At 45.5% G+C, this 246,432-nt stretch overlaps 42 protein-coding genes, 2 long non-coding RNA genes and 2 other non-coding genes across 67 annotated transcripts; 25 read left to right on the top strand and 21 right to left on the bottom strand.

Annotated features, from left to right (window-relative positions):
* Positions 1 to 1,594: 1,594 nt before the first annotated feature.
* On the bottom strand, positions 1,595 to 4,380 carry LOC100846853. Its single transcript, XM_003558742.4, has 5 exons — positions 4,019 to 4,380; positions 3,606 to 3,706; positions 2,412 to 2,528; positions 2,232 to 2,333; positions 1,595 to 1,987 (listed from the first exon to the last, which is right to left on the bottom strand). The coding sequence occupies exons 1-5, from the start codon at positions 4,248 to 4,250 to the stop codon at positions 1,817 to 1,819; spliced, it is 723 nt and encodes a 240-aa protein (XP_003558790.1). The 5' UTR covers positions 4,251 to 4,380; the 3' UTR covers positions 1,595 to 1,816.
* A 1,402-nt stretch (positions 4,381 to 5,782) lies between these two features.
* LOC100846238 (putative ribosomal large subunit pseudouridine synthase SVR1, chloroplastic) lies at positions 5,783 to 9,932 on the top strand. The gene is made up of 10 exons (XM_014896275.2): positions 5,783 to 6,381; positions 6,536 to 6,615; positions 6,858 to 6,958; positions 7,062 to 7,131; positions 7,271 to 7,364; positions 7,448 to 7,496; positions 7,840 to 7,990; positions 8,225 to 8,281; positions 8,927 to 8,982; positions 9,469 to 9,932. Exons 1-10 carry the CDS (start codon positions 5,883 to 5,885, stop codon positions 9,527 to 9,529), a joined length of 1,218 nt encoding a protein of 405 aa, XP_014751761.1. The 5' UTR covers positions 5,783 to 5,882; the 3' UTR covers positions 9,530 to 9,932.
* Positions 9,933 to 10,316: 384 nt separating this feature from the next.
* LOC100846542 lies at positions 10,317 to 15,765 on the top strand. The gene is made up of 10 exons (XM_003558741.4): positions 10,317 to 10,928; positions 11,048 to 11,125; positions 11,228 to 11,790; positions 12,619 to 13,206; positions 13,295 to 13,449; positions 13,877 to 14,082; positions 14,165 to 14,298; positions 14,373 to 14,674; positions 14,755 to 14,858; positions 15,110 to 15,765. The coding sequence occupies exons 1-10, from the start codon at positions 10,640 to 10,642 to the stop codon at positions 15,178 to 15,180; spliced, it is 2,490 nt and encodes an 829-aa protein (XP_003558789.1). The 5' UTR covers positions 10,317 to 10,639; the 3' UTR covers positions 15,181 to 15,765.
* Positions 15,766 to 17,007: 1,242 nt separating this feature from the next.
* Positions 17,008 to 27,792, top strand: LOC100834075 (kinesin-like protein KIN-UA). 4 transcript variants are annotated; one of them, XM_010230890.3, is made up of 20 exons: positions 17,008 to 17,257; positions 17,731 to 17,831; positions 17,952 to 18,074; positions 18,694 to 18,879; positions 19,551 to 19,772; positions 19,869 to 20,022; positions 20,132 to 20,281; positions 21,335 to 21,423; positions 21,888 to 22,100; positions 22,454 to 22,588; positions 22,701 to 22,880; positions 23,907 to 24,020; positions 24,135 to 24,260; positions 24,336 to 24,465; positions 24,560 to 24,652; positions 24,928 to 25,053; positions 25,441 to 25,566; positions 26,158 to 26,301; positions 26,961 to 27,082; positions 27,194 to 27,336. In XM_010230890.3, the coding sequence occupies exons 1-19, from the start codon at positions 17,095 to 17,097 to the stop codon at positions 27,071 to 27,073; spliced, it is 2,688 nt and encodes an 895-aa protein (XP_010229192.1). In that variant the 5' UTR covers positions 17,008 to 17,094; the 3' UTR covers positions 27,074 to 27,082; positions 27,194 to 27,336. The 4 variants fall into 4 exon arrangements, with proteins under 4 accessions (XP_010229192.1, XP_010229191.1, XP_010229193.1 ...); XM_010230889.3 differs by having other exon boundaries at positions 17,009 to 17,257; positions 23,913 to 24,020; positions 26,954 to 27,082; positions 27,194 to 27,792; XM_010230891.3 differs by having other exon boundaries at positions 17,012 to 17,257; positions 26,954 to 27,082; positions 27,194 to 27,792.
* A 7,211-nt stretch (positions 27,793 to 35,003) lies between these two features.
* LOC104582430 (mucin-7-like) lies at positions 35,004 to 35,441 on the bottom strand. Its single transcript, XM_010231966.1, has one exon. It carries the CDS (start codon positions 35,439 to 35,441, stop codon positions 35,004 to 35,006), a length of 438 nt encoding a protein of 145 aa, XP_010230268.1.
* Positions 35,442 to 38,702: 3,261 nt separating this feature from the next.
* Positions 38,703 to 46,704, bottom strand: LOC100845331 (RNA-binding protein 39). 3 transcript variants are annotated; one of them, XM_010230887.3, is made up of 14 exons: positions 46,119 to 46,704; positions 44,108 to 44,180; positions 43,961 to 44,017; positions 43,740 to 43,795; positions 43,213 to 43,426; positions 42,930 to 43,016; positions 42,721 to 42,795; positions 42,193 to 42,276; positions 41,565 to 41,629; positions 40,989 to 41,041; positions 40,335 to 40,426; positions 40,110 to 40,198; positions 39,091 to 39,205; positions 38,703 to 38,997 (listed from the first exon to the last, which is right to left on the bottom strand). In XM_010230887.3, exons 1-14 carry the CDS (start codon positions 46,601 to 46,603, stop codon positions 38,962 to 38,964), a joined length of 1,581 nt encoding a protein of 526 aa, XP_010229189.2. In that variant the 5' UTR covers positions 46,604 to 46,704; the 3' UTR covers positions 38,703 to 38,961. The 3 variants fall into 3 exon arrangements, with proteins under 3 accessions (XP_010229189.2, XP_003558785.1, XP_010229190.1); XM_003558737.4 differs by lacking the exon at positions 40,989 to 41,041 and having other exon boundaries at positions 40,335 to 40,554; positions 46,119 to 46,700; XM_010230888.2 differs by lacking the exons at positions 40,989 to 41,041; positions 46,119 to 46,704 and adding an exon at positions 45,218 to 45,301 and having other exon boundaries at positions 40,335 to 40,554.
* Positions 46,705 to 47,009: 305 nt separating this feature from the next.
* Positions 47,010 to 49,154, top strand: LOC100845630 (monooxygenase 2). The gene is made up of 6 exons (XM_003558738.4): positions 47,010 to 47,351; positions 47,477 to 47,623; positions 47,736 to 47,804; positions 47,912 to 48,074; positions 48,159 to 48,387; positions 48,512 to 49,154. Exons 1-6 carry the CDS (start codon positions 47,230 to 47,232, stop codon positions 49,024 to 49,026), a joined length of 1,245 nt encoding a protein of 414 aa, XP_003558786.2. The 5' UTR covers positions 47,010 to 47,229; the 3' UTR covers positions 49,027 to 49,154.
* LOC100833766 lies at positions 49,117 to 52,559 on the bottom strand. 4 transcript variants are annotated; one of them, XR_730102.3, is made up of 3 exons: positions 50,964 to 52,559; positions 50,100 to 50,354; positions 49,117 to 49,341 (listed from the first exon to the last, which is right to left on the bottom strand). XR_730102.3 is itself a non-coding variant. In XM_010230886.3 (3 exons), exons 1-2 carry the CDS (start codon positions 52,241 to 52,243, stop codon positions 50,494 to 50,496), a joined length of 1,284 nt encoding a protein of 427 aa, XP_010229188.1. In that variant the 5' UTR covers positions 52,244 to 52,558; the 3' UTR covers positions 49,117 to 50,354; positions 50,450 to 50,493. The 4 variants fall into 4 exon arrangements, 3 of the variants coding, with proteins under 3 accessions (XP_010229188.1, XP_003562069.2, XP_010229187.1); XM_010230886.3 differs by adding an exon at positions 50,450 to 50,497 and having other exon boundaries at positions 49,117 to 50,354; positions 50,964 to 52,558; XM_003562021.4 differs by having other exon boundaries at positions 49,117 to 50,354.
* Positions 52,560 to 53,484: 925 nt separating this feature from the next.
* LOC100833462 (monooxygenase 2) lies at positions 53,485 to 55,558 on the top strand. Of its 2 annotated transcripts, XM_003562020.4 has the most exons (5): positions 53,486 to 53,707; positions 53,830 to 53,979; positions 54,082 to 54,156; positions 54,329 to 54,503; positions 54,596 to 55,558. In XM_003562020.4, exons 1-5 carry the CDS (start codon positions 53,619 to 53,621, stop codon positions 55,220 to 55,222), a joined length of 1,116 nt encoding a protein of 371 aa, XP_003562068.1. In that variant the 5' UTR covers positions 53,486 to 53,618; the 3' UTR covers positions 55,223 to 55,558. The 2 variants fall into 2 exon arrangements, with proteins under 2 accessions (XP_014755617.1, XP_003562068.1); XM_014900131.2 differs by lacking the exon at positions 54,082 to 54,156 and having other exon boundaries at positions 53,485 to 53,707.
* Positions 55,559 to 57,170: 1,612 nt separating this feature from the next.
* LOC100833147 (monooxygenase 2) lies at positions 57,171 to 59,026 on the top strand. Its single transcript, XM_014896518.2, has 4 exons — positions 57,171 to 57,375; positions 57,480 to 57,626; positions 57,751 to 57,819; positions 57,901 to 59,026. Exons 1-4 carry the CDS (start codon positions 57,284 to 57,286, stop codon positions 58,835 to 58,837), a joined length of 1,245 nt encoding a protein of 414 aa, XP_014752004.1. The 5' UTR covers positions 57,171 to 57,283; the 3' UTR covers positions 58,838 to 59,026.
* A 2,752-nt stretch (positions 59,027 to 61,778) lies between these two features.
* On the top strand, positions 61,779 to 63,966 carry LOC100845020 (monooxygenase 2). Its single transcript, XM_003558736.4, has 4 exons — positions 61,779 to 62,111; positions 62,229 to 62,375; positions 62,493 to 62,561; positions 62,826 to 63,966. The coding sequence occupies exons 1-4, from the start codon at positions 62,029 to 62,031 to the stop codon at positions 63,736 to 63,738; spliced, it is 1,212 nt and encodes a 403-aa protein (XP_003558784.1). The 5' UTR covers positions 61,779 to 62,028; the 3' UTR covers positions 63,739 to 63,966.
* A 507-nt stretch (positions 63,967 to 64,473) lies between these two features.
* On the top strand, positions 64,474 to 67,285 carry LOC100844712 (monooxygenase 2). Its single transcript, XM_003558735.4, has 6 exons — positions 64,474 to 64,879; positions 65,009 to 65,155; positions 65,738 to 65,806; positions 65,912 to 66,077; positions 66,211 to 66,439; positions 66,539 to 67,285. The coding sequence occupies exons 1-6, from the start codon at positions 64,806 to 64,808 to the stop codon at positions 67,051 to 67,053; spliced, it is 1,200 nt and encodes a 399-aa protein (XP_003558783.1). The 5' UTR covers positions 64,474 to 64,805; the 3' UTR covers positions 67,054 to 67,285.
* Positions 67,286 to 68,937: 1,652 nt separating this feature from the next.
* On the top strand, positions 68,938 to 70,431 carry LOC100832835 (expansin-A12). Its single transcript, XM_010230883.3, has 2 exons — positions 68,938 to 69,313; positions 69,450 to 70,431. The coding sequence occupies exons 1-2, from the start codon at positions 69,172 to 69,174 to the stop codon at positions 70,076 to 70,078; spliced, it is 771 nt and encodes a 256-aa protein (XP_010229185.1). The 5' UTR covers positions 68,938 to 69,171; the 3' UTR covers positions 70,079 to 70,431.
* A 1,550-nt stretch (positions 70,432 to 71,981) lies between these two features.
* LOC100832524 (expansin-A15) lies at positions 71,982 to 73,282 on the top strand. Its single transcript, XM_003562017.4, has 3 exons — positions 71,982 to 72,209; positions 72,324 to 72,654; positions 72,797 to 73,282. The coding sequence occupies exons 1-3, from the start codon at positions 72,065 to 72,067 to the stop codon at positions 73,107 to 73,109; spliced, it is 789 nt and encodes a 262-aa protein (XP_003562065.1). The 5' UTR covers positions 71,982 to 72,064; the 3' UTR covers positions 73,110 to 73,282.
* Positions 73,283 to 73,453: 171 nt separating this feature from the next.
* Positions 73,454 to 77,384, bottom strand: LOC100832216. The gene is made up of 3 exons (XM_010230881.3): positions 76,915 to 77,384; positions 74,311 to 76,217; positions 73,454 to 73,835 (listed from the first exon to the last, which is right to left on the bottom strand). The coding sequence occupies exons 2-3, from the start codon at positions 76,184 to 76,186 to the stop codon at positions 73,801 to 73,803; spliced, it is 1,911 nt and encodes a 636-aa protein (XP_010229183.1). The 5' UTR covers positions 76,187 to 76,217; positions 76,915 to 77,384; the 3' UTR covers positions 73,454 to 73,800.
* Positions 77,385 to 80,027: 2,643 nt separating this feature from the next.
* Positions 80,028 to 81,201, top strand: LOC100831613 (expansin-A25). The gene is made up of 2 exons (XM_014899478.2): positions 80,028 to 80,590; positions 80,694 to 81,201. Exons 1-2 carry the CDS (start codon positions 80,133 to 80,135, stop codon positions 81,004 to 81,006), a joined length of 771 nt encoding a protein of 256 aa, XP_014754964.2. The 5' UTR covers positions 80,028 to 80,132; the 3' UTR covers positions 81,007 to 81,201.
* A 2,002-nt stretch (positions 81,202 to 83,203) lies between these two features.
* Positions 83,204 to 84,608, top strand: LOC100844111 (expansin-A19). Its single transcript, XM_003558733.4, has 3 exons — positions 83,204 to 83,566; positions 83,651 to 83,969; positions 84,071 to 84,608. Exons 1-3 carry the CDS (start codon positions 83,434 to 83,436, stop codon positions 84,381 to 84,383), a joined length of 765 nt encoding a protein of 254 aa, XP_003558781.1. The 5' UTR covers positions 83,204 to 83,433; the 3' UTR covers positions 84,384 to 84,608.
* A 1,646-nt stretch (positions 84,609 to 86,254) lies between these two features.
* LOC100843807 (la-related protein 1B) lies at positions 86,255 to 90,927 on the top strand. Of its 3 annotated transcripts, none has more exons than XM_024455411.1 (6): positions 86,255 to 86,783; positions 86,904 to 87,417; positions 87,553 to 87,658; positions 87,740 to 87,830; positions 88,960 to 89,061; positions 90,164 to 90,927. In XM_024455411.1, the coding sequence occupies exons 1-6, from the start codon at positions 86,532 to 86,534 to the stop codon at positions 90,488 to 90,490; spliced, it is 1,392 nt and encodes a 463-aa protein (XP_024311179.1). In that variant the 5' UTR covers positions 86,255 to 86,531; the 3' UTR covers positions 90,491 to 90,927. The 3 variants fall into 3 exon arrangements, with proteins under 3 accessions (XP_024311179.1, XP_024311178.1, XP_024311177.1); XM_024455410.1 differs by having other exon boundaries at positions 87,499 to 87,658; XM_024455409.1 differs by having other exon boundaries at positions 87,496 to 87,658.
* Positions 90,928 to 91,162: 235 nt separating this feature from the next.
* Positions 91,163 to 96,353, bottom strand: LOC100831311. Its single transcript, XR_002960712.1, has 6 exons — positions 94,970 to 96,353; positions 94,704 to 94,859; positions 94,411 to 94,612; positions 93,453 to 93,492; positions 92,009 to 92,151; positions 91,163 to 91,930 (listed from the first exon to the last, which is right to left on the bottom strand). It is a non-coding gene; the product is annotated as an FBD-associated F-box protein At5g56370 (transcript).
* Positions 96,354 to 96,489: 136 nt separating this feature from the next.
* On the bottom strand, positions 96,490 to 99,731 carry LOC100843501. Its single transcript, XM_003558731.4, has 2 exons — positions 99,229 to 99,731; positions 96,490 to 97,412 (listed from the first exon to the last, which is right to left on the bottom strand). The coding sequence occupies exons 1-2, from the start codon at positions 99,517 to 99,519 to the stop codon at positions 96,615 to 96,617; spliced, it is 1,089 nt and encodes a 362-aa protein (XP_003558779.1). The 5' UTR covers positions 99,520 to 99,731; the 3' UTR covers positions 96,490 to 96,614.
* A 443-nt stretch (positions 99,732 to 100,174) lies between these two features.
* LOC100831005 lies at positions 100,175 to 111,524 on the bottom strand. The gene is made up of 15 exons (XM_024459212.1): positions 111,125 to 111,524; positions 110,698 to 110,796; positions 109,914 to 110,017; positions 108,899 to 109,710; positions 108,696 to 108,818; positions 108,521 to 108,609; positions 108,231 to 108,431; positions 107,502 to 107,909; positions 107,031 to 107,114; positions 104,903 to 104,954; positions 104,587 to 104,765; positions 104,030 to 104,139; positions 103,722 to 103,845; positions 101,964 to 102,830; positions 100,175 to 100,720 (listed from the first exon to the last, which is right to left on the bottom strand). Exons 1-15 carry the CDS (start codon positions 111,251 to 111,253, stop codon positions 100,424 to 100,426), a joined length of 3,678 nt encoding a protein of 1,225 aa, XP_024314980.1. The 5' UTR covers positions 111,254 to 111,524; the 3' UTR covers positions 100,175 to 100,423.
* A 2,447-nt stretch (positions 111,525 to 113,971) lies between these two features.
* On the top strand, positions 113,972 to 118,465 carry LOC100842897 (cell number regulator 13). 2 transcript variants are annotated; one of them, XM_014897014.2, is made up of 8 exons: positions 113,972 to 114,305; positions 114,433 to 115,074; positions 115,615 to 116,033; positions 116,341 to 116,435; positions 117,108 to 117,179; positions 117,482 to 117,588; positions 117,806 to 117,899; positions 118,170 to 118,465. In XM_014897014.2, exons 2-8 carry the CDS (start codon positions 114,676 to 114,678, stop codon positions 118,217 to 118,219), a joined length of 1,236 nt encoding a protein of 411 aa, XP_014752500.1. In that variant the 5' UTR covers positions 113,972 to 114,305; positions 114,433 to 114,675; the 3' UTR covers positions 118,220 to 118,465. The 2 variants fall into 2 exon arrangements, with proteins under 2 accessions (XP_014752500.1, XP_003558777.1); XM_003558729.4 differs by having other exon boundaries at positions 113,977 to 114,305; positions 116,338 to 116,435.
* A 1,579-nt stretch (positions 118,466 to 120,044) lies between these two features.
* Positions 120,045 to 125,573, bottom strand: LOC100830697 (ABC transporter G family member 22). The gene is made up of 10 exons (XM_003562012.4): positions 125,034 to 125,573; positions 124,874 to 124,944; positions 124,523 to 124,749; positions 122,833 to 122,988; positions 122,549 to 122,732; positions 122,156 to 122,476; positions 121,775 to 122,062; positions 121,370 to 121,654; positions 120,800 to 120,907; positions 120,045 to 120,629 (listed from the first exon to the last, which is right to left on the bottom strand). Exons 1-10 carry the CDS (start codon positions 125,440 to 125,442, stop codon positions 120,408 to 120,410), a joined length of 2,271 nt encoding a protein of 756 aa, XP_003562060.1. The 5' UTR covers positions 125,443 to 125,573; the 3' UTR covers positions 120,045 to 120,407.
* A 2,268-nt stretch (positions 125,574 to 127,841) lies between these two features.
* Positions 127,842 to 128,817, bottom strand: LOC112269908. Its single transcript, XR_002962165.1, has 2 exons — positions 128,700 to 128,817; positions 127,842 to 128,491 (listed from the first exon to the last, which is right to left on the bottom strand). It is a non-coding gene; the product is annotated as an uncharacterized LOC112269908 (long non-coding RNA).
* Positions 128,818 to 128,875: 58 nt separating this feature from the next.
* LOC100842591 (FH protein interacting protein FIP2) lies at positions 128,876 to 132,791 on the top strand. Its single transcript, XM_003558728.4, has 11 exons — positions 128,876 to 129,110; positions 129,194 to 129,303; positions 129,380 to 129,514; positions 129,610 to 129,765; positions 129,923 to 130,006; positions 130,244 to 130,290; positions 130,466 to 130,539; positions 130,867 to 130,925; positions 131,361 to 131,420; positions 131,967 to 132,047; positions 132,283 to 132,791. The coding sequence occupies exons 1-11, from the start codon at positions 129,062 to 129,064 to the stop codon at positions 132,334 to 132,336; spliced, it is 909 nt and encodes a 302-aa protein (XP_003558776.1). The 5' UTR covers positions 128,876 to 129,061; the 3' UTR covers positions 132,337 to 132,791.
* A 224-nt stretch (positions 132,792 to 133,015) lies between these two features.
* On the bottom strand, positions 133,016 to 134,532 carry LOC100830389 (inactive protein RESTRICTED TEV MOVEMENT 2). Its single transcript, XM_003562011.4, has 2 exons — positions 133,944 to 134,532; positions 133,016 to 133,797 (listed from the first exon to the last, which is right to left on the bottom strand). Exons 1-2 carry the CDS (start codon positions 134,041 to 134,043, stop codon positions 133,184 to 133,186), a joined length of 714 nt encoding a protein of 237 aa, XP_003562059.1. The 5' UTR covers positions 134,044 to 134,532; the 3' UTR covers positions 133,016 to 133,183.
* A 925-nt stretch (positions 134,533 to 135,457) lies between these two features.
* Positions 135,458 to 139,681, top strand: LOC100830080. The gene is made up of 10 exons (XM_003562010.4): positions 135,458 to 135,799; positions 136,529 to 136,763; positions 136,850 to 136,957; positions 137,045 to 137,214; positions 137,404 to 137,537; positions 137,658 to 137,832; positions 137,966 to 138,518; positions 138,647 to 138,759; positions 138,873 to 139,116; positions 139,236 to 139,681. Exons 1-10 carry the CDS (start codon positions 135,651 to 135,653, stop codon positions 139,467 to 139,469), a joined length of 2,115 nt encoding a protein of 704 aa, XP_003562058.2. The 5' UTR covers positions 135,458 to 135,650; the 3' UTR covers positions 139,470 to 139,681.
* A 549-nt stretch (positions 139,682 to 140,230) lies between these two features.
* On the top strand, positions 140,231 to 146,513 carry LOC100829771 (protein RRP6-like 2). Of its 2 annotated transcripts, none has more exons than XM_024462703.1 (14): positions 140,231 to 141,043; positions 141,928 to 142,083; positions 142,855 to 143,013; positions 143,090 to 143,173; positions 143,315 to 143,394; positions 143,497 to 143,547; positions 143,649 to 143,748; positions 144,006 to 144,088; positions 144,212 to 144,257; positions 144,532 to 144,619; positions 144,705 to 144,874; positions 144,998 to 145,273; positions 145,353 to 145,406; positions 145,939 to 146,513. In XM_024462703.1, exons 1-14 carry the CDS (start codon positions 140,678 to 140,680, stop codon positions 146,161 to 146,163), a joined length of 1,938 nt encoding a protein of 645 aa, XP_024318471.1. In that variant the 5' UTR covers positions 140,231 to 140,677; the 3' UTR covers positions 146,164 to 146,513. The 2 variants fall into 2 exon arrangements, with proteins under 2 accessions (XP_024318471.1, XP_010229177.1); XM_010230875.3 differs by having other exon boundaries at positions 140,233 to 141,043; positions 145,353 to 145,466.
* A 710-nt stretch (positions 146,514 to 147,223) lies between these two features.
* Positions 147,224 to 148,931, top strand: LOC100842280 (phosphoserine aminotransferase 1, chloroplastic). Its single transcript, XM_003558727.4, has one exon. It carries the CDS (start codon positions 147,316 to 147,318, stop codon positions 148,576 to 148,578), a length of 1,263 nt encoding a protein of 420 aa, XP_003558775.1. The 5' UTR covers positions 147,224 to 147,315; the 3' UTR covers positions 148,579 to 148,931.
* Positions 148,932 to 150,048: 1,117 nt separating this feature from the next.
* LOS4 (DEAD-box ATP-dependent RNA helicase 38) lies at positions 150,049 to 154,495 on the top strand. The gene is made up of 8 exons (XM_003558726.4): positions 150,049 to 150,419; positions 150,547 to 150,840; positions 150,945 to 151,172; positions 151,923 to 151,988; positions 152,683 to 153,084; positions 153,153 to 153,264; positions 153,961 to 154,046; positions 154,159 to 154,495. Exons 1-8 carry the CDS (start codon positions 150,147 to 150,149, stop codon positions 154,222 to 154,224), a joined length of 1,527 nt encoding a protein of 508 aa, XP_003558774.1. The 5' UTR covers positions 150,049 to 150,146; the 3' UTR covers positions 154,225 to 154,495.
* Positions 154,496 to 154,526: 31 nt separating this feature from the next.
* Positions 154,527 to 156,048, bottom strand: LOC100829462 (photosynthetic NDH subunit of subcomplex B 2, chloroplastic). Its single transcript, XM_003562008.4, has 2 exons — positions 154,947 to 156,048; positions 154,527 to 154,857 (listed from the first exon to the last, which is right to left on the bottom strand). Exons 1-2 carry the CDS (start codon positions 155,841 to 155,843, stop codon positions 154,663 to 154,665), a joined length of 1,092 nt encoding a protein of 363 aa, XP_003562056.1. The 5' UTR covers positions 155,844 to 156,048; the 3' UTR covers positions 154,527 to 154,662.
* A 1,135-nt stretch (positions 156,049 to 157,183) lies between these two features.
* Positions 157,184 to 157,267, top strand: TRNAL-CAA. Its single transcript has one exon. It is a non-coding gene; the product is annotated as a tRNA-Leu (tRNA).
* An 807-nt stretch (positions 157,268 to 158,074) lies between these two features.
* LOC100841677 lies at positions 158,075 to 162,784 on the bottom strand. 4 transcript variants are annotated; one of them, XM_003558725.4, is made up of 9 exons: positions 162,394 to 162,784; positions 161,917 to 161,999; positions 161,705 to 161,825; positions 161,448 to 161,521; positions 160,523 to 161,065; positions 159,488 to 160,174; positions 159,186 to 159,398; positions 158,940 to 159,086; positions 158,075 to 158,845 (listed from the first exon to the last, which is right to left on the bottom strand). In XM_003558725.4, exons 1-9 carry the CDS (start codon positions 162,485 to 162,487, stop codon positions 158,552 to 158,554), a joined length of 2,256 nt encoding a protein of 751 aa, XP_003558773.1. In that variant the 5' UTR covers positions 162,488 to 162,784; the 3' UTR covers positions 158,075 to 158,551. The 4 variants fall into 4 exon arrangements, with proteins under 4 accessions (XP_003558773.1, XP_010229176.1, XP_010229175.1 ...); XM_010230874.3 differs by having other exon boundaries at positions 161,705 to 161,822; XM_010230873.3 differs by having other exon boundaries at positions 161,917 to 161,996.
* Positions 162,785 to 167,352: 4,568 nt separating this feature from the next.
* On the bottom strand, positions 167,353 to 171,404 carry LOC100828864 (subtilisin-like protease SBT3.18). Its single transcript, XM_014896348.2, has 9 exons — positions 171,315 to 171,404; positions 171,128 to 171,219; positions 170,646 to 170,743; positions 170,372 to 170,536; positions 169,315 to 169,988; positions 169,137 to 169,204; positions 168,802 to 169,047; positions 168,601 to 168,718; positions 167,353 to 168,513 (listed from the first exon to the last, which is right to left on the bottom strand). Exons 1-9 carry the CDS (start codon positions 171,402 to 171,404, stop codon positions 167,638 to 167,640), a joined length of 2,427 nt encoding a protein of 808 aa, XP_014751834.1. The 3' UTR covers positions 167,353 to 167,637.
* A 1,327-nt stretch (positions 171,405 to 172,731) lies between these two features.
* Positions 172,732 to 175,661, bottom strand: LOC112272296. The gene is made up of 2 exons (XR_002965905.1): positions 174,980 to 175,661; positions 172,732 to 173,387 (listed from the first exon to the last, which is right to left on the bottom strand). It is a non-coding gene; the product is annotated as an uncharacterized LOC112272296 (long non-coding RNA).
* Positions 175,662 to 175,847: 186 nt separating this feature from the next.
* LOC100828566 (probable serine/threonine-protein kinase PBL16) lies at positions 175,848 to 178,667 on the top strand. Its single transcript, XM_003562006.4, has 5 exons — positions 175,848 to 176,353; positions 176,826 to 177,169; positions 177,280 to 177,415; positions 177,594 to 177,730; positions 177,843 to 178,667. The coding sequence occupies exons 1-5, from the start codon at positions 176,287 to 176,289 to the stop codon at positions 178,347 to 178,349; spliced, it is 1,191 nt and encodes a 396-aa protein (XP_003562054.1). The 5' UTR covers positions 175,848 to 176,286; the 3' UTR covers positions 178,350 to 178,667.
* A 735-nt stretch (positions 178,668 to 179,402) lies between these two features.
* Positions 179,403 to 186,428, top strand: LOC100841373 (wiskott-Aldrich syndrome protein family member 2). Of its 2 annotated transcripts, none has more exons than XM_010230872.3 (3): positions 179,403 to 180,236; positions 184,122 to 184,429; positions 184,553 to 185,277. In XM_010230872.3, the coding sequence occupies exons 1-3, from the start codon at positions 179,503 to 179,505 to the stop codon at positions 184,711 to 184,713; spliced, it is 1,203 nt and encodes a 400-aa protein (XP_010229174.1). In that variant the 5' UTR covers positions 179,403 to 179,502; the 3' UTR covers positions 184,714 to 185,277. The 2 variants fall into 2 exon arrangements, with proteins under 2 accessions (XP_010229174.1, XP_003558772.1); XM_003558724.4 differs by lacking the exon at positions 184,553 to 185,277 and adding an exon at positions 185,774 to 186,428 and having other exon boundaries at positions 179,411 to 180,236.
* A 1,821-nt stretch (positions 186,429 to 188,249) lies between these two features.
* LOC100828263 (transcription repressor OFP12) lies at positions 188,250 to 189,767 on the bottom strand. Its single transcript, XM_003562005.4, has one exon. The coding sequence runs from the start codon at positions 189,365 to 189,367 to the stop codon at positions 188,753 to 188,755; it is 615 nt and encodes a 204-aa protein (XP_003562053.1). The 5' UTR covers positions 189,368 to 189,767; the 3' UTR covers positions 188,250 to 188,752.
* Positions 189,768 to 198,479: 8,712 nt separating this feature from the next.
* On the bottom strand, positions 198,480 to 199,720 carry LOC100827956 (late embryogenesis abundant protein D-34). The gene is made up of 2 exons (XM_003562004.3): positions 198,974 to 199,720; positions 198,480 to 198,871 (listed from the first exon to the last, which is right to left on the bottom strand). The coding sequence occupies exons 1-2, from the start codon at positions 199,718 to 199,720 to the stop codon at positions 198,710 to 198,712; spliced, it is 909 nt and encodes a 302-aa protein (XP_003562052.1). The 3' UTR covers positions 198,480 to 198,709.
* A 3,638-nt stretch (positions 199,721 to 203,358) lies between these two features.
* On the top strand, positions 203,359 to 205,362 carry LOC100841073 (pentatricopeptide repeat-containing protein At2g30780). Its single transcript, XM_003558723.4, has 2 exons — positions 203,359 to 203,679; positions 203,907 to 205,362. The coding sequence occupies exons 1-2, from the start codon at positions 203,440 to 203,442 to the stop codon at positions 204,906 to 204,908; spliced, it is 1,242 nt and encodes a 413-aa protein (XP_003558771.1). The 5' UTR covers positions 203,359 to 203,439; the 3' UTR covers positions 204,909 to 205,362.
* Positions 205,363 to 206,199: 837 nt separating this feature from the next.
* Positions 206,200 to 207,162, bottom strand: LOC100840769. Its single transcript, XM_003558722.4, has one exon. It carries the CDS (start codon positions 206,920 to 206,922, stop codon positions 206,458 to 206,460), a length of 465 nt encoding a protein of 154 aa, XP_003558770.1. The 5' UTR covers positions 206,923 to 207,162; the 3' UTR covers positions 206,200 to 206,457.
* A 4,556-nt stretch (positions 207,163 to 211,718) lies between these two features.
* On the top strand, positions 211,719 to 220,507 carry LOC100827643 (serine/threonine-protein kinase EDR1). The gene is made up of 13 exons (XM_010230868.3): positions 211,719 to 212,346; positions 213,879 to 214,301; positions 215,097 to 215,200; positions 215,351 to 216,594; positions 217,361 to 217,401; positions 217,571 to 217,639; positions 217,767 to 217,867; positions 218,327 to 218,405; positions 218,478 to 218,576; positions 218,679 to 218,747; positions 218,869 to 218,918; positions 219,541 to 219,717; positions 219,856 to 220,507. Exons 1-13 carry the CDS (start codon positions 211,936 to 211,938, stop codon positions 219,992 to 219,994), a joined length of 3,006 nt encoding a protein of 1,001 aa, XP_010229170.1. The 5' UTR covers positions 211,719 to 211,935; the 3' UTR covers positions 219,995 to 220,507.
* Positions 220,508 to 221,145: 638 nt separating this feature from the next.
* On the top strand, positions 221,146 to 224,070 carry LOC100840466 (formin-like protein 20). Of its 3 annotated transcripts, XM_003558721.4 has the most exons (6): positions 221,146 to 221,384; positions 221,489 to 221,592; positions 221,807 to 223,246; positions 223,326 to 223,442; positions 223,530 to 223,648; positions 223,736 to 224,067. In XM_003558721.4, the coding sequence occupies exon 3, from the start codon at positions 221,840 to 221,842 to the stop codon at positions 222,392 to 222,394; it is 555 nt and encodes a 184-aa protein (XP_003558769.1). In that variant the 5' UTR covers positions 221,146 to 221,384; positions 221,489 to 221,592; positions 221,807 to 221,839; the 3' UTR covers positions 222,395 to 223,246; positions 223,326 to 223,442; positions 223,530 to 223,648; positions 223,736 to 224,067. The 3 variants fall into 3 exon arrangements, with proteins under 3 accessions (XP_003558769.1, XP_010229172.1, XP_024310614.1); XM_010230870.3 differs by lacking the exon at positions 223,326 to 223,442 and having other exon boundaries at positions 223,736 to 224,070; XM_024454846.1 differs by lacking the exon at positions 223,530 to 223,648.
* A 688-nt stretch (positions 224,071 to 224,758) lies between these two features.
* LOC100827342 lies at positions 224,759 to 225,398 on the bottom strand. The gene has a single exon (XM_014896920.2). The coding sequence runs from the start codon at positions 225,251 to 225,253 to the stop codon at positions 224,981 to 224,983; it is 273 nt and encodes a 90-aa protein (XP_014752406.1). The 5' UTR covers positions 225,254 to 225,398; the 3' UTR covers positions 224,759 to 224,980.
* A 1,288-nt stretch (positions 225,399 to 226,686) lies between these two features.
* LOC100840158 (probable RNA helicase SDE3) lies at positions 226,687 to 231,957 on the bottom strand. Its single transcript, XM_003558720.4, has 5 exons — positions 231,679 to 231,957; positions 229,628 to 230,412; positions 229,391 to 229,552; positions 227,830 to 229,281; positions 226,687 to 227,730 (listed from the first exon to the last, which is right to left on the bottom strand). The coding sequence occupies exons 2-5, from the start codon at positions 230,402 to 230,404 to the stop codon at positions 227,251 to 227,253; spliced, it is 2,871 nt and encodes a 956-aa protein (XP_003558768.1). The 5' UTR covers positions 230,405 to 230,412; positions 231,679 to 231,957; the 3' UTR covers positions 226,687 to 227,250.
* Positions 231,958 to 238,324: 6,367 nt separating this feature from the next.
* On the bottom strand, positions 238,325 to 243,059 carry LOC104581874 (type I inositol polyphosphate 5-phosphatase 4). 3 transcript variants are annotated; one of them, XM_014900524.2, is made up of 14 exons: positions 242,299 to 243,059; positions 242,073 to 242,169; positions 241,819 to 241,905; positions 241,637 to 241,724; positions 241,444 to 241,548; positions 240,791 to 241,345; positions 240,557 to 240,692; positions 240,237 to 240,427; positions 240,037 to 240,145; positions 239,653 to 239,801; positions 239,266 to 239,570; positions 239,112 to 239,178; positions 238,957 to 239,032; positions 238,325 to 238,870 (listed from the first exon to the last, which is right to left on the bottom strand). In XM_014900524.2, exons 1-11 carry the CDS (start codon positions 242,332 to 242,334, stop codon positions 239,324 to 239,326), a joined length of 1,800 nt encoding a protein of 599 aa, XP_014756010.1. In that variant the 5' UTR covers positions 242,335 to 243,059; the 3' UTR covers positions 238,325 to 238,870; positions 238,957 to 239,032; positions 239,112 to 239,178; positions 239,266 to 239,323. The 3 variants fall into 3 exon arrangements, with proteins under 3 accessions (XP_014756010.1, XP_014756007.1, XP_014756011.1); XM_014900521.2 differs by having other exon boundaries at positions 238,957 to 239,178; XM_014900525.2 differs by having other exon boundaries at positions 238,957 to 239,178; positions 241,819 to 241,902.
* Between the last annotated feature and the right edge of the window lie 3,373 nt (positions 243,060 to 246,432).

Genomic DNA, 246,432 nt, shown 5'->3' with positions numbered 1-246,432 from the left:
CCTCGCCACACGATCTAATAACAATGCTCCAATACAAATCTCCAAGCAACTTATTTCGAAACGGGACGTATGTATACGCATCATCTTTGTTCGCTTACTGTGGAATATCCTCTCGTACGTGTCGCGGGTGACGTGCATCTTTGTGGTACAGCGCATGACAACGCCGACACGCGGACAGCGTGTGGCCTCGCCAACAAAGGCAAGGCAAAGGAGATGTGCGTGCGGCTTTTTGTGGTGTCCGATTTCTTCCGTGACGAGCGCATGCAAGCAAGTTGTGTGGAGAAGGACAATTTTATGATCAATCCACGTGGACGTGCTGCCGGGCTAGAGTTGTGGATGGGAACGATCCCTCTGGATCTTGCTCAGCTTGAAGCGCGTGCCTTTGACTTTAAACGCCGCTATCCAGTCGATCCTTGGGATTTTCTTCCTTTCTAGAAGAGGAATTGCTACCAGTTGCGACCACAATAAAGTGTCGATGCATTTGATCAATTTTAAAAAGAAATTATTTGCAAAAAAATTAAAAATAAATTGGTTTTCATAGATATACACTCAAAAAACATGGTGAATATGAACTGTGCGAAAAAAGGGACGGGACGCTGGTGTGGTCGCTGTTGGTGTCTTGGTGGCAACCGACAAGGAGGCCACTGCTGTTCATGCATTTTTAAAGTGTGCTGTGTACAGCACAAGGATATACAGTGGCAAAAGCCCTGGCAAAGAAATACTCCTAGATTTAGTTAAGTTTCAAGCTAGGATTATTTTGTGATCGCAGCCGAGTTAAAGACTGCTGCCACTCCATGCAGATGCACCTCCAAGCGTGCCCCTGCATGATGACGCTCACATCAAGTCATTATGGGATTGGATGGCTAGCTTCCTAGCTGATCTGGGAACAAATACGATCAGGATCAGTAGAATGACGGGTCGGTTTTCCGGCCTGATGCGGGAAAAGTCTCTTGGATTGGGTTTGTGATGATCGACTGACCATAGTTTGGTCCTCGAAATTATGAGGGTTTTTGGATCTTACCTAGGGTCATTGTTTGCCGGCTGCCGCTTTTCTTTGATTGGGAAATGTCTAAAAACTTCCTTTTTCTTGTTGATGGTTGATTCGCCCGCTACAGCTTAAGCCAACTTTTTCTGGTAAAATGTAGGCGTAACATGTGACACACTTTTTTTTTATGTGTAGATGTGACCATGTGAATGTGACATACTTGAGTTAACCTGGGAATTGCAACAGGCGAAAGCCCCACCTAAAAATATCAATTTCTGATCATCTTATTGGCAGGCTGGCAGAAGAGCTGCCAACCAATTTACTAAGATAAAAGTCACTGCTTAGTTTTCTCTAATCATCTAAAATCTGCATGGTGCTATTGGCTCGACGGCTCCATTAGCACGCACCACTTGCATCTGAGCTGTGATCCTAACTGTCAAGACCAAGAACTGACGCAAGCCATGATCGCCTTTACCTCACAATCCCCAAGTCAACTACGTAGTTACTTCCCTCAAAAAAAAAGTCAACTAGTTACATGATACTGTTCAAATTAGTTGCTCCAGTACAACTGTAGATGCCAACGCGTCAGAGAACTATTCAGATAGGAAATTGATTGAACATGGGCCGTGAGCTCAGAGCCTTTTTATTTATTTATATGCACGATAGCACGAGAGGAAACAGGTCTGTACAGGTTTATATACGTGAAGTTTGCCGGTTGGGTAGAAATGGCACGAACACAGTTGCTGACACGATGCGTGCAGCCAATTAGGAGGAAGGAACATATATACAGGTGGGATGGATTGTTTGTTAATGTGTATGGGTCCTGAGCGTTTAGAACAGGTCCCATTGCCAATAGATCTTGTCCACTATACCTCCACCGCTCCGCACAGCGACATGGAGGGTCTCAGATGCTGGAGGAACGCCCCACAAGAGTGGTACGGCGACAGACATAGTTAGCTTCTCCTGAAGGCCATCGTTGCTCGCCTTCTCTGCAATGACAACCTGAACAGAAGCAACTCCATTTCAAACTGACTAGATGTTCAAATTGATAGAGAGAAAGATTTGCATATACACGGACTTGAAGAATTAACTCAGTAATTCGAGAAATTTATCGAGATGAATTAAACATTGTTCACGTATCATTTTTCTGGGAAAAGGATATAAAATTGTGTACTTTGAAAAATTCAACGATCTTGGTAAGTATAAGCTTATAAAGAATGAATAGTTCTCGGAGTAACGTAAGTACCTCACCGCCGTGCTCCAGTACTGTATCTTCCACCACATCGCTTAGCATTTCAATAGACCGACAAAAGCCAAAGATGCATAATCTTCTACCCATGTCTAGGCCCTGATAGGTATATCATATGATATCACTAAAAAGGAAAACAGAAACATCATACACACATAGATGGCGAGATATATTTACATTTGTCGCTGCTATGTTAAATAGTGATCCAAGGCAAAGACTTTGATTTGGATCCATGTAAGAACTCTCCTGAAACCGGCGGAATTTATGTGTCCCTTTTGCTTTTTGTTTCCTCTTCTGGAAAAGAATGCACACATGAGACAGTGAGGGGATAACAAGCAAACAACAAGGACATGATAAAGTATAGCAATTTCAGCAAGCATCTGTGAGAAGTTATAATACATAAAGAAAGCCTGAATTTCATAAGAACGCAAAAAACTCTACTCGGTACTCCAAGAATACAATACACAATCACATTGAATAGCATTTGCTAATGACATTCAATACATAACTATAATGTGCTCTAAACTAGCATGTTGGTGCCGTGTTACAAAGTACAAAATCTCACACTTGCTATTGTCTGCAGACCTTTGTTGTGCAGTTGCTTTCTAGTGCATCTAATTTTAGGTTAGCTGTCAGACAGCATAAGTGCACCAATATGGCAATCTCAGATCGTCACATTCACTAAATGCCTTAAAGTTAAGGTATACTGCAGTAGCACAGGCAGGAGGGCTGTTCACTACTGTTGGTACAAATGAATGTGGAGCTCAAATACCTACACAGTGCACCTCTTCAAGGTTTTATACGCCACTTGTATTTCCCATTTAATATGCATTGCTACACAGTAACGAAATCAAAAATTTAGATGCTACATAGATAGAGGCCTGACGCAACTACACCTGAAAAGAGCTGAATCTGACAGTTCATAGTCGAATATGTGGTAATGATCCTAATACAGTAACATAAGTTGTAAGCATCCCTGTTTAATGTAGACTTAATTCCCGATGTTCCAGAAATGTAGAAATTTCAGTGACCGAACAAAAAATAATCTTTCTTTGTCATATATCGTGAACAAATAGAAATAACTCAAAAGTTATATTGCCCTAGAAACCAGAAGTCCAGAAGTGGGGCATGCTATAAGCATCTTCCAGACAACTGAATGGCAGTGTTTGAAGTAACTATAGTCTCTACAATCTCAATTCCACATGTAAGATCTATCTCGAAGTAACTATAGTCTCTACAATCTCAATTCCATATGTAAGATCTATCTAGGTTTTACTAGCAAGGATCAACTCATTTCCGTTGCATACAATGAGCAAGCTTTGTAATTCAAAATCAAGTGTATTGTTCAACTAGCACGGTAATATTCAGTACCTCGGAAGCAGACAATCGACGAGGTACCAGGGAACCCCCTATTTGAACAAGCCCATCAGAAGTGAACAATGTGATTTTATCTTCTTGCACCCACTCAATATCTGCTAGGAGCAAGACACACAAGATACGTAACGTAACCATCAGGGTGCATAGTAAACGTCGATACAAAACATGCTACGGAACAAATCTAAATTATGTCCGATTATGAACCCAAGTTGTCCAACAGAGAGGGTCTATCCCATCACCAATTCACCGTCTCGCACAGCACAAAATGGCAATCATGGCATCGACCATCGCGCATATCCACAGCATACTCCGCGATGCGTCGACCAGTAGACACATAAGTGTAGAACGAGGCAAGCTCAGGATCAGAGCAGTAAGGGATCGAGGGAAGTTGGAGAGCGCGCATTTACCGAACCCAGAGGAGAGATCCAAGGGCTGCTCCCAGGGGTAGGGCCCGTAGGGGTCCTCGGGGTCGTCCTTCCTCGCGCGGGCCCGCAGGCGCGACCCGAAGCGGCAGCGGCGCGGGGATCGGGACCTGCCGCCGCAGCCGCGGAGAGGGGAGGAGGATGATGAGGAGGAGAGGGGCCTCCTGGACGCCAGGGAGCGGGGCAGGGAGGAGGAGAGGGCGGCGGAATCGGCCATGAGGTGGGGGAAATGCGGTCGGGGAAGAGACGCCTTGCGGTTGCGGCAGAATCGGTGGATTTTTATCGCCGAGGGGCGGCGGGGGCGACGAGGTGTGGTGGGCGTGGATTCCCGGCGGTGGACTTGGCTTTCGCCGCGGTGGTTCTTTCTCTCGGATTTTTCCGTGGCCACAGGAAGGGGATGTTGTATCGGGGCCGTTGGCTGCGGCGTACTTGCAGAAATGAAGGGCTTGGATTAGCCCGGAGATGGGGGGCGTGCTTTATTTATCCACTGGACAGTTCGGCTTCAAAATCGAGGAGGACGACCGGGGGATCTCAAAAGGTGGATATTCACTTGTGGCTGGAACTTGGAAATGGATAATGCATGCTTTCTCAAGAAATTCTCCTGCAAGATGTTTACACTGTTTCCCTAAAAAAATAATGTGTACACTGTTTTTCAATAATCAACAGTGTTATGGAGTATATGCCCCATATTCCACCCAGCTCTATTCAAGTTTCTCAATGTTCGGTTTTGGTGAAGAATATTCTTTGCAACAAAATTGGATTTGGTATTAGGTTTTGAGTTAGTCTTGGAGCCATCCATGCCTGGCATTGGGAGATGAAGATTGAACCATGATGCTTCAGGTCATCTTTGACATTCACGGCTCACTCCAAGGGTTCTTCCTTGGCAATTTAATATTTTTATCGCAAATAGGTTTTCACAACATATGTTTTTTCCGTTATAGTTGAAACGAGACCATGTTATCAAAAGGCTTCCTTGTCTCGTTGGTGGTGACCAGCATCACCAATATGAATAATGTGATTTTTTTGTGCTCAATTTATCAGGAGTACCATTGGTTGAAAAGCAACAATCTAGCAATATTTAGAATATTCACGTATTGTTTTCTAATTCATCGTCGTTTTCTAACAACTTAGCTTTTCTACACTTGTTACCATGTATGCGAGTTATTAAATATAAGCAACAATACATCTTTATGTTTTTTGAAACACATGTCAAAGGTGTATTAAATAAGTAAAAGGAGATTGCCCATATAATTAGCGAAAACCAAATGAAAACCATTACAACATGCTATAAAAACTGTCATCATGAAACATGATTGCACTAAGAGTATCATCAACTAACTTGATACCATCACACGGCCGATCTCCGTACATGTTTTCTAGGTCATTGTGTACGTTATGTTCTGCTAAGCAGAAAACTAAAGTTCTCGGAAACCATCTTTGAGCAAAGTACGAGTACGAACTTGTGTTTACATTCTGACCTTACTTTCAGAATTCTTTGCTTCACAAATCCAACACTTCGTAAAAGCTTTGTCTCCACATTCTAAGCCTTATGCCTTCATTTTTGGCTGTCAACCAAACTTACAATAAAAGAATTTAGCATGTAGTACTATATCAAATCAATATACAATAATAAACATATTTTATGATGATTTTTTTGAGGGAATTTTATGATGAACTTATGGGTCGTGTAATCGTGTTTTCTGAAATGGACAAAGTGGATTGCTCGGCGAAGATTTTCCCTTGTGTACATGAAAAACCGCAACTGTCAGTCTGTCACAGTTTCCCCTCACAAGCGGAAGCGCAGGGATATCCGATAACCCCTTGCTCACCGTGCGCCCACCCTCCTTCCATGGCTCTCGCCGCTGCCGCCGCCGCGGTCACCTCCATCCACCCCTTCCTCTCCCGCCCCACCCGCGTCCTCCGCCTCCCACCTCTCCTCCTCCGCGCCTCTTCCTCCACCTCCACCTCAGACTTCAACATCACCTTCGCGGAGCCCGCGCCGTCGAAGAAGGCCTCGGGTCCCGGCCCGTCCGCGCAGCCGCTGGTGCCGTGGATCGCCCGCGGCGCGGACGGAAAGCCCTGCCTCCACACCACGCCGCCGCCGGACGTCCTCCAGGCCGTTGCCGCGGCGGAGGCGGAGGCCAAGAGGGCCAAGAGGGACGCCAGCAGGAGCCAGAAGGGCGCCGGCGCGGTTACTGATGCCCCCGTCGCCAGTGTCAAGGCAAAGGAGAAGAAGGCCGCCCCCACCGGGCCGCCCAAGTTCTCCAAGGCGGCCAGGAGGTTCTACAATGAGAATATCAGGGAGCACGAGCCGCAGCGTCTCGCCAAGGTCCTTGCCGCTGCAGGAGGTAGCCTTCCTAATCATGCTGCATTTTTATAAGAGCGCTTAGCTTATCTGTATCGAATCGAATGAGTATTTGTAAGTTGCGTAAATATGATGTTTAAAGTTAAGAGCAGCATTATACTCCTTTGTCTTGATGCTGACTCAGTGTCCGTTCGTAGTGGCCTCAAGAAGGACCAGCGAGGAGCTCATCTTCCAAGGGAAGGTGACCGTCAATGGTTCTGTCTGCACTTCTCCCCAGGTCTGATTTTTCTCTTTGAAGTTCTAACAATGACGAGGAGCTTAGTTAGTTTGGTACGCCTGCAAAAAATATTTTAGCTATTGCATTTTTGTTAGTTGTCTAGTTGCCACAAAAAATAGCCTGTTTAATTGAGGTAGATGGTGTCATTCTACCATTGTATGCAATTTCATCAGCATGCTTCAGTTATATGCATGGAACTATTTTATCTTTGTCTGAATTTGGTTCTTTTTTTTTCTTATTAGACCAAAGTTGACATCTCAAAAGACTCTATCTATGTTAACGGCAACCGCATTTCCAAGAAGCTGCCTCCAAAGCTGTATTTTGCTGTGAACAAGCCAAAAGGGTGTGCATCTTTTCTTTCCCAATTATTGCACTTTGCAGATCATTAAAAAGAGCCATCAGTCCAGCTCTGTGTCATCCCTAAATGTTATTCTGATGCCCTACAGGTATATTTGCTCATCCGGTGAAGAATCAAAGTCTGTTATCTCCTTATTAGATGACTATTTGAAAGGATGGGTATGTTGTAGAATAGGGCTCTCCATCAAATCACACTGATAGTGATGGGGCTTCATCATATTCATGGCGTGCTGCACCTTCCGTCTATTGGTTACACGTTTGCATGTTTTCCAATATATCTATGCATCCACATATGCAGAACAAAATTCAGCCAGGAATACCAAAACCACGCTTGTTTACTGTGGGTCGTCTTGATGTTGCCACAACTGGTTTGATCATAGTTACAAATGATGGTAATTTTACCATACTTGATAGAAAATACTTGGAATCAACAGTTGAACCATCCAAGACCTAAATTTAGCTCCTCTCTTTTCAGGCGAGTTTGCCCAGAAAGTCGCTCACCCTTCTTCAAATATAACAAAGGAGTAAGTTTGAACTCCTTTGTGTCATTTTAGTACTGCTATGTGGAAGTAACATTTACTTGAAAAGTTGAACTATTGCAGATTGTTGTTAGTAGAAATGTCATAGCAGACAGTTTCGGATGTCTTTTTGGTACTACTCTCGTGTCACCATTATCAATGTGCAGTGGTAATTGTGGAGAAGTACCATTGGAATGGCACCTCTCCACTAGCATTAAAACTAAAATATTCTTCTGCAGGGAAATTTTCATGATAAATGTGCTCAAACTTGGTAAATTGACAACGAGTAATAGGCAAAGTTAACAATGATTTATACTTTCTGTAATTTTGCAGTTGTTCAATGTTGCAGATATGTAGTTACTATAGATGGGGCAGTGCACAAGAAACACCTCGTAGCTATCAGCGAAGGCACAAAAGTTGACGGAGTCAAGGTCGTACCTGATTTAGTGGAGCCATTAGATGCGCAGCCTGATGCAAAAAGGACCCGACTTAGAATAGTGGTAATTGTCCTTTCTACCATACCTCCATTTATTGAATTTGATGTCTATTTCTCAACTTCTGTAGTGTGATGTAGGCAATTTGAGTCGTTCAGTTCAGCAAAGAATTTATCCTAGTTATAGACATCTTACATTAAGTAACTTGTGACTTGCAGATGCAGATTCATTTGGTACTCATTAGAAATGTATACTCACTAGCGTTGATATCGTTTTTCTTTTCTTTTCTATTTCTGGCAGGTTCATGAAGGAAGGAACCATGAAGTCCGTGAACTTGTGCAGAATGCAGGACTAAAGGTTGTTTTCTATGATAAATATATCCAATGCAAGTTTTCTCTTTGTTGGTCCATATCTTACTGTCTCATGTTGTATAATAAATGAGTAAGTATATGTGATGTTCAAGACGGTAAGCATCTGTCAGATTGTGTCTGGATGGCAAATTGGCGATGCCTCGAGGTAGAACAACACTGGTAAAGGAGGGCACATATCGTGGTAGGAACAGACAGCTAGTCAAAGGTAGAGTCTTTGAGAGTGAATGACCGCAGCAGGATTTTTGGGAGTAGTAGACTTTCCTACTTCATCTTTGCTTCATTCGTCTCAAATCCAATGAACTGCCTGTTCCTTTGTGGAGATTGGACTTAACTCTGCCTAAGAACTTCAATTTAAAGATGGAACGTAATATAATATTTCCCTTCTCAGATGCCTTAAGAGGTAACGTGCAATTAATTAGAAATATGATCTATATTACCTACCAGCTAAAGATAATACTTTTCATACGAAGGACAGTATTTGCATTCCCCCTTCCCCCCCCCCCCCCCCCCCCTCCCAGATAGTAATACTAACAACTATTCTTATTTATGTGTATATGCTGTGTATTTACGCAAAGCTGTTTATTTTTTCCTTCTTTGAAAGCAGCTAATATTTTACCCTTGTTCTTGTTAGGTATACGCACTGAAGCGCGTTCGAATAGGCAGATTCCGGCTTCCAGCAGATCTGGGGTAATGCTGTTTAGCACATCAGTACATGTTCAGCAGATACCATTATACTATCTTGTTGGCAGGTTTTTAGTAAGGCTCTTTTAGATCTTCTTTGTGCACCTTCTAAAATATCTGAAATGACATGGTTGCTTGGTGCAAATGATACGGTGCCAAAATCACATACTCCTGGAATAATATTGTTAGAAAGATCAACATGAACCAACTCTTGCATATCAGAAGGGTATTTTGTGTGTCAAATCTGGCATTCCAAAAGCAAGAGTCTCTGTTTCTTCAGCATAGCTAGTGTCCCACTAAAAGCAGTTCAGTGGAGTTAATTGGCTCAACTGATATACCATCAATTAGACGCATGAGTTTAATTCTGTGCCCAACAAGTTAAACTAATTTGACAGTCAACATTTCTTTGTGTTTGACAAACTTTTCATGTTCACAGTGAGGTAGGCAAAGTAGCACTGGATATTAACCCTTTGTTGGATGTTACCTGTGCAGAATTGGGAAGATGGTTGAACTTAAAGAAGCCGACATCAAGTCACTTGAAGGAAACACCTAGAACGAACACCTGAGTTCAGGGACACTGTTTTCAACACTGATGCGGATAAGCACATCACTTTCGAAAGATGAATACGTTCCTTCTGAGGTGTCAAGGCGAGAGCTACTCCTAGCGTGAAAGCCTGTGATTCATCTAGCCTAAACGGCCCTGATGCTGAAGTAGTCAAGTTCAACAAACATGTTTTCGCTTCGAAGAACACACGAGATGCTTCCGCCAAGAACTCCCAGGATCCTACAAAGGCAGCATTGGATGATGGGGGTGGGGCTACTTATTTTCAGCTACCAGAGTCAGCGATAGCGGCTACCCTTGTGTAAATCCTGACGATTCACCTGTGGAAATGTAAAAGCTCTTAACCGAGTCATGAACTATTTCTTTCAGCAATTTCTTGTTATTGCAGATGTTAGTACATTTTTCTAAAAAATCGATCAAACTATAAGAAGCTTGACAGAAAACAAAACTATAGCATCTTATACTCTATTTAGGAACAGAGGCAGTACCAATTTTATTGGATTCACCAACGCTGCACGTTTTTAAGGTCAGAGTATATTCTGTAAGAAACAAAAATGGATCTGCCTGTTTTTTTCAACCTTTTAAAAATTGAATCTGCCTTTTTTTAGAGGGAAAAAAATGGATCTGCCGTGCGTGGGGAAATGGGACAGACCAGGAAAAGAAGCTAACCGAAACAGATGGAGCGAGAGGTGACTGGGCCTGTTTGGGCCGCGAATTGGGCCATGTGTTAGTTGGCAACGAGGAGGAAGATTAGTTTAAGCCGCCCCATCGCCATGGATCATCGTCGTCTCCGGCTCAGATCTGCCTCGCGGACGCAGAGGGAGCACGAGCACGAGCCCCACCACCCACGATTCCACGAGCAGGTGCCCTGTCCCCTTCCCATTCGCTGGCAGTTGGCAGCTCTTCCCCTCTCCCCGCACCTCACGATCTCTGCCCGATCCCCATCCCGCGCCGCCGGGCGACCGACGGGAGGCGCACCGCCGCACGGTCCGGCGGCGGTGTCAGCGTGTCGCGCGGCTGCTCTGCTGGGGCGCAAGAGGCATTTCGTACCTCCTGCTGTTCGTGCTCGCACGGCAGGAACGAGCCTGAGGGCGAGCAGCGATGAATTTCCTCTACCGGACCGCGCAGTCCGAGCTGCCGCGGATCCCCGAGCAAGATCACCGCAAGGATGAATCCTCGCACAAGAGTGCGAAAACCCTGGAGGGTCTTATCGCGGATGATCCATACCGCACCCCTGTGTCCGCTGAAGAAGATGGAGCTGGTAATAACGGAGTGGGAGAGATCGGCGGGGATGCTGCTAGTGCTGCGTCTTCAGATTCGAAAAGTTCAGCTCCGACGGGAAAGCATAGCGATGTTTCAGAGGACGAAGGGTGGATCACAATTCCAGACAGTTGGTGCCCTTTGCCCTGCATATCTCCCCCTTTTGTTGCGTTAGAAATTCATTAATGACGCAGCTGCTCTTTGCAAATGCCACTACGTAGCTTAACCTTTTACAATTTACTTTCACAGCGGAGCTCCCTGAAAATTGGAATGATATTTCGGACATGGCTCAGTTGCGGCCTTTGGACCGTTGCTTCCTTTTTCCTGGTAAATGCATTTTCCCTCTGAAGTTACTTTAGAGTCTAGCACTAGTGCAGCTTGCTTGTATGTACCCTTTCTTTCTGGAATCTGAATTGGTCCGGTTATCAGGCGAGCAGGTTCATATAATGGCGTGTCTGTCAGCCTCTCAGCAAGATGCGCAGGTCATATCTCCATTTAGAATTGCTGCTGTGATGTCTAAGATTGAAAATTCTCTGCAACACTCCACAAATGAAACTAGTCCTGTCAGTGAAAATGGTGATGCTAATGGAACAGCCGGGGACAGTAGTTCTCACGGTGTCGAGGATAACATGGAGAGTGTTGAACTCAGTGACAAAGAATCTCCTTCAAAACAAGATATTATGGAGACTGAATCTCTCCTTCGAATGGAAGATCACAAACTACAAACAGAAAACATGCTACGAAGATTCAAAAGATCTAATTTTTTCGTCCGAATTGCGGAGTCTGATGAACCTCTCTGGTCCAAGAAAAGAGTAGCTGCAACTAAGACGACAGATGAACAATCATATTCAGATAGCCAGGGAAACAGCAAGGTTTCAAGGAGTAATGTTTATAATACCATCTCTGATAAAGGGTTTTTTGATGGTAGCACATCTGGAGGAGTCGCTCGTGATACTGCAAGGTGCTACGCTCTGCAGAATGGAGACATCGTGGTATGTTTTGAATGATCCTTCTATTTAGGTGCTGGATGACGTTATGCTCTAGAATTTCTTGTAATGATTGACTACGAGAAGTTTATCGCCTATGCATTGATAATTCCTTGTTTGATTCTACAATTCTAGTTTTGCAAGGCATCAACTTAATACCTAGAAGCTGATCTGAAATCTACTACGCATTGCATTAGATTTAGCAGATTGACAACACTGATTAATAAAGCATGGCTTCGATGCATTGCCTGATGCACCTTTATATCAGTCACAGTGGTAACCAGTGTCCTGGAAATTGTAGAGTTATATCTCGTCACCTCCGATGAAATCTTTAAGCAATTCCGTGTAAATCCTTTGCACAGCTACTGCCGTTCGCTGTTTTTTTTTTCCTCCAACGCTGAGAAGGCACAAAGGTGTACAAAGCAAAAAACCAAACAAAATCAGCAAAAACATAAAGAAGAAGAAAGAACTAAGCCTAAAATTTAACAGCAAACTAAAAGGAACAAGGCGAAGAAAACTACAGCTAAGACTAAGCTACTGAAGTTGGTTGAATATACTAATCATATTTATTACTCCCTCCAATCCATAACAAGTGTCTCAGATTTAGCACAACTTTGTACTAAGTTGGTACAAAATCTGAGACACTTATTATGGATCGGAGGGAGTACTAGTTTCTTAAATAAGAATGTTTTTTGGTTGTGAAGAAAAATTTCTCTAAGAAGTTAATGATGCCGCCACTTGCCTAGGTTGCATTCATATATTTTTACTGTGTAATTCTGTGTTGCTTATATGTGTGCTGATTACTCACTCATGTTCTCTGTTGTAAGGATGCAGGTTATTTTGCAAGTGAATGTTGGTGTTAGCAATATGGAAGATCCAGTGCTTGAAGTTCTTCAATTTGAGAAGTGTATATCTAGCAATTATATACGTGAGAATCTTGTTGATGGAGTTCCTAACGCTATTGAGGATCCTTGTCGAGAGCTTCTTAGCTGGTTGCTCCCTTTAGATCGCACACTACCTCCTCGTTCTTTATCACCTGCTACTCTCAATCCTAGTATATCACACAAGCAATCTTATTCTGCTCCAGGGTCTCAAATATTTTCATTAAGTCACTTCAGAAGCTATTCAATGCCTTCACCCTCCTCTGCTCAGTCTCCCAACATAAGACCACAACCAATATCTGAAACTCAGGAGTTTGTGCCTGAAAAGCCTGCAAAAACACCTGATGTTATAAATGATGGGCAGCTTTCCTTTAGAGGAGTTCCTTTGGAGCCTGAACGCTATTCTGTGCGTTGCGGTCTAGAAGGTGTATATTTACCTGGGAAAAGATGGTCGAAAAAAGTTGAAATCATCCAACCAATTGAAGTCCATTCTTTTTCTGCCAAATGTACTGCAGAAAATCTTCTTTGTGTCTTGATAAAGGTTTCCATGACCATCCCAAATCCTTCATTTATTTCTCATACTAGTTAAAGAAGCTTCCAAACCTAATGCTTATATTTTCAATTTTCAGAACATTGCTCCACAGCATGTGGAAGATATAGTTGTATTCATAGATGCAATCACTGTTGTCTTCGAGGAGGCATCCAAAGGAGGTTCTCCTTTGTCACTACCAATTGCCAGTATTGAGGTTGGGCATGGTCACAGTTTACCAAATCTGGCACTCAGGTATATGCACAGTTTCTCAGGGATGCTCTCAAAGCTGTGCCCACCATAGCAGCCTAAAGTTTAAGTACAGCATGATTTATGTTATAATTGGTTTCCCTTTGGATTTGTAGATCTAGCATCTTGATATTGTAGCAAAACAAAGAAATTCTTGTAACATGTGCTATGAAGTTGGTTATCCAAGTTCCTGAAAAAAGTTCAGTTTTGTTGAACATGTTGGTTCTGTATATAACCTAGTGTACTGGGATCCTAAATGCTTGCTGGACCTAACCCTTTTACTTTCACCAGACCTAGTTGACGTGTTTTTATTTGAGCAATAAACATGGGAAGAAGCTGTCCATTACATACACTATACCTTGTTTGAAGCTTGTGCTGTTGGCTGAAAGTTTCAGCGTGTCTCAACTCTCAAGTATTACTTGTTTCTTTCCAGGAGGGGTGAGGAGCACTCGTTTATTCTCAAGCCAGCAATTATGTCCTCTAGGGATCGAAGGAGCAACAGTGTTGTGCCTCTGACTTTGTCACTCCCAAAGATGACTGGAGCTGCCACAAATGCTTCTGTGCCAAGAGTTAGCGAGTCCAGTGTTCCTCTTACTGATCAGTATGCTGTACTTGTATCATACCACTGCAATTACACAGGTGAACTGTTGGAAAAATAGAATATGTTCTTGAGAACAAGTGTTGGTTGATAAATCTGATTTCCAGCCTTTTTATCTTGTAGAATCAAAACTATTTTTCAAGCAGGCTACAAGCTGGCAACCTTGTGCAGCTAGTGATCTTATGATCTCTGTATCTTCTGAACTGTCATTGCGAAATCCTAGCCCGAGTGCTCGAGTTCCTCAACTCCCTGTGCAGGTTATTTCGATGCTTCTTTTATTTTATTTTTTGCTCCATGCCTCATTTTGATAGTGTCAGTTTCTGTTTTCCAGGTCTTAACCCTTGAAGCTACTAACATGACATCAGAAAACCTCACATTAACTGTCCTTGCACCAGAAGCATCTGGTTCTTCTTCAGTTGTATCCTTGAACTCGGCTCCAACCACACCAAATGGTTCTTATGATAATCTAAATGAGCCTGTGAGAAGATCTGGCTTGGGAAAGCATGGAATGGGTTTTCAGAGACTGAATTCAGTCGTTGCAGGCTCTCCAAAAGAAAGTGACAATGGAGGAAATAGAATGAGTACTTCGGCTGGCTGTACTCATCTCTGGTTGCAGAGTGCAGTTCCTCTAGGGTATCGATCCTTGCCTTCTTTTCTTGCCTTCTGAGTCACCGCTCAATATACTGAAGAATTGCATTCGTTTTGGTTAACAGGTGTATTCCTGCACGTTCAAGCACCACTGTAAAACTTGAGCTGCTTCCATTAACAGATGGGATCATTACACTGGATACACTGCAAATAACAATAAAGGAGAAAGGTACTATATTTATGAGAAAATTTAAAACATGGAATATCAATAACTTATCAACTAGATATAGTGCCTAGTTGCCTACACAAAGAGGTAAATTTGTTATTTTGTTTGCTACTCCAAAGAGGAGTTCCTTTCATAGCATAAATCTACCAGGTTCTTTGGATCCACTGAATCTTTCCTTAAATGTAAAGAAGTGTTTCTGTAGTGGGATCAAACTTCCAAGCCACTGATTCATGCCATGTATTTTTCTATCATAGGCCTTACATACATACCGGAGCACTCCTTGGAGATACACGCATGTTCTGGCATTTCAGCAGGGAGGCCATAGGAATTAGCAGTGCATTGCTCAATGTCTTGGGAGTCTGCGGCTCAATCTCTGCACGGAGTGTGAGGCCAACTGCGCAGCTGCTCGTTTGTATTGGATGTTAGACATGTAAGCTCTTATGGAGGGATCCCGGAGCTGAGCCCGATAACACTCTTTCTACCCAAGATGATGGTCTCTGCAGTAACTGGAGAAGACGAGACCAAGGTTTGTGTAACCGGGTTTGCAGATCCATTCGTACACGGAGTACCGAGCTATTGGGCAGGATCATCGAAAGCCTGTAATGTTGTGTTGCACAGTTTGATTCCTTTTTGTGGTTTTTAGGATCCCGGCCATTGACCTTTTAGTCGACAGGCAGATGTATCATGTGGTGTATTGGAAGGAGAAATTTGTGGATCGCTGTATTGTTTCTGGTACCTTAGGTCAGCTGGATCTTGGCGGCCTATATTTTCTTGTTCTCGGTTTATTTCCCAGCTCTTGGCAGATTTGGCTGTACATTCATATTATGTCTTTAGACACAAGTTGATATTCTCATTGTACTAAATGCTAATGTTTTTTTGAACGTAAATTGGATGCCTGGATCTTATCGGATTATCACATTTCAATTCCTTTACTAGTCTAAAAGTGTACAGATATTTTGAACGAAAACTTGCACCGTTAAAAGAAAACTACATGATAATTATGTACAATGCGATGTGCAATGGACAGGCAAAAAGAGAATCTCAATAGTCCTTTTTCACATGAGCATATGTAGAAATCATCTGTCATGAAAGGAAGGCTATAAGACCACACAAAAACTAAGGTCCTCTTTGGATTGTATGGTTTTTAGAAGGAATTTTGAAGGATTCTGATTCCTAGATTTTTTTTTCCTAAATTAACCCTTTGGATCACAGGAATGGAGTAGGCAAAATCCTATGGAATCTATCCCTTTGGCCTCAATTCCGTAGGAATTCTAACATGGACTCGAAACTTTTTTTCCATTGAAAACTTCAATGCATCTTGTTTCTATCTCTCTCTCATAATTTTTCTAAAGTCCATATATTCATTTCCTATAAACCATTCAAAGACACCACTGCAAAAATTCTCCGTGTTTTGAAATCCTGTAAGAATTCAAATGTAAATCCAATGTAGAGGATTTTTCACATGTACCAAGATACTTCTCAGAGATCAGATTTTGGACGACAATACCCCTACATGTGTGTAGTCCGTACTCTATTCTGCTAGGTTGCTCGCTTTTTTTTATTACCCAAGCACCGAGCTAATTGCCCAGCTCTTGCATGCGCCACCACACCCAGCACAAGAGAGCACCTCGGGAAGGGACAATCAATCAATTAACATGCCATTTCAATCCTGTGTTCATCATATTTCGATTTTTTCTAATTCGTACAGTCCAAAGAAGCCCTAACATGAATACATTTTTTTTCAGTTTGTAAGGCTTTATAAAAAATCCAAAATTTCAGTTGATGAATATATTTGCCTTTGAGAAGAAGCAAAATTATTTATAGGTGCACTATTTTTTCTAGTGTAATTTTGGTTCCCAATGTGCAACCAAATGCATGCAATTTTTTTTGCCATAAACCTTACCATCTGAAAAGAAAAACGACCGTAGACAAGCCGAGAGGCCCAACAAACACTGGCCGCCGATAAACAATTCAAATCGAGGCGAGAGAGTGAGGAGTCGGCGAGGCGAGGGGCACCTTCCCCTGCAAGCCGCCTCTCTCCCCCGATTTCCTTCTTCTGCCTCGTCGTGCGCGCCTCAACTCAAACACCACAAACACAAATCCCAACGCCTCCTCCCCTCATCAATCATCCTTCTCCTTCTCTCTAGCTCTCTCCCCCTCGTCCCCGCCTCCAGAACCCTCCCCCCTAGCCGCCGCCGCCTCTCCAGCCGCCCGCCCGCGTTTGGTCCGCGCGCGATCGATGGCGACGGGGGCTGGCGCCGCCGCGGGGCGGGCGTCGGTGCGGCCCGTCGACAGGAACGGCGTGCCCCGCGGCACAGCGCGCTCCAAGTCAGTCGCCCCGCGGCGCCCGCCCTCGCCGTTCCGCGCCCGCCCCGCTGCCGCTGACCACGACGGCTCCGCAGGTGCGTCGGCTTCTGCCTCTCTATCTCCTCTCCCGTGAATGTGAATACTGAATGATTAGATTCGGTGGATTCTCGGCGAGGTCGTGGAAGCGCGTGTTTGTTGGTTGGCGGGTTTCGTTGTTCGTTCTGTCGGTTCCTCGAGGAATTTTGCTGTGGCACGAACACGAAGTGCTTGCTTGAAAGTTGATAACGGAACGGGGTATTTAAAATGGCAACGGGAATACCGTACGTGAGACGCGTATCGCAGCATTGGTAGTTACTCCGTACTAGTTAGCTATGACTAGTAAACTGCTCACGGTTTGAATGCTTTTTTTTTACTAAATCGCTGCTAGGTGAATCTATTTGCTCATTCTCATCAGGTTTGCAATCTGTGTTCCACGTTTACGTCATGATACTTCTCGTCATTATTTTTATGATTTTCAATCTTTTGGGGCTAACTGTGTTTCCAGAATTCTAAAGGCTGTCCTTCTCAGATTTGTGCAGAGTAAGAGTTGCTGTAAGGATTCGCCCGAAGAACGCCGAGGAATTGGCTCATGGTGCAGACTTCGATAGTTGTGTTGAGTTGCAGCCTGAGGTTAGCCTGTACATCTTATTTTACTATCTGTGGGACAGTGCTTCATTATTAGCATCATTTGAGTGTACATCACCGAGCAAACTTCTTTTTCTTGTTATTTTCTGGTCTTGTTGTCTGCAGTGTAAGAAGCTGAAGCTAAAGAAAAATAATTGGACTTCCGAATCCTACAAATTTGATGAGATCTTCAGCGAAAATGCTTCTCAAAAACGTTTATACGAGGTCGTTGCGAAGCCTGTAGTTGAGGCAAGTCATGTATTCAGTATTTTGTTTAAACATGCAACAGACAATTTACCATGAGCAGCATAGCTTCGTGAATATTTAAGTAGTTACACTAACTTGGCATGTCTTTCTAGTGTGTTCTTGGAAATAAGAAGTACAGAAATCATTCAATACTGTATGAAGTCCATGATGCTTAGCAGTTAGCAGCCTTTTTGTATCTCAAAGCTGCTTATTGTGCTTGCTTCAATTTGTTTTGTTTTTTCTTTCATGCTAAATTGTATTGCAGAAGTATTCTGCTATTTTGCAATAGTTTGATATGTCATTATATTAGTTGATTTTTTAGGGAATTTATATTAGTTGATTGCTAGTTAAAAGACATATTGTTGCTAGCCATCTTTTCTGGTAGTCTATTATGTACTTGTCATACATATGCATTCCATAATGCAGATTGAATCTCTTTCGCTGATGGTACCAATATTTCACAAGAATTAAAAAAGATCACAAGAATTTATTGTTAGATAGCTTTCTATCTTTCATCTATCGCTTAATAATCTTACCAGTCCTTTTTCTCGGATGTTGTTTGATGCTCATTTTCAATCTTGGCCTGAGAAAATATAGAATCTGTTCTGATAAACCTTTGCAGAGTGTATTAGAAGGGTATAATGGGACAGTGATGGCTTACGGTCAAACAGGTACTGGCAAGACGTACACAGTTGGTCGACTCGGAAAAGAAGACCCTTCTGAACGTGGTATAATGGTCAGATCGTTTGAGCATATCCTTTCCAGTATGTCTTTGGAGACAGATAGTGTGGCTGTATCGTATCTCCAGGTTCAATACACGACTGCCAAGTTTATTTGTTGTTATGCATATTTCACCATTTCTTACCTGCGCACCTGTTTTGCATGGACTAGCTTTATAACTTCCTAGTAAGGACTCAAGAATATCCAGGTAGGCTTTGTTATTACACGAATGGCCATCTACAGCTTAGATGATCATGATGCCACATACATTGAGTCATTGGCATTAATGGTGTCTATTAAGTTGCATGTTCAGATTATCAATTTGAATTGATTACTAAATATCACTAGTTTTGCAAACTGATCTTATGACTCCAAATGAATTTGTGTAGCATAGTACACTACATTAAGTAGGTTATGTATAAAAAGTTGACTTTGACTATAATTTCACTCATTTGCTCCTGCCTCCATCTATCCATAATGGAATAAAAGCAGCAATGTATCATGCTATAATGAATTGGTGCACAAAATGAATAGGATGAAGTGTTGAAGACTTTACTTGATTGTTTATTAATTCTGTCCAGAAAAAATGGTGAAAATGGACCATGGTTCATCTTAGGAAGTCATCACTAACTTGCACTTATGCTTATATCGCTATATGTTCTGGACTAGTAGCAACTACTTTGAATAGTTGGTCAGATAGAACCGTTATCATTTTAGTCTTTGTTGCCATACTAATGGCTGCATCTGCTTGATTTATAGCTATACTTAGAATCTGTTCAAGATCTGCTGGCACCCGAGAAGACTAATATACCAATAGTTGAGGATCCAAAAACCGGTGAAGTTTCATTGCCAGGTGCTGCAATAGTTGAAATAAAAGATCTTGAACATGTTTTTCAACTTCTGCAAATTGGTGAGACAAATCGGCACGCGGCTAATACTAAGATGAATACCGAATCATCTCGCAGTCATGCCATTCTAATAGTATGTTGGTGGATTGCTATCTCCCTTCGAGTAAGGTCTTCTTTGTTAAGTTCTAGAAGTAATGATTTGTTTATGCAAATCTGATGTTGTTTTCAGATTCATCTACAAAGAAGTTTGAGAATAAAAGAAGAAATGACTACCTCTATTCCTAATAGTGCAGAAGAGTTTTTTCCTGGTGATATACCACTTGTTCTGAAAAGCAAACTCTTGATTGTTGACCTTGCTGGCTCAGAACGAATTGATAAGTCAGGTAAAACTCCTCTCTTCAATAATTCAAATTCTGATTATTATATTAAGATATCGGTACAAACATTTTCGCACTTCATATATTGTGTTGACAGTTATGATCCATCTCTCAGGAAGCGAAGGCCACATGATTGAAGAAGCCAAGTTTATTAATCTTTCATTGTCATCTCTGGGAAAGTGCATTAATGCACTAGCAGAAAATAGTCCTCATATACCAACAAGAGATTCAAAGCTTACAAGGATGCTTCGTGACTCATTTGGAGGTGCCAATCTCTGTCATGACATTTGAAATAGTTACCTTCCAGGATGTTTCTGGATAGCCAACCTATGTTTGCTAAAGTTTTTACCTTGGTTTCTTTAAATATATGACCTTTTAGAAGGTATAGGTGTCTACTGGATGTGCACTTAAGTGTCTCCAGTTCCTAACAAATACCTACAGCCTACCTTCTGTGGCTACTAGCCGAACATCACATGTCAACAGTTTGATACTTGAATTGGTATCATTTTCAAGGCAAATTGCTACTTATCTTCTTTGCTATGTTTCACCTGGGCCTATGTATCAAACAATGAGTAGCATTGGAATAATTTGGATAAACATGCTAGTTTTTGAGTAATAGTTAGCAAGCAAGCACTACGTAGCAAATAACTATATCTGAGATAGATAAAGATCTGGCTGATATAGTCATGTTAGATACTCCCTCCGTCCCATTATAAGTGACTCAAATTGTCCAAATATGGATGTATCTATGCCTAAAAAGCGTCTAGATACATGTAATAGAAAGTCACTTAATATGAGACGGAGGGAGTATATGTTTGAGGAAAAAGGCATGTTAGAGGTAGTTCAATGTCTTCTTTCTTCTTCAGGAAAATGCAAAAGCTTTGTGTCCCAATCCATTGATAGAAGGGAAAAGTTATGGTACGCCTAGGATCTGGGCCAAACCCTGCACACACTACAGCCTAACTCTTACACGGCATGTCCCGGCCAGCAGCACCCTTAGCCACCCCCTCTCTAGCATCTTCCTTAATCGTGTCCATGCAGTTCAACCTCTTCATAAACAGTGTTAGAAGGCAAGCAGTTCAGAACATACGTTATTCCAGCATGAAAAGCTAAGAATCAGAATATAATTAAGTGTAAGCATATTTATAATTGTTTAGAAACAAGTGTAAGCACATTCATAGTTGAATAATCGAATAATATATAGTCTTTTGATTGCCATGGTTTAAAAATATTTTTGGGGGTCACATCACGGTTACTTTCATGTTTTGCCATACTATTAGATGTTTAATTTATTTACCCAAATCTACAATTGTCACAGGAACTGCCAGGACATCCCTTGTTGTGACAATAGGTCCATCTGCAAGGCATTACTCAGAAACTTCAAGTACAATTTTGTTCGGTCAGAGAGTAAGTATATTTTACCCATTTTTCCCTTTCTAATTTAATTCATAGAAACATGAATTGCTATTTTGTGAAAGCTATTCTAAGTTTTGTCACCATCCGGAACTTCACCCGCTAGACACATGGTGGTTAACTAATATCTAAATTCTAATCAGTCGTAGACCAACATGTTTTGCCTTGCACTTGCCACATAATTCGCTTCTTGTACCATGGAGCTGGACATATCGTTCCAACTGCTTCAATCATAGAACTTGTTATGATGCAAATATGCAGTGTTAAATTTGTTGAGTGTCCAACTGCTTCATGAGATGAGCTAATCCACTTGTTCTTTGTTCTTGCCTCTTGAAACAAACTCTCTGAGCTACAGACTGGAATTCAGTGTTTACTCAGCGAGACTTTCATTTGTTCAGTTGCTTTGTATTGTTTTCTTTTGCTTGTAAAATTCAAGTACTTCCATTTGTTATTTTCAGGCAATGAGAGTAGTAAACACAATGAGGTTAAAGGAGGAAATTGACTACGAAATTCTATATAAGAAGGTGGAATGTGAGGTTGATCATCTCACATCAGAGATGGAGAGGCAGCAAAAGCTCAAACACATTGAGATAACGCAGGTGGAGAAAAGGTTGAAAGAGTCAGAGATGCTCTTCAATGATTTCAGAGTAACCTCCAGCATGCAAATTGAGGTATATTTTGTTCATATGAATTTTGCATTATACATATTATTTTTTGTTGGTGATGGCTTACAATTTACACTGCAAAAAATATCTACCTCAAGTCCAGTATGGATTCCTTTTGATTATATTATACAGCTGGCTCCTCTGCCTTCCTTCCTAAACAATGACAATCACTTTCTATGGGAGTCATGAATTTGCAGTAGGGCTCTACCTTATTGTAGTTTTCTGCAAGGAGCAACTGGCTCCACATTTATTTGTGCTTTCCAGAAATTGTTGGCTGTGAGCATTCAACAACAGTCACGTTCAGTTTAAATACAACTAATTTTAGGGAGCTAAATGTAGCAAACGTTTTGTTTATCCAGAATCTGGAGAAGGAAAAGCATCAATTTGGATATGCAATCAAAAAGTTAATGCAGGAGCTGGAGGAAAAGGAAGGCCAAAATAATGTTCTTTCACAGCAAATCATTCATTTAGAAACATCATTGAACGAACAGAAGGTAGATTTACTTCTCCATCTTAATGACTTCGATGATGTACTTCTGATATTGTGATGCAAGTCCTCCTTGGATGATATTTTTGCAGTTCTAACACAAACTTTGTTGCTAGTAGCAACAACAGCTTGAGAGCTTGTCAAACACGAAAATTCTTGCTGATACAACTAAAACTCATGAGAAGAAAATGGGAGAATTGTTGAGGCAGCTTGAGGAAGAGAGATCTCACTGTGCTGGTATGAAGGACCATTTTAATATTCTACAGCAGAAACTGAGTGATGCTCAGAGTTCTGCTCAGGTATATTTTCGTAATTGAAAATTTCAGCCATGATAGTCACTTGTAATAGTAAGCTATGCCATGCCTTGTACTATTGTTAGTTGCTTCATGCAGTCATGCTTGTGTACAGTGTGCTACAGCTCTTTTTCCATCTATAAACTAATACAGTACTACTAAAGCTGCTTGTTGGTTAACAATCCAATTTTATAATGGTTTACCAACTGATTATAAATATTATGTTTGTCTTGATAGTTTGTTGAGCTTCCAGTACAAGGCTTGTGATTTAGTATACCTTAAGAGAAGTGGGAAGGGGATCTGCTACGTTGCTCAAATCCAACTGAGTTCAATATTTGTTTTTCAGTTAACGTGCACATTTTCCGTTATAAGCTTTAAAATGCATAGTAAACCCACATAATTGACTTTAGAGACCCCTCTCTATGCATGCATGAAATGACAACCACAAGAAACAACTGAAGTTATATAAACAACACAGAGAAGTGGTTTCAAGTTCTTCATAATGTTACTGCAGCAAGTCAAATGATCCTTGCATGGGATTTAGAGTCGTTTTTTAAACGGTTCCATGCTGTATGGGAACCTTTGCGGCCCTAAAATTATTAAATCAACCTGAAAATTTCCAGTTGTTGACAATATAAATTTCATACCTGCACTTTGTATGAAGTGTACATTTATCTCCAATAATTTCATACCTGCTCTAGTTGGACACAAGTCAGAAGATGTCCAGTTACCGTTCTGCTTTGTGTTATGATGAAGGCATTTTTATGTAATTATTTTTAGTTAATCCTAGCATAAACTGATGCGCTATTAGAATATTAATCTTGGTAGTTCTATGTTCGGTATTTCCTTGGCATGTAAGTCACACTTATGCTGCCTCAAAGGAATTTGGACAGCTATGCCAGTATCAACCTGACCAAACTCACTATCGAAATATTCTGAACAGTGTTCTTTGAACTTTAGCTTTCATATATGGTGAATGAACTATTTTTGCCTTACAGATTTTTTTAAATATAATAATCCAAGGATATTCAGTTCCAGGAAAATATGGCATGCGAGTTGAAAAAGGAGCTATCCGAAATCACTACAGCATTTACCAGTCAACTGCACTCACTAGAAGAAAAAAACAGTGAACTCCTGTCAGAGAAGGTACCCGAAACCCAGGATAATTTATTTTCCCTGATTTTGGTCGTGCAGGATTGCTTCAAAATTGCAAAAGGATGTATGAAGAAGTGAAATTTATTTCTTCCATAATTCCTGTAGGAACTCATATATGAAGAACTGAAATCTACACAAGAAAAGTTGCAACATGAAACAACGCATAGGCAGAGCCTTGAATCTGAAGTTCTAAGGTTGAAGCAGTCTTGGACTGATAATTGTGCCGAAGAGGTAAGATTCTTCTACTAGAGCTTCTATTCTGATTATCATTTTTTAATCACACTCATGTATATTTCTCTTTGACAGTCTAAAACATTATGTGGTATGGTTAGATCAGGATCTGGATTAGGCAGTGCGGCTTTTATGTCTAAATCAGGAAAATCAAAAGAAACCCAATCAAGCCAGAGGGGTACCATGTCAAAGATATTTGAAGAAGGTACCTTTACTTCATGGAAGCATTACCAGGGGCTGCCATTTTATTTTCTTGGGTTGCCATATTGATGTTGTTCCTGTTAACAATTGACATTCAGTTGGTCTTCCAAGTGTCCTGGCTCTGCTGAAGTCCAACGACCTAGAGGTGCAGATTCATGCGGTCAAAGTGGTTGCTAATCTTGCTGCTGAAGGTATGAGAGATACCATTTCTTTGGAACTACTCATAAAATGAGTGATATATATGCACTTGCCTGGTTCTCTAGTTTAGATTTTTTTTTGTTATTATTGAAATAGCATGAACTAACAACATTTTTTACTATGCCACATGAGGTAAATCTGCACTAGCTCATAATTTCCCTTTATACTTTTCGCGAGAAGCACTATAATAATCTCAAACTCAGTGCTTATCTCAATCTATCTCAACTTCCCATATATGTCTTCCTTATCCTTTAATTGGCAATTGCAGATGTTAATCAGCAGAAAATCGTTGAGGAAGGAGGGCTGGATGCTCTTCTGTCACTTCTAGAAACCTCAGAAAACACTACAATTCACCGAGCAACTGCTGGTGCCATTGCTAACTTGGCAATGAATGGTAATGAATATATTCCAATTGGGTCACCAGTTTTATTTTCCACATTTCGTTCAAACAGGCTAACATTTCGTTAGTTGTCTCACTGTTTCTGTTGTTCGTACCATGGACCTATAGCTGTTAATGACATAGCTGTTAATGCCGCTCTGTTAACTGTTCACCGGGCTACCCCCACCCACAAACACAGGCACACACACAAGCACAAAATTGTAACAAATCACGCAAATCACAGTGGTTGCTCTGCCAAAGATGGATTCCTACTTTTGTTTTCACGCCAGGCAAACTGACTATAAATTCGAGCACAGTTATATAGTGTTCTTGAAAAACGAGCTATAATATTGTATTCAGAGTTTTAAACTTCAGCTCCATCACGGCTGAATGTCATTGCAGTATCAAACCAGGGACTTATAATGAGCAAAGGAGGAGCTCGACTATTAGCAAATGTTGCATCAAAAACCGATGATCCTCAAACTATGCGGATGGTGGCTGGTGCAATTGCCAACTTATGTGGAAATGGTATGGCTTTTTTATCTTTCCTGCTGGGCTGCTGGCCTGTACATTGAATATGCAATTGGCACTGAACTCTCACGCACCAGAAGGAACGGCTTGGCATTTCCATTCCACGGTCGCTGGTGTAGTACGCGGCGGGAACTGTTCCATTTCTTCTTTTTGTTCTCACAACTGCCCATCCATAGAGTGATGAGCTTCCTAGTGAGATCAAAGTAACATTGTTTGTCATTTCAAACAAATGGAATATAGCGCTAAGGAAGTCTGTATCACAACATAAGGTGTCATAGGCCAAAGCAAAAACTAGCATTTTTTTTATGTAATTCGTCCTGAATAGCTATTCTCCATCCATCAGTCACCGTCTGCCAGATTTTCTTGACAAATCACATGTAAAATAAAAAAAGCATTAAGGTTTGGTTGGACTTGTTGGCTTATTGTTTACTTGGGAGCAAAAGGAAACATCAGGCTCACTGTGTCCTCATATATTTTGTTCTTCACAATGTAGGTTAGTGTTTCTTAAGAGTTAGGGCTGCTGCCAAATTTCTCTTTCAGATACACACTGAAAATATGTGACTTACGCTACATGTATATATTTTTCAGATAAGTGGCACATGATGTTGAAACGAGATGGTGGAATAAAAGCACTTCTAGGAATGTTTCAAACTGGACATCATGATGTCATAGCTCAGATAGCACGGGGTCTATCAAACTTTGCAAAGTGTGAATCTCGAGTAATAAGCCAAGGTTTGTAACTTCTCTATTATAGCTTTTCATGGTTTGTTTATATTGAGGTCGTTATGGTTGCATTAATATTTTATGTCAATGTAAAACTCTTCAAGGATAATTTTGCACCATTGTGGATTTAGGTGTGACATGGTAGTTGCTCCCGAAGCCACAAGTTTTACTACTCCCTCCGATCCAAAAAAAGTGTCGACCATTTTGTACTAAGTTAATACAAATTTTGTACTAAGTGGACGACACTTTGTATGGATCGGAGGGAGTACGACAGAGCATGTTGTTATGAAAATGGTGTGCTAGTTTTAAACAAAATGGTAGACATGCTTTCTTGGCATGGAATCTGAACTTAATATTTTGAATAGAATTGCTTTGTCAACAAAATTTTGGGAAATTTCCATGTTGATTTGGTCAGTGAATCAAGATTTTTAAAAAGCACCACATGGATGATTTCCTGATACATTGACATCATATTATATATATGTAGATCACTTATACAAGAATCGCAAGCAAAGTAAACTTTTCATAACTCAAAACCTTCAGATGTCACATGTGTGCTCTCTTGAACATTATGGAAACACTACTGTTGCCTTCGCTGAAGATGCATATGCAGATTTGAATTTATTTAGTTGTGTACTTTGATGTCTGATACACAAAATAGGTCACAGGAAAGGGAGATCCCTTCTCATTGACGATGGCGTCCTTACTTGGATCGTGGCCAATTCGACCGTGTTATCTCCTTCCGTGCGAAGGCATATCGAGCTTGCCTTCTGCCATCTAGCTCAAAATGGTACGTGCCACTGGAGGCCTTTTTACCCTTTTCATGTCTGTAAGCAACTAATAGTGATTGTTGATGTTGTGTATCTTGTGATATCAAATGTTCACTCACTCACCTTTGCAGAGGAAAACTCCCGTGATATCATTGTAACTGGAGGGATTAAGGAGCTCATCCGCATATCAAGAGAGTCCTCAAGAGATGATGCCCGTAACCTGGCAAAGAAAGCGTTAACTTCAAACCCAGCTTTCTTAAAGGAGACACAGTGATTGTCTTTCTTATTTTACATTTGGCAGATGATTCATCAAATTTGAGCTTATCCCCTCTGCCCTCTGTTTAATCCCATTTTTGCATTCGTCAAAGCTAGGGAGCTGGACACCAGGTGGAGATTTGTAGAAACTATTTAATGGAGTTATTATTATTTTTTGTGGGTAAAAGGGGATATTATATACTAAGAAGGCAAAACAGCCGTACAGTACAATCTTGGAAAACCATCTCCAAGATTGTAGCAAGGTTGCTCGATTCTAAGGTTTTGTGATCTATATACCCTTTCTCGGAAGAAAATCTTCTATCCTGCAACACGAAAGCCCTAATTTCCTTGACAAGAGGTATGTGATGGAGCTATTATTGTAAACAGTCTCTCTTGTTGTAAATGAAAATAAGAATGAATCTCTGTATTGATTACATTGATTGATGTTATATTTATACAAGGGTAAGGGAACCAATACATGCATGGCATCCCAATATTTGGGCACAGGTGCTCCAAACTTGGGAAAATAGGGACGTGAGCAGTTACTAGTTAACTGCCATGTTAACCCTTGATAAACTATTAATTAATCCTAATTGATCATAACTAATTAATCTTAACACTCCCCTTGATTAATTTGCTTCATTGATTGTATATACTAGTAACATCATGGAATCTTGTAATTTCCTCAAAAAACCCTGTGGGAAAAATATTGAGGAAAATAATACTAATATTGATATGTTATGAAAACTCCCATTAAAAACCCAATGGGAAAATGAGGAGAAAATGGTATAATATATTGGATATTGTTTCTTGATAATTCATATAGAATTATGTGAACAATAAATAAGCCTTGTATATTATCCTTAAAAATAGATGTGACATATATTCTTATGTTAATATTGTCTCATTAAAAACCTTTTATGAGAAACTAGTGAGTAAAACTCATAATAGAAAAAGAGTGCAATATGATGTTGTGAACAGGTTAAACTCAGGTGAACACTCCCCCTGATGGTTGCAAATTTTTAAGTTGTCGCATACCAATCCCATATACGCATTTCTGAAATGTGGAGTTGGGTAAGGACTTAGTAAACAAATCTGCGAGATTATCACATGATTTGATTTGCAAGATATTTATCTCCCCATTTTGTTGTAATTCATGAGGATAGAATAGTTTAGGTGCAATATGTTTAGTTATATTGCTTTTTATATAACCTGATTGCATCTGAGTAACACAAGCTGAATTATCCTCATAAATAATCGTTGGTGATTCAATTGAACCAATACCACATGATTGTTGTATGTGGTTAATCATTGTTCGTAGCCATACACTTTCACGAGATGCTTCGTATAAGGCTATTATTTCCGAATGATTTGTGGATGTAGCCACTAGAGTCTGTTTAGAAGACTTCCACGATATGGCTGTCCCACCGTGCAGGAACACGAAACCGGTCTGAGCTCTGGCATTGTGGGGATCAGATAAATAGCCAGCATTAGTGTATCCGATTAATTCAAAGTCTTGGTTTTCCTTTTGGAAATATAGACCTAGATCTTTAGTGCCTTGTAGGTAGCGAAAAAATTGCTTGACTCCTACCCAATGGTGTTTTGTTGGAGCTGCGTTGTGTCCAGCTAGTAAATTTACGGCAAATGCAATATCCGGCCGGGTGCAATTTGCTAAGTACATTAAGGCTCCAATGGCACTAAGATATGGAAATTCAGATCCCAAAATTTCCTCTCCATCACCTTTTGGTCTGAATGGATCTTTCTCTACGTCTAGAGATCGAACTACCATAAGTGTTTTGCATGGATAGGATTTGTCCATGTTAAATTTCTCCAAGATTTTCTGAATATATGTAGCTTGGTGAACCAATATTCCCAAAGGAAGGTGCTTAAGTTGTAGACCTAAGCAGAACTTGGTCTTACCCAAATCTTTCATTTCAAATTCTGTCATTAGATGATTACGAGCCTCATCAATATCCTGTTTGTTGCTAATGATGTTTAAATCATCAACATATACAGAGATAATGCAAAATCCTGTTTTGGATTTCTTGATGAATACACATGGGTAGTCATCATTGTTAGAGTAACCCTTTTTAATGAGAAACTCACTTAGTCGGTTGTACCACATTCTACCTGACTGTTTTAAACCGTATAAAGATTTATTCAATTTTACACAGTACATGTTGCGTCTTGCATTAATATTCGGAATTTGGATTCCATCGGGAACCTTCATGTAAATATCCGAATCTAATGACCCATAAAGATATGCAGTCACGACGTCTATCAACTGCATAGATAGACGATTTTGAACAGACAATGAGATTAACTATCGGAATGTAATTCCACTCATAACCGGAGAATATGTTTCATTGAAATCAATGCCGGGTCTCTGCGTGAACCCTTGTGCTACTAGTCTCACTTTGTATCTCACCACCTCATTGTTTTCGTTCCTTTTCTGGACAAAAACCCATTTGAATCCCACTGGGAAAACATTTGGAGGTGTAGGTATTACTTCTGTAAATACTTTTCTTTTATTGAGCGAGGCTATTTCTGCCTGAATTGCATCCTTTCATTTAGGCCAGTCGGAGCGTTTTTCACACTCAGCTATGGTTTTTGGATCATGATCATTTAGAAGGTTGTCTGCAATCTTAGTTGAGAAATATGTGTCGACGAATGTAGTCTTTCTATTATATGTTTCTCCGGTATCTAAATAATTTGTGGAAATTTCATTTACCTTTGGTAACTGTTCGCGATTTTCCGTTGCGGTTAAGTCTAGGTTCTCCGATGTCCCAGCATCAGTAATTGAGTACACTATTGAGCTGAGTTGTGGATGTTGGTTATCCACAAGGTGTATATTACCCAATTGATCTCGGTCAATCAAACGTTGACTCACATTTGTTGTTGTTGTTGAAGGAGGTCCAGAAGGTTTATTCTTCTGTTTTCTTTGCCGCGGCTGCTTCGTTTGTTCCTTTTGTTGTTTGCTGGAAAGTAGATCCTTTTTAGTTGTCGTACTTCTCCCCCTCTTTCTTTGAACGGTAGGTGCAGGAGGTTGAGTGGTTTTTATAGGTACCTCCACTCTTTCTAGTACGTTCTGTGCAGGATTGTAGGATTTAGTTACACCTTTGTAATCAACAAATGCGTCTGATAAATTGTTTGCAATATGTTGCAAATTTATAATTTTCTGAACTTGCTGTTCAGTTTCTTGAGTACGTGGATCAGAGGCGGAAATGCCTTGAACATTCCAATTGATTTCCTGACATTCTTGTTTTTGGTACTTTAAATCTCCCCCTAATGCTGGGAAATGGTCCTCATTAAAAATACAATCAGCGTACCGGGCAGTGAATAGATCCCCTCTGAGAGGTTCTAGATACTTGATAATTGACGGTGATTTGTACCACACATAGATCCCCAATTTTCTATGTGGTCCCATTGATGTACGTTGTGGTGGTGAGATCGGTACATATGTAGCGCAACCGAATTTTCGCAGATGGGAAATACTTGGTGGATTTCCATGTACTAATTGAAGGGGAGAAGTAGTGTGATATGCAGTTGCTCGCAATTGAATTAAATCAGCAGCATGTATAACCGCATGACCCCAACAAGTTGTTGGTAGATTACAATTCTGTAATAAAGGTCTTGCAATAAACTTAATTCTCTTAATAAAAGATTCAGCTAAACCATTTTGTGTGTGGACATATGGGACAGAATGCGGAACTTCGATTCCTAATGCCATGCAATAATCATTGAAGGCGCGTGAGGAGCAGCGGCATTGTCCGTTCGAATTGTTTTAATTCGATGCTCTGGATAATGAGCTTTTAATTTAATTATTTGTCTCATTATCTTTGCGAATGCATGGTTACGTGTGGAAAGTAGACACACATTAGACCATCTTGTAGATGCGTCAATTAATACCATGAAATATCTAAATGGTCCAGACAATGGTTGAATAGGGCCACAAAATATCTCCTTGAATTCGTTCAAGGAACTGTAGTGGTTCCGCATGTATTTTAAGATAAGAAGGTCTTAAAATTAGCTTGCCTTGTGCACATGCTGTGCATACAAAATCCTGAGATTCTGGGAATTTTGCTTTATTAAGATTATGACCAACAGAATTATTAATAATTTTTCGTATCATCCCAATACCGGGGTGACCAAGGCGATCATGCCAAGTCTGAAATGTATTGACATTCTGAAAAATTATTTTATACGCAACATGGGCTACGGGTTTTATGTATGTATAGTACAATCCGGACGATAAAGAAGGAATTTTTTCTAGAATTTGTTTGCCATATCCGTTACTTTTTGTAAATAGGAGAAATTCCTCATTGTTGTCATCGTGGGTTTCTATATGAATCCCATTTTGACGGATTTCCCTATAACTTATTAGAGTACGAGTTGAATCAGGATATAATAAAGCGTCCTCGATTATTACTTGTGTACCCATAGGAAGTGTGATGATGGCCCGTCCGGAACCAACAATTAATGTATCACGTCCAGCGATTGTCAAAATATTCCCTTGCGTTTTAGTAAGGGTTTGAAAATATTTTGTTTCCCTAAGTATAGTGTTTGTGGTGGCGCTATCCACAAGGCAAAGTTCTTCGTCTATTTTGGATTGACTCCCGTAGTAAACTATATATGGAAAAGGAAAAATTTTAATATCATTCTTAATAGATATATATAGAATACATACAAATTTATTTATGTATTAAATTGATAATACAATCGTAATTTACAATACATATGTCAAATATGTTGGTATCAAAGTGCTGATACAATAATGTAATATTACAATATAGATGACAACAATCACTATAATTTAGTTACAACAATACTTATGAACGTAAATATAGATAATATCTATTTCGGAGATAGGTGAACTATTCTAGGTCTCCAAACACATCATTTGAAGCAAATTCAATGATCATGTTCTCCGTGCTCATTAGATCCTCGGACGATCGGATTGTCGGGTTGTTGCTTGGTTGCTTTTTGATATCATGCGAACAACCGGCTTCCTTGGAATTGTCGGATTGGAAATTGAAGTGTGATTCAAATCTTGGTCCTTGATGAGCAGGTCACTTGCGTCCTACGGATTGTAGGTACAGATCTACCAAATAACGAGGGGTACGGCATTTCTTTGTAATGTGCTTGTAGCACCCACATTTTTGACAAACTTTAGATTTGTCGTATTGTGGTTTGAAAGTGCCTTTCCCCTTTTCTTGTACACGTGACTTGTTTTTCTTGTTGTTGTCCTTTTGCTTGCCTTTGAACTTGTTTGGTCGATTATTCGATCCATTGAACTTGTTGTTCTTCTAAAAATTAGCATGTACTTCAGGTAAAGGTGCAGCGCCTACCGGACGCTGATGATGGTTTCTCATTAGAAGTTCATCATGCTTTTCGGCATGAAGTAAAACATGGATAAGATCAGAATATCTAATAAATTGGCGTGTACGATATTGTTGCTAGAGGATCCTATCGGCCGGAAGCATAGTAGATAAGGTCTTTTCGATCTTTTTCACTTCAGAAGGTTCCTTATCGCAAAATTGCAACTTTGAACAAATTTTATGAACGGCATGATTGAACTCTCCTATAGATTTAAAATCTTGTAGGCGTAGTTGAATACATTCATGTGTGGCTTCAGGCAAAATTACGGCCTTCTGCTGTTCATATCTAGTTTGAAGGGCAAGCCATAGTGTGTATGGATCTTCTTCCATGAGATACTCTAATTTGAGATCAACATGGATGTGGTTCCTTATAATGTATAAGGCATTATATTTGTGTAGATCTGTGATTGGCGGTTGTCCCTCTATAGGAGGTTGTATGGCCGCTGAAAGTCCGCGTGATGCAAGGCTCACTTTTACGTCCATTGCCCAAGTTGGATAGTTTCGACCGTCGAGGGCGAGTTCATCAAACTCTTTCCCGGTCATTTTGTCCTACATGGGATTGAAAAACCATTGATTTTGTCAATTACTACTAGGTAAATCCAAAATATTGTGGTCATTGTTGTAAGTAAAATGCAATAAAATGCATGAAATTTAATCAATGCTAAATTTATATAGTGTAGACCTCAAAATAACACTTTGAAGATAATCACCGATTTATTGGTGTAGATTTCTCAGCTCTACGCGAAATAATTCACTGCTTTCGATAAGGTGTATGTTCCCACGGAACATTCAACGCAATATATCGTTTTACCGTTATTGAAAGGCTGTAGCACCTTGTGTTATTTAATATTGGAAGAGCACGTTGAAGGTAGTCATTGTACGTATTTACACAATGTAGACCTCTCAGTACTACACGAAATAATTCGCTGCTTTCAATAAGGTGTATGTTCTCAGGATGGCAACGGGTACAAAACCCGCCGGGTAGTGCCCGCCCAAACCCGTCCCCGTGACCCCGATCACAGCCCCGTCCCCAAACCCGTCCCCGCTAACGGGTTTCATTTTTTTCCTGTCCCCGTCCCCCTCGGGTAACCCGAACCCGTGAGAATACACAACAAATCCAGGAAAAACAACAGCATAACGATACAAAAACATCCCGTTTTAACAGTACAAAATAGCACAATGACAACGCGGCACAAGGAGTGTGGGTGTGGCACACCATGGAGGAAGCGACTGAGCGAGAGCGAGTAAGCGCGGAGGGAGTGGGCAACTCGGGATGTTGGTACTTGATAGAATGGTGGCTAGGGATTTGGAGAGTGAATTAGGGTTAGAAACATGTTATATACCTAAGGTTTTCTCTACGATAAGATGAATTGGGCCATGTATTGAGCTATATCATATTTTTCGTGAAACCCATCGGGTATCGGATTCGAGGAGTGTGGGACCGGGTTTGAACCCATGAAACCCGCCGGGTTTCACTTTTGACCCATGAACAAACCTGCGGGTATTGGATTTGTCCCAAACCCGTCCCCTAATGAGGTAAAAACCCGCGGGGATACGGGTTTTGGGGCCCCATTGCCATCTTGAGTATGTTCCCACGGAACATTCAACGCAATATATCGTTTTACCGTTATTGAAAGTCTATGGTACCTTGTGATTCGTATATATTAAATTGAGGTAGTCACATGGTGATAATTTTGTTTATCACAAATGGAGATTTTCTTTAATCAAGTCCATTTTTGGGCATTTTGGTGCCTTTTCGGAACTTAATTGTTGAAGCAAAACTCTCAAAAATGCAAGAAATAAAGATCTCAATTGCAAAGTGTAAATATGACATGTAATAGGCGATGTATATCATACAAACACATTGAACACGACAATATTTACATTGACATTGACATAGGAATACGCCTTTTAATAGGAATCCAACATAAAGTCACTAGAATCTAAATAAATATAAGTTCAGAAACCTATAAATACAAACACTGCTACTATTAAATAGATAATTGGACCAAATCGCAAATAGCCGATATCTTTGGGCCTTTCTGCAAATTGGCCTTGTAGCCAGTGGAGGGGGGCGCAAGGGCTTCCTGGGCCTGGGCCTCGGCGGCCTTTCGGCCGGCCCAGGTCGGGCAGGGGGCGGCAGGAGTATATAGGGGCCAGGGGTGGGGCGGTTAGGGTTTCCCCAAACCCATCCCCACGCCCGACGGCGCCCCAAATCCCACCTGACGCCGCCGCCACCTGCCTTCTGCTGCTCGCCTACTGCGGCCGCAGCCTGTGCTGTCGCCGCCCGCCCCACTCGCCGGCGCACCTAGGGGAAGGATGGCCCCCCATCGTTGCAGGACGAGAGGCCGAGGGACGCAGGGTTCCACCCGCTGGCGGCAGGACTGGAGCGGTGTGCCGCCATGGCGGCCGCAAACTTGCGGAGGAGGCGCCTCGCCTCCGGGTGGACGTCGTCGAGTGCGGCGCCGTCGTCGGCCGGTGGAGCGGGGTCGGTGACCAGAGGCTCGGCGTCTGCCGTTGGGGGCGCGGAGTCGGCGGCCGGAATCTCGTTGTCGACGGTTGGAGGCGTGGAGTCGACGGCCGGTGCGGGTGGAGTAGGCGACGGGAGTGGCGGCGCCGTGCCGTCCCTTGCCGGGCACGGCCCGAACCCGTGGGCGGGGCAGTACAACGGCCGCGGGGGCGGTGCGAGGGCGGTCTCAAAGTCATCTTCTTCACCAAGCAATGGGGACGCCGAACTGCTCAACATCCAAGTCGTCGTTGGCGAGTTTTTTTTAAAGTAGGATTTATATTACTCCCTCCGTCCAACAAAAGATGTCTTAATTTTGACTAAATTTGAATGTATCTACACACAAAGTCATGTCTACATACATCCAAATTTTGACAAATTTGAGACATCTTTTGTTGGACGGAGGGAGTACATTCATCACCCGTTATCATGGATCTGGCCTTTTATGACGGTCATTGTGAAACCCCAGGTTTCTAAAACTCAAATTACATATTTCTAACACCATATATCACAAAAATAATACAAAGTTTTTATTACAAACAAGTATTTCGAAAATTTCAAAGAAGTCATTTTCAGTTTTACATTTCAGCCCTTGGACAATTTCTTAGCAGCCAAGAAATCCTTTTGTGGGCCCAAGTGCATGGATGTCATTTGTCACTTTGTGCTTGCCATTTGGCACATTCCAGCACACACGTGTGCGCCATGCATCCATTTTCTCCAACACCTGTCATCATGGTACACAGTACAATACGCCCTATAAATAAGGAGTACTTTTTTTTCTAGTGTGACCTTTTCACCACCTTTCCACCGAACACTTTCCTTCACCTGGCTCCATTGCTGCTGCTTGCTGTTGTGTGCTGCTGTTTCTTCCTGTTGTGTGCTACTGCTGTGTATTGAAGGTAAAATATAATTTCACTTTAATTTGCCTTTGCATGCTCTTGAATGAAATTGCTAGCACATTACTGTGGATTAAAATGCATGTCTGAGTAGTACATTAAGTGATTAGGAGTAAAACACAATGCTTAAGAGAAAATAATACCCGCACCCTGCTACTGTTTAGAACTAGATCACATAATCACTTTGCTAGATTAATCACTATTTTGTTTGCTCTTGTGTGCATCTGCTTGTTCACTAGAATTTAGCACTTAGATACATGGCAGTACATTGTTAGGATATATTTCACCCTAGTTTATCAGCATCTTTTTGTTCTCATGCACATGGTGTTGAGTTACTAAATCAAATCCTCTGCATGTTAACAAGTATTATCTTTTTCAAAAACGAACAGAACATAGTCAGCTCAAGTAAATCAAGCAACACTCACATATTAATTTTCCTTAATTGACCACCTAATACTACAAGCAACCACGAAGAGTAGAACTTGCTGCCAAGGAGAGAGAGGGACTTAACTTGTCTGTTAGGAGAACTTAGTAGTAGGCCGCGCACGCCGGACCGCCGGTCCCAATGCCGGCGAGCTGGGGAGGAGGAAGTGTAGCCCCAGCTTCGCCGTCGCCGGTGACGGCGCCTTGACGCCATCGCACCTCCTTGTTGGTATTGTAGCTCAGCGTGTAGACGACCAGTAGGTGGAGGAGCACCGTGGTAGCAGGGAGACGACGTGGTGGACCTCGCCGGAGCCGAGGTAGACGGCGCCGGCCATGGCAGCCCAAGAACTAGGTTTACAAATTTGGGACGAGTAGATGTCGATTGGTAGAAATGAAGTTGGGGATCTAGTAGAGGAAGGAGAGAGGAACCCGGAGCTGGCCTCGTAGTCGCCAGACATGGCCGGAGCAGGGAGATCGAGCTGGTGGCGGCGTACTGCGCTCGCTCGGGAGAGAACGGGGAAAGAGAGGCAGGGAACGAGAGAAAACAAGGAGGAGGAGGAGAATAGATGCGGTCGGTGAAGTTTGTCTGCGCAGTGCTTTTTTTTTTTTGCCTTCACAAATCGATGACACGCTTGGTGGATTAGTACTACTTGCTGCTGGCTTCTGCTCACACACACACATACACACACATGTTTATTCCTCTCATCTGTTTGGTTTAGATATTGAATAGGAAAACTAGTGTAAGTTGTTGCACGTATGCTTGTTATTTTTATTTTTATTTTCCCTTATTACTTTGTTGGTTAGAAACTTTTGTTAAACATGTGTATGAATTAAATATTAGGAGTTGACTCCGGACAAGTAGGATACCCGGACGGTATTTCTGAGTTGACCGGAGCGGTACCAGGCAAGTCGCATCCCTTGAACATGTCTTCGAAAATGATTTATGAAACTCGGCTTATTTCGAAATTCTTGCATGCCACCCAAATATAAGATTTATAAATAAATATGTAAGTGGATCCGGTGGATCCACTAGCATGGTCAGTACTAGGTGGGCCGACCCGGACAGGGTTACGGCTTAAGTGTAATTCGGTGGGTAGGTAGCTCATGGTTCGGAGCAACCCGGATAGTGTTGGCGGAAAGTCAGAGCTCTTCTACATAGGGAAACCAACCAGCGCTTACTTCAAAAGCGGCGCAGACGTACTGACCATAGACCTGGAATGGGACAGGCTGAGCCGAACCACGCCAAGTAGCTGCCTCTGCCCGGGTGAGAAGGTGACTGTATCCGGGTAGGTGCAGACACCCTAGGGCGGGACCTACCGGTCAAGGGTCTCGACCCACGGGCCTACGTAAGGCAAGATGACGAAGCAGAGGTAGTGTACGGGCTGGTTCTGGTTCCTTGGTCTAGTCGTGTGCATATGATTAGTGCGCCGACCAGGATTGACCAAGTGATGCTATGGGAAAAGCAGTACACCTCTGATCAGAGTTAGATGTGATATCACTCCTAGCTTCCGGGTTTGGAAGTGCGTCTTGTGGGTTTTCCTCTAACACAGGATGTAAGATCCCACGTCGATCTGCCGCTAGTAGATTTTTCAAATAAAATATGGTTTTCAACAAAATACTAAAAGAAATGACTTATTTTCGAACATAATTATTTTTGGTCTGACGGCTTTATGGTCGTCAAGGTTAACTCATGCATAATGATTTCCGGCGACTTGCGGAGTAAGTATTTTCGTACCTACTCAGCCTTGCTTCATATGTTGTTTTCAGAACCAATGATCATGGTGAGCCCCGACGAGATAGAGGTCGGTACTTATGATGAGTCCGGTCCTTACTATGAATATGCTGAAATGGAGTTTGAGTATGAGGATGCCGCTGGCGGAGATGATGTTGCGTAAACCACCAGGAGAATAGTTCAAGATGGCCTAATAATGTCTAGATTAGAGGCACCGCTTGCCGTAGTGAGACTTGGAGATACTTTGAGGGTCCTTGTAATAGACACCGTCTTCAAACGGTGAAGATTTCTATTGTACATGCTACTGTTTTCCTCAAATTGATCTTGGCGCAACTCTGTACATAGCGATTCTTCCGTTACGCTGACGTTGTCACGGGGCGTCAAAGTCTATCACCCGTTACCATGGGCCAAACCAACAACAAAGAAAACAAGCAGGAAACTGCAACAAAGTAATCAACAATAGCATCAAAACCCAGCTTATGCCAGATGAAAACTGTCAAATAAATCACAACACTGAACTGTTGCTAATGATCATAGAAAAACTCAAACGTTACAGCACGAAATCTCAACCCGCTCGAGGGCTTCAAGTCGAATGTTACAGCAGACCAAGAGGCCTTTTGTCCACTTAATGTTAGTACACGATGCTTGCATGCTGCGATGTAAAAGTACACAGGACCAAAGCAGCTATCTCCAGCTACTAACCAACCAGTTAACTCGGGAACTTTGCTTCGTACTGCTGAGGAGACTGGCATAACAAAGGCAACCAAACTCAGTAAATGAGTATTCGAAATGCAGAACATAAGAAAATCTAAGTGAACAGTAAGGCAGAATTTCATACCATAAAGGTTGCAGTAATCATCTTTCCCGCAAACCATCTCCCTTGAAGTGCTTTCTGTGCACCCATCGCCGCAGTAATGCTGTCAAATCGCAGGTAGACGAAGCCGGCAGTATTTCTGCAAAAAGAACAACAATAACTAATGTTAGGCACTAAGAACTGTTGTTATTTTATAGATACTCTCATAGTACCCGTGTGTTGCTACAGAAATGCGAAAAAAACAAGAACATAACGTGCAAAATCATCAGGATATCATATAAGTGTAACATGATAATTCAACGCTCATCCTGCTGCTTAGTTCTAACATAATAGTGCAAACATAGGGACAAAAGATAACATCAATTCAGATCTGCTGCTTAGTTCTAGACTACTTTTGCTGCATTCCGAAAATCTCAAACTGCTCCCAAGAAATCAAGAAGTCTTCAGGAGGAAGGACGACATGAGGTCGGTGAGAGCGGATGACGCCAAAAGAAGTGCTTTTATTGCAAGGGGTGGGACCACAAGTCCACAACAAACATCAAAAGCAGAAAGGTTCATGCTGTTAAGTGTATTCATATACCTCTCAGGAACTAACTGAAAAGACTATCTTTAGATCCCTAGAAGCAGAGAACGAAGTTTTGTCGTATGCCTTCTCATGATATGTGGTGCACAATCTTGAGTTATCTGAACTGTAAACTGGGCCCGGTGTGGCCCAGATTTAACCTTGTGGGGCCATTTTCTGTGTGTGTGTGGGGGGGGGGGGGGGGGTGGGGGGGGGGTAGTAATAGCAAGTATGGGATGGCAGGTGAGCCCCAATGGCACCGCCATATACCACGTGCTATGGTCCAACAACCTGGAGATATGGGCACCTCATGGATTCTGAATTAGACAACAGTAACCAGGAAGCAAGAAAAATACAGAAGTGTGCAGGTAATGTTTTGGTCTTATGCAAGACAAACTACAAGAAAACTAGATATAGTTTTATTCAAGTGACCGCATGGCGTGGCTCATTTATTTAAATAGATTGTTATGAATCAGCTTACTTGTCCACAAAGATGTGTCTTATTTGACCAAACTTAGAACATTCTTCACGAACATCATCTTTAATATCCAAATCAAAATCAGGATCCGTCTGCAACCAAAAATAGTGACAAATTTATCAGATATTTTGGTCACACAAAAGGAGATAGAAGCTCCTCCGGAATATTAAAGAAGAAAATTAGTGACTGTTGCCAGTAACAAATATAACAAGAATGCAGTAGCCATACCTCGACAGCTGGATCAAACATGTTCTTGAGCAATAGGCATTCACTGGGTGGAGCCGTCGCAATGGGTTGGCTAATAACCGGAACAGATGCCCCTGGAATTAGACCAAGACCAGTTAGCGTAGGCTGTAGTGCAGGAGCAGCAGGAGGAGCACCAAGAACTGATACAGCTGGTAATGTCACAGAAGTGTTCAAACCAGCAGCACCCATCCCAGAAGTCAAGCTGGAGATTGACAGAAACAGAAGGTGGTGTCAAATTAGAGCGTTTTGTAGAGATGCCAAGACAGCAAAGGGAGAATAACATGTTTATGATAAACTTATGATGTGCCCTTGCTTTCTGAACTTGGAGAAGAAAAATTAACAGCAATAAGGCTAAGGTTTCTTTGCAAAGCTATGTAGTTGATATTTGCAAGCCTGCCACCAGAAGAATATAAAGGTATTTTAACAAGTTTTTCCCGATGTGTCAGGCAAATCATTCGTTCTCTTGAAATTAGCAGTTAATGCAGATGTTAGAACTGCAGTGTTTTCCTCATGTCTCAAGTAATCATTGTTCAACCTCTTGAAATTCTCAGTCAATGGAATCGACATTAACTGTTAAAACTGCAACAAAACAGAATATTTTAATCAAAGAATTGGAGGAGGTCCATGGAGAATGACCTTGACAAGATAGAAATATATGGTAACAGTGTTGATGTAGTGGTGGATGCATCCTGAGGATAATATAGTAGAGGTCAATAACGGAAGATTTGGAAATTTGGATTCAAATGATCGCACTCTTAGAAGCAATATAATGTACACTTTTGATACAAATCAACCATAAACTGGAGGTTATGCAACCTCAAACTAAAATGAGCAAATATTTTTGAGTTGGTAACATTTTTTAGTTTGACAGATTTGATTTGTCGATACCACACCCTGTATATGCCCATAATTCAACTATAAGCACATGTAACTTGTTTGGCAACCTCAAAATTGCATATAATTTGGTAGAGGCATGCCTCCATAATGACAAATGTAGTAAACAAGATATCATAATTTGTGAACTAAAAATGGTCAGACTTCAGATCAACAGCTTTCTGCTAAAGAAACAAAGACATAGACTGAATGACAAGACATTGGAACGCAGATAGGGAAAAAAAAAGCAAAACAGACTACATTGAGATGGTCAACTCAAGAATATATTCTGGAAAAGAGAATATACATTAAAATTCCATCAACCTTACAGAAATATACCTGGTTGTAACGCCACTGCGGTCCAATTTCTGCATAAGAAGTGCTCTTGAGCTAGCATTAAGTGCCTACATACAACAGTTGATAAGTCAAACAACGAAGAGAGATATTAATCTACGGAGTACATAACATTTGAAACAGCCTAACACATTCCTCTTTTTTCCCACAGGTGCAATAGTAACTTTCTAAATGATTCCTCAGAAAACAAATGGCAAGGTGTGATGACATATTCAAAAGGAGACTACGAATGCATGCATAGCTAATGTGTATCAACTAGACAACTGCCATAGGGTATGAAAACCTTTTTCAAATTTTTGATGTGGAGTACGAGTATACATCATGTCTCCTGTAACCCAACTTGAACGACATGCAAAAACATATCTTTCCTAGTCATACTATCCACCACACACAGACCACCACTTAAATTTTGCAAATACATTACATCTTAAGAAGATGTAAATGGGAACTACATAAATACATACAAGTCTTAATTGATGTCATCACGTCTCGCAATTCTTGCACAGACTATTAAGTGGTTCGTCTCTGAAAGTTCTTTTTCTTTTTTGTGTTTATGCAGGATAGCTATGCTAGTATATGAAATCAATAAATGTCTCGTGGAGATGACACCCACCAATCCTCCGCCTTCATCATCGTCCAAATCTCCTGTAGTTGCCCCACTTACTTGCACTCCCGCTTGGTCCGTCACAGCTGAAACCTGGTACATGATATTTGATTGCCATACTGTCAGGTGCTGCAACCTCTATATTTAAGCAGCTAGTGGGTTCAATAACTGAAAGTAACTCCTAATAACTAAATCTTGGATATAGAACATTCTATACCATTAGTTGACACGAGGAGAAGTTCTAGTAACTCTGGCCAACTTCTTATCTTCATAGATTCTCTAGTTCATATGTTTTCCATTAGTTACTTACTTTCCTATGTTCATATCACAATCTTGTAGTGAATGGGATCAGCAATTCAGCATGAACCAGAAAACTGAAACTTTGTTATATAATGTGCTATTGGTACCAATAGCACTGGAAAACGCTTCATCCATGGTCATCTTCAAAGATGACGCTCATTGGTTCTCAAGGGAATGTTTTACAACTGTTAATGCTTTGCAGACTTATCCATGTTAGCAAAAAAAAAATCTGCTTACCTTGATTACTCTTCCAGCAATATCAAGTTGCCCATTTAAACTCTGAGCAGCTTTTGCATCTTCAAGACGCGCAAACTGAGTGATGAGACAGAACGAAGTAAGAAACTGAGAATTCAGTTATGCACGAACACATTTTCTAATTCACCAAAATTGCAGTGGCATATATCAAATTAACCCTAAAATGAATTGCTTCAGAACGAAATACATACCTGAACAAAACCAAAACCTTTACATAACCCAGTAAGTGGATCTACAGGCAGCTGGACAAGCTCAACAAGTCCAAATGGTTCGAAGACCTAGAAAAGTGAAGCCACTAAATCATTACAACATGCAGAAGATGTAACAAGGATACATAACCAACAGTAACATTTTACACTACTGTTAATTAAATTGTTTTCAATTATGTAAAACTTCCAAATGGTACTTTTTCAACGCACCGCCAGTTGCCATTATTAAATATCTACGTATAAAACTATATGTTTGATTGTTTACCTGTCTCAACTGATCCTCTGTAATATTGGCGTGAAGATTTCCAACATACAACTTCCTTGCCCCACCTGAAGCTGCTACACTTGAAGTCGCACTTGACTGAACTAAATTCTTTTCAGCCTCTGATGGCTTAACCATCACCGGTTGACCAAGAAGCAGCTGACCAGAAAGAGCAATCGCCATTGGAACAGACATAACATCATAGAACTCAATGTACCTGGAAACGCAATAGCATAACAAATATCAGAATATCAGCTGTCAACAAGTTCATCTTTATTTGGTGTCGAATATGGAGCATTTCAGAAAATAATCTAACTTACATTTTCCAAAATCATTTGAAAATGCAAAGAAATAGAATCCATTAATGTGGAAAAGCTGGGTCTAATGTTGCTCGAAGAATTATTGTACATTACATTGCTCATCATCTCAAGAAAACTAAAATGAATAAGAGTGAGATGACTACATAACATGCAAAATAATACACCGTAGAAATATGGTACATAATTTACTACAAGTAGTTAAATACTCACCCAACTCCTTTAGAACGTCGTGAGTTTCGATCCATGATAAGACGGACATCCCTGACCTAGAAAAAAAACACAACAAAGATTGATCAACAGTAAGAGAAAGTATAGCGAACTAAGAGTGCATAAAGTGCACACGTCCAAAATGTTTCACTATCTCAAGTGAGTAAAACAAGAGAGACACACTGATTAGTAGGACAAAAAGGGCGTAAGCAAAGTGGGTCTACCTTCCCAGCTCTTGAAAAAAACTCATAAACATCCCTTTCATCCGCCTTCAGTGATAGCTGAGGTTATGCATACAAATATTAGCTTCAGATACAAAAGTTTTCAACATTTCATAGACCATAAAGTGGAATATGTTAACCGAACACAACCTGGAAAGCAAATACAGTTCTTTGATCTCTTTCTGGATCTGCCTCGGGTTCAGCACCATCTTCTTTCCTACGTCTGCAAAGAGAAAAATCTTTTCATAAGCTAGGATATACATGAAAATGGAGAAATAACTTAAGAAATCAGAATCCGATTATATCATCTCAAATACTCCCTCCTTTAAAAACTTACAATCTTTCCTACGTTATTTTCCCGTGTCAAACTTTTTAAGAACTTTGACCATTCAACCATGTTTATTGATAAAAATATCAACACCTAGAATACCAAGTAAATAGTGTGAAAACATGTTTCATGGTGGATCTATTGGCATTGATTTGGTCTTGCAGATGTCGGTATTTCTTTTTCTATAAACTTGGTTGAACTTAAAATGTTTGACAAATTTACAACTATACATCAAGAATAATATTCCCTTCATTTTTCAATACAAGCCCAGTCATCTTGTGCGCCCAGCCACGCAGGTCAAAAAGCTACAAGACCATGGCCAAAGTAACAGGTGTTGAAACTTCAACACAGGGTGTTGGCATTTGTCAACTATTGCTAAATAAAATACTCCCGTTACTGAACCAGTCTCGTCACTCAATATAAAGGTGGGAGGGGAATCCACAATAATAGCACCCTTATAGTGAGACAGACACACAAACAAATAAGATTACAGATTACCATGCTTGAAATGCACAATCTTCAGGTGAAAAGAAAGGGACTCAACATGTCCTAGTAGTTTCCAATGCCTTTGATGAGATTACTGAGTTAATACTTAAACCCCTAGGAAAAAAATAAGATCCTTATACTGAATTGTAGTTTTGATGAGATAATAGATTGACGAGAGACTGTGACCATAAAGAGTTTATTATCCAGAACAGCATAGGGTCGATTATGCCATCCTCACAAACTCTATAAACTGACAACCCAAAGTAAAATGTTACTCAGCAGATATGTGGACAAACAAGTTGATACTAAGACAGACCAAGGAGAGAAACAGAGAAAGAAGGTTTAGGTAGATAAAGAAGCATGATCCACTGGCAGGTCAGTGTCACATAAAGAAAAAGGTACAGAATCCCATCAAATCGAGATTCTATCAAGTCAAAAAACAAAACCTTAAAATACACAGAAGGAAAAGGTAAGCCTTGTATCGCATGGCAGGCATCATTTAGGCCACTCGACTTTAGTGTATCCTGCAGGGAGGAGGGGAGAAGAAATTAAATAGCTTGTTTGTGCAAGGGGGCGAACATTGTGTCCTCTTAACAATAAGACGCGATGCTAAAGTTAAACAACCCTACACACCCCTTCACCAGCATTTCTGCAACAGAAGAAATACGGTTCAGCTCCATGTTCTCGATGCAGGAAATCTGCAATCACAGATGGCATCATTGCTCTCAGACACGGAACCACTCAAAACCACAACACAATATCACCATCCATCTTCAACTTCCACATCATACCCTTCTATATGATGCTAAATTATACTCTCTCATAATAAAGGAACTTGAGATAGATCACCTGATATCCAAGGTCAAGCTCAGTGTCTAACTGGAGACTGCACTAGCATATCAAATCTGCAGGTTCCCATAATAATTTTCAATTGCATTGATTTGCAAGAAGCCTAGGTCTATGGCATAAGAAATTTTATGTAGTAGAACCAAATGTGGTCTGGTTGAAGAAAAGAATAAAGTGACAATTTACGAGAACTTGATTACAGCATGTTAGATGCTATACCTGAGCAAATGACAAGGGAAAACACAACCCCCTTTCCCATTCTAAAGTCAAAATGTCCATTATAGGCACATTACGTTGTGATAATACCCCTAAAACACATAACAATTGTGGAATGACATGATCGACACTACAATGAACTCTACTATATGCATGAGTAAAAACCAACAAACACAGATGAACTGACCCGGTTCATAATACAGAAAGGGGACTATTAAATTTACACAATATTAGCCGGTTCATGATATAAAATTCTCGACAAAGTTAAGAGTCATGAACTGGCACCTGACATCGCGGTCACGGTAGTCGCGCTCTCGGTGGCGCTCACGTTCATCGTCATCGCGACGCCGCTCTGAGCGGCTCCGGCTCCTCCGCTCTCTCTCCTTCTCCTTCTCACGCTCGCGGTCACGATCGCGGCTCCTCCTCTCCTTCTCCTTATCCCTCTCTCTCTCCTTCTCCTTCTCCCTCTCCCTCTCCCTCTCCTTCTCCTTCTCGTCGCGGTCGCGGTCACGGTCTCGGCGCTCCCGGCTGCTGCGGTGGCGCGAGCTCTCGCGGTCCCGTTCCCGCTCCCGGTCCCTGTCGCGGTCGCGGTTCTCGGAGCGAGAGCGCTTGGACCTACGCTCGCCGTCGTCGCGGTCCTCGTCGCCGGCGCTGCTCCGGCGGCGGGAGCTGCGTTCCTTCCCCTCGGATCGGGGAGCCGCGCTGCCGTTACCCGTAGCCGCAGCGGCCTCCACCGTCTTCTCCAAGTACTCGTACTCGTCGAAATCCATGGCGACTCGTCGAGGAGAGCTGGAAACCCTAGATTTAGGAGAGAGAAAGCGGCGCCTCGGCTAAACCCCCAGCGCTCGCCTTTTCTATCCAGAGAAGACGAGGGAACAGGCGCGATGCTGACAAATGGACCCGCCTTTCGACTGTTTGGGTCTTTTGCTTCTCGGGCCTATAGATGAGCAAATCTCCTTGGGCCTGGGCTGAATTGGGTGGATACGTGGCCCGTACGTGAATTGTGGCCCAACAAGAAGCCAATCATTTAAAAATAAAAGTAAAAATAAAATTATGTGGCTCCACAGTCCACAGTGATGAGAGCTGTGGAATTTTCAGTCACATGTTTTGTTTGCTACTGCAGGTCTGCAGCTGTCCTTTCATGTCGCCTTGCGCCTATCCAATTCCAACTCCCCTTAAAAAAATTCCAACTCCGAGACCAGTTCAGTGAGCCCGGCATGGCGCCATACATGGCGACGACACACTATAATCAGCAATGACGTCAAAACTCCAAGCTCTCTTCATTTCCCTATATATCCAATCATCAGAAGAGCTCTAGATTACTTGTATCCAACAGTTAGCCGCTGCTGATTCGTCGTCGTTCTCTGGTAATTTTCCGATCCCCTTCCGCTTCGCAATGGAGAACACGTACGCCGCGGCAACAATGGAACGAAGCGAGGCGGCCGGCGGCGGCCAGGCAGACATCGTCATCGTGGGCGCCGGGCTCGCCGGCCTCGCCGTGGCTCTCGGGTTACACAGGTATGTATGTGTCTCGTGCCACGTTTTACAGGGCTCGTGATCGTGGATGTCCGGTTCTTTGACAGCAAAAAGAGGAAAAACTATATAGCGTGATTCACCCGGTTCTCCTGATTTGCGCGTCGTAGGAAAGGGGTCAAGAGCTTGGTTCTGGAGTCGTCGCCGGTGCTCCGGGCGTCGGGGTTCGCCTTCGCGACGTGGCCCAACGCCTTCCGCGCGCTCGACGCCCTCGGGGTGGGCGACAAGATCAGGAAGCCCCATCTACTGACCCAGGGGTACGTACACGCGCCTTTAAACTGCTCTGTGACTCTTCCAGTCCTGATGAAAGACCCTTGATCAATTTACAGTGTTTTCTTTCTTGTTTCGCCTGAACGTTTCATTACATAGGTTACGCGTCTTCTCTTCATCCACCGGAGAACTAATCCAGGATGTGGATTTCACGAACGAGGGGAAACGGTGAGAGATGGACGAGAATCACGATTCCAGCAGGCGACGCTCCTCCTTTTCTTTCCCCTGCGCTGACATGAAACAAAAACACCACGTAATGCTTGGATTGGATGCAGCAATGAGTTCCGCTGCGTCCGGCGAGACGTGCTGCTGCAGACCCTGGAAGAAGAGCTGCCAAGAGGAGCCATCCGCTACAACTCCAAGATCGTCTCCATCCAAGAGGAAGAAGGCCACGTCAAGATCCTGCACCTAGCCGACGGGTCAACTCTCAGAGCAAAGGTAACTAAGAAAATGTTGGGTCTTGGCTTGGGCAGAAGAATATTGAACTGTGAACGCTGACGACGGACGGCGCTGGCATTGCAGGTGCTCATCGGGTGCGACGGGATCAACTCCGTGGTGGCGAAGTGGCTGGGGCTCGCGAAGGCGACCGGATCCGGGCGAGCGGCCACGCGGGGCCTCGCGCATTACCCCGACGGCCACGGCTTCGAGCCCAGGTTCCTGCAGTTCATCGGGCACGGCTACCGCGCCGGCCTCATACCCTGCAACGACACCGACGTCTACTGGTTCTACACCTGGTCTCATTCCCGAAACGGTCAGCCCTGTCTCCCGTCTCCTGTGTATCACCAATCATCGTCCATGGGCGATGCCGGTGCCAAGAGGTGTCCGGATCAATGTTCAGAGTTTCAGTTACTCTTCCTCGCGTTTTGCCGGTGCAGATAATGGCGTCGACGGGAGCGCGGCCAAGATGAAGCAGCACGTGCTGGCGGAGCTGAGGGGCTCCAAGGTGCCCGCAGAGGCCGTGGATGTGGTGGAGAGGAGCGAGATGAGCGACGCCGCGCCGCTGCGGCTCCGGCCGCCGCTGTCGCTGCTGTGGACGAGCATCAGCAAGGGGAACGTGTGCGTGGCCGGCGACGCGCTGCACCCGATGACGCCGGACCTGGGCCAGGGCGGCTGCTCCGCGCTCGAGGACGGCGTCGTCCTCGCCAGATGCCTCGGCGATGCGATAATCCATGGCGCCGGCACGGAGAAGGAGAGGATCGAGTCGGGACTCCGGGAGTATGCCGGGATGCGGCGGTGGAGGAGCGTCGATCTCATCGGAACCGCCTACGTGGTCGGCTTCGTGCAGCAGAGTGGTAACCCGATCGTGAGCTTTCTGCGGGAGAAGGTCCTGGGCGGAGTGCTCGCCAGAAGGCTCGTCAAAATGTCGGAATATGACTGTGGAATGCTGTAAAAGGCTAATAACCTTTTATCTCTCTCGCTTGGCAGCCCTTTCTGAAGCAGAAATAGACATCGGTAGTACTGTGACAGAGACAAGAACTGCTATCAAGGAACTAGAAACAATATGATGTTACAGTAGTACAGACATTTATCTTGGTCAGATAACATCGCTACCACGAAACAATGTTATCTGATCTAGGAGACAAAATCGCGAAAATCCTTCGCTAACAGAAACTACTCTGGTAATCAACATTCAACAAGTAACCACTAGTTGCTCACTGGTTCCTCCAGAACAGAACACCTTCACATCACATACCTGGACATATATCTGTGTATACCAGTATATATGGAAGGAACAATTTATCATGTGAACAAATTCATAATGGGAATTGGATGATATTTGCCTGTCAAAATCAAACCACATGCTAGTCTGCGCCCATATCAATCAAACATGTGCATGCCAAATAATTCATGCCAAAGGAATCTTAGCATATCATGATTAAGCAAAACTGCTAGCTTTAAACCTGTTTTCTTTAATTTTGAAGATAATGACCTACCTTTCCTTGTTAATTTGCAGATCATAGGTGAGGCCATATGTAAACATTAGTGGTCACTTTTTATCCCGTTTAGCAAATACTCTTGCTGCAGTCTTCTTCTATTGCTTAAAGTTTAACAGAAAAAGACAGACAGCAGCTCTAGTTCCTTACTGAAGAAATCGAGCTTGAACCAAAAAATCGTAGCGAATGCATGAAGCTGAAAAATGGTTTTGCACAACTGCCGACATACCCAAAGAATATGCAACGTTTTCTACTTTATGGTTTCTGTTATTCCATATGTCTTGTACTCTGATTATGTCCTGAAATTGCTCTAATCAGATCCTAGTTGTGCTAATTAATCTTGAGCAGTGTTAAAGAGTTGAAACTTCAATATCTGGTAGTTTATGCATGGTTAGCTACTTGTCAGACACAAACCACTGGAAGTTAGCGAAGGGCTTTGACTAATGACAGAAATTAGGCCTCACTAGACTTACAGGAGTTCATAATTATTAGTCTAGTCTCATCTGAAGACTATATCAGAGATGCATACCTCAGAAAGTCAGAATTCCAGTTCTCTAGTTGGGAATCCTTGAGACTGAAAGAAGCTAGCCACCATTCAAGTGTTCTGGAATAACAATAGGAGCACTGAAACTCTGGTACCATACGCATCTACTGCTATGGAAGAACTTGAAAAGATGTTGGTTTCTCTGCGCCTCAGGAAACATATGACTGATGCAGCTCAGTTTGCATATATCACTTCAGTAAATTCGAGTAGCTCACTTGGGCATTAAGTGGAGCTGATGGGCTGCAAAACATATATATCAGCCTGCTTCATCATCACATGTCCAAATCCAGAATAGCTCCAGAGATTGTTGTGCCAAAATGTAACAGTGTACTTACCAGTTCCAAGCTTCTAACAGCCCCATTGCACATAAAATGGATTCCTAACTACAAGAAATTGAGAAAAGTAATACAAGCAAACATCAGCTAATCAAGTAACTTTATCTATATACATTAACTGTCAACTGATCCTTAAGGATACAATTGAGATTACAGATGCATTGTTAGGGTTGACATGCCGCTTAAGTTTGCAGTAGAAACCATTTTCTAACTAGGGCAGAAAGCAAACTAATGATATTTGTTTATGCATATGCACACGACGAAGAAGAGAACTTAATAAGGGCCAATCAGATATGAATTTGATTTGATAACAGAAGTAAACGAGAAACAAGTGAGTTCATGCTTGACAGTTACGAATGTTGACAATCACCGGTGAATACTTCTTCGATGCATGTAAGTAAGGTCAACTTTATTCATAAATACTATCATGTCAACTTTCCATAATATATAACAGGGCAATAAAATATGTTCCTCCTGAAGGATGCCATTGAAGAACCTTTGAGTCAAGGTTTACCTTGCTGGGTACACCAAACAAGGAGGCCACCCCATGATGTAAGGATACAAATCGTCAATGTGAAGGATAGGACAGAGCTTAGTCAGCTTTTCTGTTTCCAGGCAGAAGGATAGGAAGAAGCCAGGTGAATTAGGATTGGCCTCACAGTAAGTATACAAGTACACAAAGCCATCAACAATCGTCAAAATGTTCAGTGCATCGTGGTCCTCTGCTGAATGGTCAGTGAGCAAATCAATCTTCTGTGACAAGGGAAATGTCATGTCCAGCATCCATCTCTCCACACCGTCATCATCGGCTCTCCACAACCAGACAACAAGTCCAAGTGTGCGCTGTACAGCGCAAACGATACATAGCTCCCCATCCTTGGTCTCACCAGGTGTTAGCGCTCCTTGCCCATGGATGTGCCGAGGCAAATCGATTAGCGAGAATTGCATTGTCGTGGTGTTGAGCACACGCGCATTGGCTCGGCTTGCTTTCGTCCAGTAGATGCACCCATTCACCAGTGTTCCATCGTGAGGTGAGTAGTCTTTGTCCGCGTCCCCATCCTGCAGGCTCGCAGCGTCTACCCATGGGGAAATCTGCCACTCCCTGGTGCCCGACGAGATGACAGCGGCTTGCGCCCCCCACGTTTCGTGGCAGACGCAGACAACGCGGAACGACCTGGGGTCTTCTTCAGAGGGGAGGACATGGAGCTCGGCGTACAATTCATCGTAGATCTGTTTCGGTGGAATGGGGAAGAGATGCATGGCCCGTGTGAGGGGACTGTGGACGGCTATCTGCTCGGCGCTCCAGTTGAGGAGAACGACGTACCCATCGCGGCAGTCGGCTATTGACCACTCAGGGTCGTCGTCGAGGACGCGGGTGAGGTAGATATCGGCGGCGCGTAGGGCGGCGGCGTGGTCCCGGTCGGAGAGGCGAGCGACGGGCACGAAAGCGGCCATCTCGGGGTTGAAGAAGTCGAGCAAGAGGCCGAGGAGTGGGGGCGAGTGGAGCTCACGGAAGCGGCGGCGGAAGACGCGGGATGAACGGACGGCGTGGAGGGCGGCGCGGCAGGTGAGGGCCGCGCGGACGAGGCTCGGGAGGGAGGGGAGGCGGAGGAAGATCTCGAGCAGGAGGTCGTCGCCGAGGGAGCTTATGGTGGTGGGAGCAACTGGTGGGTCTTGCTTCATCTGCTTCAGCGGCGGCGGCAGCTGCTGTTCGGAGTCCATGGCGCGACGACGGAAATGAGGACAGGAGACTGCAGGGGTGATTTTACCGGTTGGTCCCCAAGTTGGTGGCATATAACAATAAATAAGGTGTGTTGGCTAGATATTTCAAGATATTTCAGTCGACTGATTCGTATTGTACTTCTCAATAGCAAAACTGTTAACAATAACAGGCCGAGCTCAGTGTAATGGTTGGTCTAGCTGTACCGATTGATCATAAGAATAGTGCCTGGACAAAATTTGATCGAACGAAAACACCGCAAACACTTAGCGATGATGATCAAGTATCCCGTATTTATGTCTAGTGAGCTCCGCGCTCCATTCCAATGTGTCCTGATTAGTTGGTTCGCTTCATACAATTGTATAATTTTTATATGGTTATAATGTTATTTTGTCGGACGATGTACCCGACAAAAACTCTTATTTATAGAATTTGCAACACAAAATGAAAAACAATATGAAATTCGGTTTTCAACAAACGCCAAATGATGTTCTTAAATACCAAAAAATGTAAATAAAAGACGTCCTCATACATGAAATGAGAACTAAAATGAAAAGAGAAGTGTGTGTGACCCAAATGATGTTCTTAAATACCAAAAAATGTAAATAAAAGACGTCGTCATACATGAAATGAGAACTAAAATGAAAACAGAAGTGTGTGTGACTTTCGAAGGAGCTCCATACAATAAATAGCTAAGTTCGGAAATAATTTATTATTATTCAAAAGTTTACCAGTTAGATTTTAATTTGAAAGTCAATCTACAATTGAAACATGGAATAATCCATGAGAAGAAAAACTAGAGGGATATAGACATTAGTAGTATTGACATGAATGATTACGGTAAAAAAAGATGTAAATTCAACAGAGATGATAGCAGAAACATTTCATGAACCGACTGCCACTATTATCACTAGCAGGGACGAATGAGTGGTAGGTTGAGTATATGCATTAATGCATATATAAAGATCACATGCACTTTGCTTCCCAACAATTTCTTTTTATAGTACTATATTTAACAGTTTATGCAAGTATATTCATAGAGCTTAGTGATAATGCTGAAATGACAACCGTATTAAAATTTAAACTGATACCTGAGCCGCGCAACGACGCAAATGCACGGATCACCTTGCTAGTTCGAGCTTCAAACTTAACCGGCAAGCACAAAGAAAGTTGACGCACGCCACACGACGCGGCAGATTTTCCTTCACATATTCTCCATGTCTGACTGACTTGCCAATTGTGTTGCCCTGTTTATTTACTTCAAAACGTGTCCAATTGCACCTCTTCGAAACAAGGACTTAAAGTCAGTTTCCTCCTTTTTTTCGAAAAACAAAGGCCAAAAGGTGCCGTGTCCATCTCATTCTTGTGACTAGCTAGCACCAGCTTACATTCTCCGGGAGGTGTACATATTCCCCCTATTGGCTTGAGAACTAAAACTGACGCAGCAGCATGCAGCAAGAGGCCGATACCGGCAGCGAGCACGTCATCGTCGTGGGCGCCGGCCTCGCCGGCCTCGCGGTGGCGCTCAGACTACACAGGTACATGTATATTGGCTTTGATTTTGTGTCGCGTGTTGCCAAATCTGCCAGCTGTGGATAAGAGAACACCGATTTTCGGCCATAGCTTTGTTTGCGAATTTCGGGTGGTGCCTTGCACGCAGGAAAGGGGTGAAGAGCGTGGTGGTGCTGGAGTCGTCGCCGGCGCTGCGGGCGTCCGGGTACGCCATCACGACGTGGGCGAACGCCTTCCGCGCGCTTGACGCCCTTGGGGTGGGGAACAAGATAAGGAAGCGCCACCAGCAAATTCAGGGGTATGATCTCTGTCTGTGCATCTTGCGATTCAATCGATGACTAAGTTGCTGGGGTTGATCTGGAGTTAATTTATCTCCCTTGAGTGTTTCGATTCTTCGTAGGTTGCAGGTAATCTCTTCGGCCACCGGAGAAGTTACACACGAGCTGTGTTTCGCGCCGCCGCAGGGTAACAAAGGGTGAGATGGCAAATGCTGAAATGCATGTGTCCCCGCCCAAGTTCGAGCAGTCCATTGCAGTTTCAACTTTTTGATTATTTATCCTCAGACGTAAATTTCCAGCTTTTCATCAAGACGTTCTTGTTCTTTGTACTGACATGAACGTGAACCACGCTCTTTGGATGCATTGCAGAGTACCACATCATGAGGCCCGCCGCGTCAGGCGTGACTTGCTCGTGCAGGCCTTGGAGGAAGAGCTGCCGGAAGGCACCATCCGCTACTCCTCCAAGGTTGTTTCCATCCAGGAGGACGTCGGCAGCGCCGCCAAGATCATACATCTTGCCGACGGGTCAGTTCTCAGAGCGAAGGTACTGAGATCCCTAGCCTCTGCATCTCTCCCTGCAGACTCTTTAATTAAAGGTGATTGCTTGCTTTATCACGCCCATATGTGCGCCAGCAGGTTCTGATCGGATGCGACGGAGTCAACTCCGTGGTGGCGAAATGGCTGGGGCTCGCGAAGCCGTCAGACTCAGGGCGCTTGGCTACAAGAGGCATCGCGCTTTACCCTGACGGCCATTGTTTCCAGCCCAAGTTCCTGCAGTTCATCGGCCAAGGCTTCCGCTTTGGTTTCGTGCCCTGCAACGAGGCTGACATCTACTGGTTCTACACTTGGTCTCCTCCCAAAAACGAGGCTGATGACTGTGCGAACGAGAGCGGGGCCAAGGTTAAGCAACAGGTGCTGGACAAGCTGAGGAGCTCAAAGGTGCCAATGGAGGCGCTGGAGGTGGTGGAGAGGAGCGAGATGAGCGACGACGCGCCGGCCGCGCCGCTGCGGTTCCGGCCGCCGCTGTCGCTGCTGTTGGCGAGCATCAGCAAGGGGAACGTGTGCGTGGCCGGCGACGCGCTGCACCCGATGACGCCGGACATTGGCCAGGGCGGCTGCTCGGCGCTCGAGGACGGCTACGTAGTCGGCTTCCTGCAGCAGAGTGACAACGCTGTCGTGAGCTTTCTGCGGGAGAAGGTCCTGGCTGGAGTGCTGGCGAGAACGCTTGTGAAAATGGCGGACTATGACTGCGGAACGCTGTAAAGCGAGCAATCCTCACCTGTTTTGTTGAGAAATAGCAATGCATATTTGAAAATATTCTATACCACTTTGGATAATTGGAGAGTGTTGGGAATTGGTTATGCATATTTGAGAAGATTCTAGAATAGTTTGGATTATTAGAAGAGAAGATATTTACAATGAGCCATCTAGTGTCATGAGAGAGGATATGAATATTCTAAAAGGCTTGAGAGGTTACTTGAAGAGTGTTGCAATTTACCATGACAGGACCTAGTTAGGGTAAGTTTCAAGAATAAGTGAGAATTCTCTAAAACTAAGATACATGTAGAGTATTCTAGAGAATTGTAGTGGGATGTACCACATGGTCTTGTACAAGTATAAATAGGGGTGCTCCCCACCTCATAGGTGTACCACAATCGCCACAAGTAGTGTATCACCACACCAAATAGAAAAATAAGTTACCATGGTAGGATTGTGTGTAGGGTAGCTACTAAAGAGAGTGTTGTACCAACATTGAAATAGTGAATAAAGTGTTGAGTTCCCACAAGTTTGATATCCCAAGTAGTGTAGTATGCAAATGTCCTCAAGAGTGGGTGTTAGAGTCGTCGCCCGTAAAATCTCTACATGTTTTAACTCCCAAGTCATTCCATAATTTTTGTAGATTAATAACCTAAACTATGATGCCATGAATTATTTCCTCCTTTGTCTGATTTCAAATTTGAACTATTTAATGGTTTTGTTATTTCTAAGGCAAATTTCTAAGTCGCCATCTAACTCAATCATTAAGATTCGTGCAAAATTGATGTAAGTACAAAGATTGAGAAAATCGATGGCTACGCTTGTCAGCTGAGAAATAACTATTATTCTAAGTCGACTGAGAGATAGATATATTCTCATTATTTAAAGCATCATTTGATGAGCAAAAATAAAAGACCGCCAAAGCATAATTTGGATTGCAATTCACACGTTTGGTCTTTGGAGAAGAAAATACACTAAATTTTCTCATTACCTCCAACCTCAAATGCTCTCTCTTTGCCGTCAAAACAACGATAAAACGCAATGGCATTTTTTATGTATGGATTGAATTACCCTTAAAAAAGTGTACTTCAAATTTCAACGTGAGATAATGCATTTTCGTGTCTATTGTTGAACTTTTGGGGTCCTTGGATATTCTAACTTGCTAAGCATACCTCGTCCGACACATTAGTAGTACTCCATAGTTCTCAAATATTACCAGTGGGGAGGCCAGCAGGGGCCTTGCCCCCCCCCCCCCCCCATGATTTTACGCCTAAGTCTTTTATTTTTTATACTATGAACTGCAAATTTCTTTGCTCTACGCACCCCCCCCCCATCTCTAATAACTGTCTATTCTGTTTCGGCCCTCCTCATTCTGCCTCCGCACCTGAATATTACGCGAGGCAATTTAGGACGTGTGCAGCGTGGTGGAAAAGTGGGTGCGAGAAAACTTTTTGGGCTTGGTGTTTGGTCTAAACACTGAAGGTGAGAAAGCTGAGAAAAGGAATTCTATAACCGGTGCAAGCTTGTGGACCGACTCCAAGTGAATAAAAGTGAAATATTTTCAGTTTCAGTCCCTCTGTGCATGAGGCAAGCTAGTACTTGCGGTAACAGTGGTGAGCACTGAAAAGTGAAAACGTACTTTCTCAGCGTGTGAAGCACTGACCAACTAATTACATGTCAATATGTCATGGACCGACTCATCGCGCAGTTGATCAGGGGTTTCCATCAATCAATCATTTTTGGTTTCTACTTTGCTCCCAAAAGCCGTGATTTAAAAACTGACGGCAAATCCAAACACTGCGTGTGTTACCTGGGGACGGCCACGGGAGGGCAGCCAGGCCTTGATGGCAGCCGCGCATAGCAGCCGCATCATCAGCAATGACGTCACGTCAAAACCCAGATGCCTTCTGCTGCTGCTTCACTCCTGCGAGCATATAAACCCTTCGTGGTGCACTCTTGGATTCTCACAACAGCTCGAGTAGTTCCCGATTAATCATCCCAGTTCAAACTTTCGAGCACAACCGCAGCACGCGCGCAGATCAGTGATCAGTTACGCGTGCATAAGCAATGGCATACGTGCACGAGCAGGACGCTGCCGCGGACGTGGTGATCGCCGGCGCCGGCCTGGCCGGCCTCGCCGTCGCTCTGGGACTCCACAGGTAGTACATACTAGGACCGTGCCGTTTTCAGCTATGTGCTCTCGGATTGTTCCCTTGATGCAAAGATTAATTGATTGGTTGTGATGACGGTTGAGGAAGTGCAGGAAGGGCGTGAGGAGCGTGGTGCTGGAGTCATCGCCGGAGCGTCGGACGTCCGGGTTCGCGTTCTTCACGTGGACGAACGCCTTCCGCGCGCTCGACGCCCTTGGGGTCGGCGACAAGATGAGGGGGCGACACCTGCAACTTCAGGGGTACTATGTTCTCTAGCATTTCCCATTTCTCCGATGGAGGAATTCCAACACCTGAATCTAGTTACAATCGAGGGATCCAGCGAGTTTATGACGAGTGTCTGTCGTTTTTTCTCCTCCATGTCAGGTTGCGTGTGATGTCTTCGTCGACAGGGGAAATAGCGCGAGAAATGGACCTCCAGGTGAAAGGGAAACTGTGAGTGATACATCCAGTATCTCAGTCCCGATCGAGCTTACCTACTCTGTTCTTTGTTGAAATCAACGTTTTCGTTTTCAGCGGACCCCACGAGGTCCGGTGCGTGCAGCGCAACGTGCTGCTCCAGGCGCTGGAGGAAGAGCTGCCAGCAGGCACCATCCGCTACTCCTCCAAGATCGTCTCCATCGACGACGAAGGCGGCGACGCCAAGAAGCTCCTCCATCTCGCCGACGGCTCAACCCTCAAAGCCAAGGTTCTGATCGGGTGCGACGGGATCAACTCCGTGGTGGCGAAATGGCTGGGGCTGGCGAAACCGTCTGAGTCGGGGCGCACGGCCACGCGGGGCCACGCCAAGTACCCCGACGGCCACGGGTTCGAGCCCAAGTTCCTGCAGTTCGTCGGGGAAGGCTTCCGCGCCGGCATGGTGCCCTGCAGCGACACCGACGTCTACTGGTTCTTCACATGGTCTCCTTCCACGGCCAACGGCACCGACGGCGTCGACCAGAGCCCGTCGGCGATGAAGCAGTTCGTGCTGTCCAAGCTGCGGAGCGCCAAGGTGACTCCGCAGGTGCTGGAAGCCGTGGAGAGGAGCGAGATGAGCGACGTGCTCGCGGCGCCGCTGCGGTTCCGCGCGCCGCTGTCGCTGCTGTTAGCGAGCATCAGCAAGGGCAACGTGTGCGTGGCCGGCGACGCGCTCCACCCGACCACGCCCGACCTGGCGCAGGGCGCGTGCACGGCGCTCGAGGACGGCGTCGTCCTGGCGCGCTGCCTCGGGGACGCCATTGTCGGGGAGGAAGGCGGTGCTCGAGAGGAGAAGGAGAGAATCAAGGCGGCCCTGCGGAAGTACGCCGGGATCCGGCGGTGGAGGAGTGCCCAGGTGATCGCGGCGTCCTACGTGGTGGGCTTCGTGCAGGAGAGCGATCACCCCGTCGTGAGCTTCGTCCGGGATAAGATGTTGTCCGGGGTGCTCGCCAAGACGCTGCTGATGATGCCGGACTACGACTGCGGGAAGCTCTGAAGTCTGGATGGAGTATCTGAATTTTCGTTGTTGTATCAGGCATTCAGGCCATTCCGACCGTGTGTTGACTAAAATCAACGACCGCCAGTTTACTTCCTCGCAACAACAAAGATACTCCCTCCGTACACAAATAAGTGTACTTCTAAGTTTGTGCCATACAAAGATATTCAACTTCAAGTTTTTGACCAATATTATTGGAAAACGTGGCAACTTTTATGACACTAAATTATTATCACTAGATGTGTTTTGAAATGTAGTTTTATATATTTGATGTCACATGTGTTTCTACATTTTTTAACCAAGTTCGTCAAACTTACAAAAAATTGACTTAGGACAAACCTAGAATTACACTTATTTGCGGACGGAAGGAGTACATCAGTGTCTACTCCATTTCTTATAAGATGTTTACGCATGTCAAATTTTAAGCTTGACAACAGTGCTTTCATCGGTGTACGGATTATCTTAGCAAACTGCTTCAAGTAATTTTCTGACATCCTTCTTTTATGACATGATATATGTGTTGTTAAAAAATTAAAATCATGAGCTTGCCTAGACAATATATTTCATCAATGAATTCTTACATTTGGTTCATCCAATAATATAACTTTGCATAAACATTGATTTCCTAGTCTACCTCAGGCCACCTCAAGGATCTCAGCCTCTGATGTAGGGGTGGCAGCTGCCAGAAATTCTGCATGAGGGGGGGCGAAAGTAGAAACCTAAAATGTTTTTCTAATGATGTGATTGCTAGTAGATAATGAGGGTTTGGGGGGTATATAAGCCTCAGACTGTATACATTACACTTCATGATTGGTCAAGTTAGTCACTTGGCATTTTACCATGGGCTAGCTTCAGATCCGGAAAGTTCCTCAAGATGTTGTTGGCAATGTTTTCGGTTGGTTTCCAGTCCTACAAACAAAGACACATAAGATGTCAGCAAAGTTTCTATAAAGGGGGGAAACGATGAATCTTGAGGTTCCATTGTATCTGACCATCGACATTTCGGTAGTGCATCTAAACATGGAACGTGTTGTTCTCGACAAAAGCTCCGTTGATCCATTGTACAGCCTTCTTGAGACACTTTGTAGCCTGTTATAGAAGAAGTAAATTAGTATTATTTTTTTCATGTTATATAATTATATTTGTATATGCAACATGCTAATTAAGAAGGCGACGTATTAGGTGAAACCTCTGTTCAGTGAAAATTGAAAACATTCAATCCTACCTATTAGATCTCTAATAAGGGATCAGATAAAAGGTGGAACTACCAAACCGCTTACATATATCGCGAAAAAATGTAATGACAATTGACCACCGAACCTTGTTTAAAAACATTGATTTGCATCCCATCGTAAAGATCCTAGAGCCTCCCAAATAAAACAGAAAAAAGGAGACCAGAGCAAAAAAATCCTTCTGTATTGTGGAGCCCGAACTGTTTTGATTCCGCAGATCAAGGCCATTCCGCCAACCATATCTGTTTGAGAACCATGACTCGCAAGGGGATAAACTCGTAAGGTGACCTTAGCTAGATGACTTAACAATGTTGTGTGTGAAGGCACCTAAACTCGAGTCCTCCTTTGGTAGTTGGCAAGCAAAGTTCCTCCTATGTATCCTTACATTGGTCGACGTTAACATGATCCTCTCCATTCCAAAAGAAGGCCTTACAACGTTTTGCATCTCTTTGATGGTGACCACTACGAGAAGAAGACCCTCCGTTGCATAAGTTGACATGGCTAGATCTAAAGGCTATCTGACAAGAAGTTCCGCTTTCTCGGTCCAAGAAGTGCATTGTTGCCATAGGAATGAATAAGAAAGACAAGATAGAGTCACCCTGATGAAGACCTTGACGACATTGAATTAATCAATGGTCCGGTTTGTCATTTAGAAGGACTGTTGATTGGATTGAAGAGTTTAGACTTATGATCCAGTCACACCACTTAGAAGGAAACCTTTTTCATGACTAAAACGACATTATGAGCCTCCCAAGAGATATGGTCGAAAGCCTTATGAAAGTCTAGTTTAAAGCAATTGAATGGATTTTTTTCCTAAAACAACTTTGCACCATGTCAATTGCGTAGATAAAATTCTCTGCAGTGCTTCTGATCCCAAGGAGGACGTTCCGAACCCGATGAATAATCTTCGTGGGAAAGAGGTTGCAAACGCAACCCTAGGTATTTGGACACAATTTAAAGGAGATTTTCAGAGAAACCAGTCTAAATTTCTCTGGTCGTGCAACCCGGTTTTCTTGAAGTGAAATATAATGGAATGGTTCCAAAAGTTAAGATGATTCTTGCGTTTGGTTCTTAGAATATGGAGAAGTGGAATGAAACCATATGGTTTCTCAAAAGAAAATATTCCCTCAATATGCCTGACCATCTCATTCCTAAAAAAATATAGGAATGAGTTGGTTCCAAGTGGAACTAGTGATTTAAGTGTTTGGTTCTTAGGATATAGAAAAGTAGAACCGTTTCATTACATTCCATCCCTATAGAAATAGAACCGTTCCATTCCATTCCACATCGTTCTAGAACTAAACACTACCTTACTCTCTCATTCTTTCCCATCACGTGTTTCATGGTTTGTCTTGTCAAAATCTCTAGGGTGTGAACTATTATTTGTTCTTTTTTTTGCTAGTATATTATTTGTTCCGTTATCTCTTTTGACGGTGGAAACCGATTAAATATCGTAAAAAAGTGTTTGCCTTGTCCTTTAGGAGTGCATCCTTATATTCATGGATCAATTAGAGAGCTCGAATCCATCCTTAGTGACAAGTGGTGCCCCTGTTGTAAACAATTGTAAAACCAACTATGCACGTGTTCGATTAGTTATTTGTTCACAAAAACCCAAGATAACACCAAGAGTAAGTAGTATGATACTGCTAAGAGGACAGAAGCAAGTTGTTTGTTGTCAAGTTGCCCATTACATTAGTTGCTCCACGCCGCGCGCGCAGCATCATCGTTCATCGATCAGCAGTGACGCCTAAGTAATCCCCCTTTCTCCGCTGCTTCTTTTTCTTGAAGGAAACTCCACTCTCTGCGGTCTACTCGACCCAACTCTCTGTGCAAGGCAAGATAGGCTGCAGGCATATATACACTCCATCAAGCGCTCCTGATAGTCATCCAATTCAAACTCGCGAACACACCAGAGCAGAGTCCGTTTTACAGACAGTCCAATCCAAGCCTTTTGCAAGCATGAAGCAGCAAGACGCCGCCGAGGACATCGTCATTGTCGGCGCCGGCCTGGCCGGCCTCGCCGTGGCCCTGGGCCTCCACAGGTACTCCTACAGTCCTACTGCAGCCACATGCGCCCGTACTCCATATATTTGTGTCCATCCATGCCTGTATATATGCTGATGTGATCAGTTCGAATTCTTCGTGTGGAGGAACTGCAGGAAGGGCGTGAGGAGCGTGGTGCTGGAGTCCTCGCCGGTGCTTCGGACCTCCGGCTTCGCGTTCATGACATGGACGAACGCCTTCCGCGCGCTCGACGCCCTCGGGGTAGGCGACAAGATGAGGAGCCAACACCTGCAGGTCCAGGGGTATGTAGAGCTCTAGCCTAGCTAGTCACTCAAGAAATCTTTTCCAGAGCTTATCCCTATCGAGCTCAGGCGTGATGACGTGTCCATGCTTTTGTTTTTCTCTGTCCTGCTTTGTAGGGTGCGTGTCATGTCTTCGTCAACCGGGGAAGTAGCACGAGAGATTGATCTCCGGGTGCAAGGAAAACTGTGAGATTTCAAACACATCTCAGCCCCAAATTCTTCGACAGTTCTGTATCTGACCATCGTTCATTTTAGAGCAAAAGGAGCCTCGCTCCCCGTTTCATTAAGGAAACCACAGGTGTTTGTAACATAGATGTCTCAACAGAAAATAGAAGGCAGGATAGTGCCAAAACAAAAGCTAGGCCTATTACATGGATCAGCCATAAGGCAGAAAAATAGTTGAAAAAGGTCTTCATGTCTCATCCACTCTGACCATCGTTCATGGTGCAGGGGACCTCACGAAGCCCGGTGCGTGCAGCGGAACGTGCTGCTCCAGGCGCTGGAGGAGGAGCTGCCTCGAGGCACCATCCGCTACTCCGCCAAGATCGCCTCCATCGACGAGGATGGGGATGTCAAGATCATCCATCTCGCCGACGGGTCGACGCTCAGAGCCAAGGTTCTGATCGGGTGCGACGGGATCAACTCCGTGGTGGCGAAATGGCTGGGGCTGGCCAAGCCGTGCGACTCGGGGCGCACGGCCACGCGGGGCCACGCCAAGTACCCCGACGGCCATGGGTTCGAGCCCAAGTTCATGCAGTTCACCGGCAATGGCTTCCGTGCCGGCCTCGTCCCCTGCGGCCTCACCGACGTCTACTGGTTCCTCACATGGTCTCCTTCCCCAAATAAGGAGGGGATCGAGCACCAAGAGAGCGCGGCGGCGATGAAGCAGTTCGTGCTGGGCAAGCTGAGGAGCATCAACGCCCCGTCCGAGGTGCTGGAAGCCGTGGAGAGGAGCGAGATGAACGACGTGCTCGTGGCGCCGCTGCGGTACCGGCCGCCGCTGTCGCTGCTGTTCGCAAACATCAGCAAGGGGAACGCGTGCGTGGCCGGGGACGCGCTCCACCCGACGACGCCGGACCTGGCGCAGGGCGCGTGCCAGGCGCTGGAGGACGGCGTCGTCCTGGCCCGGTGCCTCGGGGACGCCATGGCCGGCGGCGGCGGCGAGAGCGTGGAGGCGGCGCTGCAAAGGTACGCGGGGCTCCGGCGGTGGAGGAGCGCGCAGGTGATCGCGGCGTCGTACATGGTGGGGTTGATGCAGCAGAGCGAGAACGCCGCGCTGAGGTTCGTGCGGGACAGGCTGCTGTCCGGGGTGCTCGCCAAGGTGCTGCTCATGATGCCGGACTACGATTGCGGCACGCTGTGAAAGTCTCTCGAGCTGGAGTTGCTGTCAGAGTTGGTGGCTCGGTCTCTATCAGACTGTCTGTTGAATGTTGATGCACTGTACTTTTTTTTTCTTCGGATCAAGGGGACACCTTGGTCCAGTTTTGTTAGAAAGCTACCCAAACAGTTGTCTGTGCGCTTGCTTGATGCTGTTCCTATCAGTCGATCAGTTTAATCCGATACCTTTTTCTATATAACAGCAGCTTAATCATGTCTTCAAAATAATGTCAGCTTTTTAAGCTTTAAGATTTGCCACTTTCCACATGCCGCGTCCCAGCAATCGGGAGCGTGGAGCATATCATGGTTCTCAAAAGGATCTACTCCGTACCTGACTGATAATGTTAACTGCAATCGTTGATCAAAGTTAAAGCATCTAGAGATTTTAGAAGTACGATTTTATTCACTATCCGCCTCTCTGACGTAAACAATGACGCGAAGGAAGACACCTGGGCAGTTTCCTTTCAGGCTTCACCAATCAGTCAGGTGCAAACATGCCAGATCCCATCACGGTCAATGCGATCATGCCCATACTTTCTCTGCGCCATGCTGCTGCTGCATCAGGACTCAAAGTGACCATTTTGGACCAAGGAATGATATCACCCGCAGACATCAATTCAACAATGTACTCGGTAAACCTTTTTGGCAACAGATGCATCAGCTTTGTTCCATTCCATTGGCATCTTGTAGGAGTATCAAGTAGCGCTACGGTCCCGAAACCGTTTTCCAATAAGACCCTGACAACTTGCAGTGCAAGGCTCCTGCACCGCCGCCTGCCTGGACCAAAGTCAGAATTTTCCTTCCCAGTCCGGAACCCGGTCGTCTCCCGTCGACCCAATTCGGCACATGCCGGTGATCATCTCGGCCTCTCATCAGCCACACCACCTCGCATGCTGTTATAAATACAGTACATCAGAGAAAGCTCCTGGTTCCATCAGATCCGCCCGCGACTCTCCTCACTCCTCAGTCCTGACCTTCTTCCTCTAGGCTTCTTTACTCTGTCCCAACTTCCAATCAACAGCAGCCGCGACGTCCCACGGCGCGGTGCAAGACATGGAAGGCGTTGAGGACATCGTCATCGCCGGTGCCGGGCTCGCCGGCCTCGCGACGGCCCTGGGGCTGCACAGGTAAGAAGCGTCGACCTCTGTTCCTTGTTAGGCTCTTCAGTGATGCTTCCTGCGCTAGCTCCGGCAATCCGGCGTGGATGCTGGCTGGATCGAGCTAATTAACGACTGGGGGCTGTGATGTGGTCGCAGGAAAGGGGTGAGAAGCGTGGTGCTGGAGTCGTCGGCGACGCTGCGGGCGTCGGGGTACGCCTTCACCACATGGACGAACGCCTTCCGCGCGCTCGATGCCCTTGGCGTTGGGGACAAGATAAGGGAGCACCATCTGCTGTACGAGAGGTGAGCAGCCGACCAAACCTGTGCTGTGGATTTTTTGGAAGGTGACACTGACACTGAGCTAGACTGAAATTAAGTGGGCCTTGGAGTAATTCTGGCATGGTCGAACCTGTCGAATTGCTTTTATTCTGGGTTTTTACCTGTCAGATTACTGCATACTTTTAGTTATACATGTAAAATTATAGAAAAATGTTGTACGAGTACTATATATTTATCACTCCGTTATATTGGTTGAGTCTGCATTTGATTTCTGAACTCCAAAACCAGTTTGACACTTGACAATAGATTTTGACCCTCCGGAGACTGTCAGCCAGCGTTGGATTGAAATAGTAATCCAGGAGATTTTGAAAGGAGAATAAAAAAGTAGCCATTTTCTTTTTTAAATCAGAAACTTTAGAAAACAATAATCAGGGAAAATGAAAAATGAAAAATAGGGGATTTTTTTTAAAGAGCCAGTCCATTAAAAGTGAAAAATGGGCCTACAACGGCCCATTATTGTGCGAAAGGACGGCCCATTTTTCTGAAAAAAGAACGGCCCATTAACTAGAAGTCGTGACTTGATGTAGTACTTGTTGTCGTTGGCAGGCTGGTGGCCTTCTCTGCATCCACAGGCGAGGCTGCCGCAAAAGTGAGCCTAAAGATGCAGGGCAAAAGGTACTGAAAGTCTGAAATTTGTTGAACGAACTACAGATTTCTCTCTGTAAAATTTTGCGAACATTGCGCTGACAATTCATCTGTGAAATCAAATGGTTCCACCAGCGGGCCTCACGAAATTCGGTGCGTGAAGCGCAACTTCCTGCTGGAGACGCTGGAGAGCGAGCTGCCGGAGGGCACCATCAGGTACTCCTCCAAGATCGCCGCCATCGATGAGGAAGGCGACGTCAAGCTCTTGCACATGGCCGACGGCTCCATCATAAAAGCAAAGGTGCAAAACCGTTATGTGAATCATGTGATGCAGTGTGCATTTTGTGATTTCCGCATCTCCTTTGCCTGCGCTCTGAACTGACGAATGCTGCCAGTAACAGTTGCTTGGATGCTAAGATTCTGTCCGTGTGCAGGTTCTGATAGGATGTGATGGGGTGAACTCCGTGGTGGCGAAATGGCTGGGCCTTCCGAAGCCGATCCAGTCGGGGCGGTCGGCCACCAGGGGCATGGCCGAGTACCCGGACGGCCACGGCTTCGGCCCCGAGATGCTGCAGTTCATCGGCCAGGGCTTCCGCTCCGGCGTGCTGCCCTGCTCCGACACCTCCGTCTACTGGAACTACACCTGGTACCCCTCCCCAGATGGTACGCGTAATTTCGTTCCCAGCATTGAAATCCTGCTTGAATTATTTTGTTTACGACGGCAAGTTCTAAACATCTACTATCTTGTGATGCTGTGCACAGACAAGGACGCCGAGGAGAGCGTGGCGAAGATGCGGCAGCACGTGCTAACCAAGCTCCGGGCAGCCAAGATCCCCTTGGAGGCGCTGGACGTGATCGAGAGGAGCGAGATGAGCGAGGTGGTGTCGTCGCCGCTGCGGTTCCGGTCGCCGCTGTCCCTGGTCCGTGGCAGCATCAGCAGGGGAAACGTGTGCGTGGCCGGCGACGCGTTCCACCCGATGACCCCGGAGCTGGGGCAGGGCGGCTGCGCGGCGCTCGAGGACGGCGTCGTGCTGGCCCGGTGCCTGGGCGACGCCTTCGCCCACGGGTACGCCTGCGAGTCCGTGAAGGCGGGTTTGGAGAAGTACGCCGACGAGCGGAGGGGGCGCGCGATCCGGCTCGTCACGGCGGCCTACGTCGTCGGGTTCGTGCAGCAGAGCAACAACACGGTGGTCAAGTTCCTCAGGGAGAAGTTCTTGTCCGGATTGCTGGCGAAACTGATGGTCGACATGGCCGATTTCGACTGCGGAGAGCTGTGATTTTTCGACCCGGTAGAACGAAAACGATGAGGAAAAATGCATCAAATCCGACTCTCACCGAAGCAACTGACAGTGCACCTCTTTGCTGCCGGCCGGCGCATATGCTCACCTTGAGCACCTTTTTTTCTTTTCTTCGAAGAATAATTTTGCTTTTGCGAAGTGTCATCGAGCACCTGCTTATAGTACCATTTAATAATAAATAAAATTAAATTCCAGGAGTGACCCAATCAAACCATGCATCCACATGGAGCAGATCTTGTACTGGTGTGTTTAAGCAAAGCATAAGAGGGACTTTAAAGTCCACCGTACAATGTGAACGCCACTATGTAGACGCAGCGGTATTTTCTGTAGGAAAATAGATTACCTGATGTCAACACTTGACTTGGTGAGTTTGTAGGGCCGAAAGATCGATCACGCTTTGTAGTGGACTTTTCACGGTGCGGACGACGTACGGGAGCAACAGAAACTGCCATAAACCACATGCGGTGATTCGTTAGTCGGAAATTGATAAGCAGGGGGGTGCATGTGGGCAAATTAACAAGCCGCCGGTTTTACCAAGTGGCTTCATCAGCATTCAAGTACCCCATGGAATGGACCATGTTTCGAAGCAACTCTCTGTCGTGACAAGCGTGAGGAATCCCTGCCCTGCTGCCTGGTCCTTATCACACAATAGGAGTACACTGTTTCCGTACAATCTATGGTAAAAGGATATGCTCAAAAAGAAGGTCGCATAATAAGCTAACAGATCCCTTACTGTAATTTTGCATCATTCAAGTTCGAGTAATTAAGAGATATGGTAGCAAATAGAAATGGCCACAACGTTGCTCTTGAAACTGATTTTGCTCTTACAGGAGGCATGTTTTATGTAGTGTTCAGCTGGATTTGCATCCGAGCCGACCTCAGCAAAATGGATAGGTTAATTAGTTTCTGAGTGCTCTTAATTTCGAGGTGTAAGATATCCCTTTAACTGAAAACGAGGAAGTCTGAAGTTCTGAACATGTCAGCTATTTATTTATTTTGCATCGTTCAAATCCAGAGGTTTGACCGCGTAATCTAGCAGGGATCAAACAAATAAAAAAGGTAGAAGTACTTGTACATCTAGAATCAGTTGCCCTAATAGTCCAACGGAGGAGAGGCCCTAGCTCGCTTAGCCACAGTGTGACAGTTGACTTGCAGCAAAAAGAGTTTCTTTCCGTAGATTCCAATCAACCAAGCAAGACAAAACGAGCTCGGTGGTCTATACCTCTCTTTACACCGCCAAATCCCTAACTGCCAGTACCTACCAGTGGGGACCCACCCCATCAGTGCTAATTTCCAACTCTTGGCGGGTACTAAACCGGTTAAGCGCGCGCGTCAACCGCCATAATCCAAGGGAGAGCATCATGGTTAGTGGCGCTTGCTTGTCGATCCGAGGACCCTCGGTAATCACGCGACCACTTTCCTCCTGTCCCTCGCGGTAATCCCATGTGATGTGATCCCAGTGCATGCAGAGACTCACGTGACGCTTTCCCCTCCTCCTGCCTCATCGAATCCATTTTGATCTCAGAAGATCAATCAGTTGTTAAACCCTCCAGACGATGATTGCTTAGTCGTACGTATACGTACGTACGTATCCCAAAAGATTAAGACTTGCAAAAAAAAAATTAAAAACAGCAGCTGGCAAAATTGTCAGGGTCGGCGGCTCGATCCACGCTGCAGATGAGGCGAATCTTTTCCGTCTCGTCTCGCCTTCGAAATCGTGGTATAGAAGCATGCATGCAGATGAGAGTTCTTTTTCTGGACGGCAGATAATTAATTATTTTGATCAAGAAAATCGACGAATCGTGGCGCATTTAAGGCTCTGGGTGCTGCAACAGGGGCGCCATCGCCGGCGCACGTGAGCCCGCGCCGGGGTTCGCGCGCGCCAAATCGATCAACTCCCGTGCCCTCCGTCCGCCTCAAATCGATCGAATCGCCCGAGCTTCCTATTTAAGCACCGCCGCAGCCATCGCTTTCCACCTCCTCACTTCAACTCGCACCGTTCCTGTAAATCGGTCGATCCCGTTACGTCCGTCGCCCGTCGAGTATACCCCAGGGACTCCGTGCATTGGCCCTGTACCTGAAGCCATATTTCGAGCAATGGCGCGCAGCAGAGCCTTGTTGTATCACTTGGCCGTCGTTGTCGCGGCTTGCCTCGCGGCGGCGACGCCCGGAGGCGCTGCCGACTGGATGAGCGGCTCCGCGACCTTCTACGGCGGGAGCGACGCCTCCGGCACCATGGGTATGCACGCAAAAGAACAACCACTATACCCTTTACTCGTTCCTTCTTCTGTCCGTGCAGTTTAATCTTGCACTTACTTGGGCGCATTTGCGCGCATGACATGAAGGATATACATAACTGATTAATTGATCACCAGGCGGGGCGTGCGGGTACGGGAACCTGTACTCGACGGGGTACGGGACGAACACGGCGGCGATGAGCACGGCGCTGTTCAACGACGGGGCGGCGTGCGGGGAGTGCTACCAGGTGCAGTGCGACAGCCAGAACTCGCAGTGGTGCAACAAGGGCGCCACGGTGACCATCACGGCCACCAACCTCTGCCCGCCCGACTACTCCAAGCCCAGCAACAACGGCGGCTGGTGCAACCCGCCCCGGAGGCACCTCGACATGGCCCAGCCCGCCTGGGAGAAGATCGGCGTCTACCGCGCCGGCATCGTGCCCGTCATGTTCCGCCGGGTGCCCTGCTCCAGGACCGGCGGGGTCCGGTTCACCATCAACGGGAACGACTACTTCGAGCTCGTGCTCATCACCAACATGGGCGGCGCCGGGTCCATCTCGTCCGTGCAGATCAAGGGGTCCAGGACCGGCTGGGTCACCATGTCCAGGAACTGGGGCGCCAACTGGCAGTGCAACAACTACCTCAACGGCCAGTCCATCTCCTTCACGGTCACCGCCACCGACGGCAAGAAGCAAGTCTTCCAGGACGTCGCGCCCGGCAACTGGAGGTTCGGCCAGACCTTCTCCAGCGCCGTCCAGTTCTACTAGCCACGCGTGCGCCTTAAATTCATCAGTCTACTCACCCCTTTTCTTTTCTCCTTTTCGCATTTGGGGACTTGCATATGGCAAGGAGACCTTGAAATTAGCTGCATTCTGATGGGAAACTACTACTAGTCGCCTGTTAGGTAGTAGGGGAACTATATGTCTACTGGCTAGGCGTACACGCACGGTGGTTTGCATGGCTGAGGTGGGTTCATGGGTTCGCCAATCGCCATGCCGCCTGGCCGGCCTCATCAGTTAATTACCCGCCGTGCCTGCCGCCTTGCGATATGAGATGTTTGCTCAGTATGAGACCATGGAAATTGTTCCAAGAACTATTCATATTTGATGTGTGGTTTTAACTGGGTGCCATGGTCATTATTGTTTCTCTTCCCGTATCCGTGGACTTTGACTGCGGTGAAATTGATACACATGCGTGATGCGGGGGCACAAATTGTTTAAGTACTCCGCATATGGGAAGTGGAGCATACGTGATTTTGACTATGCGTGCATAACGAATGTAAGAAGGCTGGGTATTTTAGAGGCATGTGGATGTGGCGTCACATCGGCCCGATGTAAAAGGGGTGGAGATCGAAGCGTGGTCTGAAGAGTAGAAAAACTGACAAGCGTCACGTTTTGGAGGTTCGAGCCCCAAAGTTACATGCATGGTCGTTGAGCTGGCAAGTGTGTTACAGTGTCATGCATGCTCTTGGTCGTTGAGTACGCGCGTTACGCTGTACACAATCTTTTTTTTTGGCGGGTACACAGTACACAATCTTTATATACGAGCCTTGATTACTAAGTTTCTTAACTATCAATTTAGATATCGTCTCACTGCAAACGCAACTTGATTTTGAGAACTTGCGTTAACATGGTTTTGAGTACAGTATGCACCTTAATGTTGATTCCTTGGCAATAACGGATGGTATCTCAGTCGTTGGAGTAGGTTTTGAACCCCCACTCATCCTAGCAATAATTTCCCCATGATTGTAATTGACCAGCCAGTTGAACACTGTTAGCAGTGCCGAGCTAGCCCAAAGTACTTCCACTCCACCATGTTCTCAAATACTGACCCATCCCGAGCTGACAGAAAAGAATACGAACGCTTCGGCCTGTCCTTCCATACATGGATACATGGATACCTCACCGTGGGCCTTTATCTTTACGTCTTGCCTTCTCGTCCAGCCCGATTCACCAAACATTCTCATTTGCCGAAGAACGTACAGCCAGCCTGCTTTAAAAAGGCTGGGCCACGGCACGATGATACAGGCCCATAACCCAGCAGCTCCTGTTACCCGACGTCACGCACGTGCGTGGCGCCCGCCCCTTCTTGCCACGATCCGTGTGCCGTGCAGCAGCAGCACCTCATGTGAGCTGCCGGTTCACTTACCAACAACCTCAGGATTCTCCTTATCACCAACCCGGCCGGCCGATCAACCCGTACGTCCTGCGTAGCATGTCAACTTTGTCAAGTCAATTAACAACCCAAGATGCCGAGATCGTACTGAGAAACCGGTAAACCGTAAACTAATCATTCCGCTGTCGAGCAGCATGCAGATCTGGACAGCATGCCGAAGTGGCGGTGTACTCTAGTGTTCGTAGTGAACATGGTGATATACAGCGGAACTGCGGAAGGATCAATACTACAAGGCTCACGTTGATGCAGATGGAAGAATTCTCTTCTTAATTACAGCCGAACTCGATCGGTGTGCATGGGAGAAGCTACGACGGATAGATTATGAAAGAAGGCGGTCGATCGCCGACCCGTCTGCCAGATCGACGCGTATAAAACCTCTAGCTGAGCGATCGATCGATATCGAGTACTCTCCATGCACGTGACGCCATTTGACTGCACACCGTCCAGCGTCCGGGAGATTATAGTTTCGCTCGATCGGAGTATTACATTAGCAGCAGCACTATTTAAGAACTGCACATACTGATGAACGCTGTCACTGGCGGCCACTCATTCAGACGCTCACGCTCGTGAAAAGAAAAATGGAGGTGCGGAGAAAACGATGGAGCTTCCTGCAACTGTTCGTCGCCGCGGCCTTGGCGTCGCGCTCCGCGCCGGCGGCGGGGGAGGAGTGGTCGAAGGGCTCGGCCACCTTCTACGGCGGCAGCGACGCTTCCGGCACAATGGGTACGCACTGTTGAAAGAATCTTGCTTCAATTCAAACTGCCAGTAGGTACAGTGGAGCGGTTAACCCCCTGGGCACAGCAACAACACAAGTGACAATCCATGGATGGGATGCAGGTGGTGCGTGCGGGTACGGGAACCTGTACTGGACGGCGTACGGGACGAGCACGGCGGCGCTGAGCTCGGCGCTCTTCAACGACGGCGCGGCGTGCGGGCAGTGCTACAAGGTGAAGTGCGACCACGAGTCGGAGCAGCCCCAGTGGTGCCTGACGCCCGTGGACAAGTCGGTGACCGTCACGGCCACCAACCTCTGCCCGCCCAACCACGCGCTCTCCGGCGACGGCGGCGGCTGGTGCAACCCTCCCCGCGCCCACTTCGACATGGCCCAGCCTTCCTGGCTCCAAATCGGCGTCTACAAGGCCGGCATCATCCCCATCCTCTACCAAAGGTTCCCCAAATAATCCTACGAGTACTTTTACACTCACCGTCCACATGCCATTTGGACGGTTAATTTGACTTGGTTAAATAAAAAAAGAAGAGAGAAGAAGATGGTGATTGATATATAATTTGTGATGTGCTTTTGTGTGTAGGGTGGCGTGCGAGAAGGAGGGAGGGGTGCGGTTCACGATGGGAGGCTTCGAGAGCTTCGAGCTGGTGCTCATCTCCAACGTGGGCGGGAGCGGGTCGGTGAAGGCGGCGTGGGTGAAGGGGAGCAGGACGGAGAGGATGCCCATGAGCAGGAACTGGGGCGCAAACTGGCAGTCGCTGGCGGCGCTCGCCGGCCACGCGCTCACATTCGGGGTCACATCCACCGGCGGCCAGACGCTCGTCTTCCAGAACGTCGTGCCGGCGTGGTGGCGCTTCGGCCAGGCCTTCACCTCGAGCCTCCAGTTCTCCTACTGAATTTGTTTGCTTGCTCGGCCTGCCTGCGTTTGATAGGCCAAAGGTCAAGCAATACTGAATACTGCTGGGGCTGAGAAGTGAGAATCCATCCATGGATGGCAGACGTTTGTATTCTTGCCCACTGAGTGACCAGTCGGTCTCGATGTGCAGGAAAAGGGTGTTGTCATTTTGAATTTTGCTTGTGGTCGTATATGTCGGTGAGAAAAATCTTATACGACCCAGGTCCAGAGCTCCCGATCCTTGGACCCTCTTCCGCATCAAAAATATGGCAAAACGGGAATCTCAAAGCAACAAGCCAATGCCACATTTTTTCCTAGAGTCCACCTAAACGGGTGTATCATCGATTAAAGAACAATACAAAGGTTTAACGATTACAACTTAAAGAACAATACAAAGGTTTAACGATTACAACTTAGCCGATATCGCCACGGCACACCACAAACAGTAATCCTACGGTCCTACCTAGCTCACTCGCACTAACAAAATCTGACCGTTGCCGATTGCAAAAGAAAAGAGGCAGATGCCAAACAGACACTCCCTTGATGGTAAAATAATGTACAAAGAACAACTCATATTGATGGTAAAATAATTATATTTCCTATAAGGGCATGTGCAACATAAACCAAAGAACATACAAGGAGTTGGATGGTTGAGATCAACGGCTGCTCAGTATCTGATATATCGCGATGGATCAACCAGGAAACCCCGTGCCCTCCATGACAACCTCTGTGTGCCATGAGAAATCAAATCCGTCAAGGCAGCAGATAACAAAACAAAATAGAACCAGCAAAATAGATAAGATATCTGTATGTACTAGCTGGAAGTAAAGTTAATTAACATGGTCATATATGTAGTGCATCGTTTCAAATGTACCTCGCTGGTTCAAGCTAATACATCAAGCAACCAATAAATAAGCAAGTATCCCGACAGAGTTAGTTTTGGATAGTTGCATGATCCTGACGTTAACTTGCTCTAAATTTGCTTTAGTCCCTCTCTTTTAAAAAAAAAAAATCCTAGAATGTGTCGTCAAACTACCTAAGACTACTGGTGCAGTTAGAACTATCAAATTAGCTATATGAAAATCATATAACTTGATTTGTCTTTTAAAATGCTTTCTGAAATACAGTTTTATTAGCATGTATTTATGTTAAGTGGTCAAAGTTTCATCTCATAGACATAACACATTGGCGGGAGTACTAACCTTGGAGTTGTAAGACATAGAATACCGAATGTTTGGAGCGATCGCGAGTAAGCTCCATCCTACTAAACCCAAAATCCCCACAGTTATAGTGTGCCAGCTGCAGCCAAACGAAACTGAGTGCCTCCCCACCTCTTGCCAGCTGCGCTGCATGTATCTCCGGCTGTGACTTGGCGGCAGCGTAGATGACGAGCCGCACCCACACCTCCTTGATCTCCTCCAGTGCTTCCTTGCCTGGCTGGGGTTCAAACCCTTTCAATTCTGTCATGATGTCGTTCTCTAACATGTCAGCTTGCCACTGATCCAATGTACCCACCGCACTAGCATTCAGAGGCAGCAAGGATGGGAGGGTCACCAGGAGGTGCATCATGTAGCGGGACAGTTTCCGGCAGACCTCCACCAAAACCTCGATATCTGCTGCTACATCTGCCTCAACGTCCGAGCAGGGGTATTTGCTCAGGTGTTGCTCGGTGAACATATGCATAAAGACAATAGCGAAACCAAAATCTGCGATGTAAAAAACCTGTGCGTATCTCAAGAGAGAGTCAAGATTTGGCCATTCCCGGATCTTCTCAAACTCGTGGGGTTCACAAACGAAGCGGACAACGGTCTCCTCAAGACACTCCATCACCTTATCTGCCTTGACGTACTCCGTGTCTAACAGCTTGCTTAGCCAAAATATTTTCTCCTTCTTAGCCCCGACTGATTTTGCCAACTTTCTGGTCATGCTCATCACTCGTTGACCGCACGAAGTTGGTTGGTCACTGCCCTCAAACCAGCACCTCAAGTTGTACTGCCCCATTGCATTTGACCACAATGGCCCCTTCTCCGGCCATCCAATGAGGCCGCTGGAGAAAAGAGACCAGGAAAACCGGGCAAGCCTGTCATATTTTTGAGCCTTAAACCATGCCCAAGTCCATGGTGACATCATGAATATAAATACCGCACAAACTTCCAGGAAAAAACCACCAACAAATAGTGAATATGTGATTGCAACATCAGCTCTGCTATAACCATATTTATTTCCTACAAAGAAGAGAATGAAAGCAACCAAAGCAGATATCTGAGAGATGCATCGGATTATAAGGCCACTCCTTGTTCTGAGCACAAGAGCCTTGGTGTAGAGATCATCATACATCATGCCAAGCTCAATCCCCAACACCTTGAGTGCTTGATTGGGTAGCCGGGCTCCCAAACCTTCACGACCAAACCTCATCTGACTACCAACAAACAAGGTTCGCCCAGCGAAAAAATTAAAGACATCGAGCATCGAACGCAGACCAGTGCAGACAACGTTAGAATAACCAACATCCCCATCAACCAATTCTGGAAACTGATGCTTACAGTGATCTCCAGTGGAGCTCTCAAGACTTTTATAGCTCCCACACTTGAGAGACCACGTCCTTTCTCCATACTTGAGAATCCCAGCGATAAACAAAAAGATACCTGAAACTAGAAACTCCACGCTGTGCCTTCCAATTGACTTCCAGAATACATATAAAGCTAGGATAACCTGCACCATTAGATTTAATAAATGCCTCAACCACAAGTTGTTGTCCTCCATGGCAAAAGCAGTGATAGTGTCCTGCCCGCCGAGATGGGTAAGGAGGAAGGGAGCCCAAAAGAAAGCTAGCGGATGGGTTCCCGTTATTGTGTCCCTTCCAGAGGTAGCACCCTCATGTTGTGAGAGGTAGCCAAGGGCATAAACTGCTATCATGTCTGCTCCCAAATAAGCTACCCAAATGGAGAGCCTAAGCAACATATTGATGCTACGCCGACGAAGACCGCCAGTGAAGAATAGGAATATTTGTATTGCAAAACTTAGAAGCACGAGAAGCTGAATTTCCCAACCATGATACAGTTTGACCAAGTTCTCCATTTTGCGCTAGATTTTCTCTATGTCGAATCACCTGTTGGTTACAAAAATCAATACAAGTTAGTGCGTATGGCTTTTACAAAAATAGAAAATTGCTTTGTATGCTACCATGGTTTTTTAAAAAAAAACTTGACCACGGGGAGAAGACATCAACTAGCTTTGTCTTAAGAAAGGGGAGTAACCCTTTAGGAAGGTATTCACATGACCTGTGAGCACCAATCACAAGTTCGGCTAGTGCAACTGCTTGGTAAATGATATGGCCTACGTTTTTGTTGAAGAATACATTAGGATAAGCAAAAAATTTAATCTAAAATCACTTTCCTTATACTACTACTTGTTTCTTGGTGGGAGAAAAAAACTATGTAGGCATCAAAGCATTCAGCTGCAATTCAGAAACTGAAATGTAGCATATTTTATTATTTCAATATCGCAAATAAGAATGCAAGAATCCATTTGTGATTCTATTTCTGGAGGAAGGAAGTCAGAAACAACTGGTTCTTCTCACACTGAATATCGATGCCTTTTACGTCTGGCCTGGCAGTTTTACTTGCACGATTTCCGGTGATTAACAGAGCCCATGCTTCTCGTAATAATAATGAGGTCATGTCGATTCGGTGAGTAGACAAGGGGAAATTTCACCAACATCAGAAATTTCGCAATCCAGTAGAACGGAGGGAGTATGAGCTAAACGGATCGATCAACAAGGTTTTCAGTTTTCACCAAGGGGTTACCTACAAAACCAGCAAGCAGCTGGGTGCAGGCCGCAATGACGCAGTTCCGGATGCCGCCGACAAAGCCACTCCGCTACGCGCTGTCGCGGTGACCGCATTTTCCCCGATGTTGCTCGCCACCGTGCCACCGGCCCATCATCTCCACTGCCGGTGCATCCCCGCTTCGCGCTTGCTCCAGGCAAGCATCCTCGGCCCCCGGATCCGCGCCGGCAGGCAACGGCGGAACCACCGCCGCCGCGCTTCTTGGTCTTGCTGGGTCCCGCAGGCAAGGCAAAGTCCTCGACTCCGGCAGCCGCTACGGCTTGCGCGCCGACAGCGACAATCCGTAGCTTCTTCGTCCCCCCGGACGCATCCGGCGGAGCGGAATGAGGACGACGGCGAAGGGGGATTGGAGGGGCGGCGCACCGGAGAGAGGTTGCGCGAGGGAAGCAAGGTACTGTCGGCTAAAGCAACAACCACCTTCTTAGACAGAAAAAAGAAAGTAAAATGGAAAATCGACTCGAGACACCGTTATTTCCTGACTTTTGCCAAACCATACTGTCCGAATGTGTATTTGCCAAGTATCATTACAATTTCGTGGACATTTATCGTAACACATTGTATTGTCCAAAACGGAAAGTTTGACTTTTTTTCAGATTGAATTATCATTCTACCCTTTAGCAAATGTGTCTAGAATTTTTCTTTGTTCGAAGCGTTTTCCTCTCCTGCAGAGTGTAGCAACACAAGGGACGAATGTCCACCTCAACCAACAGCGAACCCTAGTAGATGTCAAATATCGATTCGCAAAGAAAAAAATGTTCAAAATCGGATTTAAGATGGTCGTCGCCTAAGTAAAAATGTCAAATTCTCAATTTTAGTCGATGTAGTGTGTTCTAGCAAATGTCCACAAAATTATAATGGTACTGGGCAAAGACACATTCCGGCAGTGTGTTTTGGCAAAGGCCACAAAATAACGGTGTCCTCCAGCAAATTTCCCCAAAGTAAAATGTGCCCCGTGCTTTTTTTAAAGATGCAAGTAAGTCGTATATTTTTGAAAATGCAAATTTGAGTCTCAAAATTATTTTTAATGGTTTATCACAGTCGTATGTTTTTGACGCGTTTGATCCAAGCCACGTCGACTTGCCCACACGACAGTAACGAGATCAAACATAATCTTACCCCATGTCTTTCTCACCCACAAGACGAGTAACCACCAACAACTATTGTTGTTGCTGGATGAGCCGGTGCAGGGAGTGGCGAGAACGCCGCCTTGGCGGGGGAGAGCGGCGTGGCGACAAGAGGGAAGCGTCGATGGCTCGCTTGCCTGATTTGCCCCCAAGCTACCAATGTGGTCGTTGGCCGGCTCGGTCCTGGCGGCATAGGGAGGGGTCGTCCGGGCCGGCCAACGGCTTCCCGACGGCAAAAAGGGACCGCGTCTCCTCTTCCTCTGGTTCCTCCATGGCGCCACCCCCATACACTCGACGAGGTGCTCTTCCACGAGCTTCGGCTGTCCAACCTTGAGATCCATCATTCACCTGTTGCGCTTGCTCGCCATGGCCGCACTGGCGTATCTCCGGGCAGGAGGCGCAGGGCGTGAAGGTCATGCCGGAGCATCATGGGGGCTGTCGAAGCGGTCCAGCGCAGATTTTAGGGCCAGTAGCACCGATGGTCATCGGAGCGAGGTGGGTAGAGAAAGATTATGAGAAAGTAGAGGCCGTGATTGGTGAGGCACGGAGAAGAAGAGGGACCATGAAGTGGAAAAAAGAGAAAGATGAGGGGTTTTTGCAAAATTACATTTGATCGGGTTACCCGTGATGTGGGCCCAAGCCGATGTGGCATGAGCAAATGAGTCAAATCGTCATGCTAGCTGCAGTTCAAATACATCGAAACATACATAGGACTTCTTATGAACTTCAAAGATATATGACTAACTTGACACCTTTAAAAAAAAATAGGAGGACTTGCAAGTCGAAGCTTATTATTTACCCACTTGGCAAAAGAAACTTGTAACTTTCTACAACCGAACATCTGCAACTTTTATGGGTTCAGATTCCCCTGATAGCATTGACACTCGTTAATGGTTCTAATAGTCGAGGTAACGTTAGTAGTTTGTTTGGCATCTATACAAGTAGTCCTAGCGAGTATCATTTGCTTGACATTTATAAAAGTAGTCCTAGCAAGTATCGTTTGCTTGGCATTTTGAAAACAGAGCATGAGTACTTGGGAGATTTTTGTTAGTCTTGTCGTGTGGCATTGCCGAAGTAATCACTGCTTTGTGTCCACAGAAAACGTAGAGTTATGAACCAGCTGTACCCATCCATGGAAAGCTGTCCAAAGAAACGGACAGTGCACAATTATATGATAATTTTTTTCTTCTTTTCGGGGAAAGGACATGAATATATGAACAGACGTACCTAATCAATAGGTGATCGATAGAACGGTGGCAAGCTAGCTCTGCTTTGGTCAGAATGAACTGCTTCTGTGATCTTATGAGAAACCCAGAAACAACACTTCGTACAGTACAGCTTCATAACTAATCTCCCTCTAAGATGCAGCCAATTAAGCAGAGGAAGTACGTACGGGCAACTAAACCGCTGACTCTTTCAGCCAGATTAATTGCGAATGCTTACGTATCTACGTACGTACGCGGGTAGGTCAATTAGCACGGACGTACTTGTTTATCCACCTCCCGGCCACAATCCATGTGATAACATCGCTGGCCCTCATGGCCTCATATGGGTCGATCAGATCGTCTCCAACTAATGGATCTGCATACGAGAGACGATAAGCCATGCGAGTTCATTCCAAAATCATAGTCTAATCACGACTTCGAGCCGGCAAGTAGTAGGGATGACACGGAAACATGCAGCAGGGTGCATGAACACATGGTGGTACGAATACTATAGTTTTCAGGAGATCGAATCGTAGACAAAAATGACACTCCATATGCTACATGCATCGAATAATCTCTCCCCGGCCGGGCCAACACGCGCAATTCTCGCTCGCTCGAGTTCAAAGTCTTCCTGGCATCAATTTGCACCGCTCGCGCATGTGACCGCGAGCTCCGATCGCACTGGCCACTGGGATATATATCCATCGAATATGTAGCATGTTCTCTGGCGCCATTCCTTGCGCTGCTCTGACAATTCCTCCTATATAAGACAAGCCACCCTATTTGCACCAGTACACTCCTTCCAAGTGTTCTCTGCACATTGCTCTCTCTCAGCAAGTCAGCATAGATGGAGTACTACAGGATGCTCGCAACGCTGGCCTTCCTGGTAGCGGCGTCCTGCAGCTTGGCGCCGGTGGCGAAGGCCGGCTGGAGCCAGGGGACGGCGACGTTCTACGGCGGCGCCGACGCGTCCGGGACGATGGGCGGCGCGTGCGGGTACGGGAACCTGTACAGCACGGGGTACGGCACGGCCACGGCGGCGCTGAGCACGGCGCTGTTCAACGACGGGGCCTCCTGCGGGCAGTGCTACCTGGTGATGTGCGACGGGTCAAAGTCCAACTGGTGCAAGGGCAACGGCGCCACGGTGACCATCACGGCCACCAACCTCTGCCCGCCCAACTGGGCCCTCCCCAACGACAACGGCGGCTGGTGCAACCCTCCCCGGCCCCACTTCGACATGGCCCAGCCCGCCTGGCTCCAGATCGGCGTCTACAAGGCCGGCATCATCCCCGTCCTCTACCAGCAGTAATTAAGCCCACCGGCCGGCCCACGATCACATTACTTCCAGCCTTAATTCCAGGTGATATCTCCATTAATTGCTGATCGAAGCTTTGATTTTCTGTTCTAGGGTGAGGTGCTGGAAGCAGGGAGGGATCAGGTTCATGATCGGAGGCTTCAACAGCTTCGAGCTCGTGCTGATCACCAACGTGGGCGGGCCGGGCTCGATCAGGGCCGTGTCGATCAAGGGCGAGAGGACGGACTGGATCCAGCTGACAAGGAACTGGGGCGCCAACTGGCAGTGCACGGCGGCGCTGGCCGGGCAGGCGCTCTCCTTCGCTGTCACCTCCACCAACGGCGAGACGCTCTACATGTACAACGTCGCGCCGTCGTGGTGGCAGTTCGGCACCACCTTCACCAGCAACAACCAGTTCAGCTATTAATTAATTAACCAATTAAGTACAGTAATTCATTGGCGATCGAATTCGTCTGCGAGCAAGCAGTACACGAATCGGTCGATTTCAATCTGGAGAAATATTTCGTTCTTTTTTGTAACATGTACGTACATGCATCCTTATGCTAGGTAAAGAAATATGTAACATATATTATTATATGAGCTCAGATGTTGCTTGCTGGGATTCCCTTTCGTCAGATTAACAGCTAATCAACGACGTAACATAATAGTGAGTAGATCTAAATGAAGAAGAAGAAGAAGTAGCAGCAGTATAGCAGGCTTAGTCAACATGCTTCATGCATGTGCATCTAACAAGATGTCAACGTGTACGTATATACATGCTATGCATAGTCAGCTACTCAATCACCGGCCGGCATTTATTGGGCATAGAATAGAGTCCGTTCTCTAGGCAAGTGAAAAATCCATAAAATTAACTCTCTATTCAAAGTTCAGCAGAAAATAACCTTATGCCAAACTTAACTCTTTTGCTCAACGTCTGCATTGTTAAGTTTGGGTAGCTTAACGCGCAATAGATAAGGCCTTGGAAAAACTTAGCTTTAATTTTTCGCAAGGAAACGAGAAAATGGAGGTCTTCGGCCCGCAAATGGAGGTCAAACCTCATACTAGCATATAAGCATGTGCTGTCACTGTCATTGCATTCTACTCCGTATTCATTTTTGAGTGAAGCTATTGTCATGGCACAATTTTTTTAGCGAAAATTGTCATGGCACATGATTAACTTGCCGTTGAAAAACAAACTTGCCATCACGGATGGAGGACTGGAGGTGTCGAGAGAAAGCCTGGCACGAGGAGGAAAGTTTCGGCCTGGCCCATGTTCCAGTTAAGTCCAATGATGGGTCTACTCTCGGTTTTGCATTCTCTGGGAAACAGTGAGCCAGTGAGGAACACAGGAGAACGAACAACGCCATTTTCGGGCTTTTTAGTGTTACTCTCTCCATTTCATAATTCTTATCGAAATATTACATGCATCTAAATATTTTTTTAAAACAGATACATTTACTTTTGGTCAAATTTTAGACAAAAATTATGCAACGGAGGAGGGAGCAGTTAATTGTAATGGGCCTACTCGAAACGGTTCATGAATCATGGCCCAGTATTTAAGATTTAGGTAGCGTAGTTTGGGCTAATATTCACTCGGCTTTTTTTTTCTATGAACTTCAGTGGGCCTATCAGTTGCCTTGTAGGTGCATAATTCAGTTGGCAAAGTTTCTGAAACTAATTAACTGGAACGTGCTTATTACTCCTTTTTTTTTTGCGGGAAGTGCTTATTACTCTTTGATAATGAAAGTTTGAAGATAGCTTACCACGATTTGTCGCCTGGTGACGTCCTATATTACTCTTATTATTCGAAGGGGTATGGTTGATGTAAGTGGTGGATGCATGCATCAACGGAATCTAAGGTGAACAGATTGGCATGATGCTTTCTGTTGATTGCACTCTGTTTTCTCTGTTTTTACTGAACTAAATTGGTCTCCACTCCAAAGCGAGCATGTTACAAACATAAACTTTGCATGCCGTGGCGTGCTTATCCTGTAGAAGTTTAATTGATTCAAACAGTATAATACAAAGAAGAGACGTGGATATAGAACCATGGAAGTGGTGCATATACTAATCATCCAGTAATCATGTCTTCTAGGGCTTTTCAAGGTAACCATGTCCATGTTTGTTGCAGCTGTTTGACCTAGCATTGGCAGCGAACAAATATGATGTTTGTATTGCTTGACCGCTTCTAAGTTTAGGTCGATTCCATAGTTATAAGCGAGAGTCGTCGTCCATCAGTTGCGTTGTATAAGGATTAATTCGAGGGAGTTGAGGTTGCAGTTAGGCAGTTTTAGTTAGTGGTCGCTAGCGGCGCACCCAGCACTACCGAAAGAACAATTATGAAAGCTAAAATATCCGGCTTTCGGTTTCAGCTTCTGGCTAATCCAATTTAAAATCTGACGGTTGGAATAATGGAATGTGGGTAAGCCAAGAGAAGTAAAACAGAGCTAGCAGACTCTGGGTAAACTAGACTATGGATGAATGTCAGATTAGTTGTTTAGTTAAGCCATCGTTTCGGATGGAATTACAAAAAGACAGAAGAGCTCCTCAGACCCTGCAGTTTCAATCATAAGAACGCCCAAGTCAATCCGCGGACGTTGCAGAGCCATGTGCAAACATACGATCGTTGGAACATCGGTTGCATTTGCAGCAATTATTCCTCTCGATCCATCGAACGGAATCCAAGCCGGGCTCCTGAGTTCCCCTATTTAAGCAGCAGCAATGTCGCAATCATTCCTCACCTCCAAAATCCAGTCGCCACAACATCCAAAGCTAGCTGCAAAGCCGTGCTACTTATCTTGAGCACAACACACAGTCTTCTACTGCTAGCTGAGTCTGCGGAGTCCAGGAGAAGATGACGGGGAAACGTTCCGTGCGTCTGTTCGCCGCTGTTCTGGCAGTAGCACTGTGCTTTGCGCCGGCCAAGTCCGACTGGCTTCCGGCCACCGCCACCTTCTACGGCGAACCGGACGCCTCCGGCACCATGGGTACGCTAAAAATCAAGCCCCCAACACCTCCGGAACGACCAAAATGGACGTAAAATGTGGTCTGATTTCTGAATATTTATACAGGTGGTGCGTGTGGGTACGGGAACCTGTACGACCAGGGTTACGGGGTGAGCAACGCGGCGCTGAGCACGGCGCTGTTCAACGACGGGGCGTCGTGCGGGCAGTGCTACCTGATCATCTGCGACACGAGCAAGACCGGGTGGTGCAAGCCCGGAACGTCCGCCACGGTGTCCGCCACCAACTTCTGCCCGCCCAACTGGACGCTCCCCAACGACAACGGCGGCTGGTGCAATCCTCCCCGCTTCCACTTCGACATGTCCCAACCTTCCTGGGAGACCATCGCCATCTACCGCGCCGGCATCGTCCCCGTCCTCTACCAACAGTACGCAAATCTAGCTCGCGTCCATCAATCAAAATTGCTCCCAATAACACGATGGATGAACTCATGAACTGACGATGTCTTGTGGGATGTGCGTTGTGCAGGGTGAAGTGCTGGAGGTACGGAGGGGTGAGGTTCACGATTGCAGGGTTCAACTACTTCGAGCTGGTGCTGCTGACCAATGTCGGAGGGAGCGGGTCGGTGAAGAGCATGGCCGTGAAGGGGCCTAACACGGGGTGGATCCAGATGTCCAGGAACTGGGGGGCAAATTGGCAGTGCCTGGCTGGGCTGGAGAAGCAGCCGCTCAGCTTCGCGCTCACCTCCACCGGCGGGCAGTACCTCGTCTTCCAGGACGCCGTCCCCGCCGGGTGGCAGTTCGGACAGACCTTCAGCACCTATCGCCAGTTCGACTACTAGAACAACGAGATCGAAATGTTGACTGTTCATTGCACACGTTCTTCTTCTTCGATTCATTTGATTTCGGTACAGTCGCTTGATTCCTTGACATGTTCATTTTGCCTGTTAGAACGAACTGTGTAAAAGTCACTTATTCAAAATTCATCATTGATTATCTGAACGCCAAATATTTACATACTGGAGATTTTTCCAGCCATCCTAATACAGTACTCCCTTCTTCCCATATTAAGTGACTTTTTATTACATGTATCCAGACGTTTTTTAGACATAGATAAATTCATATTTGAACAAGTGGGACGGACAGAGTACAACGCATGCATCTCTGTCATGTGCATGTTTGGTGATTAGTGATGACAACGGAAAACTGATAAGCAGGACAGGTCCCTCGATTAATTGCGAGATTACTGGCGCAAGGAAAGAAAACCGGAATTCTTGCAAAAAAGAAAAGAAAATGAAGCGCGTGCAATTAGCAACGTGAAAAACACGCTTGCGTTGCGTGCGTGCGGGCGTGCGTAGGACAGAATGCCCGGATCTCAACCCGTAGAAAAATACTCCTACAGTTTGGACGGCGCAGGTTTGTCGACGGGACACACGGCGCTTGATCAACGGACCGATCTCGATGGAAGCGTCGTGTGAGGGAGCGAGGGAATCTAAAGGTCCGAACGGGACGAGTAACCGCTGCAATTTAGAAGTCAGCTGGGTGATGGCAGCAGTGACGGGTGGAGACTGGCACGTTGGTGATTCTAGCCAGGAACATTTAATCGTTCCGTGGAGACGGGAAATTGCGCACTGGAGTACGTCACTCGTGATACTGGCTACGCGTAACTACCATGCTAAGAAGAGGAGAAATATCGCACCATGGATGGATGAGAAATTGGTAAATGGGTAAATACTCTGCTAGGGTTAGAATTGGATGGGTAATTGGTACGCACCTGTATTTGTATTTGTCACCGCGTTGCCTATTCAAATTCTTGACCAAATTTACTTATTGTTTGGGCTATGTGTCTGCGCACCTACCGTTTCTGATCGGCGGCTATGTAAATGCGAAATATATACTACTACCTACTCTCGGATGCAAAGCCATTTCAAAAATACTCCGTACATAACTCTTTTTTTATGCACAGAATAAATGGAATAATTGTACTGGAGTACTAGCACTATCACGTCTTAGAGCAAGATTAATAGTTACAGCCTGTTGCTGGCTGTAAACTTTGCCATGTCATCTTTAAGTAGTATAATAGCTAACATGTATAATAAGTTGACTATAAGAAACACTATTAATTAATAGCAGGCCCACGTTACGGTTTCAAGGGGGCCTAAGAGCACGTGTTGCAGGTGTCTACTAGTTAACAACTCACTTTTTTCCTCTCTCCTCTAACTAAGCACTTTAAATTTTCGTAGCTAGCTTATAGCCCACTGTCAATTCTTGCTCTTACTGTTCTCCGTCCGCTAATTCCGCGGTAGTATTTATTAGGCGAGAGAATGGAATTGATCTCGCCCAGCAAAAGCAGGATCGAATCGAGGCGCCGCCGGTGGATTTCCGGAATCCCACCGAAAACGTCGCGACAATCCCATCCTTCTTTCCTTTCCTCTGACGTGGATCCTCCGCAGCCTTCCAGCCATCGATCCTCCATCGGACGGCCCTTCCGCACGCCAAAAGCGTCACCGCCAACAACTCCCAACGCCCGCTAGCCAGCTGGGCCCACGCGTGCCAAGCAGGCACACGCCAGCGCGAAGAAACGCTAGAGCGGCGGGCACAGTGGGGGGCCCGGCGGCATCAGGGCCGTCGACCTGGATCGGACGGCGTAGCGGGAGTGGTGTGTGAATCGCCTGGGCCGCGTGCGGGCGGCTTTTGTCAGTCCGTCCGCCTGGGGCAAAGCGAAGGAAAGGGGGAAGGAAGAAGGCAAAGGGGAAGGAAGAGAGCAGCGAGCCGCCGCGCCGCACCACCGCCGCCGACTCTCCTATCCTCTCCTCCCCGATCCGATCGCCCTCGCGGCAATATTTGGAACCCGGAAACCCTCGGCGCCGATCGCCCCATCCGTATATGCCGTACCACTGATCGATCCCGCCGCCGCCGCCGTCATCCCCGTCGCTCGTAATCGCTCTGTGGGGGAGCGGCGCCGCCCGATCGGATTAGAGGTGTGGACGATGGCTTCCGTCGCTGACTCGCCCGCGGCCGTACCCGCTGGCGCGGGGACGCCGCCCCAGTCCGGGAGTCCTGTTGCGGCGAAGAGGGCCGCCACCACCGCCTGGAAGCGCCCGGAGAACGGGCCGGTGCCGGTTCTGATGGCGCCCGCAATCATGGACGCCGACTCATGGCCCGCGCTGCCTGGGCTGGTCTCTCCCCAGCCGCCGACGCCGCCTAAGGCCTCGCCTAAGGCCGCTCCTCCCCCGTCCACTGTGAGTTTAGTTCATTTCAGTAGTTCAGTTGTTCGATTCATTAGTATTGCTGGATTCGGATTTTGTCTCGGTGTTTGATTTCATGGGTGATTCATTTAGTATTATTGGGAATTGTTTCAGGGGGCAATGATCTCCCCGGTCTCTCTGGGCGACTCCGGCGCTCTGGATGCTAACTCTGATCATGAGGCGCTGGTGGACAGTCCACCGGCCCGGCGTGCTTCCGTGTTCTCTGAAGGGGATGGGCTGGAGATCCGTGCCCCTGGTCCTGAGCCATCCCCAGTGTATTCGCCTAATGCCAGGAGCAACGGCGGGGGTGATCATCATCATCAGAACGGCCGTTTCGGTTCCCATCCCCATGGCCGAAGCGGCGGCTACGGCGGGGGGAACAGACGGGGTAATGGTGGAGGTGGTATTCGACATGGACACGAGTACCACGGCGGGTTTGACGGGCCACGGCGTGGCGGTGGCCGAAGGGATGGACATGGGCCAGGGCACCAGCAGCGCGGTCAGCAGCCATCGTACATTAGGGCTCCTCCTCCTCTGGCTGTTGTGGCGGCGCCACCTCCTACACCATCATTTGTTGGCCCTGCTGCTCCACAGACACCACCTTATGGGCCGCCTATGAGTTTCCCTGGTATGCCATACATGTGGTTTGTAAGAACATGGCATTGTGCTTTTGTTATGTTGCCTTAATTTGCTTTATTTTAAATAGCAGAGATGGCACCTCATGTTTACTATTTTGCCGTGCCCCCCTCGGATGGCCTTCAAGCCCTTCCTTTTGTGCCTCCTCCTCCAACCCCTCCTCCAGCCATGTTAATTTCTCCCTTCGAACATCTTCAAAGGCAGCTGCTGGTGCAAATAGAATACTACTTTAGGTATTTGTTTGTCTATATTTATGGGGAACACTTTGTCATAGCTAAGGTCATTTTATTGAATCGCTTGTTCATGTTTTGCAGTGATGAAAATTTGTGCAAGGATATATACTTGCGGCAACATATGGATGACCAGGGTTGGGTGCCAATATCCTTGATTGCTTGCTTTAACCAGGTCGGTTTGCAGGTTTTACATTTTCTTTTGTGAGAAAAATGCACACCAATAGGAAATTTGTTGCTATAAGCAGTATTAGTCTAATAGGAAATTCATCAGTGGCATAAAAGAAAATTTATAAACAGTGTAGTTATCTTCTGGTCATGTTATATAGTCATTTGATTACTGGTTGCCATCAAATGAGGGACAGAGAGATCACATTTAGCAGTTATGATTCATTTAAACTGAATGGCAGGATAGCCATTTTGCTATTAATTGGGCATTGGATTTATAGTACTGGTGTAGTTGATATAACTTAGGCAGAAGAGTCGTGCCTAGAAACCTTAGTATCTATTACATGAAGCTACATTTCTTTGCCCCATCAGAATTTGGTTCATGCACATCTTTAGATAAATTTGTTTGAAGTTACTTTTCAGACATGTTCTTATTTTGTACATGATCTATGTTTGGCGACTCACTTCCAAACACTGGCCATCACGTTCTGTTATTTAAACTACTCCCTTTATTCAGAAATATAGGGCGTCTTTGATGCATGCAGTCAAAATTTTGTGACTTGGACCACTTGTTTGTGGGAAACAATATGTATTGACTATGCGAAAAATGACGCCACTGAATTGTTACAAATTTCTTTCTTGTTATGTCCTTAAATCTTTTTTGACTATGCAGAATAGACTCACCTAGGTTGGTTTGTTGTGTTCCTAATACCCTATTCCCTCTTATTCCAAGAGAGTGAAGCATTGAGTTGTGGTTTATTCACAAGGCCAAATATTTTTTTACTCTACCAACTATCAAGTTTGAAAGGGAACTACCTTTTTTTTTCTGCTACTCTTTATGTTGTATGGTACCTGTCAGGTTTGATCGTGTGGACAACAGTTTGCTCTTTATTCTACATCATACATCATTAAGCTATGATAGCTGTGAAAATTTGTACTGGTGCATCCGTTAATATAAGAAAGGGTTACTACCTATACCTAGTAAATGCTTATAAGAAAGGGGTACTACCTAGTAAACGCAATGTCCATGCTAAGCATAATAAAACAAGACAACTCTGCCTGGAATATTCAAATATATACTTTGCTCTGTTTTTTTATTGAAGGAACTCTTGGCTCACCTACATTGTTTTGCGCAGGTCAAAAATTTCCTATATCGCATTGCACAAGTAAGAAAGCTCACCAATACTTTACAGTTTATTTTGGATACAGTCCGGCAGTCTCTTGTGGTGGAAGTTCAGGTAATCCACTGTTCATGTTATTTACCATTGATGTGACTTCAGTTAAAAAATTCACATATTTTTTGTCACATGAATATGCTATAAATTATAAAGTGTTGATTAATCAGATGCTATAAGTCTTTCTTTGCTAGATCTTTTTAAAGGGTTAAACATGATGAGCTCTTGCTAAAGATGTACCCCTTTTTTTTTATAGATGGGAACGTTCCAAGGAAAATATTTTCTTTTGTTTTGTAAACTTAGCATCATCGCAAATATAGATACCATAATTCAGATTTAAAATTTTATTTCAAAAGTTGTATCCGTAGGCTTTATGCTATATTAGCGTGGCATACCTTTGAGTACACATAACTAGATAAGAATGTTGGAGCACATACTCAATTCATGTCCAATTCTCCAGTTTATCCCTGCTTGTGTATTTACAGAATTTGATTCCAATTTTGTACTCCCTCTGTTCAGAAATATAAAGGCATATAATTTTGGGACATTCTTTACTATTAGTATATTTTGATGGTCAGCTGCACAAAGGGACCTTGAAGTGGTTGGTTAATAGCACCTTTTGATGGTCTTTTATTCCTTAAGCTGCCTTTTTATTTCTTCACTGTGCCGTCACTTGCAAAGTTCCTTTGGTTAAACTAAACAAGAAAATATTGATTACAATTAGTACATTGTAAATGATTGATCACCAGCGATACTTGAATCCTTGAAGATAATAGTGACATGTTGAAGCTACCACCCCCAGCGCCCCGCTACTGTTGACAAAATGTAGTTCACGCCCTCATCATTTGCTTAATCTTCTCTATCCCACCCAAATCACCCCCTTATGTGGTTTACCCCCTGTTTTGCCATGAACAAAATCAATGATTATACACGTATGAAACAAGATGAATAACAATGAAGTTCGCTTTAACAAGTGCACAATACAATCCACTCGCTGCTTTGCTCAATATTACATACTCTTTTGCTTTATATCAGTTGCATATAAATGAAACCTCCCGAATATTTCAACTTAGCTATTTGAATATATTTTTGCTGACATATGAATGATCAGTTGGTCACTCCGTACTTCTCTCTGAAAAAGGCCTAACTTTTAATGTTTTGTCAGGGTGACAAAATTCGGAGGCGTGCGAGATGGGAGATTTGGTTGCTTCCAAGATCAAATTATTCTGCTGGAAATACGTCTGGCTCACTGTCCCCTGTGACATCCAACATTGATTCATTGGTATCTCAGTTTCAATCTGTTGGACTTGAGGGGACAGCATACCATCCAAATATGCAAGCAATGCCCAGTCAAGCTTTCCTTGCTAGGTCAGCAACTTCAGTTAGCATAGGCTATCAGGCACCTACCTTTGGAGGACTACACAGCAACGGCAGTGAACCTATTTTTGGGCAGAGGACCGCAAGAAGTTTACTCAGGAGCGATACCTTTTGAGCTTATACACAAGAAAGAGAGCATGCCGAGTTTTCACTGGTTACGGCACGCTAGCCTCCTCTACTAGGATGAGGAATGAAGATCCAGTTTGTTCCGAAAAAACAAAAAAAAAGGTAATTTTTTTTTGGAGAAATAGAGATAGAGGTACACAAAAAAACTGAAAAAAATAAAATTAAAAAAAATATGAAAAACGAAAATGAAAAAAAAATAGTTAGTGATATATGCGTGACATCTGAATTTTCATGGTTGAGCTTTTGCATTTTCGGAGATGGGATATTATATGTCAGGTTTCTGCATGAATGGTGGACAGTCCGCTCTTTGTGTGTAAACTGAGTTATCCTAGACATCATGAATGTTATCGTTCGAGGTCTGTTGAAACCGGACAAAATTATATATAAAAAGTGACATTAGTAATACTTCTTCTCTTCGTTCTTTTACGTTTCGTTTTGTTATGACCACCTTGTTTTATATGTTTGCATGGTCGGTACTGAAATGGTGCTTTCGTGTGCTGAGGCTTATCGTGGAGATCGTTCTCTGTAGCTCCACTTTATCTGGCAGGTTCTATGTCTGCTAATCTCTTTTCGCTCTTGACCCAGTTTGAGCGGTTTTGGTGATGTCATATGGCTTCCTCGTTGCTTTTTTTGTTTGAACCAGCAAGACTGGCTTCCTCACTGCTTATTGCATTCACTAAAGATATTTTCATTGTTACAAAAGTTGGGTGGAGGGAGTAGTAAACATCGAAGAAGAGCATTGCGGACAAAGCTACTTGTGGTCAAAATCAAGCCGTCAGGCGCAAGATTTTTCGCAAGCAAGGGGCTAGCTTCGCCAATTTGTGCTAAATGTTAGTGATACAACATCTTCAGCCTTCGTCAAGCCAACTGATCATGGATACCTGGTTGTCGCTCTTGCGGCTGGCCTCCAATGGAAGCCCTAGAGGAGGTTGGACTGTTGCAAGAGAACTGGGAAATCTAGGAGAAGAGTAGACCCAATGTCTCGCCAACCCAACTTCGAACTAGAGAGTGAACCAAGCACATCAGAATGCATCAAACACGAGAACTTCCTCTCCAAATTTCACCAATCCATCGGAATGGACTATTTAGTTGCCGCTCTTGTAGTAGCCCTCCGCTCGTCGTCCAGGAGGGTGGAAGTCCTAGAGGAGGACCGTCATGAGGGCTAGTGTAAATAGCACGCTGGACTGCTGGAGCATAGCATCGACAACGAGAGAGCAAGCAACCCGGAGAGGCCGCAAGGCATGACCTTGCCATCATCTTGGCCCCCTGGCGGCCTCAGCCGGCATGGAGGACGAGGAGAGCAATTATGGGGTGCCAAAGCCCACCTGACTGAGCCTGTCTTTGAGAACTTGAGATTGATGCATTCTTTCGCTGGAAGCTAGACCAAGAATTTTCTCACATCGACCAGAACAAGATTCTCAACATGAAACTGTTCACGAACCAAGGAACATTGTTTAGCACATGTACACAACGATCTGGTGGCATGTAGTACAAAACAAGGAAGCACCTTTGGAAAGTTGACCAACAGCTACGGACCGACAATGGCTCTCACTGAACGCCTCTCCATCGTGGAGCTGACCTTAGCCCAGGGCATCGTCTTGTCATAAGCCACCGGCACGACTTTGTACGTCAGCTGTAGTTATCATCAATCTACACAAAGCACATATACACCAATCACAAGAGTTATGGGAAGACAGATAGCTCTAATTAACAACAGAACAGTGACGACAGAATGTGCTGAAGTGCATTTGAATGATGATAGGTTGATATAGAAGTTAGTAGGATCCAGTGGGGCTTTTCAGTACATTCCTTTTGTTTAGCTCTTAAGTCGGCAACTCGATCAAAACCATGTGGAAATATCTTTCAAAATTAAGGAGTTTCTTTGGCTGGTTTAGGGTTTAGTCCACGGGCTGGGCGTTTTCTTGTCGTACGTTGTAAGCTTAGCAGACAAATTTTTATCTGCTTACCCATTTTGTAGTGCCGCTGTCGACCATCTGATCTTTGATCTGTCCACATGCTACATATATTTGCTCAGTTTCTTGTTCCACTTTCTGAATGGGAACTGTGTCTCGGGATATTCAACAGCTCTTTGGTAGTTTGTTGAGTTCATTCCAAACTCATAAAATAATTGGTGGCAGGAACGCGGCTTACTTTTTGTGCTTGAGACCATATGGCCCTTCCATTGGATTATTCATGACATGTCACTAAATGAGTACCCGTCACTAAATTGACACTACAGAATGAAAATAATGATATCACATTGCAGCAAGGGGCCAGGCTATGGGATCTGGTGGCTCAGGAGGTACTTGCTAGAGCCGCAGAGAGTAGCAAGGCATGCTACGACGCTCTGACAGCTCTAGTGGGGGCATGGTGCCCGCTTTCGACTGTTAGTAGAGTGTTGTAATGCAGTCTGGTTTGCAAGTTTGTGTTGTTTTTTGTGGACATGTAGTTCTATGCTTTAGTAATGTCTTAGATTTGCAGCCTAATCCTTCTTCTCGTGGACTGGGCCATTTCTCTGAAGGTTGTTTAACTTGGTTTTCTGTTAGTACAAATCAGGAATATCATCTATTTCTCTCTAAAGAGGAATGGTGATGGGCCGTGTTCAACACTGTTTCATCCATGCTAACCATGATTCATGACATGTAGTTAATGACTCAAGACTAGCAAATGGTTTCGGTGAAGACATTAAATTCAGAAAAAAGTGGTTGTTAAAGGTCTTAGTTAACAAAAATATTAGAATATATATTAGTAAACAATCCAACTTAATCAAGACACCCAAACAAAGTGCAGCTGCTGACCTAAGTTACTTGTTAAAAAATAATAATATGTTCCTATAGGTGGAAAAACCAAGATGCCTACAGAACACAGCTACATCACAGCCCAAGACTTGCTCCATACATTTATAAAAATCTAAAGAAACATAAATTTAGGAATAGCCCAGATCTTCATACCTCTAGTTTTAGCTGAAACCAGTACAAACAAATTTAAAACCTGCAAAGATAAGAAAAAACACAATCGATTTAGAATGAACCTACAGAGAAGTGGAACTTCTCAATGACTTTGTAAACAATATGGGAATATGTAAAATAAATAAATTAATAAGGCTTCACTTGTAGTTTGCACTAAAACAGCGACAAGTATTTAGGAACGGAGGGAGTAACATGCAACTCCATATTCTAGTAAAGTGGACTAACTTGATTAAGAAATATTTCGGCTACCTTTTTGGTTATTGACATGTAACATTGGCAAAGAAGATTCAGAAACAGTTCCAGAGGGAAGCTGAGTTTGAATTTGACAAAAATCATAAATATATGTAAAGTTTGTTATTAGATGTCAGATGTCAACTTAAAGAAGGGACAAAGAATATGCAACACCCACAAGGGGAAGCCTAACTTATATGAACAGACAATCCTTTTAGTCCTTATGTGTAGGATATGGATGACAGAAAGCTCAATAAAAATGGCAGGATAGAAGATAATGTCAGCCTATATGGATGCTTGCTTGCTACAATGCTACCAACAATAGAAACGGAGAGTATTTGCAATATATCAATCAATTGCAATCGCAATATAATACAGATACCAATACAAACTCAACTTGGAACTACTTGATGTGTAACTTTTACTAACTGTGTGCATACATGGTAGTTCAATTCAAATTCTAAACTGATATTATATGTTGTTGGATAATGCAAGCCAGTTAGAAACATGCATTACATTGTCTCTCACTTTGTCTTCACCAAATATGGAGTCTCAAACTTTCTTCACATAAATGCAAATTTCTAGCAATTATATTCATCTATTTAGTTTGAGATTTTATTCCCTGCTTGGTTAACAATGGAACGCAATAAACATAAGAACAAATGGAAGAATAGAAGTTGCATGAAGAGCGCCAATAGTTTTAACTCACATCCAAATCCAGAAATTCTGTTAGTATGTTGGATATTAATTTGGTCAAGCCGGATGCCATAGGTAGTCAGGATCTTCAGAATTTTGTGAACCCGCCTATCAACATTTGCACATTTGATTTCAACTATCTGAAGACAATCGGATGCAACTGAATGTCCCAATGGTTTGTATATTCCTCCTGTTTCCACTAAATATGGAGATACCTACCATAAAAGTATATATGTGTACTAGATCAATCAGGTAATCATGGATGTTCACTTCAATAACACACAGCTCTCCATGTTAAAAATATACCTTAGAAAGTTGAAGAGTAAGCTTCTCCAAAACTGGTGAGTGTTGGAGAAAACAAATTAATGCGTTGTGGTCAGCAGCCAAACACCAGTCGTTGAGTAACAAAGTCTTTAACTTGGTAAATGTAGGGCACCACTGTAAATCCCTGTTGAAAACAATCTAGGGGAAAGTGCAAAGGGGCCAGATCAAATAAGGAACCTTTTGACTGCATGAGAAATGGTGGAACAGAATAATATTAGGAACTGAGAGAGAAGGAGTTGCAAACATACCACATCAGCAAAAGCTGACAACTCCAAGTCTGTAGCTTCTGAGAGACCTTTGAGAAACACACAGTTGTTGAGGTCATCACCAGGTTCATAATAATCACGACAACCATCGCAATCATCACAACCATCAAATCGATGCTCTGAGCATCTATCACTACAGTCTCCATCGAGTTCAACAATTGTTGTTGCTAACGATGGCAAGCTTCCAAGCAATGGAACCTTTCCTTGGCATTCAATCAACTCGAGTGAGACGAGACATGGTAGAGAAATTAGAATGCGGGTATAATCAGAACTGTAGCAGCGGACAAGGCGCAGATGTTTCAAGGATGGGGACAACAGCCGAGTGACAAAAACATGGCAACGATCCATACTCAGCTCCACCAATGCCGGACAGCCTGAAAAATCAACAACGCACACCGACAAGCTCTATCCTCGCTAAGTGCTGGGAAACGAGATGCAGCTCAGATAGCGGCGAGGGTTCCTGCCCAAATTCGACGACACGAACCCGGAGCACCCGGACAAGGGGTAAAGCTTGCCAGATCCAGTGGCTCGCGTGCCGCTCGTTAGCCGGCAGTCGCATGAACCCGTCGGAATCGAAATCGAAATCGCAGTAATCCAGAAGCGCGCCTGCGCCGCCGCCGGCGCACCGGAGGTGCAGCAGGTGGTCTACGAACTGGACGAACCTGTCGGCGCTGCCCCAACCCTCGACGCCGGTGAAGCGTAGGGCGGGAACGGATCTCCAGACGCCGCGCCAGCGCCGTGCGAGGACGCACGTCCGCACCACATCTTCAGCAGGCAGGAGGTGGAGAAGTGGAGGACGTCGTCCGGGAGGGCGCTGATGCGATCCACCCCGCTCGCCATGGAGGACGCTTGCCGCTCTGGAGCGGTATTCCGTCGAACAGGTGGTGCGCGCGATGCTCGGAGGCACCGGAACAACGGCTACGAGTACGAGGTAGGACTGAGCAGAGAAAAACGAGAACGGGAGAGGATGAGCAAATTTCCGGCCCAGACGTTTTTCATTTCATTTCATGGCCCAGCATTTTTTTTACCAAGTAAGGTACTCCCCCAACGGGAGAGGGGTACCTTTTTATTCATTTGCTAATAATGGTTACATCTTCTAAAAAGAAGAGGTACAGTACTATTAGGAGATTCTCGAACCAAACAAGAGACGGAGAATATATCTAGATAATTGAGCTAACTCATGAAACACATTTGCTTCGCGGGGACAGTGATTCAATGAGATCTTGACCCAACATTATTATACTAGCGGTTTTGGGTTTCAGATAGTGAGAGAAAATGAATAGGCATTCATTTATGGATGGAAACGTATCGGGTGAAAAATTATATTCGAGTGAAAATACGAAAAGTTTCAATTCTGTCCATTAGAATGGCCGTGCTCGCGTTCCCGTCCTACTCTCCCTCTCCACCGGTGCAGAAAAACACACTAGACAACTAGTACTATGATTCTAGAAAAATAAACATAGCATACATTTTCACCCTGATAAAAAATACGAACCATCTAATCGAGCTAAATTGCCATCCCAAATCACCAATAATGACAAAAAAATAACAATCAAATCATCTTTTTTTTTGGCAGCACGCAATCAAATCATCTTTTCCAAGTAACAAGAACGTGTGACATCTAAACTCAATATAGGGTGAACCCAAAGAACTGCCCGACTAGAAGAGCTAACCCCATGCATACAGCTACGAGGGACGCAGCCCAGGTCAGTTTCTCTGTTATCTTAGGGACCCTGTCTTTCAGGGCCTCGCTACAAGAACCTACAAAAGCAGTGTAACTACCCATCGAAAATACAGTCCCGACCAAGAACATGCCAAGGTAGGCCGCCCCAGCGAAGCGCGAAGGCAGAGCTAGCGCCGGCAGGACCATCAGCAGAGCGTCTGGCTGGAGGCCATGGACAACTCCCGTGGCAAATGTCGCGAAACCGACTTTCTTCTTCCTGGGGGCAGCAGGGGTCTGCTGCAACGGCTCGCTGACGCCCTCCAGAACTAGCCCTGACTCTTGGACCTCTGAAGCTTCTCGGATGCCCGTGGCACCTATCATAAGAAGGGTCAGACCGACGACTCTTGTTCCCCATATACGGAGAATCTCAATGTGCAGACGATCCTTGAGTAGTAAGAAGAGCAAGCCGAAAATAATTTGTCCAGCGTCATGACCACAGCCCCAAAGGGCACCCACTAGTCCACTTTCCAGTCTTGATCTCCCAATCGACAGTGGTGCCAATGCAACAAGGTGATCAGGCCCGGATAAGGTATGTAAGCATCCTGCGAAGAAACCAGCCCAGCCACTGCTTAATAACTCTGTTGAGAGGAGTCCACCAGATTTGATTATCGGTTGCACCGATGCATAGGCAGGATGAGGAAGGCTAGAGTGCAAGGTACTGGTAATAAGTGTCATAAATAGGAAAAGGGCAGCGGTAGAAGCCTGTGGAACAGAAAATATTTGTTATAACTGAACAGAAACAGCTGAGAAAATCATCAGCAAAATTGAACAAATAATGGTATAAGCTGTCATGGAGTAGATGCCAAAATTCTCATACATGAATAAAGAAAAGTAGACCAGAAGCAAGCAAACCGTAATTGTTAGCTGATTTTATACGAACAATCATGTAGTCAGATTTAGGTTCACAACATCATACAGGACCTCAATATTACCAAAGTTTCTGTATAATCTCAAATCTGCACATATAAATGTAATCCCATCTAGCATAAGAATTCAATTGCTAGAATCCCCTTGACCCATACTTCATAATCCTCCGTCCAACAAAAGATGTCTCAACTTTGACTAAATTTGAATGCATCTATACACTAAGTCATGTCTAGATACATCCAAATTTTGACAAACTTGAGACATCTTTTGTTGGACGGAGGGAGTACTTCCATTATGAACTTACTCTCGGTTTCCCCTGGCAATATGCAAGAGCATTTGTGTTTCTGTTTACCTCAAGGTTTCAAGGTAAAACGGTAATGTATTTTTTACATGTGCCTAACAAGAGATTCTGAATACCAAAGAAACAAGTGGAAGGAAAGGTTACAAGTTGATTTGGTACAGCTGAAGGCTATAGTTCCACAAACATTGGCTGAATCTTTGAGAAACTGGATTAGTCGATCGAGAAAGGAAAAAGGAGTTGTTCATCTTGACAATATGGCATACTGTACTAATTTCTTACTACGGAGTATTTGTTTGCAGTCTATTTCTTGCTGTTGTGAGTAACAGGCTAAGGTTTACTAACACCTTCTTAGTGGGTTATTTTAGTTTTTAAGTTGTACTAGAGTGATCAGCCTTTTGACATGCCTTGGTTCCTGTGGACAAGGTTTAAATTTGTGGTTCGGACAAAATTTAGCCACCAAATTTCATAAACTATTTTGGACCACCAAACTTTTAGCAAAATTTATCAAAATTGTAGCAGAGCATAAATATGTTCAGCGCAAGTTAATTACTCGGTTCTCATTCAAAAAAGGAAAAACGGAATAGTGAAGTTTAGGATAGAGCAAGTTTAAATAAGCTGTTTTGTGCTGGGCTCAAATTGTAGTTAAACTGAACTTTTTTGACCGAAAGGCTAATATTTCAAGGCCCACCGAAATTCTAAAATGCAGAAATTTAACCAAATACTATGTACTCCCTCCGATCCATAATAAGTGTGTCAGATTTAGTATAACTTTGTACTAAATTAGTATAAAATCTGAGACACTTATTATGGATCGGAGGGAGTATTAAACACTTAATATGTATCAGAACAACTCTCCCCTACTATTATTATCGTAAAAAATTAGAATATGAGATTCACGGTTACGAAAGAACCACTTTGGTCGGTTCGTCTATTCACCAATGGATCCCTGAGAGAACATTTGGAGTAGAGAGTGTTTAATATGAGTAACTAAAGCTGACCAGCACTACCAGTTAAGAAGAGTCCAAGACATCTTCCCACCTAAACACTCAGTGGCAATAATCATTGTAACGAGAGTACCAAATTAGTATTTGCAAAACAATAGGTCCGATTGAAGTGCTGCAACACTCTCATTATAGCAACAAGCTAATTACGCATGTTTTTCAGGATCTGGTGAGTAGTAGGTTCAGAACAACTTTGCTGCTGTTTTGGTAGAATTCCGTGCAAACGGTAAGAACTAGAGCTGAATTACGCTATGGCGGAGCCGGGGACCCGCCTTAGCAATCGTATACTTATCTCTGAACCAAACATTGCTATCTGGATAAGGAAACGGAGATTCAAAGTTTTTCGCACCTTGGGGAGCAGGCTCTGAAGAAGCAGCTTCCACGGAGGTCCAGCGGCCGCGGTGACCTCGGTCCGCTCGTCCACGGGCGGCGGGGCGGCCGGGACACCATCATGCCGCAGCGGCGAGGTCTTCGCGGCGGCGACCGGACCACCGAGCCGCGGCGGCTGCGCGCATAACCCAGTCCACGGCGCGGCGCTCCGGCTACCCGTGGCGCGACGGGCGGGGAGGAAGGGGGATCTGGCGGGCAGGTGGATCCGGGGCTGCGCCGGGGAGACCGTCCTGGAGATGAGCCGCTCCATGGGCAATTGGCTAGAGAGTCCAAGGGGAGAGAGATCGTGCCAACTTTCGGGACGGGGAGGCTTGGGCGAGTCTGCGGGGTTGGTTGGCTGGTTGGTTCGTCGATAGAGCAGCAAGCACGGCACGGCGGCGGCTGGCGGTGCTTTGAGTGCGCGGTAGTTGGGGCGCTGAGCCCGTGGAGGTGGTGGCGGTACGACGCGCACGTTCGTTGCTGTTTAGTCGCTCGTGGCAGGCTGTCACGTTTGTGTTTATCCCCATCCTGATGTGTTTTCACAGGTCAATTTCCATGAAATGTCGACACCGTAATGGTCAAAGATTTCGTGTACTCACGGTTTGTTCGTGTTATCTCGTTTGGTAAATTCCTGTTATATTAGTTCAAAGAAATCTTCAATTCTTCCGAAAGAAAGAAAACTCCTTGCAGAGCAGTTTCTAATTTCTGTTTTCAGATTCGCTACTTTGGATTGTTATTCGGGAAACTTTGTATTATGATAATGCCCGAATGCCCTAATCAACGGAGTGCCATATTCCGTAAAAAAAGCTGTCAACATTTCCATTCATTTGTAAAGTAAGTAAGCCCCCAGGGAATGTAAGTCTGATTTTATTTGAGAACCCTTGAAAACCTTCTCAAAAAACCAAAAATACGGATAAGAGAGCTCATAAAAGGGAACCAAATCTGGATAAAAACAAAGTCCTACAACACGGTCCAACGTAAACATAACATACCTCTCTCTATAACAATAATAAAATGCAAATAGTTTACATGGTTCACCAACATGCTCTAGACAGTTCCCCAAAAAAAATGCTCTACACGGTCTTGAGAAAATAAATTGCAACAACTGCATGCTCTGGATTATATTACACCCCACATCAACATTTGTTTCTTCCTTTTGTTTGTAATTAAGAGTTTTAGTCAAACCCTGCTACCTCTCCTGGCATCGGAGCAAGTTCATTCCTCCCAAACCTTTCCTCGTTGAAAAAGGTTGCATGCACCACACGCCCGCCAAAGAAGCGCCCTTCCAGATCAATCATCGCCTTGATCGACTCTTCTACCCTCTCAAACTGTATGAAGATCCTCACAGCTTCATCCGCAGGGAAGTTTGCTTGGGTGATCTCGAATATCAGCACACGCACCACTGTCCCAAACTTGGAGCACTCCATAGCAACCTCATCTTCCAGCTCATCGTCAACCTCACCAGGACCAATCTGCGCATGTTTCGTAGTGATAATTAAGAACTTGTTCCACCAAACAAAACCACCCTAACTAAAAATAAACATGTACTTACATGATCCAGTAACATTCGAACATCACAATAAGGCCTGGCCTTACGCAGAGCATTGCAAGCATCCAACAGTCAAAATAGACATACAGTACAACAAGATAGCTATCCATCATGTGGAAATCAGAGTATCTAATTCAGATTACTAAGACTGACCTCTGATCCCACATAAAATAGATATTCATCATGTGGGATCAAATACTTACTATCTGTTTGGCCATTAAATAAGCCTTCCAGAATAGTATGACTCCAATTGGTAGAGAATCCAGCACACACTGAACTTTCTTCACATGGATTAGACCTTAAGTTATCACTTCTGTTTACATGAAATAAATAGATTGAACTAAAAAGGTAACTGGCTTATACTGAATAAATGAACGGAAACCTTGAAATTCAGCGTTTGAACCTTTCCTCTGCCATTAATCAAAAGTCTCATATATAAGCTGTGTATGTTATACAAGTCACATGGTTGGATTTGGAATTAACGGACTCAACAAACTTCGTAATTGCTATTTTGCACTACCTTGGTCATCCTGAGTTCTCAAATACAAAAAAAACAGCAATATAAAAGGTACACTGTGACACATAGATTCCCAATTTGTATACATTGATATTCATCCTTCATGATTTAAGTCTTTAGCATTCACTTGCCCTATCATCAGAAAACAAATCAAACAGCAGCATGTACAGTTCAACCAGAACAGAAAAAAAAAATCCCAGATACAATATGACGCCTGATACCTATAATCGTATTTACTGAACATTCTACTGTAAAAAATCACATGTGTCTCAGCACCCACAATCCTATATTATACGCAGGTACATTTTGGCATTTTGCTAACAAATGGTATCAATACTCAATTTTCGTCGAGACAATATTATAAACTATATGCTCAGACTGGGTTATGTAATTCTAGAATACCTGTTGCCTATGTATGACAACCCGGTGATACCTAAATTACCTAAACAACTAATTCAGTTTAGACAGAAGTATGATAGATCTGAGCATATGAATGCACCAGAATGCATTACACCACTAAGTGTCAAAACAACTCCTTGGAAAGGGGCAAAATTGAGGAACAATTACTTCATTATTAATCATTCAAAATTGAAAACATTAGCAAAAAGATGCAATACTCTCGATAAACATGTCATGAAAAGGTATTTACCATGTTTCGGAGCAGCAAAACTCGGGTCGGTTCGGTGTCGAAGGTGACTGATTTGGGCTTCTTTTCTGTCCTGGAACTGCTCTCATCGACAATAACCCCTGCCCTCCGGTCGGTCTTACGAGCGACTAGAGGTGCGGTGATTCCCTGCTCTTGCTTGCCAAGCCCCTGGCCTGCCTTCCACCCCATCTTAGCCATCATTCTCTGGGCAGCAGTCATCTGGCCACCGGCTCCCAGGCCCAACCCAGAGGAAGAGGAGCCTGGAATGGTGAAACCAGCACCATCAGCGTGGGGCGGAGACGAGGGAGCGGCCCTCTGAGCCCCCTGAGCAGGGCCGCCACTCATCGCTGCTCTCCTCTTCCAGGCTTCCTCGCCAGATATGTTGAGGGAGGCCCTGGACTGTTCCTCGCGCTGGCGGGCTTCGCTCTCCCTTTCCCTCTCCCTCTCCTTCTCCTTCTCCTGCTCCTCGCGCCGCCTCCTGTCGAGCTCCTTCTTCATCTCGGCGTCCTTGGCCCTCTTGAGCTTGTCCTTGCGGTACTCCTCGTAGTCGTTGGGCCTGGCGGGATCGTACTCCTCGAGCACGTTGGATTGGACAGCGACGAGGGCGGGGTTAAAGGAAGAGGTGGTGGCAGGGGGAGGAGGATGCGGCTGCTGCTGGATGGGGGTCTTGGCGGGGCGAGGGTGCTGGTTCCTGAGGAGTGACGTGGGAGGGGCGAAGGTTGCGGAAGGCTTGCGGAGGGTGGGCGGCGCCATCTTGGTGGCGCTCGACCAGACGGAGGCGGAAGGCTTATCGTCGTCGGCGGAGGCGGAGGTAGGCGGCGGGAGGTCGCCGTACAATCCGCCCAACATCTTCGCCTCTTTTGCCCTGTCCTATTGCAGCAGAAGCAGAAGAAATTATAGTCCTGGCGGTCTAAGAATCAAACCCTAACCCTAGTAGAATCGGAGGGATCTCTGTCCGAGGAAGAAGAAGACCTGGACTGGACTCCAGGAACCAAGGGGCAAGGGGCAGAGAGGAGAGACACCCTCCTCTTTTTCGGGCCGCCTCTATTCTATTGGGCCATATAACGGGCTATTGGGCTCTTAAGTATTTTTTTCTCTCTGAATCCCCCAATTTCACTGCCGGGTCCCGAGTGTGGCTTCGGAACCTGCCTGATATCACGTGTATCAAATTCTTTGATGCTTTGACTTAATACAGTCGGGGTGGTACTCTTTCCTCGGTGCGGTCCTTAATAGGAGCTGTCCTCAAGTCTGGTGAACGATTCATGAAGCTTGGAAGCCATAGGCTGTGCAGAGGCACTTCCACAGTTCCACTAGCGGCGGTTTTGTGCCTGACAAAGACGACCGTGGCATCAGATTGCCCTATTTAGTTTGATTCTTGCAGAGATTGATGATCGTGCACGAAGCTTTGAAGAGGTGACTTCAATGCTTCAGTCATGAAAACAAAAAATCATCCCTAGAAAAAAAGGACTAGAGACAGGAAAACCGGATACAACTTCCGCACACAGCAGATTGTGACGGATATGAGCATAACGTGCAAGACTATGGGCACTGCTACAGAATAGAACACAGAGGAAAAAAAGAATAGAACACACGAGAAGAAGAAAAAAGTACTCCGTATAATGGATATCTGATATTATTTTTAATTTACCGTTCAACAGATCTTTCTTTTGTTTATGTTCATGTTAAGAGTGTCAACTTTCTCCTTGCCTGTTGAACATACTGAGTTAAGCTGCCCAGCCTGTCCTAAGTCATTTCTATCACCAACTCCAAATTCACTTTCTGAATAAGTTCATCATCTTCTTGCCTGGCCGCGGCCTCATGGGTGGAGCCTCTACAATTTCTCCCAAGAGTCTCCATAATTAGCCTCACAACATCAGGAATGTATCTGCAAATAGGAAATCATCAGTATAAGAGAAGGCAGTATCTAAATTATGGGCACTGCCGAAGGCAAACACAAGAGAAAAGGTAACCCTCACTGAATAGTGGCTGGAATCGAAGGGGAGGACTCTGAATGAGCGGCGCAAAGGCCTTGGCAAGACCGTGCTCCTCAGTCCCCACATCTAGGATACTGTGGAAGCACCGAAATGCTTGCACCTTCAACAACACGCAAGACCCCCTTGCTCTTCTGAGAAATACCATCAACGAGAGACGTGACTGGGTTCGAGCGGTCGCCGCCGGCCTGGCAGGTTGCCAACCAGAATGCTGGGATGTTCACTGATTTCCCCCTTTTCTCTTTCTTTTTCAGTTTTATTCTGATCCGCTTGGGTGGGTAGGCTTTTCAATACATCGAGACATGAACCTTTTGCATTTTCATGAAAATAAATAAATTATGGAGTATCTGGTGTCAGCGTGACAAAGCATGTTCATAAATTTCATATGAATATTGCTAATTAAGGAAAGACAAATTTAGTTATTCAAGTTTCTAGTGTGAGCCTAAATCCAAGTGATTGCATCCTGTATGAACCAACACAACATTCAACAAGCACCATGGAAAGTGTGATTCAATAAATTCGCCAATTCAAAAAATACCAATACAAAATAAAAACAGCCTGACATCTACGATAACAATAAAAAATTGCCAGGTCCCAAAAAATAGTCACTATAGACATTTTGGCAGAGTAATTACCTGTTCAGGTTCCTTTTCCCGTCCTGCCATTCCCATGCTTGAAGTTTCTTCACTATCTTCGACTTCAGTTGGAGACAGCACTGAAGGTGCAAGAGGATTCAAAATTGATGTTAGCATCTCAGAATGGGCAGCCTCTCCTTCAGTTGTGTAGCATATCAGAAGAGCGTTCTTTATTAAACCTACAATTATGACAGATGTTAGAACATTTATGCAACTTTGGTGAGAGGAAGTCTTCGGACCAGTCATTTGTGTTGAAGTGTTCAGGACAGAGAGTGAAAAATAGAGCTTGCAAATGATACTAAATGAGCTTGCAAACTTGTCACGCTTATACCATTTACTTGACTGGTGGTGGTGTGATGTCTGATGATCTATAGGGGTATAAAAGCAGTGCAAAGGTAGATTGAAAATTGAGTTATAGTATGCTTATTAATTTTAAACTTGCATGACACTGAAAATGGAGTGACCTAAACAATTTCAAACTGCAGGTTATTCACTTGGGCATTGTATGGATAAATTGCTCACGACCAACTCTCATTGAAGTTCCATGGGGAGAGAGAAAAGTGGAGTGGTTTTGATTGAGATCTAGGAGAATGGTGAGTCAAGTTCCTTTTTCGAGGTATTGACAGTAAAAATGTCATTAGGTACACCAAGTGCTAGATTTCACAAACTGCTGCTATACTGAACAAGCAATGACTGCACAATCTATATGATCTGAATGGTCAGTTGTTGTTGTTCTTGAAGTTTGTATCCCCTAAATTTTCTTTGTTGTAGCTTTCAGGTGCCTCGGAACTACTTGAAATCACCAAGTACTGCTCAGATAAAAAAATACGGATGATACTAATCTCCATCTAAGCTGTGAATGACTAAAATGAACCACGCATGTCAAGAGAATGAAGTGCATCAAATACTCACCGTCACGTTCTGAATCTTCTGAACAATGATCTCGCAATAAGCCATTATTCAAAACAAGGGACAGATGACTATACAAAGACAGTCGGTAACAAAAGTTGGAGTGTACCTTAATAGCAGATTCTATCTCGGTATATCATCCCAACACATTCCTTTCCAGTTCCTTTAAAAGACACGGTCCTTGCCCTGCTACCATTAATTTCGTTGGTGCCCAACTTAGAGAAACAAGAAAGGTAAGAATCGTAGAAGAGATCAAACATCTTAACGTAAGGACTAACAAAAAAAAGACGGTTCATCCTTTTTACAGCAGGTCTTGTGATGGCATCAGCACCTTGTTCAAAAAAGAACTGCTATACGGTTTGATATGGTAAAAATATTTCGACCCTTAAAACATGTAAGAATTTCTTGCAGGTAACCAGGAAAAAAGGACGCCCAAGACACCAAGAAGAGAAAATAAAGGGAAACAAGAAGGCACCAGTTTCAGATAATTGTACAACCTGATACCTGGAACATAGGAGCGTTAGATGTTTTGACTTTACAACAGTTGATTTAGTTGGATATTAAGAAATAAAATACAGAAACAAATATTGTTGCAGTAATTTACTTAGCTGCATCTTCAATTTGTGGGCAACAGTTTTATAGCCTATGCTAATAAACAATTTTTAACTACTTATTTTGTTGTCCCTCAAATCAGCGAGCTATGATGCATTCATTCAGCAAAATAGCTTCTTGCAGTGTCATATGAATACCAATAGAAAAAGATTATCCAACCCTGAATCTTATCTGCAAGCAAATACTAATAATAGAAACGGCGAAAGGCAGATCTCTCTTAAATTGGAGCTCAATGTGTGGTAATGAAGAATAAATAGGTTTACTAAATGATGGAATAACTCTATTAGTTCCCAACGAGCCAACCTAGGCAACACAAAGGAGAGACAAATAAGCCAGGTCGTGCAAGAATTTGAAAGAGCAAGGGATCGACAGAGCACACATGCATATGAACAACAAACAGGTTGCATACGAAAGCCCCAATGGGTGCCCCTTCTTTGCACTTTACTCGTATTAATTATGGTACAAATTGAAACAATGACAACATGAAACATTGTGGGATTTCTTTCTTTACTGTCCCTTCCACCGCTTCTTCATCTACTACTGTTTCCAAGTATGCCATGCATGCTTCTTTATGTACAGTACACATTTCCTGAAACAAGGCTGCAAAATCAGTCAACCATCTGCAGTTAACTCTAGAGGCAGAGAGATTGCTTTATATACCTTCCTTGCAATGCCGATTCATGGCAGATTTTGGACATGCTAAAGTCATCTGATCCAATGCTCTCCTTTACACGTCAAATATTTGGTGATAATAATTATGTTTTTCTTCTAAGGCGGAATGTGGCTGCTTCAATTTCTCTATCATCACTCTGAACCTCCTTTTACTGTCTGTACTCAAACACACAAGTACAACACTAAAAAAACAACTATGCAGTGGATGATGCTGATGTGAAAAGGAATTATAAAATTATATCCGAATTTACCTTGTACCAGCACTTCTTCCTCAGCTTGACAGCCAAGCGTACACATCTTTTTACATTGATTTTCAGTATATTGTCATTGAACATCTGAACAAATATGACCAGCTCAAATCGAGAAAAGGAACACATATATTAAATATACAAATAAAGTTGTAGTAAAATTAAACTTGACAAAGTCGTCTGGATTGACTACATTTGACTAGCAGCTGTCCTAATGTGCAAGTGTTAAGAATTTTCAAAACTGACATATGCAGTCCTAACCATAGGCCACCGAATTTCATTTACATGATAGATATTGACCATTTCTTGCTTAATGTTTGTCATGTCTGAGGAAAATTTGGACTTTACAAAAAGTGAAATGCACAAAAATCTACCAGTGAAATGCAAGTCAGTCAGGAATAAGTCAAGTGTTAGTAGTTATTTCATGGACCCAAGGTTTTAAATAACAATGAAGAAAGCAGTGACTGGACTTGCCTTGATAGCATCATCTATCGAGCGAGTCTCTTTAATAATCTTGTGTCGATTGATTATCAAGATTGCTGCTACACAGAATATAGGCAGTTCGTCGTCTCCATTCTTTGCCAACACATTTGTGCTCAAATGCGGCATTTGCTGATGCCTTGCCCAGATAGTAGCACCTGACAAGCCACACAGAGGATTTCTTGTACTTGATTTCATTCCATGGTTGCATGACCAGCGGATTTCACCATTTCTACGATTAGATCTCCTGCTTTTGGATTTTCTACTCGTGTACTTATTCACCTGATGCTCTTCTTTGACCTCAGATGATAAATCATTCTTCATATCTACTAGCAACGGTTGCAGGCAGTTCTCTTCCAAATTCCTGATTGTGTCTTCATCAAAATCAGCAGCCCACATCATCTGAAGACAAGAGGCGCAGTTAGTGATCGGAACAAGATTATACTATGAAGAGCATTTAAAATAAAATTCAATTTATGTGGCCACATCACCGTGAATAGTGCAATACTAAATACCACATTCGGTTCCTAGATTATGCAATGTAGGTAAAATAACTTAACCATCCTGTCGCAAACATTAACTATTTCAAAGAATTCTCACATAAATTTCATGGCATGACTACACCAGGCCAGCTAAACCAACTATAACGTCCAATTAACATCTCTAGATATAAAACTATAAACCGTCACAAAATTGCAAATATCTTCAAAGTGCCTGACGGACCTCCCACATGCTCAGTGACTCCTCAAAGGATAGCTCTCGACGAAAAAGCACTAGCAGCATCCGGAAGGCGAAATGAAGGCTTTCAGCACCAATTGCTGATAAATGCTCAAATAATTCGGTATCTGTCAATTCCATGATCTTCCACAATGCTTCCAACTGCTTCATAACTCCTGTTGGTCCCTCAATCTGGAAATTTTCACGCTGAGGTGCAACAGAATTAATCATCCATTAAGTCACGTAAAAGACCAATCTAACAGACGCCAATATAATTTCTCATAGATGCAAATTACCATCCTTCTCAGTAGCATCTCAAAGCACCAAAAGGCATCTGCATCATCCTCATATAGAACAACAAAAGGGGAAAGCAGATCGCTCATACCTACAATCAACTTATACCATTCATATACTTTATATAATATTATAATTGGAGAAAAATGATGTAGCGATCCATTGAAATGTACAAACCTTGACAGTATCCAGTGGAAGGATCAACCCATGCATAAACTGCAAGTATATCTGACATTCTTGCCATATTTCTTGATTCTCCATAGAAATCGAGATGGCTATCTGTTCTCACCACATCAACCACTGCAGAAGGTGACTTTGCTCATTAGAACAAAATAATAGGAGGCCATTGTAATTGTGCGGTGTGAGGAAAAAACGCATACCAATTCTATGCAGTGTCCATAGCCACTCGGAGACTCTATCTTTATTGGCAACCGGACTGTTGGATTTCATTTCATCAACAAAATCTGTTTCTGGTGCATCAGATATTCTCAAAGAATCTACAATTTCCCTCTTGTAGCCTGTATTATCTAACCATTTATCCTGTTTGTATGCATCCGAGTAAAAGATAGCCGAGTCACTGTTGCTAGCTCGAAACAGATCAGAATTAGACTCTATAATGAGATCTATGTTATTATTGATTTGGAAGCTGTGCATGCGTTCGTCACGTTGCCTTAACTTATCTTCAGGAACTGACAAACTACAATGACTTTGCTCAACTCCATTGCTATCCCCACCATCATTTGAGAACAAGTTTGTACCAGCCAGGGAAGGATACTCAATGAAGGTCTCACTGTCATATCTTGGTTCACCCATGTCACTGTAATCCCCAGGATCTGACAAGCAACTATTCACCACTGTGGAAGACACCATAAATTTGGAAGAATTATATACAGAGCTATCAGTATGTACGTTGAAATCAGCATGTTTGACTGATTTGCTGCAGCCTTCCCTCTTTTGTGACTGTGGTGAGCCACCAGAGTCATAATTTAAGTTGGAATTTTCTACTAAATTGCCATCTGTGTGTTTTGAAGCTCGCTGACTTGCGCTAACTTCTCTTAGTTCTCCACTGTCATTTTCTTTTGACATAGTCCTGACATCCATCAGCTTTGAGCCAACAGCATAGGCGAGTTCACCTGTACCAATGCTTGGGTGCATACTCTGACACTGCCTAAGTAAACATTGATATTTCTCCCTTCATAGAAACAGAAAAATCATGAGTTGGACGCTTCAAAAAATTGCTACATTGCTCACATGTGTAAAATCATAAGAGGGAAAACATCCCAATAAAACGCAAGAGTAGGAATTGATCATCCTGCTTGCAATGTAGTAATGAATCACATTGTAAAAACGCAAAATGTAAAACATTCCAGTCCCTGGTGTTTTAAGAGATCAAACCTTCGAGCTGCTCTTAATTTTCTTCTATACTCTGCAGTGCTACTCAAGGCATAGCATCCAAGAAGAAATTCCCAAACTTCTGCTCGAATAGAGGGATCCATGCCCTGCACATCAATGATGGCGGTAAGTGGTTGCCACTAAAAGGACATGCGCTTTCATTGCTCACAGCCATAGTACTCTGACATTTGAGCATCACATCATGTACGTCACAGGAAATGATTTTTTTTCATCGTTTGATCTATCACTAGGTTGGATTTCAGCACATCAAATGGTGTGCAGCAAATGACAGCACTAATACAAAAAAAGTGTCTTGATATATTCAGCTCACAGTGCAAATTTACTAATGATCTAGAGTTCTAGACTAATCAAGGTCAGTATAGTTACTTCCAAATTGTGAAACATTATCATAATCAGCATTAAATGTGAAGCAACAAAGAACTTTTGTCTTGTTCACCAGATCCCCTAAACTGAGATCGGTGTGTCAAATTAACTGTTTAAGGTTAGATCAATGTGTCAAGCTAACTGTATAAGGTGTGAGACCAATGTGTCAAATACTCAAATTAATTCTCTAAGGATAATTCCTGGCCTCCTGGGCTCTACTACAAAATACTGCCCCTCAGGCATAATAAGGCATTGCAATATGATTCTCATATGCTGGGAAAAAAACTAGCGAGATTCTTGAAGGTGATACCTGAAGGCTAAAATATATATAAATGATAAAGCCCAGGTGTGCATGTACAAGAAGATGATAACTAAGTATTTGAGAAAAGAACAGTTAACTCACCCCTAAGACAATGAATTTAAGGGCCTTGCGGAAACCTATGACCTTTCCATCAGTATCAAAACATGTCTGCCATTTTTCTGGTCTGAGCATTTTGCCCCCCTGTACAATAGCAGATAGAGACAAGAGAAAGAAAAATGTGAGTAGTGCAGGCAAAAGATGTGAATATGAATCGAGCTGTGTATAGCTGATAATATATTCTCCTTTTTTCTGAGGAGTATAGTTGATAATCACCGCGTATACTCTGGTATGGTAGGGAAAGGGAAGCAAAACACATAGAGTTTCTGTAGGCTAAATGTAGGGACATGAAGAGTGCCTGGCTAGCTAGCTATATTTAGAGGATTTACAATGGCGATTATACTGATATGGCAATTGCATGCATAAATAACAAATGGACTGAAAGGGGGGAGAGAGAAGAGGTGAGGTGAACCTTGAGGGAGGTGTCTGGGTTGAGGCAGGGTTCGCGGACGAGGGATCCGACGCCGCGCTGGAGGTGGCCGCACATGATCCATGACTTGATGTAATCCCCGCCGGCGTTCGGTGCATGGGGTTGGGACATGGATCGGAGACTTCAGGGGCGGATCTAGATGGTGTGCCGGGTGGGCACAAACACGGCCAGAATTTGTGGAAGCTGCGAGCACGGCGGAATATCGGGGTGACGTTGGAAGAGGAGTGGATCGCTGCCGCTGAGATGCAGGGGATCGCCGCCGTCGAGAGCAGGCAGCGCCGGGAGAGCGGAGACGAGGACGGCTTGTTGGTTGCCGCGGGGGTATTTCCGGGATTTCGAAAAGCTGGAGTTGTGTCCAGCGGTTTGACTAGAAGAGATGCGTTGAAATGGACCGGGGCCGGTTTTGCTGCGAAGGAGAGCAGGAGAGGCGACTGACTGAACGGTACTTGGATGGTAGTTGCTGCTCTTGACTTCACAGGAGTGGCAACAAAAATTTAGGAACTGTTTGGACTGCAGGACTTAAGAAATACATGAAGAAGAAAATTCAGAGGATTGAGAATTTCTCCTCCGATCCATATTAATTGTCTCAAATTTGACTAAATATGAATGTACATATGCCTAAAAAACGTCTAAATACATGTAATATTTTGACAATTAATATGGATCGGAAGGGTACTAAATATCAGAGATTGTAAATTACTCCCTCCCATCATAAATTGTTGTCGAAATATTACATGTATCTACACGCTTTTTAAGAATAGATACATCCATATTTTGGCAAATTTGAGTTAAGAATTTAGAATCAGAGGTAGTATCTATGAAGATACTCAATCCAATGAGACTGGGCTCTTTTGGATTGTAGTTTTTTCCACATGAATTTAAGAGTATTACATACCACACGAACATGAGGGAGTTAGGCAGGATTGCAGTTCAGCTTGTATGTTCTTGGTCCAAATCTCTGCGGATAACTAAAAGGAGGCAGGTAGTGTGCCCGTACGGCACGACACAAGAGCAACCTCACTATCTGCTAGAGTAAATCCAACGCCTCTTTGTTAGTTCAACTTTGATAGGTTTGGTCTTATACAATTTGTACACCATGAAACATAGTCAAGCTGGAAGAAATAGAGTTATACTCAATGACTACAAACCCTTGATATAATCTTACGCGTTGGCGGTTTTTATATACGCTCTATGTTTTTCATGTTTAATTCGTCCCTTCAATTTGAAATCCTTATTCACTTATCGATACGTTGTATCGATAAGCGAATCAACCTCACGCATCGACAAACACCGTTGGGGCAGGCAAATTCAAGTGAGAACTCTAACCACCGTGTCTGTTGTGACAGGGCAAGCCATCTTTGTTAGCTTTGGAACACAACTACATCGGAGGTTACAAGATATACAATTCCAGGGGGGCTCCTGACTAAGTCGTTGAAACCGATTGTGATGACCCATTTGAGTTAGTTCATGTGTCACCACATTTTCTTCCGTTGGACGATGTTGAAAGGAGACTCCAGTCAGGTCCCTTGCCAAATGAACAAAATCATCCTGGACCACTGGTCCAAGTGGGCCCCTGAGCTAACCCTTGCTACATGGTGCTAATTACCGCAAAGTTAATGATCAGTGTACAAACCTTGTGTATCTCTCCAGCGGAATGAGGTATATGCACGGATCACTTGAAAACTGATACGAGGACCGGACACTTCCTCCATTCAAATTACAAGATATTTTAGCTTTGTCTCCAGCCAAACTTTATAAAATTGCGACTAAGATTCTAGAAAAAATGTGTTAATATCTAGCACAACAAATAAAATATACACGAAGGCATATAACATGATGAATTTAATAAAACAAATTTAATGATAGATTTGGTTGGTCTATAGAAACTTGGTCAAACCAAAGGACGTGGAGGAGTATGATGTAAAGCACAACGGAGGGAGAGCACGTAGTGAGCACATCAGGCGAGAAAGTATACTACATTATCGTCCAAAATGTATTTGTGCATTACCATGGTTTAATAACGAAACAAATTGTGGACGTCGGTAGATCTCTTTTTCTCTATTTAAGACTTGGAAAAAAAAAGCAGAGCATCCAGCAGGTAGGAAGCACGCCGGGCGGGAGTACGTATACCGCACTCCGGCCCAGAACGCGCATGGTTCGGCTGTTGGCAAACCACACGACGACGACAGCCGCGACCGCACCACCGTCCACCGCCACTACCCCAAGCTGGGAATGCGCACACACCCGGTGGTCGGGCTATTTACGCATTTCCGGACAAATTTTGCCAGTGCAGCTCGGGCGCGAGGTGCTATCCCCGTGGAGCAGCATTGCGGTATATTAAGCTCAAAATTTAACGAAATAAAAAATAAAGGGGCTCCACCAAACCAGACAACTATACCAACCACTTGCTCACGGGCGCTTTGGGTTTTGGCCGCCGACCCCTCTCCCCTGGCATGTGGCAGCCTTTCACTAAACTCGGGTCATTTTAAGTTCCGAAAAAGGAAAAAAAAAAACTCCGGCCTTCTTTAATTCGCTCACCAAATCTACCGTGCTAACTACACTCCACCGCCGCGAGCGTGAGGCCGGACTGACCCGGTATGTCAGTGGCACGGTAAGAAGACGCTCCAGTAAACCACCATCTCAGGCAGTGGATTTCAGCTAATCCAGCCTTGAACCAGTCGCTGGCAGTGGCAGACAGACTGACCCAGAGGCCAGAGGTGAACTGGCGCAGGAGTAAAGTCGCCAGCCAGACAGCCAGTAAACACGACCGTGGACTCCTTCTCTCTGACTGAGTGACTGCGAGTCTCTGAGACCGGAGGGCGGGACGGGACTGGAGGAAAACGAGCGAGCGAGTCCAAAACTCCAAATCCAGGAGTACCAGCACCGAAGCAAAGCAACGGAGACTCGCAGCAGAACGCCACGCCACGCTGCGCCATTTCCGCTCTCTCGCCCCCATCCTCTCCGGTCTCCACGCCTCCTCCCTCTCCGGTCTCCTCTCCCCACTTGCGGCAGGCAGGCGTTCCTGCCTGCGCCCCCACTCCAGTCTCCAGTGAAGTCCTTCCCCCTTCTTCTTCTCCCGATCGCGCGGCTCGAGAGAGATAACGTAGCAGCACATGTCTCGGGTTCCGCCGCCTGTTGCTTGCTGAGGCGGAGGAGGAGGGAGGTAATAAACAGGAAGCAATTCACGTTTTAATCAGCTTTTTTCCCGGGGTTTTGTTTGGCAGCATTTTACCGTTTCTGGTGGAAATTGTTCGGTGCGGCCGGAAATCTCATCTGTATCTTCCTCGCAGGGAAAGGGGAAGGGGGGGAATGCTACCGGTGTGATCTCGCAGATCTGCGCCGCCCCACAGTGTGTTCTCCGGGAAATCTCGAGCCGGAAGCGAGGTGTTCTTGCGAGGCGCAGGGCGATGGGTACAATCGGCTGGGTCTCTCTCACCTCTGCTCCCTGATTTGTTCTCTGCACCTCTTTTTTTTTCCTGCACAAGAAAATCGAGTGATTTTCTGTGGGGGGAGGAGGAACCGAGGAGACAGCAATGGCGTCGTTGGGGGACGTCGCCAACGTGGCGCAGGTGACGGGGCTGGACGCGGTGCGGATCATAGCCCTGATCGTCAAGGCGGCGTCCACGGCGCGGATGCACAAGCGCAACTGCCGCCGCTTCGCGCAGCACCTCAAGCTCATCGGCGGCCTGCTGGAGCAGCTCCGGGTGTCCGAGCTCAAGAAGTACCCCGAGACGCGCGAGCCGCTGGAGCAGCTCGAGGAGGCGCTCCGCAGGGGCTTCCTGCTCGTTCACTCCTGCCAGGACCGATCCTACCTCTACCTCCTCGCCATGGGCTGGAACATCGTCTACCGCTTCCGCACGGCGCAGAACGAGATCGACAACTACCTCCGCCTCGTCCCCCTCATCACGCTCGTCGACAATGCCCGCGTGCGGGTCGGTAATCAGCTCCGGAACCAAATTACTGCTCCGTACTTCTCTACATTGATTTGTTTACTTCTGTTGGTGTATAGTGTTAGACACCTAGATTGGATAGGCTTTAAGGGAGTGATGGTTTTTTATATTGATTCCATTCTGCTGGGATATGCTGGACTAGCGAAAAAGTGACGTGCATTATTCTTTGCTTCTAAAGTACCAGTATAGTATATAAGATCTCTGCCTTTTGGGATTTGGTGGAAGATGATTGAATTGGTGGTTTTCCTGGCTGCCCTGATGGGGGTGTCATGTTTCTGTTGATTCTGTAGGAAATTGGGTAGAAACATACAACTTTTTGGTGATCCATCATGTCCACTGTGCACCCACAAACTTGTCCGTTGCTACTAGAGGCCAAGCCATGAGCTGTTTGAGCTCCAACACCATATGCTCAATCATTAAAATTGTCACTTTGGATTAGTCCACCTTTTCCATCTTTTGTTGTTCCTCCCCATATCCTGTATGGCTTCATGGTCTATTCTGATAATCCTTTTTCTATGTCAGGAGCGAATTGAGTACATCGAAAGGGATCAATGTGAATATTCTCTTGATGAAGAAGACAAGGAGGTCCAAGATGCTTTGTTAAACCCTGACCCTAGCACAAATCATTCAATAGTGCTCAAGAAGACTCTGTCGTGTTCTTATCCAAATTTGCCGTTTAATGAAGCTCTTCGTAAGGAAAGTGAGAAGCTCCAGGTGGAGCTTCAAAGATCACAAAGCAACATGGATATGGGCCAGTGTGAGGTTATCCATCACCTGCTTGGAGTAACTAAAACTGTGGCAAGCTCTATCCCAGACGAAAGTACAAATGCAAAGGTTACCAAAAAAACTGATTCAAATAAAACAAAAGTTAGTGAAGACAGTGCACAATCATATGATTATGACTCTCCAAAGAAGCAAAAAGATGCCTGCGATGCACCACGGTCAGTAAATTTACCTGTATTATTATTTTGGTGCCTGTTCATTTATGATGTGGTTTGAAACAACATACAAGCAAGATACCTTCTGGGGGTCAGTTATTTGGGGCCATGAATTTGTGTTGGTTGTTTAATTTTTTTTAATCTGTTGTATGGTTCACCAAAATTGTGTGATCCAGTAGAAGAGAACTGGAATTATATCTACACATGTGAATTTTTTGGACTTGAAATGGCAATTATGTGACGCTCCACTAAAATGAACTTCCATACTATGCGCATTGATAGTTCTGATAGTTTTCATTCTATGCAGAAGTTCTTCACCTGTTCCGTACGGTCATGATCTGGTCTCGAGTACTAGTGATGAGTGGCATGCAGATTTACTTGGTTGCTGTTCAGAGCCATCATTGTGTATGTTTATTTACCTCCTTATCTTGCAATGGAAATTTAATCATTATGCTGTCCAGAGCCACTTGAACTGGTGGTCTTATAATTCCTCTCTGTAGTTTCCCTTTGCTCTTGTGTAGCCATCTATCTCTCTTTAACCTACACTTATTAAAACCACACTGTTTATGCTTGAGTTCATAGTTCAGAAATCTACATCGAGGCAATGGAATGCATCTGAAACTGAAATTAGCATAAATGGCTCTAGACCGTTACTATTCTTAATACCTGTGTGCTGGGATATGCCTGAATTATGTATGTCTATTTAACCCCTTATCTTGCGATGGAAATTTAATCATTATGCTCACTTGTATTTGCTCTGGTGGTTTTATAATTCCTCTGCAGTTGCCCTTTGCTCTTGTCTAGCCTATCTATCTCTCTTTAACCTGCTAAAAACCACACAGTTTCTGCTTGAGTTCTTAGTTCAGAAATCTACGTCAAGGCAATCGAATGCATCTTAAACTGAAAGGATAGCATAAATGGTTCTAGACTGTTACCATCCTTAATACCTGTGTGCTGGGATATGCCCTGAATTATCTAAAGTAATATGGGAGGGGCTATGCTTCAATGATTTCGAGTGATATGGTAATAATATTCTTACATATTTTTCTTGCCGTTTATCTGCTTGTGATCACACAGGTCTGAAGACATTCTTTTTTCCCTGCGGAACATTCTCAAGGATTGCATCAGTCGCCAAGAACAGGCCCATGTGTAAGATTATTCTCTGAAAATAGCCATCATGTCAAGTGCAGAGTTTATAATATCTTTGTGTTCTCTTCTAATTCCTTAATATCAAACATGCATTATTTCCTCTCGCCTTAAAACTTAATTGCCAACTGACAATTTCGCACATGACTAACAAATTCCAAGGACACCCAGCCTCTTTTTTTTTATCAGTTTGCCTTCTGCCAAATCTTCCATTTGCTGTGCATCTTATGATTCGAAATTTCCATACCTAATTATTCATGTAAAACTAAATCCCAATTTACACTGTTACTCTGTGTTGTTGTCAGCCTCGTCAGAAGCCTGCAATGATATTATGGCATACTCCCTGATATTGTCCTGTTGCTGTTACACTTGCTGTGTAAGGAGAAAGCTTCGTCAAAAACTAAACATTGCGGTAAATAATGCTCGTTTGTTCATTCATACACTACAATCTGAAGCCGAGCTATACCAGGGACTTACACACAATTCATCGATTGCCAAAACTAGACTATCTTGGGGAAAACATTTGGTTTGGGATTGGGATTATTATGGAACTAACTCAAAAAAAAAACATCTCTTTTCTCCACCTGCCGGAGTACCTGAAGTTCTGATTGTTTTTATGCTGCTGACAGGGAGGGTGCTGTGACGATTTCCTTTCACATGTGATGTGTTGTTGCTGTGCACTTGTTCAAGAATGGCGGGAAGTAGAGATTCGTGGTGCATATGGTGAGTTTCCTTTCTTCCATGCCCTTCAGAGAGCGATGGACCGTGTGATCTCTACGTCCTGAACATGTGATACGAACTAGGCGATACATCATTGCTCAAACCACACCCTTGGTAAAGAAGCAAGACAGAAAGTTGTACTTTATCTTAGGATATATAGGAACACTTCAAATTGCCTCCTTTATGCAAACTTTGTTCTGTTGGGTCTGATACCAGCATTGCTCCTGCTGATCTCGTAAAATGTTGATTCCGGGGTTGCCTCATTTCCTGCAGGAGAGAAGACTAAGGTAACCCCGCCGCCATGCCAATACATGGAACATTGAGCAGCAATGCGAGGCCTGGACTCCTGTAAAGTTTATTGACCTAAAATTGTCAGAAACCGTACTGCCATGGTAGTGATACAGCAGCGACATTACTGTATGTGTGTTGTATTTATTCGTGTTGGTACTATGTGTCTTAGCATGTCTCCTTTGTAAACAGTAACTAAAATCTTCAGTTGCAGGCCAGTTAGAGCCACAGAGTTAACAACATCGTCATTGTTTTCTATCAAGGAGCAGAATTTTTTCCCTTGTCTTTTTTTCTTACCCCTGATGACAGTAATAGAAAAAAAGAAGCTCCTTTTCCATATGGAAAATTGAATACAGTTCACAAGAAACAATTCAGTTACAGCAGAATCTGAACACTTGGTATTGATGGATCCACCATGATACATCTGCAGCATGACAGCCAAGATGATGAGCTGCCTACGCGGTGGAAGGCGTATGCCGCCGTTTTCGCTTCTTCTTTACCAAGCTCACCTGGAGGCTACATCCATCCAAAACCTGCCAATCATTCCTCGTGAGTAAGAATGGATCGATCGAACTTTCATCCCATACATCTAGAAAGTGGAAAATCAATAACTGACCAGTCCGTTGAGAGCAGCGAGAGCATCCGCCTGTTGTGAATGCTCCGTCGCCATGGTTACCAGGCGTCCAGGCCAATGCCGTGTGATGTCTTGGTCTTACCTCCGCGCTGGATACTTTGCCGTGCTTGCTGAAGAAATATTGCAGCCGACCGTGAGGAGGCAGGTTGCGCACCAACACCTTGATGAAACAAGGCTGCTGCTGAGGGCTGTCAATTTGAATGTCGCTTGTTGGAGTAATTGGAGCCACCTCCTCCTGCTGCTGCTGCTTCCTCCATTTTGGAGCGTGCAGCAACCTCCCGCGGATTTCCTGATCGAGTAAAGCCAATACCATTCATTTTTGGTGGCCAATTACAGGAGAGGATTTTTGCAGTGTGATTAAATTGGATGCTGTTACCTGGATGGGGGAGATGGAGGGCTGGGGGACGAGCCAGGCGCACATGTCGTCGTGCCATCCTTGAGGAAGCCACTCGACCAACTCGTTCTTCCCGTCCACAAGGTTGTGCCTGAACACGCCGTGCTGCCGGTCTTGCGTCGAGCCGTCGTGGTCGTTCCGCGTACCAGGATCTTGCCGCCGTGGTACGCGGCGCTGAACTCGCCGTACTCGGAATCGAGGCTCTCCACGCGGCGTCGCCCGGGCGGAGGAGCGCCGCCGTGAACCTGCTCCCGAACGTGACGGTGGTGTACAGGAGCACGGTGCCGTCGCCGTAGACGGTGCCGCTTGGACTCTCCTTCCAGTAGCCGTCGGGGAAGGGCGGCACGAAGGTGACGGCTCCTGTAGTCCTGCGAGAGGGTCGTGGAGACCGCCGTCGGCGCTGGCAACCCAGCTCTGCCGGCGGGGTAATGGCGGCAGCGCGCGGTAGCTCGCCTTGGAGAAGACGCATCTGGACTTGAGTTCCTTGTCCGGCGCGAGAAGCCAGGGCAGGAACGAGGGCTGGGTCGTCGTTGGGTCGTGCGACTCGCGCCATGGCTTGCAGACGGCGTGGAAGCGGATGAAGTCGCCCGCGTCGTGCAGGCGGCCGGAGATTTCGCGGAGCAGATCCGACGGGAGATCCGTCGACCACGGCCGTCACGTACCCGCCTTCTGTTCCATATCAAGGGTCACAACACAACTTTGTATTGATACGAATATGTTTATTAGACACGTATTTGTATTTGGACAAAGTTGCGACATTTTATTTGATTGATTAATTGGCTCGTGTGCATGATTTTCATTCGCTGTTAAGTGTTTCTGACTCCTGACGACAGATGTATGCAATCTATTTTCGCTGTTACTGTCCAATACACTTGAAATTAGCATGCACTGTCAACACATATAGGACTGTTTTTGGCTCGCACTTGCTACTATTTCTTGCTCAACGTTCACATTAATCTGTCCCATGAGTTACCTAGCAACAACAGATAGCACATTGTTGGCGCTCTGAGCCTCTGACCTTAGCAGAAAGACGGAACAGTAACAAAAAAAGATCCATCTTTTCCATGGTGCAAATATATTAGAGCTCTCTACATGCAAAACAGACAGTAAGAACTAGGAGTGTCAATTCCTGCGTCCCTCCAGACTCCAGTTCACTCGTCTGAGGGACAGGTAGCTGCTAACAGCGCTTGACCTGCTAGCTGCTCGAAGACTTCACTCGTCTGAGGGACAGGTAGGCCAGCACCCGGTACCCGATGATCATCACAACCAGGGCTCCGACCTCTGTCTGGCCGTTGTCGAGAGGTACAGAGGTCATCAGGATGTCCGGCACGGGATCGTACTGCACCTTGAGCAGCAGCCTGTACGTGTGGTAGTTGAAGGACAGGTACCGGAGCCACGATATGAATGGTGGAACTCTCTGCAGATCAAAGGGGAAAAGAGGGCAACAAGTCAATACCACAAACCATGCGATCTCTCTTACAAGAGCATCGATATTTGTTTGTGCGTGAAGTAATAATTGCCCTTTCGAGAACAATAGTAAGTTAAGATGTGCATCATTTAGTACATGTGAACAGTCCTTGGTCTCACCTTTACAAAGAACCCTCCTGCTAGCATGAATGTCATGACTGTGACTGAAGCTAGAGTTGTTGCCTTCTTGATGTCCAAGAGGGTAGCACCAATTGCTAGTCCTAGTCCCTGCATGTGACGTCCTTCTTGAGTAATAAACTTCCAACCACTGTTGATATTCTTTTGACTACTGTGTAATATTACCATGTATATTTATGCTAGATTAGGCAACACATTTCCCTAACTAATAAGTAATACAGGTGATCAATGGTGAACTAGAGAACATCGTACCGAATTCCTACCAATTTCTTTAGCATATATCTATTCTTTTGAGAGAAATATCTCTAACTATCTCTAGCATAATCTTGATATTCTGTCTTATTCATCCGAAACGAAGTCTTTTTTTATGTCAAAACTAGGTCCCTCTTAACTAGTGCATGTGTAGTTACTACAAGTTTAAACAACAGACCTTTTAGAAAATTAAATATGTAGCCATTCCATTGCATATCTAGGTTTACTTATTTCAGAAACGGGAAAATATGAGATGGCATTGGGCATTGATTGTATGACTAAAGGCTTTGACTACCATACCTGAGCAGCAATGATGCTGAGAAAGACAGTCAACATGCTAAGAAAGAAATGTGTGGCACTTGCTTTGAGGCCTGCCATGAAGTAGACAATCACCATAAATATGACTGGGAGGAAAAGGTCTAGCGGCAGATCACTTGTCGTTCGGGCCAAGAAGTATGCACTGAGCTTGTACATGTCAGCAGCACGCTCCTTGTTCAACATTGCCCTCTCTTGAGGGAATGTGAAGATGGCAGTAAACACAGGAAAGAAACCCCAAAACACAGCTATGAAAAACAGTAAGCCTGCCTGCATAGACGAGATGGCAGTGTCTTATGATGGTAAGTATCATTAATTAGCTGAATTGAGCATTTGATTAACCAATTAAGTATTAGTTACATTTATCAAATAATTATTTGCGTCATATACCTGATCCTGTAGCCCTTTTGGTGTGGTGGGATCAGAGCGCCACCACAGCAAACCTAAGATAATCGATGTAGCTATGACCTGGGTGATCCTCATCCAGCTCAAATAATCATGCCGTCTTTCCTTGAGACCTCTACAGAAGAGGATGGAATATTGCTGCCACCAGCTTGTGCCCCACTCTCGCTTTGAAGATGTTATTATTGTCTTCATATCATCACTGATTGGGAGCGGTTCTAGAAGCTTCTTCTTCTCCTTATATGCCACTCGACTCTCATAGGCGTCAACAAGATACTGCATGAAAACAAAAACACGTTACTCATACAAATCTAAAACCAATCCTATACTCATAAGCATAACACCGGCAGATTGATTTCATGTCTTCACCTCATGAACATCTTGTGCTGATGGCCGGTAGTCAGTTTTGGAATTAGTATTCTGCAGATTTTGATTTTCCATGTGAACCTTGTCATCTAATTCAGAAGGAACAGAAATATCATTGGTGTTTCCATTGGCAAGATCCAATAGAAACTCTGCTGGGTTCATGGCTATAAGCGGGCTGCATCCGATGGACTGAAAGTAGGGCATGGCTTCAGATGTCTTCCCAAAGTAGAGCAAACTTCCTTTCCCCAGGAGGATAAGTTTGTCAAACTTATGAAAAAGCCTGCTGGATGGTTGATGAATGGTGGTCATCACCGTCTTCCCAGTCTGCAGGAAGTCGACAGAATTAAAGTCGAACTGAACTGATTGACAGCTAATGTGTAATTACTTCCATATTACCTCAGCTATGTCATGTAGAAGTTGAACTATCCTAAGAGCAGTAGTGGAATCCAATCCAGATGTCGGCTCATCAAGAAAAAGCAAAGATGGGTTGATAATAATCTCATTTCCAATGCAAACTCTTTTCCTTTCACCCCCTGAAACCCCACGCACAAAAGATCCTCCAATCATAGTGTCCTGGCACCTTCAAACGTGCTCAGATGATTAGTTAAGCTACCTTAGTTGTATGAAAGAACAGGTGACATGCAACCATGCAATAAATCGAATAATATGCAATATACTACCTTTCGAGGCCAAGTTCATATATGATGTCCATTGCACGCTCTCTCTTCTGTTGCCTTGTCATTGTTCTTGGGAGACGCAGTAATGCTGCGTAAGTCAATGTCTCCTTCACGGTCAGATGAGTAAAGAGAACATCATCTTGAGTCACAAACCCTATCCTGCAAGCCAATCATGTATCGACTATAAGGAAAGCGGCAATCGCAATACGGCATCACCAAGGCATCACAACTGGGCAGACATTGAAGCCTACTTCTTAGCTTCATTTGTCCGATTCCTCTAACAAAGAATGACAACAAGCAAGATAGGTGCAGACCTGCAGTGGGTTTCAGACTTTCAGTCAGCAACTAGAAGGCAGGACAGGAGGACTATACAGCTCAGGAATTTTGTCAAACATGTTGCAGGCAGCCGGGTTTGGTTAGTAAGCAGCGTGCGACAAATATTAGCACGTACCCCCTATGTTCCGTAATTCTTGTCTCAACTTTGCCTAAAAATGGATGTATCTATTCCTAAAAAACGTCTAGATACATGTAATATTTCGACAAGAATTATGGGACGGAGGGAGTACTCCATACAGTAGTTCGTACTTGATCCTTGGATCAGTAAACCGCAATCCGAGACCGCTAGCCCACTGGTTGTAGACACTTGTGACTTGTGGTGATGGGTTGGCGGACTGGGTTGGTGGTGGTGGCAACCGGAGTCCGGAGGGTTATGACACGCCGGCAGAGACATGAAGAGACGACGGTCTGGTGCATGAGGAGCGGCCGGGAACGAGACGTGGAGTTGCCAGACGAAGTAAAAATGCCTATAAAGTCGCCGGAGTTTGAGAAGGCGACAAGGGAAGAAGAGCCGCCGGCTCGCCGAGAAGAGGTCAGAGGGGCGACCCCGCCATGGCCCAAACAAAACCAATTCTCGGGCCCCATGCACGTTGTCTATTACAAGGCCCAACTCACAGGCCCAATTGCTGTCTATGTACCTTCGTACTTTGCCCCCACTAATCCTCAGATTTTCTGTTCTCAAAAAGACAAACCCCTCAAACTTCTTGTTCGAAAACATAGTTGCCTCAGATTTTCTTAAATCCAACTCATATTTCGTACTCCAAATCGCTATATAAATTTAGCAGAACAGAAAGAAAGAAAAAAGCCACGAACTGACTACGTTTAAAACCAAAACTGACAAAACTGACAGGTCAAGTTTTCAGAGCCTCCATCTGGAAAGAAAAATAACATGGAAAAAGTCCGCAGTTAATGACAGCAGCAGCAAGGCTTTACTTTATCATCTTGCCGCCAAGCCAGGGAAGAAGGAAAAGACGGAGCCATGGAGACAATGAACAGGCAACCAGATTAGTACTATCCATCCGGTAGCAAGATAACCGTGAGCCATGCCTAGCTAAGCTAAGCCCTCCTTTATTAGCTGATCGACAGGCGCGGCCATGCATGGGCTACACCTGTAACAGCAAAGCAACACCTCATCCCATGCAGCGACGGATCGGTCGGCCAGTACTGACTTAACTTAGCGACAGCTACAGTTGAGCCACACGACACACGGCTTAATTAACGAATTTCTGGTCGCCGATAAATTAATTAAGTAAAGTAAACTTTATTACTCCTAAGTTAATCAATCGATCTGATGCAAGGGATGGGGCACACACATGCATGGTCCACGCTGATTTAGGTAGGTAGGCAGGTGAGTTACCTGCGCTTGAGGGACTTGCCGAAGGGCTCGTCGTTGTAGGAGACGCAGCCCTCGGCGGCGCCGGCGCCGGTGGGCCTGCCGCCGAGCATGCTGAGCAGCGTGGTCTTGCCGCTGCCGGAGGGCCCCATGAGCGCCAGCACCTCGCCGGGGCACGCCGACCCGGATATCCCGCCCAGTATCTCCCTCGGCGTCCCCTTCACCGCCACGCTGAACTTCACCTCCGCAAACTATGCATGCATATATACAAAAGTTACAAACAGTACCCCGGTCAGCGTTGCTCCATCTGCTCATGAATTATGATCATGCATGTAGGTAGTTGCTTCTTTAATTTGCTCTGTTCTGTACGCTCGCCTTGAGGTATATCGGCAAGGTCGGCTCCGTCATGAGCTTCTTGCGCCGCGTGCTGGCCTCGATGTCGATCGCTGCAAATTAAGAGCAGCAGCAGCAGTTAATTAGCTCGGTACTGTACGTGAATAATGGCAGATGCAGCGAGCTAGCTGTGGAAGCGTACCGTGCAGGTCGTCGTCGCTGAAGGGGGCGAGCTCTGAGGAGACGCTGTGGGCGGGAGGCGGGGTGAAGCCGGTGAAGGTGAAGGAGAAGCCGAGGCTGGCGCTGGAGGCGCGGCTGAGCGCGGCGCCGCTGCTCACCAGCTCCTCCACGTCAAACTTCAGCTGCGCGCTCCGGGACTTCCGGATGTGGCTCTGCCCGTGCCCGTGGCTGCTCCCCCCGGCGCCGGCTCCCCCAGAAGCCGACCGCTTGTTCCCGAAGCTGGACTTGCGCGAATGGGTCGCCGCCAGGTCGCCGCCCGGGCACGGCGACGCCGCCGATGCCGACGCTAGCTGGTCCGACTTGCTCCGCCCTATCCCTGTCGTGCTCCCCGCCGCGACGTCCATCATAGGCCGCTCCATTATCGAGTCCATCGATCTATTAACTTACGTAGCTAGTAACGTCGCCACCTCGCAACCAACCAACACAACACGCACGGGCGGGGCGCACGTACAGTTGTACTACTCACGACTGTAGCTCTTACACCAGCAGGGTCGGTCAGCTTGATATATACATGCGGCCGGAGACGCGCAGAGCTATAAGCGAGCGATGGATCGATCGGCTTGGGGCGGGAGGAAGGAGACGGCGACGTGCGGGGAACGGAGGGGCAGGGGCGCGCCAGCTAGCGGGATGTGAAAGCAGGGCCGGGCCGGCGCATTGATGGCGCGGGAAAGCGGGGGCGTGGCCGGACGCCCTCTTCCGGCTCCCACCACACGATGGGGCGACGTATCGCGCAGGGCACCCGCCGGAAAATCAATCCCGGTTCGCTTAGCTGGAAACATGCCGGCGCCCCGCGACAGGGATCGGCTCCATCAACCGCAAAGCTCCGAAGCCAATCCGTTCTGCTCCTCCGTTCCATAAAGACACGCCTCCGTTCCACGGTTTTGAAATAGATCTGGTTCAAAACCGCGTCAATCTTTACGGGACGGAGGAAGCAGCTCCATCTGTCTGTACCGATCCGTGCGAGTATAACGATTTCTTTCGCGCTGCATGCTTTTTGTACGTTGATCGGTCGGCTTGGTTTTGGTTTCACGTGGACGCACGCATGACGTTCCACGATCAGCCACGGTTCGGTTCAGTCGTAGGCTCGATCGTAGCACTGGTGATATGAGACGGACGTGCATGAACAGTCGCACGCACAGGTACAGCACGGCCGGCCCCGTTCTGCTTTCCGTAAATCACAGAGCTCAATTATTCATGTGAATGAATGGACACTCGCGCGGGTGTCTCGTACTAGTCTCGTCAGTGTCGTCGCGTTGCGTGCTGACGGGTCTCAAAGAATATCACGACGCACTGTTGCAGCAGCTTAGCGCGCGCGGGTCCCTGCCTCGCGGCCGTGCCAACTTGCCTCGACAAGATGTCCGACGGGGTCAACTAAAGTTGGGCGCGCGCGGGACCGCGGGTGCACGTACGGTTAATACGGCCGGTCCTTTCTCCCGTCAATGTGCGTTAGGTATACGTACGTACGTGCTCGCCGACTGAAATATTCCGAAAACGTCGTATTTTTTAAGCACTGGTGCTGCACAGATGGCTAACTTGGTATCTCTCTTATGCTAAGAGCAACTTCAATGCAAGGTGCTTAGGGAGGTGCTTGCACAAAATAAACCGGCTTTTGTCTAAGCACCGGTGCTTAATTAGGCACCTCTAGTATAGAAATAAGCACTGGTGCTTGAGAATAAACCGGTTTAATTTTGTAGCACTGCCTTAAGCACCTTACATTGGACACCCACCTACGCACCTAGCATTGTTGATGCTCTGATAGACCGCTTCACGACTTCGTTTGGTTCAGGGTTAAGGGTTTTAATTGGCAAAGCATCTACGTACATACTAAGTAGGATTAGTATAATCCTAAGTTATAGGGCTTAAATCAAGTTAACATGAATAACTTAAATTTTACCCAATGCAATGGTGTTTGTTAGGTTTAATCTTTTTATGCTGTCGGGGTTAAATCCTTAACCCATTTCTTAACCATAAACCAAACGAGGTATAGTTGTTTTATTTTAAAAATCTCAAATATAAACATCAAGATTGTGCCTTCTTATCAGAGGATGTATCCGGCAAAAACCTTCGATCAGTGAAAACTTTGAAAACTATCAGGTCTAACCGTTGAATCTCAAATAAACGAAACAAATAAAAGGTCACTTGAATGTATTTTTCCGAAACCCTCCTTAGACTTCTAATCACGAGGAGGTTTCATAAAACGCGTTAAGTGATTACAGGTTACAACTCATCTAATATGTTTATTTGAGATCTAGGTGTCGGGAGCGAAAGTTTTCAAGTTTTCACCGAGTAAAGATTTTCATCTGATATGTCGTCTACTTGTCAAGTGCATCTACAAAATCATTTACATGCATGTTCCTTTTCTTTATAAAAGGACAATATAGGGATTATTTGAAAAACAAATTAATACACAAGTATTATGAGATATTGATTACACCTGAAGGCAATTTTGGTACACAATGCACAATTCTAATTCTTTTGGAAAACTAATGTTCGAACTCGCACTTCTAGAGGATGCGGGGAGGAACAAATTTGTTGCACACCGCAATTGAGACTCCTAGAGCCAATCAAGTCTACGGTCATTAAAAGTCCTTATTAAGCATCCGCCCCCAACAGACTTGACATCATTGGCCTGTGTATATAGCCATATAGCCTGATCATCGATCTTACAATGAATAGAAAAAAAATCTGTGTTAGAAAACCAAGACTAGAGTCAAAGACCTAAGAAGATTGAAGAAGCATAAGAAATAGCTCCAAGTTGGTGCCCAAGAACTGCGAGAACCTATCCGGTGCATTCAATCTTGTGGTGCTTGTAGTACATCTGAACTTCAAAACATCCCTTACTAATCATTTGTTTTAAAAAATAATTGAGTATACTAACATTACATTTTTCCGCCCCTGCATTTTTATATGATTGCAATTAGATAAAGAGGTAATTGCATCACTAACCCAACCACTTGAGAGGTGGGAGCAGTTTAGTCCAACAAGTTATAAAATGAGCAAAACTAGTAAGTTGAGATTCAGGAGCATTTTAGTCCAATTAGTCAGAATTGGACACGTGGCAGTTAGATGGCCCGTAGGCTGTGGAAATTTTACAAAAAAAGCCCCCCCCCCGATAGGAGCAATTTGTACACGGTGGCCGATGAGGCCATTGGAGGCGAATTAGAGCTTCCGGAGGCTGGAAAGCGCGACGGGAAGGGCGCCGGTGAAGGAGTTGGCAGCAAGGGAGAGCTCCTGGAGTATGGCGGAGCAGGAGGACGAGGAAGGGAGCGCGCCGGTGAGGTGGTTGGCGGAGAGGTCGAGCACGCGAAGCGCGAGCGGCCGGCTGCGAGCCTCTTTCCTCTACTGGATCCACCGCACCGGCCTGCTTCGCTCAGGAGTTGGCCAGCGTCGTCCACCTTGTCGGCGCTGCCTTCTCTGGACCTGCTGGCCACGTCTCAGGAGGTGAGTGAGATGCGCAATAACTGCAGGGTTTTTTTTAAAAAAAAACAGCACACGTGTCAACGCTTGATTGGTTTGGACCTCTGAACAATCCGAATCTCAAACTAATAGGATTAGTTTTGCTCATTTTACAACTTGTTGGACTAAACTGCTCCCAACTCTCAAGTTGTTAGGTCAGTGGTGCAATTACCTCTTAGACAAACAAGGATGTTAGCTGTGTGCATCAGTGCATCCATAGATGGTTTCACTATTTGCGGGAAAAGAAAGAGTGAACCCATAATGATACGATAATTCTTCGAGTAACTGCCTCTTTGGCTAACAAGCCGTCGTGTGGGACACAGAGATTCAGGTAGACAGGAAGCGATGAGACAACGCTGTTGCTAGAGAGAGCCGCAGCAACTGCAAGTCGAGAATCATCTGGCACGCACGGGCTTCATACCTGAATCCAGAATTCCAGATCCCTCTCCCTTCTTCCTCACCAACCTCGTCGCACAAAACCCCCACAGCCCGCAACCTCAAGCGGCGAGGCCGGCAAGGCCAACAGCGGCGGCGATGGAGTCGCCGGATCCCTCCTCCTCCGCTCCTGTCCTCCTCAACATCGGTCGGTCCCCGCTCCCGTCCACCCCCTCTGCCTTCGCGGGCGCTAATTCGGGGCTTACTGTTGTGCTGTTGGCTGTGGCGCAGGTGGGAAGAAGTACGCGACCACCGCCGAGACGCTCACGCAGCGGGAGCCCGGCTCCATGCTCGCCGCCATGTTCAGCGGCAGGCACACGCTCCCGCGCCACCCCACCACGGTAACGACCCCTCCCTGGACAGTTCTCTAGTCTCTCGTCGCCTCGTGGGGCCTCAGCGGATGAGTGGTGGGTGCAGGGGGCGGTGTTCGTGGACAGGGACGGGAAGCATTTCAGGCATATCCTCAATTGGCTAAGGGACGGTGACATCCCTGTGCTGTCTGAGTCCGAGTACCAGCAGCTCCTGCGAGAGGCGGAGTACTACCAGTTGCTCGTAATAGGCTTCGAAACCCTCAAATCGTACCTTCGATTCATTGGGGTTCCAGCTCCCGATCAGCTGTGCTCACAAGATGATGGTTTGTTTCCTAGGGTTTGGCTGATTACATAACTGAGAAATTGTCTTGGAAAAAGGGTGACGGTACGTTGGAGACTGAATTGACACGCAAGGATGTGATCAAGTGCATCCAAGCCCAGAAAACCAGATTCCGTGGAGTGAATCTATCTGGCCTTGATCTATCTAAGCTTGTAAGGTTTTAGAGACTCGCTGCGTGTTGCTATCTATTGGCATTACACTTAGCCTATCTTTGCATATCATAAAATTGAACGAGGATTTTGCTCTTTTCGACAGTTTCTTTGTGTTTACTACTCGCACTATTATAAATGGATTTTTCATGCTTTACAGGACTTATCAGAGGTGGACTTCAGCTATGCATGCATTGAGAAGACCAATTTTTCCTCTGCTAATCTTCATAAAGCAAAGTTTAAGGTATATCACGTTATCACTCACCCCGAGAATCTGCATAATTGCATTGTCAGCCATCTTCTTCTGATGCAGCACCTCTGATAAGTCCACCTCTGTTTAAAGCATAGATCCTCGAAATCTGTTTAAAGCATTTCAACTCATTGTCACCATACCAGTTAAAAGGAACTGTCCAAGACATTCATGTAGGGACTATGAAATATTTCTATCTCTAATACCTTGCCCTGCATGTCCCTTTTGCAGCTGGTGGAAGCTGCTTGTTCTTCATTTGAACATGCAAATTTACACGAGTAAGATACACCATCAAACTCCTTGTGGTCGTAGATAGGCTCCAATATGATGTTTCCTTACCTTACATTTTGTATGGGTGCTTATGTAATTGGTTAAATATCCATTTCCCCCTTTTTATGTCAATATTATCTCGTAGATGCTGATTGTAATTGCTCATTTTTTAAATAATAACAGGTGTGAGCTTACTGGAGCAAATCTTAAAGAAGCTGTCCTAGATAGAGCGAACGTTCAAAGTGCAAACCTACAAGGTATGCAATGCCCCCACCCCACTCCCCCCATCACGTTTACCTTGATCACAGGTTGTTTTGTATTTCTATTTATAGTTATACGGCCATGGTATTGCTAAACAATCTCAAGCTTATCCTGCTTCTACATTTCCTTGCTGTTTTGACAAGTGTATCACATCATCACTAGAGTAAATCTTTGTCAACTTTACTACGTTATGCTATCATTTGCTATCTTTCCCATTTGGGGTGTGCAAGTCAATTCTATAATATGTTCGAAAAGATTCTTATAAGTCACCATGCTTCTCAAAACTAGCAGGAAGTGATTTATTTGCTGGGCTAATTTTACAGATGCATGCTTAACGGGCTGTAGTTTCATTGAAACAGATCTTCGGTCCGCCCATTTACAGGTTTGTGAATTGCTGTGAGTAGTTTTATTTCCTAACATTCCCTTTTTCCCAGTTGCTACTGAAAGTGTCTGCTAACATACTGGGTTGCTGTTCAGTGTTCAAGATACAAAACGAAAATCATAACGAGTAGCATAAAGCAAAGCACAATAGTTAGTTCTTTGTTATGCTACTAGTGGCACACAGATACCTATTTTCCATCCCTGGAATGCTTGTAGCATCCAAAATATGTAAGTAGAATTCAGCCCTTGCCCAAGTATTAACTGCCTACAGACTTGTGCCTATCTATTTGTCCACACAGGTCTATGTCATCCTTCCGTAGAGAGCCGACGTAGAAGCTTCCTAAGAAGCTATTTTAGTAATGAAAGAAACACTAAAATTTGGGTGTTGATTATTCATTTCCTTTATATCTTATTGCCAATTTCAATGACTTTTCAGAGTGCTAATCTTATGGGTGCTGATTTGAATGGAGCTAACCTTGAAGGGGCCAATCTCAAGGTAAAACAACCTTGTGATAAAAATGATATTTAAAAGAAAACCGCATGAGTCTTGTTGCTTATATTGTTGATATCTAGTGTGCCAAGATCCTGTTGTCAAACTATTTGAGGGAGTACTTCCCCGTTCACAACAAAGCTTGAATTTTAGTTTAATTGGATTTATTTCTTCCTTTTGTTTCAACTCTGAAGTTTGAAATATAGTTTTTGAAGCTTCCACTTGTGACTTGTATGCTATATTCGTGCCATGATTTTGACATATACATGCATCTGTTTATCAGGGTCTTCTTTAGTTCTTTGTAATAGTTCGTAGTAAGCACAATCCGAAGCTAAACTGTAGTAATTCATGGTAAACCGGGATGGCATTTAATACACGTTATCCTACAATCATGACTGTTTGTTAGTCATGTGCTTATTCTGTTTGCTGAAGCGTGCATAAATTGGAAAGACGGTAGCAACATCAACCCCTCTTGGCTGGTGTCTTACCTGACAATGGATTCGCATGCTTGTCCTCACAATATCATTCATTCCTAGCTGGTCTTGTTTGCAGGGGGCTAAGTTGACAGGTACAAACTTGCAAGGTGCAAATCTTCAGCGAGCCTACTTGAGAGAAGTTGATTTGCGTGAAACTGTATGTTGTCCTGTTTTCTAGTTTTCTCTTACCTGAATAGTAAATATTCACTTTCCATATGATTCAGACTATTTATCTAGTTCAACCATTTTGTGAATATGAAGTGTTAGCTTCCTAAATAGAATTACAAAGCCTGAAAGATTTCTCATGCTTCTGTTTACCTCACATGCCCTACCTGGCAAAATAGAAGTGTTAAGACTGTATATATGTTAACCAATATCTGCTTTCGTAACAGGATTTAACTGGGGCTAAGCTTGGAGGAGCAAATCTGCTTGGAACTATCAGATAATACACTGGGAGAAACTCATATCATGTATACTTTACAATTGAACTCGCACCTGCCATGTGCTTGTGTCTGCAGTTCTGGCCTTACTGGTGCAAACTCACAATGGAGAAGAACAGTACATCAGAAAAGAAAAAACTCAAATGACTCAAATGTATGCATCGACAGGTATTCAGGCATATGGTGCACCAAAAAAATTACATTCCGGGGTAAATAGTTTCTTGCTGCTGCCGATTATGGAGGATATATGGCTTTCATTGTTGATTGTTGTACACTGAATTGCTGTCACACCAAAACTTGATGAGGATGTAGCTAGTTGTTAGATATCAGAGCTGTAATATCATTGCACGAGTAATTGGTTTTTTTACACAATCCAAAATGCCCTGCAGATTGGGATGATGGGACGTTGTTGTGGATACCTGTATCTGGCTCGTTTAGAGTAAGCAATATCTTTGTTCATATGATGCATTTTCTTTGGCTTATCAGTTTTCTTTTATCTTAGGCCGTCGGCCGTGGATTTATTGTGTTGGCAGTGAGTTTATTACCTAATTGATTTAGCTGGAGGCTATGGTGTGTACTGTTTCTGGGAGGATAACAGAGTACTGGGTCACGGGCATGCCTTAACCTTGCCCATCGTTGTTTCTTTCAGGTAGTTGAACGCACAGAACAGTCACATTCCTAACCGTATTTCAAAGGCGACGTGATGTTTCTTCTTTTATAAGAACCTGTAGCACATTATGTATAAGCACCGAATGCGTGAAGCTTCAGTGCGGTATCATATTTACACATTGTTCAGGCGGGCAGATTCACCCCCCCGTATCGTCAGTTCTTCACCATTGCGAACGATAGATGATCAGTAGTCAGAGAGGCCAACAACGGCAGTGTCATCCGCCGGCGAAGGCTCAGCCGACGGACCCATCAACCTGTACCTAGCATACAAGCCAGCAACGCCAACCACGACCAGCGCCACGGCGAGGAGCAGTCTCCGGACCATCCCACTCCGGTCCCTGACGAAACCGTAGCCTGGACGACGCCGAGCGGCGGCCGCCTCTGCGATGCCTCCTTCGTCTCCGCTGGTCATGTGCTCGTCCTCTTCCCCAGGACGCATCCTCGCTGCCTCCTCCTCGTGTTGCTTCTTCTCTTCTGCCGCAGCGGCCGGTTGCGCCGGAGCAGCACCGTGAGCGGCTGCCGCGCTCTGGCCTTGGCCGGTGGTGGCGGCGTCTGCGGCAGCCATTGGATTTGGCATCTTTGGTTCCTCGACGGGGGAGAGCCTGGGCATGGTGATGTGGAGGACGCCGTCCTTCTCGAACCTGGCGCGGACGCCCGTGGGGTCGCAGCCCTCGGGGATGTGGAACTCCTTGCGGAACCGGCTCCACTTGCTGCTGCCTTGCTCCAGCTGCCGCTCGCCGCTGATCCGCAGCTTCCCGTAGTGGTCGATCTGCACCCGCAGGTGCTCCTTCTTGAACCCTGGTCACATCACACACACGCACAATTGAAGTATTGAACCACAGACGCATCCATTGCCCCGCCCGGCTTTGATAAGAACAGGTGAAAAAGGATAGGCAGAGAAGGAAACTCCTGGAGCAGAGGAATGCGTGGCGTGCTTTGCTTGCCTGGGAGGTTGATGACGAGGGTCTGCTTGTTGGTGTCCTGGACGACGTTGTGCGTCGGCTCGAAGTCGAGGTACGACCGTGCGGCGGCGGCGGTGGCCATGGATGACTGGCGACGGCGGCGGTTGTCTGAAGAATTCGGACGGGGAACTACACGACGGATCGAGCTGAGATGCTAGGTAGGCTGCTGCTAGCTGCTCTTGGTAAGTACGATGATGGATGAAGCTGATGGAATGAATCGATGGTGTTGTGTGCGTGTATATATGTATATGAACCGTGTCCGGGCGTGCGTGGGTTGGAGTGAAGCGCGGGAGGAGGGATTGCTTCGAGGAAAGGGGCACGCTTGCGAAGAAGATTAAAAGAGGCAAAGCCACGTAAACTCGCGAGCTAGCTTAGCTTTGGTTGCATGCGCTTCCCTCTCAGGCCGGCGTGGTCGCGTGGATGCCTTTCCTTGCCTTGACGAGTGTGTGCTCTTCGCCCCGCCAGGTTTTCTTCCGAGCACGTTGGCCACCGGCCGCCGGCAGGATCGGCCATGTATGTACGGTTCATGGTCTCCATCGTACGGCGTGCCACGATCCTCCTCTCGTGGCATCCGTTCGCTCTGAATTCATGAAGGCAACGGGACGGGTCTGGACGGATCGACCAGATACATATCCATATCCATATCCATCGTCAGACCAACTATCCATCCACGAAAATATCCGTGGATGCAAAACAATATCCACATCCATATTGTTTATTATCCATATCCGGGTATTCGGGTATCCATGAATTATCCATATCCATGCAATATACTCCCTCCGTTCAATATTAAGTGACTCAAATTTGTGGCGGACTCAGGATAAATTTTAAGGTGCGGCAGAGTTTACACGGCAAAAAATCATATCATAACTATGCGAAAGCTCATTGAACTACTAGATATATACTTATATTACTTCGTGTTCAACAAAAATAATAATAATCTAAAATAAGATATTACTGGTCAAAATATCTCAATAGATGGCACTTACGTGGATGACCGATCACCGATTTATAATCTATATTAATTAAAAGACCATATAAACTTACGAAGTACTCCCTCCGTTTCAAAATAAGTGACATGAATTTGTAGAAGTACTTTTATTGCAGTAACGAAAGATATATATATGAAATAGTGGATCCACATGTCAGTAATGTATTTATTTTAATAAATATCGGGTATCCATCACGTCCATAAGTGATGCCGCAAGATGGCGCCGACGTCCTCCTCTTGCGGCATCCGTTCACTCTGAATTGGCGTGCTTGCTTCTCTTGTCAGACATGAGACGCGATCAGCGACAGTTGCCGGGGCTGACACGAAAGTCAACCGATATCCAGACCATTGGGCTCAAAATGAAATTATTACGGGCTTTCAATCTTCTTCCTCTTGTGGGCCTGTCTATACGTACCTTCAGGTGGTAATCTCCCAGGCAGGAGGCGGCCCATCGAGAGAGTAACCAGAGTGATCGAGAGGGATGGGCAGGAAGAGAAATGGGAGGGAGACGTCGGCGGCGGGAGCGGGAGGTGGCGACGCGTGGAAGGGGAGCGAGGCCGCGGTGGCGCGCTGCATGTGCAGCATGCACGGCGACCCATACGCGCACGGGACAGGCCCACTCTCCCACGGGCCACGGCCACACCTAGCTACATTGCGCTGCCGCCGCCCGCGCACGCAGATCAATCGATTTAGCCACCATGGATACGGATGCGATTCGCGGCGGGGAGACCATGGCGGCGGCGGCGGAGGGTCATCGGGACAGCGGCGCGGGAGGGAAGCCGGCGGGAGGGGGCGGCCGGAAGCACCTCTCCTCCGTCGCCAACAACGTGCTCCAGCAATGCTCCCAGTGCGTGCGCTCCTCTCCGATCCTCCTGTAGTCCTGTATATTCGCGTTCGTTAATTAATGGCAAACAGCTCGCTGTTCGCTCTGCTCTTGAGCCGTTCTGTTGATGTCTCCTCGCTGTATTTATTTGAATCAATCAAGCAACCCTGCGTGTTTGCGTGGATCAAGGCCCTTGGCCAGATGAAGCGAGTTGTGGTGCAGGATAGTTCTGTCACGTAGTCACTTAGAAACACAATTTATTTTGACATGTTTTCCATTTCTTATCCGAAGCCTTGATTTCCTGTATACTAGAAGTGAGCCCGGAGCCCGCACGTTACTGCGGCGATTTTGTCCTATTTTTCCAATTGGGTGCAGGAAATTTTGTAGTGTATTAGTAGCAAGCCTGATTAGTAGTACTACAACGACAATAATTTAGGATCGGAGGGAGTACTATTTAGTTTTGAAGGAGTTTTTTGAATCACTGAGAATTTTATGAGCACAACAATCGATGATAACTCTAATTTCCTATTTAGTCAGTATAGTTGTTGCAGGATGATTTGGTCAGTACTTTTTATTTTGTGCATTCATATTCATCAGAGTGTCCGGTGGCAGGGAGATAAGTGTTGCTGTCTTGTATGCCTTGTTTGTGCATTCAACTTTAGTAATAGTGATTGAAGACTTGCTTCAATTGTTCCAGATAATAGTTACAGGTTTGAGATGAAATTGAGTAACTAACATGTCCATGGTATACAGGACTTTGGACAGAAGCGTGGATGATCTAGTCGCGGACTTCGAACTGGACCTGAAGACCGTTGCGGTGGATAACTATTCAAGAAGACTAGTTGAGTATTGCAGCCTTCAGGCTCTGCAATCTTTAACATCCCCTGATCTAGGAGATGCGATTCATGAGGGATCGCTTAGTCGGTTCACATTTGATATGATGCTAGCTTGGGAGACCCCCACTCCTTCGGATCAACAAGTTACCATGGTCAGTGATTCTAGACCTGTCTGTGACCAATTAATGATAATAGGTTGATACTATACATACGTGGTGCGTTAAATATTATATCACAGGAGAGCATAGCGAAAGAAAGAGAAGATAGGAAGGAGCCACTTGGAGCAAACGAAGCTGTGATGGGTGACGAGACATCACTGTTCTATTCAGATATAATGCCCCTTCTTGTAAGCGTGTCAAAGACATGACTGTCTATCAGTACACCGAGGTGCATGTATTTTTCTCTGAGGATTCATTGGTTGATAATACCGTAGGTGAACGAAGAACCGACTGTTGGAGAAGATGCATATGTTTGGTTTGGATCTGTTTTCCCTTTGGCTTGTGATGTTGTCAACGCCCGGTTCACTTTTGAAGCCCTCACAGCTACCACAGCTAACAGGCTCCACTATCCTGCTTATGACAAATTCCTGAGAGAAATGGATAAGTATGTCACAACCCCCAGTCAGACAAACTATTATGTCTTTATCAAACATGAGTAGATCCAACACTATGAACCGTTTGATTGGTGCCTCGGTGATTCTATTTCACAAAAATGTTATCTATTGGGTCCATGCAAAGAAGTAAGTTCACTGTTGGAGGTTGCAGCACTCAGACCTGCATTTGATTTTCATAGGTCCTTCAAGTTCTTGCAAAACTTGCCAGCTCCAACTGGAGTTGAACTTGCTGAAGATGAACTCATTTTGCACATCGAGGGTACAGCAGGAACTCAAAGGGTGGTGCGGCACATTGGAACCTCCAGTTGGCCAGGTTATCTATCTGGTCACTTGTTTATCCAACACTAATACAATATTTAATTTACTATGTACCATTTTGGCCTTCGTACATATTATGGAGTATCTGGTTGTAACTTTGTGACTGACTATACAGGCAGGCTGACCCTGACAAACAAGGCGCTGTATTTTGAGGCTTCTGGCAAAATTTCATATGGGCCAGCTTTCAAGGTCGAGCTTTCGAACACTGAAATGGATCAACAAGTTACACCTGCTTCGACAGGTCCTTTTGGCGCACCTTTGTTTGACAAAGCCATTGCATTCGAGTCACTGTGAGTTCTATCTTATCTTATCCTTTTGGCGCTAATAACATGGAGATCTTAAAGTGAACATTTGTTATTATTCACTCGACATTATAGTCTTGATTTGTTGGGTTAAAAAGAAACCGTTAATTCATCTGTGCAGACCAGAACCTCTGGTTTTGGAGTTTCCAGAGATGACCAGCTCAACAAGAAGGGATTTGTGGCTTACCATGATAAGAGAAGTAATCTTTCTCCACCGTTTCATATCGGTGTACAATATAGAATCCCCCATTCACAAATGGGAGGTACATTCAAGAATCACATTGGGAGTAATAAGGCTCCATGCTGCAAGAGAGATGCTAAGGATGTCACCTCCATCACCTTCTAGCTTCTTAATATTCTCACTATATGACGACCTTCCAAAAGGTGATTTTGTGCTCGAACAACTAGCGAACAATCTGAAAGAGACGTCGACCATAACTTCGTTCAGTGCATCCTATGTGTTCAAGGGTCTAGGCAAGTCCCAACCAATCGCGTTGAGTGCGGAGATGGCAAAAGAACACGACAGGGACTCAAGTAGCCATGAGAAACCCTCGTCTTCCCTCGGGAACACTATAGATCAAGTAAGAGATGAGGCCAGGGAAGTTACGGTTGCTAATGCTGCTATTGAAGGGATGAAGGAAGAAGGTGTCACTGATAGCCTTCTTGTATTAGTGGTATGGTTTTTTTAGAAAGATATTTGGTCTCCTATATCATCTCTTAAATTTCAGTTCCTGTTTCCTGTTCGACTTGTTGTACTAACTGAACCAGGCATTGCCTGAATATCTCTGGTCTTTCCATGTAGGGGTTGGTAAGCCCCATCAGCAAACTGGGTCCAGTGATCCAAGAGATAACCTCGTGGGATAGACCGCACGTCGCCGGCAGTGTCCTTGCTGTAACTTTGCTGATCATATACAAGTAATACTACAAACATCATTATCACTGCATGTCAATCTTGCTACCTGGTCAAAAAATTCAGTGGATTCAAGCTGGAAACAGAAATCATAATTTGCAACTCTTTTCTAATGCAGAGAGTGGGTCGGTTACGCGTTGGCTGCATGCCTGATGCTGGCGGTGGGCGCGATGGTCTGGGCCAGGCAGAGAAAGATTGGCGTCATATGCTCGGAGGTGATCATCGATACTTCGTCAGACAAGACAACGATGGAAAGCATAGTGGAAGCACAGCACAGCATGAAAAAGGTGCACGAGTACATCAAGACAGCAAACGTTGTGATCCTCAGGCTATGGTCCATTGTTCTGGCCAGGTCACCTAAGGTACCATCACCAACTATCTGACCATTTGATCATCCTATGGGCAAATGCAATTTCTCTGTCGGGGGTCCCTTACTGTCATTCACACCTGCTTTTTGACACTTGTCTTCTGTGTCTGGCAGCACACGGAGACGGTGATATGGATGCTGACCGGGCTCGCGGTCGCGCTGGCCGTGATCCCTCTGAAGTACGTCCTGATGGGTCTGACGGCGGGCTGCTTCTTGGCGAACACGAGGATCGTGAAGGCTGTGTCGAACCCGCGAGGCGGCCGGCGATGGAGGGAGTGGTGGGAGTCCATTCCCGCCGTCCCAGTTCATACGGTCGACAGTCACAAGGGCGAGCAACGAACCTCTTGATGAAACGAAGGCAGAGATGGAACTCCTTGGCCTCTTGTGGCTATATATATACGTATATACACGCTCGTAGCTTCGTTTATGGTTTTTACACTACCGTCGGTTTTCAACGGTGTAAACAGTTTGACTCTTGAACAGCTCGAAGCTGGAACATAGAAAGGCGGTACACTTTGTCAGTGTAGGAATATAAATAAATGTGTAACCAAGTTTCCAAACAGACTTGCACAATCCTGTTGGTGTCAGGATGCATTGCTAATTTGCTATCCAGATGGGAAGGGAATAGAAGAAAAAAGAAGATGATCCTTCGTTGGATTCCCGGGCTGTACACTGTGCAGATGCTGCAGAAGCTCGTTTGAAGGAGAGTACAAGGTTAGGAGACTTTAGGTTGGTACTCAATCGCCGTCAGCTGCAAGCCTGCAACGATTGGTTGGTTAATCAGGCGTCTGACGGCACGGGACACAGTACCACCAGGTACCGTCTGCAGACACTTTGACGTGCGTCTTGCATCGACAAAAATCGTGATCAGATTACGTACGAGCAGAGGCGATATTTCAGATCACATTAGATGACGATATTTATTGCTATTGATTAGATTTCCATGACGATATTTAATTTCAGAACGTAAGATGAGGGGTATATTTGGATAACAGATTAAGATTTAGATGGCGTTGTTTATTGCAGGACGTAAGATAAGGAGGGCATATTTGGATTTAAGATTAGATTTGGGTGACGATATTAATCGCAGGAGAAAATGTTGTGCTGGACATTCGGGGCAACGAACAGAGGAGCTCCTAGCTGGTGACGAGCAGAGCCGGAAAAAGGCCACCGAACGGAGAGCCGGCGTCACGCGTGCCACCTGAGAGGCGGCAGGCCGGCGCCCCGCCGGGTCCATAAATAAAAAGGGGCAGAGGCCGACCTGCGTGCCCCGGAGCCGAGCGAGAAACCGCCATTTCCCTCCCACCGTTTCTTCCCCTCGCCCTCGGGTTCGGGTCCCTCTGTTCCTTCCCGGACACCTCAATTCTCCCCCAGCCCAGCGGCGGCGACAGACCCAGACGCGCAAAACCCTAGCCCCCAACCCACCACACCTGCTCGCTCGGCCGTCGGAGCGGAGGCGGAGCGGAGCGGAGCAGGGCGTCCGCCGATTCCTCGGCCTCCATCGCCGCTCGTCCCGTGAGGTAGCAGCGGAGCTCGTCTGCGACGCTGCTCCCTCCATGGACGGGTCCAAGGGCGCAGGCGAGAGGGAGGCGGAGGAGGAGGAGGCGGGGGACGGGTCCCAGGTGGCGCACGGGGAGAAGAGGAAGAATAAGAGGCCAAGCGGGCAGGACGGCGGTGGCGGCGCCAGTGGCTCTGCTGCTGCTGCCATTCCCGGGGCCGCGTCGTCGGCGAGGACGGCCACCAGCGGCGACAGGCCGCTCGGGGTGGCCCCCGCGGGGGCCAAGGCCAGGGTGGCCTACCACGATCCCAGCATCCCGCGGCCGCAGGACGTGTACTTGATCAGAGTGAACAACTGCAACCTGCCCTTCGATCATGTCTGGCTGGAGCCAAGCGAAGATGGCACCCGGCGTATCCACCCATTGGTTAGTGCTTCGTGTCCTCCGTTCTGTATGTTCCGTTCCTATTTTCTGTGGCTTGATTTGTCGATCGGCTTGGAGGGACTACGAATCCTTCGATGGAAGCGTGAGATTTGGATGGACTTAAAATAGTTTTACTTCAGATTTATCTGTTGGTTCACTGCATCGGTGTTACTACCGCGAACGTCTACAGAATCTGATCAGATGTTGACGGTCCTTTTTGATCTCTTGGTTGCTTATGGTTTTAGAAGCTATGTCATGAGTACGGCTCAGTTTGGCATTGCTGAAATGTGCTGCGCTAAAATTATTTTATAATCTGCTGTGGAAAAATACACATGAAAGTAGTGAAAAGTTGGTTAGCCAAACACGAAAATAGTAAAAAGCGGGTGAAAAAATGGGGATTATAATAATCCACCGCCATGTCAAATGGAGCCTAAGTAGTTTGGACTTACATGAACTCCAAATGACGAGTTCATGATAGCACGTCTTTGTTTTCACGAGAAAAGAAGGTAGCATTTGTAGTAGAGTGGAACAAGGGAGTTATTATGGATGCTAATTCTTGATGTACAGTTCTTTTTCTTGAGATTGGTTTGATACAAGATAATTAGTTCTTGCTGTGCAGTTCTTTTTCCTTCTTATTTTCTTTTTGTTCATTTCTCTTTTCTTCTTGTTTGGTTTTTACAGCCTGGCTCCCCAGGTGTTTGTAAAACTTGGCCGTCTTGGCCCTTCTTCCAAGTAACATTGACGGTGCGGGTTTGAGAAAAAGTATGGATGCTCATGTACCATGTTTTGATTTTCAAAGTTCTATCTGTTCTTCTAAATTGCACATTGATTGGTTTGATGCATGCTTATGTACTTAAATTGATGTAGATATGCTTATCTTATTGCAGGAAAAATTGCCTCTGGAACAGCTTATTGACAGAAATGTTCCTGAAATTGAACCAGTAAGACCAGCTGATGTAGAGGATTCCCCGTTTACGCTAGTAGAAGACCTGAAAGGCTTAATGGAATTAGTTGACAAGTTGAAGGATGTAAATGAATTTGCTGTAAGCATTTGTAATTAAGTCTTGTTCTAAATTTCAAATTAATCGATATCATACTTGTTTTCTGCATATGTTGTATTGAATTTCAGCTTTGTCAGTATATTGTCTTACATCTCATGCATTTCTTCTCTAGTACAATAATAGCAATGCTTCTCTTGACATTGCTTCCTGCTATCAGATATAAGTTATGCACATAAGTCGCGGCAGTAATTTACTCAACAAAATGCTGTAGTTATTGTCATTTGGTAGCTCTTATTTGCTCTAATTGAGTTCGGCATACAATGCCAGCCAAGACAATGCCAGCCAAGACAATGCCAGCCAAGAGCATATTTTGCTGTTGATCTTTTGTTACCTTAGAACTTTCTGACAAGATCACTTATCATAGTTCTTAGGTGTTTCTGTCTTGCCTGTTATCAGTTATCATCAATCTCCAGCCATAAATCCATTGGATTCTGTTAGGATTAGATCATATATCCAGAACTGGAAGATCATATATCTGTGTTTGACTTTGGAATTCAATGAAATCAATATGTTCTACTTTCTTTTGATGACAGATAGTTGTTTCTATTTATTCTGTTCCCTTGCCTGGTCTGACTGCAGTGCCCTATATTTCTAACATGAACCTATTCCATATTTACTCGTGTTGTCTTCTCATCGAAGACCTTTTTGAGCCTTTTTATATTTGGTTCATCATCCAACATGGAACTAGAAAACTTCTGAGTCCTTGGTGGCTGTTATCAACGTAACTTGATTTATTCTGTGTGCTCTTTTCAGGTTGATTTGGAGCACAATCAATATAGGTCATTTCAGGGTTTGACCTGCTTGATGCAGATTTCAACAAGAACAGAGGACTTTATTGTTGACACCCTTAAGCTTCGCATATACCTTGGTCCCTACTTGCAAAAACATTTTAAAGATCCAACCAAGAGAAAGGTTTATTTTGTACTGTAATTTTGGCATCCTTTATGCACTCAATTTTTGTTTTACTCATTTGTTCTTGGGAACATAGGTAATGCATGGGGCAGATCGTGATATCATCTGGCTCCAACGGGACTTCAGGATATATGTGTGTAATCTTTTTGACACAGGACAGGTACTGCAAAAAAATAGGACTGCTAATACCACAATTCTTGAGTGTCGCTTTCAGTTTGTGCCTTTCGACATTCTCCTTTCAAAACTACATTTTGTCATATTAGCTGAAGTTTGTTTTTCCTGTCGAACACCTCTCAATCAGGCTTCGAGGGTCCTGCAGATGGAGCGAAACAGCCTAGAACACCTATTGCATCACTTTTGTGGAGTCACAGCGAATAAAGTGTATACAGCTCACTTACTCATAAATTCTAGAAATACCCATGCTGACCTTGCTAGTTATAACCATGAGTTTTGACTATGACCAAAGTAAACATTTTCATGTAGATATCAAAATGCAGATTGGAGGTCAAGGCCACTTTCTGATGAAATGATCAAGTACGAATATTGACCATATATTTTGTTTCCTTCCGTTTTGCTATTGTTCTTTCTTTTCACTATTTATGTCAATATATCCATTTGAGATTACCCCTGTGCAGATATGCTAGAGAAGATACACACTATCTGTTGTATATATATGACTTGATGAGACTTAGACTACAAAAGGAATCGACTTGTGAAAACGATCTTCTTCTAGAGGTTAAACTTTTGTTCTATATTTCTTTTTGTTTTGATCTGATTTGCTGAATTAATATGAATGAGCACTGTTTGCTTTCCTGAATGAACCATTAATTCAGATTTATATGACAGAGCTTAAAAGTTGGCCTGTTCGCCATAATGTTCTTTTTTATACATAAATCTTTGGTTTGGATGTTATTGATGGTTGTCATTTTGGCTGACAAGAGTATCAAAGATTCAAAGCAGGCATTCTGATTTTTAGTTTTTGGTTACTGCAGGTTCAAAATCGCAGTAATGAAATTTGCTTACAGTTGTATGAGAAGGAGCTGCTGACAGATACATCATATCTCCATATATACGGGTTTGTGTGCTGTTACTGTCAGTTAATTCACTTGATTTATCTTTAGGGAAATCATTTTTGTTGATGTCAAAGATATGTGCTTCGCCTTTGTAGTATGTGCTTAACTCAAGTGTGCTATTACAGGTTGCAGGAACATGAATTGGAAGCAGCTCAGCTGGCTGTTGTTTCTGTAAGAAAATACTTTCTTCTTTACGTATCCCGCATGATTATTCTTTCGGGAATTGACTTAGCATGGTAGCATATGATATGCCACTTCTATGATTTTATAGCTGTGTGGCACCAAATCTTGCCGTTGACTAACTTTGGCGAGGAAATAACTTTGGTCATTTTAACTTTCTGAAAGCCTTTTTAGTACGTCAATGGAGTATAAGAACTTTGTCAAAATTATTCAATTTGCATTTACATGTAATGATCATCTAAGATATATAGTTTTCCATGCTCAGGCTCTACATCAGTGGAGAGATTATACAGCTCGTCAAGAAGACGAGAGCACTGGTTATGTATTACCAAATAAGGCTTTGATTGAGATAGGTATTACTGATTTGTTTGAGTTGTTATGCTGCAAAACTTGATATATTGGTCAGGCTAACTTTTTTCCTCCTTTTGCATTCAAAAGCAAAGAAGATGCCTACATCTACTGCAGAGTTACAAAGAATTGTGAAATCGAAATATCCATTTGTTGAGGCTAATTTTGACGTAATCCTGGACATTGTGTGGAATGCAACTGAAAATTCTGAAGCCTTTGAAGCAATAGCTGAGCAACTAAAGAAGGCACGGCTGGGTGAGGTCAGTTAGACTGAACTCCTATGGATTTTATTTAATTCTTCATTTATATGTTACCGAGACTGTTGCTGAGTATTAGCATTGGTTTTTAAGGACTTAATTTGAAATATATTCAATCTTGCGCAGTTAGACTTGAAAAGTATACTGGCCAGTGGTGAAGTTATCGAAATGGTTCCTTCTGATGCTGATAATGTGGGCATGAATCCTGATCCTGCTGACCAATATTCTGCAGCTCCATCAACTTCAAATATCAGTCTTACTTCTAACAGGGATAGCTTTATGAGTGAGACAGCCTCAAATAGTGCTATCCGGCTATATGACAACACTCAAACAATATCATCATCTGACAATAAGACCTCTTGGACCTTAGCAGGCTTGAGTAGACCAATAAATAAGGAAGTGGTGAGCAATAATAAGCATCTGAGACATAATTATAGTATTTGTAGGTTTTTGCATATTTTAATATAGATGGATTGTGCAGGACACACAGCCTACTGTTCAAGAACTGAAGAGTCCTGCATCTTTTGGAGATCAGGTAGGAAATTCAGCATCTGTAATACAGACAGATTACTTTGGAGGATTTTCAAATGAGCAGGTATATGGTCAAGTTTGGAATATCCATTAAAATACCTAACCTTTGCGCATTGATGTACTATTGTGTTTTGAAATGCTGTTGATGAGTTACAGATAGACATAGCTGTATAACACATCATTAGTCCTGTGTGCCAGTCGTCAGTATTGTGTAACTTGGTGCCCTTTTTCAGAATGTTTGCCTTTAGGCTTTGAATAGATCTTTAAAAAGAAGCGTTCACTGTATGTTGACTGCTAAATTTTACAGAAAAAAAATATGCCAGCAGATCTACATCATGTTTGCAACCCTTTCAAATTTTGTTAACTTCTAAATTCTTAGTATGTTCAGTTCAGTTCATCGTTCCTTTCATTGACTTCTATGAAGTATCACCATTTTATGTTTTACATCTGTACTTTGCTGCAAGTAATTTTATCTTTTCCCTATTAACTCTGTAAGGGAGTTGGGAAAACATGGTAACTATGTTGTGAGATTGCAGGCATCAGGTTTTTACTACCCCCAGATTCCAGAATATAGCAGTGTAATTGGATGGAGCCATCCTGAACCTGAAGTCTTAGAGGCCCCTGGGTACCTGTCTGGTTGTTATTACGGCTTTCCATCGATAAACCAAAGTACAGGAACAGGTCATCCTTCTGCTTCAAATAGGGAAGGTGATTCACAGGACCCAACAAGACAGCATCATTTCCCTCCTGCGGGTAACTGAAGTGATCGACAACCCCTCTGATTCATCCTGCTGTGCAGAAGATAATTGTAGAGAGTGAAAAAACAATGGGATGTTTTTACCTGTGGCCTCTCAAACGAGAAGCTAGGCCTCCCCGAAATTCTGGCGTTGGACTAACAGAAATGTGAGAATAGCCCATAGCATTCGAGTCATTGACAGTAGAAGCAGGGACATGTAAGCTTGCATCTGGATTGGATCTGTATGTAGCAACTGACAGACATGTTTGGTGTTGTTGTGCAATGGTGGATACTGAAATTGCACAGGCGGTATACTGTAAAACTGGTATAGATAGCTGAGATTTGAAGAGAAACAAACAACATTTGCTCGTCTCCTGTTTTCATGTTTTCCCTTGGTTTTATCATATCTTGTGTTTCTTTTATCTCCAGGTAGCCGTATCTTTTCGCTGATTTCTTTGTTGCGTTGTCTTGGAAAACGACGTTGTTACGGGAGCTTTAATTGTTACTCCCTTTGTTTCTAAATACTTGTCGTGGTTTTTGAGGGAGTACTTGTCTCTTTGTTTCTATCACGGGATAAATTGTACTCACTCCATCCCATATTAATAAAGGATTCAAATTTGTCCAAATATGAATGTATCTACGATTAAAAAACATTCAGATACATGTAATAGAAAGTGGGACGGAGTGAATAATAGCATATTGACACGGAAGTTGAACCTCGTGTTGTTGCTGAATTTCGCAAATATGCGTAGCATTGCCCATAAGAGAAACGAGTATACTAGTATAGCAGCCTTAAGCTACGGGTCAAAGCACAGCACTAGCCAATTGTGTAAGGCAGGAGCGGAGATCGTGTTGGCTACTTGTACCGTTAAGTGCCGAGTGGTTTGTTTTCCACGGCAACGCCGGTTCCAACAAGCTGGAATAAGATAGTAGTACAGTATACTCACGAGCTTCAAATCGCAACACAATTTTTGCACGAGCAAAGGAGAGCTGCTCCAGATTTGCGACATACACCTACCTCACCGAGTCACAGTCAAGTGTCAACTTGGCTTCAATTTAACGCAGTATATAGCCACCAGCAGCACCATTGACGCCACCACCAACCCCCGAATCTGACTCCTCTTCCCCGCAAATTCCTCACCAAACCACCCAAAAGGACTAAACCCTCCTCTCCACGATGTCCGCCGCCGCCACCGCCGGCCCCAACTCCATCCTCCTCCACCGGCCCACCTCGGCCGGGCCCGCCGTCGCCTCCTCCATCCGCCTCCCCGCACGCGCATCCAAGGTCTCCTGCGCCGCCGTCGCGGCGCCCTCCTCCCCCCATGCCCTCACGGGCGCCGGCGAGCGCGGGGTGTACAACTTCGCGGCGGGGCCGGCCACGCTCCCGCTCTCCGTGCTCCAGAAGGCGCAGGCGGAGCTCGTCGACTACCGCGGCTCCGGGATGAGCATCATGGAGATGAGCCACCGCGGGAAGGAGTTCGACGCCGCCATCAAGAAGGCCGAGGCCGACCTCCGCGCGCTGCTCGCCGTGCCGGACACCCACGAGGTGCTCTTCCTCCAGGGCGGCGCCACCACCCAGTTCGCCGCCGTGCCGCTCAACCTCTGCGCCGGCGCCTCCGACCCGGTCGACTTCGTCGTCTCCGGATCCTGGAGCGACAAGGCCTTCAAGGAGGCCAAGAAGTACTCCGCCGCCTCCGTCGCCTGGTCTGGCAAGGACGGCAAGTACACCGCCCTCCCGCAATTCGACGCCATCAAGCAGAACCCGGAGGCGAGGTTCCTCCACATCTGCTCCAACGAGACCATCCACGGCGTCGAGTTCAAGGACTACCCGGAGCCCAAGAACAAGTCCGGCATCCTCGTCGCGGACATGTCCTCCAACTTCTGCTCCAAGCCCGTCGACGTGTCCAGGTTCGGCATCATCTACGCCGGCGCACAGAAGAACGTCGGCCCCTCCGGCGTCACCATCGCCATCGTGCGCAAGGACCTCGTCGGCAACGCGCAGCCCATCACGCCGGTGATGCTGGACTACAAGACGCACGCCGACAACGCCTCGCTCTACAACACCCCGCCCTGCTTCGCCATCTACATCTGCGGGCTCGTCTTCGAGGACCTGCTCGCGCAGGGCGGCCTCGCAGAGGTGGAGAAGAAGAACCAGCACAAGGCTGGCATCCTGTATGACACCATTGACGCCAGCGGCGGGTACTTCATCTGCCCGGTAGAGAAGTCTGTCCGGTCACTGATGAACGTGCCGTTCACGCTGGCCAAGGGAGCAGACTTCGAGAAGCAATTCATCGCCGAGGCAGCCAAGGAGGGCATGTTGCAGCTCAAGGGACACAGGTCGGTCGGCGGAGTGCGTGCTTCCATCTACAATGCCATGCCGCTCTCTGGCGTTGAGAAGCTCGTCACATTCATGAAGGATTTCCAAGCCCGGAACCCTTGATTTACCCGCGGCCATGATACTCTGGTATCGCTTCAGTAGGATGGTTTGCTGTTCTTCATAACATAAGCATGCTCTCTGCAAGAGCTGCATCGTCTCGCATATGTGATTTCCGATCCTCTGTAGTATTATGGTGACTGTTTTGCAATGCTGCTGCATTTTTTCCTGTTTGCGAGATCTCATTTCCATTGCTCAACATAGAGATTGGAAAATATCGTATTGGGGAATAAAAGGTTTGATGGTCAATTGTCCTGAGAGTAGCTTACGCAGCTGTATGATTCTAATCACAGCTTATGTTACAGTGGCCAGTTTCAAGTTTGGTTGCTTTTGTCCTCTCAACACAAGCAATGTTTTTACTTCTGTGGTCATTTTGTTCTGGAGGTAGATTTGTTTTTCTTTGGAGTTTCATAAGTTTTCCTGAACTGCAAAGTTCTGCCTGTTGGGGGTGCACTGTGATTTTCATAAATCTTTGGTGTTATTTCCAAACAGATTAGGATTCAGACATTTCAGTGATTTTACATTGGGAAGTTGTTGAGCATTGAGCAGTAAGCCAGCAAGCACTCGAGAGTTTGGTGATGAAGTATCTTTGCTGGTTCCGATGTCCCTGTCTTAATCCCCACGTCTGTGAGCCGATACTATGAACCAGCGAAGAGACAGATGCTAAAGGCGACAATGGTTTGGTGCAAGCCAAGAACCAATAAAACAAAACGTGCAGCTTTGAAGTTTCAAATCGCACGTTTGGCAAGTATGATTTGCATTCGTTGGGTAATTCCAAGTCTTGGCTTTAACCGCTATAGCTGGCTTTTGAAGACTGGCGGAGGCAAAAATCTTGCAGTAGTTCTTCGTTTCATATCAGCTTCTGGTTCGAGTTTCTGCAAATGAAGATGAGAGATGCCTTGATCACGTGCAGGATATTCGTTTTTTCCATCCCATGCCGGTCTGTATCTGTGTATCTTTGAGGCATGAAGAACCTGAAGTGCTATGTTTACTGTTCTGGATCTCTGGCATGTTCGAGTCGTCTCTCTGTATTTCTGAATCTCTGTCATGTTCAAGTCGCGTCTCTGTATTAGTAGAGTTAGCATAATTTCATTCACCTGTTTTCAGTTTAAAATAATACTAATGGACTCCTTGTTTCGGCCGAGTGGAGAGGCTTCAGTGGCAGCTTTATGATGTAATTGTACTTTAGTTTAAAAGTGAATGTTTTAAACTTTTGAGGGGAGCAAATCTGATTTTTCTTTTAGCTAAGCGAATAAACAAAATGAAACGAAGCGAGAACGGCGGTAATTGTGACTGAGTTTGAGCCCAGTATCTACAAAATTGGCCCAAATCGAATTTTGGCGATAGCGGGCCGCGGAGCTCTGGCCCAACAAGCGAAACGCGGGTTTCACCGCTCGTCTCGTGTGTGTGCTCGCGTACTGCGTAAGCAGGGCTCCTCCGCTTACATGCTAAGCTAAATACTCGCGCACAATATAATGAAGCCCTTCCAAATCGGGGGAGGGAGTAAACCGTAATTCCCGAACCGACTCATCAAGCTAAGCATTCCTCCCTCCGGTTCTTCTCGATCTGCTCCGATGGCCGACGCCGTCGTCAAGCCCGAGCCGGAGAAGAAGTCCTGGGCCGACCTCGAGGAGGAGGAGGAGGCCAAGGCCAAGGCGGAGGCCGAGGCCGAGGCCGCCGCCGCCGCCGCCGCTGCCGCCCCCTCCTCCTCCTCTTCCGCCACTGAGCCGGCGGTGGACGCGCAGGCGAAGCAGATCGAGGCGCTCTCGCTCTCCGTGCCGGAGGACGACGGCGGCCAGCAGGGCCCGCCTCTGCTCGATGACTCCGATGACTCCCAAATCCAAGCCGTAAGCGCCGTCGCCCTGCTCTGTTCCCGCCCCCGCCTGGGCGCTAGCCATTCTCGATGTCGGTGACCTAGGCTTGAATACTTGGTTGGCTGATTTGGTGTTGGATGCGCTTGCTCTTCTTCTTCAGGTGACCTCGGGCGGCACGGTGTACGAGTCGGCGACGACCTTCGAGGACCTGAAGCTCACGCCGGAGCTGCTCAAGGGGCTGCACGACGAGATGGGCTTCACCCGGCCCAGCAAGATCCAGGCCATCACGCTCCCCATGATCCTCACGCCGCCCTACAAGGACCTCGTCGCGCAGGCGCACAACGGCTCCGGCAAGACCACCTGCTTCGTCCTGGGCATGCTCAGCCGCGTGGACCCCAACCGCAAGATTCCTCAGGCCATCTGCATCTGCCCCACTAGGGAACTCGCACAGCAGGTCTCTTGAGCCTCTATATTTGGATACCCTGCAGTGTAGTGTATTGCTTGATTATGCTATTTTTAACCTGTAATGTACTGAATTTCGTTGGTTGCTCTCTGCAGAATAAATCTGTCCTCATGAGAATGGGCAAGTTTACAGGCATTACCTGTGCCTGTGCTATCCCGCCGGCTCAGAAAGATTATATGCCCATCTCCAGAATGCCTGCCATCACCGATCAGGTGGTGATTGGCACTTCTGGGACACTCATGAAGTGGATTACTAATAAGAAGCTTGCGACAAGGGAGATCAAGATTCTTGTGTTTGATGAGGCAGATCATATGCTTGCCGAGGTACAGTTCAGTTATGTTGTCATTTATCTATTTTGAGACTTTAATATGCCCAATGTTGTTTAATTAGTTGGTTGTTTTTAGTTGTTTCTGATGAGAATTCCAATACTTATTTCCCAGGTGCGAATGATAATCCTATCGGCACAATATTTATTTGAGTCTCATTGCCTAGTATTGTTGTTTGTTACAGCTGTTAGCGTGTTAGGAGATAAATGCATGTATGTGAAGATAGTCGGTTGATTGTAACTTTGTAAGATCTGAGGTCATAGGAATAATGAAAAGTAATTTTGATGTTCTTGTAAGAATTAGCTCAAATATTTCTTATCAGCAAGCAATGAGAGTATTCTGAGGTTTAGTCCCTTATATGACAACCTTCTTTTTCTAAGATTATTAGTCAAGTATACAAGTCAATGAATCGGAGTACGAAAGAACACGACCTGTGAAGCTTGTTCTCCTAATATCCTAGCGGGCATTATTAGGGCATTATTAGGTGTCATCTTGGTGATACTGTGTGGTGCTAGGTGTGATACTGAAGGGACTGAAAAGAACAGGGCATCTGTTTTCCAAAGGCACTGGTTAATTAGGTATTTCCAAGAGTAGAAATATTGATGTAGCTGTATCCAAAATTGGGCACATTCATAATTCCATACCTTATGTGCAGATGAACTTTTTTTCGTGACTAGCTCAATTAAACTAGCTGCTTTTATGAATGTTTGAATCCAGTTTCTTATGCTGTTGAATGACTTCTTGCAGGACGGCTTTAGGAGTGATTCTGAAAGGATCATGAGGGATATACAAAGAAGTGCTGGTGGATGTCAGGTATTCTTTTTTTTCAGTTCAGACTACATGACTTCCTTTGCGACAGTAGAATCACATGAAGTACCTTGCACCTTGGACACAGTTAAAAATCAGATATGTGTTTTTATGTCCATACAACGTTCCAGAGAAATTTTGGGTCTTGCCACTTGGGGAGTTCAGGAAACAACTTATTCTTGTACTCTATATGTGTTCATGTGCTGCTTTTTGAATTTCTACAATTCCTGATGATAAAGAGAGGCTTTATTATAGGAAAGGTCATTCGGTAAAGCAGTGGGTTTAGTTCCATCTTGCAAGTTTTTCCAACAATGATATTAATTTTCTTCATCTTTCGAACTATTCATGTTCATGCACGGTAGCATCTTTGAAGTTGCTAGTGTTACCAAAAAATATCCTAAACTGTGGAATGTTCAGTGTAATCGACTAATTGCTTATTGGGGAATTCCTATTATGGAAATTTTATGGCAGTCACTGATGGAAATTTTATGACATTGATCTACTTCGGTCTGAACTAGCCTTGTCCATGTGGTAGATAATCTTTTGAGATAATTGTAACTGTTGATGCGATTCCATTCTCGTGCCATTCAACTAACCTTGGCTATATGATTGCATCTCTTGTTGTTTATATGTGTTTGTTTCTCCTTCCACTTGAAGCATTTTTAACTTATCAATGATTTGAATTTGTTTCCTTTTTCAGGTGCTTCTCTTTTCTGCGACCTTCAATGAGAGAGTGAAGGATTTTGTTACAAAAGTCATTAAGGATGGAAATCAAATATTTGTGAAGAAGGAAGATCTTACTTTGGAAAAAGTAAAGCAATATAAAGTTCGAGTCCCTGACGAGGCAGCAAAAATAGAGGTCATAAGGGACAAGATCTTTGAGTTTGGACAAAAGGTTGGGCAGGTTATCATATTTGTTAGAACAAAGATAAGCACTAAGAATGTTCACAATGCTTTGACGAAAGAGGATTATGTGTGCTCCTCAATTCAAGGATCCCTTGACCAATCAGAGAGGGAAAAAGTAATACAGGAATTCAAAGATGGGTACACCAAGGTTCTTATATCAACTGATGTTCTTGCTCGAGGTTTTGACCAAGCACAGGTACTATGTGCAGCGTTCTTATTTTACATGCCATCAACTTTCTCCTTCTAACATTCTTCCTTTGAAAGGTTAACCTGGTCATCAACTACGACATGCCAATTAAGTATAATACGAGGGATGAACCTGATTATGAGGTGTACCTGCACAGAATTGGCAGAGCTGGGCGTTTTGGCCGAAAAGGTAAAATTAGGCCTAGCAGTCTATGGCTCATTTCTTCCAAAAGAAATATAGGAATGGATAACTATATACTATCATCGCATCAGTAATAGTAGTCAGTGTCACATGCAGCCACTGTAAGCATGTTGGTTGACATCATGACATACTATTGTGGTATTAATAGGAACAAAATTGCTCGGGATAATGATTCCGGCAGAACCTAGTCAATCATATGCCTGTTTGTTCCAGCCTGTGATCTAACTTCTGGCCAGAATAACTTTATGCTAATGTCAGTCTTTTGTGACTATGATTTGGCAAGAACATTTAGCTGCCTTATCTGTATAAGATAGAGCTGATGTGACCATAGTTTGTCAATTTTTATCGTCACCATGTTTGTGTGTTTAGCTTTTTTTAGAGAGATTGTGCGTTCCTGTTTCTGGAGATTTTAAACTGATTTTTTTTTTTGGAGAAAAACTGATTTTATTGGATTGTTTTCATGGTTTATCAGATTAACATATGTAGGGTGTGTGCACAAAAGCTAAAGTTGGCTTAATTATCATAGGACCTTGCTATGCCAAATAGAAACAGCTAATCAGACTAATAGAACCTTCCTATCCAATCTAGTGTTTATCTTGCCAGAGTGAACAATATCATCCAGCTTATATTTCTAACTAAACGTTGTGTGAGCTTATATTTCTAACTGAATCATTGCCGCTACAGGAGCTGTGTTCAACCTGCTATGTGGTGACACCGATGATAATGTGATGACAAAGATTGAGAACTACTTCCAGCACAAAGTACCAGAGGTTTGTAAGCCATTTTATGTGTATGCGTGTACCTTGCGTGTATATTTTTTTGGGAATATGTACCTTGTGTTTTGTGTTTCTAATAATGTACTCTCTCTTTTTTAATATTTAGGTTCCCAACTGGAAAAGCGAGGAAAATTTTGAGACTGCTCTTAAGGATGCGGGCTTGCTTGAGTAAACATGAGGCTAGCACATATGCACTGGGCTCGGAACAATTTGGCTTACTGAGCTTTTGTGATTATATTATCATCAGCTCTTGGTTCTTTTGTACCAGATGGTTGTGTCGGGAGTTCTGTGGATTACATTACCAATTTTCCCAAAAGCTGTGACGCAATGAATCTATCAGTGGAGAGTGCTTGTAATGTAATCCATCTTTATGCTTGTTATTTTCCCAAGCATAACTTTGTATGACGTTTTCTTATTTCAAATCTTTCACAGCGCCCTTGTAATTTCTTTCCATGCTATTTGCGCCCAAAAGAATGCCAGCTACCACATGTATAAATTGATCGCATTGGACAATTACAAGAGGACACGCTATGTAGGAGGCCCTTCCACATGTATGAGAATGTACACGATTTCCTGCAACTCTCTTAAAGCAAACAAAAAATGAAAGCTGTTACAAATTGTCGTGCTCGATGACCTGCGCCGCCCTCCACTCCTCGCCGGGGTTAACGACGACAGGCACCAGCAAGGACGCCGGCCCGGTGCAGAGGAAGTAGTCGTTGCCGAACTTGTCGTACATCCCTCCCGGGCTGCTCAGGTACATGTCCTCGAACCCCATCTTCACCACCCTGAACCCGAGCCCGCTAGACTGCAAAACCACAAACAACCACCACGATCAGTAATAAGGGAAGCATTATCGGTTCTTCCTCATGACGCATCTAGATCGTGTCCTCCTACCTGATCGATGGTCATGAAGTTGGAGGGCGCGCTGTTGTAGACCCGCTTCTTCCTCTCCTCCGGCGGCGCGGCGTACACCCGGCTCACCTTCTTCTTCAGGATGGTGTACCGGTTCTCCTCCACGGCCCACTCCCCGGGCCGGGGCTCCTCGCCTCCCCCGCCGCCGCCGAACCACCCGGACTCCTCCCGCTTCATGGCCTCGGCGGGGGTGAGCAGCGCGAACCCGGATGCCGGCGGCGGGTGCGCGCAGTAGGGGCAACCCATGAGCCCCTCCACGGCCGTGCCGCGCCGTTTGTCGAACTTGATGTGGCTCAGCACGGCCCCCGTCAGCGCCACGGGCTTCTTCCCCGCGTTCTTCACGATCACCGCCGTCGCCATGCTCGTCGCGTACAGCGTCACCACGTACGCCACCTCCAGCTGCGGCCCCGACATCCCGCGGCCCAGCTCCACCTGCATGGCGTCGTACGAGTCGGAATCCACGGCGCTGACGGACCACTCGGGCTGCACGGCGGCGGCGGAGGGAGAGCCGGAGGAGGCGTGGTTGAGGACGAGCCCGACGCCGCCCTTGAGGGTCTTGCTGTCGGAGACGGTGTGGAGGATCTCGCGGCAGCCGCCGTCCTTGTCCTCCTTCCAGGAGACCTTGGGGCGGTAGGAGGTGACGAGGCCGTCGTTGAGGCGGAGGCTGAGCGAGCTGCCGTTGCGGACGCTGAGCTCGGCGGTCGGCGCGCCCGTGGCGTCGGCGCCGAACCGGATGCCCTTCCGGCCGAAGGTCTCCTCCAGCTGAACCTGCAGGGAGGACGTCTGCGCGGGCGGCGACACCGAGACGGCGGTGGAGGACGCTCGCGCGGTTAAGAGGGTCGGGGAGGAGGCCGGGAGGTGGAGCGGGAGGAACGCCATTGGAGGAGTGGACGGTGGAGTGAGTGTTCAGGGGAAGGATTGCTGGGTTCCTTCCCCTTGAGAAGGCCGGGCTCTAGCTCTCACTGCAGCCTCATATCCACCGGCTTCAGGATAGATGGTTCCTCCTCCTTGTCGTCTCGCTTCCTCCTCCCGCCCGCTCTTCCTAGTCTTATTTTTCTGTGTGTTTGTTCTTCACAGGAGATAATATTACAGGAGTGGCAACTGGCAAGTAGGAGCACTAGCAGACCAGTGTGTGCAGAACAATAGAGCAGAGCGGAACAGGATTTTACAGTGCGGCTGTTGTTTGGAAATTCAGAAGCATATGGTTCGGAAATAAGGGTTGTGTCACGTGAGATCGGATTGATATCAGCAGAAATACGAACATGATGGGGTCGGCTGCTCATTTAGAAAACCAGAAACAGGGTGTGTGTTGAGAAGTTAATAAGATTACTGGCTGGGCGTGTTTGTTCTGGTTGCTTTTCTCCGACACATTGGACACACGCGCGATATGAGGGAGATGCACGTAGAGCTGGAGCAAGGGACGCAAATGGGATCCCACCAATGGTCCGCTTCACTTTTAGTTTAGTTCTTAAAATTTCTATTTAAAGTTTTGCCCAAAATTTGAATAGGAAATTTGAAATTTGACTTAGAAATAAGCCTTTCGCGGGCTCATGTCTGCATCCCTAGCTGGAGCTGCAAGGTTGCAGCAAACAGCCGTGCCATATAACTTCATCCAGCTTAAATCAAGATGAACAAGAGAAGAATTGCTACTCAAATAGCTGTCAGAACGAAAGTTTTTGCAATTGAGCAACAGTTTCTTTGGTTTAAGTAATCTATTGCCAGAATTTGGCGGCCTTTGCGTCGTCTCCAATCACCTGGTTACTCTGTGTTTTGCTACGAACTTCTAGCGAAGTCTCAGATGCGTTCTTGCTACGATTATGCGGCATATGTGTGTCAAACATCGTGTTTTATGACATTAGAATTGGATTTAGAGATGGAGACAGACAGTATGACCCATGAACAAACTGCCTCTCTCCTTACTTAGGACTCCTACCGAGAACAAGTTATGAAGTAGCGTAAGGGAGAAAGCTACACAACTCAAAACTTGTCTCGAGGAAAATTGGATAGCGCTGACATGATAGAAGTACAGGTAGAGCTGCAAAATTTTGACCCTCTTTAGTTCAACCAAATGAACTAAAATTTCAAAATGACACAACTTTTTAAAAAACTAGTTCATTTGTTTTGAACTAAGAAGAGTCAAAGGGTATTTTGAGAGTCACCATGTTGCACCCCTACGTACAGGACAATATGAAACTTGTAAACATGTTGAACATACTGAAGTCAGGATGGCCGAGTGGTCTAAGGCGCCAGACTCAAGTTCTGGTCCTCTTACGAGGGCGTGGGTTCAAACCCCACTTCTGACAGAAATATTTTCTCTTTTTCATAACTCGTGGAATCAACGAAGGCTCTTCCGCAGCGTCAATTGTTAGTACCGTTTTGCCAGATTCGACTTGCCCAACCATGCCTTCATCATTAGAACAACGGCTGCAAGTGGCCGTGTCTTGCCGGCCCTGCACAGGCGTTGCCTCGTTGGCTACCCGCCTCACGTCAGCAGGCATCCATCGAGGAAGGATATTATTTTTGCCTACCGATCAGCCACGCTCCACGCAGGCAGCCGTCGCCGTTGTCCACACCTCCAGGTTCCAGCTACCTCCACCGGGCATATTTGCCTGACAAATTTAGCTCTTTTCCACGACTAATTGCATGCTTGGTCCTATTCCGGCATAGTTTTCCAATTTTGTTTCCTTAGGTCGATGTGAAATCAAGCACCGAGATGAATATATTCGACGCCAAAGAGTTTTCATACAGGAGAAGAGATACGAAACAGCAGTCTGCATCAGTGCTGACAGATACAAAAGGCCGATCACATCGCTCATACAGGCTGGTTTTCTTAAAAAAGAAAGCTTAAGATTGTCTCTTTCTTCCTTTGGCGTAATTAGGAAGAGGACAAACAGGCCTTGCAATGGAAATCTGAAACATGTCAAGGTACCAGATACCATCACATATCACGTACGCTTCTTCCCATGAAACGGCGGAGAAAGCAGAAGGGCGACGGGCAAAAGGAAGCATAAAACACTTTGCTTTCTTTGCCTGGTCACCTTCGCACTATCCAGTCATCTGTTTATCTAGTGGAGCACCCACACCCAAACGTGGCCTACAATCATCAGCCAGAGGCACGAAAGCAAGATTCTGTTATTATAATATAATCATAATAAGATGGGAAAAAACCCGGCTCCAACCTAAACCCACTTTCAGATCCACTCAACCAGAACACACACACACAAACAAGGGGGATGACATGGGTACCCAGCACCACTGGGTACCCAATAACACTACACTGACGCACGCACGCACAAGGCCACCGGACAACGGCGACTTTCTTGTCTTGCCACAGGTTTCTCCTTGTTCTGGCATTCCGATGATACTACTATAAGAGGAGTCTTTCGAGCTAAGCAAACTGAAACAGGAATACACCAACGACGACGAAAAGAAAAGGAGTAACTAGGGGAGATGACATCTAACTAGCCAGCTGCTCTCCGGTAGCCGACCTTTGATGACCAGTTCCTTGGGACCGCATGTTCTTGCCTGGTTCGTCGGGGACCGTCCGTTTGTTCCTCATGGCTAGCTGGGAGCATCAGGGTATGCGATCAAGCTAGACCAGTCTTGACGGCACCGTTGGCAAGCGCAGGTTTCTCGGTTGCTGCTGTTTGGGCTACCTTCGCAGCATAGGTAGCAACAGGAGCAGCGACGCCATTCTCTGCAGGAACTTTCGGCTCTCCGTTAACACCATTCGGTGCGGACAACTTTGGCTTCCCATTAGCGATATCCTGCTGCTTCTCTTCAGTGATGACACCATTTGGTACAGATAGCTTTGGCTTCCCATTGACAATGTCCTGCTGTTTCTCTCCAGCCACAGGATTTGCAGCCCTACTGTCCCAGACCTGAATGATTGAACAACCAACCCAGTGTTACTACATAGAGTAGGATGAAACAGCAGAAGAAGTGATGATTTACTAGGGTTAGATTCACATGTACCTGCTTTTGGATCTGCTGTTGTTTCACTCTTTTTTCCTGCATCAACTTCTGGCGGTTCTCATAGAAGGCAAAGTCTTCTAGGATCGATGTCTTGCTGACATGCTCCTTAAATATCTTAAGCATCTGAATACCTTGCTCAAGGTTTATCTGGATTGTTTTACAACAAGGATAAAACAAGAGAGCAGTAAGATATAGCTTATCTGTAAGTCGGTGAAGCAACTAAATTAAACATTTGAGCACACTTACATCTTGTGTGTCGCGGCTATTTGTGACTGGCTTGCCCTCATTGTTCTCTAGGATGATGTGCTTGAGAATATTGTTGGGCACATCTTTGACAATGTGCCACTTGACAGAGAATGAACCATTCCACTTGTCTTGTTGCCAGTACTCAAGGGTCTTCTCAAAATCAACAGGACCAGTCATTTCAGCAACACCAACAAACTGTCCACTTGTATTCACCTGAGATTTTATAGTGAAAGAAATTCGGTTAACCACAGAAACTGCATTGAGCATTAGTAAGGAATACCAAGTACGGAGAATATCCTCACCGAGAAAAACAAGAATATAGGGCAGCTAGAGCTCTTTGCCTGAGCTTCTTGATAAGCAGCATCAAGCTTCTTGTTTCCATTGGTGGTACTTGCCCACACATTGTATTTAATACTCTTATGGATATCATCCTCGCTGTATGATTTAATGACAAAGAACTTCGCATCATCATATTGGACAGGGAAATCATCTTGGTTGAACTGTGCCTTATCAGGTACATCAGTAGCAGTCTTGGTTTCGCTTGAAGGAAGGGTTTGTCCTTTCACAGCGATGGTAACGTTATGGCCAAATGATTTCTGGTTCTTGAATCGACCTGACCTAGGACCTCTGTTCAACTCAATTGTTCCATCCTGACTCTCATTGCCAAAACCATAATATCCGTTGCCACGGCCTCTGGGCCGGTATCTGTTATCCATAGGAACACCCCACCGGCCATATGTCCTGGAATCATAGCCATTGCTTCCGTAGCCATTGCTCCCATAGCCAATGCTTCCATAGCTATTGCTTCCGTAGCCAATGCTTCCATAGCCATTGCTTCCGTAGCCATTGCTTCCGTAGCCATTGCTTCCGTAGCCGGTTTTGATGGAATTTCCATACTGGCTGTAAGACCGGGTGCTCGGGTATACCCTGTTTGGATATGTAGAAGCAGCTGATCCTGCTGTAGTCACTGGTCTCCGGTTATTCATGCCCTGCATAAAGACAATATAAAGAGCACACACTTCAGTGAGGAAACCATATACAGCACAATCAAGGTAGAACTTCAAAATCAACTCAAAATGACCAAAATATGCCTTTTAAGTAAGCAAGGAGCCAGCATGTTCCAGAGGGAAATCAGATAATAGTTTATAAGGACTGTTTCCTATCCAATAGCTTCACTTAAGGTGCAGCCATTACGAGAGAACTGTTTGTTATCCATCCCCATGCTATTGTGTGTATGAACAAGTATATTAACTTATAGCATGGCATGTGCAGAAAGATAGTGAATTCTAAATACCCTTGATCCAAATTAATAGCAACACAACACAATTCTCTCTTACCGTCTGCTGCGGTGTGGGGCTCTTGTTCTGATACCTCGCTGAAGAGCCATTGCTATTATACGCTGAAGACGACATGTTATTAGCTGTAGTTCTTTGCTGTCCATTGGTATAAGCAGAACCATCATACCATGCATAGTGTGCTCCTGTGGTGTCGTAACCATAGGTTGGGTCCACGTAACCAGTAGAAGGGACTCCACCAAGCAACGGTGCCCTATAAGTTCCATCAGGGGTCAATGATGAATTTTGGTAGCTTGACCCAAGGGGCGCAGTTCCACTGTTACTGTGAGCAGTACCATTAGGAACACCATTTGTGGTTGTCTTGGCAGTATCTGCCTTTGCTGCTGGCTTATCAGCATTGACAGAAGGCTGTAGGTCACCTTGAGTGGTAGAAGGAACCGGGGTAGGGGGCTGATAATATGCAGCAGGATACTGGTAATGCTGCGCGGCAAACATCTGACCATCAACTGTTGGGACTGGGGAACTAGCTGGAGAATATGCGCCATAAGGAGCATACCCATATCCATAAATATCTCCATATACTGCCTGTAAAATTACAAAGGACAGTTAGAACAGTTAATTTTAATGTTTATGGACGCAACACAGATATGTGAGAAACAAGATGTTGGCATACCCAATATGTGAGCATGACAAAATGAGATGAGAGATGTTGACATGCTCACTACAGATGTTAGTGGCAGGAAATCCCATCAGAGATACAAAACATACCCAAAAATGGGTAGATATCATTTCACTTATTACATTATACATATCCAATCCAACAATAGAATTGACATGACAGCTTCCAGTAGACACTACTATAAACATCCTGACCCCTTATATAAAATAAGAATATGATGCATGGTACAAGTCATGATGAGGAACAACACGTGAAAGCTAAAAGAAAACATCCTCTAGGATAACTTACTGGGGCAACCTCCACTCCATCCTGATTTACATATCTAGGATATTCATCCCACTCGCTCATGGAACCGTCGTAACCTGCAAGACAAGCACCAGCACAATTCAGTTAGCATAAAACAAAATTGAAAAGAGGCAGCAAGCTCATCTATCAGAGAACTGTACAACACTGCAAACAGTAGGAAGCACAAAAGATAATGTAAAACAAATAGCTGATCTTACAAACACATGATCAGATAATAGTAATTCTCGATGGCACCTCACCTCCATAGTAATATGCTGGCAGATAGAACATGTTGGGATCCATAAAGTCTTGAAGTACAGGCGTGATGGACCGTTCCGGCGGGATGGCCACGCTAAGCGGCTGGGAGGTCACAGGCCCCTGCTGAAATAGCAGCAACACCACATGTATCAGAATCACATATTACCTGGAGCAAGACCTTAAAAAAAATGCATCTTTACTGTTCTATCAATACCTTCATGGCCCCGGCAGGCTCGGTTGCATCGGCCACCTTGGGCTGCGAATCCAGCTTCAGCTTCTGCAGCAGATCCGTCGCTTCTTTGCACAGCAAACCGTTGGATTAAGGCGTCACACGGTGAATTGAGATCCTAAACCTTGCAAACTAGTAAATCTTACCAAGCAACAGAGACAATCCTATTCAACTAGTACTTATAACAATCATGCTTTTTGACAGGAAGCCTTACTTAATACAGTAAAACACACCGATCTGGAAAAGGAAACTAAGCGTGACCGCAAGGACGGACAGGCGCAGAGGGCATGTGGGGCCGACCGGCCGGCAGCCGCCGCCGCAGCACAGTCACCACGGGCGGCAGAGCGAAGCATACCCATCGCAGTCAATCAAGCAAACCGCCCACAACACAAAAACATGTGTTTTTCTAATAAAAATGCACAAAACCATGTAAGAAAGCGAAAAACAGCACCGAAAGGATACGATCCGCGGCAGGGGCGGCGGCGGCGGCGGCGGCAGCAGCACCGGAGGAAGCCGGCGCGGCGGCCGGGGCGGGAGGCGGCGCGGCGGCGGCCATGATACAGGATCCCAACGGAGGAACAAACAACCTGGATAGGGCGAGATCCGACGGAACCGACCAGAGCGCCCGGCCCTGCTTCTCCCCTCTCCTCTCTGCCTCTCCTGCGGATAGGCAGACGCGAGCTCGACGCAGAGGTCGAGAGGGATAAGGGGAGGAGGCGGCGGGTGGGGATGGATGCGGGAGGGAGACGAGCCGCCACCAGAGGAGACTAGCAGCAGCGGGCAGCAGCTGAGGTAGTACTAGTACTACTGGTACAGTGGCCTTTGCTGCGAAGGGAAAAGAGGGGGGTTTAGGGTTAGGCCCGGGGGCTCATATAGCAGCGGTCAGGAGGAAGCGCGGACGACCACGGCTCAACTGCAGGTAGAGGAGGCTCGCTTGGGATTCCCCTCTCCTCTCCGTTTCTCCACTTATTTATTTTTTATTTGTCTTCTAGGGGTTGTGGCTTTTCTTTGCTGGATTTTTTTCCCTTACTTCTTTTTTCTCTTTGGTTTTATGTGGTGTGAGATTGTGAGGGAGTGGTGATTTGGTCTGGTTAATTGCTGGTCTTTTCTGATCCTTTTCTTACCCCGGTGGGTTTGGGGGTGGATTTTTTTTGTTAGCAGTAGGTTTTAGTCACTATCCTGTACTATTTTTTTATTTGAAATGATCAAAATTATTTATCATTCTTATTTATAGCGGCAAGGCATGAGAAAATAGGCTTAATATCTATAGAAAAAAATGGATTGCCCGGTATTTTATCAATGCCAGTGGCTCGGGGTACAGCTGTGAATAGTCGGAGACGCGAGCTCTACCGTTCAACGCATATGTAAATGGCGTCATTTGCTAGCTCATGCCACAGCTATTGTCGAGTAGCCACACAACTTCGCTCATAACGTGTATATACATCATAGGTTGCGTGAATTTTGTGGGTGTTAACAGCTCATGATGCGTCCATCGATGTAGTAATGCAAAACAGCTACTCGGTGCAGTAATAATGCAATACAGAGCGATGCCGGCTCACGAAATAGATGTGGAAGAGTGATGACGCAATTGATGAAAAACGCGTGGTACAGGAATTATGAAGTGTTTTTTCGGTGGAACCCGCTCATTGCACGATTGTTAACGAGCAGCGACACAGCTAAAGTAATAATGCACCACATGAATCATATATCACAGAAATAAAGGAGTCTTGCCGAGTGTTGCCAGCTCATGGTACAACTATTGATAAGTAGCGACGCCCTTCAATTGATAATGCAAATACACAGAGCATATACAATGTGGAAGGGACACGGTATTATGCCGGTGTTACCAGCCCATGATACAGTTGTCAGTATTAGTGACACAGCTCAGGTACTAATGCAATACATAAAGAATGTACAATACGGAAGAACCGTTACCAGCTCATGGTAAAGTTGTCAGTGTGTAGCGACACAGCTCAACCGGTACAACACGGAAGAAGTGTTGTGCCGGTGTTACCAGCTCACGATACACCTGCCAGTGAGCAGCATCACAACTCAGCTAATAACATGGTACGTTAAAGAATATACAATACGAAAGAAGTGTTGTGGTGGTGCTATCGCCTCCCGATACACCTTCCAATGAGCAACATCACAACTCAGCTAATAACACAAATACGATAAAGAATATACAAATACGGAAGTGAATAAGATGTTGTCAGGGATACTTTTTTTTTTAGTGGCAACGCAAAGCATACAAAGTACCAAGCCAAGGCCAAACCAGAGGAGTAGATGAGATGAGCATTATGCAGGTGTACACAACAATAGTAAGCAGTGTGTAAGTTACATGGGCATTGTACGATAGTACGAGCGATCCGGGCTCACTATACAATAAAACCGACAGCAGGGGAGGGCACCCCAATACTTTTCCAAGTAAAAAAATACAGTACTCCCTCCGTCCAACAAAAGATGTTTTCAACTTTAACTAAATTTGAATGCATCTATACACTAAGTCATGTTTAGATACATCCAAATTTTAACAAACTTGAGACATCTTTCGTTGGACGGAGGAAGTAGTAATACTGAAGAATAAGAAGGAAAAATACATGGCCTGTTGTCTCCCATGTACAGCCAAATCATGAGTCTGCTCCTAAACGACACCAGTCAATCACTCAACGCAAAAAAAATGTACACATTGAACAAGTTCTCTCTTCACAGTAAAACCCAGCTATACAAATGCATGTCCATAAGGGCATCCTCAACAAGAGGTACTTCACGGGTACTAAGAAGTTAGTGGCTAATGAGAAAGAGAGATGAATATCACAACTAAGTAGTGGTTACTTGAAAAAATAACAGGTACTACACGAATACCAAGACAGAAAAGAAATTGACATGTGGGTCCATAAAGAAAATGAATAGGAAAAAACATATTAAAAAAGAAGAATTTTTTTTTAATATCAACCACCAATGTAGATGCCCTAAGTAGCCACGTCATCCATTCTGCTACTCAACACGTGAAGGGGAAAAAAATCGCATCGCATGCACTTTACTTTTTGAAAGGAACATGCGGCCTTCACTTAGCGTTCTTGTTCACTCCCAAGCAAGGGCACTCCCAGACAATTGCAGTTTGTGGAGCTATTTATCTCCCTCGTGGTGTCTTTTGGGCGTCGTCCGTTCACGGTCTTCCTTCCAACACGCCACGCAAATACACAGTGCTGGGGGGGCTCTGCAGGTGAAGCGCTGATGATCACCACCGGCGCGTGAGTCCGAGGCAAGACCCACGCCTTTCTCTCCGTTTCCACGCCAGGGGAAAAAAGCAGAAGAAAATAAATCAGGCACAGGAAATGGATGCGATGCGAGTGGAGAAAACAAGATGAAGAAGGCGCGAGAGCGAGCGGGAGGGCTCCAGTGAGCAACGCGGCGGCACGCACGCAGTGCGCCCCCACGGCTCTTTATGGATAGCTGTATTGTTATTATTATTTATTTTTTTCACCCTCTCTCTCTCTGGGATTTCCGGGTGATTAGAAAACATGGGAGGATAAGGCTTGGCACGTGCCGTGCCTGCTCCTCTGGTGCAACGAGATCGCCCCCACGACGAAGGTAAAATTTAAAGAAAAGAAAGGAATTGTGTTCTGGCGATGGATGGATCTGGCATCTGGCCGGCCGGCCGGCCGGCGTCGCGAGATTCTGCTGCGTACCACCTGCTAGCGGGGTCGAGCCGCGATTGGACCTTTGGCGTCAGATTCCATTCCATCGTCGGGCTTCCTCAGGTTACCGAGGACGGCAGGATTTGCGAAATTTGAATGGTTTTGCTGTTAAAAAATTATTTGTTTTTAGTTAGAGATCAGTCGATATGTGTTTAGCACATGGAAGAAGAGAAAGTGACGATGACTTTCGGATTGGCTCTAATGCATCAACTAAAATTGATAATATTTTGCTTAAAAATCAAGCGACCGAGTAATAGACACACCCAAATTTGAATTCAACCTTTTCATCTTCAAGACAAATATGTTTTCAATCTATTAAAACGCTTCCAATTAGGGCTTCAAGGCTTCTGACACTCCTTATTCATGATTAAGCTCAAACTTTTCCATGAAATTTGTATAACACCTTTTCTCAAAGGGGTCTAGAAAATATGGTTATTAAGCGGTAAATATGGTCAAGCTCCTTTTTTTGGGTGAGACGTTGAACCAAATTTAAACACCAAGAGTCATGTTTGAGCCGGGCTTAATCATCTGTTGTCCCTGTTATGCTAAGTAGATGGTGGATTGGCATCCATCTCGTTGACGTTGACGATATGTTGATCCAACTTTTGGAGAGAAGGACGTTTCTGATATACTCCTAGTCATTTTTACAATGATTTCACTTGAGTTTTACATTGCAAATCTTCTTCGGCAATGCTACCTGACACACAGAAGCGCGCACACGCATCCTACCTAATTTCATCCATCATCTGGAGAGAGACAGAGAGACCCGTGCTTTCGGATCATGAAGTGTCCTAGTCAATGTCATGTTGGTATAACACGTGGGAGAGAGGCCAACATGTCCAACGACGTGTCATATCCTAGTAAGCACTACGTCAACCTGAAACGTGAGACCAATATCACCAAAGATATTTGTGAAAAAAGAAGAAATAACAAAACTGAAACTTTCTATTCAGTTAACAGGAACTCCAAGAAAATACCGTGATATTCCTTTCTGCCCCGTAGAAATTGCTCTGGACCAAAGCATGCAATCCAAAGCACTACGTATATACTCGTTTGTGTTTTCCCACCGTGTTTGGTCGGGGTACGCCCTCTTGTTGTTGTTCTCTGACAAGACGAGTGCTAGTAATGGACGGTGACGGACTACACCAAAAATAGGCAACTCCTGTGTTATCTGACGAGCGACGGACGAATGATACGATTTCCTTCCCCCAAGAAGAGCGAGCGACGGCCGAGAAAGGATCCCCCCATACACGTCATCGGCTCGATGTTGTCTAATGGCCACCTCACGATGAGCGATCTGCGTCACAGGTCATCCCGGATAACGACTGCTTGGTCCAGATTTTATATAGGAGTACATGCATGATTGGATCGACGGCTGTCGTATCGCCGTGCCGGGGCAGCTCGAGTGTCCAGATTCACAGGGCTTTTTTTAGGTTGTGTTTGTAAGGTTGTTCAGTAGTCATGGGCGATGTCAGGTTGTTCTCCAAGGAATAGGATGCTGCTGCTGGTGCTAGGCAATTACGGTTTAGTACTTGGTGCAGAAGATTTCAGAAGGCTTTTTAGAAAACGAGACTTCAGAAGTCTAGAAGAACAAGTTGCTGATTCAGTCGGGCGCTTGGCTTGCCGTGCCTTGCACAAACTCGCTTCGTCGCCCTCACTTCCCCACACTGACGCGGGTGACGCCTCAGGACAAGTGCATCTCAGTCAATGTTCGCAGACCTGAAGGCGAATCATAAAACTTTGACTAATGGCGTGATAATTCGCGCATGATAGCTCTGCCTGGACCCTCCAGATGCTGAAGAATAACAACAACACACACAACATTTCAACCTGACCACTGACACACTGACACTCACGGCATATGCACTTATGTCCCAAAGAAAATGAACCGAAAACACCATACGAATCCGCAGTAAACAAACAAAACACCTGAATCAAAATAAAGAAGCCGTGCCCTGGCAAGAATAGTATATTACAGTACTAGTTCTCCGTTCTAAAGCCGGAGCTAGGCTGCAGCCTGCGAAGGTGGATCAGCAGCACCGTGGCCATCCATGGATCGAGCGCCGGAACCGGCGCCGACGCCGTTGTCCGGCAGGTTGGCGACGCTGACGACGAGCGGCGTGCGGACCCGGTGGCGGAACGCATCGGACCACACGATCTCCCCAAAGTCGAACCTCCCCCTGGACATCTTCCCCGGCGTGACAGTCACATAAAACTCGGCCCAATCCCGCCCCGCGCAGAAGGCCAGCTCCCTGGGCCAAACCTCGACTCGGGCTCCCTGCGGGCTGACAACCGCGCTAGCCCAATAAACCACGTCCCTCCGCGGTCCAACGTTGGTCAGCGTCCTCTTCACGGTCCTTGTCCCGCCGAGGTCCGCGAGCACGATGGCCGGGTAGTTGAGGTCGTCCGCTTCCGTCTCAGCGGACGGGCCGGACGGACACGTGGCGTTGATCGACGGGGAAGGGAGCACCATCCGCCTGACCTGGGCGGACGTGTACCCGAGGCCGCAGAGGAAGCGGACGTGGTCGCGGGCGTCCGCGTCGTAAACCAGGCCCGGGTCCAGCGCCCGCAGCGGGTCCACGTGTCCGGCCCCGGCGTCGAACGCGTCCGCGGCCTTCAGCGTGCCCCCCGCCTGCATCGCGTCCCCGGTGTTATCCAGCATGTACGCCGTCGTCATGAGCGCCGACTTGACCGCGGTCGGCGACCAGGCAGGGTGAATGGACTTGAGGAGCGCCACGATGCCGGACACGTGCGGGCACGACATGGACGTCCCCGTGTCGAAGTTCCAGTGCGTGGAGCGCTTGTCGAGGGGGAGCACCGTCGGCGGCGACTTGGGCGGCCATGCTGCCAGGATGTTCACTCCCGGCGCCGTCACGTCGGGCTGCCGTGCCGCAACGGAATGCCAGTCAAATTCAGCAAAGTTTTCGAATCACACACAGTGAGACAGAGCTGCCTTGATGGGACATACCTTGAGGATGTTGGGGGAGATGGAGCTGGGACCTCGGGAGGAGAAGTAGGCGACGGCGGGCGCCGGCGTCCTGCCCACCACGGTCCGGCTCGGGGACACGTGCACGCTCGCCGGCTGCCTGCATTGATACCGTTCGACGGTTCACATCGAAACTTCGAAAGACCGCGCTCGCTGACGTTACTCGATCCGACGGGGGGTTACCTGGATCGGACGTGGATGTAGTCGAGGATCTGGGTGCCCTGGCGCAGGTCGACGTGGACGGTGGGCAGGAAGTTGTCCTGGGTGGATTTCCGGGTGATGGTGTCGGCGAAGATCACGCCGGAGCCGCCGCCGGCGTACACTGCCAGTGCGGCTCCTTCGCTGGACACCATCCCCATGGTGGAGAAGCACAACACCATCTTCCCCGACGCCGCCGTGCGGTTCACCAGCTGGTCGAAGGTGCACGTCCTTGCATCATATCGCCCGATTAGTCATCAAACAGACGTCGATCGCTAGCTAAACTAATCATTATGTGTGTGCGTCTCAGAGAGATTTACCCATCCGTAAAGACACTGCTGCTCTCTACCAAAGGCATTTTCATGTCCTCCACAACGAAGCTCTCCCCCTGTGTTAAACACCCTCACATTTTATCCGTTATTTACGATTTGTAATTAACCACAGTAAAATAATTACATTTGGTTAAAATAAGAAGAAAAGGACCAAGCTAGGACTCACCACGAAGGAGGCATTGTTTCCGAGGGTGATCACGGTGGGGAACCTCCTGTCGATGGTGCTGGCGGCGACGGTGAGCGCCCAGGGGGACACGTTCTGCACCATGGCCGCATCGGGCCCGTCGTTCCCCGCCGAGAACACCGTGGACACCCCGAGCTGCATCGCGTGGAACGACCCGACCTCGGTGCTCGTCTCGAACAGCGGCGACAGCGGCGGCGGCGACCCGAGGGACGCCGATATGACGTGCACGCCGTCATGCAGCGCGTCGTCGAACGCCGCCAGTATGTCGGCATCGCTGCATCGGCCCGTCATGTCCTTGAACCAGCACACCTTGTACACGGCCAGGCGCGCCCCGGGCGCACCACCGCGCACGGCGCCGCGGCCCAGCCCGCCGAAGTAGCTCGAGTTGGGCGACACGGAGCCCACGGCCGTGGACGCCGTGTGGGTGCCGTGGCCGACCCGGTCCCGGGGCGACCGGTACTCTGCGCCGCCGCTGGTGTTCAACGGGCCAAGGTCGCTCTCGAAGCCGGCGAGGTAGTAGCGGGCCCCGATGAGCTTGCGGTTGCACGCGGTGGCCGGGTCGAACTGCTGCCCTCCCACGCACGTGCCCCGCCATGATGAAGGGACCGGGCCTAGGTGGGGGTCGTCCCTGAAGCTTTCGGATTCAGGCCACACCCCTGAGGACACGAATGAAAGCATCAGATGTTAATTTCCAAGTGGAGTGAAAAATGCCAAGGACCAACAGCACTGGATGGGTGCTAATAAAATTGTTAGCTTCAGATCTTGGTATCTCATGGTAGCTGTAGCTAGCATCCAGGAACTTATTTTACTTCAGGTTTGCTGAAGTTCATTTCTCTTGCATTGCTGTTGGAAACGGGAAACCACATTGTGATGATATTGGTAGCTAACATACGTATTTTCTTCATGCTAGAAGAACACGCAGGGACTCCACTTTTCATGTGTGGAGATGGAGAAACAGGTACAGGACAGTGCAGTAGGATTTGCAGGGAAAAGGAAATCGTTTTAAGACAAGTACCTGATTCAGTAAAAAAACAAGTACCTGTGTCGAGGATACCAACAATTACATCGGCTCCGTACTTCAAATGCACCCGGGAGGATGATTGTTGCATCTGCAAATGCAGGCTGATGCCCATGAAATCCCAGCTCCTTGTTGTATGGAGCTGCAGCATCCTGCTCCTGAATACTGATATGACCTCTTCTGTTTCTGCTTATAATGACCATGGAATTCCTTGTAAATTTATGGAAATATTCGAGTGCACAAAAATAGATATGTACAGATACTAAGACAACACCAGGATATAGGTAATTGTTACCAGACAATGTGTCAGCTTGCGTTGAATTGAGCACTGCTGCAAAACCAGAGAATCCATAGCTGTAGTTATACAGAATAGCTTGTCTTGCTTCATCTGGCCTGCAATGTTGTGTTCATACAAGTGTTTCTTTAGCCACATTTTCTTGCCAAAGGGAAAAAATTATGTCCAGATTCTCTGAGTGAAGGTATTGAAGCTTCAAGCTAAGCATACAATACAGCTTGGACAAAAAATAGAGTAACAAATATCAATAGTTTCTATCATGGTATAAATGTTACAAACAATTACCTAAACAACTTTACTAATCACTTTATGGTTATTTATCTGACAAGTTAGTACTGCGCAGCAATAACTCAGATGTACTTTGTCTTATGGAATGCAGACAGTGGAGCTTCTGCACTTATTGGCTGTCAACTTCAAGAAAACTCAGCCGTCTTTTACTATTCCCGTTTAACTTTAGTTCAAAATGTACGATGATGAATTACCCTGAAAAGACTCTTGATAGAAGTCGCAGATGAAACTGTGCGGTCAGAGAAGGACTCAGGCCATTGTTGTGGCCCAAGTACACAATGTGAACCTGCAATACACCAGAAAAGAGGACAGATGAACATCTGATTTGATTAAAAAGGATGAATAAAGGAGTGAAAATCTGCGCAAAAAAAGGAGTACTACATGTGAATGAGATGCTGGAGTGGACTGAACAGGATATATGGCAGCAAATAAGACTGAGAAAACACCAAGCAGAAGGAGCAAAGCAGCCATTGTCCTTTACACAATGGCATTGGTGGAATGGCAGAGATATATATATAGACATCATAGATACACAAAGGATACAACATATGATTATGTGGGGGCAAGTGTATCTGTGTATGTGCCATGCTGTAGGGTGCTTGCAAGACAAGCTTCGCAAAGCTATACTGGTCCTGACAGCCCTCCATGGCTGCATCATGCCCCCTTGCCTTGCTCATCTAGTGATCTAGTCTATAGATAGCTGATGCAATGATTGAGCCTATCGAGTTAAGTACAGTCTAGCTACTGTGTACGGAGTACAGGATAACAGACCTAAAGTTTGTTAATTCCAAACCTAACCCTCCTGCTCACGTGTTTCAATCATCTGATCTAGTGTTTTGTTACTTCCTAGACAGAAGAGGCAAAGATCCAGCTATCAGCTACAGACATACTTTAGATGCTGTAGCCTTTGAGATTCTATAAAGGCTAACTTCAAGGCATAAGCTTAAATAACTACTAAAAGGCTAAAATCTAAGTTGTAGAGTTCAAGGAAATAGGAAAGCTCTTCAGTTATGAACATAACATGTGTGCCCAAATCATTAGGCTTTGAAGATCTAGTTTAATGACAAGACAAACCTTCTGCCTACCATTAGTATCCAGGTTATGGCAATGGTACCATGAGTCTTTGAGAACTTGTAATGTATTTGAAGAAAATCTATCTAGCAGTTGTTCCCCTTAGTTAACCCCAAACCTTCTCTGGTCTTCCGACAAGTGTCAACCATTTATCGTAATATCCAAAAATATAATAAACTCCAACATAGTTTAGCTATCTATTGAAGTTTACCGCACACGTTTCTACATTAGAGACTGCGTGCAAGCATAATGCTTTAGCTGAACGATGATAATACTGAGCACTCTCTCTTTGCAGAAAAACTATTTCTTAATCTGCGTGGACCATGATTAATTAAACATGGTTGCATCCTTCTGTCCTTCATCCCCTACTTTACATGCATTCAACGGTACAACCACTTGATCTCAATCAACTAATAACTGGTAAAGATCAGGCTATATCAGATTTAGCATGCGTAGAAGCAGTAATCGTACTATCTGGAGCATGCCCTTAAGCTTGAATACAATCAGCTAACAACCTTTTTCAGTAATACACGTAAAATGGATATATGTAGCTTTTTAACTGGCGATAAATAGACTGTTTATGGGGCTCAGTGAGATGGAAATATCCTTGTACATGATATCATGGGTACTCAATAATGTCGAGGCTAGTATTTAGAAAAAAGAGTGAATAAGTAACTTAACTGGTAGTGTCAGTACAGTTTTCAGAGAACATGAACTGTGATAGATATGTCAAATCACATTGATGCAAAGATAACAGCATGCCCAGAAGGAAAATAATGAACATCATTACAGGTCAAGAAACCTGTAGTTTCTAACATTATGAAACTTACCAAACACACCCCTTGCAGGAGAACTCATCATATTTCTTTACATCACAAAGAGAAATTACCAACATGCTTCACCGACCGTCGATCTTGCATCTTTTAGATGCGCAAAAAAAGAAGTAAATTTCCATCATTGGTTACAAGAACACAAAGACCGGGTTGCACATGAATTGGATTTGTGTTCATGTCCAGTGTTTTCTTTACATCCATGTAAGTCAAAGTTATGGTCAACTAGCTAGTATTGGCTCTCTTCCAGAAAAGCATAGTACTATCAGTTTAAGCTTCGCACATTCCTCCAAATCCAAATCTTCCTCTGGCTTCTGGTGAGGGAACAGCTCAGCATGAGAGAGCTACTGCTACTCTGAGGATTGGCCGAATAGATCTCCTTGTCAAAGAGTCCATGTTCTGTTGCAAGCTAAGCTTGACCAACCTTCGTCAGGCAAGGTTTTTGCACTTCTGGGCCCTTGTCCAGTAATTTTGCCAAAAAAAGTCCCCCTTCAAAATCAAATGCCAAAAATGTCTTCACAGATTCCAGACCGGTGATGCATTGAAATTTTATCTGCAAAGTTGTGTATACCCTTGGTTATATTTGGTTTCCTGTAAAATGCTAGTTGTACTAAACCAGTGACACTTATTATGGATCGGAGGGAGTAGATTTTAGCTCCCAAAGCCTTACACCGGCACATATAAAAATATATACAGACAATCAGAGAGGACAAATAAAAATTGAGAATATTTCGAGTTCTTCCCAATCTATATATATGCCGAAAGAAAATCACGTTACACAAAAAATAGAAGGCATGGAGTTTTCTTTGTTTCAAAGATTAGTTGAAACTTGAAAGTCAATGTGTACTAAAATGGTAAAAGCTTGGAATAAAATCAGATAAATTGCATTTGGTTACTGAGAAGTGAAACCTGTAAGATTGCTGAGGTCTATGAACCACTAGTTTGTGAGAAAATGTCAAACATAGACTTCAACTACTTTGAGATCGACTGTGAGTCATGACCGTGTAGCATGAACTAAAATTTTATCCAAATTCAGGGAATAATTGATCATATGGGTGCTTCTCAACAAGGTAAAACTCATCCACTCAGTGACATATTTGCACTACATGGTTAGCTTTTGCATGCTAGAATGACTGAACGAGAATGATCACACACAAATATAAGAAATTAAGAAGCAGAAAAGGAAGAAGCAATGATAAAGCATGCATCATACTAATGTAGCTTTCTAGCCTGTATAACAGGACCACAAAAAGGTATATACAGTACCCTAAGAACTAACACTAGACAGCTAGAAAACTGAGTAGGTACTTGAATCCACAAATAATAAGTTTAACAAACACTACTTTCAAACCTGCATTGTAGGAATCTAGGCCATGGTCTTTTCTAGTTTGACCAACAAATTAGGTTACCTTTAGGGCTTTCTAGGATCAGACAATTAAGGAAGACCAAATCAACCCTGTTTCCTTTACGTGTTACTATGAAAATGCAAGTGTAAAGAGAATGCAACTTATAAAGTCTTACAGCACTGAAGCCCAGGTTGATGAATTCCTTTTTAACTTGAAAGCTAAGTTGATGAGTCATCCGACAAGGCGACAACCACTTGGAATTTAGTTTTTTTTTTCTGTCCATAAGGATATGTACAACTCCTTGAGGATATTGTGGGTCAAGACATGAAGGTTATTCTCCACTCAAGAAGGGGCTAGAAGTAATATGACTTTGGGGTATTATGCGATCTCTCAAATTTGGTGACATAATGACAGCATGCTATTCTGATAACATGTCAAATATGATCGGCTACAGGAAACATCTTAACCTATATCCCCTAGATGGCTAGGTGAAAACACTAGAGTTGCAATTGCAAATCTGTCACATCAGCCACGGACAAATCTGTCAACACTACAGAGGTGCGAGCAGTCATGCTGAATCCAAAGAGCGGCTAAATCGACACATCACAGCAACCAACTTCAACATTGTTAGGCAGACATAAAATGGGCAGAGCAATAGAAGTATAAGTACCAGCTGGAGCTCACACGGTCTAATCAGTTAGAATTTAGTCTTTTCTTAAGCCCTCAATAAAACAGACAAACCACTAGCCACAGTGTGCATAGCCAGCACCACAAGTCTGGCAGGCAATCAGTCGAATACCTGGTGGGCGAAGGGTTCTCCTCATCCTCAAGCAGAGAACCCACACCGATCCAACCACACGGAAACAATGGTTATTCCCCAATGAGCATCTGCTTTTATCAATGGAAACAAGAAATGCACATTGTAGCAACAGCATAACTGTAACTGCCTCCACTGGGGGCTGGCCCCATTGGTGCTCTGCTGTATAATCTGCCGTTGCAAGTGACGTAAAGGCAGCCAGCTTTACCGATCTCGAGCTGAGGAGGGGAAGGAGATTGGCCTGACCTGAACAACATGGCGATATAGACGGTGGTCACCGCCTCCATCCCAAGTTGGAAAGAGGGGAAAATGTCTTTGACCTAATGGGATGGTGATTGAGCATTGAGGAGGAAGGAGCAGGTGTTAGTTGGGTGTTGAACTTGGAAGACTGCCACTGGTCCACGAATCCCCCCTGTGACCTGGAAGAAGAAATGGGCAAATGGGGGATTAGTGGTCTGCAGCCCTGTGGCTACTGCAGTGAGCTGAACTCCGATGATCAGTGGGAGGGAGGACGTGCGTGCGCGCCACTACCGTTGTACCAGCGCAACGAGTCCACCAAGAAAACCCATCATTCCACTTCCAATCGGATCCCTGAAAGATGAAGCAGATGGGTTGAGTCCCAACCACAACCGGGAAAGCAAAGCAATCTGGTCTGGACTGCAGAGGAGGAGGAGTGAGGGCAACGCAACCCAGGGTCAAAGACGATGGATTGGATTGGATCCTTTAGCCCACCACTACACTTACACTCCGCAATCCCCATTGTCTCACTCCAACTCAAGTGCGGTCATCTCCTTCGGTGGTCTGATCATGGCCTTTGCTTTACCTGCTGTCCCGATTGCTGCATTTCCCACCTCCTTTTCTTTCTCCTCCACACACCGGAAAATTTCCCGGAAATGCGCAGATGGGAAGGAGATAAATGCAGTGCAGGGAAAGAGGGAGAAATCATCCATGCCCTTCTTAAATGCGAGGTTTACGCCATTGGTGTAAAGGATGCATAAAAGGAAAACGGCCTACCAGAACTGAACTGCTCAGCCCTTTTCTTTTCTTTTCTGTTTCCTCTGCGTTTTTGCACTCTGTTTCTTCTTCTCCTTGAAACGCATAATAAATGCAGAACGGGTTGTTTCTCTTGAGGCATTCTTGTGTGTTTGTTCACTCTGTGTAGCTTTCAGGAGATTGGAATGTATCTGTACTTTGTCTCCATCCGCAGTTTCAGAAGAAAACAGGTCATTTGTTCTTGGTGTTCTTGGTGAGATAGGCAGAGTCTGTTTGTTCTTTGGGAGTTGCTTGTCATGGGTAATTGCTGGTTTAAAGGGAATCCATACTTTAACAGGGTTTCCTCCAACGCAGCAAAATCAGGTACACTGAAATTAATCCTTTCTTGGTAATTTGCTTGTCATGTGACTACGCACGTAGGTGTTGCAGCTGTAGGATGCAAGACGTTCTGTTATTTGTTTGATCCACCGATATAGAAATAGAGATACATTATTATATGTTCATAGATGGAGCATGCAGCACTTGTTGATCAGTATAAAGTGTTTCTCAATCCAAAAAAGGCCATATATACCTCCCTGCACGCTCAAACAGACAGGCTACATATGGCCATTCGGAATACTACACATTTTAGTCAGATATCCACTCCATTCATCATGCATGTTGTCAATTTGCATCTCGCCAGCCAAATCAACGACAAGAAGTTGTCACTCTTGGAAACCCATGCTTATCTTCAGAAACTCTGTTTCAGTGAACTGTTCAAAGAACTCTGAATCATTTGCAACTTCTGAACTTGTGAGTCGTGACATGTATGGCCTGCTCTTTTCATCTGTTGCAGCTGGATCTCCGAAGCTGAGGAGCCCGTCGGAGAGAACGGAGAAGGAGGAAGAGGGCCCGCTGCCGTCGAACCCGAAGGAGGTGGAGGCGCTGCGGCGCCGGGACGCGGCCCGGAAGAACCCGCTGATCGCGTTCACGTTCCAGGAGCTCAAGGCGATCACGTGCAACTTCCGGCGGGACTCACTGCTGGGCGGTGGCGGCTTCGGCAGGGTCTACAAAGGCCACGTCACCGGCGACCTCCGGGAAGGATTACCGGCGGCGCTCGGGGAGGAGCCGCTGCCGATGCAAGTCGCCGTCAAGGTCCACGACGGCGACAACAGCTACCAGGGCCACAGAGAGTGGCTGGTGATCATTCAGCATTCATTTCTCAATGAATTTTGAGTGTATATGCTCTGTGATCTACTGTCGTTATAAACTTGTGAAGTTGATCATTGTTTGTTCTTTGCGTTTTGCAGGCTGAGGTGATCTTTCTCGGGCAGCTGTCGCACCCGAATCTGGTGAAGCTGGTCGGGTATTGCTGCGAAGATGATCACCGGGTCCTCGTTTACGAGTACATGCCCCTCGGAAGCGTGGAATCGCACCTGTTTTCGAGTAAGGCTAATTAAGCCTGCCTGTTCTTGACACTAATCGGTTGCTCGTTTCCGTTCTTTGCTAATGTTGATGATTCCGTTATGAATGTGCTAGTGTAGTATGCATTGTTACCTGTTCATCTGGGATCACACACCGTATCCTGTCAATTATTGAAACACTGGTAAATTTACCAATGCAGGGGTGATGTTGCCGCTGCCATGGTCCACGAGAATGAAGATCGCACTGGGTGCAGCCAGGGGGCTCGCCTTCCTGCACGAAGCCGAGAGGCCAGTGATCTACAGGGATTTCAAGACATCAAACATCTTGTTAGACGAGGTTTTCCTTTCTTTTCCTCCAAAATACCGTGCTGGCTTAATTTGCTCCGGCGTTTGCTTTCGTTTCCATGATCTGAATCCTTCGACGACGACGTCCGTCCATGGTAACCCAGGAGTTCAACGCCAAGCTCTCCGACTTCGGGCTGGCGAAAGACGGGCCGGCGGGCGACAAGTCGCACGTGTCCACCCGCATCATGGGCACCTACGGCTATGCGGCGCCGGAGTACATCACGACGGGGCACCTGACGGCGATGAGCGACGTGTACAGCTACGGGGTGGTGCTGCTGGAGCTGCTGACGGGGCGCAAGTCGCTGGACAGGTCGAGGCCCGTCAGGGAGCAGGCGCTGGCGGACTGGGCGCTGCCGCTGCTGGCGCAGAGGAGGAAGGTGCTGGGCATCGTCGACCCCAGGCTGAACGCCGACGACGGCTACTCGGTCAAGGCCGTGCACAAGACGGCCATGCTCGCCTACCACTGCCTCAGCCGCAACCCCAAGGCTAGGCCGCTCATGCGGGACGTTGTGGCTACCCTCGAGCCCTTGCAAGAGGAACAGGTGGATCGGCTGGAGCTGGCGAACTCCGGCGGTGGTGGTTGCGGCGGTGTGGGTGGTGGTGGGAGTTAGAAGTGTCCGGTGTTCCGATCCTTTCACCTTGGCTTGTTCGGTTGCGTGCAAATCCCCATGGATTGAGAGGGTTTAGAGGGGATTGAGGGGAAAATGAACTAAAATCTTCCTTAATTCCTGCCATTCACCCTGGATTGAATGGGCTGGGGCATGAACGAACTGGCCCTTAATTGGTGAAATGTATGTTGCTAGTACTACCTGCATATATTGACAGGCGTGTATGAATTATAGCAGCTAACCAGCTACTGCAATTGGTCTCGATGGATGTGAACAAAAATGTTTTGGAAAGTTGTTTTTTGTTTAGCATGATTTTTTAAATGGACAATTTGTAGAGTACAGCTTTACTTTCTAGCATTTGTCGGTACACATCGTCAGAATGCGTCTTTGCCCAATATGGTTACAACTTCGTAGTGCATTTGTTAGGTCACGCCGCACGACTCTTCCACAATTCCACATGAATCGCTTAGAAGCAAAATTTAAGAAGTTAGATTTCTGTTTATGCAACTATTGGCACCAAGCAATTCCGCATTCTGGATGTTGTTTGGACCGGTCATTGCTTATCATGGGGGAGAGGAGAGCAATCTGCATATACTTCAACCCTCCGTCACGTGCGGCCCCGCAAATCTAAACGTTGACCAAAAAATAGACTGCAATTTAATTGCGCTAGCAGGGTCTTGAACTCGACCTCGAGAGTTGTTGGGTCTGAAACCATGAAAAGTTTTATGCACCTAGTTCACCCAAAAATCTAAGGGTGCGATTATATCTAAGTTGTTTGATCTTTAAGAAAAAAGTTAAATCTAAGTCGATGAACCAGAATCGTTGATTAGTCTGTAGATCTCATTTTATCTTTTTTTTTATCATTTATTTTAAATCTTAAATCACAAATCATATTAGAATCGAATTATCTCTGATTTTTAATAAGGTAATTTAAGATTTATCTATGATTAAGAACCGTAACTTTAAGCTGACGAGAAAAGAAGGACAATTGTTTACGAGAGTAAATACGCCTTCCACTAGCTTTTACGTAAACTTCTGGATCGTCGCCTTCTAAGTTCTAATCAATCAGGCAGGCAGGCAAAAGCTTCGTACTCTCGTCTTCGATGCTCCCGGAATCCGATCCTATTCCCCAAATTCCCAAATCTTAGCTGAAGCAATGAAGAACCCTAACCCTCCTCCAGCCAAGCCCTCCGCCTCCGGCAAGCCCCCTGCCGGCGGCATGGCACCCCGCAAGTCTCGTTGGGGCCCGCCGCCCGCCGGAGCCGCACCCAACCCTGCCGGAGAGAAGACCGCGTCCACCTCCCGTCGCACGCCGACCCCCACCTCTGCCGCCGCTCCTTCCTCCAACTCCAGGCGGCACCCCGCTGCTCCTGCCCCAGCCCCTCTCGCCCGCAACCCCGCGTCGCCGGCGGCCGCCATCCGCCCGCCGCATCAGCAGCCGCCCCGTGTGGAGACGCCTCCCCCACCACAGTACGGGTTCCACAACCTCGACCGCCGCACCATGCTCCTAGCCGACGGCACCGTGCGCACATACTTCGCCCTTCCTCCCGACTACCCCTTCGAGCCAACCCCTTTGCCCCCGCTCCCACACCTCCCGCGTGCTGGACTCGAGGCCTGGCCGCCACAGCATCAGATGCCGCCGCAGCAGCTCCCGCCGCATGACGGCAAGCGCAAGCACCACTCCGACCCTGAAGAAGGCTTCTCCAGGCACCCGAAGCAGCCCCGGTTCGAGTCACCGCATCACCCGCTGCAGATGCGGCCAGATGCAGCTGTCGATCGACAAGCTGTAAGGAGGGCGTTCCTCAAATACTCCAAAATCATCAATGAGAGTATGGCCCAAAAGCGGAGCTACCTCGAAGGTGGTCGCGTCCAATGCCTCCCCTGCGGCAGGTTTGGCGATCCTGCATTGCTTGTCACTTCCTTCCTGAGCAGCGTTATTGTACTGATCGTAGTCAGGTTCCTGTGCTGGTTTCTTTCCATTGTTGAGCTCGTTCTCACACTTTGACTCCATATGTTACTGAAATGTGTTTCTTATTGTCATAAACTGATACTGACATTATTACATGTATGTCTTGCTGGGCAGACCGCATTACACATGCTAGCCAATAGGTCCGTGCGCCCATAGGTTTTTATGTTGCTCATTTTGCATGAATTCTATTTGTGGCAATATGCGACAAGTTGTACTATTCATTTCTCTAGATGCTAGTAGTTAGCACTACTAGGAATTTTGAGGTGAACTTTAGTTTTAGCATTGCTTCATTTATCTGATCTGATACAAGCATGAAATTGAACTGCACTTGACGGAGAGCCTTCATAAAATTTCTGCTCTCTGCTACTAGGTGTGACATCATTATGTTTCCTAATTAATTTCTGCTATTCAAGTTTTTATTTTCTCTGGTGAGAGTTCTCATCATATTCTACCGGACCGGTTATTTGTTACTTCCGCTTTTTTGCTCCTTTCCTTTTCGAGGGTATATCTGTGAGCTTGCCTCTGCGGCTACCACATGCAATTCATGCTGTCTCTTTTCTACCCACTGACGCTCAAAGCAAAGTGCTGTGATCACCGGTCAGCAATTTTGAAAGAACTGCAAAGCTTACTTTTGGCATATAGTATTAACTTGATGCTGATATTATGTTTGAAACTTCATACTATACTACTAGTGTAACTTCACCTTGCATTTTCTTAGAACTGCATCGCTGTGTGTAGATTCTGATTCAGTGTTCTGCAAAGTAAACTGTTCTGGAACAATATATTTACTAAATATGCTTTAGTTCTTGCAGGTGAGCATATGTACATATTGCCTGATACTTCTCAGACAGTTTTACTTGTAATATGTTTGTTTGCTGATGGCGAATAGTATCTTCCGTGTTAATTTATATGATCCGTAATCAATCTTACTGATCTGAACTCTGCTGCCCAAATAACCCAGCAGAACTAGCTTTCTGTACCTGTTATGTCCGTCTATGACCATGTTAGCCAACCATGTTTTTGAGCAGTTTGCAAGTAGGAGCGGACCTTGCACCAGCCTGCATCATGCCCTCATGGCCTTGCGTGAGTTGTGCCAACTTTGTACTGCTTCACTCTTGCACAAGTAGTTTCATGTTGCACCATGTCTTGCTGGTCAGGGAACTGCTCGCACTGTGCCATGGCTGGATTATGTCATGCCAGGAACTTGATATGGTGTGACAGTGTACCAAACTTTTTTAGGGCTTAGAGGGAGGAGAGGGTGTAGGAAGAAATGGTGACATGAATGACCGAGTAACTGTGGGGATATAATTTCTTTGATATTTGGTGGGCCTGTATGGCATGTTTGCATGGACTTCTAATGACGTTGCTTTGCATTCTTCATGTTGATTCGCACGTCATGGCTACAATGCATGTCTTAAGGCTCTGTGATCATCCATGCGTGTCATAGATTTGCGAACTTATGGATTAAGTTCTTTATTTTTTTTGAAATTATAAACTGGAATGGGCTGGTGTGACATGGTCAATTCTAAGAGGGAAACTAGCATGGAATTGACATGAATTTTTGTGATGGTATATTTTTCCAGTATATTTAATGAATCGTTAGTAAATTATGATATTTGAAGTATAAGTGAATTGCCCCCTTTTCCCCATCAGCTTAAGCTTTGGGTGTACCTTTTCGGTACATGCAACTCTACATGGTATCAGAGCTAAGAGGTCTTGAGTTCAAGACCTGGCTGGCAGAATTTTTTGAAAAAATGCAGCCCACTTTCGGTCAACGTTTAGGCCTGAGGGATGTGTGGGCGAGTGTTGAACTACAAGTGAATTGCCCTCCTTTACGTGTCAGCTTAAGCTTTTGGGTGTAGTGGTTTGGTGCATGCAACATGATAGATAGTTCGTGGTAGGTGAGGTTATAAGAGAAATAAAGTAAAACAATGATAGTATTACCGAAATATCATTTTCTCTAAAGATTAAGGGTCAGTTTCTTGTTGCTGAACTGTGCTGTGTTGAGCTTATTTTATAATAATCTTTCTAGAAAAATAGCCATGAAATCAGGAAAAGATTGGTTAACCAGACTGTAGAATAGGCAGACCGTACCTTAGATATCAGGTTCCCAGTGCGAAACTTAAATTTACATAATAAAATCTAAGTATAAAACCTAAAAAACTCGATCCAAAATGGCAACTAGAAGATATCATCCTCGCAGAGGCATGATTATAGGACCTGGACCTGACCAATGTGGCTGGAGAAAATGTGAACCTCATAGTTTGTTGGCTTTATGCCTGTGAGCCATGCTGTCATCCCTCTGAATTTTGAACCTGCAAGCTACAACCTTTTGCATGAGCTGGTTTATAATCAACTTGCAAGCATCAACAAAACTAGCACATCTTGATGGTCTTGATGCTTCTTAAATGTGGTTGAATGTATTCTGTATAGAACTACAATCTTATGCATTTATTCTTATGTCATATATATCATAGTGTTTTTTAATAACATGAGGCCCCACTGGTCAATAGTGACCTGAGACGTTGGTAGGACTGAGCCTGATAATACTGCCGAAAGGTGATAAGATCCTACTCACACCCTTTCAAATAGGAACATGAATTATGCCTCCCGTCCAAAGAGCATGGCGACAATAGTGTCTTACCCATGACATAGGTGATGTTAAAAACTTACTCCACAGATGCCATCTTATCTCCCCTTGGATAGTTACTTCTAATATATCCTGTGTGTAGAGAAAATATTACGATAAATCCCTTTAAAGTCTTGATGCTTGTCATTGTTGATCCAAACTTCCATTTGCATATCCTTGTTGGTTTCCATGTGCAATGCTTCCTGATTATAGTTCATTCGGATTACTGTAGTTTAGATTCCATATGCTATCTATTCTCTCCTTTTCATAGTTGATCCAAATTCACTCGGTATCGAAAACTCCCGTTCTTGTTCCACAAGCCAATAATCTGCATGTTTACCTTTCCTAGCATGTCGAAACGATTGGTCTAAACTAACCTGCCATCAAAACCCTTTTATAGAATCTGACTCCTTCCTTTCTATGGCGTCCTTTGTTTATGATCGGCAGTCATAACTTAACGAGCTTGCACATTGTGAATGGGTTAGCTTGGGTGATCTATACAAAAGGCGAGCATAGTGGTTGCTGAGTGTAAGGACTAAATGGATGAGTTAGTGGCATGCATGGGACTATGCTTGGCTGGATTATATGTAGCTATCACATGTGCAGGTTATGCTACTACGTGGCACTAGCTACTAGGGCTGTTCATATTTTGTTTGGCCTGAAACCGTGGAAACCGGCTGAGAGCAGCCTAGGTCAAGTCCCTTCAAAGATTGCGAACACACTGGCGGCGTAGTACAGAATATTGAGTATCTGGTTTTCACGGTTTCAATCCAAACCGTTTTGAACACCCCTAGTAGCTACTGCTCGTTATCTATGTATGGTAGAAGATTCCCAGTGTGACCTAGGCAGCTTCATGCAACACAATTCCCAAGTGTACCATAGCTTTGGACACACCTACAGGATTAAGTTATGTTCTGGTGAACAAACATATTGTTTTCTAGCATGAGCTCTTCTGTGGCATTGGAATCCTATTTTCATGCTCATCTTATGGCACATTTGTGATAGGCTTGCTCTGGGGCTTGGTACAATGGAATTAGCATATATCTTTTTTCGTTTGTAGATCATGTCATATAATAGTGGTTGTGACGACCGTTACATTTATTTGGTAGTTTTCAGCTCCTGTTGACCGCATCTTTATTTCTTTGTGATTATGTCTGGTCAATGTGCCCAATTCCAGGTCTTCTAAGGACTTTGCTGATGTCCATGGGCTTGTCATGCATGCTTACAACCCACCCAATGCAGATTCATTCATTGATCATCTTGGTTTACACAAGGCATTATGTGTCCTTATGGGATGGGATTATACAATGGTCCCTGATAACTCTAAGGCATACCAATCATTACCTCCTGAGCTTGTTCGAGCAAGTAGGGAGGACGTTATCATATGGCCGCCAACTGTTGTCATTCGCAACACTGCCACTGGGAGGAAGAAAGATGGACGCTACGAGGGTTTGGGGAACAAAGAAATGGATAAGAAAATTGCAGGTATGTCTATATATTGCAGTCTCTAACTACCAAAGTGAACAGTGTAATGTTTGCATACAAGTGCCTTTCGCATAGTTGGCTGGATAAGTGCACAGAAGAAGTTTCTGATTTGCACTTTTATAGGCTTGGTGTCCCTGTTTGTCACATCTGCCTGGCAAAATATGGGGGAATATAAGGATTGTATGGAAAGGAACTTACAGAACTTGTGTACTGGCGCTTTCACGATCCTTCACCTTGATCTTTCATTTCTTCTGAAAGATTATGAACCTATCCATTTATGCTAGGTTATTCGTCTTATTGATCTAAGAGCATTGTAGACTCATGAATTGAGCATTTAAGACCATTGTATAGCTCCCCAAACTGATGGATTAGTGATCCCTTTTTATATGACCATAGTTTGATCACTAAACTCCTAGGCACATGTGCTACCATGTGATAATGTTCACTAAGCTTACTGACTGTATCGAGTAGCCGACTTGATATGGACATATGTGTTTTAACCTTTGTTAGGTAGGAGATGATGGTTGTGGGATTATTCTATGTCTTGTTGCGCCATATGCTAGATTTGTCTTAGTTGGTTGGATGTACTTCTGAGAGTTGTTAGGTTCATGATACTGTTGTCTTGTAAGCTTGAACTCTGCAGGAGCAGTCTTATCCTGGGTGCTTTGGTTGGCTGCAAACCTGCAGTGAGTAGTGGAAGGCATCTAACGCTTCATTAGATGAATTCCGTTGAATATGAATTCCTCCTGATTCAACTAATGCACAGAGTACTGCACAGACTAAGTCATCGCACTGTCCATGTGAAAACTAGTTTGTGTTGGCTCTATCCTTATACATGAAGTTGTATATCCTGGTTCCATGTTCAAGGAGCTGTCACATTCTGATATATGTCAGTCTCGCACACACATCTGCTTCCAGCGGGCTATGTTCCTTGTTCAAATCTGCAAATATTTTCTCATCGCTGTCCGCTTGGCCACATTTCTGTGAGGGAGAGATTAGAGATGATTTGGGGCTTATATTTCTTGCTAAATAAAATATCTAAATCTAGCAATAATGTTGAGTGTTAAATTAAGATTTGACTGTCGAGCAATATTTGGACATCTGAGAAATCAAAACACATGAGAAGTACTACTCCCTCCGATCCTAAATTGTTGTCGAAATATTACATGTATCTAGACGCTTTTTAAGAATAGATACATCCATATGTGGGCAAATTTGAGTCAAGAATTTAGGATCAGAGGGAGTATCAGTTATGCATCTATTGCTCTGTTGAACATGTTTATGGAGTAATGGCATATATAGCACAGTAATTTTTGCTGTGTCGTCCTCTATCTTTGTTTTCAGAACTAGGTTTTGCTGGTGGCAAGTCGAAGTCCTTGTATGGAAAGGAAGGGCATTTGGGTCTGACCCTTATCAAGTTCGCGAACAACCCAGCTGGCTTAAAAGAGGCTGAGCACCTTGCTGAGTTCCTTGAGAGGCAAGATCACGGACGTATAGGTTGGTCACGTGCACAAGCCACTCACTCTTTAGATCCTGATAAGAACCCTTTACTGGTCGAGACTGATAACAGGGGTGAGAAAAACAGGATACTTTATGGATACCTAGCAACTTCATCTGATCTGGATGAATTAGATTCCGATTCGAGAAAAAGGGCTTCCCTCAAGAGCAGAAGAGAATTTGACCCATCTGATTAGTCTCTTTTCAAAAAGGCCCACCTTCCTGCTAGCTTATTTAATTGCACCAAACCTTCTGTACCTTATCTTTGATACCAATCTGATTGATACATGCTACTGCTGTGCATCAAAAATCGAATATAATACTTGCACTTAGGATGCCTATAACCATTGTCATTATTCCTGCGATTTGTATTTGAACTTGTGTTTTCTGGCAACCATCCATCACCTACTGATTGAATGGTTATCTGGAAGAGTATAGTTTATCCAAATTGATAGTTATTTATTACATCAACTGTCTCCAATATGAACTGTGATGTTTGTCTTGTCTGTACCGTGCCTGGTAGATAAATTTCTTGGTAATGTTTGTTGAGGATTGATTGTTCTTTGAATATCTGTTTTGGGTATTAATGGTTATATGTTGCTGTATATAGTTCCACTAGCTGTGACGGTGAAGATGTGATGCATCTATTTTGAGGATTAATGGTCACAGCTTTTGTGTATTGTTTGCTCTTGAAAATCACATATTCCTAGGGAATTGCCATTATCTTGGATAGTCCCTCAGTATTTGTATTGGTCATTACAACTGGATATTGGTCTCGGCAATTTTTCATGGAACCAGGTGAGGGTAAAAAAGCCACTTCAATGCCGCATGGTGCTTCGTAGTACAATTTTGTTCAGCTTGTGTTTGCATTAAAGGGCAGCTGTGATTTGGTTCCATCAATTTGCCAATTAGATGATATTTATCCATCCTAGTAAATATTCAAATAAAGGTGTATCTTGAAATTACATACTCCCTCCGGCCGGAATTACTTGTCGAAATATTACATGTATCTAGACGCTTTTTAAACATAGATGCATCCATATTTGGGCAAATTTGAGACAATTAATATGGGTCAGAGGGAGTAGAATTTATCTGCAAGTACCACAGATATCAGTTACAGTTCAAAAGAGTTCATATATCAGTAGATCAATGCTGGGAACAATTAGATATCAAACTGAATTAGGCAAATGCTTATTCTGTGCCATTAAATTACTCTCTCATAGATATGGATTTTTCTTGTTCTCTGTCTATTCTGTACCACATTTATCACCCATTGTTTGTTTCTCCATCCATTTTGCTTCTCCTATTCTTCTTGCCCCACCTGTCCCATTCCCAGTCGTATTTGTGGTTCCAGAACCGTAAAAAATCTCTTTCTAAATTTACAGTTTCATGAATTTTTATATCAATCCTGTGGATCCTGGTGCATCTCCACTCCCCCAGCAGGGTGCCAAATCTGCATTGAGCAGTATTTCTTGTTTGTGGGAGTGCAGCAGTGTGCCCTAGTGCTCATTCTGCTGCCTGTCATGCCATGCGTGCTGTGGCCTGCGGCGCGTGGCCGGCCACCAAAGGTGATTTTGTCGGCGTCACTGCCGGCCAGGACGGAAGGATCAATGGCCAGAGGACCTGGAGCAGCACAGGGAACTGCTGGGCGGTGGTGGACTTGTTTCGTGATTGCACTGTTCCATGCTATGCTGCCCGCTGCACTTGGTTGCTGCTCTGGTGTTGTTGCAGGGATCGCAACATGTCCCTCTAGTGCTGCCGTTGCTGTCTCGTTGCCTGCCTGCTTTGCTTTCTAGTTTGTTACGCATCAGTCAGTAATTGTGCAGGCCCCAGGACGTATTTGGAATCGTGATCTGATTGTGTTGGGCAAAAAGGAGCTGGGGCTTCATGGACAAAGCACATCTATGCAGATCTTGGTTTGCGGTTGCAGTGTCCATGTCCCCCTTCACAGGCTTGATTGCTTTGCCTTTTGGCATCACGTTTCTGTTTTTTCAGCCCCTACTAGTTCCGACCACACAGGAGTGAGTCCATGAATGAATCTCATTATGCATTTTCGTTATTTTTTGCGAACGAGTGTCCTCATGCTTTGCTCTGCCCCCAGCAGCGATTGATACGATCCACCATCCAACTTAACAGTAGCCATGTGTGAGCAGGGCTGCAGGTCCATGTAGTACACCGATTGGTTTTGCACGGCATCTGTTTATTATTGCGTCCTGCTGCTGGATCCGAAGACCTCGCCAGTCTCAAGATAGGCGAAGTCGCTTTTGGGGCAGTGTAAAAGATAAATGAGATGTGCAGCAGTTAGCACTAATGCTATTGAGAGTGATAACCAATAGAATTGTCTTTACATTTACAAAAGATGGTCACGGCATAACCATGTTTGCTTTAAGCAAATGCAAAAGCAAACCGGCCTTCAGATAGATACCCCAACAGAAAGCTAGTGCCTACACAGTAAAAAGCGTAAGAGATGGCCAAAAAGACAAACCGCAACTACGCACAAAGCAAACAAAGCGACACGATTGTGGAAGCTAAGATATTCCGCCTTCACTAGCACGCTCACACCTTTCATAAAAGAGCAAAAAGCAACGCACACAACGGTACAAACTCCTCCAAAGTGGCTTTCGCCACGAAATTTCACACGACGTATTTACAGCCAGATGCACATGCACATGCATACGCATATGATCTGGGTAAGGTAACTGAGCATGGCACGAACATTTTGCCAAAAAAGAAAAACTCTGTTCCTACGCATAGCATAGTTAGCAACGCTCTTGAGATCAATTGGAAGAAGAGACTGTTTTATCTCCGGGGCTCGATCTGGTATATCTACAAGCCTTCTTCATCGTCGTCGTCGAGGTCGGCGGTGCGGGTGAGGCGGAGGAGGAGGTCGGTGAAGGCACTGACGACGTACCTGTGCGCCCCCCTGTCGTTGAGCGCGAGGTAGCAGAGCAGCAGCTCGTGGAGCCGCGCCCTGTCACCGCGCCGCCGCGCGTCCCGCAGCCGGAGCGCGGCCGCCATCTCCTCCATGGACCGCAGGAAGTCACCGTGCGGGTCCGGCGAGTACGTCGGCACCGCCGCCACGCCCCCCACCGCGTGCATCGCCGACGAGGAGGAGTCCACGATGGAGTTTGACCGCCCCGGCGACGACAGGAAGAACCGCCGCGACGCGATGGCCGAGGACAGCCCCGGTGACTCGGAGAGCGCCGATGACGTCGGGGTCGCGTCCACCTTCTTCTTCGCAGAGACAACAATGGCGCCGTCGTCGTTACTACCGGCGTGGAGCGAGATGATGTTCTTCTTGAAGGGCGCGGATGAGGAGGAGGAGGTCGTGGCCACGGTGGAGGTCGACTCCGCTGACGTGGACGCGTCGTCGGCCGCCTGCACGGGCGCCGGCGCCGTGGCCGGCGGCGGCCGACGCAGCCGGGAGAAGCAGCCTAACATGGCGCTTCCTTAATTCAATTAATTCTTTGCCTCCGAAATGGGTTTCTAGCACTTGTAGCTACTCCAGCTAGCTCCTTGGTTTCAATTCGCTGGGTAGCTTAATTAGCTAGGCAGGCTCGGGTAGAGAGAGCGAGAGAGTGGAGCTTGGTTGTTGGGTGCGCCCGCCGTGAATGGAGTGAGAGCGCGATGGATGCTGCGGGCAGTTTATAGGACAAGTGAAAGCGTGAGAGGTTGCTTTGCTTGCTTGCTTCGAGTAGGTAAGGGGGGCTCACCTGTTATTGGACGTATTGAGTTCAGTGCAGTCTGTGCAGAGCTGACAAGGTGTGCATTTAGTTTGTCCCAGAAGGGTTATAATCGCACCAACCTATACTTAACAGATGGTGTGTTAGATCGATTTATCAAAAAAATTAAAAAAATGGTGGTGTTAGATCGACGTGGCTTCCTGCGGGGATCATTCACAGGTTTTTACATTATAGTATAAGCTTGAGTAAAGGAAAAGGTTTACTTTTTATAGTCCAAAGACTAGTCTCCTATATGTGTGTCAAATATTCTTGGTCCCTCGAATGCAAAAAGACTTTTTAAAATAAATTTAGAGAAAAACTATTCCAAAGTTGCTATAGAAAATTAGAAATGCATAACATTCATACTATATTCATGAACAACCTATGGAGTTTGATAAAACTCAACAAATTTCCACTTCTACATTATTTATTTTTCATTTTTAAAATTCATTTAGTTTTACTAATTTGAGTATTTCCATTTTTCTATAAATTTTAGATTTCCCTAAAAAAATACAGATTGTTCCTCAAATTTCATTTAAAAAATATTTTTAAATAGAAATTTTCAATCCCTTGAAAGAACCACATTCTTCATAATTTTTTTATTTTTGAATTCTTGAGTACGTTCTCTCTATTTTTTGAATTAGCCGAGTGTTTCAAGAAAAATCTTCATTTTTTTTCTTTTTCCCTTCTTTTTATTTCTCTTTGGCTCTCTATAGTCCCTTGACTCTTTTTTGTGCGAACTTAATTCATCCATGAAATGTCAATACCGATTAAAGTTGGTCTTCATGTTGGTTTAGGGTGGTCAAACCCGGATTTGACCTGATGTGCAAATGGATAGCTGACTTCTCTGCCACATCGATGCATGATGTGGAGATTTTTTATGGGATGGGATGATGGATCTATGAAAAGTTGGCTCGCCCAGCTTGCCTCTGCGTTGCCTAACTTGCTTGCCCCAATGTGCTTGTGTAAATTAGCAAGTCTGAAATTAGATTTTTTTTTCTATTGTCAAGGGTAAAAAAATGGAAATATTCTGAAACTTAAAAGTGTCCCTTCAGTATTTTGAGCTATTTTTTGTGGAGAATTCGACATGAATGGAGCTGCTTATTTTCCACCATCTTATGAAGATGATCCAAGCACCTAGTATAATTAACACGGAGTAATTGCATTGCCCCCTTTTGGCGCTGCAGAGTTTGAAGTTTCGAATCACCATACTTACTCCGTTCAATAAAGGATGTCTCAACTTCGACTAAATTTGAATGCATCTATACACTAAATCATATCTGGATACATCCGAATTTTGACAAACTTGAGACATTTTTGTTGGACGGAGAGAGTACATAATTTTGTTTTTGAGGAGACACCATGCATAATTTTCTTCCTCGCTTCCTGGTTGTATTGGTATATAATTGCTTCGTGGTACACCACTGACTGGTCCCAAATCGTAAGAAGTAGCCAGCTATAGTCTTGACGAAATCACTCCTGCACGTACCGCCCACTGCAGTACGAACGCTGGCCCAGTTGTGCGTGTGCATGTCTGCTAGCTTGTGCGTGTGCTGTGCACATGTTACCGAGGTGTACTTGCCTTAAACAGTGCTACTCGAATACGTTTCGTAATTAAAAATGACAAGGGTGAAAATATATACTTCTTTCGTTCAACAAGGATGTTCAATTTTGACTAAATTTGAATGCATCTATACACTAAGTCATGTCTACATACATTCAAATTTTGACAAACTTAAAACATCTTCGGTTGGACGGAGAGAGTATACCCATTTAGGGATGGAGATTTCGAAATCTCAACCATGAGTTATGGTTTGAGTACATTGAGATGTCGAATTCTCAACCTTTGAGGGTTGGAGACCCATTTGGATGACAAACATCAACGACAATATCTGGTGGAAAAAGAAATTCCTGGTGTTCGGACTCCGGAGAGTACTCTGTACTTGGACTCCACTCCACTTCACATTATTTGTTGTACAAAGATATCCAGATGACACAAAATTTAATTTGGATAGTGACTCACGACCCCTGCGTCTCCTTCGTCTGGCGGCTCAGGGGAAAAACCCTAGATCTCGTCGACCGCCACTCTCCCGTGCCCCACCCTGCTGCCGCGGCCGCCGGCCCTCGCCGCGGTGGCGGCGGGCCCTGCCCCTGAAGGAGGGTGGGGATCCTCTGGCTGCCCTCGGTGCAGCGGAGCTCGAACGCCGGGGCGGCGGCGGCCCTCATCGACGCGACTCCGGCGGGCGGAGGCGGTGGGGAGGGGCGGCGCCTGCAGATCTCGGTGGCTAGGTGGCCGGGTGCACGTACGAGGCTCAGGGGAGGCCGGGTTGTCTCTTCCGGGGAGGCGGCTGCGGTTGGCTTGGCCAGCCTTGGGGACGGACGGCGAGGTTCTGAGTTCACTTTTGGTTGCTGATCTGGTGCGGCCGGGGCGCTTCCTCCCGCCGTGTGTGGGTGGATTCGGCATGCAGGCGGCATGGCTGCGGCTGTGGATGCCGAGGTGGCGGCCCCATAATTTGGCCGTATAGTTGCCAGGGCAGCAGATCTGGCAGCTTGGCTGCGGTTCTTGTCTTGGCAGTCAGCGTTTGGAAGTCAGGGCGGCAGCCTCGGAAGGGGGTGAAGGTGCTATGCTGCGCTGGGCGTAGTTGGGCTCTAGTTGCCGGGCGGTGGCCCCGAGCAGCGTTGGTCCGCAGACGATCGAAGAGATGGGTGACGGGTGACGCTGGGCTCTTGAGGCGCGCCTCACCTCCACCTTTGGCGGGCCGGCCCAAACCTGCTCCTCTCTAGCGGGTTTGGTTTCTCTCTCCTTCAAAGGCGGCGGTGCGTGCAGTGCGGTGGTGTGGTGCTCCGACGAAGATTCATCCGTGCTTCTTCGGAGCCTGTCGAGATCCTTCAGCCCCTCTTTGGTGGGTCATACCGGATCTGGCTTGCTCAGTGGAGGGTATGATGTGATGTTCGATGCGGTGGGGATGTTCTTCTGTTGTTTCCATTGTTGTGTTGGTGTGTAGGTGGCGCGTTTGGTTAGTCGTTTCGGTCTTTTTGTCGACCGTTGGGGTTCGTCCCTTTTGTATCGGGTTTTCGCCCGGTTTTCCCTAATTAATGGGCAATTCTATTTCCTCTATAATGAATTGCAGGAACTCCTTGCCCCTTTGAGGTGTCCTCAAAAAACAAAATTTATTTTGTTATCACACCCATAATTTCTATCAATAGATGGATCGATCAGTAATACTAACATCTAAGGCACCATATCCTATGAATCCGGAAGGCACTGTGCATCCGTGCATCCAGGGCGTATCAACCATTCGATTCACGTCCAACGACACCGATCAGAAACTTGGGTAATTTTCACATAGACGCCCGCGGCCCTTCTATGTTACTGGATTATTTCGCAAAAACCCCCTCACCTAAGAGCTGGTCTCTTAAATCCAATTTCACTCTCCATTATGTATTCATCTGCTTTCCCAAATCTCCAATCCCACTGCGGCTCTGACGTGCCCCTAAGCGGAGACCGGAGAGCAGCAACGACAACAAAGATCCGGTGTATTGGCGGTGTTGGACTATCCTGATAACTGCGGCTTGTGGTGGAGAACCGCACAGTGAAGGTGGAGACCGCAACGACCCGGCGGCCAACAACGCAAAGACCCACATATGCCATGACCACATCGTGGAGGGCTAGAGGCCAAGGCCATCCCGGTGACCTTTCTCACCCTGTTAGGCTGGCGGGCGTCTGCCCGGAAGTAACATGTGAATTTGTGTCAGTGAATTAAAATTGCAAGGTTTTGGTGAAAGAATCAAAAAGAGGAACAGCGCAACACTGAAAAAGATTTGCAATCACCGTGATGCATAAGTTATTTAATTGAACAGTATAGCTCAAAGTACTTACACAACGAGGAACAATTGCTGCCTTTTTTAGTGTTCTAAACCGCACACTTGGACTTTCTGAATTCTTCAATCTGTTGGCCGACCCCATTATTGCTCTAAAAAGTTACGGAGTACTAACCTCATGTACCTTAAAATTGAGGAGTTTATTCAAATCTAAAGGGAGGCAAGTTTCCTGCAGAAGCCGGAAGATGAAACCATTTTTCCAATCCATGGAAGCCCCACCCTTTATGTCCGGCTCACGGGACCGTGAATTCCGAGGAAGAAAAATAATCAACATGGCTGACCCTGATCGCTTCTTGCCGTAATGTTATCCCATGCACAACGCCCTGGGTTGCTGTTGAGGCCGGCACTGCTTGCCTTTTCAGGTTTGACGGCGCATGAGCGGTGGTTGGCAAGGTGTCGGACGAGGTATCCAGGGTCGGTCGACAGGATATTGAGGTAGGACAATAGGGGCTAATTGCAAAGTTGCAGACCAAAAAGCCAAGACGGAGGCAGATGGCAGGCGTGTATTTGAAAATTTTCATGGTGTTACTGATCAAGGCGTTGGGTGTGGATCGGCCGGCCGAGAGACCGTGGATGCACAGATGCACGGTTCCACCCAGATTCACAGGATACGGCCCCAACATCTAATACAAGCAAAAGACGATCCAATTGCATATCAAACATCACTCGATTCTTTTTGGCGTCTAGATCAATAATATATCATCAAAAGATGATCCAGTTGCACATTTAGCCCGGCCTCTTCATTTCTCTCTCCTTCTCATTATAAAATATGAACAACATATGAATTTCCGCAAAACAAAAACATGTTGATTAAGCTGCCTCCATGTATGCATGTCCTACCTACGAACTGATCGAAAACTAGCTATGTCCGGCTGGTTTCATGTTGTCGACCCAAGCACACGGTCGAGGTTACAATGATTGCCGTGCGTTTGCCGCATATACCTGCATTATATTTGGTGTTGCATGCGTACGTGCGCATTTGTACATGCTAACATAACCCGGTTGGTACTTACTATACGTATATCGTGCATGGGATCGGTCGGGCCGGGCCGGCCGGCCGGTGCAACACATTAAAGATGTAAAGTTCTGGTCCACACACATCGCCATGTGGCGTACATAAATGTCAACCAGAACATGTCTTCTATTTGGTACCATACTTTTATTACGCATATGATTCATTTCGCTATGTACATACAGTATGCTATATATATGTGTATCTGCATGCCCTTTCTCCGCCACAACCTGCTACTATCTCTTACACTTTCTAGTTAAACATACTATACAGGCCGGGACAACATTTTCATTGAAATTATATACGGAGTATAATTATTTATGATTTTATCACTAGCCATAAAGTTAGCAGAGCTATACCAAGCTAGCAATCCGACGGAAAACAACGTGCAACGGTATTTTCCTCGAAGTAGAGAGCCGCGTACGATACGGCCGGCATGCATGCGTACGGATCAGAACGTTTCACGGCAGGGACCATTTTACTTACGACGCACAATTCAATAGCCGAAATGGATTAGCTGAGAGAGGAAGGTACGTATGGCACGTCAGATCATACATTTCACGTAGGGGCGCTGTGGTCTCTGTACGTACGTGATCCAGCGTACTGTACGTACACGTATGAACCAAGGCCAATCGTGTCCCCGTCGTCTATAGCTTTCTTCCGCTCGCACATCTCCATCGATGATCGATCGACCCGTGTGTATACCAATAATCCGGTTGGTTAACTAGTGTCATCACCTCCACGAGATGCAACGCTGATCGAGCCAGTCAGGTAATTAATTGCTTGGGCATGCATGGACCGAGTACTAGGTCAGAATGGCAGAGCTGGTATAGAACGGATGGGTTCAAAGTGAACCCAATGGAATAACTGATTTCTTCACTAAACTCTTATTTTACGTTCCAAAGATTTATGAAAAATATTTAATAGAATCATATCATTCCCATGACCATTTTTTATGATTTTTTGAATCATTTAGAAATGTTTTCTCTAACGTTTATTTAAATCATAAAGAGATGAAATAATATAAAATTCCCAATAAAGTTGTTAGCATATTTAACAGTTCACACCTGTTCAAATTAATGTTGAAAATTAATTATGGAATTTGCTGGATTTACAATTGCCAAATTATTCAAAGGATTAACCAAACTAATTTGAGATTGAAATGTCATACTTGAATAATTGTCTTTGAGTTGTAGGCTTTGCTATTTACCAAAAATTATACACATTGTTCATTTTTCAGATGCTATGTTGGGAGCATTGACCCTCTAGCATTCAAAGGCTCTTGATGTGTGTCTCCACGAAGGTTGCTATGTTTATCTCTTAATCTTAGCCATTTTTTGGTGAGTTCCCATTATAAGAGTCCACAAGTAATGTTGAGATCAAGTCAAATATCATATAACCCTATTTATTTGGCGCATACCTGGATGTTTCTCATGAAAAAACATCAACTGGGTTGATTAGAACTGCACTGTATGCTGCCCCTTGATTTATTAATAGGACATTAGATGATTTATAAGTTTAGACCATAACATACCGATACCGAAATACAGAGCACAAAATATTTTGAACAGAATAGTATGAACAAATTATCCATGGCCCAGTCCAAAATTGTATTAGAAAAATATAATAACCTTGAGTTCTGTCATGACAATGTGCACTATTCAAGCTAATCTGGAATTTCTGCTAAAACATTGAAAGATTGCTGAGCTTAAATCAAGACAAATCTGAGCATGACCAACACATTTTTTTGACATAAAGTAGCACGTGAGATATTATCTATCACAATCATATGTACATAAATTATCCAAACAACGATTTTTTTCATAACCTTAGACATCCACAAACACAAAGATAAATGTCATCATGGAGCTGCTAATATTTACACATCAACATCCATGAGATAGGCAGTTATAAATAAACATCATATCTATAACACGAACCGGCGTAGAGCAGGCTTTGTAGCTGTGACAATGGTTGCTAGATAAGCCCATATTCTCTCAAGATAGCTCCGAACAAACTTTAGGTCAATCTCTTCGCTTAACACTTTTTGCAGATTTCTGCAATTGTTTGTTAGGCACGTTGCATTAATATTTTTTAATGTAATGTGTATCTATTGATCGGTAATTGTAATAGGTAAATATGTTCAGGTGTTGCCATGTTAAAATTACTAACCTTGTAGTGCAGCAGCTGCAGTGTGATCTGGATTCCACACAATGCTTTGTGCTCATTTGTATCTACACAACCTGTTATTAAGTCGAAACATGAAGTACTTAGCTGAGCAATGAATCAAATGAGATTTCTTTAAATCTATTCATATGATTCTTGCGAAACATAGTTGCAACAACAATCGGTTTGTTGGCTCAGTCAGTTGACCAGCAATACAAATGCTGGATCAGATTACCATCCGAAATACCGATGATAATAAGTTTGCCCTACAATTTGATTGTCAAAAATATGATCTACTGGAGTTTTTATATATAAATCTAGCGGTACTATTTAACAATTATTATACCTCATGAAGATGACCTCTCTATAGTGTTTAGCGTATGGGTATTTCCCAACAATCTCAAGATCATCAAAATAAATCACAGTACCAACCAAGTCTGTATAAAGTAGGATTAGTGAAGTTCGATTATAAAAAAAAACGTGTCTTAATTGAGAATTCGCAATTTTGAACCGAAGGTGTGTGTGTCATACATACCTACGAAATTTTTGTTTGTGCGGTTGGGAACTGCAATGTTGAACCAAATTTGCAATGTTTAATGTTGAGTTTAGGAATTGCTGATACTTATGTTTTTGTCCACAAGAATGAATCTTATGTCATTACCATATGAGTTGGGACGAAATTTTACAACAACCCTGACACAAACGCTTCACATGGTGTATGTGAAGATATCGTATATTTCAGTGTCGACTTATTATTTGAATATATAGTCGAGATAAACAAAGAACATATTGTAGCTAGTTATGTTATAAGTATTTGAAGGTATATGGCTAAGACACTTTTTTTTTGAGTTCATATTTCACTGAATCATTTTGAAATGTTTTCTCTAACATTTATTTAAATCAATAAAAAGATGAAATAATATAAAGTTGTTAACATATTATATAGTTTACACCTGTTCAAATTAATGTGGGAAATTGTTGGAGCATTGAAAGATGTTACACATTTATTCGCAGCTTAGTTGAATTTCTGATGTATTTATAAAAGTAATTTCTGTTGGAAACTATTTTCCCTAATACCATATTGGATATTTTGAGTTACTATAAATTTCTGGAACCCTTCGGAGTTCAAATGGCGTTATAAAGCCATATTTGAATTCCTGTAATTTTAAACTACACAAGGTTAGCGGAAAAAAATAATACAAAACCAACCCCTAGGCCGAAGCCCGTATCTCTCTGCCCCCAGCCGCCCCCCCCAGGTTACCCGAACCAGCGCGAACTAGGTCGTTTTCGTTTGCCCTTTTTCTTCTGGGCCGCACCCTCCCCCTCCCTCCGTTCGCTCGGCCTCCAGTACCCGCAAGCAGCCACGAACGGCCTGGATGACATTCATGGCATTGAACTCCCGATCGACCCATGTATACGGCCATGGGCTTGGCGCATACTGGGGTTCCGGGCCAACGAGCAGTGGATTTACGGCCCCGGCCCACAGGAACAGAAGGCCGCACTGCACCCGATTCATCTTGTACAAGCACTCCGCTAAACCCACTTAGAAAAAGCACTCCGCTAAAACAAAAAATTGTACAAGCACGAGATGCGTGATAGGTCGTTCTCAAAAAAGAAAAGAAAAAACACGTGACGCGACGCGTCGACCCGAGGAACCTGCATGTGTGCCACGCGAGCATGGACGTGGGCACGGGGAACGAAGCTGTACGGGCGGGAGCACGCACGCATGCACGCAGAGAACCGCATATAGAGCACGTGGCAGGCAGCACGATTTTTTATTTTTTGTACATTGCACGACTCGACCGTGTTGGCGGATACAGACTTACAGAGCTAGTACTGTTTACAGACTCATCAGTCATATGACCAGAAGTTTTGACTCCCGACTAAGCTATGACTGCACGAAACTAAGACGTACGCTTGCACGAAACAGTAGATGCTGCTACAACATATGCAGGACGTACGTGCCAGTGCCAGACGCTGGCGCGCCGCGTGATACCGGCCTTACGCAGTGTCGCGGTTGATCCGCGCGGCGGCGGCCATGGACGCGGCGACGCCGCCAGGCCTGGCCGTGGCGTCCTCCTTGTTCCTCGCCTCCGCGAACGCCACCCTCGCCGCGTCCTCGCTCTCCACCGCCTTGTCCGCCAGCAGCTTCTCCGTCGCATTCTACACACACGCACCAAACGCAAGTCAAGATCATCAACAACATCTCCAAGATCACTGTAAATAAACAAAACAGAACAGACATCATGGCAACAGTATACAAACCGAGAGGACGTCGCCGAGCATGGTCTTGTCCCGGTCGCTTGCGGCCCTCTCGTTGGCATCAGCCGCCTTCTGCGCCTGCGCGGCCAAGCCACCGGGGACGTTCACGTCAAGCCCCGTGGCCCTGACCTCCGCCGCCTGTATCGCCGCCGCATCGCTGCGCTCCACGGGCCGCCTCCCCGCCGCGAACGACGCCGCCTCCAGCGCCTCCCCGATCGTTATCTTCGACGGCGCCGCGTCGTCAGCATCGGCATCGGCGTCCGGCGCCAGGTACTGCCCCACGGCCTGCCCAGCCACGAACTCGGTGACGACGCGCGCGCCGGGGACGCACACGCCCTGCTTCTGGACGGTGGCCTGGTCGTGGGCGACGGCGCCCGTGCGCTCGTTGCGGGAGGCCGCGGACTGCATGGCGGCGGCGGGGCCGCCCTTGAGCGTCGCGCCGAAGACGAGGTTCTCTGCCGACTGCATCGTGGCCGCGTCCTGCGGCGAAACCGGCTTCTCCGCGAGCCCGCCGTGAACGGCCCCCGGGAACACGTCGCCGTACCGGATCGCGCCGCCGGCCTGGTCCTGGTCCTGGTGTTGCTGCTGGTCACCACCGGCAGAGGGCCTCCTCGGCTGCGGCTGCCCCTGGCTCATCTTCGCGACCGACCGCCTGGATATTACTACTGCTACTACTTGGCTCGTTGCTGATCTGAGTGTGCGGAAGTTGGTGACTAGGTGAGTGTGGCTGAGAAATCTCGCGAGCGACATGGTGCGTGGGGGATGTTTCTGGGGGTTTATATATGGCGTTTGGCGTGCATATCTGTGTGTGCAGAGTGTGAGCTCCTAGAAGGGCAAGCTAGTGTCGGTATATAGGGGGTGGAGACGTGGAGGCAAGCCAGGGGGAGGAGCGGCGCCAGGTGCCACGCGCGAAAGCGGTGTTGCTAGACGAGCGGCGGCGTACGTGGTCCGTTTCCCCTGAAGCCCGCGCGCGTGGCATTTCCTCGTGTCCGCCGATGAGCTGCACGTATGCAGGAGAGGCGACAGAGCGACCGTGTTGCAGGCTTCCAGCCCAAAGAGAAGAGAGACCTCTACTCAGGTACGTCCAGAATGTGTAAGAAGGGTTATTATTGACGTTTACAGGCACACGGGAAATGCGAAACATCGCCTATCCTTCTCGTCCTAGCAAACTAACAAAACAATCTCATATCAGCGCAAAACAAACCCCCCCAAAAAAACTCATGAGCAACTCTGTTAACGGAGAGTCTAAGAATGTCAATTTATCGCTGAAAATAACTGCAAATCGCCGGTACTCTCATTTCGATGCCATCTTCCAGTGATACAGCTGTACGTGACACTTCATAAAAGCAGGCATCTGCAGCAGTTCGCGTAGACGCTCCACAAAACGGCTAGTCTCATCACCATAACATCCTTGAGTGACATTTCATCCTCAAGAGTAGCTAGTTCTAGTAGATGCAAACTCATATACCACGCGTACTGAAGTTAGCAGCCGAACCTGGTTGCCCCGGAAAATTCAGCAGAGAAGCTAGACAAAGACAACATCTGTGCCACTTCCATCGAAACATCCAGGGCAGCATAGCAATATTCCATTCCCTTCACAGGTTATACCTCCGCATGCTCTTGCCAAGCACCCTGCCATGCTCTTCAAGATGGGCATCGTCGAGGACACTAAGATAGTAGTAATAAGGATCATAGTGATCGTCGGAGTCTGCAATGCCATTTTTCTCCCTTTCTAATTCCCTCTCTTCTCTTCTTAGCTTCCAGAAATATTCAGACATCATACATGTACTGCAAACACTGATGCTGCTGCCAGACTGCAAGTCCTCCAGATCAGGGACAGTACCTTTTGATCTATGCATACGGAGTGTCTTTATCTTGATCCTGGCACACTTGGCTTGCAGGGCATCATCCATGGTGATATTGCCGCAACTGCGTATGTCAAGGGACTCCAAGTGGGGGCAGCCCTCGCCCCGGCCAGCGCTGCGGCGCACGGCCTCCCGAGCGAAGCCGTCGAGGGGGAGGTCCCGGGAGCAGGCGCGCGTGTCGATGCGGCGCCAGAGCTCCGGCTCGTCGCGCGTGGCTTGGCGCCAGAAGCGGCAGACCCGCGCGGCGCGGCCGAGGAGCTCGGCGGGGTCCAGGCAGCGGAGGATCCTCAGGGTCACGTCCAGCGGGAGCTCCGTCCAGTCCGGCACCGCCTCCTGCGCCGCCGGCGGCAGCAGGTAGTCCAGGTAGTAGTTGAACACGTCGACGTGGACCGTTCGGCCTTTGACGCGTCGTCGCCGTTGCCGTCGGGTTTGAGGGTGAGGACGAGCCACCGGCATCGGTGGCGGCGGAGACATTGATCGAGGTCGATCGATCGATCGATCAAATTAGCTAGGGTTTTGCCGTGTGTACTTCCGTAATATATACAGTACGAGCTTAGCTCGAATCCTTGACCGACTATGAGCGAGGTTGGAATTTTGCCAGATCGACCGTGTTGCATCCTTCCATTGGCGCTGGGTCCCAGTCGCCTGTCACCCCCCTGGGCGCTATTTCGCTCGGGAGCAATACCCATGATTGAAGACGAGAGTGTCATTCTAATTCTGGATTTCTCTTCTGTCAAAGACCAATGTGCTCATCTTGCCGACTGGTGGCTGTCCGAGGACAGGAGATGTAATTTGAAGCTGCGAGGTGCAATCATCATGCTTGGGTGGTGGCAGCTATGGCTCGAGCGCAACCTAAGGGTCTTTCAATCTAAGCAAAGAGCTGTGGACATCCTCTGTGATCTATCTCTCGATGAGCTCCGGGCATGGCAGCTCGCCGGATGCAAAACGGTCGTCTATTTTAGATGATTGGTAGTTGTTGGTTTCATAGGATTCGCCCTCCCGAGTGAGTATTGTATCTTTATCCCACACCCCCTTTCTGTTGCTATTTATGTAAATAGCTCTATATGAAACTTTGTTTTTTTCCTCTGCTTAACTAATGAAAAGCGCGCTGCTGCATTTCGTCAAAAAAAACGAGAGTGTCGTCAAGCTTCTGTCAAACTTGCATCAGAAATCAAGATGAAGCCCCGAGCACAGCACAGGACATCGATACCACGCGTACTGAAGTTAGCAGCAGATCGAACCTCGTTGCACCGGAAAATTCAGCAGAGAAGCTAGACAAAGACAACTAACATGGACCCATGGACGAGATCACCATCGTTATGTGAGACCCTCCTCGTGCCCTGTGCGAAGATTTTCTCTCCCCAGCCCGAATGCTAGTACTAAACATTTCCCAAATTAATTTTCCCCGCAACTCTTACCAAATCTGTCCGATTAATCATCCATCATTATTAATTAATTAGTGTGCTCATTTCCAAATCCCCGAAAATCGCTTCCTTTTAACAATTAATTCAATAGCTGGATATAGATGAACACTATGAAGTACTCATGCGTGGATTGACCATAAAGCATCATGCATATCTGTTTTCAATCCTCAGCAACTAATCAATACCAGGGCCACAATTTATTGCGATGGGGTACAAATATAGCGACAAATAAATGATCTTGCGAAGGAAGATAAGTGTGGTTCCGTTCCTATATAAAGAGGTCAAGATAACACAAACACCACATCCAAAGTTTTCACCATGGCTTGCAAGACCACCGTCGTTATCGCATCCATCTTGCTACTGGCACTGCTCATGTCTTGCGGTAACGAAACAACACATGTAGCCAATCTTTATAAGCTACCTTTCTTGATAATATGTATCATTCGATATACTGCTTCCGTCCCAAAATAAGTGGCGTGAATTTATATAGATTTTTATACAAATCCACATCACTTATTTTCAGACGGAGGGAGAATAACGTTTCTTCTGTTTTGACAACGTGGATTAACCGTACCTAATTTGTTGTATTTACATATGTGTGCACAGATACGGTTCAGTGTAAGTGCAAGGATGACCGTACCAACCGACCGTGTCATGACTCTGCAACATGCGATCAGGATTGCCGTCTCGAGGGCAACAACCGTGGGTACTGCGATGCTGGCTTATGCCACTGCGTGGATTGCGGGTGGTGACCAGTTTCTTAATCTGTTCATCTTGAGTTGATGGTCTCAGAAATAAAGTGCATGTGTGCATTAATCAATTATGGTGCCTTTTTTTTCATGAATTGCCTGTTCTGCCATAAGCCACTGCACAAATTGAGATTAAAAAATGGATGAACATAGCACAATAAATAATTTTTTTAGAGCTAGCACGATAAATAAATGCGCCGAAAGCTTCTCACACAAGGAGAATCTCATGTCAGGCCTTGCAAAAAAAAAATCTCATGTCAGGCCCCCACAGTCTCGGGCTGACGATTTAAGAAGCCCATCTGAAATACTCCGTAGTTCCTTCTGAAGTTCTGAGTTAGTAGTTGGCCAAACTGAGCTAGAGTTCTACATGGGCCACTGGGCCTGATCCTCAAACGAAAAGGGAAAAGGAGGACGTTGCTGCGAGTTTATCGATGGCGATCGCCGCCGCTCGCCGGCGCCTGTGGCGCGGGATAAGGACTGCAGCCGCCGCTTCAGGCGCGGACGCGGGCGCGGACGCACCCCTGCTCGCGCGGCTGGTCGCGGAGCCGGAGTTCCGCGTTAAGGCCACCATGGAGGAGGCGAGCTCCTCGGCGCCGCACCGCGACGCCGCCTTCTGGGAGCCCCTGGCCGCGGCCCTCCTCCGCGCTTCCTCCCTCGGCAAGGCTCACCTCGTAAGAAACTTTTTATTTGCCGTACTTCCAATCCATCTATGTGTTTCATGGTTGTTTTATTTTAGTAGCTGCGGCAAATATCAGATCTGCAAACTGCAATTCATTTGTGATGATATCCAGTGAGTTTGCGCTATTATTTCCCCTAATTCACAAGATGTTCTTTTTTGTATATGGTATAAATAAAACCTTTATTAGGGCAAACTAACATGGGGCCAACATTGGATTAGGTCTTGGAATGGAAGCTAGAGAAGCTACTGAAGGAAGGGGTTCATAATCATAGCTGTGAACCTTACTCGACAATCATCCGTTTCTGCGGAGAGACAAGGAATGCAGCACTTGCAATGAGAGTCTTCGAGGGTGTGGAGGCACAGGGAATTCAACTGAACACTGGCATTTTCAATGCCCTTATTAATGCTTTCCTGTCAGTTGGAGATCTCCTTGCTGCAGTGACCTTATACGAGACCATGGAAGGCATGGAGGACTGCAAACCTGACTCTGCTACATATGATGCCTTCATATCTGCATTCTCGCGAATCGGAAGTGGTGATGCTATGATGAGCTGGTACTTGGCTGCAAAGAATGCAGAATTCATTCCAAGTATTCAAACTTTTGAATCTTTGATAGTTGGACTTGTTCGGTTGAACAGGCTAGATGATGATGAGGTAGTTTTTGAAGAAATGATTTCCTTTGAAATTAAGCCGAACTTTACTATTTTGGAGGCCCAGCTTGAGGTGCTTTCTAGAACAAAGGAGGCTAATAGGGTCAAGAGATTCATAAAAAAATTTAGTGATGGCAATTGGGAGCTGAATAAAGCTACTGTGGGCAGGCTAACAAGATTGTGCTTGGATGGATGTGAAGTTGATCAAATGGAGCAACTGCTTGCCTTGATACAAACGGGAGTGGACTTGAGTTCTGTGACACGACTGCATTCTGGAATTATTAGGTTCTATGCTAGTACAGATCGCTTGCCAGATATGGAAAATGCAATATGCCGGATGTTTGATGATGGCATGACGTTTATGTGCCCAGAGGATGTTGAGGCTGTCATATGTTCATATTTTCGTCAAAAGGATTTTGATAGGTTGGACATGTTCTTAAACCGCATCCGAAGTTTGTACAGGCTCACCCGTTCTACCTATGATATATTGGTTGCTGGATTTCGGAGGTTTGATTTACATCAACCACTTGATTCAACCATAAAAGATATGAGGGAAGCTGGATTTGCATGAGGTCAGGGACAGAGACAAGAAGGGGAGGGTGGCACACCATGGTTTAGGAAAGATCTCTCACAGAGATAAAGTATCATGTCGGATTGTTAGCGTGAGAAGAACAAACTTAGCTGGGCGTTGCTTGGTAGTGCAGCTGTATCTATTTGGCGAAGATGTCACATAGCTTTAGAATCTGTGTCTGTTTCTATAGTGAGAAGAGGTTTTAACCTCGATTTTGCAAGAGGCGTTACACTTGGAAAGAACATCAATGAGAGGTGGATTGGGCTGAAGTGTTGTTAGCAGCCTAACATGTCATCTAGGTACGAGTTTGCTAGATCTTGCTGATTTGATGCGTTGTCATATCAGAAGCTCTTTATAGCAAACCCTCTTGATTGTAAAACATGATGTGGTATATGTGAATGTGATAGCCCCTTGTCTGAAGTAATTTCCAGAAATATTGAATATTTTGCTTCCATTCTTTTGATTCATGTACTAAAACATACTCAGAGTACTCTGTAGGCCCCCAATTAGCAAAATGAGAAATTTTACTGCAGCCAGTAAGATACACTACGTTACTTTCAAACCATCTAATGTTCATACATGGTGTACTAGGTAGGAAGATAAGATAACTTGACGTGGGCTTCTCTGGATTATCTCAACCAACTTAAGCAAGAAGAGACAATCTGTTACAATCTAACTTAGCAGATCTGCAAATGAATGGGAGGACACTAGATTCATCTTTGTTCTTGGTGGGTACCTTGTCACCTAAAATCTGCTTCATTGCTTCTGGAGTTATGGTTGTTTTCTGCACACATTACGCCGATTAAATTACAATAATTGTATATTTGGAAGGGAGAAGGGATGCGAAAGGTCTTAATTGCCCATAGAAAGAGATGAGACGACAGTTAGAAAAGGGAAGATAAGTGGGATAGACAACGACCGGCAGCCAGACTTGATCAAATGACCACAAATATCAACCAAGTGAAAGCGGCCAGAGCTAATTTTTCCCTTTCAGCTTTGTATGGTCCCAAGAGAATCTCACCGTCTTTGTGAAATTATCTGTATAAAGTTTAGTGATGCATAATTATCGAATAAGAATGTTGTCGGTAGAAGTAGAACTAACATTCGCTTGGCTCCTGGACACCATATACTATTGGTGATATAGGTCAGATTTGAACTGCTGGACCAACCAAATGGTCCTATGATTCCTGTTTGCAACTGACCTTCGGAATAGAATGGCACAATAACTGAGGAGATCTGGGAAGATTACTCCCATCTAATCCAAGGTGCATCAAGGGATCAACCAAGTAAATGAGTTCCAGCAAAGGATTCCTCACAACTTATGTACAGTTGATTCCAAGGAAAGCAGGTAGATGCACAGACTTCACAACAGCTGGTTCTTCCATATGCTCAGAAGGACGTAAGAAGGCCAGGCAAGGAAGAACATGAAGCATCCCCATCTTTACCAAAAAGAAGAAAGATGGCAAGAAGCTAGTATACCAGAATCAGATAAACCAGATGAGCAATTAGCGCTCATACACACACTATTACTACTCGATCGCTGGTAATTCTACTGTACAACCACAAGTTTCCCAGTAATCTCTCCTCCATTGCAGAACTTCCAAGCTCCATCTTCCCCTTCACCGGCGTCGCCTCCGGTGCTCTTCGGCACCGTGACGACAAGCCGCCCGTCGACGAACCCGGCCACCGCCATCGCCGGGCAGCTCTCCTCGGGCAGCCGGGACCTCCACCTGTCGAGCTCCATGCCGTCATCATCATCCTCGTCGCCGGCTCCGGCAGCTTGCACCACCACCTTGACGACGCCGGGGTGGATCCTCACCGTGCGCGCCCACACCTCGCTGGCCGCGCCGGAGCCGGGTGCGACGAAGTGGAACGCCGCGGGGGATTCGAAGGCGGCGACGTGGGCGTCGGCGGGCAGAGGCAGCTCGAGCACCTTGCTGTACACGTGCGGCAGCCTCCGCAGGTCCTTCTTCATCTTGTCTGCCGCCGGCGTCGACGTCGGGTGGATCCTCATGTAGACTGCTAGTGCTAGCGCCTTCTTGGTTACTCTAATTTGTCCCCCTGGGTTCCTTTCTTGGACTGTGGAGTCGTGGGGACGAGACGATGCGATTTATAGCGTCCTGGAGATGGTAAAGGCCAAGGGAGGAGGTGTCACAGAGTTCTTGAGTGACGTTTGGGGAAGGAAGGAAGATAAGCCCGGGAGGAGTCATGGAGACGAGGGAGACGGAACTAGCTAGTGTGCGTGCCCCGTGCCAGGTACGTGTTTATTGTGCTGGGCGGGGAGGACGGGTGTAGCACGGCACGGCGTGGCTCGAGATAAGGCCGGTATTGGCGTTTTCTCCATCAATACCCCAACGGACAACGCCTCGCTCAAACCTGGGGGCTGCTGCTCCAACGGTTTTAGGCTTTCAGTTTCAGGGGGCCTAGCTATGCGCCTATACCATGCCGCATTGCCGCCCCAGGGGCGCCGCGTAACGGCGCAAGGCAACGAAGAATTAATCCCATGCCAGTCTCCGATCCCTCTTCTGAACTTGCTTTTGGTCGCTGGTCACGAATCTCAGATACGGAGTATGTCGCTTTTGCCATTTTTAATTTCGGCTCTTGTTAACCACAGAACCAGTAACCACGCGTCAGGCAATGGTATCAGGCCCGTAGATGGGTATCAGCAGGATGCACGACCGCTCGGGGCCAACAAAATTGTGGGGCCCCAAACTCTGGCATGTAGTCATGCTATTAATCAAGAAAAAAAACAAATGACTTTGCTAATCATGCACGGGAAGGCCACCGGGCCACTCTTGACTGCCTCTGCACGGGAAATCGATGTCTCTCCATTGCCTCGCTTGACTCGCCCACCGCCTGCCTCCACGGCTCCTCGCCTCCTCCCGATCAGCCCCTGCTGGCCTGCTCCCTGCTGGCTGCACGCACGCTTGAAGCCTGCGGCCTGCACCCGATCGACGATCTGCGCAATTGGCAATCCTGCGTCCATATAATCCCAATCCCCGAGTTCGCAGGCCTGGGCGCCTAGGCTCTCGTCTGAGTCGACTCGTCGATTTCTTTGTGCCGTCGGCCGTCGCCATAATCACCGATTCCCCGGCTTGCTGCAGCTGCGCTGATCTGCTAATCTCCCGGGATTTATTGCTTTGGTCTTAATTTCAGGCTCAGACTGAACTTCTCTTCTATACTATCATTACGTTTCTGCTATATTTTTAGATTTTGTGTGAAATAAGGCATATTATAATCGTGAAGTTATATAAGTAAACGCAAATATGATTTAATTATATGAAGTTGTCCCAATTTTAGAACAAAAATTCAGTTTCGCTCCAGGGCCCCCAATTCCTGGAGACGGCCCTGAATGGTATGTGCGGACCAATTACTCAGGTGACGGCTGGAAGCTGCATAGGAAGCTTCCTGCTTCCATGAAATGTGCAAAAAAAAAGCATCGACAGACGGAAAGTGAGATCGGTGACGGTGGCCCTCGGAAGACCTTCAATTCGGTTGCGGGGCGGCATGCTGGATTGCCCTTGGTCATGGGACCGGGGGGGGGGGGGGGGGCGTGATGTTTGAGATCAAGGAATATCCAGATAAACAGAACAAAGCACAGCATGCATATGGAAAACATGAAATTTCTATATGTGTTGTGGTCTCTCAATCATGCCTTTAAGCATGTCATTTGTATGGAGAAGAAAGTGCAAAAAACCTAGAGTTTCCCTGGAGCCCAAGGAGGGAGAAGGATCGGTTGTACGGACGGCACCCACAAGGCAACAAAGGGGTAACGGTATCCGCATGCGTCACCATTTACCAACCAGCCCAGCATGGGTGCTGGCCCACCACTCGACGCAATCAAGTTGCTTGTTGCGCCGCATGCTTCACGCCACAACCGATTGGAGGAGAAGCAGCTCCAGGCTTGACAGGAGGAGACAAGGGACACAAAAGCAGCATCCAGCCAGAGTTCTCCACCTGTGACGACAACGAGGGGTAGGGATAGAGGCATGTTAGGTTTAAGGTTTGGGCATCATCACTTGTCGCCACATGCAACTCAGGAGGCAGGGTTAGGGTTTGGGCATCATCACTTGTCGCCACCTGCAACTCAGAACAATAGGTTCTGAAAGCGCAACTCCGTTGGGAACGTGTGTTTTCTGCTTTTATTGAAGTTTTGTATTTTCTCTTTCCATTTTGTATTAAAAAAACTACTCCCTCTGTTCCATAATATAAGGCCCCACGCATTTCGAGGTTCAACTTTGACCACCAATTAGACCAACATAATTCACATTTTGTTGGTCTAATTGGTGGTCAAAGAAAAATCTTGAAATGCGTGCGTGCCTTATATTAAGGAACAGAGGGAGTATTTTCAGAACCTTATGTCGATGGACTAGATAGTCGGTGTGTTTTCAGAACCTTATGTCGATGGACTAGACACATGTTTGAGGAGTGAAACTTTCTGTGTGCATTTAGTGTAACAATTCTACTTTAGCTTGTGTTTTCGTTGAAAATTGTTGTTCTATGCTTCCATTCCTCATTATGCTCCATTACCTTTTGTTTCCATTTAAGAAACCTGGTTTCGTCCGTCTTTGGCTGTTTCGACTGAAGGACATTGCAAAAAGAGAAAAATGAAAAGCGAGAGAGAGACACACACACCATACCAACTAATCACCACCGTTGATGTCGTGGTCTCCGACATTTCCATTACAATGAACACTCATGCGAGTGGGTTTTCTCCTCCATCTCACCATCTCTCGTTCACACTGGGTCACATGGTCCCTTTGTGCGCGCATGCCTAGTCGTTCAAATCGGAGGAATAGGAGAGCCCAACCAGGGTTAATGATGGGCCTCTACGAACCTCTCCTACAAGCCATGGCAGGCCATTGGAGTCCTAGTCCAGTGGAAGAGATACATAAGCGCGCTTAATTAGAGACATGATTCCTCAGAAATCCTAACCCTAGTTCTCGGATGGATCCAAGGAGACGACTAGAGCTTGAGGGTTTTTCCCTTGAGATCCAAAAATCATAGAGACCACGAATCCCATCCTTCTCACAATCGAAGCCTTGGCCAGATGTGGGAGGCAATCCATGTTCCTAATCAATTAGGTTTACCGAAATTATACTTAGCTCCTTGTGTGGGTATTCGGGTGTACGGAAATTCTACTTTGCCTTGTGTTACTTTAGTTAAAGTTTTCATTTCTCGTTATGTTCTGTTATTTCTTGTTCACACTAACTAAAAAACTCGGTGTTCCTGTTTTTGGCCGGAATGGATAAAAGTATTCGTATTGGTAATTGTTTAAGCTGAAGGTCCTTGCAAAAAAAAGAAGAGACGACTACAAAGAATGAATAGGATTATTTTTCCTTGGAGTGTTCAACCGTGAGGTCTTTGGATATGCACCGGTGAGTGACCACTGTGGTGAACACGAGGAGCTTATCCAAAACCGCCGCATAGTCCGGGTTTTGGTCGCGGCGTCAGCTCACGCCTTTTCTTTCGTTATCTATGATCTAGATATACATTCATGCGTACGAGTAGTTTTCTGTAATAGATAAACGATATGGTAGAGCAAGGTTTTATCCTCAAGTTAGAATGATCAGATTGCATCATTGCGTGAGAGTCACCGGTGCATGGCATGGCTGATCTTTTTCTACCGGTGCCTTGCCGTGTTCACTTCTGTTGACCGGTTTGATTTTCGTCTGGAAGCTTATAAGTAGGCCGGCCATCGTCGTCACCGTCACGGCGCCAGATTAAAATGACCGACTACTACACGATATCTCGGCCCTTTTTTAGCCACTTTGCCTTTCGATCTAGGACGTGTAAGTTCCTTTTTTCAGTTAGTTTGCGCATGGCGCTATTCAGAGTTTCAGGCAGCATCCATGCTGGGTGTCTCGCAGCGCTGCGTGCACGGTTCAACAGACAGCAAGGATGTCACGTGTCATGCTGCGGGCGCCGCATTCAGCAGGACAAATCTTGGTTGGAGTACCCATCGAATCAAGCACGGACGGACTGCTATCACATCACACAGGTTTGTTTGTGCCTATCACCGCACTCTGAACTCTCGAGGCTATCTCGAGCAGAAAAATCCGTCCGTCCGTGTCGCTAATCGGTGCTAATTTCTCGAGGAAATGTGATCTCACGATCGAGCTAATCGCACTGTCAGCCGTAATATAATACTGCCTCTGTTCCATAATTCTTGTCAAAATATTACATGTATCTAGACGTTTTTTAGAAACAGATACATCTATTTTTGAACAAGTTTGAAACAAGAATTATGAAAATATATTTGCCTGTTGGACCGACCGGTTCAGTTGCACACCACCGGCAGTAGCATGTACCCGACCCGGGCCGGCCGGCCGGCGCGCGCGAAGCTTCCGACCACCCGGCCGTGATAGCTGCGCCCCAACTACCTGTATCAACATTTCCCCACAGACGACACGATCGAGACGAGCCAGGGTTTTCCGAAAGCGCGTACGTAGACCGTAGACGTGAAACGCACATTTACCCGCACGTCTACAGAGACCTTCGCGAATGTCAAGACACTGGTAATCCACCGCGAACGCACCGCAGGTCGATCGGGATCTCAAAGGACAGGAATTTCGTGGGAGCATGGCAGCATGGTACGTCCTCCTATCCTCTCTGCTCCCACACGACGCCCGGTCCATGAGACGGACCACGTAGGTACATCCTCCTTTCGCACCACAGAAGACAGAACGCCCGGGGCAGTTAGCCGGACCCCGCGCACGACCCACGGCTCCCTTTGCTTGCAGTCCCGCTCCTTTTGCAGTCAGCCCCCCTGGAAACAAAAACATTTCACCCTTCTTTTCACTTTCCCTTTCCCCGTCTCTCCTTCCTCTTCCTCCTCCGTCACGCGCGACACAACACGGAGGGAGGGAGACTTTGGCCTCACCCTCGCCGATCACATCCACGCGCCAACCAACTAACCCAGATAAAAAAAAAGTCCGAGGGGAAGAAAACTCGAAGCCGAGAGCCGTAGAAGAGCAGTAGGGGGAGCGGCAGAGAGCTACGCGGATCGCGGTCCTTGCTCGCGGAGATGAAGAACCTGTTCAAGAGCAAGATCAAGTGGCAGCACCGCTCCAACGACCCCGCCGCCGCCCCGCCGCAGCAGCAGGGCCAGCCGCCCACGTCCACCTCGCCGGCCAGCTCCCCGTCGGGTGCGGCACCGGCGCCGGCGCTGTCGTCCGCGGCCCCGGCCCCGACGGCCTCCTCCTCCGCCTCCCCGTCCCCTTCCGCGCCGACGGGCGGGGACGACTACATGTACTCGGAGGAGGAGTTCCAGATGCAGCTGGCCATGGCGCTGTCCGCGTCCAACAGTGACTGCGCGGGGGACCGGGACGGGGACCAGATCAGGAAGGCCAAGCTCATCAGCCTCGGCGGGGGCCACCGCTTCCCCGCTGCCAGGGACGACGGACACACCGCGGAGTCGCTCTCCCGCCGGTACTGGGTGAGGCGCCGCACACCAAGCTTCCATTCGAGCTGGTTTACATATATATACGCTGAACTGCACATTTCCGTGTTGTCTGATGAGATGTTGTAGTAATATTAGGTTTCAGTTGCTTACTCTAGTTCTCGTGACTGACAGGCTTGATGTAGAGCGAAATCCCGTTAGTATCTAGTAGTACTTGCAAGTTGTTCATCTTCACAATTTTCCATTTCAATCCATGCTAGTTATACAAGTTTTTCTAGACTGTCTAAAAATGTCAAGTTTTTCTATTCATACCAGTATCAGATTTGGATTGGGTTGAAGGTATCATTGGATGGTGTTCCAGGTGCAAGTAGCAGGATGTCTGTTTCTGCTCGCACAATCCCTCATGTGTTAGGCGGGCAATTGCGGCAACCCGACAAGAATCGATTCAAAACTAACTGATGTCTGCTTTGCCCACATAATCCTGCATCATGTGAACACAACGGTACTCAGGAATTTCTTCCCAGCCTGACACATGTACATGAGCCATGACACAAGCAACTCGTGTATTACTATAGTGTATTACTCAGGACCAATCAACCTTCGTGCTCGAGGTGACGCACAGACACATGTACATAAGCCATGACACAAGCAAAACACATACAGAGTACTACATGAGCCATCACGTCGTCTAGTTCTTTTTCGATTCGGGCGTTGCCTTGCCCTTGCGTACCAGGCCCATGAGGATCCATGCTTTGCTTTGGGCTCACTGCGATTAGCGGTGTCTGCAGTTTTCTTTCACAATTCAAAGATCTGCAGTGGTGGCAACTGATTTATTGTCGGATATATGGAATATATGTGGGCTTAATGGGACGACCCACAAGTCCCACATATTTTCTTGTGTTGAGCCGTGGGCATCCACGGGCAACATTATGTGGGATGATCTATGTGGCATAGCAGAGTGCCTGTTGCCCACTCACACCCTGAGATAGTGTAGTGGCTGTGTCTAGATTGCCAGCAAGCTGCACCCAAGTCCACAGTGGAAAATCACATCAGAGGAGAGATGTGCGCTGCATCTGCATGCATGGTGGTGGACTACAGAAGTAGAAAACACTAAAGTGTCGATAAAAAGATCCAGGTTAGAGGTGCTTGCGGTAGAAACTGCAGGCTTGATCGATCACATCAAGCTATTTGTTTCGTACCTGTTTTGCCGACGCTGTTAAAATAATTAATGAGCTAGATGCTAACCATTGTGAATTTCTATTTATAGAATGCAGATATTGGTGTTTTTGACCCGGTACAATTCAACTCAAATAGCATTCAGAGCACATGTGCTACCCATTTCTCTTGTATATTCGTAAAATATTTTCTGCTGGATTACATCAAGCTGTTTTCTTTTCATATTCTGTTGATGCCATTCGTATACTTAATTAGCTAAATGATATTAGTTGCTGTTTCCTAGTTGTAGCTATTGGCCAGACAAGTATCTGCCTTTTCCCTGCCTTGATTTGTCATTTAAGCTCAAATTCTCTCTGAGCATATTTATGACTGTGCTCCTTTCTGACTTCCAGGATTACAACTTTCTTGATTATCATGAGAAAGTTATTGATGGTTTCTACGACATATTTGGCCCCTCTATGGATTCCTCAAAGCAGGGGAAGATGCCATCACTAGAAGATCTCCAAACAGGCATAGGGGACCTGGGCTTTGAAGTTATTGTAATCAACCGTGCCATTGATACTGCCTTGCAGGAAATGGAGCAAGTGGCTCAGTGCATCCTGTTGGACTTCCCTGTTGCAAATATTGCCCTCCTAGTGCAGAGAATAGCTGATCTTGTTACAGATAATCTTGGGGGACCTGTGAAAGATGCAAATGCCATGCTCGCGAGATGGTTGGAGACCAGTACTGAGCTGAGAACCTCACTACACACTAGCTTGTTGCCTATTGGCTGCATTAAGATAGGGCTGTCTCGTCATCGTGCACTACTTTTCAAGGTCAGTCCCCTCCCTCTCGAATCTTTCACCAAGTTAGTAAGACCAGGCAAACATTTGGAAGGCAGTTTTATCAATGTTTATCACAAAGATAAGGCCCGGTTCCTTGTTCACAGCTGAATCTTGGATGGATATGTTAACCCCATACAAATACTCAGGCTGATCCGACTGGCAAAACTTGATGTCAAATGGACAGGCTTGCCAACAAAATAGTTTGAATCTATGGTGCATTTGCTTCTTAACTGAAATTAATTTGAACACTATCCTCGCTCCATGTCCATCTATTTGTCCTTGTGAACTACTAGTAACTGGCTACCCAACTGACGGGGTAGACCCTAGCTAGTGTTTGCATCTAGCAGTACAGCTTGACCCCTCCACCGGCGTCACATGGATAGAGATGCCGAGACCCAACACGTGGTAGTGGCAGAATAGATAGGCTAGAAAAAGGGGCAGAATGATACAGCTGTTTTGGTTACTACGATGCATGGAGTTTAGATTGCATTTATATAAATTGTTCATTGTTCCCCATCTAATTTAGGACGCCTTGCTTTAGAAGTAGCCGACCTTTTCGCCTGATATGGAATGTAAGGATCACTCTTTGCCCAAAAATTAAAATGCTTCCTTTGTTGTTTGATCTGTTTAATTGTTTACTAATCATCATTACATTTCATGCCACGTGCTCACCTACGTTAATGTATTTTGTGCCTTGCTACCAAAGTTATTAGTGCACTAAGTCATTTGGTTCATTTGCCTAACATACCTAGAGCATTCTTACAGCTATGTTACCACTTTGTGCAGATTCTTGCTGATAGTGTTGGCATTCCATGCAAACTTGTCAAAGGGAGCAATTACACTGGTGATGATGATGATGCTGTTAACATAATAAAGGTGGACAAAGAAAGGTATTGATATACTGTTCACGGCATAATAAATTCTCAGGGAAACACAATCCAAAACATTGTTCATCTGTTACCTCTGTTTCCAATATATTTTAATTCGCTTGCTACATCGTGTTTGCTGAGTAGATTCTGTATTGCAATACTTCTCTGCAGGGAGTTTTTGGTAGATCTGATGGCTGCTCCTGGTACTCTTATTCCAGCAGATGTCTTAAGTTGGAAGGGCAGTTCGTTAAATCCTAACCGGAAACTTGGCCATAATCAGATCGCTGAGTCATCAAGTTCCATTCATCCTAATCCAGGTTCTAGTGCTCCGTCACTTGAACATAAAGGTGCCCAACTACCTTTGATTAACAGTGACGATTGGCTATCATCTAGTCAGTCTGGATATGAGAAAGAAGCAGCCATAGCATCTTCACAAACCTCTTCTGGTGGCACGTCATCTGTTACTGCTGCAAATTTATTTGATGATAATTGGACACTAGTTTCTCGTGAGCAATCGGACGAGCCGTCAACTTCTGCTGGTACATTGTCACAGCAGAAAGTTGTGCTATCAGGTAGAGAACATCCACAGAATGGGAATATAAAATTGACTCCAGGTCTCCAGGAAAATGCAGAGTCCAAAAACCTTTTTGCGGAGCTTAATCCTTTTGGGGGTATTGAGTCGAAGAAAGCTTCAGTGCCACTCAATGTGCCAGACAATAGAAACAATGACTTGCAGAGGCGTAGAGAAAATGTAGTCCCTAGCACTGGAAGACCACAGCAGCGATTGGTTATGAAAAACTGGTCTCCTTACAATGATGTTTCCAACAACAAGCAGTACAATTATGTTCAGGACTCATTTGCACGTAGAAATGTTGGTGATAATGTTGTATCATCACCGCAGGTACCACGGTCAGCTGCAAACAATATCAATCTTAATGTTGGAATGCGTAACGATACACCATATGCGGCATCAGCTCATAATTATGACAGTATTATGGCTGGTTCCTCTGCTATGAACATGACTTCTACAGCTGGGATTGGGAAGGTTCCTGAAAAGGTTCTGCGTGGTGGTCTGGACAAAGGTCCTATGAATTCCAGGCTGCAGGATCAACCACCATTTGAAATACATAAATGGGGTAATTCTACAGAACGAAGAATTCCAACAAATGCAATTCAGAATCAAGCAAATGAACGCAAGGATAACTATGGTGGAAAGCAAGACAATAAGAAGTTAGTTCCTGATCCAAAGAAGTCTCCACTCGACAGATTCATGGACACGTCTATGCCATCAAGAAATCCGGAATCTATTTCACCATCTTCTGCTAGATCACACAGGCTTGATAGCATGTTTGACGATGTGTCTGAATGTGAAATTCTGTGGGAAGATCTTGTGATTGGTGAAAGGATCGGCTTAGGTATTTCGTTGCAACCAAGTTTTGATGCATTCCTTACTACCATTTGCACGACTAAGTTGATTAGATACTCTTAGGTGTAAGGAAACATTTTTCAAAGGGTCTTTTCTAGCGAACCTGCTTTGTGCGCCGAAGGTGCCATGATTCGGCGCGGTAGCGAATGCTATATGCTGTTTGTCGCTGTTGACAAATGGGCACTCCGACCTTGTCCCCCTTCAGTATCTATATAAAAATGTATCATTGAAGAAGTCGTGAATTGACAAAGTCGTTACTCTCATGTTGGCTTTGAGAAACAGGCGATCTGACCTATGTCTCCTCTTCAATATATATATACAAAAATTGAAGTGCTCAAGACTCCATGACTAGACTCAGTAGGTAGTAATTGCTATGTGGCTGTGTTGTCATCGCTGGCAAACTTATTTTTTGTCTGATTTGGGTCGACTTTATTAAAAACGGCACGTGAAAAATCCACTGTCTTTACTCCATCTCATCATCTAGCTGACGTGGGAGGACTTCAATAAAACTATTACGCTTTCTTTTTTTATTTCCTTCTTCCAAATAAACGTAGGAGCTGTATCTGAACTATCCTTTTTCACAATTTGACTTTTCATGCGACATATTCAAAACTAACTTGTCATAGAATAAGTCAAATTGTTAGTGTCGCTCAGTTATGTATGTCTAACTTATTGAGCCAATTTTCTATATGAACTTGCATCTTGGTATTCTCTGTGAGAAAACAATTGAATGAATTGCTTCCTCCTTCCAATAGGTTCATATGGAGAGGTGTACCGTGCTGATTGGAATGGAACAGTGAGTAATTATTTCCCTTTGTTTGTATTTTGAGCTTTGCCGTTCTTACAAGATTTTACGTTCGTGAAATGGTCAACATAATTAGAAACCAAATCATGGACCATCTTCACTTTTTCCTTATCAGATAACTTGGCTCTGTCAACACAGTGAAGTTTCTGTTTATTTGCAGGAAGTAGCTGTAAAGAAATTCTTGGATCAAGACTTCTATGGGGATGCTTTGGATGAATTCCGAAGTGAAGTAGGTGAAATTATATGTTTTTTCTTTATCTAAGAGCTGTAATAAATTTGTACTTTCTTGTTCAGGGTTAGGTCATTCTTGCTACATTTTTTTTAGTTTTTTTAATTACCTTATGTTCTTGTACAAGGTGCGGATTATGCGTCGACTGCGTCATCCAAATATTGTTCTCTTCATGGGTGCTGTTACACGCCCTCCGAACCTATCTATTGTATCTGAGTATCTTCCAAGGTATGTAAGTTCTGTATATCTCTCCTTTTATGGCTCAGCTTGCTCACAATGATGCGGGTTTTTTGTTGTTGTGTGTGAATCAAATCAAGATACAACTTACAAGTATCCTGGCCCAGATAGCATGGAAAAAATCAGACCTACATAGAAAGTTCATATTGTAATTTAGCTTTTAAATTGGACAGAATACTGAAGGTGCTACATGCGTATGTCGTACTTTTTGTTACTGAAGACATTTGTGCTACTTTGTTTGAAAAAAAAATACCCCTGTTAATTAGATTCACATAAAATCCAAGGATTTGGTTGTTTACTGGTGGTGGCATGTATCTGTTATAGCTCTAATATGGTGTCATGTAATTAGTGCTCTAGTCTAAGCAAGTCTATGATCGATGTAGGATGAACCACCGAACTGGTTCAGTTTCAATGGTTCGCCCTTGACGTCATTGTTATTTTCTTGCTCAGGGGAAGTTTATATAAGATCCTTCACCGTCCTAGCTGCCAAATTGATGAGAAGCGGAGGATTAAGATGGCCATTGACGTGGTAAGGACGATTCCATAAATACTGGGCTATTTTGTTTGCCCCTACTTATGCAGATTAATGTTTCCTCGCAAGGCCAAAGGCATGAATTGCCTGCACACTAGTGTACCAACAATTGTTCACCGGGATCTTAAATCACCAAACTTGCTGGTTGACAATAATTGGACTGTAAAGGTAATGTGCTCCTTCTGCATTTTAATGGTTAACTAAACTTCATGGCGCATATTCATATTAATAATGCATGTGATCTATTGGCTCACCAATGATATAAAGCAGGTTTGTGATTTTGGACTTTCACGCTTGAAACACAGTACATTTTTATCATCCAAATCCACTGCTGGAACTGTAAGTCACTACCACCTGTAGTTTTTACTATAACAGGATGGTTTTTAATTTCTTTAATCATTATTAAACATTTGATGCTTCTTTGTTTGGATTTAAATATAACATTCTTGTATTCCACCAGCCTGAGTGGATGGCTCCTGAGGTCTTGCGAAATGAGCAATCAAACGAAAAGTGAGTGATTTCTTGATACCTCTCGTTTAATTGTCTGCTTTATGCCTTTTGCAAGTCTGATTTATTAGTTCATTCTGGATAGTTCTATGTGAAGCAACTATGACTCTGGATAGGATGTCTATCTTACCATTTGAGTTGTTATATTTCAATTTTCCCTTTTCTTTTTCCTGAGCAAGGAGGGTTGGCTTATATATTGAGAGCAGTGGCATTACAAAAGCTTGAGCTAGAAAATAAAGACGGATATGAATTGACTCCAGCACTGCATACAGAGCAGTAGAGCGCACACACCATAATAATCCTTTCCCAGTGACTGGTAAAAGAAACCTGGTAACAAACCAACATCTTTTTTGTATAAACCCCCCTACTTATTCAACACACCATCCATAAGAATGTTGTCTGTTGGAGTATGCAACTATCCTGCAAAGACGTATCTTCAGTTTTCTTGCTTGAAGTTTTTTCGCTTAGGGTTGAGCTGGGATATAATTCATCTTTTGAAGTAATATTTCTTTATCGGGTTGGAAATATGATCTCCCTCTGAAATCCTTGAGCTCATCTGGCCCATCTTTTTTTATTGATTAGTGTGTCATCTGAATGACTCACTCAACCATTACGTGAAATGCAGGTGTGACGTCTACAGCTTTGGCGTCATCTTATGGGAACTAGCAACACTTCGCATGCCATGGAGTGGGATGAATCCCATGCAAGTCGTCGGAGCAGTTGGCTTCCAGGACCGGCGGCTGGATATACCGAAGGAGGTTGATCCTCTAGTTGCAAGGATCATATGGGAGTGCTGGCAGAAGTGAGTTCCTAAGTCCGCAAAAATATTTGACTTAATTTACCTTGAGTCAAAAATAAAAATTTCTACCAACTGTTGCTTGTTTCGAACATGATGCTTACACTAGGTGCAGAGCTAACATCTAGTTTATTAATCTCCCAGGGATCCAAATCTGCGGCCGTCGTTTGCTCAGCTAACAAGTGCTCTGAAGACGGTTCAAAGGCTGGTAACCCCCTCTCATCCGGAGACGCAGGGCCCCCCTGTGCCCCAAGAAATATGGGTGAACTCCTCTACCCCATGAGTGGGGTTTAAAGAGCGCTCCATAACAGATTTCGATGAACCGTTTGTTGTGATCGCCCCTGTTTGCGGTTTGTCCAAGTGTGCAGATGTGGGCGCGTTGTGTGTAGATGGAGCGCCCCAGATCGCAGACGTCCCGCGGCAGAGTTTGTTGTATAGATAGGGGAGGTAGGTTCCCATGGGACAACGGTCGGCACAAGTTATTCCCGTTGTGCATCCAGCCTGGGTCTGTCGCGAGGCCTCTTGGTAGAACCGAGAGTTCAATGTTTACAGATTCAGGGTAGTCCGAGCGTGTTAACGGTACTACTTGTGCTCCTCATGCCTCATGGTGAATTGGTCTTGTTCTGTTGGATTATGAAGCGTCTGATCTGATTCTGATTATATTACACTCCTACTGTGCTTACAAGTGGACTAAATTGCGATTTTAAGCCGGATCTAGGCCAGTTGCCGTCTTGGAAGTTGGTTGTAGTCGTTTCTGTGACCGTGTAAAGAAAAGGAAAGATACATTTGTGCTGCACGTTGCTGTCTCAGGCTTTCTCTTGCAAGATACTACTCCATAAACGTACGTGGCGTGCTTTTTTTTTTGAGCGCACGTACGTGGCGTGCTAGACTATAATGGACGGTGGAGGCTTATGACCCAGCTTGGTACGATAAGGAGTATCAGATTAGCAATATTTTCTTCCAGCAAATGGGAAATAGTCAACTTTGCCAGTGACCCAGTGTCCGAAAAAAAAAAACTTTGCCAGTAACTGATTCACAGCGGAGAATTGCTATACGCACGGATTAATTTGGTCCGATATTCATGCGTCTACCATTGATGTATTTAGTGTCTCGTCTCGATGGACATCCTACGAAGATTTTAATCAGGAGTACATAATAATTGTTATAATTGTTGGTCAAAGTTTGACATAAATTTTAATACGGATCTTATAAACCTGAGTAGTACTACTACATAACTTTCATCGTGCCCAAAGCATTTTCTTGACAGTGGCATCCTCTGTAAATTTCCTTCACGGTACCGCCCCCCAGAAATCCAACGGCCGAAATACCGGATGGATAAAATACCGGATAGATACAGCTTCTGGCCGGAACCCAGACGCTTATCAAGCCCGCTTTTGTGCCGTCCGTTTCAATTCCGTGGTCGCGTAACTAAGCTAAAACGCCATTCCTCTCCCCTCCTCGTCACTTCCCCCCAACCGCAACACCCCCACCTCCTCAGCTCCCACCTAATCGCCCCCCGTCCTTCCTCCTCGCGAGGCCGGCAGATCTCGCCTCAGGGCTCCAGCAGCCAGATCCATCCATCCGCCACGCTGCCTCGCGAGGATCGTTCCGCCGCCTCCCCGCGACACCCTTCTCCCGGGGGTCTCCCTGAGCCGGCTCGTCTCGTCGGATCGGTGAGTTTTAAAAGGATCGCTGCTCGTCAGTGGTGTATTCTGGGATGTGTTTTTTTGAGGGGTTTTCATTGATCTGTGGTGCTGCGTCCGATTCGTGGATGCAGCTTGTGTGCGGGAGTGGTTTGGGTCTTCGGGACGGCGGATAGAGGCGCGGCGGCGATCTGAGAGAGCGAGGGGCATCCACCCTTTTGTGCTTTCGATCCTCAAGGTACTTCCTCGATCTATAGATCTACCGCTTCTGCTGATACGGTGTGATTTTTTACCATTTTGTTCAGTGGAAGCAGCAGCAATTCGTTCTGGTTAGATTTTTGTGTAGGAGTACCGGAGTTGTAGGTTTTGTATGAAACAGAAGTAGTATCTGCTATAGTTTTTTATGATTAAAATGCGATGTTTTGATGTGCGTTTCATTTGTTTGGCACTAGGGCTTGGTAGGATCTGCCACTCCGAGCAGTGCCATGGAGACCCTGGTCATCTCGCAGCAGCGCAGCCACCACCACCACTCCGGTCGCCGGAGGAAGCCATCGTCGCACTTCTCGTCGCCTCAGTCCATGCGTGGCTACAACTGCCGTGCCTTCCACTCCACTGTCAGCATCGGCATCCTGCGCTCCCCGCCCCCACCACCACCCACTGCTCCTGCTCGGACCCGCTCATCCCCTGAGCCCAAGACACCGAAGCAGCAGCAGCTTGGGAAGAAACGCAGCCGCGTTATTCCCATAACTCCTTCAGGATCTCCTCCCTCCCGTCCTGAGCTCTGGGCTGGCCCGGCCTACTCCAACTCGCCACCACCCAGCTCACTGCCGATACCCAAATTCTCCCTCCACCAGAAGCGGAGTGTCTCGCTTGAGTTGCCACCTACTGGCCCATCTGTTCATGTGGAGGTGCTTGTGCATGCCAAGTCAGCGCCTTCAACACCGACTGCTGGCTCAGGTTCCGACTTCTTTGGCAATGATACTGCCATTGCGACGGAGAATCTGAGGAGGATTCTCAATTTGGAAATCGCCGATCATTGAATGATGGGCACCAATGGTGTACATAGTCACCAACAGCTAACCTTAGTACTGTGTATAGAGTAACTTAGAAGGATAGTGTGTCACCTCGGTTCTGCATCAGCAGGAGTAGCAAGCACATCAAGACTAGTAGGAAGCTGCTGTGAAGGATGTAGTTTAGTGATGTTGGTGGAAACTTATGGGGTGGATGAGAGCACAGCAGTTTCCGAGTCGCCTCTGTAGCTTGTAGTCGCCTATATGGTTCGGACATTTCTTTAGGTGTTAGATCTTCATTTGCATCCTTCAACCTTGGTACCTATCATGATCCTGTAGTTGTAGTCTGCATAATCCTAGCTTATAGGAAGATGCAGTGAGGCAGGGTAGGGTAGTATCTGTTCCTGTGTCAAATATATGTAGGATAGCTGCATCTTCATTCCTATGATACTTTCATCCCGCCTTCCCCTCATGACTGACTCCTAATAATACCGACCTCTCTGGTGCTCTGCAAAGAACACAAGAATCTCTCCGAACTGGCTCTTCTGTTTTTTGGTAGGAAGAGGCCAAGTGGAGATTTTATGAAGTCCCCCTCCCATGTTCTTTCTCCTTCATCTGCCTACTAATTTTTTATCTGTTCACCTTTTCTCTTCTCAGTTTGTTACATATGTAGTATGTCAAATCCCCTCCCTGCCATCCAATCATCATTTCTTGCATAACCTTCTAAAGTTCCATCTAGTACCGGGATGCCTTTGTTTGGGCACCCTGTACAATTCCCTGTCCTAGTCCATGTTCGTAAACATGTTAGGGCATTCAACTTGTTTGATAAAGGATGCGAGACTCCAGATTTCAGAGACCTGCACGCATACAGACCAGAATATGGTAATTACAAGTTACCTGCTCTTTTAATGATGTGCGGCTGATTTCTTTGCCAAATCCTAATGTCATTTCTGTGCTTTAGTGTTGTAGGTTTGCTTATCCATTGCACTTCATGGTACATCTACCTGGGGTTCAGATTTACCATAGTTTCAATAATCTAGTTGCTTGAGTCAGCTGCAAACATACACACCAGAATATGGTAACTTTAAGTTTCCTGCTATTTTAATGATGTGCTGCTGATTTATGTGGCTAATGCCAATGCCATTTCTGTGCTTTGGTGTTGTAGGTTTGCTTATCCAGTGCACTTCATGTTACATCTACCTGGGGTTCAGATTTACCATAGTTTCAATAATCTAGTTGCTTGTTTGCTTCATAGTCAGCTGCAAACATACAAACCAGAATATGGTAATTATAAGTTTCCTGCTCTTTTAATGATGTGCTGCTGATTTGTGTGCCTAATGTTAATGCCATTTCTGTGCTTTGGTGTTGTAGGTTTGCTTATCCAGTGCACTTCATGGTACATCTACCTGGGGTTCAGATTTACCATAGTTTCTAGTCAGCAAGCAGCGCAGCATATGCTGGACTGTTCCCTTTATGTAATGTAATGTAATGTAATGCCTGCTTGGCTAGCTGTTTCTGCTACTATTTTGACCTTCTTAGAAGGTTTCAGTGTCGTTTCATTTTCCTTAGCAGATCTCACTGCTTTCTTCGTCAGCTTGGATGTTGAGAACTTAAATGCTAGATCCTTTTGTCAGTTTAAATTCTAAGTACTGATCTTACCAGTAACAGATTAATCATGTTTTATAGTTGGACGTTGAGCCTCAGTCTTTAATCTGTTCTTTCTGTACGGTTTTCCATCATCAGCTGGCCAGTTTGGTGTTATACTATCATTCTGGCACAGGTTGAGATGTATGTGTATGGTTGATGATGATTTTGGATGGTAAACGTTGTGAGACATAACCATGGGCATCGGCATGCTCGTAAGCTGGTGTGTGCTAAAAACCAAACAAATGCTAGTATGCCGATGAGCTACCGAACTGTTTCCAGAGTTTGGAATGATGTTCTCCTATCAAGTTCATATCATGTCCATTTGTCAGAGTACGAAATATAAGCATGCGACTGACCACCCGATACATATATGTCTCAAATGAGGCCAAACGAACAGAGGAAATAATCCTGGATTACATGATGGTGCCCAAAGCCGACAGCGTAATCATCAGGCGTCTAGTCTAGATTCGAATCTATGGCTGCCCGAATGCATCTAGATTAGATTCAAGAAACAGTTCATCTAAATCTGAAGCGACAAGCATGCGATCTGACAATCTCCTGGAGCTGTCTGGATGATTAGTTGTATTCCTGTGCATGAGAGTTCTTACCAGGACGCACCGAAGCACGTATCTGGATGATCACTGCAAGAACCAACTTTGCTTTGATTTTAGACATCTTCTGAATGAACATGTGTTCATCCCACTCATCTACTTGCTTGAAAGGCCATTTTCAGTGTTGAGCTTTGCCAAAAAAAAACATATAAAGCTGTTATTTGTAGGTCTCATGTTCTTTGGGTTTATTATTTCAGCCAAAACACCTCCCACACCCAAGACTCCAAACAGTTAAGCATCTAGTACCAATTTAAACCTGCAATGCAATGCAATGCGCGGCAACTAGAAGTCGAGTAGCAACAATCTAGCTGAAGATTATTAAACCCCATGTCCACATTACATACATGATTAGCTCGTCTCACTTGGAGCGGCGCTGCCGCTGCCGGCGGAGCAGCATCTGGCGCAGGCCGTGGGCGATGTGGTCCTGCTTGCAGAAGTTGATGTGGTCCTGGATGGCCTCCTCCATTGTCGACCCCGCCTTCCTCCTCCCTTCCTCCCTCACGGCCTCCGAGCACAGCCCGCAGAGCCACCGCCCGCCGAATGCCGCCTTCACGCCCACGATGTAGCCCCGGGTGCACTCCTCCCGCAGCTCGCAGCACTCGCACTTGGCCGACTCCACCTCCATCGCCATTCGCAAGCCCGGCCGCTAGCAACTAGACTAAGTTGTAAGCGCAGCTCCTGATCTGCTAGCTCCTGGAGTTGTTGTGAGGAGGGATAGCATAGCTGCGTGTTTATTTATGGAGAGGCTTCTGGCCTTGGCTTCTGGTGGCGCCATCATTATGGTTTCAGAGATGCTTAAGTGGAGAGGGTCTAGTTATTCTGTGGCACTGTGCATTGGCTCAATTGAGGGTTTTCATTTCGGCGTGCAGTTGCTAATCAGCTTACTTGGTTATGGGGGAAGGAACATTCTTGCAGCGTTAGTTACAGTGTGCAGAACAGTGTATGTTTTTTTTTTTGCGCTGGAACAGTGTATCAGTGTATGCATTTTGGTATTGATTCTGCTAGACTAGATGACTCTTCTGTGGGTTTTTAGTTTTAGTTACTCTGCACCTCTCTTTTCTCCTTTCTACAAAATTTGTGCAAGGAACTGTTGGTTCCACTCCCAGATGAGTAGGAAAACAGGATCATCATCATCAAGGAAACCCCTACGATTCTTATTCCCTGTGTGCTCCATAAAGCTTGAAACAGAAACCTTACGCGACAAGAAAATCGCTGTCCATGGATCTAGGAGGACCACCCGGAGAAATTCTTCTGCTGGATTTCAGTCAGTGTTCATGGCACGGCACAACTCGCCTTGTCGGCCCGTTGTTTCCCGGTAGATTCGCTCTCATGGTGATCCATGGTGAACTAACACTCATTCTACTCATTCTGATCAACTTGTTAGCTAATAAATTAAACACTCATTTGCTTGGACCAGCATGAACAACTGTCCATGAACTCCCCCTGAGTGCCTCATCTGCATCCTTGCGATACCAATGCAGGACCTACCATCCGTGTCAAGCGCTGTACACAAGTCCTGGGGATCCTACTTGGACACCTAATTGCAGAAGTGCCACCACATCAGGTAGTTTCAACTTGCAAGTGTATATCACAGATGGATTTGCGTACCCTGTGCTGAGTTATTATGAGCTGCAAAGGTTGGTGATACTTATTGTTGCTGTCCATTTGTACAGCCAGCTGGGTTGATCAATGAGAACACCAGCTGTCAATTTGATGGTCTCCGAACATACTTAACACCAGTGCTTTGTTGTCCTTGAATGGAAAGGCAAATGTACCATGAAGTACATTGCAACACATAGAGCAAACCTATTGGTTTTTTTTTTCATATCAAGGACAGCTAGGTGAGCTATCTGTCTGTTGCAGAAGTGCTGCAATTTACATCGACTTAGAGCTTTGTGCTGTTCATTGGTGCGTGGCATCTTTGATCAACTGTGCTCTGTGCACAATATTTTAATGCCATTTTTGGGTCACGAAAAAAAAAGAAATTGATCATGGAAGAAACTGAAGAACCGATATGGAAGGAAAGGAGACAGAGGACTAGGGATCACCGACTGCAAATTATGATTTTGAACTTTGAACAAGGCAATGGTGCTTGATATATTCCCTTGCCATTATGAGTTTGTCCAAAGGCAATACATGATCAACAACTACCTCAATGATTTTTTGTTGCTACTCCATCAGAACTCACAAACCAGCCCAAGTTCTACCGTGTACTGATTGCCGTTGTACGCCTCCCACATGCGCCTGTCCTCTTTTTGCTCACTGTTTTAACCCACCCATCACAGCAAGTGTCACCTGAGTAAAAAACATGATGATAAACACATCTGAACGAACAACAGATGAGAAGACAAGATCCAGATTTCTTTTCCCGGACGGGGATAGCACGTCAACCAATACCATACAATCTACATTCTGGTTCATGGCAACCTAAAAAACACAGAGATGCAGCAAAGACAACAGACATTCAGAGTTAATGTCCCACGAAGGCGAGTTCAAGGTCTCCACGCAGGAGGCAGTCGATGCCCTGGAAGTTAGCTCCACGAGGACGATCGCAGCTTATTCTGCCAGCGGCTATGGTTTCTAAGAAAAGAACATTTGTCATGGAGACAAGGCGATAACGCTGGTCAGTCAGTCCCAGCCTGTTGCTGGGATGTTCGAGACGTCGCACCAGCCAGGAGGAAAACTGTACTTCTGCGGATACGTATCCTGGACCATACTGTCGTCATTGACTGAGTACTGGTTGGGCTGCACGTGATCCTGCCCAGCCTCTTCCTCGACGTGCTGCTGCTTTGGTATCTCCTCCTGAGGTTCAGCTAATGTGCTGTCGCGTGAATGGTGGTCTTCATATGACTTCTCATCAGACCACTCCACTTCGTTTTTGGTTGAGAATGGACCATTGTCATGTCTGAAGCCAAGGTCAGAGGGGTGGTCTTGATTGTGGATGTAGTTTGCTGGTTCTTCTTGGTTGTACTCCCAACCACCAGCAGGCTGGTCTCGGGTGTCACTGTATCCTGAGTAACTGATTTCTTCTTCGGGTGGGGGAAGTGGACATCCTTGATAAGAACCATTGTCTGCGCAATACCTCAGGAGTTTATCCCAGTGCCGATCCTGCAATAACACTTATTAGTTTGATCAGAAACATAACGGGCGCATGATTTGAGGGGGGAGCTTGTACAAAGAAAGAAGTAGAGAGATATGGCAACACACCTTAGTGACAATGTGAGGGTTTCCGACAATAATGAGCAACGATTTCGCACGTGTTATTGCAACATTGAACCTTCTATAATTGCTCAGGAATCCCAAGTTGAAGCATTTATCAAACTCGTTATGCTTTACCGTCGACCTGACTGTTGAGATGATTATTATTTCTCTCTCTTGGCCCTGGAATTGTTCAACACTTCCGACTCTCAGGTCAGGCATTTCAAATGTCTCTAAAGCCTTCTTTATCTTCACAACTTGTTGACGATATGGAGCAATGACCCCGATATCAGCTTCACTAACATCACCATCACTTGTCAGAGTCCTGATGATATTTACTACTTTACTAGCTTCAATTCTGTTGAACCATGATGGATTATTGCCTTCCCTCTCATCGCATCCCTGAATTCCAATAAAAAGAACAGGAAACGACTTGTTGGGAAGGCCAATGCAGTCGTACGTAGATGACACTTTGTCATCCTTACAGGCGATCAGTTCACCCCCGTAAAAAAGCTGTGATGGTAGCTCTAGGATAGCTGGATGGCACCGATAGTTCCTCACTAGCTTTGTTACGTAGTTAGGATCCCCTGCATTATACTGCTCAAAGTCACAGAGCAGCCTTTGCAGATACGATTTCCCCAAACCATCCTTATCCGCTTGTTTACAAAAAACCACCGGCCCTAATTGCATAGGATCTCCTGCTAACACAACAACGGTGTCTCTTCCACACAACCCCGACAAAGGAACCATTGCCTCTGGTTCAGAAGATTGACCAGCCTCATCCAAGAAAATGTGCGTGAAATGCCCCTGACGAAGACCCTCGGCCTGTAGGGTTGATGAACTCATGTAGGTTGATATAACAATCTTATAGCGCATTAATGCTTGCATTGGAGGGCACTTGAACACCATATCTTCGAAGAAGCAGAACCGGATAAAAGCAGGATTAATATCCTCGTATTGCCGACTTGGAGCATTTAGCCTAAAGATGTCACTTGCGCGGATCAGATAGCTAGCACATAGCAGTTTCTCCAATACATGGTCAGCAGCACTATTGGAAGCAGCACATATGAGAATATTTGCCCTCCTGTTGGATGTATAGAGCTGCAAAATGGCCTCAACAAGGGTCATGGTCTTGCCTGTTCCTGGAGGTCCATATATCACATATGGTGGAACCCCTCGGCAGCCAAGTATCATCCCAACTGCATCAGCTTGCTCAGTGTTTATGTCCGGGTTCAGAGGTTTAAATGCCAACTTTTTCACAGTTCTATAACGCGATTGGCAGGGAAATAGGATGTCAGGTCCAGTAAGTTCTGCCTCGTGGACAGACTTGTAGAGCCTTCTCATGTTCAATCTGTTATATGTGAAGCTAACATCATACTTATTCCTGTCATGGTGAGAGTGGTGAAACTGAACATCAAATCTCAAAAATATCTCATCAGCTTCAACCTTGTGAATGAAGCCCTGAAGGAGATACCAAAAAATCATTATTCATGAATATCATTTGAAAATGAATAATTTATCTTTAAGAATGCTCAAGAGATATTTTGAATGCCAAAGAAAAAACCCTAACCTGATAAGGCCGAGCATCACTCCCAGCATGTCTAGCGACTATAAAGTCTCCATGGACTAGTGAGGGCCTTTTTTCTGCCAAACCAGGGACCTCAAGAGACAAAAATTCATTACCCCTCCTTCGCATTGAGACACCCTCCATGTCATATGATCTCATCTCCTCCTGCGAGTGGACCCTTCAAGTTAGCAAACAAGGTTAAAAGCTTAACATTTCAGACTACTACAGGTGTTGAAATACCTCCAAATGAAGTTCTTCCATGACTAAAAGAGTGCTAAAGAATTTTGCATAGTTTATCATGCTCAGATCTTCAGATAGGACATCAGGTCTTTGTTTACATTCAATGAGCTCACGGATCTCTGCAGGTATTGCAAACTGGGGTAACTTATACTTGAAACCTTGAGTGTGCTGCCGAATCGGCCGGCTACCTGGCACAAATGTAGCACACTCAAATTTCTTCCTCTGAGAGCCACGCCCCCTGTAATAAGGTTTATCAGAAAATAAGGCCATTGAAACGTTATCATCTGCCAATAGAAAAGCCACACGCTCGATCTTCTCATCACCAATATCAACATGCACAATTGACGTATGTAAACCAATATCTTTTGGCTTACAGGACAACCAGATTGTAAGGGTTTGTCCTGGCTGAAGTGTACGATCTTCCACAGAAGTCAACCCAAGAAAAGCCTTCTTTGCCTCCTCATCAGCATCATTCAGTGGTGGTCTCATCATTGACAACACATAACTATCTTCTGGGTTTGAAGAGAAAATTCTCACACTCCACAAATTTAAAGGTTCAGAAGAGGTATTCTCTAAGCAAATGGTGTCCGCAGATGTTTCTCCAACAAGGACAGATTTAGGCTTGCCCTTCACAAAAGGGAAAGGAGCCGTAACAACCACAGGACCATCATCAGACTGATAATCCTGAAGAGTGTTATCATTCTGGAAATCCATGAACTCTACTTCTGGCTTATCACCAGCCACTGAGTATTCATCATCTGAATCATTCCTCCCCATATTGAATCCTGATAAATAAAAAATATTATAACAAACTAATAGTAGTTCCATTGAGAAAGAAGAAACATTCTGACTTAAGACTTAGATAATAAAGCCATTCTAGACCTGTGAAGACTCTTTCAACCGCATAGTGTAGACAAGAAATCTAAGATCAAGGCATACAAACTGATATCACAACCAAACATCAAATACAAAATAGTTATTGTTGCTAACAAGGGAAAGGTGACATGGTATACTTGAGCAAATATGGATTTCCGTCATTTTGTTAGTGTGCTTTTATTTTGTTTTAACTTTTCTAGGAGTTCTAGAAATTTACAAACAAGAGTAGTGATAAACCTGTGTTCGAGCTTGGGTGGGCAAGATGGCCAATGCCACTCCCTACCAACTGAGCAGCGCTCACTTCCTCAAAATACTAAAATATTTTGTGCATTAAATACTTTCCACACATCATCGAGTAGTCATGGTCTCATGGAACCACATGCACATCCATTTGGATTTCTATAATTTAGTTGTGCTTGCTACAATATACATCCGTAGATACAAATTTGCCACTCACAACATTTAGAAGAGGCATTTTTCTGTTGCAATATTTCCCTTCTTTGTCGATATAATGATGAGGTAACTAAGCAATTAGATCATCTCATATTAAAAATTGCATGACTCTTAAATTCCCATGAGAAACAGGTCGCGCGCTGCTTGATTGGTGGGATTTGCGTCGACTACCCCACTAGCCAGGCTCAAACTCGGATGCTCACTCCTTACGGTGAACAATCTTGTAACCAAAACTAGAAAGGAAACTAAAATCTACACATCCCCATGTGCACTACTGATTCTCATAAAGCAAAACAAGATAAGATTTTTCATAGGCTTGCAACAGCACAGGAGCTGGGATACAGCGGTACAAGGGTGTACAGATTGTTGTGTACACACACTAGTTTTGTCAAACAAAATTGATAACGTATGTATAAGATACACATATGCTAATATAAATTCCAAAAAGGATTTCAACCAAGCAGCCGAGTCCTTTCTCCAACTCCAACTCCCTCCCTCCTCATTTTCTCCCCAAGATCCGATTGGCCCCGCCCAACATGCAAAAAGCACAACCCGCTGCTATCCCACGTTCCCCAATCAGGAATCAATCAGAGGCAGCACTAAACTAGTCTCGCGTTTTCTTCTCTGGTGACCGCCGTTGCGGCGCAAGCAGCCGGGAAAACCAAATTGCTAAGGCGCGTGGGATTTAACCAGCTAATCGCTGGATAAAAGAAAATTCATACCTCAAAACCCCAATGGGCAGAGTCGACTGCGGACGGGGTGGAGACGTCCTGACGAGGAAGAACGGGAACGGCGGGCGACCCGGCGTTAGAGGCGGGGGGCGGGTGGCGATGTGCAATGCGATCGCCGAGGGCTGAGAGCCGATCCGATTTGGGGCTTTGGTTTTGGTGGGGTTCTCTGGTTCAACCCGGGGTTCAGAGAAGGAAGAACAGGCGAGAGAGGAACCGCTTTTCGCTCATCAGAGAGATGTACACACACCTCTGAATCTCAAGGTGTAAAAGAGCAGGAGTTGAAGAGGATCTTTATCATGCCAATCTGGCACCAACGTGTGAACCTGTTGGCGGGGCCAAGTGTCTATTCAGCCTCTCTTAAACATCGGCTCAACAAAAAAAAAATCTCAAAATAACCCCCCATCGAACATTGCACAATTTTTCTTTTACAACCGATAGTAAGTTATTGATCGGATATCAAGAAATGCGAGGAGCCAATCCCTATCTTTGGTCACTAGAGTTGTTGTTGTTGTTTTCATTATTCAAGACCTATGTGGGAGTGTTTCACTCCACCTGAACTCAAGGAGTAGCGGAAATCAGGGGGTAGCTGAAGTGGGAGCGGCAGCGAGGTGCTGCTAGAGGGGTATGGCAGCGATTTTACCTTATTAGAAGAGGTGGCGACGACTAGGCGGCGGTACGGTTCGGAGGAGCGGCTAATCCTGAAGAAGTGGCGGCGGCTTGCGGGAGATGGATAGGCTCGCCTGAGGAGGATCTCGGGCTCACGGGAGATGGAGCGCAGCAGGCACTGCTAGGGCTGGAGATGCGCCGCCGCCATGGGAGAGGTCCAACACGAACGAGGAGGAGTGGCGAGGAGTCAGGGCTAGGGTTCGGGGTTAATGAATGGCATTGGTGGGTAATTAGCCCAACTTCAGGTGAAGTGGAATTGAGTCCTCTCATTCTTTTCTACTTTCTTCGACAGTGTCACATTTCTCTCTTCTACGATGGTTGGAAATAGGAAGGACGATGCGAAGCCAACATCGGGTTAGGTGTTGCAATGCACGATCACGAAGTAATACTTCTTCTTTCTAGTTGTACATACAACCTTTTGGAGATAAAATTAGTAGGAGACAAATTGCTATGTGATCTCTCTCTTCATATCCCCAATAAATTAACTACACAATTTTTTTCAATGATTTTTCGATCTATACTCACATATGCATCCCCTCGTCCAATAAGAAAGTAGCATGAAAATTGTTTGCTTGGAAAAAGTAAGAGTAGAGTAATTAATTAGACTTGTCAAAATCCAAATATATGTATTTTAAGAAAACTTACAATAACTATATACACATGTAAAAAGAAACATCAGAAGTAAACATTACAATTTAGTTTGGACCGTTTCATGAATTGTTTATCAAGAGCCTGTGGTTTGTCGGTAGCATAGGAATATGGAAGGCATGTTCGCTTGCGAGGGCAAAGCCTCCACAATTTGTCGGCCTTCATTGATCTTGAGACCACTCGCCATAGCCAGACTTGGTTTAAAAGAGGAGCAATGGTTTACCCAACTTTTTCAGCTACCGTTCTCTGGCCCATATCCCAGACCATGAACTCCAAGATAGGCAATGAAGACATTTTAGGATCCCGATCGAACTTACCACTTCCGTGTATACGCTATAAATTGCAAAGATTCCATCTCGCAAAAAGAAGAAAGAAAATTGTACAGTGGAGTACAGCACTACCAAATGGTTCCACACCAACCATATTTCATCTCGATTGTATGTCCTATCTGATCGGCCGGATCTCCTCGCAATGAACGTCAAGTTCAATAGCCAGCCCTGGCCCCTGGGGAGCATTAGTTGCCCCAAGAATTGAACCTAGAAGCTAAATTTCGCGTGTGTGGTTGGTGCGAATCGTGTGAACTCCGGCTCACATGCGTACGTGCCCGGTCTTCACACGGAAAAGGTAAAAAAGGGTAAAACGCAGAAGTTGTGAGCCGTCGTGTGACTCGTTGCCGCAACGGACCGTGAGAGCGCGACACGGGCCGGAAGCATCGTACGGCCCGGTACGTACGATCGCCTTTTCCAAGATTACGGCCCTTCCGAGGCCGAGTGGGTTGGGCTGGTCAGGCTCCAGCCGCGTGATGGATCCAAGAAAAGATGAGATGCTTTGTCTCAAAAAAGAAAGAAAGGTGAGACGCTTTGCGGCGCGGATTGTGTGCTCGCTCGCGCTGCCCGATGGGTTCGGTTCGGTTTGGCTGGGCCGTACGTCCGGCGCCGGCGTTCAAGTGCCGTGGCCCAGAAGTGATTCAAAAAAGAAAAAAATGGTGCCGTGGCAGAAATGCTCACAGAAGGCGATCAACGTACTAACATGCATTCGTTTCACTTAAAAAAGAACGTGCATAGCATTCGTACACATCAATGAGCCACACGCGGGAGCTATAGCTTTGGCGCCTGTGTGCGTAGTGACTTGACCGATCGGTTCATGGATCGAACGGTCGCTCACAGGTACGCATGTAACGTGATAGATAGGTGATCGATGGAGACAGACCGGTCACGAGCTGCAATCTCGTACGTACGTTGATCCAACTGGCGGCATGCATGCAGGGTAGCAAAAGTTCAAAAGCTAGATAACAAAATGGCGTGAAATCGATGCATGCGCGCACATCGATCGATTCACTCGATCGTACGTGACACCTGAGGTACATATAGACATCTTTGTCTATACGTTTTTTGTCAAGCCAACAAGGAAGAATCGTTTTTTTTTTTTTGTGTTCATAACACAAGTACGTACGCATGCACACGTCATGCATGTCACATTGCATGTGTCTGCTGGCTGTGTCGAAGTCAGACTTTGCACACACACTTTAATGGAGTGTGATGCTAGTTCTGCTCTCACTTCAGTTCTGGCAGCTACTTCTGCAGTGTTCTCCACGCAAGAATAAATGGCATGCATTTCCAAAGGCAACAAAAGTCTCTCGCCCCCTTCACCAGCAAAAAAACATCTCCGACACAATTTCTTATTAATTTTTTCTCCCGGTTCCAAAGCAAAAGCTACCTACCTAGGTTGACGTGTTGGTTGCTTGCTATACTCCTGGCCAAAGCTTTGCTAGCTAGCTCCAGATCGATTCTCTCCTCCTGTACACCCATGTCCTCTTCTGTGTCCTGAGGTGACGCACGGTGCAATTATAATCAAGTGATCGACCGACTAAACTTTGAGCCAGATATGGCGTACGTACGTGCATGCGAGTCGACTGGCTAGCTTTGAATGATATGATAATGCCACACTTTGCATGCAGTAAAAAACAAACAAGCCTTGCTTAAACGACAAGTGTGGCGAGATCGATTTGACGAGACATGCATGGTCTCGATTTTGTCTACCTTGATCGATCTTCGTGTTGTCATTCACGCATCCATCCATGCTTTTGGTCCTATTGCTAGTGCAGCTAGCGCGCTTTTAAAACTTTAGCTCCATGCATGCAGAGATCGCTCGATGACGCAAAAAGGTGTGGCATCGTCCATTTGCAGCTGCTAGCGATCGACCATGCATGCATATTCATAAATTCATCTATCACGCCCAACTTCCCGGCGTTCGTTCTTGCTAAATCGGGCGCGAGGTCGGTCGGTCTCTTGCTTTGCTGTTGTAAACGATAATCTTTCCGACTTGACCAGCGGGTACTAGCTCGTTCCTGTTCGAGATCTGCGCCACATGACGTACGTACGTGGCAGCCTGCAGATGTGTCCAACTCCAATTCATTTTCAGGTCGCCAGCCCGGCCGGTCACTGCATACATGCATGCGTCGGTTGTCGATCGACAATCGGTTGATGGTGCTTGCACGACCATGTGTTGGAGAAGCAAAGGGCGATGTCACTTCCCTCCTCGCCCCCATGCCCATGTCGTAGTCGTACGCACATACTCCTACGTGCATCGATCCATTGAGAAGTGTTCAATGAATGAATGAATGAATGATGTGGCCCCTGTCGAACCCTCTTGCACAGTAGTAGTTCCTATACACGTACTCTTCCCGCTACCAACAAAAAATGTCTCAAGTTTGTCAAAATTTAAATGTATCTAGACGTGAGCATTCAAATTTATTCAAAATTGAGACATCGTTTATTCCACGTATGAACGTGAAAAATGGGTTGGATAGCAGTACTACTGTTTACTTGTTGAATACCGCATCAGCAGCGATATATAGCCAGTGCGTTATTGGGACCCAGAACGTGCTGATCGAACCAAGTAGACGTTACAATGCTACACTTGGCTGCGTGCATTATCGTGCTAGTACCACACACTGGCACTCTGTCCAATGGCAGAGAGAACCAGAGACGCGCGCGCAGACAATCAACCGGCCAGAAGCTGCATGCAAAAGTCGATGTCGTACGACGCGTGTGGGAAAATCTCGGTTCCTTCCTTGCGTCCCTTGTTTTGGGCCCATCGATCTGCTCATGCCGAGGCTGTTCGCTGTTCCGATGCTGAGGCTGCACGTACCCCCCCCCCCCCCCCCCCCCCCCCTCTCTCTCTCCCCCAGCAGTCTTGTCTTCTCGTGTTGTGCGTGCTTTGGTTTTCACTCGGGCACTTCAAAAACCAAAGGGCTAGCTGGTGCAACGCCAGTCATTTTAACCCATACTGAGTACGTACTCATGACTGAGATTCATTCGTCCCAGGCTTTCGAGGCCACCGTTCGGATCGGACAGCGGCACGTAGGAATTTCGCAGTAACAATAACTTCCCTCAGAAATAGTTAACAAAAGTCTAAATTTGAATCCACCCAATGGAACGTAAAATAACGTCTCAACCAAAGGGGAATTCACACATTTGTTTCCTTTTTTTCTTTTCCAAACGAGGAATGGTGCAGATTTGATGGGTGGCTCAAGTAAAAGTTGCAAGGTATGTACAGCGGTTTTGATGTCGGACTTTCTCTTAACCGTGTCACATAAGCTGATTGTTGAAACCAAAAAAGGGTGTGCGATTTACAGAAAATACATCATTGTTTCCACTATACTAGATTTCAAATATTAATTATTACTCCCTTCGTCCCATGTTAAGTGACTCAATTTGTTCAAATATGAATATATCTATATCTAAATGTGTCTAGATACAAGCGATAATTCGTCACTTCACTTAATATGAGACGTAGGGAATACAAGATATAACACTAGAAGATAAACTTTTTGGCAAGAAGATAACCTAGTACTGTATACTGTACTACGTAACATAGTTTATTGTCTTGTTAACGCAAAAACACATGAGAGAAGACAGTTTTCCTGGGATGCTTTCGCACACATGGCTGACGTGTGATTGCGGAAAACAAAATATTGGGGTTTTATGTTAAAGAACTAAATTTCACAAACCTATAGGAAATGACTTTTTTAATTACCGAAGTGGTCTAGTGAAAAACACCTACTGAAAGGTTAGCTAGCTTACGAGCCTAAGACAGATCGATCATTTGCTACCTTCTTTGATGATGTGAATTTAGTAAAATTCACGGCCCACCAAAATAGAAGGTGAAAGATGGCTGTCATTTCCTTTAGCTCGCTCCTTTTGAGTGTCAGGTCATCATTATTTTAAGTTGTATAAATGGAAATTCGGATGTGCACACAGGAGCACATGGTGGAGTAATTGTTTCCGTGTTGTCAGAAAAAATCACAAAAAACGCATATTCTCTCCGTCCAACAAAAGATGTCAAAAGTTTGTCAAAATTTGGATGTATCTAGACATGGCTTAGTGTATAGATGCATTCAAATTTAGTCAAAGTTAAGACATCCTTTGTTGGATGGAGGGAGTATGTCAATATCCAAGTATTCCGTGTGCATGTAAATTTTCATGCGAAAAACTATAAAATTTGATGTCTGTGCAAAAAAAAAGAAGAAGACACATTTGATACCAAAAGCTTTCCTATTTAGATCTGAAACGGGAGTGATTAATTTGAACTGTTTTGGAAAGGCTGGGGAGGGGTTGAGGCTTACCCGGTTTCATAGGTCAAGTGGTGAAACCGTGAATCTAGCCCTAGTCGCCGACTAGTAGTCTGAGGGGTATGTGAAAGTGGAACTCTTCATATAAGAAGGCTAAAATCATCTTCTGTCAAAAAAGAGAGGCTAAAATCATCTTCTTTCAGTCTTCGATCCTACTTCATTTGTTCCAAAATATAAGATGGTCTTGCCTGATTGTACATTAAACTTCTCGACTATGTTTATAAAAAAATCTAACAACATCTTAAGTTAGTTTCGTTAAATCCAAACTCTTTATTCCTTTCGTCTCGTATGGACGTGCTCCCCTTTCTCCAGCTGCAACGGGCAATGATTTGCTTCAGGAAGCAGTATCTGAAACTATCCGCAGTGCATCTAGCCGATGATCCCTCTGACCTCCCAGAACGGAAACCACTGAATGATACACAACACAGTAGCCAGGACTCTGAAACCATCTGTAGATCATCTTCAGGTTGCACTCAACTCAATATCAGCCCATCATGTACCAGCAAAATGATTCCTCGCTAGACCTCGCCATGGTGGCGGGCCCGCATGCATGCCACAAACCGCAAACAACAATATAAAACGTCTCCCCAAATCCGATTCAACACATACATTTGTTGGCTTTTCTTGCCAAGAACAGTGTGGAGCACTGCAGAGTTTCCCCTGCAGAGCTGAAGGCTGGTGGCAAAAATGTGACAGCTAGCCTTTTCGTCATCTCAGTTGATTCAGACAACGCTCATGGAACAGAGCATGAACAATGATGATGGCCTACACACACAGTCACACACACCCCTTTTCCATCCATGGAAATGATATGAGCAAAGCAATGCAGGAACTCATGACCGATCTTTTTCTTCCTGGAGCTTTGAAATCGCACACAGGGAAGTAAAATGTGCAAAGGACTACTGCTACTATGAACTTGTCGTTACTGTCTGAAAACAGGGGAGGGGGTAGGATGGAGGAAAGGAGAAAATATGTTGCCAACAATGTATAGATACGAAGGGGGGAAATTGGTGCGCGCTTTCCGATGTCGTCAGTACTAGTATCTTTGCAGGGGTGGCCAAAATCTCCTGGACATACGATTGGATCGTTGTACTATTTGATCAAGAAACGAACCACTCAAGTGTGCCATGCAGGCCCCTTGTTAGCTTTGAATTCAGTGAAATAATTTGAGTCCATGCCCACTAACTGCAGTCTATAACTTTGTGCAGAGTCCTCATCAGACAACATCGTCCTTGTCTGAAAAAAGAGAGAGAAGATAATTAGAGTTAATGGCTTATTATATTCACCAGAAATATTCTACATCAAGTGGATCATAACTGTACCTTGTGTCAATCAGTTGATTCCTGTGAACTAGCCAAGCACTTGGTGCATTTCTTGAGATACCCAATGTATAAATCTCTGATTTTGATAAATTCGGTGAGCTCTTATGTGCTTAGCAAATCAACTGTATTGATCAAGACATACCAATGGCACTGACCAATTTATCAGAAGCTTAAGCTTTTTATTTCCAGTAAGTCCGGTGCTATCTCCGTCAACAATGTACCCTGTCATAGGAAAAAAAGAGTCAGTACTTGTGAAACACATGAACTTTACCTTGGAAGTTGGAACTAAGACAACTCTCCAAACCATACCTTTCTATCGCTGCTTACAGGACTGAACATTCAGAGGATGATGAAGTTCTTAATCCTTTCAGTAGAAATTCAGATCGGTGTATCCATATGGATTGATGTCGGTATATCCATAAGAGTAGGGCAGTAGTTCTCCGATGTCCAGTTGCGAGCTCGAGCAACTCATTTTTTGTATTCGGCTGTGATTGATCGACTCCACTTCTGCACTGAAGACGCTGTAGACCGGCCTATGATCTGAAAACCGAGATTCGCCGCGAACATATGACAGTTGACCGAGGCCCCTTCCGTACCATAAAATGCGATCACACCTGTTTGGCAAGATTATTAAGTCTACTTAAACTGTACATAATCCGGCAAATATCTGGCACAATAGTCAATAGTACAACTTACCATGCAGGAGTCCTCCTCTTTTCCTTCTGGTTCATGTCATCCCCAGCATACTTGTCAGAATTGTTCGAGTATTTGTATGTTGGCGGGAAGTATATTCTCCCCTCCTTCCAGCCGACAAATACCCGTCCGCCTCTTTGCTCAATCCTTAGCTGCAAGTATCAGGTATCAGGTTTACATGTCACTGGGACCGTACATTGTTTCTTAATCATCTTCATAATGAGAATTTGAGAACAATGTGGGCTCTAGGGCTTCTGCCCACCTACAGAAATCTTGCAACACTTAAAGTAAAAGAATGACAAGACAAAAGCACTGATTGCCTGTGACACAAGAATTTTACTGCTTTCATAAACAAACATGTGTTGAAGAAGGTTTACAGGCTCTCACCTGATCTTTATCCAGCAATGCTTTCCAATTGCGCATCTCCACTAGTGCCTTCACTAATCGATAGGAAAGCGCGATTCGGTAATTTAGGTCCCCGAGCCAGATGATTCGACTGAAAGAAAAGACGCATTAAGGGGCCCAATATCACAGCAAATGCACATGAAAACAGGCTTTAGGAGTTCATTCCCAGGTTCTTTGCTTACTCATGCTCTAATATAGTTTCCGGTGAACGCTCATACTGGCCATAAACCATTGGGAACCTGGTCTTCCTGAGGATTTCAAGCACATCAGAGTTCCTCCGCATCTCGTCGCCTTCCTTCTGCCCTGATGTCAGGTGGCTGCAGACGAAGCAGAAGCTTGTTTGGTGCAATGTCATGCTAATCGAAATCGAACCCTGGAAAACAAATCCTTTACCGTTGAATCCCTAAGCGCTAACAATGCTTCTTGTTTGTAATCAAATTCAGTAAAGCGTTACAGAAATGAAACACTATCCAGATAACAGAAGAACCAGCAGGTGCCTAACCTTATTCCCAAGGTAGCCCATCAATCCTCTCCCAACACAAGAAACCTTGAGGTTTCTAATGTCATCCCTTATGTCCTTCCGGGCCCAAATCATCAGAAACAGTCCCACCATCTGCTTGCTTGCAACCAGGCAGTATCTGCGCATCCAATTTCCACACAAATTATCCACTATACATCTAATAGAAACAAAATGCACCCCAGCTGAAAAAAATGAAACTTCAGAGTTCAGAAGTACCTAGTAGTGTGACCAGCTGATCTATGGCTGTCGTCCAGAGACGGCGCATGCCCGTACCCGTACGACATGGGCGAGTACACCGTGCTCGGCGACTCCCCGGTGTTATTCTCGTCGTCCGAGGAGCCGCCCCACCGGCAGTTGGCCTCGTAATCGCTGGGCCGTCGGGAGCCGTAGATCGCCCGGTCGCAGACGCTGTAGCGGCGCTCCAGCCTGGGCTGCGCCGCGAGGGTTTCGACATCGCCGTCCATCCTCAAGCTCCGGCTGAGCCCGGGCTGGAACTGGAAGGAGCGGCGGTGCTGGAGGAAGGCGGCGGACGCGCTGTTGTTGTGCCGCCGCGATAGGCCGCCCCCCTCGAAGTCGTCGTCCACCTCCGCCATCGGGTCCGGCGGCGCCGGCGAAGGCGACGGCGTCCGGAAGCTCCCGCTGCCGCCGCCGCCGCCGCTGCCGCTGGGGTCGTTCAGCGTCCTCCTGATCAGCGACACCCACCTCCTCGCCGGCCCGTTGTCCTCCGTCCCCAGCACGTTCCCGGCGTTCAGCGGCACTATCTCCTGAAACCTGAATTCGACACCAACACGGCATCAATTCAGAAATGGATGGAATATTGGAATTCAGAGATGCGATCGAGAGAACAGAGGGGAGATGATGATGATTACCCGAGGACGTAGATGTCGGCGGGCGGCGCGGCGTGGAGCCAGTCCTCGAGGCTCATGCCGTTGGGAGGGGATCGGCCGCCTACATTCCACGTAGCAACAAAGATCCTACAGTACATTTTTTGTTTGAAGAGCACATGAGAGGGAATTTAATGACGCAGGCAGGAATGGAATGGGGAACCAATCGGCAGCGAACCTGTAGTCCAGCGTCACGGTCGCCTCCGCGGCGTCGAGGTCGATCTTGCCCCGCCTTGGGTGCTCGCGGCTCCTCCTCGACGACCTCTCTGCGCCATCGCCATTGTTGGAATCAGAGGATGCCATGCCACAATACAATCCAGATTAAAAGAAGAAGTTGTGTGCATTGCGGTATTTGCTCACCCGTCTTGCTCTTCTTGGCGGTGCCAGGCTCTCTCCTGGTGAAGCTGCTGCCCCTGGTCCACTCATCCTCGTCGCCTCCTCCTCCTGCTGCAATGAGACCAAGAATTTTGTCAGAAAAACATTTGGAAAGAAAACATCCGAGGAATTACTATGTTCACTGCTTCGCACAGGTTAAGCAAGCTCAGGGAGAGACGAGACGAGCAGTGGAGGAAGCAAGAGACGCGAAAGAGACAGAGGAAATTAATGGAACTCGCCTCTCCTGCCGAGCGCAGACGCGTCGTCGGCGTGGAAGTCATGGGCCTTGCTCCTGATGTTGAACCACTTCCTCACCAAGCTCTTGGACCACGACAGCTACAGGTTCGCATCAACACAACAATGTGGGACAACCATGAGCACTGACTTACTCAGCACGGGGAGGGAGAGAGTGAGCGAAAGAATGGGGGGAGACAGAGAGAGCATTATCAGTCAGGGGGCACTCACCTTGCTCTTCTTGGTGGAATTGCAGCCATCTCTCATTGTTCCCTTCCTTTCTTCAGGGGAACGACACTCATGCAGCCGAGGAAGCTGCTGCTGGTTGCTGCGGAAATGGCCGGCCGGTCGATTGGGGCCAAGGAAGGAAGGAAGGAAGAAGGGGATGGAGACAACGCGGACACTGTTCGGTTTTCCTAGCAGTACTCTCTAGACAAAGATTGTGATTTGATGGAAAGAAGAGTGCGGAGAGAGAGAGAGGACTCGGGGGGCGGGGGATTGATGAGGATGAGAACAAAATCTGGATTCTGTTTTGGAGGACAGAGGCTGGTAAACACTAATGCTGCAGCTTACTGGCTTCGGAAGCAAAGCGAGAAGAAGAACCAATGCGATGCTACTACTCCTACTGCTAATCGCAGCCCGTGTGCGAGTGATTCAAGAAGAGAGCAAGTTAAAAGATGGAGGGCTTGAAAACACATCAGTCGTTGTGTGCGGGCAAGAGTAAGCTTCGAATAAATACGTGTGTGGGTGGAAGAGAATAAAGTGCTTGCACAGGAATCTTAGGATGGTCAGTGTCTCCGCTTTTCTCGCTCGCTGCTCTCGCAAAACGAAGGAGGGCCGAGGGGGGAATACAAGGGCACACCATGCATACAAGCAATACCCTTCGGGGAAAAGGGTACTGAGGTCTGAGAATGCCAGTATTTAAGCATGTGAGGAATTCCATGGCAGAGAAGATGTAGAGAGAGAGACCTGCCCCAATCTCCAACTTGGTGGCGTGTATTTTTTACTTTTTTTTAGACTGAGGTAACTATCTCGTACATATATAAACTTGGGTTACCGAAACAATTTACCATGAATTTGCAAAATGCAACCGACTAATCTGTAACCTTAGCTTAAGTGTTCAGATAAGTCTAAATGCATCTTGCTCGGGCTAATCGAGCATACATGTCACCCCAGCGTGGCACAGAACATACATTATGATTTCACACACGCAAAATTTGCCACCCCGGATGACACGTAGGATCGATTAGCCCAGCTAGTTGCATTTGGACTTGCCCGTTGTTCAAAGAACCAAGAACACATCTTACTTGGTAAAAGACTAAAAAGAAGAGAGAAATATGATTAAATTGATCTCCTGGTCATTTTCTGCAGAAGAGAATCATGCACCAGGCCAGATGCTGAAAGCCTGAAACAGTTTAGAAACGCTATAACTGCTCCTTTTCAAAAAACAAAACAGTCTTAAAATAGCCTAATTTCTTGTAAGCAAATGTTGTATAGCCTAGTGGTAACTCGATCTTTTTCTTTTGACTGTTCTATGCATCCGGGCTGTACTGGTCAAGAAGATATATAGCACTTGTAGTGCCAGCCTTTCCGAGCAACAAGTCAGCTGCAACCGGAGGACGCCGAACGGACCGCGAGATCTCAGTACAGACATGGAGATAACAGCTGATCTCAGCGGCAAAACCAATCACATGTCCGTTCTTCTCTGCCATTTTGACCGGCCAGGAATGGATGATGCATGGCTGCTAGGCTCTCTCCAGTTGGGAACTTGAGATGACTGCATTCCAATCCGGGGTCTTTCATTCGTCCACTGTGGAAAGAGTCACCAGACATGGTTTCCACGCAAGTAAAATGGCTGAAGTTACCTTGTCTGTGGACCTTCAGAATACGGTGTCCTCCATGTGTCATCAGTAATTAGCAACCCAAGAATTTCATTTGGACAAAGAGTTATGGAAGATCAGAAGAGCAGGAACTTGGTGCCAATCACGTGGCCTCTCAGCTCCCAATGGTAATCTGCTCATTGTTTCGCCTGAACTGGCCAATCCGTTCTCAAGTTGTGAACCCCCTGAAACCGCCCAATAATTAACGATTAGCATCATGATCCTGGAGCCAAGAGAGATCAACGACCGCGCCAAAAGCCGGGCAGACGCAGCAGCAGAGACCCCATGCTTTCCGCCTGTACTTAGTTTACCCACGAAAGCTCCCAGGGACGCATGGCAATGGCAGCAGCTCGGCGAGGGGAAAAGTTGCCCCTGCACCGGAGCAGATTTGTTATCGATCTCTGTTCCATTTTCACGCCGATCCTGACCGGAAAATACTCCTACTACTGCTACTAGCACGGTGTACCGATGCAGATTCTCGCTGCCCCAATCTTGGGTCATGGCTTAAGCTATCAAACTCTGTTTTTTAACTACTCTTTACAGAACATACTACTCCTACTGCTGTAGTTCCATATGCATAATGTGGGGTGGTGTTTGTCTGTATACAGTACAGTGTAGGGTGCACCAGTGCGGAAAATGAGTAACTGCACACGGTATGGACCGCTCCTGATATCTGTACCACACAATGCACGTTGAGATTCGCGTTGCTTTCCACCTGGCTTTATATATACCAAACCGTATGGAGCGAGCACTGATGTATTTCCCAACAGTGGCACAGGAACATATTGTCAGGGGGCACTGTGCGTCAGTAAAGGATGCGCCCACCTACCACACCCCTCCCCCGTGGCTCAGCACACCACCCGCAGTTACTGTTCAGCTCCACCCTCTCTCTGGCGATCCCCTTCCTCCTCTCCCTGCCGATCCCCCCCCCCCCACCCAAATTCATCTCCATGTCGCACGCATCATCATCCGGCGGCCATGGGCACCCGCAGCCGCTCTACCCCTTGATTATGTGCCCTTTCTGTGCCCGCGCCCGCGTTGTAACCTTCATCGCCGGCACTGCTGCCAATCGGGACCGGAGGTTCTACAAGTGCCCTCATCACAGCGTGAGTATGGCCAGTGTTCGACCACTGCATAGCGGTTTCTCGATCTGTGCTTATATCAAGGGATTTTTGCAGGACATCAAGGGAACCCGCGGCGATTGCGATTTCTACAAGTGGGAGGACGAGTACGGGCTTTTCTTGGCGTCCTTATTCGGTGCTTCAGCAGTCCCAGGCGGAGCTAACATCGGTTTGGATTCTTCATTTTTCCGTGCTGTTGCTTCAGATCTGAAGAAGATAGAGTCCGGTATCGCTAAACTGCTTGCCTTGGTACTTGCCGTACTAGTAATCCAGATCTGTTCCAAGATGTCCCCGTTTTAGATTAACCCTAATGGGTCCCCTGAGGCAAGTTTAGTTGGCTCTTAATAATTTCGTAGATCCTTGTAGCTGTGTAGCAGTCCCCGCAGAAACGTGACGTGTCGTGATTAGTGGATTGTTCATGGATTATCTTCGCGAATTAGATTTAATGCTTGTGTCCCATGCCTGATGATTTTGGCCATTCATTTATCTCTGACACATCGAATTTTTTGGTGAGTTGGTGTACCGTTTGAATTCTGTTCCCTGCTCGTCATATCTCTCTCTCCCCCCCCCCCTCCCACTCCTGAATTCGAAATTTGGAGCCGAGGCGTCCAATTTTGTTCATTACAGCCCACCTTGCTCATCGCATAGTCTGCTCAGTCAAGTCATCCATCTCTGCGGAGCTGCTCCCCTCGCACACCAGGTAATCTTGGTTACAACGCGACTCCTGATGATCTTGGGATTTTATTATGTCCCTCCTAGTTGATTTACCCGCTCAATTCGAGATTGAAGCATACTAATTTAAGGTTGCCCTGTTCTCTATAGGACACGTCCATGAGTTGTTGCTGAACCATGAGCAGCGAGGAAGGAGATGTTGGGTGGACCAGTTCCGAAGGAGAGAGTGCCGCAGACTCGTCGTCGTCAAAGAAATCTGGTTATGTTCTTACTTCCCGACTGTTACCCGGTATTGTACGTGCTGTCACTGAAACTTTCAGTGAGTACAAGCGATTCCTTGTAGAGGAAATAGAGTTCGGCGGCATGCTAGTTGCGCCACCCATTAAGAAACTAGACTTGAAATGCAATTACTGGATAATGTGTAGAGTAAATGTGGAGGAGAGAAGCATAATTTTGCTGGATGGACGTCAGCTTAAGATGTGGGCGCTGACATGCACAAAGTCATGGGCATCCCCCACGGCCCCCGTGTAATCACAGGCCCGGAGAGTGTAGCCCCCGACGAGTCAATTAAGTTCATAACTAGTGCACTAGGGATGGATCGAGGCGGTGGCGTGCATAGCCTCAGCACGGTACAATCATTTCTCATGAAGGATATAAACGAGAACTCTAGCAGTCTGGAGAAACATTGTTTC

The sequence above is a fragment of the Brachypodium distachyon genome, chromosome 1, assembly GCF_000005505.3.
Source record: "Brachypodium distachyon strain Bd21 chromosome 1, Brachypodium_distachyon_v3.0, whole genome shotgun sequence".
Taxonomy (NCBI): Eukaryota; Viridiplantae; Streptophyta; class Magnoliopsida; order Poales; family Poaceae; genus Brachypodium; species Brachypodium distachyon.
The sequence above is the reverse complement of the archived record's forward strand: the minus strand, read 5'-3'. Positions and strand labels throughout refer to the sequence as shown.

Coding starts and splice junctions, on each gene's coding strand:
- LOC100846853 (XM_003558742.4), bottom strand. CDS start 4,250: ATGGCCGATTCCGCCGCCCTCTCCTCCTCCCTGCCCCGCTCCCTGGCG. Junction 2,529..3,605: donor GTCGATTGTCTGCTTCCGAG/GTACTGAATATT, acceptor ATTCTTTTCCAG/AAGAGGAAACAAAAAGCAAA. Junction 1,988..2,231: donor TACTGGAGCACGGCGGTGAG/GTACTTACGTTA, acceptor GCTTCTGTTCAG/GTTGTCATTGCAGAGAAGGC.
- LOC100846238 (XM_014896275.2), top strand. CDS start 5,883: ATGGCTCTCGCCGCTGCCGCCGCCGCGGTCACCTCCATCCACCCCTTC. Junction 7,991..8,224: donor GGACCCGACTTAGAATAGTG/GTAATTGTCCTT, acceptor TATTTCTGGCAG/GTTCATGAAGGAAGGAACCA. Junction 8,983..9,468: donor CGGCTTCCAGCAGATCTGGG/GTAATGCTGTTT, acceptor TTACCTGTGCAG/AATTGGGAAGATGGTTGAAC.
- LOC100846542 (XM_003558741.4), top strand. CDS start 10,640: ATGAATTTCCTCTACCGGACCGCGCAGTCCGAGCTGCCGCGGATCCCC. Junction 10,929..11,047: donor GTGGATCACAATTCCAGACA/GTTGGTGCCCTT, acceptor TTACTTTCACAG/CGGAGCTCCCTGAAAATTGG. Junction 13,207..13,294: donor TTCTTTGTGTCTTGATAAAG/GTTTCCATGACC, acceptor TTCAATTTTCAG/AACATTGCTCCACAGCATGT.
- LOC100834075 (XM_010230891.3), top strand. CDS start 17,095: ATGGCGACGGGGGCTGGCGCCGCCGCGGGGCGGGCGTCGGTGCGGCCC. Junction 20,282..21,334: donor GCTTCGTGACTCATTTGGAG/GTGCCAATCTCT, acceptor CAATTGTCACAG/GAACTGCCAGGACATCCCTT. Junction 27,083..27,193: donor CTGCCATCTAGCTCAAAATG/GTACGTGCCACT, acceptor TCACCTTTGCAG/AGGAAAACTCCCGTGATATC.
- LOC104582430 (XM_010231966.1), bottom strand. CDS start 35,441: ATGTTGAGCAGTTCGGCGTCCCCATTGCTTGGTGAAGAAGATGACTTT.
- LOC100845331 (XM_003558737.4), bottom strand. CDS start 46,603: ATGGATTTCGACGAGTACGAGTACTTGGAGAAGACGGTGGAGGCCGCT. Junction 43,427..43,739: donor CGACGTTCTAAAGGAGTTGG/GTGAGTATTTAA, acceptor TTGCGTTTCCAG/GTACATTGAGTTCTATGATG. Junction 42,796..42,929: donor AAGGTTTTGGTTTTGTTCAG/GTATGTATTTCG, acceptor CTCATCACTCAG/TTTGCGCGTCTTGAAGATGC.
- LOC100845630 (XM_003558738.4), top strand. CDS start 47,230: ATGGAGAACACGTACGCCGCGGCAACAATGGAACGAAGCGAGGCGGCC. Junction 48,075..48,158: donor GGTCAACTCTCAGAGCAAAG/GTAACTAAGAAA, acceptor CTGGCATTGCAG/GTGCTCATCGGGTGCGACGG. Junction 48,388..48,511: donor CTGGTCTCATTCCCGAAACG/GTCAGCCCTGTC, acceptor TTGCCGGTGCAG/ATAATGGCGTCGACGGGAGC.
- LOC100833766 (XM_003562021.4), bottom strand. CDS start 52,243: ATGCCACCAACTTGGGGACCAACCGGTAAAATCACCCCTGCAGTCTCC. Junction 50,355..50,963: donor TGTTTGGTGTACCCAGCAAG/GTAAACCTTGAC, acceptor TATGTTTTGCAG/CCCATCAGCTCCACTTAATG.
- LOC100833462 (XM_003562020.4), top strand. CDS start 53,619: ATGCAGCAAGAGGCCGATACCGGCAGCGAGCACGTCATCGTCGTGGGC. Junction 53,980..54,081: donor CGCCACCAGCAAATTCAGGG/GTATGATCTCTG, acceptor GATTCTTCGTAG/GTTGCAGGTAATCTCTTCGG. Junction 54,504..54,595: donor GGTCAGTTCTCAGAGCGAAG/GTACTGAGATCC, acceptor GTGCGCCAGCAG/GTTCTGATCGGATGCGACGG.
- LOC100833147 (XM_014896518.2), top strand. CDS start 57,284: ATGGCATACGTGCACGAGCAGGACGCTGCCGCGGACGTGGTGATCGCC. Junction 57,376..57,479: donor GTCGCTCTGGGACTCCACAG/GTAGTACATACT, acceptor GAGGAAGTGCAG/GAAGGGCGTGAGGAGCGTGG. Junction 57,820..57,900: donor CTCCAGGTGAAAGGGAAACT/GTGAGTGATACA, acceptor TTTCGTTTTCAG/CGGACCCCACGAGGTCCGGT.
- LOC100845020 (XM_003558736.4), top strand. CDS start 62,029: ATGAAGCAGCAAGACGCCGCCGAGGACATCGTCATTGTCGGCGCCGGC. Junction 62,112..62,228: donor GTGGCCCTGGGCCTCCACAG/GTACTCCTACAG, acceptor GAGGAACTGCAG/GAAGGGCGTGAGGAGCGTGG. Junction 62,562..62,825: donor CTCCGGGTGCAAGGAAAACT/GTGAGATTTCAA, acceptor TTCATGGTGCAG/GGGACCTCACGAAGCCCGGT.
- LOC100844712 (XM_003558735.4), top strand. CDS start 64,806: ATGGAAGGCGTTGAGGACATCGTCATCGCCGGTGCCGGGCTCGCCGGC. Junction 64,880..65,008: donor ACGGCCCTGGGGCTGCACAG/GTAAGAAGCGTC, acceptor ATGTGGTCGCAG/GAAAGGGGTGAGAAGCGTGG. Junction 65,156..65,737: donor CACCATCTGCTGTACGAGAG/GTGAGCAGCCGA, acceptor TGTCGTTGGCAG/GCTGGTGGCCTTCTCTGCAT.
- LOC100832835 (XM_010230883.3), top strand. CDS start 69,172: ATGGCGCGCAGCAGAGCCTTGTTGTATCACTTGGCCGTCGTTGTCGCG. Junction 69,314..69,449: donor CGACGCCTCCGGCACCATGG/GTATGCACGCAA, acceptor ATTGATCACCAG/GCGGGGCGTGCGGGTACGGG.
- LOC100832524 (XM_003562017.4), top strand. CDS start 72,065: ATGGAGGTGCGGAGAAAACGATGGAGCTTCCTGCAACTGTTCGTCGCC. Junction 72,210..72,323: donor CGACGCTTCCGGCACAATGG/GTACGCACTGTT, acceptor GATGGGATGCAG/GTGGTGCGTGCGGGTACGGG. Junction 72,655..72,796: donor ATCCCCATCCTCTACCAAAG/GTTCCCCAAATA, acceptor TTTTGTGTGTAG/GGTGGCGTGCGAGAAGGAGG.
- LOC100832216 (XM_010230881.3), bottom strand. CDS start 76,186: ATGGAGAACTTGGTCAAACTGTATCATGGTTGGGAAATTCAGCTTCTC. Junction 73,836..74,310: donor CTATGTCTTACAACTCCAAG/GTTAGTACTCCC, acceptor CATGGCACACAG/AGGTTGTCATGGAGGGCACG.
- LOC100831613 (XM_014899478.2), top strand. CDS start 80,133: ATGGAGTACTACAGGATGCTCGCAACGCTGGCCTTCCTGGTAGCGGCG. Junction 80,591..80,693: donor ATCCCCGTCCTCTACCAGCA/GTAATTAAGCCC, acceptor TTTCTGTTCTAG/GGTGAGGTGCTGGAAGCAGG.
- LOC100844111 (XM_003558733.4), top strand. CDS start 83,434: ATGACGGGGAAACGTTCCGTGCGTCTGTTCGCCGCTGTTCTGGCAGTA. Junction 83,567..83,650: donor GGACGCCTCCGGCACCATGG/GTACGCTAAAAA, acceptor ATATTTATACAG/GTGGTGCGTGTGGGTACGGG. Junction 83,970..84,070: donor GTCCCCGTCCTCTACCAACA/GTACGCAAATCT, acceptor TGCGTTGTGCAG/GGTGAAGTGCTGGAGGTACG.
- LOC100843807 (XM_024455409.1), top strand. CDS start 86,532: ATGGCTTCCGTCGCTGACTCGCCCGCGGCCGTACCCGCTGGCGCGGGG. Junction 86,784..86,903: donor CCGCTCCTCCCCCGTCCACT/GTGAGTTTAGTT, acceptor GAATTGTTTCAG/GGGGCAATGATCTCCCCGGT. Junction 89,062..90,163: donor CTCTTGTGGTGGAAGTTCAG/GTAATCCACTGT, acceptor ATGTTTTGTCAG/GGTGACAAAATTCGGAGGCG.
- LOC100843501 (XM_003558731.4), bottom strand. CDS start 99,519: ATGGAGCGGCTCATCTCCAGGACGGTCTCCCCGGCGCAGCCCCGGATC. Junction 97,413..99,228: donor TTCAGAGCCTGCTCCCCAAG/GTGCGAAAAACT, acceptor TCTGTTCCACAG/GCTTCTACCGCTGCCCTTTT.
- LOC100831005 (XM_024459212.1), bottom strand. CDS start 111,253: ATGTCCCAACCCCATGCACCGAACGCCGGCGGGGATTACATCAAGTCA. Junction 108,432..108,520: donor AGATGCTACTGAGAAGGATG/GTAATTTGCATC, acceptor GTTGCACCTCAG/CGTGAAAATTTCCAGATTGA. Junction 107,115..107,501: donor CGATAGATGATGCTATCAAG/GCAAGTCCAGTC, acceptor ATATTTGTTCAG/ATGTTCAATGACAATATACT.
- LOC100842897 (XM_003558729.4), top strand. CDS start 114,676: ATGGCGTCGTTGGGGGACGTCGCCAACGTGGCGCAGGTGACGGGGCTG. Junction 116,034..116,337: donor GATGCCTGCGATGCACCACG/GTCAGTAAATTT, acceptor CATTCTATGCAG/AAGTTCTTCACCTGTTCCGT. Junction 117,180..117,481: donor CGCCAAGAACAGGCCCATGT/GTAAGATTATTC, acceptor TGTTGTTGTCAG/CCTCGTCAGAAGCCTGCAAT.
- LOC100830697 (XM_003562012.4), bottom strand. CDS start 125,442: ATGGACTCGATAATGGAGCGGCCTATGATGGACGTCGCGGCGGGGAGC. Junction 122,989..124,522: donor GGCAAGTCCCTCAAGCGCAG/GTAACTCACCTG, acceptor ATTGGCTTGCAG/GATAGGGTTTGTGACTCAAG. Junction 120,630..120,799: donor CAGGAGGGTTCTTTGTAAAG/GTGAGACCAAGG, acceptor TTTGATCTGCAG/AGAGTTCCACCATTCATATC.
- LOC100842591 (XM_003558728.4), top strand. CDS start 129,062: ATGGAGTCGCCGGATCCCTCCTCCTCCGCTCCTGTCCTCCTCAACATC. Junction 129,515..129,609: donor CGGAGTACTACCAGTTGCTC/GTAATAGGCTTC, acceptor TTTGTTTCCTAG/GGTTTGGCTGATTACATAAC. Junction 132,048..132,282: donor AAGTTGATTTGCGTGAAACT/GTATGTTGTCCT, acceptor CTTTCGTAACAG/GATTTAACTGGGGCTAAGCT.
- LOC100830389 (XM_003562011.4), bottom strand. CDS start 134,043: ATGGCCACCGCCGCCGCCGCACGGTCGTACCTCGACTTCGAGCCGACG. Junction 133,798..133,943: donor CCTCGTCATCAACCTCCCAG/GCAAGCAAAGCA, acceptor TGATGTGACCAG/GGTTCAAGAAGGAGCACCTG.
- LOC100830080 (XM_003562010.4), top strand. CDS start 135,651: ATGGATACGGATGCGATTCGCGGCGGGGAGACCATGGCGGCGGCGGCG. Junction 137,833..137,965: donor GCCATTGCATTCGAGTCACT/GTGAGTTCTATC, acceptor TCATCTGTGCAG/ACCAGAACCTCTGGTTTTGG. Junction 139,117..139,235: donor TTCTGGCCAGGTCACCTAAG/GTACCATCACCA, acceptor TGTGTCTGGCAG/CACACGGAGACGGTGATATG.
- LOC100829771 (XM_010230875.3), top strand. CDS start 140,678: ATGGACGGGTCCAAGGGCGCAGGCGAGAGGGAGGCGGAGGAGGAGGAG. Junction 143,014..143,089: donor AAGATCCAACCAAGAGAAAG/GTTTATTTTGTA, acceptor TTGGGAACATAG/GTAATGCATGGGGCAGATCG. Junction 145,467..145,938: donor GAGGATTTTCAAATGAGCAG/GTATATGGTCAA, acceptor GTGAGATTGCAG/GCATCAGGTTTTTACTACCC.
- LOC100842280 (XM_003558727.4), top strand. CDS start 147,316: ATGTCCGCCGCCGCCACCGCCGGCCCCAACTCCATCCTCCTCCACCGG.
- LOS4 (XM_003558726.4), top strand. CDS start 150,147: ATGGCCGACGCCGTCGTCAAGCCCGAGCCGGAGAAGAAGTCCTGGGCC. Junction 150,420..150,546: donor ATGACTCCCAAATCCAAGCC/GTAAGCGCCGTC, acceptor CTTCTTCTTCAG/GTGACCTCGGGCGGCACGGT. Junction 153,085..153,152: donor GAGGTTTTGACCAAGCACAG/GTACTATGTGCA, acceptor TTCCTTTGAAAG/GTTAACCTGGTCATCAACTA.
- LOC100829462 (XM_003562008.4), bottom strand. CDS start 155,843: ATGGCGTTCCTCCCGCTCCACCTCCCGGCCTCCTCCCCGACCCTCTTA. Junction 154,858..154,946: donor ACTTCATGACCATCGATCAG/GTAGGAGGACAC, acceptor GTGGTTTTGCAG/TCTAGCGGGCTCGGGTTCAG.
- LOC100841677 (XM_003558725.4), bottom strand. CDS start 162,487: ATGGCCGCCGCCGCGCCGCCTCCCGCCCCGGCCGCCGCGCCGGCTTCC. Junction 162,000..162,393: donor CGCCGCCCCTGCCGCGGATC/GTATCCTTTCGG, acceptor TGCTGTGCAAAG/AAGCGACGGATCTGCTGCAG. Junction 160,175..160,522: donor GCCCCACACCGCAGCAGACG/GTAAGAGAGAAT, acceptor GTCTTTATGCAG/GGCATGAATAACCGGAGACC.
- LOC100828864 (XM_014896348.2), bottom strand. CDS start 171,404: ATGGCTGCTTTGCTCCTTCTGCTTGGTGTTTTCTCAGTCTTATTTGCT. Junction 170,537..170,645: donor GCAAGCTGACACATTGTCTG/GTAACAATTACC, acceptor CATTATAAGCAG/AAACAGAAGAGGTCATATCA. Junction 169,989..170,371: donor TGTTGGTATCCTCGACACAG/GTACTTGTTTTT, acceptor TCGTGTCCTCAG/GGGTGTGGCCTGAATCCGAA.
- LOC100828566 (XM_003562006.4), top strand. CDS start 176,287: ATGGGTAATTGCTGGTTTAAAGGGAATCCATACTTTAACAGGGTTTCC. Junction 176,354..176,825: donor CTCCAACGCAGCAAAATCAG/GTACACTGAAAT, acceptor CATCTGTTGCAG/CTGGATCTCCGAAGCTGAGG. Junction 177,731..177,842: donor CAAACATCTTGTTAGACGAG/GTTTTCCTTTCT, acceptor ATGGTAACCCAG/GAGTTCAACGCCAAGCTCTC.
- LOC100841373 (XM_003558724.4), top strand. CDS start 179,503: ATGAAGAACCCTAACCCTCCTCCAGCCAAGCCCTCCGCCTCCGGCAAG. Junction 180,237..184,121: donor CAATGCCTCCCCTGCGGCAG/GTTTGGCGATCC, acceptor GCCCAATTCCAG/GTCTTCTAAGGACTTTGCTG. Junction 184,430..185,773: donor AATGGATAAGAAAATTGCAG/GTATGTCTATAT, acceptor CTTTGTTTTCAG/AACTAGGTTTTGCTGGTGGC.
- LOC100828263 (XM_003562005.4), bottom strand. CDS start 189,367: ATGTTAGGCTGCTTCTCCCGGCTGCGTCGGCCGCCGCCGGCCACGGCG.
- LOC100827956 (XM_003562004.3), bottom strand. CDS start 199,720: ATGTCGCTCGCGAGATTTCTCAGCCACACTCACCTAGTCACCAACTTC. Junction 198,872..198,973: donor TGCTCGGCGACGTCCTCTCG/GTTTGTATACTG, acceptor GCGTGTGTGTAG/AATGCGACGGAGAAGCTGCT.
- LOC100841073 (XM_003558723.4), top strand. CDS start 203,440: ATGGCGATCGCCGCCGCTCGCCGGCGCCTGTGGCGCGGGATAAGGACT. Junction 203,680..203,906: donor CCCTCGGCAAGGCTCACCTC/GTAAGAAACTTT, acceptor ACATTGGATTAG/GTCTTGGAATGGAAGCTAGA.
- LOC100840769 (XM_003558722.4), bottom strand. CDS start 206,922: ATGAGGATCCACCCGACGTCGACGCCGGCGGCAGACAAGATGAAGAAG.
- LOC100827643 (XM_010230868.3), top strand. CDS start 211,936: ATGAAGAACCTGTTCAAGAGCAAGATCAAGTGGCAGCACCGCTCCAAC. Junction 218,406..218,477: donor TTAAGATGGCCATTGACGTG/GTAAGGACGATT, acceptor TTTCCTCGCAAG/GCCAAAGGCATGAATTGCCT. Junction 218,919..219,540: donor AATGAGCAATCAAACGAAAA/GTGAGTGATTTC, acceptor CGTGAAATGCAG/GTGTGACGTCTACAGCTTTG.
- LOC100840466 (XM_010230870.3), top strand. CDS start 221,840: ATGGAGACCCTGGTCATCTCGCAGCAGCGCAGCCACCACCACCACTCC.
- LOC100827342 (XM_014896920.2), bottom strand. CDS start 225,253: ATGGCGATGGAGGTGGAGTCGGCCAAGTGCGAGTGCTGCGAGCTGCGG.
- LOC100840158 (XM_003558720.4), bottom strand. CDS start 230,404: ATGGGGAGGAATGATTCAGATGATGAATACTCAGTGGCTGGTGATAAG. Junction 229,282..229,390: donor GTGATGCTCGGCCTTATCAG/GTTAGGGTTTTT, acceptor TATCTCCTTCAG/GGCTTCATTCACAAGGTTGA. Junction 227,731..227,829: donor ACCCTCACATTGTCACTAAG/GTGTGTTGCCAT, acceptor GTGTTATTGCAG/GATCGGCACTGGGATAAACT.
- LOC104581874 (XM_014900521.2), bottom strand. CDS start 242,334: ATGAGAGATGGCTGCAATTCCACCAAGAAGAGCAAG. Junction 241,725..241,818: donor CGCCAAGAAGAGCAAGACGG/GTGAGCAAATAC, acceptor GCGATGGCGCAG/AGAGGTCGTCGAGGAGGAGC. Junction 240,693..240,790: donor TCAGCTGGTCACACTACTAG/GTACTTCTGAAC, acceptor TTGGATGCGCAG/ATACTGCCTGGTTGCAAGCA.